The following is a 240,131-nucleotide window of genomic DNA, read 5'->3' as shown; positions in this document are numbered from 1 at the left end:
GGAAGACTGAGTGCTGTTCAGAGGGGTTAAGCTCAATGGCGTGTGTTTAGTTGATGATGCAACTAACGTTTAAACCAGGGTTTCTCAACCTCAGCACTACTGATGCTGTGGACCAAATAACTCTGTTGTGGTGGCTGTCTGTGCATTGAAGGATGTTTAGCAGCATCCCTGGGCTCTGCTCTCTCCCAATCCCAGCTGTGACAACCACAGTGTCTCTGGACATCATCCAGTGTCCCCAGGGAACCAAAAATGGTGTCTTGCACCAGGTGGAGAAGCACTGATTTAAACCCAGGGTCTTTCTGGCTCTAAAGCCTACAGTCATTCCACGACATGACATCACTCATAAATACCATTTGATTCCTCATTTTAAAAAGGAATTTAAACAAGGTTTTTGTTTAAAAAAAACAATAATCACATATTATTTCCAGAGGTTGATTAAAGTGAAATCAGTATATCTTGTCATGTTTCCCTCTTTTGCTCTTTTTTTTTTTTTTTTGTCTTTTAATCTATTAGTAGTTACCACTTGACTTTTACTGACGCCCCCATCAGGTGCCCACTGATTTCATTGTTCCCCTTCCTCCATCATAATCCTCTTTGTACCTTCAGATGGCTTAAAGCTTTAGCTATTGAAAGTTTGTTGGTTGCTGTTGTTTAGGTTTGTCTTTTGGTTTTAAAACAGAGCTCAATATTTTGGGTTAAAAGCATGGGTGCCCTACCAGCAGTTCTCAATGCTGGCTGTCCATTCAAATCCTCGGCAGTTTTTATAAATGAAAACTTCTGTGGGTTCTGATTCAGTGGGGAAGGGGAAAAATGGGAGTTTTAAAAACTACTCAGCTGATTCTAACAGGCTAAAGTGCTGAGAAACCCTTAAAAGGCAGCAGAGTTTATTTGCTGCATTAGTAGTTCCTCTCAATCAGAATCACCAGAATTTGTTTAAACAAATGAAAAACAAAAAATATTTCTCAGAAGCAGAGATTAATTCATTCAGTAATTCTGGGGTTGGGCCCCAAACTCTTCATTTTAACAAGTGACTAAGGTGATTCTGATGGTGTGGTCCACAGACCAACTTGGAGGAACACTGTCAAGAGTTAGTTTGTTTGAGTCATACTCGGTTCTGCTTCATACAAGCCAAGTAATGAGGAAGAAGAAGTGAAACTTCTGAACCCCAGTATCCTAATCTGAAAAGTGAGGATGAAACAGAGCCCACCTTGCAGAGTTTCTTTGAGAGCCAAGGAGACATTGCACAGGTGCAGAGCCTTGGGATGTGTTGGTGGTCATCTATATTATTAATGGGTTTAGAACCTTAGGCAATTTGATTATTATTCTTACTAAGGTTTGTTTTGGTTTGGTTGGTTGGTTGTTTTTTAAAGTTAAAGCTAACAGCATATGGGGCTTCCCTGGTGGCGCAGTGGTTCGGAGTCCGCCTGCCGATGCAGGGGACACGGGTTCGTGTCCCGGTCTGGGAAGATCCCACATGCCACCGAGCGGCTGGGCCTATGAGCCATGGCCGCTGAGCCTGCGCGTCCGGAGCCTGTGCTCCACAACGGGAGAGGCCACAACAGTGAGAGGCCCGCGTACCGCAAAAAAAAAAAAAAAAAAAAAAAGCTAACAGTATAAACTATTTATAGATCACTTTTGGGTGGAGGGAGGGGTCCTTTGGAAAACACATATAGCGAAGTTGGTAGAGTTCTCGGGGGTGCCTGCCAGCCCACTTTGCACGCCGTGTCCACATCTGCCTCCCCTACTAGAGGGTAAGCTTCTGCACAGCACTTCTTCACCCACACTGCACCTAATCCTCTTCTCTGCCTTGTCAGTGCTCTGGGCACCTTGTTGAATTGAATGACTGGTTCTATTAGTTTGCTAGAGCTATTATAACAAATTACCACGAACAGAATGACTTAAATAACAAAAATTTATGGTTTCACGATTCTGGAGGCTAGACATCCAAGATCACTATGTTGGCAGGGTTGATTCCTGCTGAGAGCTGTGAGGAAGAGTCTGTTTCATGTCTGTCTCCTCGCTTCTGGTGGTTTGCTGGCAATCTCTACTGTTCCTTGCCTTGTAGAAGCATCACCCTGATTTGTGACTTAATCTTTTTGTTCCTTTTTTATAAAATATATACCTTATGTATAAGGTATATGTATGCCTTATGCTCCCACAGTATAATGTGCTAAAAACTGGTTCTGTCAATGCTTGGAATAAAGTCAGTCTGTTGTCACTAAAGTTGAGCAATTTTCCTCTAGAACATTCCAGAAATTTTAAATATCTGATAAAAAATGACTGTTAGAATGAACTGTGACCTTTAGTTGCACTGATAGTTTCCACTTAAACTAAGCAGGAGCTGTGTCTGATTGAGGAAGCCTAATGATGTTGCAACTTGATTGTAATAAATAATAATTTTTGATTGAAAAGTTAAAAATGTCAACAAAGACACGCAGAAGTGACTCTCTGCTCCTAATTCCCAAAATAATTTCTCCCTTCTCTGAACACACTTTTGGTACCTCTCTTAGGACATTTTCTGTTTTTTAGCTTGTATTGTAGTTATTTATATCCATGTCTGGTCTGCCCAATATATGAAACTGTAAAAAGGTTGAGGGCAGGGACACCCACTGATTCAACTTTGGATCTCTTAAAATGCCGGCTCTCAATGATCCCTTACATAAAGGAGGAGTCTCTCTCTATTTAATGAAGGAATTGGTGAATTCATGTGCATTCCTCAGTCATGAGGACTAATACTTTTGAGAGAATGCTTACAAGGTGTTCCTATGCAACTAAATACTTTGATCCATTTTCCAGATAAAAGCAAAGGAGAACAAAAATGAATTAAGGGTATACAGGATGGCGGTTTACATCACCGCTTCAGACAAGTGTTTGCTCCACAAGTGGTAGCAGTCGCAAAAGGGAACACTTTAAGAGGGTAGGAGACCCAACCTCTAATCACTCATAGGCTGTATGATTATAGTCAAGATGCTGGAACTCTCTCCCCTTCCTTCATAACAGGCATTGATGAGGTGATAATTCCTTCTCATCACATTTGTCTTGTAATCACCATTCAAGAAGATTGATGCTCTAATCTTATGACGATTTAAGATCCTATTCTTAAAATGGCTTGAAGTTTATGTAGCTTCAGCATGGTGATTCAGCATCACCTGAATCACCTGCTGACCTTGCTCTATCAGTAGCTGCTTCCTAAAACATTGTGTTGAGAAGGATTCTGAGGGCTTATTTACCTTATTTAGGCTAAGCGGAAGCGACAGCCTTGACTTCATTGTGATGTCTGGCATGAGGCAGGGAGGGGAGTATCAGTAAATAAGCCATGTCATCTCTGATCTAGTCCAATGCCTTCACTCCACAGGAAGAAAATGAGAATAGAAGCTCATGTCTTAAGTTTACCATATTCCAGGCATTATCCAAATTGCTTTTATATGCACACATTCATCTAATCCTTAGCCAGTCTTAAGAAGTTAGCATTATTATGATTCCTGTTTTGAAGATGAGGTTTATGGGAGCAAAATTTGCCTGAGGTTTACATCCTGGAAATCCATATCTTTAAGCACTTCCTTATACTGCCTCCTAATCTGTGGGCACTTACTATGTGCTAGGCTAATGGTACTCAGCCAGGAGTGGTTTTGCCCTCCAGGGGACATCTGGCAAAATTTTTGGTTGTGGGAGGAGAGGGGGTTCCTTGAATTTAGTGGGTAGAGGCCAGAGATGCTGCTAACCACACAGTACAGCGCCCCACAACAAAGAAGTATTTGGCCCCAAATGTCAGTAGTGCTGAGACTGAGAACTCTGAGTTAAGCCATGTGAAAGTCATTTTTCAGACTGAGGATGAAACTCTTCCTGGAGCCCAATACATACAATTACTGCCTCTCTTTTGCAGAAAAAGGAAGGTGCTCTCAGAATCAAGAAGTAGTCATCATAAGACAGGAACCCAGGTAGTCAGATTCTAGAGGCCTCCATTAAACTCCTTTATCATCATCTTCCTCTACTATGAAAACACGTCAACTCTTTTAACACCTACTCACCTATTACGAATTTCAGAAGCTAGGAACATTCAGCCAAGTGTGAACAATCTCCACCGTGGTGTGTGTTTCTCTAAAGATAAGAAGTATTTGTTCCAACAGTTCCAAGAGGGTCTTTAGAAGCTCTTACTATAGAACCACTGATATCGCTGGAGTAGACATTCAGATCCTTGCTTTAAAATAAAACTCTGAAGAGAAAGCTAATTTTAGGACATAACAATCTTTTTCAAGAATAATTAGCTCTGTGTTGTATTCAACTTTAATTTTTTCCCTTTTGTTTTTAGGAGCTGGTGAGCCTGGAAGCTTATTTAGGAAGAGGAAATGAAACTGAAAAGACACAGTAAGATTCCTCTTTTTCTTGGAAGCAAGACACGATATGAATAATTCTCATGCTGTCCAATTAACTGCCTCAAGTACAAATAGAAAAAAAAAATACACACTTGGTTATTTGGAAGAAATTGAAGAAAAAGCGAAGAACGGGATGGTAGTTTCAACAATAAAGCCCTATACAAATAACTTCCTTTCGGATTTAAGACTTGTCTCCCGCAGAAAAAGCAATGCTCATGAAACAGGGTGACGGTGGGTGATGGAGAAAGTTAAAGAAATAAAGAGAAATAAAAGAGCTTGAAGCGGGGGGGGGGGGTCGCGGGGGGGGGAATTGAGCTTCTCCTTCTGAGAGGAATTACCGAAAAACGGAAGGAGGGCTGGAAAACAACGGGCGTGGGCAGGGTGACTCCATGAGTTCAGAATGAATGGTCCGGGCGCCTGCCAGAAGCTTTCATCCGCCGGGCGTTGGTCGGGTGCAGGGGAATGATTTAAGAACCTCCAAATCACTGGATTTTAAATCTTCTCCAATAAGGTTTTCCGACTGCCAGCGCGGGCAGCATAACGGTGGGTTTGTTCGGCAGCTTGTCGGGGTCCTCCCGCCCTCGCTCGTCGCCTGCCAGGTCCAAGACAGACAATCCCAGACATTCCGCGACCCCAGAAAGCGGAGAACCGAGCGCGAAGAATGAAATGCGGATAGCGTGGCTCCGGCAAGAACCTCAGAAACCTTATTTGGGGTCGTCTAGGAGGCTGGAAATGTGTCGAGTGCCGCAGGTGGTGGGCGGCACTGGAATTTAATATTCTGGAGCCCCTACACTGTGACAGGCAGAGCGCCTAGAGAGCCACACTCAAGGTCTAGCTCGGTGAGGTAGGTTAGAAGGATCTTCAGCGAGGTTACACACCTTGCATTTGCCGCTCCCTCTGCCTGGAACGCTCTTTCCGATACGTCTGTGGTAGCTCCCCGGTTTAGGAGCTTTAGGGTGGGCTTTCTTGTCTATCATGGAGCTCCTGCATTTTAATTGTAACTGTGATGCTTTCTCTCCCCTCCCCTTCGCACATGAACTGCGTACAATAAACAACCACGCTCCCCTCATGTCTCCTCCTGGGACCCGGCACCAATCTGCATCACTGCCTCTGGATGTCGCGGTCACAGCCTCCCGCCGGATCCCATGGGGATTCTGTCCTCCGTCATCCCGTGCCTGCAATCCTCCCTTCTCCACGTGATTTTTTCCTTTCTCTATCCCTTTGCCTCGGTCTGAGTTCCTCAAGAGGTCGAATCCTCTTTGCCTGTTCGCCCAGTGTGTCCTCTGAAACCGTGTCCTTTAACCAGCCTCTCACGCGCCGCCCTCTCTTCTTCCTCCCTCCCTGGCCCGGAAACGCCGCTCCACGAACATTTACTGAGTGTCAAGGGCACGCATATAGCGCGCTGGGCCGCCGGGAACTCCTACCCCCGCCCAAAGGCAACTCTCACCTCCCTCCACCCCTCGCACCCGTCGGGAACTCGGCTTCCCACCTCCCCTGACTGCGTCATGGAATCGGTGCTTTTTCCAGGTGCATGGCCCCACCTCCTTCCCCGGAGACGACTCCTGGTTGGTGGGAGTGTGGGTCACTCTGCCGTCCCTCCCGCCCTCCCCGCGTGGCCCCGCCCCAGAGCGGGCTCTGGCTCCTCCTCCTCGCTCACGCCCCTAGCTCCCCACTCCAGCTAATCGCCTGGAGGCGCGCGCGGAGAAGTTCTGGGCAAAGTACTGGGAACTGGGTGAGCGATAGCAGCGCACGCGAGCCGGGCGGAACAAGGGGAGCCGAGAGCCAGGCGGCCAGTGCGCGGCGCAGGTTCTGACCCGGGCGGCCGTAGGCGAGTAGCCCTCCCCGCCCCTGTCTCCTGCGGCTGGTGAGGGAACTATCAGCTGTGCGTTGCTGGGGGACCGAAGAAGCCGGGTTTGCCTCCTCCCGCGTGTGTGGACGACCCTCGGAGCTAGGCGGCGTCCGCGGCGGCAGAGCGTGCAGGTTAGAGTCGGGATGCCCGCCAGGATGGCGCTGGGGTGTGGTGGGGCCCCGGGCCGTGGCGCGGGCTCGGAAGGGCTGCGGTATGGGGGGTGCCGCCGGTCTCAGCAAGCCTGGAGTCTGCCTCCTGTCGCCGAGGAACAACCGGTCAGTGGGGGCAGCCCCGAGTCGCCCTCGGTGCCGGCCTCCCGGGAGTTAGGGCCCGAGTGCTGCCCGCCCTGGAGTGCTCTCCTGAGAGGCACGGTTTGGCCGGGATTGACGGCGAGAAGGCGCCGAGCCTGGGTCGGGGCACCGGAGGATGCGGCTCCGAGCGTTGTTCTGGGCAGCCGGGAGGCGCGGCGCCGGGGCGGGAGGCACAGGAAACCAGCTTGATTGGGCCGAGCGCGAGGCTTCACCACATCCGCGGGCTGGGGCGCGCCGGGGGCACCTGGGAGGCGCTGGCCTTGCAGGGTCCGGGCTCGCCCGCCTCCCCGCGCCCGGCCTGCTCCAGTCTCCGGCACCCAGGCTGCGGTCTGAGGGCACTTGTCCCTTCGGGCTTCCCAGCAGCCTGGGAAGCGTTTGCAGCTTCTGGAGTCACTAATGGGCATTGTTCTAGATCGTCCGGATACTTCTTAGGTCAGGGCGCGCCTCCCTCTTTCGGTAATGCAGCTTGCCAGCCACCTTACGCACATTTGTACTCTCCCTCCTCCGTCTCACGAACTACCAGTCTCTTCTATAGTCAGGACTCTAAGATGAGGGGAGCTGTGAAGTTGTCGCTTTCGATGTGTCTGGGAATTGCGCTGAGGTGCATCTGACCAACGCCCCCCCCCCCCCAACAATGTTGCCCTGACCCTCAGAGTTTGAGTACTGGGATGAGGGCATCTAGAAATGTTTTAAGCTGCAGCTGCAAAACAGATCCATCCATAGACAGGTAAAGGTGTAGGTCTAACTTTTGAGCACCCACACTCTACCTCCAAACATCATTCAAGGTGAGGCCCCCCTTCTGGCCCAAGGAGACCAACTAGGCAGGCCTGGGCTGAAACGCACCCAAGCTAAATGACCATCCCCTCCACCAACATACTAGCACACCACCCTGTTTGGTATATAGTCTTATTAGCTAGGTATTTCTAACTAGATGGGAAATTGAGGCTCCAGCAGGTTAACCAGTTTTCCCAAGATTATCCTGACAGAACTAGAATTCCAGCTCATTTTCTCTCTATTGTGCTGGGCTGCTTCCAAGAAACTAAAATGTGGTTTCCACCATTACAGCCAGTAGACATTTAGCTTTATTTATAACAAAAGCTATTGCTTGACCAAAAGATTTTATCATTACTGAGATTTAGTTTCAATAATAGCCTAATAATTATGCTGTAAACCAGATACTACCAGGCTGCCATAGGCTGTATTCTTTCATCTTCTTCATCTTGATGGCAGTGCTGTGAGGTTATCTCCATTTTATAGATGAAGAAACTGCAGCCTAGGTTTGGGAATCTGCCCAGGGTCAGTAGTAGATTGCTGAATTAGATTTTTACTAATAGTCTTTCTGAGCGTCAATCTTTAGCTCCTTCCACTAGACTGAAATTTCTCCTGCTCCCACTATTTAATTAGATGTTAACTCATTATGATAGAGTTCAATGTTACAGCATATTAAAACCACCTGAGGCTGAGCTATAAACTTTCCACTGCCAGTAAGAGTCTAGTTGTACTATTTTCTGAATTGTTGAGACTCTTACTGCCATTGATATTTGTGGATGAGTTTATGGTTTGTGGGCCTGGTAGATGAGGCACATTTAATGTAGGAGGAAAGGAAATTCTCCTTTCACCTGGATTTAAATTTACTTTCACCTAAATCTAAAGAGAAATCTGATGGGTTTTACCCACTGTGGTAAATGAACTCTGAACACAGTAATGCTTTCTGCCTCTTAAGGAAAGTACTGGAAGACCAGCTAGTACCTCTGTTCCCATATGTAGAATGGAGAGTTAGAAACCACTACTAGTTCCAGAAGCTTCTGCAGCAACCTTTTGGCAAAATAACTACATTTCGACTCTTTGTTCTCTTGTAGTAAAACTGAGAGCAAGAAGTTAGCTAAGTATGTCATGGTTACCACCTGAAGAGCTAATGGCAAAATAGAGGATGGGAAGAAATTAGAGATCCCTTTTTTCTTCTACTTCATTCCAGTTTTAGGGGTAGTATAATGTTTTTCCTTGCATGATGACCTGGATAATCCACGGTTTCATTTATACTGTGCCTCTTGGCAGTACTATATTTTCTTAATTGTTAATTCCATTTCAAGAGTTCTCCAGGACTTCCTTGGTGATGCAGTGGTTAAGAATCCGCCTGCCAATGCAAGGGACACGGCGAGCCCTGGTCTGGGAAGATCCCACATGCCGTGGAGCAACTAAGCCTGTGCGCCACAACTACTGAGCCTGCGCTCTAGATCCTGTGAGCCACAACTACTGAGCCTGTGCTCTAGAGCCTGCAAGCCACAACTACTGAGCCCACATGCCACAGCTACTGAAGCCTGTGTGCCTAGAGCCCACGCTCTGCAACAAGAGAAGCCACCGCAATGAAGAGTAGCCCCCGCTCACCACAACTAAAGAAAGCCCCGTGCAGCAACGAAGACCCAGTGCAGCCAAAAATAAATATAAATAAATAAATAAATAAATTTATAAAAAGAAAAAGAGTACTCCAGGGAGGGTTGGAGAATCCTTCAACCCAGAACGCCCACAGGAACTCTAGGGCACTGAGGAACATGGAGGCTGTTAAGTTGAAGGAGGCTTCAGAACTGAGAGTTGTTTATAGTTGCCTGTGAATTCCTTTCCTGTCTACATCTTTTTTTAAAATTAATTAATTAATTTATTTATTTTTGGCTCTGTTGGGTCTTCGTTGCTGCGCGTGGGCTTTCTCTGGTTGCGGCGAGCGGGGGCTACTCTTCATTGCAGTGTGTGGGCTTCTCACTGTCGTGGCTTCTCTTGTTGTGGAGCACGGGCCCTAGGCACGCAGGCTCAGTAGTTGTGGCTCATGGGCTCTAGAGCTCAGGCTCAGTAGTTGTGGCACATGGGCTTAGTTGCTCCATGGCATGTGGGATCTTCTCAGACCAGGGCTCTAACCCGTGTCCCCTGCATTGGCAGGTGGATTCTTAACCACTGCACCACCGGGGAAGTCCCTCCTGTCTATATCTTATTCATCAGCTTTTATCCCCCTTCTCTGGAAATGTCCTTCTTAACTTCCCAGTCACTACTGTTTAGACCATGTTTATACTCACCCCAGCTCGTATCTCTCCTCCCTCTTGTCGTTCACATCCACGCCTTCCAGTTGCCCCTGCAGCATCTTAGCTCAGAGTCTTAGGGACTTCTGTACTCTGTCCTAACATAGCTTACATTGTCTCCCTCAGCCCCGCCTTCATATCATAGTCAGGTAAATTCTCTAGATCCTGTCATTATATTGCTAAAAATTCTTGAGTGGCTTATATAGTTAATAATAATTATAATATTAATAACAGCAGCAGTAGCTGTTGACTTTCTTGTGCCAGGTACGGTCATGAGTACCTTACGTGGATTTAAAATTGTGTTTTATCCTCAGAGCAACAGCAAAGCAGGCACTGTTATTATACCCCCAATCTCTGGATGAGACCAGGAGAAGTTAAGTTTGCAACTACTTTACAAGTAATACAAGGTGGAGTTGAGACTTAACCCCCTGGTCCTTTCTCTCCCCATTTAAGGTAGACCCCTTAGCCTAAAGTCAGGATCCGGCAGCCTGGGCTCAGCGTCTGCCTTCACCCATTGTTCCCCAGCCTGAACTGTATTCAGCAACAGGGCATTTTGCCTTTGCTCTTATACTGCTGTTGCCTAGAAAGCTCTTTCATTGCCTCTACCTGTGAAACCCCAGGTCTTTCAAGGCTGAACTCATAAACCAGTTCTGCCAGAATCATCTCTCTGAACTCAGTCTCTCATAGCATTAAAACACACACTCTTCAGCACTTTCTTTCATACCCACCCCACACATTCCTCCACCCCAGTGCCTTCTGGCCTAGTTATTTATTCAAATGTATTAGCTCCCTTACTACATTGTAGATGCCTTGAAGGCAGGACTAGTATCTATTCCTTCTGTTTGTATCCCCACATCGCTAAGCCTCGTATGCTATCCATAGTAGGTGCACAATTAAAAAGAGAGTAGAAACAACTGTATATGGTTATATGCTGTTAGAATATTTTGTGAAAAAAGTAATTGGAATGTGGCATTTTGTTTCCTACTTTTTGATCCACAATACTGTAATACCTTCATCAATTTATGATGAAGCAATAGAAATCCTAATTATTTAAATCCACGAAAAGCACTTATTCTGGTTGTTTTCACCTTGCAGATATTGTAAGGAGATCTCAAACCCATAAAAATAAACAAGCATTTTCTGTAGGGTAAATATCTTGCATCTTATATACACTATTTTTTTATATATATGGTAAAGTTGTTATTAAAAGTATATTAAAACTGTTATGGAATCAAAACTAAATTTTCATCAATGTTTTATTGATCAATGAATATTTCTCATTTTTAAACCTGACTTACTAGATCTTCTATGAATCACCTCTGGGTCATAGCTCATCACTTCGTTCTGTGTGTTCTAGTCACACTGAACTAAATTCAGCTCCCCACCTATATCGCCAGGGCCATGAATAATGTATTCTGGCCTCCCAGTTTCCGCATGAAGTTATGTCCTCTTTACACCCATGTTCACCTGGCTGGTTCCCACTCATCCATCACATTTCAGCCTGAATGTCACTTATAGGAAGACTTCCTCTGCTGCCTCCAAGTTGAAGTTGGAAAACATGCATGGCACTCTGTGCCTATCTGTTTTGGAGGGAGCAGTTATCGTACCGTTGTGTAACTGGTCACTTGACTGAATCTTCCATGGAACATCTGACTCTCATTTGGTTTACATTAGAATCACTTAGGGATCTAAAAAGCTTTTCCCTACCTAGGCCCATCTCACAAACTTTCTGAATGAAGTGGCATGGGGTGAAGAGGGCTGGTCCCTGGAATTTTTTTTTTTTTTTTTTCCTGTATGCGGGCCTCTCACTGTTGTGGCCTCTCCCATTGTGGAGCACAGGCTCCGGATGCGCAGGCTCAGCGGTCATGGCTCACGGGCCCAGCTGCTCTGCGGCATGTGGGATCTTCCCAGACCGGGGCAAGAACCCGTGTCCCCTGCATCGGCAGGCGGACTCTCAACCACTGCGCCACCAGGGAAGCCCATGGAATTTTTTTTAAAGACATTTTCTCATTCTGTGTTACAGCTGGATAGTATTCCATTGTGTGAATGTAACATATTTTATCCAGTTATTTTTTTTAATAAAAGCTTTATTGAGTTATAACTCACATTTCATACAATTCACCCATTTAAAGTATACAATTTAATGGTCTTTAGTATATTCACAGTTGTGCAACTGTCATGTTGTAATTAATTTTAGAACATTTTATTACTGCCAAAAGAAATCTACGCCTGTGAGCAGTTTCCCTACTCACCTTGCAACCACTGGTCTACTTTAAGTGTGTATGTATTTGCCTATTCTGGACATTTCAGGAAAATGGAATCATGCTTTTGTGTCTGGCTTCTTTCACTTAGCATGTTATAGTTGGGTTCACCCCTGTTGTAGCATGAATCAGTGCTTCATTCCTTTTTATTGCCTAATAACAACCTGTTGTTTGTATAGACCACGCTTTATTTATCCATTTGCCAGATGGAACTGGAATTTTTTTTTTAAACCTTCCCCAAACAATCCGACTGTGCAGGCAGGAGTTAAGCCGGAAGTTCCTTTGAGTCTCGCTCACTGCTGGGTCTTGGGGCTAGAACAGTACCTGGCACAAGACAGATGTGTAATAAACATCTGAATGAATAAAGCATTTTACTAAAAGTATAGCTCCTGTTATGCAGCTGTCATCAAAAAACATTGCCATTAAAAAGAGATCCTCATAGTTGATTGATTAGATCCCGATTTGAACAAATCCACTGTTAAAAAAAATATTAGGAGGCAATCAAGGAAATTTGAACATGGATGAAATGGTACTATTTTTAGGATTTGCTTTAAAATATCCTGGGGGTGGAGAGGGAGAATAGAGGAAACCAGGCTGTGTGTGAGTTGACTGAAGCGGAGTGGTGAGTTCACGGGCTTTTTAATGCTTTTCCCCATCTCTGCTGGCCCCTGGGGCAGCCATTGGCTACATGTGGTGGTGGCGCACTTGAGGTGTGGCTAATTCTTGGTGAGCTGTACTGTAGGTATGAAATACACACTGAGTTTCCAAGAGTTCGTTCGAAAAAGGATGTAAAATTATCTCAATAATTTTTTATTGTTTGCTTACATGCTGAAATGGTAACATTTTGGATTACTATAATACATAATTAAAACTAATTTCACCTGTTTTCTTTTACTCTGTAATTGGCGACTTAAAAACTTAAAATTGCTTATATGGTTCATATTACATTTCTCTTGGACAGTGCTGCTGTACAGTTTTGTATACGTTTGAACTTTTTCATAGTAAGTTAAAAATGAAAGATATCTGAATTTCTTAAAAGTCTGGAGCAAAATATTTTTCACAAAGAAGTCCCCTTATATGAAAAGATTGAAAAATATTAATTTGTTCCAAGATGATTCTTTGTAGAAGCTTATAGCAGGCAGACTGTAGCCTTCCAATGTCATTCCTGGGCTTACTTCATCTATGTGAAAATTAAAAAATTCTTTTATCATAAATGGAATAGCAACATGAAGGAGTAGAAGAAGTGCTCCTTTAGTTATTTGTCTGATTCTTTTGTTTTGGAGTTGATGAAATATTTCCTTCATCTTAGAAAAAATATGGAAAGTGCATTGGTAATTTTATTGTTCTTAGTCGCACTGTTTATACCCTGAAATTGAATTTTCGCTGGACTTGCTTTATAATCACTCTGCTTAAATCTGTTTGTTTGGGAGCCAGAATATGATTGTTTCTAGACACCCCAAGACCCCTGGAATATGAGTGGAAAATGATTCTTAAATAATAATGATAATGTGTGGGTTTAAAGCTGAGAAACAAATTGCTTTCATATAAAATTTCTTTAGATGAGCATTCTGTCGCTGTCTAGGTGTCTGTATTTACTCACAAAAGAATAGCCGAGGTAATAAACCCAGCTCTCTGAGGGGGTGTAAAGCTAGATGGACAACCCCAGAGGATATTCTTCCCCATCTGTGATTTCTGAGATCATGAGACAGTGGACCTGAATTGAAAAGTAGCTTGAATATAAAGCAGAACAGAATTAAATTGCAGAGAGGACCCCAAAAAGAGACCATCAGAGGATCTGTGACTGCCAGTATACAATCAAGTTTACTCTTTTGTTTACTCTCTATGGTTAAAATATTAAAATCTGTTTGTTTTTAATGTTGTGCGGGTCAAACACTTCTCAATATAACATTTCTCCACTTGTGTATTAAAAGATAGTACTGTGAAAGATTCCCTTACTTTTTTCTATCTTGATATCAAATGCTGTAATACAAGAAATTTATACTTTAAGTCTTATGAAACAAATATCCCTCTCCGAATCATTTGTGGTGGGCAGTGATCTGAAATGTTTAGAAGCAGAAGCTAAATAATGTATTTTATTAATCTCACAAACATGATTAAACTTGAAGTAAATGCCTCTCTAGAAGGAAAGCATGCAGTATGATCTTTGTCCATACACTGAATGCGTGTTTGTTGAGCACGCACTGTGTGCCAGACACCAGACTGGGTACAGGGGAGATATGGTGATGACTGAGACAGATGTGGAACCTCCCTTCAAGGAGATAGTAAACAGTCACAGAGAATTTGTTAATTACAGCGAGGATCTGTAGCTCCAAGGGAATGAGTCTGGATTTTAATTGGGACCCTGGAGAGAAAAATTCCATTTTTCTGTAGGTCATGATTCAGGGTGCTGATGGTCTGAAGGAGGAGGAGGAAAGGGAATCCTCAGAGGGGGATGACAGGAGTGAAGTCCTGCCCTTTCTGTGTCTTTCTGCCGATTGCCGGAGGCCAGGTGGAACTGAGTAGGAGGAGGGGTTTAATTCCTCTCCCGAGGTTTTGAATTGCTGTGATGATACACACAGGTGTGTTTATTTGCTACTGGGAACTGAATCCAAAGTTGAGTTCTTACCAGCTTTGTAACTGAAACCGAATGAGATCTAACAACCTGTTCTCCAGCATGGCCACGGAAGTGGCTTAAAATAACTTGCTGGCTCCAATTGGAGTGTAGTTCTGTTGTCTAGCATCTGAGATGAAGTGGACGAGGGGTACTTGACCTCAAAGAATGCAGGGAAGACCCACTTGGGTTTTTCTTATGGGTTCAGAGTTGCTTCAAGCAGATTTCTATAGAATTAACTGAAGTGTCCTTTGGAGCTTGTTGGGGTCTTTAGGGAATGGGGAACCATCCTGACTTTAAAGGGGGTGATGGTAATTGCAAAGAACAGTAATAATAGCAATGGCAGCAGGTAACTGTGGAGCACTTACTCTGTGCCCGGTTTAGTGCTGTACTTATACTATCTCATTAGATCTTCCAATAACGTATGAGGTGGCTGTCAGCATAACAGTTTACCAATGACCGAACAGAGGCTGGGGAGCAATTACTTGCTCTTTGGTTGTCCAGCATCCATTTACCCTTCCTGATTTCCATTTGAGGGATCACTTCTTGCCTTAGGGTCTAGAACGAGGAGCCCCATTCTCCCCGGCTGTGGGTGGCCCTGGGAGCCAAACCAGTTAGATACCTCTGGCTGGAATCTGGGTCCAACGCCGAGGGTCATGGAGATTCTGCTGCCAAGGGTGTGTCCTGACCCAACCATTCTTGTCCGCATGGCATTGTTAGAGTCTGGCTCCAGGTCCCATGAAGCTGTGCCCGTGTTTCCCCTCCAGCCCCTCCTTACTTCCTGAAACTAATATTTTCCCAGTACATGTTTTTGTTTGTTTCAGTTGCCGGCATATTTTCTCTTGCTTCCACTCAAAGAACCCCAGACTATCACAAGCCTAGGGGGGCTTACGTAGTCTACCCACAGTCACGAAGGGGCTGGGTGGCAGAGCTGTGGTGTAGTCGGGTCATTGACCAGAAGGCCCCTCTGTGTGGTGGAGAGCACAGAAGTGGGAGTCAGAGAATCAGAGGATGAATCCAGCCCCGGAAGTGCTTCTGCCTCTGTGGCCTTGAGCTGATCACTGCCTTCTTAGGCTGAACTGTTTGGACACGATGAAATCTACATGTATGTAAAGGACACCCAGCTCCAGAGGATTTCCTCCTGCAGGAGATTTTTGGACACGTGACTGTGTTCACGTTTTCAAAGGTTTGCAGTTTGAGGTTTGAGGTGTAGCCTGAGGCAGTGGTTTTCAAAGTGCGGTTCCACAAGTTGCTGATCAGCATCACCTGGGAACATGTTAGAAACGCAAATTCTCGGGCCCCACCGCAGACCTACTGAATCAGAAACTGAGGGGAGAGCCCAGCTCTCTGTTTTTACAAGCTCTTCGGGTGATTCTGATGCTCACTAAAGTTTGAGAACCACTAGGCTAAAGCATTTTCGTTTTATTAAATACTATTTATTCTGTATAATAATAATGGATTAGCCACAGCCCCTGCTCTCAAGGAACATTCCCTCCAGCTGGGAGGGACAGTTATAAACACACAATGTGAGAGACAAGGAGGGGTGTAACACTTGGTGTAAACAAGATGCTGAGGTGTGGTGGGAGCACAGAGAGGCCATGGGAGACTCTTCTGCAGGGAAGGGGGCATCTGAGCCAAGCCTTGAAGGACGTGTAGGATTGAGACGAAGGAAGGGAATGGAGAGCTAGGTGAAAGGACACTCCAGGTAGAGAATGCAGAATGAACCAAGGTGTAGCATTTTTTTTTCTTAACATTTTTATTGGAATATAATTGCTTTACAATGGTGTGTCAGTTTCTGCTTTATAACAAAGTGAATCAGATACATATACATATATCCCCATATCTCTTGCCTCTTGTGTCTCCCTCCCTCCCACCCTTCCTATCCCAACCTTCTAGCTGGTCACAAAGCACCGAGCTGATCTCCCTGTGCTATGTGACTGCTTCCCACTAGCTATCTATTTTACATTTGGTAGTGTATATATGTCCATATATACACTACCACTCTCTAACTTTGTCCCAGCTTACCCTTCCCCCACCCTGTGTTCTCAAGTCCATTCTCTAGTAGGTCTGCGTCTTTATTCCCGTCTTGCCTATAGGTTCTCCATGACCATTTTTTTTTTTAGATTCCATATATATGTGTTAGCATACGGTATGTGTTTTTCACACTTCACTCTGTATGACAGACTCTAGGTCCATCCACCTCAATACAAATAACTCAATTTCGTTTCTTTTTATGGCTGAGTAATATTCCATTGTATATATGTGCCACATCTTCTTTATCCATTCACCTGTCGATGGTCACTTAGGTGGCTTCCATGTACTGGCTATTGTAAATAGAGCTGCAATGAACATTGTGGTACATGACTCTCTTTGAATTATGGTTTTCTCAGGGTGTATGCCCATTATGGGATTGCTGGGTCGTATGATAGTTCTATTATTAGTTTTTTTTTTTTTTTTTTTTGCGGTACATGGGCCTCTCACTCTTGTGGCCTATCCCGTTGCGGAGCACAGGCTCCAGACGCGCAGGCTCAGTGGCCATGGCTCACGGGCCCAGCCGCTCTGCGGCATGTGGGATCTTCCCAGACCGGGGCATGAACCCATGTCCCCTGCATAGGCAGGTGGACTCTCAGCCACTGCGCCACCAGGAAAGCCCTATTTTTAGTTTTTTAAGGAACCTCCATACTGTTCTCCATAGTGGCTGTATCAATTTACATTCCCACAACAGTGTATGAGGGTTCCCTTTTCTCCACACCCTCTCCAGCATTTATTGTTTGTAGATTGTTTTTTTTTTAGTTTTTTTGCGGTATGCGGTCCTCTAACCGTTGCGGCCTCTCCCGTTACGGAGCACAGGCTCCAGACGCGCAGGCTCAGTAGTCATGGCTCACGGGCCCAGCCTTTCCACGGCATGTGGGATCTTCCCGGACCGGGGCACGAACCCGTGTCCCCTGAATCAGCAGGCGGACTCTCAACCACTGTGCCACCAGGGGAGCCCTGTTCGTAGATTTTTTGATGATGGCCATTCTGACTGGTGTGAGGTGATATCTCATTGTAGTTTTGATTTGCATTTCTCTAATGATTAGTGATGTTGAGGATTCTTTCATGTATTTGTTGGCAATCTGTATATCTTCTTTGGAGAAATGTCTATTTAGGTCTTCTGCCCATTTTTGGATTGGGTTGTTTGTTTTTTTGATATTGAGCTGCATGAGCTGCTTGTAAATTTTGGAGATTAATCCTTTGTCAGTTGCTTCATTTGCAAATATTTCTCCCATTCTGAGAGTTGTCTTTTGGTCTTGTTTATGGTTTCCTTTTCTGTGCAAAAGCTTTTAAGTTTCATCAGGTCCCATTTGTTTGTTTTTATTTCCATTTCTCTAGGAGCTGGGTCAAAAAGGGTCTTGCTGTGATTTATGTCATAGAGTGTTCAGCCTATGTTTTGCTCTAAGAGTTTGATAGTGTCTGGCCTTACATTTAGGTCTTTAATCCATTTTGAGTTTATATTTGTGTATGGTGTTAGGGAGTATTCTAAATTCACACTTTTACATGTAGCTGTCCAGTTTTCCCAGCACCACTTATTGAAGAGGCTGTCTTTTCTCCATTGTATATTCTTGCTTCATCAAAGATAAGGTGACCATATGTGCATGGGTTTATCTCTGGACTTTCTATCCTGTTCCATTCATCTAAATTTCTGTTTTTGTGCCAGTACCATACTATCTTCATTACTGTAGATTTTTTTTTTTTTTTACTGTAGCTTTGTAGTATACTCTGAAGTTAGGGAGCCTGATTCCTCCAGCTCCGTTTTTCTTTCTCAAGATTGCTTTGGCTATTCAGGGTCTTTTGTGTTTCCATACAAATTGTGAAATTTTTTGTTCTAGTTCTGTGAAAAATGCCAGTGGTAGTTTGATAGGGATTGGATTCAATCTGTAGATTGCTTTGGGTAGTAGAGTCATTTTCACAATGTTGATTCTTCCAATCTAAGAACATGGTATATTTCTCCATCTATTTGTATCATCTTTAGTTTCTTTCATCAGTGTCTTATAATTTTCTGCATACAGGTCTTTTGTCTCCTTAGGTAGGTTTATTCCTAGATATATTATTCTTTTCATTGCAATGGTAAATGGGAGTGTTTTCTTAATTTCACTTTCAGATTTTTCATCATTACCATATAGGAATGCAAGAGTTTTCTGTGCTAATTTTGTATCCTGCTACTATACCAAATTCATTGATTAGCTCTAATAGTTTTCTGGTAGCATCTTTAGGATTCTCTATGTATAGTATCATGTCATCTGCAAGCAGTGACAGTTTTACTTCTTCTTTTCCGATTTGGATTCCTTTAATTTCTTCTTCTCTGACTACTGTGGCTAAAACTTCCAAAGCTATATTGAATAACAGTGGTGATAGTGGGCAACCTTGTCTTGTTCCTGATCTTAGTGGAAATGATTTCAGTTTTTCACCATTGAGGACAATGTTGGCTGTTGGTTTGTCATATATGGTCTTTATTATGTTGAGGTAAGTTCCCTCTATGCCTACTTTATGGAGGGTTTTTATCATAAATGAGTGTTGAATTTTGTTGAAGGCTTTCTCTGCATCTATTGAGATGATCATATGGTTTTTCTCCTTCAGTTTGTTAATATGGTGTATCACATTGATTGATTTGCGTATATTGAAGAATCCTTGCATTCCTGGAATAAACCCCACTTGATCATGGTGTATGATCCTTTCAATGTGCTGTTGGATTCTGTTTGCTAGTATTTTGTCGAGGATTTTTGCATCTATGTTCATCAGTGATATTGGTCTGTAGTTTTCTTTTTTTGTGACACGTTTGTCTGGTTTTAGTATCAGGGTGATGGTGGCCTCATAGAATGAGTTTGGGAGTGTCCCTCCCTCTGCTATATTTTGGAAGAATTTGAGAAGGATAGGTGTTAGGTCTTCTCTAAATGTTTGATAGAATTCGCCTGTGAAGCCATCTGGTCCTGGGCTTTTCTTTGTTGGAAGATTTTAAATCACAGTTACAATTTCAGTGCTTGTGATTGGTCTGTTCCTATTTTCTATTTCTTCCTGGTTCAGTCTCGGAAGGTTGTTCATTTCTAAGAATTTGTCCATTTCTTCCATGTTGTCCATTTTATTGTCATATAGTTGCTTGTAGTAATCTCTCATGATGCTTTGTGTTTCTGCAGTGTCAGTTGTTACTTCTCCTTTTTCATTTCTAATTCTATTGATTTGAGTCTTCTCCCTTTTTTTTTGTTTTTTTTTTGTTTTGTTTTTGCGCAGTACGCAGGCCTCTCACTGTTGTGGCCTCTCCCGTTGTGGAGCCCAGGCTCTGGACGCGCAGGCTCAGTGGCCATGGCTCACGGGCGCAGCCGCTCTGTGGCATGTGGGATCTTCCCGGACCGGGGCACGAACCCGTGTCCCCTGCATCGGCAGGCGGACTCTCAACCACTGCGTCACCAGGGAAGCCCTCCCTTTTTTTTTTATTGATGAGTCTGGCTAATGGTTTATCAATTTTGTTTATCTTCTCAAGGAACCAGCTTTTAGATTTATTGATCTTTGCTATCGCTTCCTTCATTTCTTTTTCATTTATTTCTGATCTGATGTTTATGATTTCTGCTAACTTGGGGTTTTTTTTTGTTCTTCTTTCTCTGATTGCTTTAGGTGTAAGGTTAGGTTGTTTATTTGGATGTTTCTTGCTTCTTGAGGTAGGACTGTACTGCTATAAACTTCCCTCTTAGAACTGCTTTTGCTGCATCCCATAGGTTTGTGTCGTCGTATTTTCATTGTCATTTGTTTCTATGTATTTTTTGATTTCCTCTCTGATTTCATCAGTGACCTCTTGGTTATTAAGTAGTGTATTGTTTAGCCTCCATGTGTTTGTAATTTTTACAGATTTTTTTCCTGTAATTGATATCTAGTCTCATAGCGTTGTGGTCAGAAAAGATAGTTGATACGATTTCAATTTTCTTAAATTTACCAAGGCTTGATTTGTGACCCAAGATATGATCTATCCTGGAGAATGTTCCATGAGCACTTGAGAAGAAAGTATATTCTGTTGTTTTTGCATGGAAGGTCCTATAAATATCAATTAAGTCCATCTTGTTTAATGTATCATTTAAAGCTTGTGTTTCCTTATTTATTTTCATTTTGGATGATCTGTCCATTGGTGAAGGTGGGGTGTTAAAGTCCCCTACTATGATTGTGTTATTGTCAATTTCCCCTTTTATGGCTGTTAGCAGTTGCCTTATATATTGAGGTGCTCCTATGTTGGGTGCATATATATTTATAATTGTTTTATCTTCTTCTTGGATTGATCCCTTGATCATTATGTAATGTCCTTCCTTGTCTCTTGTAACGTTCTTTATTTTAAAGTCTATTTTATCTGATATGAGAATTGCTACTCCAGCTTTCTTTTGATTTCCATTTGCATGGAATATCTTTTTCCATCTCCTCACTTTCAGTCTGTATGTGTCTCTAGGTCTGAAGTGGGTTTCTTGCAGACAGCATATATATGGGTCTTGTTTTTGTATCCATTCAGCCAGTCTATGTCTTTTGGTTGGAGCATTTAATCCATTTACATTTAAGGTAATTATTGATATGTATGTTCTATTACCATTTTCTTAATTGTTTTGGGTTTGTTATTGTAGCTCTTTTACTTCTCTTGTGTTTCTTGCCTAGAGAAGTTCCGTTACCATTTGTTGTAAAGCTGGTTTTATGGTGCTGAATTCTCTTAGCTTTTGCTTGTCTGTAAAGGTTTTAATTTCTCTGTCAAATCTGAATGAGATCCTTGCTGGGTAGAGTAATCTTGGTTGTAGGTTTTTTCCATTCATCACTTTAAATATGACCTGCCACTCCCTTCTGGCTTGCAGAGTTTCTGCTGAAAGATCAGCTGTTAACTTTATGGGGATTCCCTTGTATGTTATTTGTTGTTGTTCCCTTGCTGCTTTTAATATTTTTTCTTTGTATTTAATTTTTGATAGTTTGATTAATATGTGCCTTGGCGTGTTTCTCCTTGGATTTATCCTGTATGGGACTCTCTGTGCTTCCTGGACCTGATTAACCATTTCCTTTCCCATATTAGGGAAGTTTTCAACTATAATCTCTTCAAATATTTTCTCAGTTCCTTTCTTTTTCTCTTCTTCTTCTGGGACCCCTATAATTCGAATGTTGGTGAGATTAATATTGTCCTAAAGGTCTCTGAGACTGTCCTCAATTCTTTTCATTCTTTTTTCTTTATTCTGCTCTGCAGTAGTTATTTCCACTATTTTATCTTCCAGGTCACTTATCCATTCTTCTGCCTTAGTTGTTCTGCTATTGATCCCTTCTAGAAAATTTTTAATTTCATTTATTATGTTGTTCATCGTTGCTTGTTTCATATTTAGTTCTTCTAGGTCCTTGTTAAACGTTTCTTCTATTTTCTCCATTGTATTTCCAAGATTTTGGATCATCTTTACTATCATTATTCTGAATTCTTTTTCAGGTAGACTGCCTATTTCCTCTTCATTTGTTTGGTCTGGTGGGTTTTTACCTTGCTCCTTCATCTGCTGTGAGTTTCTTTGTCTTCTCATTTTGTTTAACTTACTGTGTTTGGGGTCTCCTTTTCACAGGCTGCAGGTTCGTAGTTCCTGTTGTTTTTGGTGTCTGTCCCCAGTGGGTAAGGTTGGTTCAGTGGGTTGTGTAGGCTTCCTGGTGGAGGGGACTAGTGCCTGTGTTCTGGTGGACGAGGCTGGATCATGTCTTTCTGGTGGGCAAGTCCACGTCTGGTGGTGTATTTTGGGGTGTCTGTGGACTTATTATGATTTTAGGCAGCCTCTCTGCTAATGGGTGGGGTTGTGTTCCTGTCTTGCTAGTTGTTTGGCATAGGGTGTCCAGCACTGTAGCTTGCTGGGTATTGAGTGGATCTGGGTCTTGGCGTTGAGATGGAGATATCTGGGATATTTTTTGCCATTTGATATTACGTGGAGCTGGGAGGTCTCTGGTAGAGCAGTGTCCTGAAGTTGGCTCTCCCACCTCAGAGGCACAGCCCTGATGCCTGGCTGGAGCACCAAGAGCCTGTCATCCACATGGCTCAGAATAAAAGGGAGAAAGAAAGAAAGAAAAAGATAAAATAATTAAAGTAAAACAGAAAAGTTATTAAAATTAAAAGCAAAAAATAAGTATTAAAATTTTCTAAAAGTAATTAAAAGAAAGAACAACCAAACCAAAAAACAAATCCACCAATGATAACAAGCGCTGAAAAGTATACTAAAAACCAACCAAACAAAAACCGGACAGACAGAACCCTAGGACAAATGGTAAAAGCAAAGCTATACAGACAAAATCACATACAGAAGCATACTCATACACACAGAAGCATATGATATATATATATAAATATATATATATATATATAAATATATATATAGTTTTTCCCTAAGTCCACCTTCTTAATTTTGGGATAATTCATTGTCTATTCAGGTATTCCACAGATGCAGGGTACATCAAAGTGACTGTGGAGATTTAATCCGCTGCTCCTGAGGCTGCTGGGAGAAATTTCCCTTTCTCTTCTTTGTTCGCACAGCTCCTGGGGTTCAGCTTTGTATTTGGCCCCGCCTCTGCGTGTAGGTCACATGAGGGCGTCTGTTCCACACCCAGACAGGACGGGGTTAAAGTAGCAGGTGATTCAGGGTCTCTGGCTCACTTAGGCTGAGGGAGGGAGGGGTACGGATGCGGGGCAAGACTGCAGCGGCAGAGGCCAGCATGACGTTGCACCAGCCTGAGGCATGCCGTGTGTTCTCCCGGGGAAGTTTCCCTGGATCGTGGGACCCTGGCAGTGGCGGGCTGCAAGGGTTCCCGGGAGGGGAAGTGTGGAGAGTGACCTGTGCTTGCACACAGGCTTCTTGGTGGCAACAGTAGCAGCCTTAGCGTCTCATTCCTCTCTCTGGGGTCCGTGCTGATAGCCGCGGCTCGCGCCTGTCTCTGGAGCTCCTTTAAGCAGCACTCTTAATCCCCTCTCCTCGCGCACCAGGAAACAAAGAGGCAAGAAACAGTCTCTTGCCTCTTTGGCAGCTCCAGACTTTTTCCCGGACTCTCTCCTGGCTAGCCGTGGTGCACTAACCCCCTGCAGGCTGTGTTCACGCCGCCAACCCTAGTCCTCTCCCGGAGCTCCGACCAAAGCCCGAGCCTCAGCTCCCAGCCCCTTCCGCCGCAGCGGGTGAGCAGACAAGCCTCTCGGACTGGTGAGTGCTGGTCGGCACTGATCCTCTGTGCGGGAATCTCTCCGCTTTGCCCCCCGCACCCCTGTTGCTGTGCTCTCCTCCGTGGCTTCGAAGCTTCCCCCCTCCACCACCCACAGTCTCCGCCCGCAAAGGGGCTTCCTAGTGTGTGGAAACCTTTCCTCCTTCACAGCTCCCTCCCACTGGTGCAGGTCCCGTCCCTATTCTTTTGGCTCTGTTTATTCTTTTTTCTTTTGCCCTACACAGGTACGTGGGTGGTTTCTTGCCTTTTGGGAGGTCTGAGGTCTTCTGCCAGCGTTGAGTAGGTGTTCTATAGGAGTTGTTCCACGTGTAGATGTATTTCTGATGTATTTGTGGGGAGGAAGGTGATCTCCATGTCTTACTCTTCCGCCATCTTGAAGCTCCTCCCCGCATTTTTTTTTATTGAGGTGTTGTTGATTTACAATATTGTATTAGTTTCAGGTGTGATTCAGTCTTTTTGTAGGTTATACTCCTTTAAAGTTATAGTGATTCAGTCTTTTTGTAGGTTATATTCCTTTTACAGTTATTACAAAATAATGGCTGTAATTCCCCGTGCTGTACAATATATTCTTGTTGCTTATCTATTTTATACATAGTAGTTTGCACCTCTTAATCCTATACTTTCTTGCCCCTCCCCGTTTCCATCTCCCCACTGATATCCACTAGTTTGTTTTCTGTATCTGTGAGTCTCTTTCTGTTTTGCTGTATACATTTATTTGTTTTGCTCAAGGCGTAGCATTTTGAGGAGTGACGAACCCTCCAGTTTGATGAGAAGGACTGTTTTAAATGGGAATAGTGACAGGATATGAGAATGGGGAGGTAGGTTGGGGCGCAAATGGAGTGGATCCTGAATCCTATAGTAAGGGTTTGGACTTTATCCTGTGGAAAGTGAACAAGGTGACGTGGTGGGAGCTATCTTAGAGAAAGTATTCTAGGGGTGGTAGAGAAGGTCAGAGGCTGGGAGTATAAGCACAGTGAGACCTGAACTAGGGTGGTCACAGTGGGAGAAGAAAGGAAAGACAGCAAAAAATATTGGAAAGTTAGAATGACAGCCCCTAGGCACTAGGAAATGGGGGTCCAGGGTGGAGAGAGAAGGCAAAGATGATTCTCTGGGAGATAATAAGTGGTGTTGGTACAATCAGGTGAAAATGTTGGAGCCTTACACCATGGCTTCCATCAAAATAAATTTCACATGGGTCAAAAGTTTAACATTAAAACAACTAGTAAAAAATAGAATACCATTTTAATAATAATGGAGATAGAAAAGCCTTTGAAGATATAAAACAAAATATTGACTTATTTGACTATATATGATTTTTGCAGGGCCAAATGTTTTTAACTGTCAATAGGCGATCAATAAATTTAGAAAAGTAATTGCAATTCATGTCACAAAGATCTAGTTCCATCAATATATAAAGAACTACAACAAATCAATAAGAGAAAGAACAGTTACTGTAGAGGCAAAGAATTTGAACAAATAGTTCACAAAATTGCATACAAATGATGCTTAAACATGTGAAAACTCTAACCTCACTCATAAAAAGAGAAAGGTAAGTTAAAACTTTAGTGAGATGCTTTTCACCTATCAGATTGGCAAATGTCAGAAAATGTGGTAACTGTTGGCAGAGGTTTGAGGAAACAGGTATTCATGGTAGATGGAAATGTAAATTGGTCCAAGCTCTGTGTAGAGCCCTTGGCAGTATTTGTCAAAACTGCAAACACATGCACCCTTTCAACCAGCCGTAACAGTTCTGTGAATTTAATCCTACAGATAAGTAAATGTGCACAATGATATATGTGCAAAGTTATTTATTGAAGCATTGTTTGAATAAAAGGATTGCAAATAACCTAATTGTCCATCAGTAGGAACTGGTTAATGAGTAATGGAGCAGTTAAAAATGAAGCATCTCTACATCTACTGATTTGTAACAATCTCTGAGTTAAGTTAAAAAAAAACCAACAAAGTGTAGACTACATAGATTTATGGCATACATACCATATATACCAAGGTATGTATGGGATGCTTCCATGTGAGAAAAAATATATTCATAGCTAATATATATTTTATATGTTTATATATGTAGACATGTACATATTATGCATAGGTACACATACTCATAAACTGGGAGGGGGTGGGCTGAAGGCAGATGGCACTGGCTTGTGAGACCAATTGTGTATATCTCTCCCCAACTCCTTGGTCAATGACTTTGTGGTGGTCGTTTGAAATTGGCCAAGGTGGGAGTATTTACACCATGGCAATCGGCAAAGGAAAGAAATCGGGGTTTTTGTGTTTGTTTTTCCAGAGAGCTCGTTGATAAACATTTACTAGTACTCCCTGTGTGTCATAAATATAAAATACCTCTTGAAGGCTATACAAGAAGTGGGTAACATCAGTTTCCCCAAGGAGGGGATAATGGGAGATAAAAGGACAGTTGTGAGATTTAAATTGCATCTTTGAAATTTTGTTCCAAGTTAAGGTGTTCCTTATTCTGCAGTAAACATATAAAGCAAACCAAGAAGTAACTCCAGAGTTTTAGGCCTATGTGACTGTTATTTAAGGTGCCATTGATTATGCCATGGAAGAAAATAGAAAGATGAATAGATCTTAGGGAAAAAGGATGCTTTTGGTTTTGAACATGCTGAGCTTGAAGTGTGTGGTTGATATCAGTGATGTCTAGCAGATAACTCAGAAGAGAGGGCAAAACTGGGGATCACTCCTGGGAGTTGGCAGTTTTGTTGAAATTATAGCAGTTGAGGAGGTTTCCAAGGGAGGCCCAACCTGTCTAACCTTTCGGGCAGGTCCCAGAAGAGGAAAGGGGATGTATGTAGTACCTTGAGGAATGCCAAACAAGAGGTAGGTAGGGGAAGGGAAAGTAGTCACAAAGGTAGGAGGACCTTATAACGATAATCATAATAGCTTTCTTTTATGGATTGTCTATAAAAAGTGAGCCACTATGTTCAGTACTTTTTTAGAGAACATCACCTGATTTAATTCTCACAGCCACTCCCTGATTGCTGGTGAATGGGGAAGGGGGATAATTCCAAAGAATAAATGGAAGAGAGCTTCTGGGAAGGATGTTAATAGAGCGAGGCTTTGACCCACCAAAAGTGTTTGCTCTGGAGAATGTGCTTTCATCAGTGTGACTGGTAGTCACATACAACAACCACTGCTGAGAACTTCACAGATGAGTTGGGCAAAATAACCATGTTCTTGGGTCTTGCTGTAGCTGGTTAACTCATGCTGAGGTTTAGCGTGTCATGGACTTCTCTACATTCCTGTGCATGGTACTGTTCCCCTCCACCCCCCGCCCCCAGAGGAGTTATTAGCCAAGTGTCAATAGATGTGAAGGGGGTTCTGGAGGAAGTGAGAGCTGCGTGATTGCTAGCTGCACGGGCAACCAGCTGGAGGAGTGTGGCCCGTGTGAATGGGACTCACAGTTATCTGTCAGTTTCTCTGGGGTTTTAAACTTCAGCAGCACCAGAATGACCTGCAGGGCTTGTTGAAGCAGATTGCGCGCCCCACCCCAGAGTTTCTGATTTAATGGATCTCTGGTGGGATCTGAGATTCTGCATTTCAAACGAGTTCTCAGGTGATACTGATGCTGCTGCTCCAGGGACCCCTTTGAAAACCCAAGCATTGCTGCAGCAGGCAAAAGACTCAGTCTCAAGCAGCCCTGAGCCCACTCTGATTTGGGGAGGAACCAGAGAATTCTGGTTCACACTAGGTCATCATAAGCCCCATATTTTAAATAGCATTTCCACATTTGTAAATTACTTTAATATACTTTGCTTCCCACAACAAAACAACCCGGTGACGTAGCAGGACAGGTATTACCTTGTGGTAAATCCGACTGAGCACCTCCGGTAAGGTGAGTGACTTACCCAAAGGGCAAATGGCAGAGCGGACCTTTGCATCTAGATTTCAGATTTCCTTAGGGTAGCTTTAGTGTTCCTTTTGTGTTGCTAGTGAAAGCTTAGCGATCATCTTCTCCCATAACAAAGTTTGTTTTAATCACCCCCCAAGACAAAAACAGCTTCTCATTTGAGAACACTTTTAGATTTACAGAAAAGCTGTGAAGATAGTACAGAGGGTTCCCATATGCCCCACACTCAGTTCCCCTACTATTACTATCTTACATTAGTAAGGTACATTGGTCCCAATTAATGAACCAATACTAATACATTCTGATTTGTTAACTAAAGTCTAAACTTTATCCACGTTTTCTTAGTTTTTACCTAATGTCCCTCTTCTATTCCAGGATCCTATCCAGCGTTCCACATTGTGTTTAGTCATCATGTCTCGTTCAACTCCTCTTGGCAGTCACAGTTTCTTAGACTATCCTTGTTTTTGTTGACCTTGACAGTTTCAAGGCAGTTTCAAGGTCAGGCATTTGTAGAATGTCCCTCGATTGGGATTTGTCTGATGTTTTTCTCATGATTAGACTAGGGTTATGGGTTTTGGGGCGGAAGACCACAGAGGTAAAATGCCATTTATCACATGTTGAAAGTACATACCATCAATGTGTTTTATCACTGTTCATGTTGACCTTGATCCTTTGGCTGAGGTAGTGTTTGTTACGTTTGTTTATTGCAAAGTTACTCTTTCTACTGCCCACTGTGCAGCCGCACCTAAGCAGTGGGGAGTTATGTTCTACCTCCTACGTAGATTATTTGGCATTTTTCTGTATGGCAGGTCTGTCTATCATCCCCCATTTATTGATGTATTTAGTTAATCAATATTTATATTGGTGTGGATTCACGGATTCTTGTTTTATACTGTGGGTTGTAATCCAGTAGTACTTTATTTAGTTTAGTGCTCAAATTTTTTCAGCTTTGGCCAGTAGGAGCCCTTTAATTTGGCTCCCGTGGCCCTTTGACATAAGCCTATCATTGTTGATTTTTTTGAGCATGTTCTTACTTTCTGGCACTACCGGATGCTCTAGATTCATCTTGTATAATTCCTGCTCAGCCCTAGAATCAAGTTTTTAATGTCGGTCTTGATCCACTAAATTGGTTTCACCATCCACCTAAGTCACCACCCACAGTGGAAAAACACAGATCCATTTCCACCCGTCACTTGCACAGTAAGGAAATCAGCACCTTGAAAGGTGAAATGGCTTATCTGAGATCACATGTAGCTGGTAGCAAAGCCGGGGCCAGGACCAGATCCAGGTCCTCTGGACTTCTAGTCCTGTGCCTTTTCTACCATTCTGTGCTGGCACATTCTACATTCAGAACCTGGGTCAGCATACTTCCCCCTCTCTCACATCCTTGGGTGAAGGCAATCTGATGTGAACTCACCTGGATGTGCTACTGTCTACTCAGGACAGAGATCAGCAAAAAGGGGCAAAGTGTACTGGCCAGATTCCTTGTGGAGATGGCCTCAGCAAGTCTGTTTGCCTATCAGAATGGTGTTTTGTTTTTGTTTTTTTCTCATATAATGGTAGCACTGGTTCCTCAGCAATCTTAAATCAAAATTCTCAGACTTCTCTTAACTCTTTTTTTTTTAATATCTTTATTGGCGTATAATTGCTTTACAATGGTGTGTTAGTTTCTGCTTTATAACAAAGTGAATCAGTTATACATATACATATATTCCCATATCTCTTCCCGCTTGCGTCTCCCTCCCTCCCACCCTCCCTATCCCACCCCTTTAGGTGGTCACAAAGCACCGAGCTGATCTCCCTGTGCTATGTGGCTGCTTCCCACTAGCTATCTATTTTACGTATGTACAGAATGGGGTTTTGTAATGGTGAAACCCACAGAATGTAACTGCTGCTATCAGCACTTTGTAACTGAGCTTTGGCCACATGACTGGCCTCTGTTTTGTGGGAAAGTGGGGGCCGAGGGAGGCTTGTAGAATCCACACACTCTTCATTTGGGTTCTCCTTTCCATGGGGGAGGCAGAAAGAAGTGAATTCAAGCAGCAAACCCCTCAAATTTCACCTTGTCCTATGAACTCCTGGCGCCCACAAAGAGCTGAGCAGACAGGCCTTTGGTGTTCTAAAGGCCCAACCAACCCTGTATTAGGATCTGGTGTGAATAATCAATCACACCAAAAAAGCTTATTTTCCTTTGTGGGAAGAAATGGTTCTGTCATCAAAAGGTTCCTAACATGCAGGGAGTAATAAAGACAAACTTATTTCATATCAATTTCTCAGAGTGTCCCACTTCAAAAGATATTTTTTGATTTTTTAATAATTGACGGTGGGTACTCTGGCTGAAGAATTATTCCTGTAAAGCAGCAGTCCCCAACCTTTTTGGCACCAGGGACCGGTTTCATGGAAGACAGTTTTTCCACAGACGGGGATGGAGTGGGGGGATGGTTCAGGCGGTCATGCGAGCGATGGGGAGTGGTAGGGAGCCGCCGATGAAGCTTCGCTCACTTGCCTGCTGCTCACCTCCTGCTGTGCGGCCTGGGGGTGGGGGAGTTGGGGACCCTTGCTGTAAAGGGATTTAAGGGAATAAGGCAGTAATCATGGATTAGAGAATTTGTTTGCAAGCAACAAAAACCCATCCAGTTTAGGGACAATTTAAAAGAAAGTTTATTGGCTTATGTTGCTAAAAAGTCCAAGAGGAATGCTAGCTTCAGGCATGGCTGGATCTAGGGGCTCAAATCATATCATCAGGGCCCTGTTTCTTGCCATTCCCTAGTCTGTTTTCATCTGGCTTCATTCTCAAGCCACCTTTCTCCATGTGAGAACCTCTTAAGAGCAGAGGGCTTATTTTCTACACTAAATAACTCTATTCTGCCGATGCTTGTTGCTTTTGATTGTCCCTGCCTTTGGTCATGCCCCTAACCCTGAACCAGTTACTGGTACCAGAGTTATCAGGACTGTCACTGGCCAGGTGTGGGTCAGGTGTTCCCTGCGGAACCAGGGGAAGGGATGTTTCCTCTGAAGGATGAGGTGCTGGTACCAGAAGGATGAGTTGGATGGACAAACAAAAATAATGGTTGTCTGTCTTTCGCAGTGTTGTGAACACTCAGGGTAAATGCTTGATGAATGAATAAATACTCATCTCTGATGCTCTCCATAGGTTTGTTTACTTATCCTCTTCCCAAGCTACTCATTTATTTCTTGGACTTGTGAGTTCTTCTAGAGAGACCTTCTAGTCATTCCTTGATTAGTGTACTCACTTGAATTGCCAGCCCTTGTTAGGCCCTCAGCAAATGCTCTTCTTGCTGTGTCCCTATTGCTGATTTCAAGTCTAATTTCGGGTCATGGCTAGCTGATGGTGATCCTGTCTTTGAACCTGTTTAACCAGGTCAGTTGTGGAGCACAGGCTCCAGATGCACAGGCTCAGCGGCCATGGCTCACGGGCCCAGCCGCTCCGCGGCATGTGGGATCTTCCCGGACCAGGGCACGAACCCGCGTCCCCTGCATCGGCAGGCAGACTCTCAACCACTGCGCCACCAGGGAAGCCCAGGAGTCAACTTCTGATCTTTCTTTTTCCCTTGATGCCATTCCTAGCTCGGATCATTAGTGGTTAATTCTAATCCTACCTTCTATAAGGGGAGAGAATTTTTTTAATCACTACATGAGCCAATAATGATTAGTTCCAGATTTAAAAAATTTATTTGAAGGTTTGATTATTCAAATCTCTGGCTTGTTTTCCTTCTTGCTGCTTGCCTTCTGCAAATTTCACTGCTTATTAGCATCTTTACCTGAAGGTGGACAATGTAAGATCAAGAGCCGTAATTAAAACCTTGACAGCATCCCACCTTTTTTTGTTGTTTCTTTTTGTAGGGGCTGCCTACTTGGCACAGTTCTGTGCAAAACCAGTTTTGTGCCATGACTAAGGTGAAATGCGATCGATTATCTGTGAATTTCAGTTAATTATCTTTTTGGTATACCCTTTTACAACAGGAAGTTGAAAGTTGGCTGCAAAGTCACCTCTCTCTGGTGGTTGCCTAGACGTCTGATCTTTTCCCTTTGCTGCCTTCTTGAGTCCAATCGAGATCAAGTTAAAAATGAATTAATGCTAGGTTCAGAAAAGAATAAGTGTTTGGGTCTGGTCATTAGCCCTGGAGTGCCTGTTATTTCTATATTGCCCTGCCAATAGAAGAGCTTTTTAAACATCTGTCTCCATTGACACTGACAATTGCATTTACTATACATTGATTTTATTTTGTCCATCTCTGTGTTTATTTGAAGCACTGCTCGACTAGTTCAGTGCCATCAATTTTTCTTTTCCTTTTTTAAATCTCCAAAGTACCTGTATCTGGGCTATGGTCAAGATTCACAAAAACCATTTTGATTAGGTTTCCCATTCATTTATATACTACATAAGCAGGGCATGCCTTTGTGTTACGGGAGTATTTTTAGAAGACTAATGAGGTGGAAGAATTTGTGTTTCATTTCCCTTGGTTTCCCTCTTTTCAGACACCTGCGTTTGCCATTAATTACTACTCCCATGGTGCTCTCTCTTTGTCTCTTGTGCAGTGTTTTAACGTAATACTGGAAGGGAAGCGGGGTACTGAGGCACATGTCTGCATTGGAATAAGTAGTTGTTGGTTATTTTTCCTTAGTAGCTCAACAGAAGGCTTATTTAAGAGTAATTGATATTTTGGTACCATTTTAAGGTGGTTTTGTTTCTTTTCATCTTTTTCTGCAATCTTTGCTTATTCCCTAGAGCTGATCTCTGGTCACCTCATTTTTTTCCTTAATCAAACCATCCTGAATACCATTTGTGGCTCCTGCATTGTTTTAGAAATAGAAAACTGCTTTCTTTGGATCTCTTTTTGATAGGCTCTTGGGTCAAACCAGTGCAAGTCAGTTGGGTTTGCAAAACTGGCTAATAATCACCATGACATTTAAAAAACATTTATTCATGAAAGGTATTTTTAAAGGAATATATTCCCTTTTGGAGCTTTAGCCTATTTTCTTTTAGGTAAACTTTTTATTGAAATGTAACATTCATGCAGAAAAGTATACAAAGCACAGTTGTATCATTTAATGAGTTTTCACAAGATGAACACATCTGTGTAACCAAACTGAGAATATTACCAGCTCCTTAGAAGCCTCCTCATGTGCTCCCCAGTCCCCATGCCTACTCCATAGGGGTCTCCTGATTTTTAACAGCATCCGGTTACCTTTGCTAGTTTTTGTATTTATGTAAATAGAAGTGTGTAGACCCTTAGGGTCTGTGAGATTCTCTCACATTTTGGTGTGAAGTTGTATAGTTGGTTCATTCCCATTGCTGTTAGAATTCCACTGTATGGATACCATACTTCATCTATTCTACTATTGATAAACATTTAGGTTTTTCCCATTGTATGCTGTTATAATTAATGCCACTGCCAACATTCTTGTACATAGCTTTGTGTGAACAATGTATTTTTTTTAATCAAATATATACCTAGGAGTAGAATTTCTGGGTCACAGGGTTGGCATATGTGTGGCTTTAGTTGGTTCTCCCAAACAGTTTTCCAAAATGCTTATACCATTTTCCTCCAACAGTTTATGAGAATTCTGGTTGCTCTACATCTACACCTGACATTTTCTGTCTTTTCCACTTTAGTCATTCTGTTGGATGTCTAATGGTATCTTGTGATTTTTTTTTTTTTTTTTTTACGATACGCGGGCCTCTCACTGTTGTGGCCTCTCCCGTTGCGGAGCACAGGCTCCGGATGCGCAGGCTCAGCGGCCATGGCTCACGGGCGCAGCCGCTCCGCGGCATGTGGGATCTTCCCGGACCGGGGCACGAACCCGTGTCCCCTGCATCGGCAGGCGGACTCTCAACCACTGTGCCACCAGGGAAGCCCTCTTGTGATTTTTAAACTGCATTTCCTTGATTAGTAAAAAAGTCAACCACCTTTTCATGGGTTTACTAGACCTTAGTACATTGCTTTAAAAAATGCTTTGATCTTAGTTATGTTCTTTAGTCATTTAACTCACAACCAGGATTTCAGTGTTAAAACAAACGTTGAACAAAAAACTTAGAAGAAGGATTTATCAGCATTAAGTTGTAATATGAACTTCTAGGCCAAAGAGCAAGTCTCCAGAGCTTCACTATATTTTATTATCCCCATCACTAGATTTATAGCATTTTGGAAGTTTAAGGACACATTTGCAATTATTAGAAAGTCACAGTTTTTTATTTCTAATTCAGTCTTCCATTCCACGTTAATTGAGTGAATGTGCTGGATATCATAAAGGGTGCTAAGATGGAGAATTTGTTTTCAGACTTTAAGAAGCTCATATATGTACATGGCAGAGTGAATTGATGCTGTTCTGAAGCTTTAACAGTGTGCCTTGGACACCCTGAAAAAGGAGGGATTAAGTCCTATGAGAGCAATACAGGAACATTTCATAAACACTGAAACGCCTTTGAATTTGACTGTCAAACATTTTTGTGACTAGAGGTGGAAGGAATAGGCATTTTCCAAAATGTAGTCTATTTGGAGAATAGTAGGTATTTCAGGATGGCTGGGTCATAGGATGTGCAGAGGGGTGTAGAGGAAGAAAGTAAAAGGGAGTGAATTAAATTTTCTTGCTACTCAAGAGAGACTATCAAGCAAAAAAGGCCCAAAAACTCACTAGAAAAAGCAAATTAAAACACATGGAGGTGCCATTTTTTGCTATCCTATTGGCTGAGATTTAACAACAATGTTTGACAAGAGATTATGTGGACAATTTTGTGGAGAAATAGTTTCCATTTATGGCTGGAAGGAGAATAAATTGCTGTAAACCTCTATGAAGGACAATGTGGCAATCTTTTTCAAAATTGAAAATGTGTATACTTTTTGACCCAGCAGTTCTCTTTTAGAAATGTACCTTACAAATATGCTTATACATGAGCAAAGACTATTAACAGTAAAAGATTGGAAATAACCTAAATGTAGGACAGTTAAATATATCATGGTCCCTCCACTCAATGGCGTTTCAGGCAGCCAATGAAAAGAATGGAGGAGCTCCCTCTCTGTTGATATATGAATATGAAACAATCTCCAAGATACAGTGTTAAAGCAGAAAAAAGAAGATGTAAAACAGTGAATAATAAGATAGCATTTGTATAAAAATTGAGGGAAAATCCACATGCATCTGAAAAATAAATAAGATGTTCATTACATTCCTGAGAAGAGAATTAGGTGGTTGGCGGAAAGCAATGAAAGACTTTTTACTGAATACCCTTTTGCAACTTTGGAATTTTGAACCATGTGAATGTATTACCTAATCAAAGTAAATAAAATTGCTCCCCTCCAAAAAAAAAAAATTAGGAAATGAGATCATAGAGGACTTTGAATTGCCGTCTAACAGTTATATTTTTGTGTAGTCTGTTAGGGTTTATAAATTCTTTCAAGTGCTTTCCCTCCTTTAACCTTCGCAATAACCAACTGACAAAGCATTTCGTATTTCTGTTTTACAAATGAGAAAACGGAGACTCAGGTATTTAAGCAATTTGCACAAAATCTTTCAGTGGCTGATATTAGATTCGAGAACATCAAGTGTATTGTTTAAGAAATAATGTCATTTACTAGAATTTTATTTAAAGGATAAAAGGCAAAATACTAGAGTACTTTTAGGATGAATGAATATGTACTGGTTAAAAGTCGTTGAAGCTTAGTGATTTGAGAAGTGTTTATTAGCAATTTTTATCTAGATCTTTACCTGCGTACTGTATTAGCACTGGGATAAGGCTCAGCTGTTCAATCTAGATTAGAGCTTGTTTTCAAACTCGATCACTGAGTGAAAAAGGTGAAATTCATTAAGAAAGAGGTGGTTGAAGGCTTGACAAGTTTTTGTGTAATGCAGACTGGATTTGTTTTGGAAGTGTAGAAAAGTAATGTTTTTTATTGATGGGAAGGATTGTGTCTCACAACCTTAGGTGATGATGGTGAATTTTTTCTCTTTGTGTCTGTTCTGCCAGGATCTTGGCAAAGACCACATGAGTGCATTATGTTGCTTCAGTAGCCTTTCCTTTCACAGTGTTAAATTCCTCTTTTAACAAAAGCAAAGGGCCTATTCAAGTATACAGACTGGAACTTTCTAGAATGGTTTGATTACCACTTAATCTTATCTGACCTTCACAGCACCAGGCAAGGCAGATAGAATATGACTTATTACATTTCTATTGACGAGCAGTTAGACCACTCTATTGAGTATTTAATATTGGCGGGGGGCTGGGGGCAAGGCGTCAATGAGGAAAGACACAAAATGTGAAAGTATGTGAACAGATAGGCCCAAGATCTCCCCGCTACAGTCAGTGGAGCTGACCATGAAGTCGGGAACTAGAAATTCAGTGAAACAGAGAACCTATTTTAAAAAGGAATTTTACCACACCAAAGGAGATCCATGAGAAGAAAGTAATGGCTGAGGGGTGAAAGAGTTAAAAAAACAAAAAACAATAGAGGAACAAAAGAATGTATCTTCATTGAAAACTGAAATTTGATTGTTAACATGATATTACATGAGGAGCTAAAAGACAGGTGGGGAAATCACAAATGTAGAAAAAGATCAGATTCACAAAGAAGAATGCAAAAAAAAATCCAACAGTTTTAATTCTAATAATGAGACCAACTTTACAAACAGAAAAACCTTCTATGAGAAATGTGTGCACTGTGTGCACAAGACAGAGATAAAGGAAGATGCTCATTTGATGGTTAAGAGAAGACGTGAAAACGGCAATAGATATTCTAGTGCTTTACCATTCTGTTCTTCATAGCGACAAACACATGGAATGGGCAGGTGGGAAAGCCGGAGCGGGGAAAACTGATGAAGGATATTTTTTAAAATTAGCTATATTCTAATCTGAGTGGCTAGATGCTTTAGTTGATAAAATCATCTACCCATTGGCATCTTGTGCAGAGGTAGAAATAGCTCAGAACAGAAAACGGGATGGTTAGTTGGGAGCCCGGTTGGTACCCTCCAGGCTGGGTCAGGGGTCTTCCTGGAACAGGCTTTGCAGTATTTCAGTCACACAACAGTTTTAGTAAAGCCTTTCTATGACCGAGTGGGTTTCCAGATGATGGGAGTCAGCGCCGAGCTCACACTCAGGTGTGGGCTATAGGCCCCTGGCACCCTGGGGGGGTCAGTCAGTATTTTCCATGGAGATTGATTCAAGGCCTGGTAGAAATGGACATTTTTTTTTTTTTTAAAGGATAGATTTTTTTTTTTACATCTTTATTGGAGTATAATTGCTTTCCAGTGGTGTGTTTGCTTCTGCTGTATAACAAAGTGAATCAGCTATACATATACATATATCCCCATATCTCTTCCCTCTTGCATCTCCCTCCCTCCCACAAAGCACCAAGCTGATCTCCCTGTGCTATGTGACTGCTTCCCACTAGCTATCTATTTTACATTTGGTAGTTTATATATGTCCATGCCACTTTCTCACTTCGTCCCAGCCTACCCTTCTCCGTGTCCTCAAGGAAACGGACATTTTTATTCGTGGTCTGGGATACGAAGTGGGAATCCAGCTCTTAGAGTTTTCACGTGGTGCATCCAGTTGGTAAGTTGGAGGTTGGGCAGCAGCCTGATCTCAAAGCTCCAAGTGCAGGCTTTTCTCTGCAGGGCCAAGAGCTAGTCTGAGCGAAGAAGATCCGTGAGGCCACAGTGATGATGCTGCACGGCAATGGATGTGCTGAGGCAGCTTAATGATTGTGTGTTTTCAAAAACATTCATTCTTTAGATATTTATTGAACGCTCATGAATGTGCCAGGACCCTTGTTGAGTCCTGGGGATATGACAGTGAACAAAATCTTGCCTTTGAGGAGTTTGCGTTATAAACAAATTATATATATATGCCAGGTGATATTAAGTGCCATGGAGAACATGAAAGCAGGGCTAAGGGGTTAGAGAGTATTCAGGACAGGTTGCTATTTGATTTTATATAGAGTAGTCAAAGGCCTCTCTGATAAGACGACATTTGAGCAGAGACCTGAAGAGACAGAGGGAGCACAGACTACATAAATGTCTGGGGAGAGAGTTGTCTAGGTAGAAGAAACAGGATGTGCAAAGGCCCTGGGGCAGAAGGGCACTTGAATATTTGAAGAATAACAAGGGGCCCAGTGTACCTTTCTGGAACGAAGTGGGGAGAAGTAGCAGAGGAGATAAAAGAGGTATGAAAAGAAATGTAGAATGTTGACTATGAGGAGGGGCCAGAGAAAGTAGACTTAGCAGGTAGAATGCACGTGAGAGATCATATATTAGAAAACAGTGGCAGAGTAATTAGATGGTTGATGCTTGAGTAATCACATAACCAGGAGCAGTTTATGGGAAGAAGTGCATACAGGTAGAGAAAAGAGACATCCCCTGGCACGTTCAGAGCAAGAGTCTAGTCCACGAAAGAGTACTTGTCTGGAAGCATCTTTAAACTGAGGGATGGGCAGGAGACCCGGGGAGCGTATGTAGCACGGGAACATGACTGAAAACCATTTAGGTGTGTGCAGAAGGAAAAGAGGCTGGTAATGGAGACTGACCCTCCCTCCAGAGCGGTAGGAAGAGGACAAGAGTGAGGACGCCCCTTGTACCCCAGAGGTCATCAGAGCTGTCCCAGAGGCCAGAGCTGTGAAGCCATTTGTGGAGTCAAAGGCTTGTCCGCGGCAGAGCTGAGACTCAAGAGCAATGCTTGTGATTCTGGGTCAGCCCTTCTACTAAATCAAGAAATGTATGAGTGTGGAATGGGAAGTGCTTCTGAGAAAACCAGGATGTAAAATCATTTTTATACAGTTTGAACCCAATGACAAAAATAAATAGGTTAACTAGAAAACATTTGGGGATGAAATGCAACAAAAGTTTGTAATAGTTATCACTATAGGGTGAAATTCCAGGTGATATCAAGGGTGAAATTCCAGGTGATATCAATGGGTGTTTTTAATACTTTTCTGTATTTTCTAAAATTTCTAAATACAGTGACCATGTATTTTTTTTTTTTTTTTTTTTTGGTGGTACGCGGGCCTCTCACTGTTGTGGCCTCTCCTGTTGTGGAGCACAGGCTCCGGACGCGCAGGCTCAGCGGCCATGGCTCACGGGCCCAGCCGCTCCGCGGCATGTGGGATCTTCCTGGACCGGGGCACGAACCCGTGTCCTCTGCATCGGCAGGCGGACTCTCAACCACTGCGCCACCAGGAAAGCCCATGACCATGTATTACATTTCTTAATCAGGGGAGAGAATGGGATTACCCTGCAGTCTAATGGGTTTTGTTTAGATGAGAATTTCCTTTATTGCAGACTTAGGTACTAGGAAATTATGGTACCCACACTCTGTCTTCTGTCCTGTGACAGTGAATCACTTGCCCCTGCCCCTGTCTGAGGCCATGCACCCGCTCACAGGTCTCAACCTCTCTTTCTTTGCCTATGGATTTATCTCTTCTCTCCTATGTCATTAATTTCTTCACCTCCTGGATTATCTCCATCAACCTATAAATGTACAAAATATAGCCTGAGTCCAGTTCCTTTTCACCGACTCCTCTCTGGTGCAGGCCACCATCATCTCACCTTTAGTCCGCACAGGTTCCCTAACTAGCCTCTTTGCTTTCCTTCTCCGCCTCAACAGCCTGTCCTCCACGTAGCAGCCAGAGAGAATCACTAGAATGGATGCCCTTTGCGGGCAGGAACTGCCTGTCTTGTCCACCACTGCATCTCCAGCGCCAACAAAATTCCTAGCACATCTCAGGTGCTCAGTACATTTTCGTTGCCGGAATAAATGAGTCCCTGAATGACAGGCAGCACCCAGTCTCATTATGGAGAAGGTTTAAGTGTTTTTTGCTTTATTAGTGGGGAACTAACTGGTAACTTAATGTGCTCTCAGCTTTAAGCAAATGCCTGAATGATCGTGTTGTAACAATGTATTAATTCAAAAATAATTTGTTTGGAGCCTCTTGTGTGCCAGATGCTGTTCAAGTACTGGGGTAGAGCAGTGAAAACATAAAATCCCTGCTCTCTTGAAACTTCTAGTGACCAAGGGACATCATATCATGGGTCTTAGAAGTCATGATTATGGAGGGCATGATTACATGTTCCTTAACAGCCCAATTGCTTTATCCTTCACTCTATTTCCATCCATCCCTTTAGTACCATTGGCAAGAACCCTTGGCCAGAGAAACCACTTATCAGACCCAGTGTGATATTTCTTACACTCTTAAAAAAAAAAAACCTGTCAAAGTGTCTTCCACCCTTATAATTTCTAGGTAACATAGTTTGGTCACCATATTCCTGCTAAAAAAAATTTCTAGGTTTGAAATTAAAAAGAGTTATCAATGCAGAATGATTTTGTGTTTGCTTAGGGTCCAAATTTTAATTCTTTTAATTATTTGGACAGAACCTAAGTTTATTTGTAGGACTTGCCTCTTTGTACCAACCCCTTGCTCCTGCCAACCCCCCCTCCCCCACCCGCTTTTTTTTTTTTTTCTGATCTGTGTAAGAGAATTGTCCAGGCAGTACTGAAAAGTAATATGGTTGGAATGGTAAGAGTGCTGTTTGTCTACATACTTTCTTTGGGGCAGAAACGCCCCGGTTAAATGGGTCTCTAAGTGAATGTGTTTATATGAATTCAAATAGCATGAATGATTCTTGACATAGAGTAACTGTAATGACATTCATAATTATACAGAACTTTTAAAGCTATTTTGGTCTGATGTCTTACCTTGTGACTGAAAAATTTTGACATCCTTATGGAGAAAGGATTAAAAAGTAACAGTCTCTCTTGGTGCAGAGAATAAATAATAACTTCATATCTAAAGATATCCTAATTTGCAAAATAAATTAATCCAAGTGTTTGACTAGAAAGGCTTTTCATAACTTAATAAAGCAGCTAGATGACTCCTGGGGTTTGGGACAATGTTTTGGCTTGAGAGACTGTATATTTGGACATTATAGCTCCTTCGTTTGCTCACATGAAAGCTGTAATTCTTGCGGAAGGCAGAAGAGTAGAATACTATGAAAGAGGAAGAAAGGTTTTGGATGGGAAAAAGCTTTTCATTCAACATTTATTGAGCATCTCTGGTGGCAGGTCCTGAAATAGGGAGTGGATATAAATCTGCAGCTTCTGTTTAAAGTGAGCTTCCTTCCTTGGCTGTGAACTACTTAATCAGTAATACAATCTGACTGCTTTTTAATGTGCCTAATCCTTTTTCTATTAATCTATTTGGTTTTCATACTGAGAATAATAACAACTGCCCAACTAATAAAGTCCCATTTAGGATGAAGATTGAAAATTTGGTCATAATTCAGCAGCCACGCAATACTTTAATAAGAGGTATTTAAAATCAAGGTCTGAGCAACCTTTCCTGCAGGGATAGGAAATTAGAAACTGCTCGTATAATCTTACTTGAAAGAAACCTCAGGGAAGAGTTGCTTGGTTTGGAAAGATACGGTCTAACTCCCTGGCAAAGCTGACAAATGGTTGGTTATCAGGAATCCAGCTGTAGATGGGTCGCCAGAACAATTAGAGGGGTGAAATGAAACTACTGCAATGAAGGTTGTCATCTTTTAAAATATTATAGTATTACGTTTGAAAAACCTCAGAGTTATTTTAGGTGAGGTGGAGGAGGGGAAGGGAATTGGGTGGAGAAATGTTTTAAATCTGGGAATCCTGTTGGTACTCTGGTTAATAAATTCAGCTAATGGTTTACAGATTGTAACGGCTGGGCCATCCTGGAAATTACCTAACCACAATCTCCCTAGGGCTGATGTGATATACAGAGTTAAGAATGTAGTAGGATTTTGTCTATGATTATACAAATACCTGCCATGAATTACATTAAACTGGATGAAAAAATTTAGTACGTAATATCTTTAAGTGGCTCATATGAGGCTTTCCTTATTGGTAGAGCAACACCTAAAATTTCATCCTATTTCATGTTTTGTTCAAGGATGTTAAAAATGATTTTTTAGATATGGAAGATTAATTAGACCATGCCTCCTAAAGTTTCAGAGGTTCAGTCTGCTACAGTGCATGGTATTGAGCCTCAAGGCATTCTCCAGGTAGACCTAAGTAACTGGGTATACGGTTAGTGATAACATGACACTGGGCAAATCTTGAGCCCATGGGCCTTAGTTTCCTTGTCCCTGAAATAAAAGGGACACTTCTATTTTGCTTAGCTACTTAAATTCTTTTCTTTAATTCTGTTTAGATCCTTGATCCTAACCCAAATCAAATATTAGTCTTGTCGAATAGAATTTTGTGTGTCATATTGGTGCCTGGGTAGTTAAAGTGCCTCTTGACTATTGCATTCTAAAACTTTACCATGTCTGAGCTCCTTTTTCAAAGCATGAAATGCCCCACTACATTCACTCCTGTTTTTCCTTTTGATTATTAGGTGATATAATCCAGTTAATCGTATCCCCAAGCAGTGTTGCTATCAACAATACAAAAGCTCTCTCCAGTCTCATGCTTGAGTGAAATGATTCCCTTTTATGTTTAAAAAAATGAAACCATTGGAGGTCACGCTGGAAGGGTTTATTCATTCAAGCTGAAAGATGTACCATGGGTGTTATGTCTGGTTTTGGAGAGCTCTTGCAACAGGTTTATGTCTAGAGTGTTTTGTCTGTTTATTTATATTTGTTTAGACTGAAATTAATAAAGAGCTTTTCTTGCAAACCATGAGGATAATTAATACAGGTTTCTCCCCTGTGGTGCTTTTTGTCAGCCCTTCCATGGAGAAAAATGGGAAAGAATATTTTTTCTTTAATCTCAGTTGTTCTGATTTGCCCTCTTTCCCTCCTTTTACTCTTATCCTTGGCCAAGAAATTTTACATTCTTTGCATGTTGAACTCAGTTGTTGCTACGTTAACCTTTGAGCGCTTTGGTGAGCTTAAGGTTCTGTTGTTGTTGTCGTTGTTTTTGGTCTGTGTTGATATCAAGACTAGTTATAAGGACTTAAGTGAACATCTGTGCAGGCATTTTGATTCTTGAGAAGTTCCTTTTCACCAGTATGTGTGTTTGTGTGTGTGTTTATGTATCTTTGTGTGTATGTGTTGGCGTGGGTGAATATTTGTTCCTGGAGTCTTGACTGCATTACTAAATATTTTCTCTGGTAAAGAAATGAATGCGGTCAAGTTATGTACTTTCTTAGGAACTTTTGTGCTGGTACTTAGGGCTTTTATAGACTAAATACTCTTAATGGCCTGGCTTGGGAACATAACCATTTCTAATAGCATTTCTGTGGGAAAAACTAATTGGAAATACCAAGCAGTTGATTTGCAAACATACTTTGGGTGCCAAAGTACTTGAAAACTAAAGACTGTTTAAATAGTTCAAGAAGACAGGGCCCTCCAGTTGGGGCTGTATCTCGGTGATAAGGACATGTCAGTTGAGTTCATTAATGTGTTATCAACATTCTGAAGCAGAACATCCACCAAGTATAGCATCTCTCAGTGGTTCTCTCTTCTTCTTTGTCCCACTTGAAAAAGGCCTGGTCCTATACTTACCATAAAGTTTAATGACTTAGTCTTATAAGTTTGCTTCTCTGTGTTGAAAAGGTCACCCGCATTGTGATGTATAAAAGGAGGAGATCCTCTGGAGTCCTAAAATGTGGAAGCTTGAAAGGATTTTATTTCCATTTTCTCATTTTGCAGATAGAGAAACTGAGACCTAGAAATAGCCTAAATGACCACTGCATTATTTCAGGTTCCCCTGAGAGCATAGCCTGAAGCAAGGAGTTGAGTGCATGTTGTTTATTTGGGAAGGATCCAGGAAGCAGGGGTGAGGGAGCAGGGAGAAAGGCAGGGAGGGAGGAAAAGCCAATATAAAAGTGTGTTATGAAGGTTGGTGCCGTAGGCATTTGGGGCTCCGTTCTGCACCCAGATTCCTCCTTTGGAAAGATAGGAGGCCAGAGCATGGATACAGCTGCCCGTTTAGCCCCCTGGTTGAGGTTGTAACCTTGGCCATTAATGCTTCCACATTTCTGGGCTGCCCTTGCCTTTAGGCTGAGTTGATGCTTAGCTTCAGAAAAGACCCCAGAGAACAAAGGAGACACCTGTGTTGCCTGTGGTGGGAGCTGTCAGCCTGAGTTCACCCTGCGAGGAACTCCCCACCATGGCTAAGCCTGAAACCAGGGCTGGGCTGAGGGAGTGTGACAAGGAACATCAAGAGTTATCTGCTGCCCTCAAGTGGCTTAATATCATCAAAACAAACAACCCAATCAAAAAATGGGCAGAAGACCTAAATAGACATTTTTCCAAGGAAGACATACAGATGGCCAAGAGGCACATGAAAAATGTTCAACATTGCTAATGACTAGAGAAGTGCAAATCAAATCTACAGTGAGATATCACCTCACACCAGTCAAAATGGCTATCATCAAAAAATCCACAGACAATAAATGGTGGAGAGGGTGTGGAGAGAAGGGAACCCTCCTGCACTTTGGTGGGAATGTAAATTGATACAGCCACTATGGAGAACAGTATGGAGGTTCCTTAAAAAACTAAAAATAGAGCTACGATATGATCCTGCAATCCCCCTCCTGGGCATATATCTGGAGAAAAACATGGTCCGAAAGGATACATGCACCCCAGTGTTTATTGCAGCACTGTTTACAATAGCTAAGACATGGAAGCAACCTAAACGTCCATTGACAAAGGAATGGATAAAGAAGATGTGGTACATATATAGAATGGAATATTACTCAGCCATAAAAAAGAATGAAATAATGCTGTTTGCAGCAACATGGATGGACCTAGAGATTGTCATACTGAGTGAAGTAAGTCAGACAGAAAAAGAGAAATATATTACAATACTGCTTACATGTGGAATCTAAAAAGAAATGATACAAATGAATGTATTTACAAAACAGAAATGGACTCACAGACTTAGAGAATGAACTTATGATTACCAGGGGGAGAAGGGCAGAGGGAAGGGATAGTTAGGGAGTTTGGGATTGACATGTTCACACTGCTGTATTTAAAAAGGATAACCAACGAGGACCTACTGTATAGCACAGGGAACTCTGCTCAATGTTATGTGTCAGGCTGGATGGGAGGGGAGGCTGGGGGAGAATGGATACATGTATATGTATGGCTGAGTCGCTTTGTTATGCACCTGAAACTATCACAACATTGTTAATTGGCTATACTCCAATATAAAATAAAAAGTGAAAAAAAAAACAGTTTCTGCTGCCAACACTAACACCAAAAGTGGATTGATTACACAAAGTACAGCCAACTGTATCATTGAATCAAAGACTATTAATTGGAAGATCCACCATTAATTTATGTGGTACTAAGAAAGAAAATGTACCACTAAGGAAGAAAAATATGCTGCTAAGTAAACTGTGATGGCCATTAAACGTGAGACGTGCCTAATATCAGAGATGTTAAAATGTTGGAAAATGCATTTTCTAGAATTGATGGAACAGTATATAATGAATACTATGAAGCCATGCTGTAGGTCTATATGTCTTACCATGGAAAGATATTCAGAATGTGTTTTTTTTTTCTTATTAGTCATCAGTTTAATACACATCAGTGAATACATGTCAATCCCAATTAACCAATACATCACACCATCACCCGCCCCCCCCCGCAGCCACTTTCACCCCTTGGTGTCCATACGTTTGTTCTCTACATCTGTGTCTCAATTTCTGCCCTGCAAACCAGTTCATCTGTACCATTTTTCTAGGTTTCACATATATGCGTTAATATATTTTTCTCTTTCTGACTTACTTCACTCTGTATGACAGTCTCTAGATCCATCCATGTCTCAACAAATGACCCAGTTTCGTTCCTTCTTATGGATGAGTAATATTCCATTGTATATATGGGCCACATCTTCTTTATCCATTAGTCTGTCGATGGGCATTTAGGTTGCTTCCATGACCTGGCTATTGTAAATAGCGCTGCAGTGAACATTGGGGTGCATGTGTCTTTTTGAATTATGGTTTCCTCTGGGTATATGCCCAGTAGTGGGATTGCTGGCTCATATGGTAATTCTATTTTTAGTTCTTTAAGGAACCTCCATACTGTTCTCCATAGTGGCTGTATCAATTTACATTCCCACCAAGCGTGCAAGAGGGTTCCCTTCTCTCCACACCCTCTCCAGCATTTGTTGTTTGTAGATTTTCTGATGATGCCCATTCTAACTGGTGTGAGGTGATACCACATTGTAGTTTTGATTTGCATTTCTCTAACAGTTAGTGATGTTGAGCAGCTTTTCATGTGCCTCTTGGCCATCTGTATGTCTTCTTTGGAGAAATGTCTATTTAGGTCTTCTGCCCATTTTTGGATTCGGTTGTTTGTTTCTTTAATATTGAGCTGCATGAGCTGTTTATATATTTTGGAGATTAATCCTTTGTCCGTTGATTCGTTTGCAAATATTTTCTCCCATTCTGAGGGTTGTCTTTTCGTCTTGTTTATGGTTTCCTTTGCTGTGCAAAAGCTTTGAAGTTTCATTAGGTCCCATTTGTTTATTTTTGCTTTTATTTCCATTACTCTAGGAGGTAGATCAAAAAAGATCTTGCTGTGATTTATGTCAAAGAGTGTTCTTCCTATGTTTTCCTCTAAGAGTTTTATAGTGTCTGGCCTTACATTTAGGTCTCTAATCCATTTTGAGTTTATTTTTGTGTATGGTTTAGGGAGTTTTCTAATTTCATTCTTTTACATGTAGCTGTCCAGTTTTCCCAGCACCACTTATTGAAGAGACTGTCTTTTCTCCATTGTATATCCTTGCCTCCTTTGTCATAGATTAGTTGACCATAGGTGCGTGGGTTTATCTCTGGGCCTTCTATCTTGTTCCATTGATCTATGTTTCTGTTTTTGTGCCAGTACCATATTGTCGTGATTACTGTAGCTTTGTACTATAGTCTGAAGTCAGGGAGTCTGATTCCTCCAGCTCTGTATTTTTTCCCTCAAGACTGCTTTGGCTATTCGGGGTCTTTTGTGTCTCCATACAAATTTTAAGATTTTTTGTTCTAGTTCCGTAAAAAATGCCATTGATAATTTGATAGGGATTGCATTGAATCTGTAGATTGCTTTGGGGAGTATAGTCATTTTCACAGTATCGATTCTTCCAATCCAAGTACATGGTATATCTCTCCATCTGTTGGTATCATCTTTAATTTCTTTCATCAGTGTCTTATAGTTTTCTGCATACAGGTCTTGTGTCTCCCTAGGTAGGTTTATTCCTAGGTATTTTATTCTTTCTGTTGCAGTGGTAAATGGGAGTGTTGCCTTAATATCTCTTTCAGATTTTTCATCATTAGTGTATAGGAATGCAAGAGATTTCTGTGCATTAATTTTGTATCCTGCAACTTTACCAAACTCATTGATTAGCTCTAGTAGTTTTCTGGTGGCATCTTTAGGATCCTCTATGTATAGTATATCATGTCATCTGCAAACAGTGATAGTTTTACTTCTTCTTTTCCAATTTGTATTCCTTTTATTTCTTTTTCTTCTCTGATTGCCATGGCTAGGACTTCCAATACTATGTTGAATTATAGTGCTGAGAGTGGACATCCTTGTCTTGTTCCTGATCTTAGAGGAAATGCTTTCAGTTTTTCACCATTGAGAATGATGTTTGCTCTGGGTTTGTCACATATGGCCTTTATTATGTTGAGGTGGGTTCCCTCTATGCCCACTTTCTGGAGAATTTTTATCATAAATGGGTGTTGAATTTTGTCAAACTTTTTCTGCATCTATTGAGATAATCATATGGTTTTTATTATTCAGTTTGTTAATATGGTGTATCACATTGATTGATTTGTGTATATTGAAGAATCCTTGCATCCCTTGGATAAATCCCACTTGTTCATGGTGTATGATCCTTTTAATGTATTGTTGGATTCTGTTTGCTAGTACTTTTTTAAAAATAAATAAATAAATTTATTTATTTATTTTTGGCTGCATTGAGTCTTCATTGCTGTGTGCGGGCTTTCTCTAGTTGTGGCGAGCGGGGGCTACTCCTTGGTGCAGTGCGCGGGCTTCTCATTGCAGTGGCTTCTCTTTGTTGCAGAGCACGGGCTCTAGGCATGCAGGCTTCAGTAGTTGTGGCATGTGGGCTCAGTAGTTGTGGCTCGCGGCCTCTAGAGCAAAGGCTCAGTAGTTGTGGCGCATGGGCTTAATTGCTTCATGGCGTGGGGTCTTCCTTGACCACGGATTGAACCTGTGTCTCCTGCATTGGCAGGTGGGTTCTTAACCCGTGCACCACCAGGAAGTCCCTGTTTGCTAGTGTTTTGTTGAGGATTTTTGCATCTATATGCATCAGTGATATTGGTCTGTAATTTTCTTCTTTTGTAGTATCTTTGTCTGGTTTTGATATCAGGGTAATGGTGGCCTCATAGAATGAGTTTGGGAGTGTTCCTTCCTCTGCAGTTTTTTGGAAGAGTTTGAGAAGGATAGGTGTTAGCTCTTCTCTAAATGTTTGATAGAATTCACCTGTGAAGCCATCTGGTCCTGGACTTTTGTTTGTTGGAAGATTTTTTTTTTTTTTTTTTGTTGGAAGATTTTTAATCAGTTTCAATTTCATTACTTGTGATTGGTCTGTTCATATTTTCTATTTCTTCCTCATTCAGTGTTGGAAGGTTATACCTTCCTAAGAATTTGTCCATTTCTTCCAGGTTGTCCATTTTATTGACATACAGTTGCTTGTAGTAGTCTCTTGGGATGCTTTGTATTTCTGAGGTGTCTGTTGTAACTTCTCCTTTTTCATTTCTAATTCTATTGATTTGAGTCCTCTCCCTCTTTTTCTTGATGAGTCTGGATAATGGTTTATCAATTTTGTTTATCTTCTCAAAGAACCAGCTTTTAGTTTTATTGATATTTGCTATTGTTTTCTTTGTTTCTATTTCATTTATTTCTGCTCTGATCTTTATGATTTCTTTCCTTCTGCTAACTTTGGGTTTTGTTTGTTCTTCTTTCTCTAGTTCCTTTAGGTGTAAGGTTAGATTGTTTATTTGAGATTTTTCTTGTTTCTTGATGTAGGGTTGTATAGCTATAAACTTCCCTCTTACAGCTGCTTTTGCTGCATACCATAGGTGTTGTATCGTCGTGTTTTCATTGTCATTTGTCTCTAGGTGTTTTTTGACTTCCTCTTAGATTTCTTCAGTGATCTCTTGGTTATTTAGTAATGTATTGTTTAGCCTCCATGTGTTTGTGTTTTTTACGTTTTTTCCCCTGTAATTGAATTCTAATCTCATAGTGTTGTGGGCATAAAAGATGCTTGATATGATTTCAATTTTCTTAAATTTACTGAGGCTTGAGGTGTGACCCAAGATGTGATCTATCCTGGAGAATGTTCCGTGCGCACTTGAGAAGAAAGTGTAATCTGCTGTTTTTGGATGGATTGTCCTATAAATATCAATTAAATCTATCTGGTCTATTGTTTCATTTAAAGCTTGTGTTGGCTTATTTATTTTCATTTTGGATGATCTGTCAAGTGAGTTGTTAAAATCCCCCACTGTTTTTGTGTTGCTGTTGATTTCCTCTTTTATAGCTTTTATCAGTTTGCCTTATGTATTGAGGTGTTCCTATGTTGGATGCATATATATTTATAATTGTTATATCTTCTTCTTGGATTGATCCCTTGATCATTATGTAGTGTCCTTCCTTATCTCTTGTAACATTCTTTATTTTAAAGTCTATTTTATCTGCTATGGGTATTGCTACCCCAGCTTTCTTTCGATTTCCATTTGCATACAATATCTTTTTCCATCCCCTCACTTTAAGTCTGTATGTGTCCCTAGGTCTGAAGTGGGTCTCTTGTAGACAGCATATATATGGGTCTTGTTTCTGTATATGTTCAGCAAGCCTGTGTCTTTTGGTTGGAGCATTTAATCCATTTACATTTAAGGTAATTATCGATATGTATGTTCCTATGACCATTTTCTTAATTGTTTTGGGTTTGTTTTTGTAGATCCTTTTCTTCTCTTGTGTTTCCCACTTAGAGAATTTCCTTTATCATTTGTTGTAGAGCTGGTTTTGTGGTGCTGAATTCTCTTAGTTTTTGCTTCTCTGTAAAGCTTTTGATTTCTCCATTAAATCTGAATGAGATCCTTGCCGGGTAGAGTAATCTCGGTTGTAGGTTCTTCCCTTTCATCACTTTAGGTATATCATGCCAATCCCTTCTGACTTGTAGAGTTTCTGCTGAGAAATCAGCTGTTAACCTTATGGGAGTTCCCTTGTATGTTATTTGTTGTTTTTCCCTTGCTGCTTTCAGTAATTTTTCTTTGTCTTTAATTTTTGCCAATTTGATTACTATGTGTCTCAGCGTGTTTCCTCTTGGGTTTATCCTGTATGGGACTCTCTGTGCTTCCTGGACTTGGGTCGCTATTTCCTTTCCCATGTTAGGGAAGTTTTCGACTATAATCTCTTCAAATATTTTCTCTGGTCCTTCCTCTCTCTCTTCTCCTTCTGGGACCCCTATAATGCGAATGTTGTTGCGTTTAATGTTGTCCCAGAGGTCTCTAGTCTGTCTTCATTTCTTTTCATTTGTTTTTCTTCTCTTCCGCAGCAGTGAATTCCACCATTCTGTCCTCCAGCTCACTTATCCTTTCTTGTGCCTCAGTTATTCTGATATTGATTCCTTCTAGTGTAGTTTGCATTTCAGTTATTATATTATTCATCTCTGTTTGTTTGTTGTTTAATTCTTCTAGGTCTTTGTTAAACATTTCTTGCATCTTCTCGATCTTTGCCTCCATTCTTTTTCTGAGTTCCTGGATCATCTTCACTATCATTATTCTGAATTCTTTTTCTGGAATGTTGCCTATGTCCACTTCATTTAGTTGTTTTTCTGGGTTTTATCTTGTTCCTTCATCTGGTACATAGCCCTCTGCCTTTTCATCTTGTCTGTCTTTCTGTGAATGTGGTTTTTGTTCCACAGGGTGCAGGATTGTAGTTCTTCTTGCTTCTGCTGTCTGCCCTCTCCAGAATGTGTTTTAAGTGAAAACTGCAGAATACATTACATGCAGCAATATGTAGACTATTCCATTAATGTGTAAATAAACAGATCAATACAATCTAGGTGGATTCACACCAAATTGATAACATTAATTCTCCACAGTGTGGTGAGGTGACTGATGATATTTACATGGTGAGAATGTATGTGTTACCATGAAACTGACAAAAAAGAAATAAGGACATAGTGGCCCAGAGAAATCCTGACTTGTGAAGTCACTGACAGATCATGAAAGTCAGGTCTAAAACCTTCTTCTGAATATTGCTCAGTTAATAACTGTTTCTGCTGACTGGGGAGCAGCTTTGCCACTAGGAACAACTGGTCTCCTTTGCTGCATCATGTGCAACCATATGCTTTGTATACACATCTCAGAAAAGCTTTTTCCCAGAGAGTCCCCCTTATCCCCTCCCAATCAAAATGCTTCTGACCCCTTCTCCACCCTTGATGATAAGGGCTCAGTGACACTAGCTAGCTTCAGTATTGACCTAGGCAGATGAATATCCAGATAAAGATGTAGAATTGAGGATCTCAAGAGTTTTAATAGATGATTTGGGGATTATCTACTCAAAGAAAGATGGAGACTTCCTCTTCCACGAAATGGGTAATAGAGTCTTAGAGTTGGAGTAAAGGATCTTAAATATCCTCCAATCCAGTACATTATCAGGTCCTGTAATGTATACAACTCTGCAGACAGCATTTAGATTCTGAAAGGTTCTTTAGTGATAGAGAATTCAGCACCATTTTGTGAAACCCATTCCAGCTATGAGCTATCAAATTGTTCGAAGGGTCTTTTTTTTTCAAGGTAAATCTGCTTAACTTCTACCCATAAGCCTTGGGTCTCCTGAAGTAGAGTGAGAATGATGTCGTCGGTGCAACAATGCTTCAAATATTTGAAAATAGCTACCTTGTCTTCTCTGAAGACTTTCTTTTTTAGGTGACATTTCCAGACTTGAAACCATTTGAGAGTTTTCTGTTTCTCTGGTAGCTATTGGAGACTGTGATTCTCTGTGGTCCATCCTTGTTTTCTAGCTCTGGCTCAAGGGATTTCTCTATAGGTCTGTGAGTTTGCTGTATGGTATTTGATTTTCTTATTTCCAGTAAAAGATTTAGAAGTGAGTGAATATTGGATTTTTAAAAATTCCTTCTTATTCTTAATGTTTAATCTGTGATACAGTCTCTTGCATCTTTGAGGCACCATGAGTAGATAGAATTCTTTGGGGCTGTTATAGTGTCTGCCTGTCCACTGTCAAATCACCAACACCCATCACAGAACCTGGTGTATTACTAGTGTTCAGGTCATGGTTTAGTTTCTAGCTTATTATTAATGTTCAAATTGTGTTTTGAAATATCGTTTGCTTCGCATGGGGAAACATTCTGTATCTACTCAGAAATTGTGACTCATAGATGGATTAGGCAATACTTGACCTCCTCCCTCCACGTATAAATAAGTTGTTGGTACATTTAGGGGTAAAACCTCGTTGTAAAATGTGACTTTGAGATTCATTCCTTGATAGTAACTGTGGAAAGGTATTTCCTGTGAGATTAGAGTATGTTAACTTTCAGGAGTAGCCGCGGGGGGAGTGAGGGCAGCAGTTGGTTGTTTCAGAGGTTTCTGGTAAAGCCAGGTTGCATATATTCTGTGGGTGGATTCCTTCTTTAGACCATTGCATCACACCTGAAGGGCTTTATTCAGAGTTTCCTAGGTGTCTTTTTCTCTATTTTAATACATTTTTGGAAGGAGGATAGTGAATGATAACATTTCACACATGTATAGGAATTCAGTTTTGCTTTTATTTTATAAATCCTATATTATTGAATTATGGAAGTCTTACTTGGAAGAGACCTTAGACAACTTCAAGTCCAGCCTTTGTCTGATGGTTTAATCTTCCCTAAATTCCTTGGCTTGACCATCATCAGGGATAGGGACCTCCTGTCTTTGTTTTTGGATACCTCTTAGTCTCCCTTGAACTCAGCAGTCCAGCTTCCTGTGATACAGCTTGTCTTCTTTGTTTTAATGATTTAAAGGTATGAATGTGGCAAGAATAATGAACAGTAAGGCTCATCCTTTTTACTTTTATACAAGCCAAACAGCAAACCTTTATTGGGTCCCTGCTGGGTTCTGTGGGAAAGGGAAAGAATTGACAGTTCTTATCCTCACAAAGCTAACCATATAGATGGGGTCAGTTTCTCTCTCATCGACCCCTCCCCTCACCTGCTACTACAGCTCACCAATTCAAGGTGTATGATGACCAGTGAGCAGAGCAGCAGAGGGGGAAATCACTGCACCTGGAGTAGGTAAGGTGGCCCCGAGCCTGCCCTTAAGAAACAGGCAGGACTCCTGTGCTTACGTGGCCTTTTGTTGGTTAAGAGTCCAGAAGTCCAAAAGCTGTTCTTTGCCTCTCTTGTTAAGCTAATCAATTAGTTAAGCTTAGTTTATTTAACAAAAGAAGATATTTGGATTGAACAAAGTAACATAATATTTCCCTCATAACGACACTTATTTAGAATGCAGCAGTCTACCTAAACATATTTTTTAAATAATTGAAACTTACCCCTTTAAAAACTGAGGCAGTTTTTAAAAAAATGGCCAGAAATCTCCTCACATTGATCGGTGTGGGTCTATGGGCTTGTGACTGCTTCAACCAATAGAATATGGCAGAAATGACACTATATGACTTCTAATACTAGGTCATAAAAGGCATACAACTTCTGCCTGCTTCTCTTGGAATGTTAGTCATGGGAAAGCGAACTGCTGAACAGAAATGTGATTACTCTGAGATTTCCATGCTGGAGAAGCCATGTGTAGGCACCCCAGTCAACAACCCCAGCCAAGCTCCCAGCTGACGCCCAGCATGAACTGCCAGCCTTGTGAGGGGGCCATCTTGACACCCACCCAGTCGGGTCTTCAGATGACTCCAGCACCACCTGGAATCTGATTGCAGGCCGTTGAGAGACCCTGAACCAGAACCTGTCAGCCAAGCCTTTCCTAAGTTCTCGCCACCCCAAATTGTGAACCAAAAAAAAAAAGTTGTTTAAAGTTGCTACTGTGATTTGTTACATAGTACTAGTACTTGGAACAAGTACTAAGACATAAAGTATAAATCAGCTGGGTCTTGCATCTCTCTAAAATGTACTATCTACACTTTTTAAAAAAGAGTGTAGACATAATTTGAACATCTTCAGGACAGTGAACATCTTGTATCTTACATTGTGATTAATGTAGTTATGTCTTTGAGCTGCACAGTGAGTTGCAAAGAAGCTGTAGACTGCTCAGCTTGTGAAGTCTTATGCATACTTCAAGGTTTTCCTTTTCTCTTGCTGCCAGTATCATTTCACCACATCTGAATGTGCCACTTTTTTTTTTTTCGTGGTACGCGGGCCTCTCACTGTTGTGGCCTCTCCCGTTGTGGAGCACAGGCTCCGGTCCTGCAGGCTCAGCGGCCATGGCTCACGGGCCCAGCCGCTCCGCGGCATGTGGGATCTTCCCGGACCGGGGCGCGAACCCGTGTCCCCTGCATCGGCAGGCGGACTCTCAACCACTGCGCCACCAGGGAAGCCCGAATGTGCCACTTTTAACACGTTAAATCACATTTAGAATCATTGTGTTCACATTCAGGTACTACATTAGGGATGTTTTCAACAAATATTTAGTGAGTGTTTACTTTGTGTTGGGCATTGTTCTAGGTACAAGATGCGGTGCTAAGCTTCAAGAGACAATGACTTTGTCAATCATGTATCCCCAGTTCCTAGAATCATACCTGGTGCTCACTAAGCCTTTGTTGAATGAATAGAAACAGAACACTGTGTTGGATGGTCAGAGCATGTTCTCATAATGGAGTCTGTCCTTAGGGGAGTGACCAGGATGGAGAAGGGGCAGGAAACCATGTTATGGGAGAGTGAGGGAATTAAAGGGAGATGTTCAGCCTGGAAAAAAGAGGAGTTGCTTGAAGGAGGGAAGGATTATTATGTGGAAAAGAAATAGTGCTAGATTTGAAATAAAGTGGATTTTCTTTTGTCTTTTATCAAATGATGCCTAGGTGGGGTTTATCAGATAACTTGGCAGTGGCTCTTTTGGCTAAAGGATGTTGCTTGTTCAAATACAAGAAAGAAGCTAATGATGGAATTCATCAGGAAAAAAAAAATCAGACGTTGACTTATTGTGCCAGAATTATTGCTTCATGTTTTATGGTTTCTAAAACATTTTTGTCAGCGATGTAGATGCAGGTTCTTTATTCATTTGAAATGTCACTATTACAGAGAATAAGAAGGGCCACATGGAGGGGTTAGGTACCCTTGCCAGATGAGAAAAATATGAACACAAATACCATTTTGTGGTACAAACCTTTGGATAAAGTAGAGCGTACAGAAGATCCCTTGGCATTCCTTCTCTTTTGGGAGGGAGAGGGTTTGATTTATTGAGGTTTTTAATTCTATAATGTTGTCATGGCAGTTTTAACATGTGGAGTTTCTTCTCAGCATCACCACTGTAGTTTCAGTAATTGAGTCAGGTTAAGCTTAATGCAAATAAGAAAACAGAAGCTCTTGCTCCAAGTTTCATAATAAGTTTAGGAGATGTTACAGCCACTTTTGTAACCAGAGTGTCATATTTTAGAATATATAGAATCTGATCATCCCTCAGAGTCAAGATCACTTTTTAATCTTTGGTTTCTCCCCAGTAAATTCTTAAATTATTCTAGACTTCATATTGATGAATCTTTAATTTCTTCCTTGTTTTTTTTGTGTATTAAAGAAGATTATTGGCTATTTATAGTCTTTTATCCATGTTGGGAAGACTGATTGAGTAAAGAATTAATTTAACTATTATTATCTCTTTTAGTTGGTGTTTAACCTGAAACACAAGGTAAACTTCATAAATTGACTTCCCTGGAGTACAATGATAAGTGTCAAGGAAGATTCAGAATGGACCAACCAAAGTCACATTGTTTATGATATTTATTCTAGGTAGTGACATTTTCAATAGTCCATCCCAATTTAGTTGTGTCATAGTGAAGATATTGGCAGCATCAGGGAACGTGAAAGCTCTTCTTAGAGTCCAGTTTCCATTTTACTAAATTCTACTGGCGTGATTTCTTTCAAAATTGAATTTGTTTCTTAGCGTGGCTCTAATATTAGATGGGTTTCCTTGGATATATGCATGAATATAGAGTTATAGTGTTATCCCTGATCTTATCTAGCTTAAGGGAATTCTTAGAAAAGTATGTTCTTACTTAGGTAATTAAAAGATTCCACGAAAGGTTCTTTTCTCTTTGTTTCCTGGTGCGCAAGGAGAGGGGATTAAGAGCGCTGCTTAAAGGCGCTCCGGAGACGGGCGCGAGCCGTGGCTAAAAGCGCGGACCCCAGGGACGGGCATGAGACGCTAAGGCGGCTACTGCTGCGCACCAAGAAGCCTGTGTGCCAGCACAGGTCACTATCCACACCTCCCTTCTGGGGAGCCTGTGCAGCCCGCCACTGCCAGGGTCGCGGGATCCAGGGACAACTTCCCCGGGAGAACGCACGGCGCGCCTCAGGCTGGTGCAACGTCACGCCGGCCTCTGCCACCGCAGGCTCACCCCACATCGTGCCCCTCCCTCCCCCCGGCCTGAGTGAGCCAGAGCCCCCGAATCAGCGGCTCCTTTAACCCCGTCCTGTCTGAGCGAAGAACAGACGCCCTCCAGTGACCTACACGCAGAGGCGCAGAGGCGGGGCCAAATCCAAAGCTGAGCCCCGGGAGCTGTGCGAACAAAGAAGACAAAGGGAAATCTCTCCCAGCAGCCTCACGAGCAGCGGTTTAAATCTCCACATTCAACTTGATGTACCCTGCATCTGTGGAATGCCTGAATAGACAATGAATCATCCCAAATTGAGGAGGTGGACTTTGAGAGCAAGATTTATGATTTTTTCCCCTTTTCCTCTTTTTGTGAGTGTGTATGTGTATGCTTCTGTGTGAGATTTTGTCTGTGTAGCTTTGCTTTCACCATTTGTCCTAGGGTTCTATCCGTCCGTTTTTTTTTAATAATTATTTTTTATTTTAATAACTTTATTTTATCTTACTTTATTTTCTTTTATCCTCTTTCTTTCTTTTTCTTTCTTTCCCTCTTTCTTTCTTTCTTTCTTTTTTTCTCTCTTTCTTTTCTTTCTTCTACTAATTCTTTCTACTTTTTCTCCCATGTATTCTGAGTCGTGTGGATGAAAGGCTCTTGGTGCTGCAGCCAGGAGTCAGTGCTGTGCCTCTGAGGTGGGAGAGCCAACTTCAGGACACTGGTCCACAAGAGACCTCCCAGCTCCACGTAATATCAAATGGCGAAAATCTCCCAGGGATCTCCATCTCAACACCAACACCCAGCTTCACTCAACGGCCAGCAAGCTACAGTGCTGGACACCCTATGGCAAACAACTAGCAAGACAGGAACACAACCCCACCCATTAGCAGAGAGGCTGCCTAAAATCATAATAAGTCCACAGACACCCCAAAACACACCACCAGACATGGACCTGCCCACCAGAAAGACAAGATCCAGCCTCGTTCACCAGAACACAGGCACTAGTCCCCTCCACCAGGAAGCCTACACAACCTGCTGAACCAACTTTAGCCACTGGGGACAGACACCAAAAACAATGGGAACTACGAACCTGCAGCCTGCAAAAAGGAGACCCCAAAGAGAGTAAGATAAGCAAAATGAGAAGGCAGAAAAACACACAGCAGATGAAGGAGCAAGATAAAAACCCACCAGACCTAACAAATGAAGAGGAAATAGGCAGTCTACCTGAAAAAGAATTCAGGATAATGATAGTAAAGATGATCCAAAATCTTGGAAATAGAATAGAGAAAATGCAAGAAACATTTAACAAGGACCTAGAAGAACTAAAGATGAAACAAGCAACGATGAACAACAAAATAAATGAAATTAAAAATACTCTAAACGGGATCAATAGCAGAATAACTGAGGCAGAAGAACGGATAACTGACCTGGAAGATAAAATAGTGGAAATAATACTGCAGAGCAGAATAAAGAAAAAAGAATGAAAAGAACTGAGGACAGTCTCAGAGATCTCTGGGACAACATTCAACGCATCAACATTCGAATCATAGGGGTTCCAGAAGAAGAAGAGAAAAAGAAAGGGACGGAGAAAATATTTGAAGAGATTATAGTTGAAAACTTCCCTAATATGGGAAAGGAAATAGTTAATCAAGTCCAGGAAGCACAGAGAGTCCCATACAGGGTAAATCCAAGGAGAAACATGTCAAGACACATATTAATCAAACTGTCAAAAATTAAATACAAAGAAAACATATTAAAGCAGCAAGGGAAAAACAACAAATAACACACAAGGGAATCCCCATAAGGTTAACAGCTGATCTTTCAGCAGAAACTCTGCAAGCCAGAAGGGACTGGCACGACATATTTAAAGTGATGAAGGAGAAAGACCTACAACCAAGATTACTCTACCCCGCAAGGATCTCATTCAGATTTGATGGAGAAATTAAAACCTTTACAGACAAGCAAAAGCTGAGAGAGTTCAGCACCACCAAAGCAGCTTTACAACAAAGGCTAAAGGACCTTCTCTAGGCAGGAAACACAAGAGAAGGAAAAGACCTACAATAACAAACCCAAAACAATTAAGAAAATGGTCAGAGGAACATACATGTCGGTAATTACGTTAAATGTAAATGGATTAAATGCTCCCACTAAAAGACACAGACTGGCTGAATGGATACAAAAACAAGACCCATATATATGCTGTCTACAAGAGACCCACTTCAGACCTAGAGACACATACAGACTGAAAGTGAGAGGATGGAAAAAGATATTCCATGCAAATGGAAACCAAAAAAAAGGTGGAGTAGCAATTCTCAAATCAGAAAAAATAGAATTTAAAATAAAGACTATTAGAAGAGACAAAGGAGGACACTACATAATGATCAAGGGATAGATCCAAGAAGAAGATATAACAATTGTAAATATTTATGCACCCAACATAGGAGCACCTCAATACATAAGGCAAATACTAACAGCCATAAAAGGGAAAATTGACAGTAACACATTGATAGTAGGGGACTTTAACACCCCACTTTCACCAATGGACAGATGATCCAAAATGAAAATAAATAAAGAAACACAAGCTTTAAATGATACATTAAACAAGATGGACTTAATTGATATTTATAGGACATTCCAGCCAAAAACAACAGAATACACTTTCTTCTCAAGTGCTTATGGAACATTCTGCAGGATAGATCATATCTGGGGTCACAAATCAAGCCTCGGTAAATTTAAGAAAATTGAAATTGTATCAAGTATCTTTTCCGACTACACTGCTATGAGACTAGATATCAATTACAGGAAAAGATCTGTAAAAAATACAAACACATGGAGGCTAAACAATACACTACTTAATAACGAAGTGATCACTGAAGAAATCAAAGAGGAAATCAAAAAATACCTAGGAACAAATGACAATGGAGACACGACGACCCAAAACCTATGGGATGCAGCAAAAGCAGTTCTAAGAGGGAAGTTTATAGCAATACAATCCTACCTTAAGAAACAGGAAACATCTCAAATAAACAACCTAACCTTGCACCTAAAGCAGTTAGAGAAAGAAGAACAAAGAACCCCCAAAGTTAGCAGAAAGAAAGAAATCATAAAGATCAGATCAGAAATAAATGAAAAAGAAATGAAGGAAACGATAGCAAAGATCAATAAAACTAAAAGCTGGTTCTTTGAGAAGATAAGCAAAATTGATAAACCATTAGCCAGACTCATCAAGAAAAAAAGGGGGAAGACTCAGATCAATAGAATTAGAAATGAAAAAGGAGAAGTAACAACTGACACTGCAGATATATAAAAGATCATGACAGATTACTACAAGCAACTCTGTGCCAATAAAATGAACAACCTGGAAGAAATGGACAAATTCTTAGAAATGTACAGCCTGCCAAGACTGAATCAGGAAGAAATAGAAAATATGAACACACCAATCACAAGTAATGAAATTGAAACTTTGAATAAAAATCTTCCAACAAACAAAAGCCCAGGACCAGATGGCTTCACAGACGAATTCTATCAAACATTTAGAGAAGACCTAACACCTATCTTTCTCAAACTCTTCCAAAATATAGCAGAGGGAGGAACACTCCCAAACTCATTCCACGAGGCCACCATCACCCTGATACCAACACCAGACAAGGATGTCACAAAGAAAACTACAGGCCAGTATCACTGTTGAACATGGATGCAGAAATCCTCAACACAATACTAGGAAACAGAATCCAACAGCACATTAAGAGGATCATACACCATGATCAGGTGGGGTTTATTCCAGGAATGCAAGGATTCATCAATATATGCAAATCAATCAATGTGATACACCATATTAACAAACTGAAGGAGAAAAACCGTATGGTCATCTTGATAGAAGCAGAGAAAGCTTTTGACAAAATTCAACACCCATTTATGATAAAAACCCTCCAGAAACTAGGCATAGAGGGAACTTTTCTCAACATAATAAAGACCATATATGACAAACCCATAGCCAACAACGTCCTCAATGGTGAAAAACTGAAAGCATTTCCAGTAAGATCAGGAGCAAGACAAGGTTGCCCACTCTCACCACTCTTATTCAACATAGTTTTGGAAGTTTTAGCCACAGCAGTCAGAGAAGAAAAGGAAATAAAAGGAATCCAAATCGGAAAAGAAGAAGTAAAGCTGTCACTCTTTGCAGGTGACATGATACTCTACATAGAGAATCCTAAAGATGCTACCAGAAAACTGCTAGAGCTAATCAATGAATTTGGTAAAGTCGCAGGAAACAAAATTAATGCACAGAAATCTCTTGCATTCCTGTACACTAATGATGAAAAATGTGAAAGTGAAATCAAGAAAACACTCCCATTTACCATTGCAACAAAAAGAATAAAATATCTAGGAACAAACCTACCTAAGGAGACAAAAGACCTGTATGCAGAAAATTATAAGACACTGATGATAGAAATTAAAAATGATACAAATAGATGGAGAGATATACCATGTTCTTGGATTGGAAGAATCAACATTGTGAAAATTACTCTACTACCCAAAGCAATCTACAGATTCAATGCAATCCCTATCAAACTACCACTGGCATTTTTCACAGAGCTAGAACAGAAAATTTCACAATTTGTATGGAAACACAAAAGACCCTGAATAGCCAAAGCAATCTTGAGAACGAAAAATGGAGTTGGAGGAATCAGGCTCCCTAACTTCAGACTATACTACAAAGCTACAGTAATCAAGACAGTATGGTACTGGCACAAAAACAGAAATATAGATCAATGGAACAGGATAGAAAGCCCAGAGATAAACCCACGCACATATGGTCACCTTATCTTTGATAAAGGAGGCAGGAATGTACAGTGGAAAAAGGACAGCCTCTTCAATAAGTGGTGCTGGGAAAACTGGACAGTTACATGTAAAAGTATGAGATTAGAACACTCCCTAACACCATACACAAAAATAAGCTCAAAATGGATTAAAGACCTAAATGTAAGGCCAGAAACTATAAAACTCTTAGAGGAAAACATAGGCAGAACACTCTATGACATAAATCACAGCAAGATCCTTTTTGACCCACCTCCTAGAGAAATGGAAATAAAAATAAACAAATGGGACCTAATGAAACTTCAAATCTTTTGCACAGCAAAGGAAACCATAAACAAGACCAAAAGACAACCCTAAGAATGGGAGAAAATATTTGCAAATGAAGCAACTGACAAAGGATTAATCTCCAAAATTTACAAGCAGCTCATGCAGCTCAATAACAAAAAAACAAACGACCCAATCCAAAAATGGGCAGAAGACCTAAATAGACATTTCTCCAAAGAAGATATACAGAGTGCGAACAAACACATGAAAGAATGCTCAACATCATTAATCATTAGAGAAATGCAAATCAAAACTACAATGAGTTATCTCCTCACACCAGTCAGAATGGCCATCATCAAAAAATCTAGAAACAATAAATGCTGGAGAGGGTGTGGAGAAAAGGGAACACTCTTACACTGCTGGTGGGAATGTGAATTGGTACAGCCACTATGGAGAACAGTATGGAGGTTCCTTCAAAAACTACAAATAGAGCTACAATATGACCCAGCAATCCCACTACTGGGCATATACCCTGAGAAAACCATAAATCAAAAAGAGTCGTGTACCAAAATGTTCATTGCAGCTCTATTTATAATAGCCAGAAGATGGAAACAACCTAAGTGTCCATCATCAGGTGAATGGATAAAGAAGATGTGGCACATGTATACAATGGAATATTACTCAGCCATGAAAAGAAACAAAATTGAGTTATTTGTAGTGAGGTGGATGGACCTAGAGTCTGTCATATAGAGTGAAGTAAGTCAGAAAGAGAAAGACAAATACTGTATGCTAACACGTATATATGGAATCTAAGGAAAGAAAAATGTCATGAAGAACCTAGGGGTAAGACAGGAATAAAGACACAGACCTACTAGAGAATGGACTTGAGGATATGGGGAGGGGGAAGGGTAAGCTGTGACAAAGCGAGAGAGTGGCATGGGCATATATACAACACCAAACGTAAAATAGATAGCTAGTGGGAAGCAGCCGCATATCACAGGGAGATCAACTCGGTGCTTTGTGACCACCTACAGGGGTGGGATAGGGAGGGTTGGAGGGAGGGAGACGCAAGAGGGAAGAGATATGGGGACATATGTGTATGTATAACTGATTCACTTTGATATAAAGCAGAAACTAACACACCACTGTAAAGCAATTATACTCCAATAAAGATGTAAAAAAAAAAGATTCCACGAAAGCTAATATAGAAGCTATGGAAATAAGATTTGAGGTGATAAATTTCTGGTTGTGAATTCCTGCTTTGCTACAGGGGTGAATTTGAAGGTGGAGGTGAGGACTAGGGGATATAACAGCCTTTTTAGGTGTCACTACAGATAGGTCTTCCAAAAGGAACAGACCATATGGATCAGTGTACCTGGTAAATCCCAGTCTCCATCCCAGCAACTTAAGGGATTCATGACTGTTGAAAGACAGTGAGCATATAACTGACATTTTCTAATTATTGATAAGAGAAAAAGGATTCTGTTTTCTCAGGTATAAAACTTTGAAGACTTTAGAGAAGTTTAGAGGGAGGCTGGGAGCGAATTTGTGTTATCTTGCTCAGAGAAGAACTGAGCTTGGTTTGTGTTTTTGTATTTTAATATTGGGCTATGATTCCTCCAAACTAAGCCAGGTACAGGTGTGCTTTGTTATGCTGAAAGCTGATCAGTTGGCAATGCAAACTGACATCATAATGGGACCAATCTGACATAAACACTTTATTTTTACAGCTTTCAGGGTGTTTTCTTCAGTTGTGCGTTTCAAAAAATGTGTACTCAGAACTCTTTTAAAAATATTTATTTATTTATTTTTAATTTTTTGGCCGTGCTTCACAGCATGTGGGATCTTAGTTCCTTGACCAGGGATCAAACCTGTGCCCCTTGTAGTGGAAGCACAGAGTCTTAACCACTGGACCACCAGGGGAGCCCCAGACTTCTTAATTTACATCTCTGCGTATGCATATGCCCCATTTTTTTTCTGGCCCATTTTTGCTCACTTCCTTTTTTTTTTTTTAACTTGATGCTGATGAACTTGCTGTTTACTAAACAGCAACTCCTAGAGGGCCAAGAAACTGGGTCTCAGGAACATCCTGAGTGGGCCTGTCCTGCTTCAGAATCTTTGGGCAGAGGAGGCCCAATTTAGAAGCTAGAAACCTTTTGTGTTACTTCTGTTTTGGTATGAAATGACTGAAGGAACATACTGAAATGTATCCTGTCTTTTCCTTTAAATCTATGTAAGGTTAATAAGCAGATATGTAAATTAGCCTCTCCGTCATGAGCATTCTTGTGTCCCTCACTGTGTCATGATTTGCTGTGGTCGGACCCAGAGGGTCAGATTCTCAGCGTAAATATTGCTATAGAACACTGGGCATGGGCTGTGTGAACACAACCGTGGAAGTGGCGTAAATTGGTTAAATCACATAACCCTGGGCGGCCATACAGTACATTGCCATACTGCCATACCTGGGATGGACTGTGATAAGGAATTAGTGGCATTTCAAATAACCAATAAATTGAAGAAATTGGGTAAGTTACGGGGGAAGACTTTCTGAGGTTACATTTCACCCAGAAGTTTATTCTAGCTTGTGAGCCACAGAGAGGATGGCCTTTCTAGGCAGGCATTGCCATAGCCTCTTATCTTTGCAGAAGGAGCGATAGCAGTGGTCACCTCCTTAAGCTCCAGCATTGTACAGTTATTTGTAATTCAGTCTCTTACCACAATTGTGAAATCTGAGTAGCAACAGGGTTTTGGTGAGTTTTTTTTAATTAAAAAAAATTTTTTTTTGGTAGCTCATTTAATTGCTAAGTCTGATCTGAACTGACGTGAAGCTATTTATGGTTTTTATTCAAGTTAATAGGAATGTTCATACATTTTGTTACAAAAATATTGATGTATTTAACTATGAGATGCTGCTCCATGTCCTGCTAGGGCTGTTATTATATGATGTATGTACCATATTACCTTTCTGAAATTAAAAACAACAAAACCAATTCTAAATATTTCTGGCCTCAAATTTTTGAGAAAAGGAACTTAAGGCTTGCACCTAACAGGAAGAAGAATGGCCATCAACATAGAAACACAGAAATGTTTGTAAGTTGCATTTGTCCTAATTTCATATTTCAGGGACTCTGAATTCTCTCTCTTTTTTTTTCTTTTTTTTTTTTTTGCGGTACGCTGGCCTCTCACTGTTGTGGCCTCTTCCGTTGCGGAGCACAGGCTCCGGACGCACAGGCTCAGCGGCCATGGCTCACGGGCCCAGCCGCTCCGCGGCATGTGGGATCTTCCCGGACCGGGGCACGAACCCGCGTCCCCTGCATCGGCAGGCGGACTCTCAACCACTGCGCCACCAGGGGAACCCTCTTTCTTATTAAGTAGATGAGACCTGATATCGGGATGTTCCTATTCTGATAACTATCAGTGTGGAGTATGTGGATTATAATGGCCTCTTTCTATCCCATTATAAATTATAAATCAAGGAAATGAAAGGAGCAAAGTGTCTGGATAGGGCTGGCAGCCATGGATGGATCTAGTCATCCTCAGCTTCAAGTGGACTTAGTACTTTGGTACTTTGGTCAGGATGGGTGCCTGCTGGTTTTACTTAGAACTATGTATTCACTATATTAGTTGTATACAAGAATGTCTATACTTAAATTGACTACTTAGCAAAGTTGGTATAATTTTTTCCATGTTGTGTGATTTCTGTTCTTTGCAAATAATTCATTATTTTCTTCATAAAGTTACATTAAAAAAAACCCTTGAGATTTTAAAGGGAAGGTTACTTGGGTCACATGGACTCGTCGTCTGTTTCTGGTGGTGCCCAAAGTACATGCAGATAAGCAATGGGCCTGTGGAACAAATCTTATTCCTTCTTGTTGTGTTATGTGTTATGTAGAGAAATGTGAGCAAGATACAGCCTAGTGTCCATAGAGCCATAGATGTGGATACAAGTAACTATTAAGACAGTCTAGCTTTGCAATTACGACAAGTGGAATGAAGTGTGAGAAAGAAAGTTGGAAAGGAAGGTTGGGTCAGAATTGGGGAAGGCCTCGAATGTTGCTACTGCAGAGTTGGACTTTATTTTGTGTATCAAATGATATACGCTAATTTTGCATGTAGAAGAATTCCATGTGATGATATGTATTACACTTCAAATAACCAAACGTATTACGTTAGATTAAGTATCTCTTCTACTAGATGCTGATATGGACAAGTGAAAGTTGGTGCCAAATGAAATTCACATTATGAAAATGTGAAGGGAGAGAAACAAAATGGAGGAAAAGTATCTATTACATCTATGTTTTTTCTTTCTGCAGTTCGAGAACCAATTGCGTCATTTGAGTTTTGTGGTGGGAACACGCTGACCCATCTCATGGGATGTAGGCGCTGTAGGAGCTGGACTTGAAAGCCAGTGCTCTGGGTGGTGATGAGTCACTGCAGATCTTTGCAGAGAGGAGTGACGTGATTGGAGAGATGCTCCAGGAGGATTATTTTGGAAACTGTTTATGCATGGCTTGAGCAGGGAGAGCCCAGTAGTTGACAAGCTGGGTGGGAGCTATTGTAGTTATCTAGGTGAGAAGCAGTAATTGCTACCTGAACCTGGCAGGTTGTGGTAGGAATTGAAAATAAAAGGGAAATGCTGGAAGCAGAAACTTTAAGAAATATTTTAAAAGCAGTTGATTTGTCTCCACTTTTCTTATTTTATTCCTCAAGGGCACTTCTAAATTGATGAGAAGGAAGACCCAATTAGAAGGGGTTGTCTGATGACAGACCAGGTTTTCTAGGATCTCCTCAGGGCTCAGGGCCACATTTTGAATACATACGTAAAAGGTTATCTGCCTGAAACCGTTGCCTATGCTAGCAGAGTTCTCCTTAAGGAATCTTTGGATTTCATAAGGGTTCGTTTCCATAAGGAACACTGAGAGGAGTGGTTCAGTCGGGAGACTCAGTTCTCAGTTTGTAGCTGACTCCGGTTTTCCTTTGAGCTCCTGCCTGTGTGGTGCCCATTTTCAGACCAACCTGACATCCTCATTCACTGCCTCTCATCTCCTTGGTCTTAGCCACCTTCCCTTCTATAACACCTCAGCAACCCATTCAGTGCCCACACCCTCCTTCTCTCCCTCTGAGATGGTACCTCTGAAACATCCTTCCCTTGGTCAGAGCTCCCCTCTCTCCTGTCTGCTTTCTCTCACTAAACCTGTTCTTCTGACTCTGAATTTATTCCCTTGATTCCCACCCTGTTTTCTGTCTGTCCGGCCTTTCCTTCCCCCACTCACTTCACTTCTTCCCTGATGTACCTGTAGTCACCTCCTCATCCCTTTGAGTCTCTCAGAAAGTGCTCACTTCTTTCTCCAACTCTGAATCAAAGCAACAGTCTACTTCGATCTCTGTGCTCAGTTATAGAGTTATAGAGTTATGGATAACTCTATAACTGATTACTGACTCCCTTACAAACGTATGATTTTCAGGTTAACAGAACCTCTGATGTTACTTGGAGATCTATTTGTCTACACCCTTTCCCATTTTCTTTAACAGTGATTCCAAACCTTTATTAGTCTCTTCAAGTATACAACTTTCTTTCACAACCTCATTCTCAGCGTTTGAACTTGTCCTCCGTTTATCTGGCAACAGAGGTCACTAGGAAGAAATCCTCCCAACTTTACGTACAGCCCCCAGAGTTTTTGATATTCCCCCCCGCCCTCAGTGATGGAACTGTGTCATTCCGTTCTAAATGCTAACTGTTTCCCAGGGCCTCCTCAAGGCCTCCTGGCCTGTCTATAACTTTTGAAACTATTGACTCTTTTATCAGTTGGGATGATTTGGCTGCAAATAACAGAAAATCCAAATTGAAGAGGCTTAAATAAGAGGCTACACGAGAGAAGTCTGGAAGTAAGACTGTTCCAGAGTTGCTTAATTTATGGCTTGACAGCATCATCAAGGACCCAGTTTCTTTAGTCTTTCCTCCCTGCCGTTCACAGCATGTTAACTTTATTTTCTCTCCAAACATCCTAGGGTCCAGGATCACATCACATGCCCTTGCCTAAGCCAGTCGACCGCAGGGGAATGGGATTATCTGATAGGTTTAGAATTGTCAAGGTTTGCAGCCTAGGCATGGAGAGAGCCCAGGCTCGCCTCAAGTATATAACTTCTCGGTAGCTGAACAAAACTGGAATTCTTAGCAATGAAGCACAGAGAGAATAGCTACTGGGGAGACAATTACTAGTGGCTTCTACAACCGCCTCCTCAGTGCGGAAAGGCTTTGCTTCCTTGAATTATGAGCACCGATCTTCTTCCTTCTCTGAATATTCTCTACATCTTGGTTTCCTTCATTGATTTTTCCTCTTTCTTCCTCTCAAATCTTGGCTTTCCTGATGTAGTGACCTCACCATCTCTTCTTGATCAGCGGTGTTTCCTGGGACTTAGTTATTCCTATGATTTAATCTGATGCATGTATGCTGACCATTTTTAAATCTAGATCCACACTGACCTCTATCTCTTGAGCTCCGTTTCCTTTCTTCTCATCTCTTCTTGTGTTCTGTATCTTGATTAATCATACCATTTACTATGGCAAAGAAGGTCTCCTCCCATTGTATGTGTTCCCGTTAGTAACAGGGCACATTATCTCAAAAAACAAACACAAAGCCAACAGCAAGAAAACCTCATTATCCAGTCTTCCTTGCGGTTAGGTAGGTCATTTGACTAAAATTTGCCTAGTGAGTGTTACTTAGGAGTATTGTGTGGGACTTCCAGGGAAGACATATCTCTCTCAGCTGGGAGGTATGCCCTTTTTGCTCATATCTCTTTCCTTCCTCTGGCCTTCAAATCTGAATGATGCCTAGCGTTTCAGAAGCCATCTTGGACCCTGCAGTGATGAAGATGGAATCTAGGACAAAAAGATGCTGGGTTCTTTATAATCATAGAGCTGCCATATCAGCTTTGGAATGCCTTCTTCTGGATTTTTACATGGCAAGTAAGCCCTAGTTTATTTAGGCCACCATGTGTGTGTGTGTGTGTGTGTGTGTGTGTGTGTGTGTGTGTGTGTGTGTGTGTGTGTGTTGGGGGGGTTACTCTCTGTTAATTGTAGCTTAATGTTGTTTTTAACAGTTCCTAACAGATATTTCTAGTCTTGTTACCTAAGCAGCACACTCCATAGTTTTCCTCCCTGTCCCTTTCTACCCACATCCTAATTCATAGATTATACTTTGGAAATAGCTCTAGATCCTGGAAACATAATATAAAACCAGGACAAGTATACCCATTCTACACTCATACATTTGTTCCAAGTAAACAGTTTGACTATACCAGCTGTGGGCAAGGACATGTCGGATGAAAACTCATATTTTATTGATGGGGAATATCATTTGGAACAACCGCTCTTAGAGAATAATTTGGCAAGAAGTATAATAGTTAGGTTTAAGGTGTTCAAACCTTATAACTTCAACAACCAGCGGTTCTATTTCCAGATATGTAAAAGTATCCTACACGTGTACTGGGAGGTATGTGTGCTCTATTCACTGCTCTGGTGTTTGTTAGAGCAAAAATTTGTAAGTGAGGGGAATTCCCTGGTGGTCCAGTGGTTAGGACTCCGTGCTTTCACTGCTGGGGGCACAGGTTTGATCCCTGGTTGGGGAGCTAAGATCCCACAAGCCATGTGGTGCAGCCAAAAAAAAAAAAAAAAAAAACACATTAGAAGTGACCTCAATATCCATGAACAAGATATGAATGAATAATTGTGTATTCAATCAACTAAATTCTATAGAGCTATTAAAATGAAAGAACTAGAAATACATGTGTCATTATGGGTAAATCTTAAGAATAGTGTTGAACAAAAACAAGTTGTGAGTTAAATAAAGCATGATGCCATTTATGTAGTTTGAAAAAATAGAAAAATTTAATTAGTATTCTTCTCTATTACAGCTGCTGCTGCTGCTGCCCCTAATCAGGGTCTCAGTATTTTTCAGCTGGTATATACTGTTAAGAGCTCAATAATTTATCTTCCTTTTCCATTCTCTTCATTCCAGCTCACCTTCAACACTGCCACCAATCTAATGCTCTGCAAAAACCCTTGGGTTTCCTACCGTGTGTAGGATAATGCAGTTCAGGCTTTTAGCATGGTGTTCAAGATTGTTTCTAGAATCATCTCCCTTGTTTTCTTCCCTGTCCTGTATGAACTTGTTCTCCAGCAGGTCCTTAAATTTTCTGTGCCTGCAGGCAGTCTCTCTGACTGAAGTGACTCTCAACTCTTCCCCTTTTTCATTTGGCAGAAGCTCAAATATAAGCTTTCAAGCACCAGACCCAGGGTCACTCTTTGTCCAGAATCCTTCCATCTTCCCGCTCCTAGACAGAATTGGTTATTGACTCCTGCATCTACTCCCAGGACTCTATGCTCACCGGTGGTATATGGATGTGGCTTGGCGTATTACAATTTTGACCTTGTTAAGAGCAGGATCTTTGTCTTGCGCATCTCAAGGACCCTGGAACCCTTTTGCATAATTTTAGCACAGGGTCTGTGGTCACTGAAGGTTGTATTAAAAGAATTTTTTTGTTTTTGTAAATTGTGAGAGGAAAAGTTAGCCCTGAATACAGTTTGTACTCATGTCTCAGCTTCCTTTGAAAAATTTACACATATTCTAACACACTGAACTTCAGGGGGAAGGCGTTTTCAAGTTCATCTTTTGCAAGAACCATAAAGATGATTGATATTGTGTTTTGCGGGGGTGATAGGAAGGATTATACTGGGGATTTCAAGGCTAACTTTTCAGCCAGGAGAAACCGAAGAGTGAATTAGGTGGTGATAAAAAAAATTCCTTCCTTGAGAATATATATGCTTCTGTGGGGTCTTCTCCCCTGAGTTATTAAAGCAATTCTTACTCACTGCAAAATAAACATCAGAAAAATGAAATAGAATTTTTAGAAGAATATTAAACTTCGGCGTTTTGGGACTTTTATTCTGGGCACATAGAGACATATACAAAAATGGGATCATCCTGTTATAAATACTGTTTTGTAACTTTAAAAAACCTGATCTGTCTTGAACATGTATCTATATCAAGCAGTTGAGCTTCATCATCGTTCTTTTTAAATTCAGGCATAACTTATATTCTGAATTGTATAAATCTCATGTGCACAGCATAACCACCACCCACAGCAAGTTGCAGAACATTTCTAGTACTGCGGAAGGCTCTCTTTTAGTTCCTTTGTGATGATGTAACAGTTCTGGTGGTGGTTACATGAATTAAGGTACATGTGATAAAATTTTATAGAACAATACACATATGTGCACACATATACACAGGTACAGAAGATGAGTGCACGTAAAAACTGGTGAAATCCAAATAAACTCTGTAGTCTAGTTAACTGTATTGTGCCAATGGTAATTTCTTGTTTTTGCCTACAGTTATATATAGCACGTTACCATTGGTAGGAGCTAGGTGAAATTTACACTGACCACTCTGCACTATTTTGGCAACTTCTTGTGATTCCGTAGATTTTTTAACTTAGAAAAAAAATTCCCTTATTCCTGTTTTATTATTATTATTATTATTATTTTTGCTGTACGTGGGCCTCTCACTGCTGTGGCCTCTCCCGTTGTGGAGCACAGGCTCCAGACGTGCAGGCTCAGCGGCCATGGTTCACAGGCCCAGCGGCTCCACGGCATGTGGGATCTTCCCGGACCGGGGCATGAACCCATGTCCCCTGCATCGGCAGGTGGACTCTCAACCACTGAGCCACCAGGGAAGCCCCTGTTTTATTATTTTTAATGGATGTCTTATAGGTTATTGTCTAAATATACAATAACTTATTTAACCAATTCTCTATCCAGAGTTTTGACTAGTACAAGCAACTTTGTGATGAGCAACCTTGTACATATTTTTCAAAAATATTTTATGTATTTTCTTATCTTAAAAAAGAAAGAGTCACTATAAGGTTCTTTTAAGTCATTTTCCAATGACTATATTTCAAGATCACGCGTTAAATAAAATGAGGCAAGCCTGTCCAGTGGGGATAATTAAGTGTCCTAGGTAGAAGGTATTTCAGCTCTTATAATTTCTGGCTTTTCCATCTGCCTGTTGCCAAGGATGAGGGGTGTTGAACCCTGCTCCAAGGAATAGAAGATATAAATGAAAGTGCTACCTAATTCAAACACAGGTCCTTACATTGCTTCTCAATGTAAGCGTAAAATATTTCTAGAAAAGATTCATTCAAAGGTAAGCTGCATGGCAAACTCAGTTTTAGTCTTTATTTCAAGGATAAAGCCATATGAGTAGTTATGCCAAATTTTCCTGTATTGTTCATCCAAATTTCTAATCGGATTTTGAGAAGACCAGCATGGACACAGGCTTCTTGAAACCATAATGTGCTTTACGTTACTTCTCAGTGATCAAGGGCAAAGATAGGTATGTTTTTGGCAAAGCAAATGTTAAATGAAGATTGTTTCCCTTTTGGGCCCTGCAGGTACCTTATACTCTAATAGTTGCTGAAGTTATTTTTTCTTGTTGCTGTTTTTTGACAACAGTTTTCATTTCACTTCTATTTTATTACTGACAATTATGTCTTTGATCCAAGGAACTCGGTTATTTGTCATTAAAGCTTCTAACTCAGACACATGAGAAGAATATAATGAAAACGTTATTGCTTCTCATATCCAGCAAAGAAGACTTACACTTGTCAGTAAGATTGGTGATAAGCATGCTGTGTTTATTTGTGTAATATTTGAATAAAAATTTGTTGAGGTAATTGATATTGGTGCTTTTCAAATGAGACCTGCATTGAAATGGTGAGATTTAACTTTTTACACATAAAAAACTTCTCTCACATGATCTTACTTTCTATCACTTTCACACTCTTACTTTTTTTTTTTTTTTTTTTTTTTGTGGTACGTGGGCCTCTCACTGTTATGGCCTCTCCCGTTGCGGAGCACAGGCTCCGGACGCACAGGCCTAGCGGCCATGGCTCACGGGCCCAGCTGCTCCGCGTCATGTGGGATCTTCCTGGACTGGGGCACGAACCCGTGTCCCCTGCATTGGCAGGCGGACTCTCAACCGCTGCGCCACCAGGGAAGCCCTCACACTCTTACTTTTGATTCCAGCTGAGAAAAATGGACTGTCTCTCATATTCTCTTTTTAGAGCAATTACACATATGGTCTGCCTTTTCTCATCAGCCCCATTGCATTCTGTCCTTTCCTTCTTTTAAACTTTGCTTTTCTCATTTTATCCGTGGAGCTATTTACAGACTGAACCAATGTAATGCCAACAAACCTTAGAATTTATTGTTTTACCCTTTCTATTTATGCCATTTGTAACTCTTACATATATTTTTGTATAGGTATCTTTGGCTGAAATTCCAAATTTTGATAGCAAAAGCAGGTAGTTATTAACTTTATGAATTACCCATCTGTTTCTTTTCTTTTCTCATAACTAATTATGTAACCATTGACCTCGGATAAGAACTGGGAGCATTTGCAAATACTTGCCTAAACTGGAATTTAAAATAAATGAATTACGGAAAAGCAAATTTTCTTTTGCATACCATCCTTAAAATTTTGCTCAACTATTAGTTTTCTTTGGGAACAGAAGTATAATCAGAAATATCATTGACAACCTAAGTGTTCTGTATTGTGGGGTAAAACTAGTTTGGGTTTTTAGAGTGGCCTATGCTTGTCAGCGTCTTTATAGTTTTCTTTATGTTTTTCTTCTCCTTTACATGTTCTGCTTCTTTTAAACTATTCATAAACTTCAGATGCTGTTTTGCCCATGAAAATTTTCGGTAAATTTTGGAAGTAAATCAGAGTCAATTGAGAGAGAGAATGTTCTAAAGGTCTGTGTTTGCATGGTTGCTTTTTGCCTTCACGTGTCAGTTGCTTTTGAACTCTGGGACAGTGTTAATAAATTGTCAAGCTGAATCGCCTCATATTTGACTCCCTTTTTGGGAGTTTGCAGATGGTACTAATGAGCTTTCCCTCCTTGAACACGTGTAATGAATGTCCTCTTTATTCTCCATTTTAAACCTGAGCTGTGAAACCCCCTCTCAGCTGGGCCCAATTCTGCAGGCAGCTGCCTGCCTGGCCTGTTATTACTCCAGGAATCATTGCTGGCCTTATTAAACTATTTTGGGTAGCAGCCTTTCCATTCTCCTCCCATGAACCATGAAGGCTGGAGCTGCTGCAGCAGCATAGTCCCAGTGTGGAATCGGAATGTGAAGGAAGGAAGGGTCACTGGTTTGTAATAGAGCATCCTACCTTACGGAACAGTAGGGTGGCTGCCCATTGAGGCCACTTGGTGTCTTGACATTTTTCTTTTGTTTTTCAAAAGAAAAGTTTTATTTTTGAATATCTAGCATTTAAACTGCTTGAGTGTAAGGCAGTTTGGTCTCCCTACCCCCAACCCCCTTTTCTTTCACTTTCTCTAGCATGTCCATGATCCTGATTTGGGTTGGTAGTCTCCTTGCTCTTGTATTCTGAACTGCCTCAGATCCGTAGACCCACAGTGCAAACCTTGACCAGGAAAGGCAGCATAACACAGTGGATAAGGAGGAGGCCCCCAGTCAGACACGCCTGCATTTGAATCTCAGCAATGGTGGGCAAATGACCTCCTTTAGGTTGAAATAGGCAAAGTGTGGCCAACCTCACAGGCTGTTATAGGGATGAAGATAAGACATGTAAGAACTAGTTAATGGGAAAACTGACCACTGGTCAGCAGGGGAAGTCCTCAGACCCAAGGAGGTTGTGCTTGCCTGATGGCACATAGCTCTACATGGACAAGCAAGGGTGAGAACTCAGCTTTTCTAACTCCGAGTCCAATGTGTTTCCATTATACCACATAACTTCCCCATGTGTTATTGGTTCAGGGCCATATTTGAACTGTTCTCAGCCTTATTGATGGAGGTATTTGTCATTCATCAGAAAATACTTTTTCCATAAGCTGCTGTTTTGTACTTCTCTTCATTTCCTAACCCCTTAAAAAAGAAAGATAGCACACAACGTATTAGCTTCCTGTTGCTGCTGTTACAAACTAAATTGTTTTAAGCCACAATTTTAGTGGCTTAAAACCACTAAATACAATAAATATTTATTCCCTTACAGTTCTGGAGGTCAAAAGTCTAAGGAGTCTAAAGTCAAAGCATCAGCAGGGCTGTACTCTTCCTGGAGGCTCATGTGGAAAACCTTCTTCTTTGCTTTCTCTACCTTCTCGAGGCTGCCTGCGTTCCTTGGCTCAAGGTCCCACATCACATCTCCTTTTCCATCATCACATCTCATTACATTGCATTCTACTAACTCTGATCTCCTGCTTCTTTCTCATAAGGACCCTGTGATTACACTTGCCCCTCATGGGTAATCCTGGATAATCCATCTCCAGGGCTTTAACTTAATAATATCTCTGCAAAGTCCTTTTCGCCATAAAAGGTAACATCCACTGGTTCCATGGATTAGGATGTGGATGTATTTGGGGGCCATTTTTCTACCTACTACAGACAGACACCTGCCTTACGACCCAGGATTCCCAGACTCCTTCTTTTTCACCTCTAGTTCTGAATGTTTCCAAATTAAGTCACATTTACCAGTCTGCTCACATACATTTTTGCTAGCCATTTACTCTCCTCCCTCTGTGTCCCATAAGGAGTTTCTTCTTTTAGACTAGACCTATTCTAGAAATGGGAGGCACTGACACCACCCACTCAGATGACTGCTCATACTTCTCAGCAGTGGTTGGGGAATGTATTTCTGGGAGCATTTCCACAGCCCACTTTGTACCTCGGAACATGTGCTTCCTGTGAGAATGTTAAGTAATTTTTGGAATTTACAAAAGTCAAGTTCAGATTCTACCATGTATGTATTTGGGATTTGGATTAGGAGGGATTTGCCTGCCTCTGTTTGGATATAGGTCATATTTGAATTATTGTTAGCAGAAATATCGTTGGTGAATTTGTTTAATCAGGGGTCCTTCTAAACCTAGGGTCCCTTAAAGTTTCCATGGAAGGCCTTCATGGAGCTAGATCTCTTGGGGCTGTGAAAAGCCATATGATTGTTTTTCTGGAAAGACTGGACCATACCTCTCATTAGATTTTTAAAGAAGTTAGTGACCCAGGAAAGGTTAATGACAAACTGAATTGATGGTGGGTGGATTGCTTTCCATTTCCCCAATAGGTAAAAGGACCTTGGAAGTACACTGCATATATTTTTTCACATGTAATGTGATCTTTTTTTTAGCTGCAACTCAACTTTCCCCATTCATATTGAAATAGACATCCCACTGAAGCCCATGTCTTTTTTGCTGTCAGCAATAAAAGTTTTATTCTATTTCTGCTGGCATATACTGAGATATCTTTGGAACGAGATTTGGGAAACCTTTGTTAAGTGTAATCTGTTTCTTAGATAGGCAATATATAATTCGTTTAGACAGGAATTGAAGATAAAAAGTGTTGTTCCCCCACCACCACCCCCAAACCCCCCTGAACACCAGATGTTTCATTGGCATTTTTTTCCAGCACATATTTGTTTGGAACTGAAAACTAATTTCCTTTAATGTCTTGTCATGCCTTTCCCTCTCACCTTTGATCACCGTTTACCCTTTCTTCTGACTCCTTAAGTTTCCTCATAAAGAATGTGTGGTATTTTCCTACCTTTATCATTAACTTTGCCTCACCTTGCCTTATGGGAACCCAAAGGATGAGGACTAACTTGGAATTTGCTTAGTTTCCATACGTTGCTAGATGTGTGAAGCTTAACAAGAGTAAAGGAGTATTGTGTATGCATAAGGCAAAATAGCGAGTGAAACCCAATGATTTGCTGTTTGATTCACTCCATACAATTTAAAGCTTAGTGAGTAAAACATAAATGACCAAAGGGGATTATTTATGCTTCCTGAATCATAAAGGTTTTTTAAAAACAGGTGCAATTTGGAATTAAGCTCTGATGACTGTGAAAGGGAGTTTAAGCTTCACTGATTTGGCAGAGCAGATCCGATGTACCAGGCAGAGGAGGGAGCCTTACATTAAATAAAATCTCCTTTCTTGATGAGTTCTTCTTCCTTTTTTTGTTTGTTTGTTAATGTGTGGTGTTTTGAGAGAGTTATTCCTTTGGCATTAAATAGGATATATACAAAACCTCTTTGAAAACTTTGGGACATTATGCAAAAATAATGCTTAACTATTATGAAAGGAATATGTTGCTTTCGACAGAACTCATTTATGTTCATTTTTGTTTAGAACAAAAATATAAGTCTCACTGGGTCTGACTTAACCACTTTATCGCTAGGAAAACATTGAGGTCAGGATAGGTGGTCTTTATAGCATCATGCAACTATTTAGTGACAAAGTTGGTGATAAAATTCAAGACTCCAGAAACGGACCCAGTGATCTTTTATTATATCATATTGCTTGTGTTCTATAGAAAGAGGAAAAGGTTGAAAGTTGAAGGACATAGATTTCATAATCTTGTAAATGAAACCACAGTGAGGTAGACCTGCACACCCACCAGCATGGCTGAAACTTATTATACGTTGGCTTGGATCTGGGGCAGCTGGAGCTGTCAGCATGGCTGGTGGGTTGGCTGGGGGGAGTGTAAAAAGGCACAGCCACATGGAGAGCAACTGGCAGTTTCTAACATTAAACACACTTCCCTTCAGCCTAACAGTTCTGCTCCTATGCATTTGCCCAAGAAAGACCTCTATACAGCTGTTCATAGCAGCTTTGTTAGAACCACTAAAAGCTGGAAACAGCCCATATGTTCATCAACTGGTAAAGAGACAAATTGTGGTATATTTATTTATTCCATGGAATACTACTCATCAGTGGAAAAGAAGGGACCACTGATATAAGCAACATCGTGGCTGAAACTCAGAAACATTGTTGAGAGAAAGAAGCAGAAACAAAAAGAGCATATTCTGCATGATTCCATTTACATGAAGTCCTGAAACAGACAAGATTAATCCTAGTGATAGAAATCAGAGGTGGGAGTGTGGGAGTTGACTGCAAAAGGGCATGAGGATACTTTCTGGGCGGGGGAAGTATTCTATATGTTGCTTGAAGTGGTGGTCATATAGGCATATACATTTGTCCAAACTCATCAAAGTGTACATTATAAGGGGGCATTTTATTGTATGTAAATTATTCCTCAATAAAGTGATTTTTTAAAGGGACAGGACAATGAGAAGTTAAGGTACTGAACAGCAAAGCACAGATGGTATAAAGCATAAAATATTTTTACCATGCCATTGAATTTTCTCTGGTCCCATTTTCTCTCTCAGAATTGTGGTCCTTCTGTTACTGTCCCCTTGCCACTTGTCTGAGAACACATATAACTACAAGCCAGCATACCATTGTGGAAAAAACTGAACAACTTGCCCGTGCACATTTCCACGAGCGAGTTTCTTCTGTGCTTGAGGATACTTTGCCAACTTAAACAGTAATCATGGGAATCATTTAGAGCTTCCATTATTAATTCTTCCTTAGTTACCAGAATTTCACCAGCATAACTATATATGCAAATAAAATAATACCCAGAGAAATGCCAAGTGTTTTTCTGTTCTCTAGGAGGAAGTTTAGAGGATTTGTAGACTGAGTAGATTGAATTTATAGCCATATTCTCTGCTAGAAAAATCTAAAAATAAAAACGTTGGCGTCCCAGTTGGTGTTCTGAGTCATATTTTAAATCCTGTAAGCCTGTAGCTTTGCAAAATGCTATTCAGAAATCTCTAAACTGCATATACAATATATCTTCGTCTTGCCAACTCCCCTGCCAGCTTCTTTCAGAGATTTCTTTCATCAATATCTAAGGCTGGAATTGAAGTCATGTGGTTCCCCTTGAAATAAGTTCTGGACATAAGATGAGAGCAGCGTTGCTTCTAACTGAATCAAAGATTCCCAAGAGCTTTCTCTTTAGTGTACTTGAGGATTATTACGTAACTCTTAGAACCCAAGGCACACAATGGAGAATCTAATTGAGTAAAAATTAGTGATTATATTCACTCAGGTTTTCTTTTGCTCAACTAAAACAAGATAATGTCATCAGTATTCCTCGTTATAGTTTTGGCTACACTGCCTTCACATGGTGCATTTATTAGTTAGTTCACTGGAAATTTATTAAGTACCAACCGTATGACAAGTATTTTGTGAGGCTACAGGGTATGAAGATGAAAAAGAACAGTGTCTTCCCTCCAGGAGCTTACAATTCAGTAAGGAGACAGACATGCAAACAGAATTTTTCTTTGTATTAAATACAGTTGCTAGAATAAAGTATGTGCAAGGGCAGCTTGGTGTGTGCCAGCCTGGGAATGTTAAGTCCATTTGATCTAATGTGTCATTTAAAGCCAGTGTTTCTTTATTGATTTTCTATCTAGAAGATTTATCCATTAATGTAGTGGGGTATTAAAGTCTCCTACTGTTATTGTGTTACTGTCTCTTTTTCCCTTTAGGTCTGTTAATACTTGCTTTATATATTTAGGTGTCCCTATGCTGGGTGCATAAACATTTACAAATATCATATCCTCTTGTTGGATTGACCCCTTTATCACTGCGTAATGATTTTCTTTGTCTCTTATTACAGCCTTTGTCTTAAAGTCTGTTTTGTCTGATATAAGTATTGCTACCCCAGCTTTCTTTTGGTTTCTGTTTGCATGGAGTATCTTTTTCCATCCCTTCACTTTCAGTCTGTGTGTGTCCTTGCATACGAAGTGAGTGTCTTGTAGACAGAGTAATGATGGGTCTTTTTTTTTTTTTAATTCATTGTGCCATGCCACTCTGTGTCTTTTGATTGGATAATTTATTCCATTTGCATTCAAAATAATTATTGATAGGTATGTACTTATTGCCGGTTTGTTAATTCTGTTCTGGCTGTTCTGTAATTCCTTTGTTCCTTTTTTCTTCTCTTGCTCTCTTACTTTGTGATTTGATGATTTTCTGTAGTAGTGTGCTGATACTCCTTTCTCTTTTTCTTTTGTGTGTCTGGGAATGTTAGGGAGGAGTGGATAGAAAGCGTCATTAGAGCTGCAACCTCAAGAGGGACTACTCTGCCATGTGTGCATTGGGGGCAGGGCGGCTGCTGCAAAGGCTCAGGGGCGGTTTGTGGGGAACTGCAAGTGGATTAGTGTTGCTGGAAGGTGAAATGTGAGGTGGATAGTTACGGGAATCAAGCCTCGTGTGTAGCACAGAAGACCAGAGACTTCCTTTTGTAAGTCTGTAGCTCTCAATCCTGTGCATTTTAGTCATCTGGAAGGATTTTTAAAAAATGTTTTTACCCAGGACTGTTGAATTGCCATCTTCAGGAAGAGGATGTGAGTGTGCATTTTGTTTTTTAAATATCCATGGATGGGACTTCCCTGGTGGTCCAGTGGTTAGGATTCCAGGCTTTCACTGCTGTGGCCTGGGTTCAATCCCTGTTCAGGGAACTGAGATCCCACAAGCTGTGCGTGGTGGCACAGTCTAAAATGAAATGAAATGAAATGAAATAAATCTATGGATGATTCTGGTTTGCAGCCAGACATCTATTATTTGTAGGTAATAAGTGAACACTGAAAAAATTTGAACAGGGGCATGACATGACCTGACTTGTTCAAACTGCAGGCTAGAGAGCTTTTTATGAACTGTTGTCCACTGCTTCTGTAGCTGAAAATAGGTCGCTATCATTTTCCTCAATTCAGATTACACTTAGGCGGTAATTGTTCTAGATATAAAGAAATAATAGGTTCTGGTTACCACTGCATACCAATCCCTGTTATAGGAGCACATCTAGTAATTGTGTCTTCCTCTTCATCACACAAGTGCAAAACTGAGGGCTGATAAGGTTTCCCTCCGGAGCTATTTAAGGATCACTTTGATGAAACAGAATAAGCTTTTTATCTTTCTAACTCCAGCTCTGCCATCCTGTCTTAGAAGTGATCCACGGAATCCAAAACAGTTATTCTGCTCAACCTTTCCATGTCACAAAGGTGGGTACAGTAATGGCTGTGAAGTTGGACTTGTCCACCCAGCCAGCTCTCTGAACTGTAACCACAGTAAAGTGTAAAGGAGGAAGCCTGACTTAAACACACCGTTAGGAGAAACCCACCTCTCTTCCCGCTTTTCTCCTCCTGGATGTAACCCAGTGATACTGTTTGCTACAAACAGTGATAGAGAAAGGCAGTGATACGTTCCCATCTGAATGGGGACCCTGAATGCATTTGTAGCTCTGAGAAGCTGGAGATAGCTCTTGCAGGGAGGGATTTCTACCTCAGGAGTTTAACTTGGAAGGAAAGCCATCCTTGTAGAACTCATTTGAGACATTCAGTACCTCTCCCTTCAAGCAGGCCTGCCTACTGGCCATTTGGAAGGAAGAAAGTTTTTGTTGTGAATTGAGAGGCCCGGCCAGGAGAGATGTGGAGACCATCTTGGGTCTTAGAGTATTTGGGCTGGAATTGGACTATTTCTTCTGTTCTTGAAAAGGTGTCTGGCCACATATTACTATAGGTGGGCATCCTTCCTAGTGTTCCAAGGTCCAGACAGCAATTAACAAAGTCAGGTAAATATACCGACCTCACCTTCTCCGCACGCTTCTGGGATTTATGTTAAAAGGGGAAACCGAGGGGAGTTTGTTATGGTAGCCATAGGTCAGTGAAAGGCCTACCAGGATAATTTCTGACTCAGCTGTTGGTTTCTGTGTTCATATATATGGAATTTAAAACACCACACTCTGTATTCATGCCATTTAGTAATCTTTAATAACATTTTTTGAGCGTTCATTATATGTATGGGTTCACGGTGCTCTTATGTTATAAATATCCGAAGACATATATAAAAGTGATACATTTTTATGCCCCCTCCCTTGTCCCTTTGCATATACATACATATGCACATAAAAAAGAAGTGAGAAAGAGAATCTTTATAGCTGATTTGTATCATCCTTAAAGAAAGGAAACAACCAACCAGCTTGTGACAGGACAGCTCTGATTCCTAAGCAGAACCTTGAGCAGCACAGTCATAGATCTAAATATCCTGGGAGAAAGGGGATCTTTTTGGACATGGAACAGTCTTCTGACCACCATCAGGTTGGTGAATGCTCAGATAGGCCTCGGGGCAGCTGATTAAGCTGGAGATCCTTGACATTGTCAAAACATTTAAAAATGGAATTGGCTGACTCAGAAAGTCATAAGTTGCCCAGCAGAGTATCCACACCAGTTAAACCCAGCCTGACACAAGGTAGGCTGGCACTGAGGAAATGTTAGGAAATTAATGTCAGAGTGACAATATTAACAAGAGCTTAACTGGGTGACCTTGCTTCTTCAAGTTGGCAGTTCTGTGTAGGAATCCACACTGGATACTACAGTAATAGGAAAGTTACGACTCGAGAAAAACAAGTACAAAAGTGTAAGGGGTAGACTCTTACTACTCCCCCTACCATTTGATTTTAAGTGATTAAATATATCATCTTGAATATATTCTCATTATAAAAACGTTGAAACTACAGAAAATTAATAAGCAAAAGAGAGGGAAAAACCCCCTTTGATTTGCCATCCAAATGTAGCCCCTATTATCTCTTTGAGCATTTCCTGTGATTTTTATTTTCAATGTGCACTTTTATACTTAGTATTTTTCTTTAAACACGAATAATTGACATGTTATATTCTTCACAAATATCTTTAGAAGCAATATTATTTATTGTATAAAATAATATATTCTAGTCCTAATTTGCTCAACTTATCCTCTAATGTTGGGCATTAAGGTTGTATCCACTTCTCGCCTGTTATGAACCTTGAGTAAGATTCATAATAGGGTAAGACTATTTTATAGCATTTTGATAACAGTCATTAAATAGGTTTCCCAAACATTTTTATTTATTTATGCCGCTCTCAGCAATATGTGTCAAAATCTGCCAATCCCCCCTCTCGTTGGGTTTTGATACTTGAAATTACTTTCTTATTTCATAGGTGAAAAATAGTATCTCAAGCTGGATCAGGAAAGGGGGGATTTTATTGGACTGATGCAGGCGTAGCTCACAGAGCCCTTGGGCAGGAAGCTAGAGGCACAGCTGGAACTTGGCAGGGCCTCAGACACAGCAGAGATCCATCCGGTCCTCCATTCTCCCCACCAGACCGCCCACCCCCGCTGGCCTCCCCATCTGATTTGTCTCTCTGTGCATCTGTTACTTGGCTTCTAGCTCTGTCTCACTGCATGTGTGTGTTGTCTGTTTGTCTTCCTGTGTGTCTCGCTCTGCCTTTCTCTGTGTCTCTGGTTTGCCCATCTCTGTCTACAGGCCCTGCCATTCTGCTTTCCCTGCTTTTTCCCTCTCATCTCTGCTTCCCAGCACCTGGTGAAAAATAGCACCTCCCCCCAGCCCCCCGACCCCTGTCCCCGGCGGTCCCACTTGTCTTTAAGTTCAGTGGCCGTCAGAGGCTGCCTTGATCCCTGTGTCTACTTATGAATTCTGGACAAAGAGAATCTGGTTGGCTCAGCTTGGTCAGTGCAGTGGCTGCCCTTGGTTTGGGTCATCCCAGTGGCCAGGGAGGGGCAGGGCACGGGGCGAGGCTGGTTCTCAGAGAGAAGGGTGCTGAGGAGAGGAGCCCTGTTGTAAGTGCCTGTACTAAGACTGTAGTCCTGACCCCCCAGACATGATGAGCTGCCTTCTGCAAGTGTGCCCTGTGTTCTTTTGTGGGCCTATTAAAGAAAGAAGTGAGATTAGTGAAGACCCTTTCTTGATAGATAATCTATCACGATTGACAGAAACTATCTTCTAGGAATGTATTTGCTGTCCCTAAGGTGAGCAATTGGCTTAATTGGTCCCTCTCTGATACTGTGTGTGTGTGAAGGGGGTGTGGAGCAATACTGCAGAGTACCCTGATGGTCACACTTGTATGTTTGCTTTTTCTTCTGGTTCTAAAACTGTCACTCAACCCTTCCTTCCCCACCCCACTCCCTTTTCTGTACTGACCCTAAGGTAATAAGCAAACTTTGAATTCAGAATTAGCCCTGTGGTTTTCTGTAAGGAGGATGATCCATCACTTTCACCCAAGAAACTCTGGGTCAGTGAGAGTGTGGCTGGTTGGTAGAGGAGGAACAGAGATCCTTGACCTGAAATTCTGAAGCAGGACTGGAGAATGAAGCACAAATAGCAGGGTTGACAGCAAGGCTGTGAATCAGAACCAGGTGGTCAGGCTAGAATGAGGTCAGACTGAGGATGGGGCTTGAGCCAGTAGCTCAGTGTAAGTCTGAGGAGGGCCGGAGGAGGGACAATGAGATGACGGGAGGGGGCTAGGGAGGGCGTCTCGAGTTATTACACGCTCCCGGTTCTCATTTGGGGTTTACTGTAATGATGACTCACATAATGCATTCCGTTTCGATTGTTTAATGGGTGACATGTATTTGTGAAACCACATTCTGAAGGCACCAAGGTATCCACTGAAAATTTAATTTCCTTCCTACTCTGGTCACTCAGCCACACAATTCCCTGGGCGAGAATGATTCCCTGGTTAAGGAAATTGAGGCACAAAGAGGCAGATTGCTCAAGGTCACTATCACAGTGTATGTAAGTTATTCTAAGGTATTTTTTAAAATAAATTACATCCACAATACTAATGAAGTTAAAGGTACAGAGATCCCACACGTCTTTGAGGTGCCCACTATGTACAGCCTCTGTGCTGGGTGTAGGACACAAGGGTGATGAAAAACAGAATTGTATAGACCACAAGAGACATTGAGAAGTTGCTGAAAGTCACTACTTTTCATGTATCTTCCCTATGAAATACATTTTTTTAAAAATCCAGTAATTTGACTTTCTGTATGCATGCTGTATTTCAACTAAAAAATATTTTTTAAAATTCTGTAATGAGAAGTCTTGTTTGCTTTCACTTCTGGATAAGCAGACACTTACTGAAATTAAAACTTTGGGAGAGCAGCAAAAAGCCACAGGCCCTCGCAGTCACAGAGAGATCCCCTGTGAAGGATTCATATGTCTGAATGGGAGTGGGGTGGGTTTCCCATGTGGCCCAGGGCCTGTTTGTTCACCAGTTTAGGATATCTGGGGAAGGACAAGACCAGAAAGTGTGCACCCTATTTCCCCATGCTGCAGCCGGGGCACTGCCACTGTTGAGCTACATTAGGAGTTGAACTTGGAAGACATTTTCCCCCTCTAGGAAGTGCCATCAACTTTCTGCTTCACATGCATTGCATTGGTCTCCCTGGTCTCACCTGGGTCTGTGACCACAAACTAACAGATTTCTATGAGAAAATGTGTTTCAAGTTTCAAACAGCTGATTTATAACTACCTTTTGGGAATATAACCTCTCAAAATTTGGAATTATCTGTGATTGCTCCATCTATCTTGCTCTTTTGACTGCAGACAATGAATTGCAGGCTTTTCATTAGCTTGGGTGGTTCTTTTGACTTGTGATGGGTTGGTCTGTGTGAGTATGTGTGTACACGTGCATGTCTATCTTAACCTACATGGTGGTATTTCTGAGAATTAGAGATGTAGTAACTTTTTTTTTTTTTTAAATGTGGGCCTGAGTCATTGCTAAATGTAAAGCAAGCATACAGATCAAAGATCAACCAACCGTTTTGGAGCTTCAAGGTCAGTTTAACGTCACATCCAGATTTGAGCTTGAAGGTCATCATTTTAACATCATGTCCAGATTTGGCTTTTAGTCATTCTGTAAGGGTTTTAATTAGACCCCTGATTGCTTGTAAATAGGCCCTCAGTGACCTAAGCCAGTACTGCCTACCATGATAGAAGAAAGCCTTTGAGGTCTTGGAGGACCCATGTTTCATTTGTGGATATGATTGTCAACAGCCTCTCAGAAGAGGAGTCTCCACAATCTGTTTGTGAGTTCTAGGATGACTAATGTGGCAGCCAGGATTGACAAGTCTTGACATAATTCATATTGGTGTTTCCATGTGTTGGAGTTGACTTTGACCTTTGACTTGCTATTTCATTCTTTCCTTTCCATGAGGTCACTAGAGCATATGGATTCTGAAGACTTTATAGAGCCCAATCTGAAGTTATAGGCTCCCACGTTGATATAATTTTGTTTGTTTTCAGTTGAGTATGCTATTTTAGTCATGGTGGAGTTCTCAGAACTTTCCTATTGAAGTTTATTTATCTTTCAGTGCACAGAATAGTTCTTTATTTTTTGAATCTTAGGACTAGATCCTGGTGTTACATATCTGATTCAGCAAAAGTAGATTCACCTCAATGCCAGTGGGTTTTGTGGGAGAAAATAGATAACTAATATCAGATTCTATTTGATTCAAAGATTATTTTTAGGAGGGTAAGATATTTTTTATTGATATATTATTCACATACCACAAAATTCACCCTTTTAGAGTATATAAGTTTATCATACTAAGTGAAGTAAGCCAGACAGAGAAAGACAAATATCATATGATATCACTTATATGTAGAATCCAGAGTATATAAGTCAGTGATATATTTTTTAGTACATTCACAAAATTGTGCAACTGGAATTAGTTCTAGAACATTTCCATCATCCTCAAAACAAATCCCAAGCCCAGGCAAACACTTATCTACTTCCTGTCTTTATAGATTTGCTTATTCTGGGCATTTCATATAAATGGAGTCATACAATATGTGGCCTTTTTTATCTGGCTTCCTTCACTTAGCATAATATTTTCTTTTTCTTTTTTTTGGTCATACTGCATAGCATGTAGGATCTTAGTTCCCCAACCAGGGATCAAACATGAGCCCCCTGCATTGGAAGCTCGGAGTCTTAACCACTGGACCACCAGGGAAGTCCCTAGCATGATGTTTTCAAGGTTCACCCACATTGTAGCTTGACTCAATGTTTCATTCCCTTTTGTAGCTGAATAATATTTCATTGTATGGTATCTTAGTCCAAGCTGCCATAAGAAATTACCATAGATTGGGTGACTTAAACAACAAACATTTATTTCTTACTGTTCTAGAGGCTGGGAGGCCCAAGGACCAGGTGCCTGCAGATCTGCTGTCTGGTAAGCACCCCTTTCCTGGTTTGTATGTGGCTATCTTTTTGTTGTATCCTCACGTGGCTGAGAGCAGAGACAGGAAGCAAGCCTAAGGTCACTAATCCCATTCATGAGGGCTCCACCCTCATGACTTAATTACCTCCCAGTGGCCCCATCTCCAAATACCATCACATTGGGGATTAGGCTTCAATATATGAATTCTGGGACTACACAATCAATCAGTCCATACCATACAGAGATTTTATTTTTGTTTATCCATTTATCGGTTGATAGATTTTGGGGTTTTTCTACCTTTTAACTATTATGAATTCTGCTGCTGTGAATATTCTTGTGCAAGTTTTTGTGTGGACATACATCTTCAAGTTTCTTGGGTATATACCTAGGAGTGGTATTGCTGCCTCATATGGTAACTGCATTTAATATTTTGAGGAACTGACAGACTGTTTTTCAAAGTATACATAGCCACCAAAGAGCATGAAAGTTTCAATTTCTCAACATCCTTGCTAACCACTGTTATTGTCTGCCTTTTTGTTTGCTTCTCTCTCTCTCTTTTTTTTTTAAATTTATTTTTTTATTGGAGTATAACTGCTTTACAATGGTGTGTTAGTTTCTCCTTTAGAACAAAGTGAATCAGTTATACATATACATATGTTCCCATATCTCTTCCCTCTTGAGTCTCCCTCCCTCCCACCCTCCCTATCCCACCCCTCCAGGCGGTTCTCTCTTTTTTTTTTTTTTTTGTAATTTTGGTTTGCATTTCTTTCATGGTTAATGATGTTAAGCATGTTTTTTCATCTGCTTATTGACCACCTGTGTGTCTTCCTTGGAGAAATGTCTATTCAAGCTCTTTGCCCGCTTAAAAAATTGAGTTATTTTTTCATTGTTGGGTTGTAAGAATTATTTCTATACTCTAAATAATAGACCCATATCAACTATATGATTTGCAAGTATTTTCTCCTGTTCTTGGCTTGTCTTTTCATTCTCTTAATTTTATCCTTTGAAGCATGAAGTTTTTAATTGTAATAAAGTCCAACTTCCTATTTTCTTTTCTTTGTTGCTTTTGCTTTAGGTGTCATATCTGAGACTCTGACCTAATCCAAGATCAGGAAAATTTACCCTTGTGTTTTCTTTTAAAGGTTTTATAGTCTTAGCTTTTACATTTAGGACTTCGGTCAATTTTGGGTGAATTTTTGTATGTAGTATGAAGTAGGGTTCAACTTCCTCCTTTTGCATGTGAATATCTCCTTTTCCCAGCACCATTTGTTGAAAAGACTCTTCTTTCCCCCACTGAATCGTCTTGGTACCTTTGTCAAAATGAATTGACCATAAGAGTGAGAGTTTAATTTCTGCATTCTTACTTCCCTCCTTTTAGCTATATGTTTATCTTTCTGCCAGTAAACACTGTCTTGATTCCTGTAGCTTTGTAGTTAGTTTTAAAATTGGGAGGTGTGAGTTCAACAAATTTGTGAAGATAATTTTTTTTTCTTTTTTTTGTGGTACGTGGGCCTCTCACTGTTGTGGCCTCTCCCGTTGCGGAGCACAGGCTCCAGACGCGCAGGCTCAGTGGCCGTGGCTCACGGGCCCAGCTGCTCCGCGGCATGTGGGATCCTCCCGGACCGGGGCACGAACCCGTGTCCCCTGCATCGGCAGGCGGACTCCCAACCACTGCGCCACCAGGGAAGCCCCATGAAGATAATTTTTTGATGTGATGTTGATATTTACTCTTCTACCTCACTGTACTTTGAGATATCTTTTCTCTGCCATCATGAGGTCACATTAGAAATGTAACTTTGAAGTAGCCATGAATTCAGTTTCAGGACTAACCTCACTATTCTTGTATAAAAGGTATGGATTTGGAGTCAGGTAGATTACAAAAGTTTGACCACTAGCTCTGTCTCATTTTTCTAACTGTAATATAAAGCTTAGGACCTAAGTCAAAAGATAGTCCTGAGAATTAAAAAATGTAAAATTTATAAAAGTATCTAGCATGATGCCTGAGAAATGATAGATAGAAAGTAAATATCTGTTGCCTTTCCCACGTTCTCATGGATGCAGAAACTTTCCTTGTACCTTGTAAGATGGTTCTGAATTCTTTTTTTTGTGTGTATGGTATGTGGGCCTCTCCCTGTTGTGGCCTCTCCCGTTGCGGAGCACAGGCTCCAGACGCGCAGGCTCAACGGCCATGGCTCACGGGCCTAGCCTCTCCGCAGCATGTGGGATCTTCCCGAACCAGGGCACGAACCTATGTCCCCTGCATCGGCAGGCAGACTCTCAACCACTGTGCCACCAGGGAAGCCCGGTTCTGAATTCTTAAAGTCAGCCTTCTTCCATTTAGAAATTGTTTTCCCCAAAGTTATCATATGGATTGGTATTACTGAATTTGCTAGTCTGTTCTGTGGTGTTGTTTCTAGTGTAGTGTTTTCGACTTTCTTCACTGCTTTATCTCCAATGCCTAGAATTGTGCCTAACCAATAGTAAGTGATGAATAAACATCTGTTAAGTGAATACTAAATGTTGATCCCATTTCTTGTGTACTTGGGTAAATATAGTGCACATTGAGAGGAGATACGTGTTTAGGTAGTCCTGCACAACAGTTGTGTGAGTAATTTCTGAGATCTTTTCCCCAAGATTTCTTTGAGCACTTTGTCCAGTTAACCGAGAATGTCATTCCCTGGGGGGGTACTTCTTTCCTCCAAATGATGTTGGACTTCCTATGCAGATGTTTTCTCTTAAGGGTAATTTCAGACTGAAATGGGAAGCATCGAGTCTGCGTAGTAAACTACAGAAAGCAAGGAGGAAGGGGAGTGGGGAAGTTGGGTTTGGAGGACGATAAGTGATAATGAGAGACCAGGGAGGGACTTTTAGGGAAGATTGGGTCAAATAGGGAAGCACGTTCCCAGTCTCTGAACATTGCTTATGGTTTTTATGCAACAATCATGGTGTTTCGTGATTCTCTAGACTTCTCAAGTCTAGACATGAAACTTTAAGCACAGGGTATCCAAGTGTTACTACTGGCTGTTATGAGCCTGATTCACAGCCAAGGAATGGTGCCTGTGTGTGTTAGGCTCTTATCTGTGTGACATATGAACCAGCCTTTAAAGGTTAAGAGTTCATTTCATTTCATGGATTCATAGGATAATTGAGCTTTCAAGCTAGGCTGGATCATCAGGCTGAAGGAATGTCGAAGTATTACCTCAGAGAATAGATACCATAGTCAGAAAGGTTTGGAACGGGTTGAACAAAGTTAACCCATTTGGCTTTTATCGTCGTTTGCTTGTTTTAACCGCAGGACCTCTCAGAACCTTCAATGTGCCAATACATATTACACTGTGTCTTCAACAGAGAATATAGGAGCAGTATTTCCCAAGGGGACCGGTCTGTGAGGACCTGCTTTTTCTCCCACAGACAGCCCTGTGAGACTGTTATTTGGCATAGCACATTTTGAATAATTATGACCCAGGATAACAACTTTATTTTTCAATCATGAAATTTGATTTCTTAGTCTTTTTGAGCTGCTGTTTCTAGGAAGGGTCATGACTGCTGGTATATTACATAGAAGCTGACTGTGTCTGTTGTCTCACTTGTCAAAAAAGTGAAAGCTTAAATTAGAAGCTAAAATCAAACTCCTGAAACATTGCATATATGTATAGATAACTTATAAAATACCTTACCTTTCGGGATCTGACTTTTTTTTAATATGTTACTTGTTTAGCTTGGTCTGTGTGGTACCCGATGAACCGTGATCTATTGAACTGGTAAAATTTGATTTCTGCAGCTTTTGCTCTGATACACCTTTTAAAAGATAGAGGACAGGAAGAGGCAGGAGGAGGAGGACCCGTACCAAACAAGACCACTGACTTTTGCTATGGAATAAACAAAAAACGTGAACAGCTACCTTGTTCTGAGTTGTCAGATAAGCTTGTCATGCCTGGAATGCATTCTTGGAGTTCTGTGGTAGAGCAGACTGTATCCAATTACAAATGTGGATGCAGCTACCCTATGCTCCTAATGGCTCTTCCATCTTCCCTCCCTCAACCCAAACACCCTCCCTCCTTCTTCCTCCAAGTCATCTAATAGACTTTGTTTATTTGACTTTCCTTTAAGGGGAGGAAGGGTTTCTTTTAAGGTGGGGGGAGGGCAGAGAGAGAAAGAGAAGGAGAGAGTGTGTGTGTGGGAGAGTGAGAGAAATAGAGAGAGAGAAGGATGTATGGAGAGATAAGAAGGAAGGGAGGGAGTGAGTGAGGGAGGGAAGAAGGAAGGAAAGAGAGAGAAAGGAAGAAAGAAGGAAAGAAAGAAAAGAAAGAAGGAAAGAAAGAGAAAAGGAAGGAAGGAAGAGAAAGAAAGAAAGGAAAGAAAGGAAAGAAAGAAGAAAAGAAAGAACCTGTCTAGGTATTGCAAGAGGTCTTAGTGGTATAACTGCCTTCACTTCCAGTAAATCCAGTTTGTGTGTGTTGGTGTGTCACCACTGATGTGTAACAACAGCACAGTTGGGATTCCCAGCGTCAGTAGTTTCCATTCACACCTCCAGTTAAAAGACCCCAGACCTGCTGTTTTTCTTATCTACACTTTCCACGTTCTTGGGAGGCCCGCATTACCTTGCCTGTCAACTGTGGGGAGGTATGACAAAGGACAGTTCTCTCATGTTGAAGTGTAGTGTTCCTCTAAAAACGGAAGCACAGCCAGAGAAAGGAGGGTCAGAGGCTGAAGAGGACTGGTGAGGGTATTTGAGTCAGAATCTGAGATTGGTGAGTGTCAGGGAAATAAGAGAAGCACAGATCAGGTGACCATTTTAGGAAAATGAACCATACAAATCAGAAAAGTAATTACTATTTTACATTTATTTCAATGATATGTGTTCCTCACTTTTAAAGATCAAGCAAAACAAACAAACAAAAAACTCAAAGGAGAAATTAAAATATTACGCAAAAATCTCAACCATAAACTAACCAATGTTAACATTAATTTCAGGCTTGGCTCTGTACCTATAATAGGAGGGATGCATAGAGGGAGAGAGAAATAAATGAGGGGCAGAAATAATTGTCTAAGACTGAGCTCAAGCTAAACGTAGGTTTAAAAGTAAAATATCCTATTTGATCTTACTTGAATTTAACAAAAGGAAAAAATGGCTAGTCTGTTGAAAAGTTATTCTTTATCCAAAGAGGATTAGTTCTCTAAATTCAGAGGAGAGATGAAAACCTCTGAGGGCCTGGGAGTGAGAATGGGTTGGGCAAGCTGTAACGATGTAATAAACAATCTGACTCTTTTGCCCAGCAACCCTCCCCTGATATCAGATGTTTGTTGTTTGTTTTATTTTCATTTTGTTAGGATTTATACTTTTTTTTTTTTTTTTTTTGCGGTACGCGGGCCTCTCACTGTTGCGGCCTCTCCCGTTGCGGAACACAGGCTCAGCGGCCATGGCTCACAGGCCCAGCCGCTCCGTGGCATGTGGGATCCTCCCGGACCGGGGCACGAACCCACGTCCCCCGCATTGGCAGGCGGACCCCCAACCACTGTGCCACCAGGGAAGCCCTAGGATTTATACTTTTAACACTTAGTAGCTCTACTTCCCCTGGTTATTCCCCCACTTATTTGACTCCAATCAATGCACTGTTAACCATTGGTCTTTTTTCCATGGCTTTGTCATTCTTGATAATTTAACATTTGATGGGGTTCATCATCATTAAGGGTTTTTTGGCAAAGGTTTTTGGAAGCCATATTTCCTGAGTTGTTTTATCTTTGGGAATTGTTGCTTATTGCCTTTAGTTTTGAGAGACAACTTTTCTATTGCCAAATTGCCTCCTAAAGAGGTTATACCAATCTATATTTTATTAGCGATTTATGAGAATGCCTGTTTTGAATGGGGAACTCTTAAGAGTATCTGTTTGCCTGAAATGGTGGAATTACATTGGGCAATACATTTGAGCTGGTAATCGAATATCAGATTATGGAAACACTTGAATGTTGGGAAATTGGCTGTTTTCTTAGTGGATTTCTCATTTCCTCACCAAAGTAACAACAGCTTTTTCCTGCAGGCCAAAAGATAACTACTGGGCAGCTTTGTGGAGCTGTTTCTAGGACTTTGCAAATTGTGCAGGAACCCTTTTAAAAGGCTCTCCCCCTTCCTCCCCACTCTCTGTGAAAGGGCACCTGGTTGGCTGAAGATGGAGTTTTTTTGCGATCTGAAGATAGCAGAAAGTGGTAAATATGTTCATCTACTAAAAAAATTGGCATCTAATAATTGTTTGAATTGAAAATACTTTTTTTTGTTCTGAAATATGATCTTGTGCTTCATGTCACAGACCCTTGTCTTTAAACTGAGCAGCCATTATAAGCCATTCCTAAATGACACGTGAACTTCACATATCTTTTCATAACATTCCTAGTGGTTTTCCATTGGAGCTGTCTGTTGGAGAAGCTAATCTCTGTACTGACACAGTTTGAAGTACCTGGAAGTTTCAGTTGGGCTTATTACTAAAAATCCCTGCTCACCTCACGTAGAAAACTAGTAGCCTCTTTCACTCTTTAATTCATTGTCTCCAAACAATGGAAGGAATGGGGAAGAAACTTTCCCAGATGACTGAATACATTTAAGTTTGACCACCATACCAATGATGATTCAGCCATTTACCAGCCATTGACTTTTCCAGAGTTGGTAAGAGTGAGAACACACCTGGAGGATTTCAGGAGGCAGAAATATCCCGAGGTGTTCTCACTTTGTGCTTAGGGAAAGGAGGGAGAAAATAAGTGGTTTAGAATGGTGTGGTCTAAAGCTGTGATGTCTGATATGGTAGCTACCAGCCACATGTGGCTATGAAAATATAAACGATTTAAAATTAAGATTTAAACTTCAGTTTCTTAGGTGCACTGGCCACATTTCAAGTGCTCAGTAACCACATGTGGCTAGAGGCTGCAGTGTCAGATAGCACCCAAAGTTCTGTTGGTTAGCTCTAGTTCACATGCTGCAGTTTTATTTCATGATCATTCAGGGTTCATTACAGCCTTAATGAGCGCTCTCCTGTCTTTTCTCCCTCCCTCCTACTGCTTTCAATCATTCTGCTCCAACTCAAATGATGAAGCACTGCTCTCCATACTGCCTTGCTGGCGTCCTCTGGGTGTGAGGTGAGGGAGTTGCCATTTGCATAGCACCGGGACTTCTTTGATGACAGATGCTGTCTAAATACAGAATGGTGTGTTGAAACACCCTCAAATGTGCTAACCCCCCTCGTTCAACTGATATCTACAATGAATACACAAATAGGGGAATTGAGTGAAGAGCAGAGTCCTGGTTGCTGAAAATTATTTCAAATATTAGCCTGTTGGAATCCAGCTAGAGTTCTGATAATTTACATCTCACTTTTGACTTAGATTTTATTATTTGTAATTTCTGTTACTTATTACTTTTTTGTTACATTCTCATTAGATACGAACTCCTAAACAATTAGGATCCATCTTTCTACAAATTTTTTTCAGTTTCATAAATGGATACTTTAGAGTATTTATTTTCCTATTTCTGAGATAAAATCTTCTAGAAGCTAGTGGAAGGGGAAGGGGACGCAGTCCATCAATTTGGTTTTGTTTTTATATTTATTTATTTATTGAGGTATAGTTGATGTAGAATATTATATAAGCTTAAGGTATACAACATAGTGATTCACAATTTTTAAACATTATACTCCATTTATAGTTATAAAATATTGGCTATATTCTCTGTGTTATATAGTATATCCTTGCAGCTTATTTATTTTATATATAGTAGTTTATACCTCCTAATACCTTACCTCTATCTTTCCCCTCCTTCTTTCCCTCTCCCCACTGGTAACCACTCGTTCTCTATATCTGTGAGTCTGTTTCTTTTTTGTTATATTCACTGGTTTTATTTTTTAGATTCTACATATAAGTGATATCATACGGTATTTATCTTTCTCTGTCTGACTTGTTTCACTTAGCATAATACCCTCTAAGTCCATCTAGGTAGTTGCAAATGGCAAAATTTCATTCTTTTTTTTTTACGGCTGAGTAGTATTCCATTTGTGTGTGTGTGTGTGTGTGTGTGTGTGTGTGTGTGTGTGTGTGTGTATATAAAACCTCTTCTTTATTGATTCACCTGTTGATAGACACTGAGGTTGCTTCCATATCTTGGTAATTGTAAATAACGCTGCTATGAACATTGGGGTGCATGTATCTTTTCAAATTAGTGTTTTTGTTTTTTTCAGATATATACCCAGGAGTGGAATTGCTAGGTCATATGGTAGTTCTGTAGTGAGTTTTTTGAGAAACCTCCATACTGCTTTCCACAGTGGCTGCACCAATTTACATTCCCACCAACAGTGCATGAAGGTTCCCTTTTCTCCACATCCTCACCAACATTTGTTATTTGTGTCCTTTTTGGTGATAGCCATTCTGACAGGTGTGAGGTGATGCCTCATTGTAGTTTCGATTTGCATTTCTCTGATGATTAATGAGGTTGAGCATCTTTTCATGTGCCTGTTGGCCATCTGCATGACTTCTTTAGAAAAATGTCTGTTCAGGTCTTCTGCCCATTTTTGAATTGGGTTGTTCTGTTTTTTGGATGTTGAGCATCAATTTGATAAATAACCTGCCACATGCCAGGCTCCATGCTAGTTGTAGGAAATTGAAAAACAAAGCAAGAGTTAGACACAATCTTCAAATTGCTTCTGACCTACGTGCTCTACTGGAGGGAAAAAAGAGCCATGAATGGTTAGCACTAGCGGCAGAGCTGCTCTTACCTTTTTCTTGCCTTTTTAGCTTTAGTCTACCAATAACCACTTCATTTTTTTTTTTTAAACCTGTTTTCTCTGCCTTTTCATTCTGTTTCTCCTTATAACTGTTTTTCAGTTTGTACTGGTTTAAAGTGTCTCATGCTCATTTTCTTGCAGTAGTCCATCCCCTAGGAGAGGAAAGCTCCCTGTGTCCTTTATCCTTCCCACCTACATTTGCTAAGTTACCGACTTGTTGCTTTCTTTTGGGCCTCTTACAAGGGATTGTTTACTATTGCCCTGGCAATATTCCCCGAATATATATCGGGGAATTCTTTTACAGAATTTGTTTGAAGCTTAGCTAGGGTTCAGTCCTAGGGTTATTTTTAGTTAAGGAGACAAACAACCTGAAGTGTGTATATCTGATACCTTAACCACAACCACTAGGTATTTCGTTTCTTGTTATTTGAGAGCTTTCAGGTACCGCTGATGGAGCATTATTCATTGTTAGCTTAATGTTTCCATTGCTGAAAAGACCTTAGTAGATTTTTATGGGAGATAGAGAAGTTTTAAGAAATCACATTCACATTTTACAGTGACTCAATGGCTAGTCTCTTTAGATCAATAATGAAATGCCTTCTGTGGTTGCCAATTGTTAAAATCTACCCTGCTTCCGCCAGCAGTTGTCAGTTAAGGGAGGATCGCAACACCCACTGATAAAATTCAAACCACAAGATGTTATTTTAAGTTTTTGGGTGGCGCTCTCTCTTCTTACCCTTTAAACTAAGTCACATCCTGCTCTGCATTTTAATTTGGTACAAATTAGATGCAGTAGACATAGGTCTGGCATTAGATACTAAAATGAAATTAAATGCTAAAATGAAAGAGGGAAGTTTTGTGGAGTAAATCTATCATTTCTGGTTACAAGATTAGGAAGTGGTTCTCAACCCTCGTGTCTCATCACAGTCACCTGGGGAGCTTGCCCGGGCCTCATCCCAGAGCATCTGGATGACTTGGTATGGAGTGGGGCCACACTTTGGTATTTGTAGACGCTCCCCAGGGTGATCCTGTCATACAGCCAGGCTTGGGAAATATTGTGTGAGGTGCCCTCCCCGCCCTCCACATTCCTCTCTACCTAGTCAAGTCCTGTCCACATCTTTAAGTCTCCCCTCAGGCCACTTCTTTCAAAGCTCACAGCTTCAGCCCCCCTGAACTCTTCCCTGTGACTGTCCACCAAACCTACTAGATAGCCCACCCTGAACCGTGTTCTGACTCATTTCATCTACACACATCTTATCTCCTTGATCAGAGCAGTTTACTCCTTGGATTAAACTACTGCTTAGTTGTCACTTGTTTCTATCATTTAGGGTTAGCACAGCTATGGACACTTAATAGGGACTTAATCGATATGAATTGAGTTGAATTGTCATCAGCGTAGTTATTCTCTTTCATCCTCTTGTCTTTCACTATAGCTTCCTTTATTAGCCCACCTTTGCCCATCAGTGGTTCTTCCTCTAGAGACAAGTCAGGGTGGCTAAACTGCAGAAGGAGAAGCAAACTCAGCCCGTTTCTGATTTTACCATATTCAAGAATGGAGGGCTGGGCATATGCCCTGTGGACTCATCCCTCTCCACCCAGAACATTCAGCGCTCCTGCTCTAGAGTGGCTCTCAGGACCACGTGGGTGACACATGCAACATACAGGGGGCCCGTCCTGCTGGAGAAGGTGAAATGATTTGAGGGTGGATCTCTACTGTAAGGCCTACTGAAGAATAGGGGGTTGTTATAGGAGCTAATACACTCCTGGAACTTGGAAACAGTAGCTTTCTTTGCTTTTTCAAACAGTGAGGATTCTTACTGCCAGTGGTTCAAGGGTTCCTGTTTCTGGGCCCAGCAAGCTGACCATTGAAGAGATGGTTGGCAACATCCTGTTGAAGGGTACAGAGGTGACCCAAGATTCCTGATTGTAAGACCTGCTACCTTCTTAGGGCCTGCATTATTTGCACTAAATCTCTGTAACTGAGAGACCCCCACATTAAGTGGCTGTAACAAGATTGAAGTTTATTTCTCTCTCATGTAACTGTCCAGATATGGTTATTCCTTGGCTTGTACAGTGACACTGACATCTTCAACCAGTGGCTTTCATTTCTGGGTCTACTTGTTGCTATCTCTCAGTCCTCAGGAATGGGGAAAGGACAGGGGATGTGCACATCATTTTAGCACAACTTCTACTCACATCTCATTGGTCCCCACCAAGTTGCAACGAAGGCTGGAAATGTAGCCTCTAATTAGATGAGCTCGTGCCCAACTAAACTTGAGAGTTCTGTGATTAAAGGAAGGAAAATGGATAGTGGTGAACAACAAGCCAAGGCATACATGATGAGCTGTCAAAATATCAGATCTACAAACCATCACCCTGTTCATTGGTTTGCATAAAAATACACTAAAAGAAACCACATATGTATCTCTGGTGCTATGATGTCATGCTAGGAAACTGAAGACCTCCAGGGGGATGTGCGGTATTCCTACCTTTCTGGGGAAGGTAGACCACGAGCTGGAAGAGGATGCAGAAAGTGTACAAATAACTGTCGCACAGATAGTGTTGACAAACAGGGTTTGGTGTGCGGGGAAGACTCTTGGCGTCTCTGAGGACAAGTGTGTTTGGCAAGAGATCTGCTAACCTGATCAAGAGAGTTCAACTGAAATTTGATGGGAAGGAAAAACCATTGAAACTTGATTGGATAGAGAACAATACGCATAGCAAAGAGAAGACCAGTAGCCGAGGAGGAGAACTTCAGTAATTCATTTAAAAACACCTGGGAAGCAGGGGGTTTATAGTAATACCTGTAGCTGTTTGCCATCGTGCAGCTTATGAGGACTGAGCAAAGTAAACATTAAAAGTGGGGCATAGATTTGATCATCCAATTTGTCTCACCAAGAAAGTTAGGATGGTTCTCATGATGAAAATATGATTCTAGAAGGGAATTTTTTTTTTTTAAGATGTTGGGGGTAGGAGTTTATTAATTAATTTATTTTTGCTGTGTTGGGTCTTCGTTTCTGTGCGAGGGCTTTCTCAAGTTGTGGCAAGCGGGGGCCACTCTTCATCGCTGTGCGTGGGCCTCTCACTATCGCGGCCTCTCTTGTTGCGGAGCACAGGCTCCAGACGCGCAGGCTCAGTAGTTGTGGCTCACGGGCCTAGTTGCTCCGCAGCATGTGGGATCCTCCCAGACCAGGACTTGAACCCGTGTCCCCTGCATTGGCAGGCAGATTCTCAACCACTGCGCCACCAGGGAAGCCCTGAAGGGAATATTTTGCTTTAAAGAAGCAGGCCTTTGGAAATCCAGGCCTAAAGATAAATTTCTAGGTAAGGGGTTTGGGGAGAGAGAAACCACAGAAAGTATGTTGTAGTAGGGTCAATATTATGGATTGCCAGACTGGTTACAGATGATGCTTTCTCCCCAGAGACTGTAACTCTGGAAGGGATGCCAAATGTGCTGATAAAACCCACTGGCAGTTTTATTCTGCTAATTTCTTATAAACTCTTGATTTGTTTTGCTGATCATTTCATTTTTAAGAAGACTGAGAAAATAATGCAAGGAAGGATATCTCTGGATTTCTTTCTGACCCAACAAAAAGCATTGTCCAGTGATAAAAAGTGATGAAATCCCTAAAGAAGCACGCTTTGGGCATAACTATGGACACTAGAAACATTTCAAACAGTTCAGAGAAAAGAAAGAAAGGATCTCTCTTGTGGGCAAAGAAAATGGTAAGGAGACTTCAAAAGGAAGGGATACTTAAAATGTTCTGAAATACACATGTAATCCCAAATAATTCCAGTGAAGAGGGAAGGAGGATGGCTCCTTGGAAATCGATCAGTGTGCTTACACAGAGGACTTTTTCCCTGTTAACTCAGGTTAATGAAGGATATTCAGTCTGGCTTAACAATCATTACTACTAATCTTTAAGTTGCTTTCCCACAAGAAGGTAAAGATGAGTAAAATGCAGTCACTGAGCGTGATGTAGACCTAACGTCTAGTGGTAAGATTACAAAGAGTAACCTCAAAATGTGGGCAACTTATGACATACTTTGAGGCACAAAAGTAAAGCAGGGGTTCAGAAGAGAAACAAAACCAGGGGTCAGGGTGGTTTCAGAAAGGGTTTCATGGAGCACGTGATGCTTGCAATGCTTTTTGGAGGGTGGAGGGAATTTCCACAGATGGAGGAGAGGCATTGTGTTAGAGGGTGCTTTGCAGAGAAGAACTAGCAAGGACCAAGGCAGAGTGACGTTGACTGCAGGAGAGTGTACAATGTAAGGTGTGTATATGTGAGTTTTTAGAGTTGAGGTTTGAGTAATAACAGCTGCAATATAATTGACTGATGTCTGCCAAGTACTGTGCTGAGTGTGTGACCTGTATTATTTCAGTCAGTCTTCACAAAAACTGAGTACTGTCAATTGACCCTCTTTTCAGATGAGGAAACAACTCAGAAGTTTAGTAACACACAGTAAGTGGTAGATAGAACCAGAGTCCGAAGCCATTTAAATTTAACTGCGTTGTGAAGGGCTTAGGATTTTTAACGAAGTTCAGTGACCGGTGGGAATTTGGAGTAGAGGAGAGACATCTTTTTGGAAAGATGAACTGGGCCAGGAAATGTAGAGTAGATTGAAGTGATGGGAAAGAAAAAGTGGAGACCCCCTAATGGGCACCTAAAATGGATTGCTGGTTGTAGGTGTGGAAGAACAGAAAACAAGTTTTGGGGTGAGGAGATGAGTGTCAGGGCAGAGTTAGGATCTGCTGTATTGGGGGATCTGGGAGAGAAAGTTGGGGTGGACCTGGAGAGGAGTGGTTGTCTTAATCAGAGTCAGGGCAGTCAGCACAGGTTATCAGCATGAGGGAGCGATAGGTTTGCTCTTGAAGTAAGCAGTAGGCTTCCTGTTCTAGTGATAAACCTAGGGGCCATCCACCAGGCTGTGGGCTGGAGGAGGGTGAGGACAGCAGAGTGAGTAGAAAGCTATCTTACTAGGAGGTATGGGCGTGGGTAAGATGATCAAGAGCTAAGGCTCATAGAGAGAAGTGGATGGAGGGAAAAACACCGGTGAACGCCTATGTATTAACTGGGAGGGAGAAAGAGGAGCCGGTAAGCCACACTTTAAAGTTAGGAAGAACTTCAGTTAAGAGTATTAAGTGTTACACAAACATGATAGAAGAAAGTCTGCAGAACTAACGTCAGGAATGAGCTGAGACTTGCAGAAGGTGGTTAAAACCTATAAAACAGCTTTGCAAATGTGTATCCAGAGCTACATGAATAAGTAAAAGATAATCTTCTGGGTGTGGACATTTTCTCTGCTCAAAACATCAGGAGTCAAAAGAATTGTTCCAATTCTACGTGTTTCCCATGTTTTTGTTTTTTTTTTTTTCCCTAAAGGAGAAGTACTAACTGAAAAGAACTGAATACATGCAGAGGAGAGGGAATTGGAACCTTAGACAGGTGAAGGGGTGGGAACCACGTATCTGTCTCTGCTAAACAGGTTCTGGGTTCCAGTTCAGCCCAGAACACACCAGGGGACTGAATTACTTCAGTCTGCACAGGACCTCTGAGAGTAAACTGTGCCGGATGAAAGAGATCCCAAGCCTAAGGACAGGCAGGTGCTGTCAAGATTATTAGAAAGAGAAAGGAAATTTCAGAAAACTCTAGACCGGCGATTCTCAACCCTGGGTGCACGTTGAAATCTATTGGGGAGCCCTTAAAAATAGTGCTGCCGGATCCCACCCCCAAAGTTCAGGATAACAGTGGTAGAAGGACTTTATGCCACCCCTTAGGACACTCTGACAAGCATCCAGGGGTAAAAAAATCACACTCCATACAGGTGAGTTCTGTCCATCCACTGCAGAATTCTTGAATGTACTGTTACTAAAGAGGTGAACAGTTCACATTAGAAAAGGAGCCAGTCTGGGTTCACTTAAGACAAAACATGCTGAATTTCTCTAGTTTCCCCTTGTGTTTAGGTTACTCGGTCATAGAAATACCACAGACACAGTAGATCTTATTTCTACTAGTTGACACCTGAGGATTGGGGGGAGAATCATCCCCAGCTTGGGAACTTGTCTCAGGAGGGCTGGCGGGAGGGAAGAATAGGTGAGATCTTCAACATTGGGAACCAACAATGGGATACAGAATGTTTAATGAGAATATGGTAGCTGGTGAGGAGGACACAGCCTGATGAAGTCGAGCCAGCAGCAAAAGCCACTGTCTCGAGGGACATTTGTGCTATGGGGTGTGGGTGTAAGTGCTCAAAGCGGAGCCCATGTGACCAAGAGTAGGGGCTCAGCTTTGGAGCCAAGCCCTGGGCATCAAGGCAGCCAGCCGGTATTGCAAGACGAGAGTGTTTATGCATCGCAAGCTCTTCCCATTTTTTAAGGATGTCAGACTTCTGGAAAGTCTGTTTGAAGTATTTGATAAGGAAACTGTCTCGTGATATCCTTGTGAACAAGGTGGAAAATTAAGGTCTAAGTCAATGGCTTCTCTTCTGGTGAAGAGTAGGATTTGTTTAGGCGTGGAACATGGAATTTTCATAATAATCATTTGGAAATCACCTGTACCTCCTTCTCCACATCTGCCTGCAAGTGCTGCCTCCTAGAAATCCTGGCAGCTCTGAATGTCCATCTGTAAACTTCTGAAAGGCTACTAGTAAGCTCCTTGGGGGGGTCTCTCCCAATCTTCCGTCTCCTTTCTTCACTGACATGCTGCTTTCTGATTCTGTGTGCTGGGGTTAGTATTTGTGTCTGTCCCTCCCTCCCTCTCGCTTGTTCTAAGGATGTTTGAGGCAGTTGGAGGCTAGGGCTCACCCAGGTAGATACAATGGAAGGCGGCCTACAGTAGGAAGCTAAGTAGAAAACTACCCGCTGTCAGAACATCTTGCCAACAGCCCAGCAGCAGCTTGTACAACTTTCTAGCTTAAAAAAAAGATAATTTATTTAAACATCGTCTTATTTCACCAAGTCTTTGAAGTGGTTTCCAAGAATACACACACTACACGGGAAATAGTGGGTAGTTGAGAGAATTGAAGCGCAGGGACAATAAAGGTAAGCCAGGCACACGGAAGGGCTCATCTTCTGCCACTGAGGTTTACCAGCAGTACCGCCATGAATCTGACTCATCCATCCTGGTGCCCCAGACAAAACGGGATATGTTCTCATATACAAATTCTCAGTGTCTAAAAGCCAAGAACAAGCCAGTCCCTTAGGAGAGGCACTCTGATACCGAGACCTGAATATTTGCTTATAAAGGTACTGTAAAGCAACCTTTGTCTTGTATGAATTGATTGGTTTGGCCATTTGGAGGAGCAATTTGGAATATCTGGTGAAACTAAAACTAGTTCTACCTCATGATACGGCAGTTCCACTTACTTTAAAAAATCAGGCCACAGCGTCACAAGAAGCAGATCCTGCAGCACTGTTTTTAAGCATAAAGAATCAGAAACAACCTAAAGGAAGAATACGTTAAACAAGGCAGAGACATACCATGGAACTATGTGGTAGGAATGAACTAGTGTATATGTGTATGTGTGTGTAATAATTTTGGGTGAAAATAAGCCAGTTGCAGAAAGAAATGTATGGTATGATACTATTTATTATGCAAAATTTTTTAAAAGTCAGAAAAATGATAGATATATTTATATAAATACCGATGGAGACCTATTAATTTGGGGTGGTAGGAATATGGATATTTGTATATATCCTTTTAATTTTTCTGATTAAAAGGGAAAAGCAGCCACTGTGATGTTGGCAGGACAGTGACCACAACATTCTGTACGAACTCATCTAGAGATGACTACCCTGTCACCTTTTCTATGCTTTTATATGATTAGCTCATTGAATCACCTCAACAACCCCTTTGGGGCAATCCTTTAATTATTGCCATCTGTCAGATGAAACGCTGAGGATTAGAGAAGCTGAAAACTTGCCTAAAGCCACATAGTAAGGCTGGCTTCGAACCCAGGCCGTTTGAATCCAGAGCTTATAGTCTTAATTATCACACTACTCTACAGAATTTCCCAATATCCTCAGGTGGGTTGATGGGTTAGTTATTTATACACACACACACACACACACACGCACATGCACACGCGCACACACACACACACGCACGCACACACACACACGCACACACACACACACACACACACATGAAATCTCTTTCATTGTAGGTCAAGGGCATTAAGGCCAGAGGACAGTGCGGGGAAAGCGGTTCTTCCTAGATCAGAACAGTGCAGTTCCACCAGCTCGTCCATCTGATGATCTGACTTGGGCTAGGTGTACATATATTTCTAGATCATTTGCTGGTGGCTCTCAACCCTATTTCCACATCAGAATCACCTGTGGAGGTTTTAGGATTTTCAAATCCTGACCCCACCTCAGGTTCCAACGTGATAGATCTAGGCTTGGTCATCAGCATTTTAGAAAGTTCCCCACATAATTCTCATGTTCAGTCAGAGTTGAGATCCCTTGCTCTATAAAGTCCAGACAGTACAATGTTCAAGGTTATAATGTTTGGTAAGAGCCTGGAGGGTTGATGCTTTGTGTTGAGAATCAAGGATAGATCCGTAGGTGGTGACTCTTGTGAATGTCTTGTGAAATCCAGGCTCCTGATCAGGAGGAGGGGACGCCTGGACGTCCACCTGCCCCACCACACCTGTGTGGACCTTGGCAGGGTAGGATCTGTCCAGCCAACTGTCTTCTAGTTTTCTGGAAAGCTGTTAGAGAAAACTTGCTGTGATAATTAAGCATGGGAGAGGGGACTGGAAGCCCATGTATCTGGCATTTGCCATCCGTGGCTTAAAGGAGAAGCTAAGAAGTGGGACAGCGTCTTCCTTAGAAAAGAGCTCAGGGTCTACTCCAGTTCCCTGATGGAAGGTATACCAGATGCCTCAAGGTTCTATGCCCAGATAAAGTATTCACCTATGGCAGTGGTCCTTAAACCTGTGCATCAGGTCACCTGAAGAACTTGTTAAAAATGGATTACTGGGCCCCACTCTCAGTTTCAGACTCCGCAAGTCTGTGGTGGGGTCTGAGAATTTGCATTTCTAACAAGCTCCCAGGTAATGTTGATGCTGCTGGTCTGAGGACCACTTTTTGAAAACCACAGGCCTAGGATAATAAAAGAAGGTTTTGGAGCTTCCAAAATCTGCCTTTTCAACAAGGATCCATGAGACTTTGAAGAAGGTGGATCTGGACACTTGGAGAAATTAGACATGACTGTATGGTTATGGGGATTTGCAGTGGGTTGGCAGATTTGGTCCCAGAAATGCTAAGTAATGAACAAATTATCATCAAGCTATGGAGAAAACTTCAGTGCCCTTGACACTCTTCTTAGTAAATCTCCCTGTATGATTTACTTGGGTGAGGACAGAATTCACATGCCTATGCAGTCTCTGAATGCCGCAAACAAAGGAAAAGTCAGCCAAACACATAGAATGATAGTCACTCCCCAGAAATACCTTGACAGGCTGGAATCATGGGTCAAAACTAATATGAGGTAATTCAATAATAATAGAGGACCATCAAGTCTTGAATTTCAGCTAAAGGAAGTAAAGGAGTCCTGCTCAGAAAAAAGGAAACTCAGCTTCTCCACAATTCCTACCACATCAGAGTCCTAGATGTACATCAGAGTCCTAGATGTAAGGGCAGTGAGTGCTAGGAAGAGGTGTGTGTGTCCCCAAAGCTAGGACAAACTGAGGCAATAATAACAGCTGCAGTGTGTATAAGGCAAGGAAGGGGATTGCTTCCTTCTTTCCTGCTATCCCCAGACCACACCTGGAGCTTGTCTTTAGATCTGGGCACTGTTTTCAGGAAAGTATAGACAAATTGAAGTGTAATCAGAGTTGGATGTCTGTGATTATGAGGATCAAATAAGAAATGGCTGATGAAAAATGTAACTGTTTGGTCTGGAGAAGAAAAGATTTGCTGGGTGGGAGGTGGCAGTGATGGTAGTTCTGATGCAGGTTATGGTGGAAGAAGTGGTTCATCTTGTTCTCTGTAGTGATGGAGGGCAGATCTAGGACCCATGTGTCCTAGTGAGACAAAGTTCAACTCTAAGTGAAAAACCACCTTTAGGGGCTTCCCTGGTGGCGCAGTGGTTGGGAGTCCGCCTGCCAATGCAGGGGACACGGGTTCGTGCCCTGGTCTGGGAAGATCCCACATGCCGCAGAGCGGCTAGGCCCGTGAGCCATGGCCGCTGAGCCTGCGCGTCCAGAGCCTGTGCTCTCCAACGTGTACTGCAAAAAAAAACCAAAAACCAAAAAACAACCTCCTTTAACAAAAAATGACATGGGTTGCCCTGTTTCTGACATAGGAAATGGTCAAGCAGGGATGACCTAGCAATTTACCGAAGGGATTCTTGCTTTGGATGAGAAGTTGGGCTAGAATTCACTCTGAGGTTCTATGATTCTGTGCAATGACTGACTAGTATTTTTGGGCTTTTCATTCTGTTCACTCAGTGGTGGTAAATAAATGGTTTGAGCAAAACTTACAATCTGGTGTCACTGTCAAGTTGTTTGTCTCACGGAAGCTGCCACACTTCACGTCTGTGTTCCCATACATTTCTGTTGCTGGATTGAACTCTGAGCAATAACTTGTTCCTCTCTGAAGAAATGGATTGCAAAGGGCATATAACACCCTTTGCATGGATCATGAGGGGGTAGAAATGGATATTCTGTTTCAGTGTGACAGAGTAAGCATTTGAATCTTTAGGCCTCTTGACCCCCGTCTTCCCAGAGGGGAGAGAAGACAACAGCAAATAGTTTATGTTTTTGCCCATAGGGGAGAGGGGGTGGGGAATCGTTTACCTCTGAGCCTCAATACTCATCCCCCAGGAACAGTCAGATGTCAGAGCCCCAGGATCAGGCCAGCCGTCCAGATTGTTAATGCAGATTGGCCAACATTTCACACAGAGGGCCAGGACCAGCTGTCCAAGGGCATCAGGGTTAGAACTAGCTTCCAGAAACCTCTGATCATTTTGGAGCTAATAGCCAAATAACCAAAGCCCTACTTCTGATCATGTAACATTTTGGAAATCAAGGTGTTTCAGAGGGCATCATTTCCAAAAAGATGTATATCGAGGATCTGAATAATTTTCCTTTACCAAAGAAGACCAGAAATGGTTATTCCATTATACATATTTTCGTGTTAATTCAGTACATAATTTTTTTAAAAATAAATTTATTTTATTTTTGGCTGCGTTGCGTCTTGGTTGCTGCGCGTGGGCTTTCTCTAGTTGCAGTGAGCGGGGGCTACTCTTCATTGTGGTGCATGGGCTTCTCATCGCCATGGCTTCTCTTGTTGCAGAGCATGGGCTGTAAGCGTGCAGGCTTCAGTAGTTGTGGCTCACGGGCTCTAGAGCGCAGGCTCAGTAGTTGTGGTGCACAGGCTTAGTTGCTCCGCGGCATGTGGGATCTTCCTGGACCAGGGCTCGAACCCTTGCCCCCTGCAATGGCAGGTGGATTCTTAACCACTGTGCCACTGGGGAAGCCCCTCAGTACATAATTTACCTATATATTTGTGGACTGAATTAAAAACGTACAACGTGAAAGCTATGAGTTTCAGTTTTATTTGGGGGCTTACTGAGGACTGTAGCCTGGGAGACAGCCTCTCAGCTCTGAGGAACTGCTTTGAAGAGCTAGGGGCACGGGTCAGTAGGTATGTGATTTTGGAGAAGGGGTACATGCAATCAAGCACACATCTTGGTAGAAAGTTACTGCCAGTCACGAGGAACATATGTCTTAGTTAATGGTTTTAGTACTTTTCTAATTATGGGAAGATGCAAGAAACTGAGTGCATAAAATATCTAACTATCTGAAGGCCTGTTCTGCCAGTTTTCCCAGAGCACAGAGTGACTCATTCCTAATTCTGTTCCAAAATCCTTTCAGCGTGTGTTGAAGGTCAATGACTGCAGTGGCTAATCCTTGAACTGGGTGGCAAGGGACCTTCTTTAGTTGACATATCTTACTGGGAAATTTTAAACTAATGGGAACTGTATGCTCTCTGGTCTTCATGTGAGTTGTTTCCAAGGCTGGAAGCAAAACCTGTTTCTCAAGCAAAACATGACTGAGCGTATGAGTGCAGACCCCCAGGCCTAACAGATCAATAAATAGTTATGTTATATGCTGCTGTTTCAAACCTACAAGTTAATATTAAGTTGCATTTTTGGGCAGCCAATGGCAGTGAATTACACGGTTTTAATCTTTCTGCATTTATGTCTTGTCCCAAAGTAAGCATGCTGCTTTGACAGTTAAAATATCTGTTCACACTTGTGTTATGGATTTTGGAAAATGTTAATATATTGAAAGACAAAAATGTTTCAAAATTCTGTAGAGTGCTTATTTGTTTTTGGTTGCAAGAGGAGTAGAGGATCTTATCTTTGGTGTGTACGCCACTTTCAGGAAGCTGGGAGAGGAGGAAATGGAAGTAAGATCCGTTGAGTGTCTTCTCCCTTTAAGGCAGGACTTTTATCCTCATTTTCTCATTTAATCCTCACAATTCCCTATTTCCTACACAAAAAACAAAAAAACAAAACCCTGAAGATTGGAGAGGTTAATATATTTGTCAAGGTGCACAGAGTTTGTAATTAAGGAGCGCCAGTTCAAACCTAAGTCTTGCTCCTTCCAAGGCACGTAGGTCTTTAAAAAAATTCTTTTTAAATTGAAGTATAGTTGATTTACAATGTTGTGTTAATTTCTGCTGTGCAGCAAAGTGACTCAGTTTTACACATATATACATTCTTTTTTATATTATTTTCCATTATGGTTTATCCCAGGGTATTGAACATAGGTCCCTGTGCTATACAGTAGGACCTTGTCGTCCATCCATTCTGCATGTAATAGTTTGTATCTACTAACCCCAAACTCCCAGTCCATCCCTCCCCCACCACGTTGGCAACCATGTCTGCTCTCTACGTCTGTGAGTCTGTTTCTGTTGCGTAGATACGTTCATTTGTGCCATATTTTAGATTCCATATGAAAGTGATATCATATGATGTTTGTCTTTCTCTTTCTGACTTACTTCACTTAGTATGACAATCTCTAGTTGCATCCATGTAGCTGCAAATGGCATTATTTCATTTTTTTGTTGTTGGCTGAGTAATATTCCATTGTACATATGTACCACATCTTCTTTATCCATTCCTCTGTTGATGGACATTTTGGTTCTTTCCATGTCGTGGCTATTGTGAATAGTGCTGTTATAAACAGGGGTGCATGTATCTTTTTGAATTATAGTTTTGTCTGGATATATGCCCAGGAGTGGGATTGCTGGATCATATGGTAGTTCTATTTTTAGTTTTTTGAGAAACCTCTGTGCTGTTTTCCATAGTGGCTGCATCAGTTTACAGTCCCACTAACGGTGTAGGACAGTTCCCTTTGCTCCACACCCTCTCCAGCATTTGTTGTTTGTAACTTTTTAATGATGGCCATTCTGACCAGTGTGAGGTGATACCTCATTGTAGTTTTGACTTGCATTTCTCTAATAATTAGCGATGTTGACCATCTTTTCATGAAGGCACATAGGTCTTGATGTGTATGTCTTCTTTGTGTCTTTTCCCAAACTGTGTATTCTTTTCTTAGTGAAAATTTCCAAAATAGGTCTTAAAATAGCCTTTGTTGCCAAATGTTTGGCAGTGCCTTGGTCTTTTATTCTTCCCCATTCTTGGTAGAAATAGGAGCTCTCTCTTCCCTAACTGAGCCTCAGGATGGCATATGTTTGCACATCTTATGCCCATTGGACTTGTAACTAGAGCCCCATTTTCACCTGGGCCTGACCCTGCTGTTTCTCCAGGTGGGTGACAGTGGTGAGAGAGGACCCAGCTCATCTCAATGGCCCAAGAAGAGCATTTTTGAATAGACCTAAATGCATCAAGCTTCTTATCCCTGTTGGATTTGGCTACCAGGCGGGTTGTTAAGTGAGAGCAGGTCCCAGAGTGAGTTCTGCTGTGCAACAAACACTTGTATTAGGCAGAAGGCGCAAGAGCAGTCATACTTTCTGTTCCTGAAAGCTCAGGGAAGTCGCAGCTCTCTGTCCCTGGGGCACATTGACAAGTACTTGCTTGCAGGAGCAGAAGGACCAGCTCCCCACCAGGCAGATCAATGGCCAGGGGGTGGAGGAGCCTTCTGGGGAGGCTGCAACTGCTCTGTTTCTTAATCCATATGGTGGTTATGTCAGTATTTGCAAATGAAAAATGTAAACTTTCATAGAGTTGTCTGTACACTTAAGATTTGTTCACTTATGGGGAGCTTCAAGATGGCGGAAGAGTAAGATGCGGAGATCACTTTCCTCCCCACAAATACATCAGAAATACATCTACACGTGGAACAACTCCTACAAAACACCTACTGAACGCTGGCAGAAGACCTCAGACCTCCCAAAAGGCAAGAAACTCCCCACGTACCTGTGTAGGGCAAAAGAAAAAAGAATAAACAGAGACAAAAGAATAGGGACGGGACCTGCAGCAGTGGGAGGGAACTGTGAAGGAGGAAAGGTTTCCACACACTAGGAAGCCCCTTCGCGGGCGGAGACGGCGGGTGGCGGAAGGGGGAAGCTTCGGAGCCACGGAGGAGAGTGCAGCAACAGGGGTGCGGAGGGCAAAGCGGAGAGATTCCCGCACAGAGGATTGGTGCTGACCAGCACTCACCAGTCCAAGAGGCTTGTCTGCTCACCTGCCAGGGCGGGCGGGGCTGGGAGCTGAGGCTCGGGCTTTGGTCAGATCCCAGGGAGAAGACTGCGGTTGGCGGCGTGAACACAGCCTGAACGGGGCTAGTGCGCCACGGCTAGCAGAGAGGGAGTCCGGGAAAAAGTCTGGAGCTGCCAAAGAGGCAAGAGACTTTTTCTTGCCTCTTTGTTTCCTGGTGCGTGAGGAGAGGGGATTAGCAGCGTCGCCTAAACGAGCTCCAGAGACAGGCACGAGCCGCGGCTATCAGCGTGGACACCAGAGACAGGCATGAGACACTAAGGCTGCTACTGCAGCCACTAAGAAGCCTGTGTGCGAGCACAGGTCACTCTCCACATCTCCCCTCCTGGGAGCCTGTGCAGCCCGCCATGGCCAGGGTCCCGCGATCCAGGGACAACTTCCCCGGGAGAACGCACGGTGCGCCTCAGGCCGGTGCAACGTCCTGCTAGCCTCTGCCGCCGCAGGCTCACCCCGCACTCTGTGCCCCTCCCTCCCCCCCGGCCTGAGTGAGCCAGAGCCCCCGAAACAGCTGCTCCTTTAAACCCAAACTATCTGAGCGAAGAACAGATGCCCTCAGGCGACCTACACGCAGAGGCAGGGCCAAATACAAAGCTGAATCCCAGGAACTGTGCGAACAAAGAAGAGAAAGGGAAATCTCTCCCAGCAGCCTCAGAAGCAGCGGATTAAGGCTCCACAATCAACTTGATGTACCCTGCATCTGTGGAATACCTGAATAGACAACGAATCATCCCAAATTGAGGAGGTGGACTTTGGGAGCAATGATATATATATATTTTTTCCCTTTTTCTCTTCTTGTGAGTGTGTATGTTTATGCTTCTGTGTGTGATTTTGACTGTATAGCTTTGTGTTTACCATTTGTCCTAGGGTCCTGTCTGTCTGTTTGTTTTTTTTTTCTTCTTTCTTTTAGTATAGTTTTTAGCACTTGTTATCATTGGTGGATTTGTTTTTTGGTTTGGTTGCTCTCTTCTTTCTTTCTTTTTTTATTACTTTTCAAATTTTTTTAATAATTATTTTTTATTTTAATAACTTTATTTTATTTCATTTCATTTCATTTTATCTTTTTCTTTCTTTCTTTCTCTTTTTCTCCATTTTATTCTGAGCCATGTGGATGACAGGCTCTTGGTGCTCCAGCCAGGCATCAGGGCTGGGCCTCTGAGGTGGGAGAGCCAAGTTCAGGACATTGGCCCACCAGAGACCTCCCAGCTCCACATAATATCAAATGGTGACAATCTCTCACAAAACTCCATCTCAACGCCAAGACCCAGCTCCACTCGACGACCAGCAAGCTACAGTGCTGGACACCCTATGACAAACAACTAGCAAGAAAGGAACACAACCCCACCACCCATTAGCAGAGAGGCTGCCTAAAATCATAATAAGGTCACAGGCACCCCAAAACACACCACCAGAAATGGACCTGCCCACCAGAAAGACAAGAAACAGCCTCATCCACCAGAACACAGGCACTAGTCCCCTCCACCAGGAAGCCTACACAACCCACTGAACCAACCTTAGCCACTCGGGGCAGACACCAAAAACTACGGGAGCTACGACCCTGCAGCCTGCAAAAAGGAGACCTCAAACACAGTAAGTTGAGAAGCAAAATGAGAAGACAGAGAAACACACAGTAGATGAAGGAGCAAGGTAAAAACCCACCAGACCTAACAAATGAAGAGGAAATAGGCAGTCTACCTGAAAAAGAATTCAGAATAATGATAGTAAAGATGATCCAAAATCTTGGAAATAGAATAGAGAACTACAAGAAGCGTTTAACAAGGACCAAGAAGAACCAAAGAGCAAACAAACAGTGATGAGCAACAGAATAAATGAAATTAAAATTCTCTAGAAGGGATCAATAGCAGAATAACTGAGGCAGAAGAACGGATAAGTGACCTGGAAGATAAAATAGTGGAAATAACTACTGCAGAGCAGAATAAAGAAAAAAGAATGTAAAGAATTGAGGACAGTCTCAGAGTCCTCTGGGACAACATTAAACACACCAACATTCGAATCATAGGGGTTCCAGAAGAAGAAGAGAAAAAGAAAGGAACTGAGAAAATATTTTAAGAGATTATAGTTGAAAACTTCCCTAATATAGGGAACGAAATAGTTATTCAAGTCCAGGAAGCACAGAGAGTCCCATACAGGATAAATACAAGGAGAAACACGCCAAGGCACACATTAATCAAACTATCAAAAATTAAATACAAAGAAAAAATATTAAAAGCAGCAAGGGAAAAGTAACAACATACAATGGAATCCCCATAAGGTTAACAGCTGATCTTTCAGCAGAAACTCTGCAAGCCAGAAGGGAGTGGCAAGACATGTTTAAAGTGATGAAAGGGAAAAAACCTACAACCAAGATTACTCTACCCAGCAAGGATCTCATTCAGATTTGACAGAGAAATTAAAACCTTTACAGACAAGCAAAAGCTAAGAGAATTCAGCACCACAAAACCAGCTTTACAACAAATGGTAACGGAATGTCTCTAGGCAGGAAACACAAGAGAAGGAAAAGACCTACAATAACAAACCCAAGGCAATAAAGAAAATGCTAATAGGAACATACATATTGATAATTACGTTGAATGTAAATGGATTAAATGCTCCAACCAAAAGACATAGACTGGCTGAATGGATACAAAATCAAGACTCATATATATGCTGTCTACAAGAGGCCCACTTCAGACCTAGGGACACATACAGAGTGAAAGTGAGGGATGGAAAATGATATTCCATGCAAATGGAAATCAAAAGAAAGCTGGAGTATCAATTCTCATATCGGACAAAATAGGTTAAAACAAAGACTATTACAAGAGACAAAAAAGGACACTACCGAATGATCAAGGGATCAACCCAAGATATAACAATTGTAAATATTAATGCACCCAACATAGGAGCACCTCAATACATAAGGCAAATACTAACAGCCGTAAAAGCGGAAATCAACAGTAACACAATCATAGTAGGGGACTTTAACACCCCACTTTCACCAATGGACAGATCATCCAAAGTGAAAATAAATAAGGAAACACAAGCTTTAAATAATACATTAAACAAGATGGACTTAATTGCTATTTATAGGACATTCCATCCCAAAACAACAGAATACACTTTCTTCTCAAGTGCTTATGGAACATTCTCCAGGATAGATCGTATCTTGGGTCACAAATCAAGCCTTGGTAAAGTTAAGAAAATTGAAATCCTATCAAGTATCTTTTCTGATCACAAAGCTATGAGACTAGATATCAATTACAGGAAAAAAATCTGTAAAAAATACAAACACACGGAGGCTAAACAACACACTACTTAATAACCAAGAGATCACTGACGAAATCAAAGAGGAAATTAAAAAATACCTAGAAACAAATGACAGTGAAAACATTACGACCCCAAACCTATGGGATGCAGCAAAAGCAGTTCTAAGATGGAAGTTTATAGCAGTACAGTCCTACCTCAGGAAACAAGAAACATCTCAAATACACAACCTAGCCTTAAACCTAAAGCAATTAAAGAAAGAAGAACAAAAAACCCCCCAAAGTTAGCAGAAGGAAAGATCATAAAGATCAGATCAGAAATAAATGAAAAAGAAATGAAGGAAACAATAGCAAAGATCAATAAAAGTAAAAGCTGGTTCTTTGAGAAGATAAAATTGATAAACCCTTAGCCAGACTCATCAAGAAAAAAAGGGAGAAGACTCAAATCAATAGAATTAGAAATGAAAAAGGGGAAGTAACAACTGACACTGCAGAAATACAAAGCATCATGAAAGATTACTACAAGCAAGTATATGCCAATAAAATGGACAACCTGGAAGAAATGGGCAAATTCTTAGAAATGCAAAACCTTCTGAGACTGAACCAGGAAGAAATAGAAAATAGGAACAGACCAATCACAAGCACTGAAATTGCAATTGTGATGAAAAATCTTCCAACAAACAAAAGCCCAGGACCAGATGGCTTCATAGGCGAATTCTATGAAACATTTAGAGAAGAGCTAAACACCTGTCCTTCTCAAACTCTTCCAAAGTATAGCAGAGGGAGGAACACTCCCAAACTCATTCTACGAGGCCGCCATCACCATGATACCAAAACCAGACAAAGATTTCACAAAGAAAGAAAACTACAGGCCAATATCACTAATGAACATAGATGCAAAAATCCTCAACAAAATACTAGCAAACGGAATCCAGCAGCACATTAAAAGGATCATACACCATGATAAAGTGGGGTTTATCCCAGGAATGCAAGGATTCTTCAATATACGCAAATCAATCAATGTGATACACCATATAAACAAATTGAAGGAGAAAAACCCTATGATCATCTCAATAGATGCAGAGAAAGCTTTTGACAAAATTCAACACCCATTTATGATAAAAACCCTCCGGAATGTAGCATAGAGGGAACTTTCCCCAACATAATAAAGGCCATATATGACAAACCCACAGCCAACATCGTCCTCAATGGTGAAAAACTGAAACCATTTCCACTAAGATCAGAAACAAGACAAGGTTGCCCACTATCACCACTATTATTCAACATAGTTTTGGAAGTTTTAGCCATAGCTGCCAGAGAAGAAAAAGAAATAAAAGGAATCCAAAGTGGAAAAGAAGTAAAGCTGTCACTGTTTACAGATGACATGAAACTGTATGTAGAGAATCCTAAAGATACTACCAGAAAACTACTAGAGCTAATCAATGAATTGCAGTAAAATAGCAGAATACAAAATTAATGCACAGAAATCTCTTGCATTCTTATACAGTAATGATGAAAAATCTGAAAGTGAAATTAAGAAAACACTCCCATTTACCATTGCAACAAAAAGAATAAAATACCTAGGAATAAACCTACCTAAGGAGACAAAAGACCTGTGTGCAGAAAATTATAAGACACTGATGAAAGAAATTAAAGATGATACAAATAGAAGGAGAGATATACCATGTTCTTGGATTGGAAGAATCAACATTGTGAAAATGACTATACTACCCAAAGCGACTCACAGATTCAGTGCAATCCCTATCAAACTACCACTGGCATTTTTCACAGAACTAGAACAAAAAAATTTCACAATTTGTATGGAAACACAAAAGACCCCGAATAGCCAAAGCAATCTTGAGAAAGAAAAACGGAGCTGGAGGAGTCAGGCTCTCTGACTTAAGACTATACTACAAAGCTATAGTAATGAAGATAGTATGGTACTGGCACAAAAACAGAAATATAGATCAATGGAACAGGATAGAAAGCCCAGAGATAAACCCACAAACATATGATCACCTTATCTTTGATAAAGGAGGCAGGAATATACAATGGAGAAAAGACAGCCTCTTCAATAAGTGGTGCTTGGAAAACTGGACAGCTACATGTAAAAGAATGAAATTCGAACACTTCCTAACACCATACACCAAAATAAACTCCAAATGAATTAAAGACCTAAGTGTAAGGGCAGACACTATCAAACTCTTAGAGGAAAACATAGGCAGAACACTCTATGACATAAATCACAGCAAGATCCTTTCTGACCCACCTCCTAGAGAAATGGAAATAAAAACAAAATAAACAAATGGTACCTAATGAAACTTAAAAGCTTTTGTACAGCAAAGGCAACCAGAAACAAGAGGAAAAGACAACCCTCAGAATGGGAGAAAATATTTGTGAATGAAGTAACTGACAAAGCATTAATCTCCAAAATTTACAAGCAGCTCATATGGCTCAATATCAAAAAAAGAAACAACCCAATCCAAAAATGGGCAGAAGGCCTAAATAGACATTTCTCCAAAGAATATATACAGAGTGCCAACAAACACATGAAAGAATGCTCAACATCATTAATCATTAGAGAAATGCAAATCAAAACTACAATGAGATATCATCTCACACCAGTCAGAATGGACACCATCAAAAATCTACAAATAATAAATGCTGGAGAGGGTGTGGAGAAAAGGGAACCCTCTTGCACTGTTGGTGGGAATGTAAATTGATACAGCCACTATGGAGAATAGTATGGAGGTTCCTTAAAAAACTGAAAATAGAACTACCATACGACCCAGCAATCCCACTACTGGGCATATACCCTGAGAAAACCATAATTCAAAGAGAGTCATGTACCACAATGTTCATTGCAGCTCTATTTACAGTAGCCAGGACATGGAAGCAACCTGTGTGTCCATTGAGAGATGAATGGATAAAGAAGATGTGGCACATATATACAATGGATTGTTACTCAGCCATATAAAGAAACGAAACTGAGTTATTTGTCGTGAGGTGGAAGGACCTAGAGTCTGTCATACAGAGTGAAGTAAGTCAGAAAGAGAAAAACAAATACCGTCTGCTAACACATATATATGGAACTTAAAAAAAAAAAAAGTTGTGAAGAACCTAGGGCCAAGATGGGAATAAAGACACAGCCCTACTAGAGAATGGACCTGAGGATGTGGGGAGGGGGAGGGGTCATCTGGGACAAAGTTAGAGAGTGGCATGGACATATATACAATACCAAATATAAAATAGAAAGCTCGTGGGAAGCAGCCGCATAGCACAGGGATATCAGCTCTGTGCTTTGTGACCAACTAGAGGGGTGGGATAGGAAGGGTGGGAGGGAGGGAGATCCAAGAGGGAAGAGATATGGGAACATATGTATATGTATAACTGACTCACTTTGTTATAAAGCAGAAACTAACACACCATTGTAAAGCAATTAAACTCCAATAAAGATGTTACCAAAAAAAAAAAAAAAGGAGTTGTTCACTTTACTGTATGTAAGTTATGCCTCAGTGAAAAATAAAGGAGGAAATAAATTATTGACCTTAGGTTGTTCAGTCTGTGAGCAGGGAAACTGTTGTATTTTGTTCAAAGCAGTAATCCTCTCGAGTTAGAGGTTGTGCATGGAAGGGTCACTGGGAGGGGTGAAAGCACCAAGGGTCTTTCATGTGTACCTGCTTTATGATCTACTACACCCCTGGATCCATGGCCTGGCCCCTGGCTAGAGTCTGTCTCCCTGCAGGGCTTTCTCTTTGCCATTTTACTTAGTCAGCTAATTGGAGTAGACGACACCAGACTTCCATGTGACTCCCCTTTGTCAGGGTCCTCTGAGGACTCCCGTCAAGGTCTTTACTGTGGTGATGCCCCCAGGCCAGCCTGCAGGGTCCCCTAGGTTGGACACAATAGATGCCTCATTCCACGTGACTGCCTTACTTCTCCAGTACCTTAGTCTTGGGCTACTGCTGCCGCCCTGTTTTAAGCATATCCTTTCCCTAGAATTTGAATTCTTTTGCCGTTTAAGCTGCCCCTGGTAATTTTGACTGAATTTCTGATGAAGCTAGGCAGGAAGGTTCTGGGGGATGAAAGAGATATATTTCCCTATGCATAATCTTAAACTCATCTGGTGATGGATGTGGGAAGGGCTGTAGATTCTCACCCTTTCTTTTCCCAGAAGTCACAGCAGGTGGTACCTTCAGAGGCCTTAACTCAAAGTACCAATTTAAATGAGTATGGGATTTAGCCTATTCACAGCCCTGGCCTTCCTGTCCGTTGCCTGTGAAGTGAAATTTGGCAGGGTTAAAAGATGACGATCATTCTTTTAATCAACTGCCTCTAGGAGAGGATTATGGTGTTTCTGTTCTGACACAGTTTCAGAATTCCCGTGACTCTTACTTTATGGCCCAAATGCTCTTTTTTTATCCCTTCTGCACATGTCATACACCACCTCTCAACCCCATGCTCTCATTATCAGAATCTCAGCCTTGAAACAAAACAAAACAAAAACCTTCCACACACAAGCAGAGTCCCTTTGTTGGTATTCCTCATTCACTGTGGAACCGATTGTCATAGCAATGGCTGTCCCCACAGACATTTCATCATTTGGGGTTTCCATCAGGTGTTTCCTTTTTTCTCTTTCTTAAACAGCAACCGCCAACACTGCTATTAAACAAACTATGAATATAGCTTAACAGCCGCTCTTGGCAGTTTTTAACTAGAATGCATTTGCTTCTAATTTCAGGTACAATTAGTCATGCCTCATAAGTAAAGCTAACTTTACGAAGATGCTGGTGTTGGTTTGCTTTTAGTCTTATTTATTGTTGGATTCAGTACTCTGAATACAGAGATTTGTGTGTGAGTGTGGCAGAGGGGGGGTGGTTCTATAGAAAGCAACATGGGAATTGAGTTCTATGCCTACAGGTACCTTAATTTTATTTTCTGAGATTTTGTTATTTCTCTGCATTGTCTTGGTTTTAGTTTATGGCCTTAGCATGCTCATTATTTAAGAAGTGTTAGTGAAAGGCATAGGAGACTTGAGTACTTAATAATTAACCAAAAGTTTGATATAATATTTAACTAGCTGGTTCCTGGACAGCTGTATAACATCCTTCTTTTAAAATTAGACTATGTGAACACTGAGAACCAAATGAATTAGATATAAAACTTTTTTTTTATTGTTGTTAACATGCTTGGGAAAGTTGTAGCATTTACTTAGTGTGTCAAATAAAAGTCTGAAGGCAAAACCTAAACATGTTAGTCACCCTTAACTCAGGGCTGTGGGTAAAGGAAGTGGTTCACCCCTAAAGAGCTACAGGGGTGGCAGCCCAGCCAACTACTTGTAAATGTAACCAGATGAGGCAGGTACCAAGTTCGGCTGCTCGCTGCTCCAAAGGCCAGTACTCAAGAGATAAGTGTTGGTGGAAAAGGAAAAGTTGCTTTATTCAGGAGGCTGGCAATCTGGGAAGGCGTAGACTAATGTCTTAAGACCATCTCCAAGCCGCCAGTTAGGAGACAAAGGTCTTAAAGACAGTGTGAGTGACGGGGCTGCAGCATGCATGAGCAGCTCGTGCAGAATCCTCGGATTGGTTGGCATCAAGGGGAAGTTCTGAGCATCGTCCATCTTCCAGTTTCAACTGGCCTGGGGTCTCCGTGCTTAAGGTCAGCAGTTTTCATCTGGTGAGGGTCTGCTTCCTGTAGAAACAACTCAGGAATGTGTGTCAGGCCTTTATATCTTTCAAGGAGCCGGGAGTTCAGCGACTGCTGATTTATGGTCTAAATTGTTACCAGTTTCCTGTCACAGCAGCTATTCTTCGTTTCTACATCTTCACATTTCCTAATCACTAACTCTTGAGCCAGCCTTTTGATACTCAGGGGAGGCCTGGGAGCCTAAGCTTTTCGGTATAAACAAGAGGCAGGCAGAGGACATGGGGAGTGGGGTCTGTCCTGAGAAGGCTCCACAGGCTCTCGCTTTGTCACTTTGATGCTGCTCACTGCTGAGGAGGCACAGCTGCAAAACAAGAAAGGGAATAAAGTTTTGGATAGAGAGGTTAATCATAAAGTCAGCAGAGAGACTCAGTTTCATAAAGGGGTCTCTGCCAATGCCCTGGTCAATCCCCTTCCCCACCAGAAATCCTCGCCATCTTGGAGATCCATGCTGTGCTGTAGAGAGAATGCGGCATTGCCTCTTCAAAGCTGGCTTATGATGTGCTCCCTCCTGAGTCTTCCTAGTTCAGCTCCTGAGTTCTCTTAGGTCCCAAAGATGGGGCAGTAGCTGTTATCACCAGACCTGGCCATCAAGGCATGTTCATTTCCAGCACCAAGCTTAAAGGCCTGGGACCTAGCCTGGATTCAGTCTCTCGCCAGCTTCATGACTAGGCAACTGACTTAACTTCTCAGAAACTTGGCTTTCTCCTCTGTGAAATGCAGATAATACCCATCCCATCAGACTTTGATTAAATGAGACACTGTGTGTGGGAAATATATAGTGCTTGGCAGTAAGTAGTATGGACTCAACAAATGATCATTGATTTAATTACTAATATGCTAATAGATGGTATGGAAAATTCTGCTTTCCCCCATATAGTTTCTGTCACATCATGTTATAGTTTTTTTTTTATAAGATGTCTCCAGAAACCTTTGGTAGAACAAATTACCCACCTCTATCCCCCAAGAAACCAGAAAGGGATTTTTTTAAAATTAATTAGTAAAATGCATACCATAAAATTAACTTTTTAACCACTTTCAAGTGTACAATTCAGTGACATTTAGCACTTTCACAATGCTGTACAACCATTACCATTATCTAGTTCCAGAACATTTTAATCACCATTAAAGGAAACCCCATAGCTAGACTCCATTCCTCAAATCCCCCAGCCCCTGGCAACCACTAATTGGCCTTCTGTCTCTAATGGATTTGCCCACTCTGGATATTTCATATAAATAGAAACATACATTATGTGTTTTTTTGTGTTTCTGGCTTCTTTCATTTAGCATAATGTTTTCAAGGTTCATTTATGTTATAGCATGTATAACAGAAGTGAATAATAGTCCACTGTGTGAATATGCTGTTTTAGTCTGTTTGGGCTGCTATAACAAAATAGCACAGTCTGGGTGGCTTATAAGCAACAGAAATTTATTCCTCACAGTGCTGGAGGCTAGAAGTCCAAGATGAGTATGCCAGCATGGTCAGAGGGCCCTCTTCGGGTGGCAGGCTTATCACAGTACCCTCCCATGGTGGGAGGGGCCAGGAAGCTCTGGGATCTCTTTCATAAGGGCAGTAATGCCATTCATGAGGGCTCTGCCCTCAGGACCTAACACCTCCCAAAGGCCCCACCTCCTAATACTATCTCATTGGGCACTAGGATTTCAACATATGAATCTGGGTGGAGGTGGCAGTTAGGGGGGAGGTGTAAACATCCAGACCATAGCATGTATACCATATGTAGTTTATCCATGCATCAGTGGATGGACATTTGGGTTGTTTCTACCTTTGACTGTTGTGAATAAATAGCATTGTGGTGAACATTCTTGTACAAGTTTTTGTTAGACTACTTGTTTTCAGTTCTTTCGGGTATATACCTTGGAGTGGAGTTGCTGAATCATACGATAATTCTATGTTTAACTTTTTAAAAACTGCCAAACTGTTTTCAACTACGGCTACACCATTTTGCATTCCTAGCAGCAATGCCTAAAGGTTGCAGTTTCTTCCAACACTTGTTATTTTTCAGTTTTTTGATTGTATCTATCAGGGTTGGTATGAAGTGGTATCTCGTGGTTTGGGATGCTTTTTATAGTACAGATTTTGTATGTGTCTGGACTCAAATTTTCTCACTCACGTTCTTAAGCCTATTATATTGCAAAGTTACACGAAAAACCGCCTATACGTAATTTCCAATAAGAGATAGGTATAATGTGTCTTTTCCTTCACAGCCCCTGATGTGAGTAACCATCGTGGCTCTGTAATCTGTAGCGTAGAGAAACCACTTGTGGGCAATCAGTGCTAATTATAGATGATGTCTGATGCCTTGTACCTTCTCTCTAATTCTTTTCTTTTTGTTTTAGGGATTTCCTCTGGGTCATCCAAAATGCTTTTAAAACATATCGGATAAAAGCTGAGCCACCTGCTCGTGTCGGACTGCCATACTCTGTGCTCCACTGTCTTCTATGGCATTTTGACTCCATCAAGGCCAAGGACCTGCCGTTCATGATGAGTGATGAGAAGAGCCTTGGGGTGTCCCCCAAATTGGCCTCACCTTCAAGGAGCACAAGTAGTTGCTCTTCCAAGCAGGGAAGTCGACAGGTAAAGTTTAATGCAAATATTAAGATGCAAATTTAAATCAAGAAGTTTGCAGATTAAAATCTGTACGTTTACTTGGGCACTCCTGCTTCTCAGTTTAAGAGCATTTGCTTTTAGTCATATCTTAATTATCTAAGAAGAGTAAATTTTAGATAATTTTAATAATGCAGCTCAAGAGCCTACTGGATGGGAAGAAATATATTTGTCTCTTTGGATTATTCTACTCAATCGCTGCAACTGTCCTCCAACACAGATATTGATATTCCTGTTTTCTCTGTGAGGAAGCTGAGTCAGACCAACTGAATTATCTGCCCAAGGACACATAGCTAGTCTATTAAGTGGCAGAAACAAGAAACCAAAGCTCATTCTGTTTGAGTCCAGAGCCCACACTTTCCTTTATACCCTACTAACCAAAACAAAAAAGCTAACAATCACTTTTTCAGTGATTATAATATCCTCACGCCCTCTTCTTCCTTCACTTTACCAAACCTTTTATGACAGCTTCCAACCACAGAATGCCCCGTTATAACTTTGGGTCTCACCTGCTTTACTTCTCTAACGGGCAAGGGAAGCAAGTCAACAGAGAAGTGGTCAACAGGAATCATGTAGGAAGAAGAAGGAAGTGAAACAAAGGACTGAATAATTAACTCCTAAATAACTCTCAGCTAATTATATGTTGCTCCTTGATTTCCTTTCTAAAAAAATCTCTGTTAGCAGAATTTGCTGGTTTTAGATCCATGGCAGTAAATACACATTAGTTATTATAATTCTTTAACCTTCAGTTACGTCAAAAGAGAGTGGGCTGCCCAAAAGCTGTGGGTTTACAACCGAAGTGGTCTCGGAGCCTTTTCAGTGTCTGCTGGCTGGGTTGGCCTTGCCTTTACTCCATGGGACGCACTGGCCTAAATTGGCTCTGAGTCCTTGGTTCCAGATTGGAAGCAACAGTCAAGCAGCCTCCCACCTCAGGCAAGTCCACACATTTATGACGCATCACCACGGGTCTTCCGCTTCCAACGTTGCCTGGGACAGGGAGCTTGCCACCTCTCAACACTGCTTCATGGCATTAGAATCTATAATTCTAGACCAATTAGATTTTGCCATAGGGGCGTTTGGGGACCTCTCCAAGGTCTCCCCTGAGGGGTTGGGAAGAACAATTTTTTCATCACTGTTATCACTTCCTTCTGGGATTAAAAAAAAATGACTAAGGTTACTCCTTGGCTAACGTATCATGGCTCCGTGGGAGTTCTAGTTTCATGAGGGTAGCTAATCTCACCCACTTTGGCAGCTTTCCACGGAGGTGTTTCTCTCCCTAAGCCAAAAATCTGGTTGGGATTAGAGCCTAGTATGTGATCTTCCCCCAGTCCTTTGCACTTAGTAGCACCTGTTGCCATGTCCTCCTTGGATAAAGGGAGAACACATGATTCATTCAAACAGCCAGTGCTTATAACACCATAGCAACTGGAGCAGTGCAATGAATGAAATTCTAGGACTGAATACCATAGAAACTTTTTTTTGATGTGTTATTTGAAATTGATTGAGTTGGTTTTCACAGAGCTTTTATTTTTGAGGTTACATCATAAAGAGTAAGAGGAATGTGCTTGAGGCCTCACCTTTTTTCTGACTTAGAATGGGTTGGTCACTCAGCCGTTCATTCGTCAATTGGTCATCTTTTATATTTAGGATCTCTCACTTTAATTTGCATGTAATGTTGCTTTATACACACAAACACTTATTTTCCCTCTGTGCCAGAGAAGATGGAGACTTTAATAAGTTCATTCCAGCTTTAGCCTGAGTCTAGTTATAAAGCCAGGTTTAATTTTCAGGAACCATTTTCTTATTCAATCCACTTTCCCATCCTTCTGTCAAAGAAAGGTGTTCGGTCGCAGGACTGGCTCAGCTTCTCCCTCTGTGTTGTCTACCTCGGCAATCCAGGTCCATCCCACACCACACGCTGTCCCAAGACTCTTTTAGTTTCTGAACGTGCCACAGTGATACAGGGACCTTGGAAGTTCTTACTTCATGGCTCTTAGGGAACACAGCCATATCCAGGGGTCTCTTGGATGCTAAATGTAGCGACCATGCTGTGTTTCCAGTCACTTTGCTGGAAGGTACAAGTTCACCATTTAAAACTTCAAGATTTATATGATTTATTTAATTTGAGGAATGTTCAAATATAACCAATGAAGATAATCTGTGCAAAAACCGACTTGTTTTTAAAGCTCCAGATTAAAGTCATTTTTAGGTTCATTCCATCTGGAGGAGATAAGTCTGATGTTAAGTTTATTGACCATCTTCCTTAATGCTAGTTTTTCTCACATACTTTGGAATTACAGTTTAGGGCGCCATCTTGAGCCTGCTTTCCCTGTGTCCTTTCTCTGCACTCACCTGTGATTTTCTATGACCTGCTTCCTACCTCTGATGACCCCAGCCCAGAGCCAAGTCTGATATTTGCAGCTGGGGCCTCTGTTCCACATCAACCAGGAGTATATAAGAGCCACCACCAGGCCAGCGTGCAGCATGGCCAGGTCCTGGTTGTGAGACTGTCTGCATCCCACCATCAATCTGGATAGGCAGATTGTTAAAGCCTCCTTTCATCATGGTGTGGGGCTTCCCCCTCCACATTCTCTGGTTTCCAGCGATAAGCTAGCTCAGATCCCAGCCTTTTCCTGGGGATATTTGTAGCTTCATTAGCCCACTGAAGTAGGACTCCTGGATGCCTCTGTCTGCAGTATCTTATGCATTTCTATTTTGTGTCTTATCCATGAGATTGAATCTTGTTTTGTTTTGTTTTTTTCCAAATCACACAGACATAGCAAAAAAAAAAACCCTACATGTTTATATTTTTATATATTTTTGCTGTTTGGAGCTTGTGAGGTGACAGGGAAGGGGCACTAAATGCATAAACTTAGGGTACAACCTTGGCTGAAAGACTTGGTCTTCTGGAGTCATTTTCGTTTAAATTCTCATCCACCATTGCCAGGTGACATTGGTTCTCTGTACTCTAGCCACACTGGCTTTCTTTCACTTCCTCGCACTGATTTGCCCTTGTCCTTGTTTCTTGAACTGAACTTGAACTTGTTTTTCCTATCCCAGAGCCTCCTCATGTAAATCTCTAGCAGCCCTCATTTATGTGTGGATACTCCCCTTTCCAAATATCTGTGTTAGAAGAGCTTGCTTCCTTAATGGACAAAATGATGAGGCCTGGGTGTTACGTGTGATCTGTGTTTTTCATTTCTACAAATTGAACCTAAGACAAAGTTTACACCTTACAGCCTTGAAAACCCAAGAAGGGTGCTGTCATCTTTTAACTTAAATACTAGGGCTTTTGAAATTTTAAATATACTATGCCTCATTTTGTCAATGTGGAAACAGCCTTTAAATATAATCTTATCAAGATAATTTTAGGAGGAAGGTATGCCTAGTGATTAGAGCTTGAACTCTCCAACCTTGCTTCCACTCAATAATTCTGTAACCTTAAACTCTCTAAGCCTCAGTTTTCTCATCAATAAAATTGGAATAAGAATAGTTCTTTTCTCATACGATTATTGTGAGGATTAGAATTAAAGCATTTAATGTAGGGTCAGACTCATAGTAGGTGCTGAGTTAATATTAACATTTATTTTTATTATTATAGTTAACATTAATTTGAATTTCATTCCTGTATGTGGAAAACCTAAATTTTCATAGTGAGTAGGTGTACTTTTTGCCCCCAGAAACTTTGGCAGGCATCATACGTGTACCAACCCATACCTTGTTAGTGTTGTACAAAGGTCCACAAAACTATACAATGTATATATGAATGTATACTTTAAAATGTATCTTACTTTATACATATTAACAAAGTACTTTTAGGGAAGAATGTACAGAATGTTTAATATATGAGCTACATTTGATATCTTGAACATAGGACATAACCTGTACCTAAAGCAAGTGGAAAAAGTGTTAAATTCGTTTATTTATTTGTTTGTTTGTTTGTTTGTTTGTTTTGTTGTGTGAGATCTTAGTTGCGGCTTGCATCTCCTTAGTTGTGGCACGTGGGCTCCTTAGTTGCGGCTCACTGGCTCCTTAGTTGCGGCACTTGGGCTCCTTAGTTGTGACATACAAACACTTAGTTGCAGAATGCATGTGGGATCTAGTTCCCTGACTAGGGATTGAACCCAGACCCCCTGCATTGGGGGTGCGGAGTCTTATCCACTGCACCACCAGGGAAGTCCCAGGCGTTAAATTCTTATCCCATTCTGTTCTGCTGGGTTTTGTCCTTGCATGAGTGTCCTTGTATGTCCTTTCCCCATGCATTCACTTATCTATTGGTAGTAGCTGCTTAGAGCATTGTGTTGAGAAGGATTCTGCAGTTGAGTCTGGGTTCAGTGGGAAAGAGTGCCATGTTTTCAGTAACGGCTCATGGGCATACACAGGGTGAGTGACAGCATGGGTGCCACATTTGTCACCCCTTAGTGATATTAGAGGGCTGAAATAAAGGGAAAGCTATTACAGTCTTTATATTCTGCTGTTGGAGGAACTTCTGGCAAGTGAAGTTCACCTCAGTTCTCCATTTTCTACTTCCTTTGCAGGGACGTCGTGAGAGAAAATTTAGTATTTTCACTGGCTAAAAGCCATTGAAGCTCATTGGAGAAAGGTCCTCTGTAAATTTAAGAAACAATTACTGATGAGCTCCCTTTACTTTGGCAAATTCTGGAGCCAGAAGTGAGATGTCCTTGTTTCAAGAACACTGATACTCTGCACAAGAAGTAGATCTCTTTGAAATAGACCATCCTTTAGATATAGCACCTTTACTGGATAGGAATCTATTCTCCTTGCAGGAAATCTCCAACTAAAGGAACCCAGCTTACACAGAGAATAGGTTGTTGGTCCCTTCTGACTGTCTTCATCACACCCCATTCCTTGTAGTGTTCTAAGTCAGTCTTTGCTTCACTTTTCTTCCCCATCCCAGGCTTTGGCTCAGCTATCCCCTTTAGCTAGATTAAATCATAGGAAACTGTTCTGCCCTTTCGAATTTTGCGATTTTCTTGAAAAGAATCTTCATCTATTGCTTTAGCCCTTTAAAAATAATTTTTATAAAAAATAATATATGCTCTCTGTAGATCATTTCCAACATACATGCAGTCTATGTGAATTGCAATACTTTAGTTTTAAGTGGCTGCTTGATAGGTCAAGTAAAGTGAAGCTGAGAATGACCGTTGGTTGTGGAGGTCACTGGTGACATTGCCGGGTGGTTTCCTTGGAGTGGCGGGCATGAAAGTCTGGTTTAAGTCCGTTCATGAGAAAATAAGAACAGAGGAAGAGGGTACCCCAGTTCTGCCAGGCACCAGACAGGAGTTGAGAGAGGCCTTCACAAATGTTCTGTTTGGGAACCTTCAGTCTGGCTAACGCCATGCCTAACACAGCCCTGTTCTGTCCTCTCTTTTGATTAATTCATTGGTTTGAAAGAGTGTGTGGTTCTTTGAGTCCTGGGTCCTATTTACACATCTTCTGAGCTCTCATGGCACTGGCACGGGGCTTTGCACATGGCAGATGCAAATTACCGGGCTGAGTTTGCTGCACACCAGCAGCAAATATCCCTCTATCGAGGGCAGGTTGAAATGCATGGGCAGGTACATGTGGAGAATGAGAGCAAAAAGCCACAAATTCCCCAGCTCCCTCACTCCGGAGACAGACATATGAGGATTTCAAAAAATGAACAAAGACGTCTCCATTTGAGTTTTTCCTGGAAAATGATGAAATCCCTAAATACTTTCTAAACCTGGGGTCTCCAGACAGACTGCTCTGTTGGACAGTATGGAACAGAAGTAATGACTGTCTTCGTTTTAACTGACCTGTATTCACACTGGCTCTGCTTTTTGCTAACTGGACGACCTTGCCATGTTGTAGAAAACCTCTTGGGCTTGGTTCTTCAGCTGTGAAATGTAGATAATTTTGCTTCCTTTTGCAAACTAAATGAAATAATAAATACAGAGTACCTGGGCTGCACACGGTAGACATTCGGTAAGTGTGGATTAAATGAATGAATGAATAAGCATGTGGTTGCTAGGTAGAAAGACTGCAATTCACAAAGCTTTATACATATATTAAGTAGGTTAAGGGATGTCTAAGTGGGAGAGAGAATTGCTATTTCAATACCTGTAAACTATGAGTAATTTCCTCTTGTCTTTTTCCCACTGCCCCTTACATTTCCTTCCTAGAACTTTCAAAGTAACGCATTTCAGAAGCCAGACTGTGCTAGAGATGAATGAATAGGTTTTGCCTTTTTTGAAAGAGTTCTATATGCCCTAATTTTTATTTCTTCAACCAATATCCATTGAGAACCTATTAGTAAGAGAACATGAGCAGGGAGATGTTAAGTTACTAAGAGGATAGGACAGCTGAACACGGGAGATGTGAAGCTACTAAGGATAGGACAGCTGAACACATCACTACAAATAAGAAATCAACTTTGATCGGGAAGACTGTGGATTGTAAAGAGAGCATGACTTCCGTTCTTTTTTTTAATTTGCTGTGTAAGTCAGAAATCTGGAACTGAATCCTTCCAAAATAATTAACAAGTGCTTCTCTCATTACTGCAGGGGATTTGAAATGGAGAGGTCTCCATACAATTATGCAATTTATTCTTGTCACCCTCTTGTCCCTGGGGCAATCTGAGGTGGCCTTTGAGCTCTGCCAGGGTCACCTGATGAGAATTTATTTATGCAGACTCTTAGATTATGCTGTACTCCAGGGAGCCGAGGGTGGCTGGGCTTGCTGCCAGAACCCATAAGACACAGGAGTTGAATGGGAGAGAATTTGCCAGAAAGAGTGAATTAACGCTATAATGTTCAGGTGTTTATAATTTCAGCTCTCTGGGTATTGAAAATATGTAGTTCCCTTTATTTCTTTTAATTCATTGTATCTTTAGACACTGAGATTTACCAGCTGCCTTTTGTAAGTATGGGCTGAATAAACACCACGATAAAGACCCGTCAAGGAAGAGTGGCTTGGGAATGGCATGACTGTGTCACATTGTTCTATGATGGTCACAGAAGTTGCTTGAGAGCCAGATAGCCTGAGTTTAAATCTTGGGCTGTTTATAAGCTGTTTGACCTTGAGCAAGGTCCTTAATCCCCCTGTGCCTTGTGTCACGTAAGGTTGTGACAGTTGCTTCAGTTAGAAGAGAGCCAGCATGTAGTGTTATGTAAGTGTTTGACACATAGTAGTGTTATGTAAGTGTTTGACACATAAGCCATTCACCTTCGAGAAGCAGGAGTCCCAGGAGCCCTCAAGCAGTACCACATGGTGACTGCTTCCCTGTTTCATCCTATACAGAGGCAGATGGCTTGGCTTCTGTCTAGGCTGCTCTGAAAAGAGTCAGCAAGGGACTCTAGAAGTTAACAAGCATCTGATAGCACCTTTGCAGCTCATGAGATCCTCTCCTACTCTCCTTTGGAGTCTCAAAACAATCCAATGAGGTCTGTATTTTTTCTACACTTTAGAAAGAAAACAGGGCCCAATTAACTGCCGGTTTAGAGTCACACAGCTAAGAAGTGGTAGAGGGTCAGGCAGCCATCTATTTGAAGAACACTAAGTTTCTTTAGATGCTAGAAAGCTTCTTTAGAAGTTAATTCAAGTTCCACGTGCCCTATGTACAAATGATTGTTGTTTAAACACACCTCCAGAAGCCAACACTCTGTGAATGCAGGGGCAAGAGTAACACAGATGAGGGAAGCAGCCATAAGGATCCCCCAGGTCTGTTTGTCCAGAGCTGTTATTTTTCTCGTGGCTCCAACAGAGAAAAATAATTAACTATATAGTTCCATCTTAGTTTTTCAGATCCCCCCCCTTTCTGAGCCTTTTATTTCTCCTTACTGCCTACCTTTTGGTCACACCTATGGTTGTGACATTATGCACTGAAAGTAGGAAGGGCAAAGACCCAGCACTCAATTCTCAATATATTTCTACTCTGAGTAAGTCTTGTAAAGAAAAAAACAAACATTTGATACAGGAAGAAATGAAAACTTCAGCTAAAATGATGTATTTGAATTGTCAGGGTTTGCTTGTCGCTTTGCATGTCTACAAATGACAGCTGCCTTCCACACTCTGAAGGGCACGAGAAACCAAACTCTTAAAACACTTCTGGAAGTTACTGATCCATCCAAACTGTTCTGCAATTCCAGAATAACACACATAGCAAATATATTTTGGTGGGTTTTAGAAACACTAGTTTGATAGAAACTACATGGTTACCTTAAGAGAATCAGCGTATTTATTCACGGTTGGCATTGGCCATAGTGCAGGATACAGGAAGGCAGAACCGATTCAGATGCTTTTGTTGAGAGCACAGCTTACTAGCTTTGCAGTTACTAGATGTTTTTCTAGGAGCTATAGATGCAAATGTGAACCAAAGGGACTCAACAGTTCTTTCCCAGGGAGGGGAAAGTCTGAGTCTACTTAAGTGATGTGATGCTATTAAAATATTGATACTAAAGGCCGAGAAGTGACAGTGTAAGTAGGACCTAGGCAAAACAGGAGACTTCCCTGGAATAATCTGACATCTCTCTAAGGTCCTCTACACCCTGGCCCTACCATCGAGTCCAGCTGTGTCTCCCTCTGCACCTCTACACAAGCTCCCACCACAACCAAAATCACCTCCTCTCTATTCTCACTCCAGATGAGTCGATTTCCTGGCAGTCTCTGGCCTAGTGGTCCCTCTTGCCCTGTGTAGTAGGCTGAATGGTTCCCCCATCCCCAAAGATATATCTACATCCTAGTCCTTGGAACCTGTGAAGGCTACCTTATTTGGTAAAAGATGTAATAAATTTAAGAATCTTGAGATGAGGAGAACGTCCTGGATTATCCGGGTCAGCCCCAAGTTCAGTGACCAGTGTCCTTATAAGAAACACACAGAGAGAAGACAGACACGGAGGAGAAGGTGATGTGTGTGAAGACAGAGGCAGAGATCTGGGTGATGGGAATACAAGCCAAGGAACGCCAAGGCCACCAGAAACCGGAAGGGGCAAGGAACGCTATTATAGACCAAATGTTTGTGTCTGTGCCCGCCCCACCCCAGTTCATATGTTGAAACCCTGACCCCCAATATGATGACATTTAGAGGTGGGGCCTCTGGGGGATAGTTAGGTTCAGATGAGGTCATGAGGGTGATGCCTTCATCCTGGGATGAATGCCCTTATGAGAAGAGGACAGACGACAGAGCTTCTTGCTCTTAGGCGTGGAGGAAGAGCAGACAGCGGGAAGGCAGCTGTTTACAGGTCAGGGAGCGGGTTCTCACCAGGAACCGAATCTACCAGCACCTTTATCTTGGACTACCCTCCCAGTCTGTGGTATTTGTTACAGCAACCCAAGTTAAGACAAACACATTCTCCCTTAGAGTCTCTGGAGGGAGCATAGCTCTGCTAATGCCTTAATTTTGGACTTCTGGCTTCCAGAACTGTTAGAGGATAAATTTCTGTTGCTTTAAGTCACCAGCGCTGTGGTAGTTTGTCAGGGTAGCCTCAGAAGCCCTGCTTTCTCACACTGTGTCAGTTTTTCTTCATATCCCAGTTCAAGTCATTTCACTAAGGTGGACCCAGCCCTATGTGAGATTGTGCCTGCCCTGGAACGGGAGTCTGTAGCAGGTTTATGTGAGACTCGCATCCGGCATTTACGAGTTTTCAACCGTGTGGTGTCTCTATTTTTAATGTACGTTAACTGTTTGAAGGCCAGCATTTGGTTTCACATCTTTGCATCTCCAGTACCTATATGGTGCTAAGCCTTAGACCTTTGAGTTAGAGACTACCCTGTTAAATAGAAGCTCAGTTATAACTAGAATATAACCTACATAACACAAAAGCCATTCCTTTTTTGATTCATGAGGCTCTCCGGGATCTTAATCTGTTGCTAGGTTCTCATGATGAGAACCAGTTATTCTTACAGAGAGGTGAAAGAAAGTCACTGATGATTTGGATCAAGGATAAGAATGTTTATTTTTTATTTATTTTTTATTTTTATTTTTTTTAGCGGTATGTGGGCCTCTCACTGTTGTGGCCTCTCCCGTTGCGGAGCACAGGCTCTGGACGCGCAGGCCCAGCGGCCATGGCTCACGGGCCCAGCCGCTCCGCAGCATGTGGGATCTTCCCGGACCTGGGCACGAATCCGTGTCCCCTGCATCGGCAGGCGGACTCTCAACCACTGCGCCACCAGGGAAGCCCTATTTTTTATTTTTTATTTTTTTTGCGGTACGCAGGCCTCTCACTGTCGTGGCCTCTCCCGTTGCGGAGCACAGGCTCCGGACGCGCAGGCTCAGCGGCCATGGCTCACGGGCCCAGCCGCTCCGCGGCATGTGGAATCCTCCCGGACCTGAGCACGAACCCGTGTGCCCTGCATCGGCAGGTGGACTCTCAACCACTGTGCCACCAGGGAAGCCCAATACTACTCATTTTTAATTTGTTTTTGGGGAGACTTTATCAGCCAATATTTTATTTTCTTTTATTTCATTTTATTTATTTTTATTATGATAACACTTAACACGAGATCTATCTTAACAAATTTTTAAGTGCACAATACAATAGTATTGTTAACTGCTGGCACAATGTCGTAAGCAAATCTCTAGAACTTACCTCGCATAACTGAGACTTTATACCCAGTTAATAGACATGAGGTTATGATATAAGATTTAGAAGGGATCTCAAGCTCATTTATCCTGACCTCCTTCCTAGTCTAGGAATCCCTCTGCAGCACCTATGCCAGCCTCTGACAGAGTTCCCCAGTGACTAGGGAACGTACTCGTTCATAGCCCTTGTCGTTTCTGTTATTTTTCATAGCACTGACTATTATCAGACAATCATCCTTTATGCAGAGGTGGAGTCCAGGGCCTTATAATTCTCACCCATTGGCCCTGGTTTTACCCTCAGAGCCTACTGAGTCAAATCCCAGTTCTTCAAGGCAGGCTGGTCTCCTAGAGTGTGGCTGCTTGGAGTGGTTCTGTGGTCCAGCAAAAGCAGCAGCCTCACCTGTGCAGGTGCAGAAGCCCAGGCCTCGCCCCAGCCCTACGAACCTGAACTCTGTGTTTTGACAAAATCTTCAGTGATTGGTACGTTACAGTTGAGAAGCACTGCGTTAGATTGCATATCCACCCCACCCCCACTCTATTCTTTTCATTTTTCTTTCTATCAGGTTTGTTGGTGTTCAAAAACTCTGAGTTGAGGAAGAAACAATTGACAAGAAGCAACAACTCCAAGTGTCAGTGATTGAAATATAAGTCCAGAATTGGTCTGACATCAGTTAAAGCTATCGTTACATTAACTGGAAATCTGTTGGCAAGCATTTCCATGTGTTCCTAATACAGTCATAAAAGATGACATTGATGATCCTGAGACTTTAGAAGATTACACATGCCTTTAAAGTCATGTTAAATTGTGTTCCATGTGATTTAATGCTGGGGATTGCCTTGTGACTTTTAAAAGCCTGATAAACAGACTAAATAAATAATCAGAACAGCCCACTTTCCAGTCATGGCAGACAGAGGCAACCACAAAACTTCCTTTCACAACACTCTTCAGCTGCAGGAAGAATTTAAAGTTTTAAATCGTTTTCTATTTCTGACATCACTGTAAGGGCAGTGACTGAGAACCCAGCATTTGAAAGGTGCAGAGGAGATGTATGCTGTGGAAACAGCTGTACTGGAGGGAAGTGCTTTCAGTTTGTGCACTCAGCAATATGGAAATGAACTTTGCCAGCTCATGAGCATGAATAAATCCTTAGTTGCCTTTCCCACCACAAAGCAGCTTTCTATATTTGGCACTTTTAGATGTTCAGTGAAACAGACTGAATTTAATGCCAGATGACAGCGCCAGACTGTCTTCAGTTAAACTCAAGCAAAGACCTTTAGAAGCCGCTTCCCCCTACCCTGTCCTGTTTCTCTCTCCACCTGGTATTCATGGGGAGCTTTAAGCCTGACGCCCCCAGGGCAGATATCAGCCCAGCTGTGTTGGGCTAAGTCAGCAGGGCCTGATCTCCCCTGGGCCCAGGTCCACCTGCACTGTGTTTCTCAGGGCGCTCAGCTCAGGGTGCATGTCCTCCTCCTGGGTCACTGGTATGTGAAGCATAGTAGAAGCCACTTCCTGCCACCCGGTGCCTTTAGACGAGAGAAAGTGACATCTCTGCTTTTTTCTGTCCTGAGTACCAGTTCACTCCAATCCAGCACATATTATTGAAGTCCCTGACCCCAAGGGCTCTGTGAGGCCCTTTTTTATAGCCTCTTGCTCCTCAGACTTATTCGTTCAGCAAATATTTATTTAGGGCGCCTATGTCACAGGTAGTGAGGTGATAAGAAATCAGCCTCAGTCTCTGTCCTCACGGTACCCACCTTCTAGCTAGGGAGACAGAGAGTGCAAGTGAGGTCTGCAAGTGCTGAGGAGGGAGAGAATTTCTGCCCCAAGGAGGAGGTGGTGTGGGGCTAGGTGAGAATTCACCAGGCTGAGAAGTAGGTGGGGCAGATGTTCCAGATATAAGACAGCGAATGAGCAAAGACTTGGCAGCATTAAAATGCACAGGCTGATTTCCCGCCCCAGTTCAGGGGGATGCAGGATGGGAGACGTGGCAGCTGTGCTCAGGATCCCAGCCTTGCTTGTCTCTATCTGTAGGGCAGGGCTTCTTGACTCCTTCAGATGGCTTCTGATCTTGGACTTAGCCACCTCCGTCCCCCTGCCCCATGGCATTTACTCTTTGTTCATCATCAGAATGTACATATTTAAATTACAGTAGAATATACAATGTGCTGTAATATGTAGCAGAATGATTGAAAATATCGATTTTGTAGTCAGGTGACTTTATAGCATGGGGAAAGTTACCTATTCTCTCTTCCTTGGTTTCCACATTCCAAAAATACTGGTTTCCAGGAAGACTGAGAGGGGATGAAAGTTAAGGGAGGAGTATTTTTAGGGAAGTGAAACTATTTTGTATGTTATTGAAATGGTGGATATGTGACATTATGCATTTGGCAAAACTCATAGAACTGTATACCACAAAGAGTGACTCCCTAGTGTAAACTATGGACTTCAGTTAATAATGATGTATTATATTGGTTCATCTATTTTTTAAAAAATGTGGCACATCAGTGCAAGATGTTAATAACAGAAAACTGTGTGTGGCGAGAGAGGAAGTATATGGAACTTTTTGTAATTTCAATTTTCCTATAAACCTAAAAGTGCTCTAAAAATAGTCTATTAGTTTTAAAAATGTCAAAAAAAAATGAAGGTGCAATAAAGACATTTAAAAAATATACTAATAAATCCAACCTTGCAAGATTGTGAAAAGATTAAGCGCAACAATGTACACGCGGCGTTTAGAACACTTCCTGATAGATGATAAGTAGTAACATTATTAATAATGTTAGCTATTGTAATTGCTTCATTAGTTTGGTCAACATATTTATTCATATCTACCATGGACCATTTTTTTCCCTCCAGTTTTATTGAGATATAATTGACACACAGCACTGTGTAAGTTTAAGGTGTACAGCATAATGATTTGACTTATATACGTCATGAAATTATCATCACAATAAGTTTAGTGAACATCCATCATCTCAGATAGATTCAAAATTAGAGAAATAGAAACAAATTTTTTCTTCCATGTGGTGAGAACTCTTAAGATTTATTCTTTTTTAAAAAAATTTATTTATTTTACTTATTATTTATTTTTGGCTGTGTTGTGTCTTCGTTGCTGCACGAGGGTTTTCTCTAGTTGCGGCGAGCAGGGGCTACTCTTCATTGCCGTGAGCAGGCCTCTCACTACGGTGGCTTCTCTTGTTGCGGAGCACGGGCTCTAGGTGCACGGGCTTCGGTAGCTGTGGCTCAAAGGCTCTAGAGCGCAGGCTCAGTAGTTATGGTGCACGGGCTTAGTTGCTCCGCAGCATGTGGGATCTCCCCAGACCAGGGTTCGAACCCATGTCCCCTGCATTGGCAGGCAGATTCTCAACCACTGAGCCACCAGGGAAGCCCAGGATTTATTCTTTTTTTTTTTTTTTGCAGAAGTTCCTTTTATTATGTTAAAAATATTCCTTAATGAGCCAGCAATTATTTATGTGAAGAAGAGTCCAGAAAACAGACTTATGACAGTATTAGCCTTGTCCTTGATTAGACGTTTATGAATTTATTCACAAAACATTATTCCCCAGAGTCAGTTAATGAAGGTCTAAGAAGCTGTGAACTTGAAAGAGCTCCTTCCTGCTTGTCTGGCTGCTCCAATCAGACCACAAGACTTAGTTACAAGGATGGAAGAATTTTTCTCTTTTGAATTTAAAGCTTTACAACAGTTCGGATGCTCTTTCCTGCATGCATCAGTTCAAAAGCTTCGTTAATTTGGTCAAAAGGCAAATTGTGAGTCACAAATTCATCAATCTTTATTTTTTTGGACTTATATTTGGACACCAACTTTGGGACGCGTTCTACACTCTTCCATCCTCCAAAGGCAGTGCCTTTCCACGTGCGGCCTGTTACCAGCAGGAATGGACGAGTGGTAACTTCTTCACCTGAGGCAGCTACTCCAACCACCACGCTGACGCCCCAGCCTTTGTGGCAGGCCTCCAGCGCTGCTCTCATGACTTTCAGGTTACCAATACACTCAAAGGAACAGTCCACTCCCCCATCAGTCATCTCAACGAGCACTTCCTGGATAGGTTTACTGAAGTCCTGGGGGTTAGTACACTCAGAGGCCCCGAACTCCTTAGCCCTTGTGAATTTATCTTTATTGATGTCCACACCAATGATCCGGGATGCACCAGCCACCTTACAGCCCATGATAACTGCCAGTCCAACTCCTCCCAGGCCAAAGACGGCACAAGTAGAGCCAGGCTCCCCCTTGGCAGTGTTCACAGCAGCACCATAACCAGTTGAAATGCCACAACCCAGAAGGCAGACTTTATCCAAAGGGGCTAAAGGATCAATTTTAGCAACAGAGATATCAGCCACAACTGTGTATTCAGAAAATGTGCTGGTTCCCGTGTAATGTAAAATTGTCTTTCCTTTACAAGTAAATCTGCTAGTGCCATCTGGCATGAATCCTTTCCCTTGAGTGACTCTTACCTTCTGGCAAAAGTTCGTTTTAGGATTTAGACAGAATTTGCACTCTCCACACTGTGGGATGTAAAGTGGGATGACAGTATCACCTGCCTTCAGCTTAGTAACTCCTTCACCAACACTTTCCACAATTCCAGCACCTTCATGTCCCAAGATCACTGGAAAACTCCCTTCAGGATCAGCCCCACCCAGGGTATAGGCGTCAGTGTGGCAAACTGCAGTGGAATAATCTTAATTCGAACTTCATGAGCCTTTGGGGGTGCCACCTCTATCTCCTCTATGGAGAGAGGCTTTCTAGCCTCCCAGGCAACCGAAGCCTTGCAGTTGATAACCTGGCTCGCCATCTCCTCGGATTCCGGTCAGCGCGAAGTGAGGACTCGGGAGGGGCCCCACCACAATGAAAGATCCCAGGATTTATTCTTAACCACTTTCATATACTATGCACTATTAAGTAGTGAACAAGACAGAAAAGGTTCCTGCTTTCATGGGCTAGAAAGTATTCAATCATTTTATCTTTTTGTTGTTTATATTTTTGTATTTATATATTGTTTCAATCTACCCCACTGGATAGTGTTTCCTGAGGCACTATTCTTTTGTGTTTTGAATGGCAGCCTGCCTAGAAGTGTGGATACATTTTAATATCTCCTTGTTGACCAACCATCCAGTGCCATTTACTTGGTTTGAGACCTTAATCTATGTTCTTTGTTTGAGACCCCAACAATGAATAAACCCAGGAGAATTCTTTTCTTTCTTACTATATACTCAGTTCTTTGCTGGGGTTCTAAACAACTTAAAAAGATGGCCCCTACAACTGTTTGGGGACAGAAGAGCAAAGCACTGGGGATAAAAATGGAAAAAAAATTTATAAAATACTAAACTACCTGGTAATGGACAGCAATACTACTATCATTTACAGGAATACATGATTGATGTCGTTTGGGTAACTTAGGAATTTCATGGAAAGAGAAAACTGAACTAAAATCTTGAAGCATTTGTACGGATGGAAAAGAACAAGAGAAGATTCTGGGAGCTTGGAAAAACACAAGTAAACCACAGCAGTGGAAATGACAAATATTATGTTGTATTCATTTTTACACTGCATGGAGAGTAGGACCTAGTGAGGTCCCATAAATGATTGTAGAAGTGGGGAGTCTTGGGAGATCAGGTTTGATGAGATCGGCGGGTGGTGGCGGGGAAACAGAGGAGAAGGGACATGGAAGATACACATTTTGAAGATGAAACTAACAGGACTGACTTATAATAATCAAGCCCTTACAGTTTCAAAGTGATTTCACTATATTGTGTCCTGGTCTGGCATTCCTTCTCACAGAATTGGTGTCGGGATCAGCAGTGGCTCTTAACTCCATCATACCAATGTCCCCTTTTTATGACCAGTATTTCAGTGAAGGCTTTACTCTCCTCAAATGAAATTCATTATTAATTTAATATAATTGCCCACATAATTTTGAAAATATCAACATAACACTTTACTGTGAATAAAGGAAACTTCAGAGAAGTGGTTAAAGTATACATTATAATATGTAAAAGCCCAGACATGACTATACCAGAGGACATAACGAAGTGGTCAGATACACCTATATGTGGGGTCACGGCTACTAATGCAGACCCATAGAGATGTGTTAATAACTCACATACCGCAAGTGGCACGGGCTTCAGTGACACGATTCTGCAAAATGGTGGGTGACTCTTGCTAAAGTCCCAAACAGGAGGAAGTACAGTCTTATCTCAATTATTCAGTAGTTGCATTCCCAAGAATTCAGAGTGTGTTAAAAACCATGCAAAAGGGCTTCCCTGGTGGTGCAGTGGTTGAGAGTCCGCCTGCCGATGCAGGGGACACGGGTTCGTGCCCCGGTCTGGGAAGATCCCACATGCCGCGGAGCGGCTGGGCCCGTGAGCCATGGCCGCAGAGCCTGCGCGTCTGGAGCCTTGTGCTCCGCAACGGGAGAGGCCACAGCAGTGAGAGGCCCACGTACCGCAAAAAAAAAAAAAAAAAAAAACCATGCAAAAATACTTTGGTAAGTACATGAAACAGAGTTAAGTTCTGTGCTCGAATAATTATAAACGGGTTTCATCTCTGAAAATGTCTCTTGGCACTTTGGAAAATCTTGCGGATGTGGGACAACTTCTTTATTGTGCAAGACCAAGACATTTCAGGACATCTAACATTCCTGGTCCCCAGCCATTAGATGCCAGAGACCAACCACCCACTCCATCACTGTGACAACTAAAAGTGCCCCCAAGGTTTCACAGCCTGAGAGAAGAGTACCCACTGAGAACCACTGGCTGGATGCTGGCTCTTAGGTTTCAGCCTCATGACTCAAGGACGGTGACAGATAAGGAAGTTGGGAGGGGGAGGATTTGGATGTTGAGCCAGAAAAGGAGTTGGCTGCAGTGCTTTCTTCCTCAGTCAAGGAGAGCCTTCACTTTCTTAAATTCTTCAAATCTGGCTCTTCCAACCTCGTAAGAGTTTCAAGTTCTGAGCCCAGATAGAAGAGAAAGTGAGGGAAAAAAGATGATATTTTGTAGTACTAAGTGCAAACCCTGTTTGACTTATTTACCTTAAGAGCCAAGAAACCCAGTCTAATCCCCTGCCCTCCACATTGGCTCATTGGTAGGCATATACTGTGTCTCAAGAGTTCAGGAGAAATCTAGTTCTAACACGAATCCTTGAAACATTTTTGAGATTTAAGCCTTGTTATCCTTTAAACTATAGGTGTGATCTCATTCCATTTGTTATTCAGTTTTGTAAAGTATGCAATAACGTCTAATCCCTCTTGGCATTTGCATTTTGCACAATTGAATGTCTTCAGCAGATGTGCACGATGGTCTAGTATTAGCACTCTGCCTGTTGCCTTTTGCTTGGGAGTCTTAAACAAATCAAAAGGGCTTGATTTTCTTAGAGTACTTTTTGGAAGATTTCAAGCCTTAGATTTTCATTTAACAGTGATAACACACACACACCTTCTTTCACAAATGTGAATGTGCTGTATTTGATTTGTAAATAGTCATTTAGCCCAAAGATATTGGGCATACTTCAAATGCAAGCCAGTGAATGATACTCCAAGAACATAAATCTGTTTGCAGCCTTATTCCAGGACCAAGTTTATCCATTTGTCAATCAGATGCATACTAGTCACAGGATAACACGTTAGGCACATTGAGGAAATCAGAAGTGAACAGACACTGTAGAGCCTCAAGGTGTCTATTATCCAGTCCAGGGATGATAAAACCTCACATATACAATCATAAGCAGAAGGTGAGATGAAATACTGATGGAGTCTCTGGGATGAAATAGTACTTTCCTCTGAAGAAGGCTTCCTGGAGGAGGTGAAATTTTTAACTTGATGATTTTAACGATTCAGTAAAATCTTGACAAGCAAGACACTTTTTGAGGACTGGTTTTTTTGAGCTGAAATAAATGTGAGCAGAATTTTTGTGTGTGTGTGGCTTCCCATCACTTAATATTATGCATTCTCCATTTATTGTCTGGATGTAATTAAGTGACTGAATAATTGGTAATCATTGCTACAAAGAATCTCGTTTGACAGTTTTACCTTTTTGAAAAAGTCCTCTAATTTAGGAGCTGAATCTAAGCTTTGGTTTTTCCATTGAAGAATTCAACTTTTACAACTCCAGATTTCAACCAGTGCTATGTTTGAGAGCTCTGGGATGTACCTTAAGCCTTATTGAGAGTAAGGTGCAATCAGACATAAGGCAGATCTGTCAGGATGGTTATACAAAGTGTTCAGCCACTAAGGTAGGAAAATGGTCTTGCTACCAGGTGTTTTCCATATCTTGAACTTGAGGACAACACAGACACCGAGCCAGAGCACCCAGGACTCTCTGTGGTTCCATGCCCTCCCCATTAGACCGTCTGCTGCCTGGGACTTGGGTCTAATTGCTTCTGCTCCCAGGTTATTAAGGTCCATCTCCCAGACCCTCTGGCCTCTGCCTGTACCACTTACTGCAGGCTGGAGATTTGACTAAGAGCAAGTTATTCAACATGAAATTTGGCCCAGATGACATGTTTGTCTCTTGAGATATCCGCACCCCAGTTTTCGTTGTAGCATTATCTGCAATAGCCACAACATGGAAACAATCCAAGTGCCCATTGGATGGGTGAATGGATAAAGAAAATGTAAGATGTATATGTATCCCCTGGAAATGTAAGATTCCATATATTCCATATATATACATACACACAATGGAATATTATTCAGCCATAAAAAAAGAAATCCTGCCTTTTGTGACAATATGGATGGATCTTGAGGATATTATGCTAAGTGAAGCAAATCAGACAGAGAAAGATAAATACTGTATGTTCTCACTTATATTCAGATCTAAAGAAGCCAAACTCATAGAAGGAGAGAGTAGAATGGTGGCTACCAGGGGCAGAAGGTGGGGGAAATGGAGAGAATATTGGTCGAATGGTACAAATTTCCAGCTGTAAGATGAATAAGCTCTGGGGCTCTAATGTATAGCATGGTGACTATAATTAACAATGTTATATACTTGAAAGCTGGTAAGAGAGTAGATCTTAAATGTTATCATCACACACACAAAAAAATAGTATATTCTGTGAGGGAATAGAGGTGTATCAAATCATCGCATTGTACATCTTAAACCTACGTATGTTATTTGCCAGTAATATCTCAGTAAACCCGAGGAGGGGAAAGACATGTTTGTCAAAACGTAATTATCCTGTGTTGGAAAAGTTTTCTCTCTGATCTGGACGGTAGGTATAGGTATATAAATTCTTCAAGTTACAGTCTTAAGATTTGCGCATTCCATGTATGTTATATCCCAACAAAAAATGTAAAAATAATAATAAATAAAAACCAGCTGAAGTGTTGTCAGTTTTGGTCTATCTGGGGGTAATTTTGCAATGGTATGTGCATTTTCAAGCATTTAAAAATAAATTTTTAGTGTTTTTCTTTAGTATTCCTTTTAAAATTCTTTTCTAGTCGATTACTTGAAATAACCCAAATGGCTAACAGTGGAAGATTTATAGTAATAACTACTTGTACCTCAAAATTGCAAACAGCTTAGTAGAGCAATAATTGCACCCTCCCCTCACCAAAGTTTGTGAAACAAAAGAAAGGAGGAGAAAACAAAACTTCTGGGCAAAGAGGATGAAAATACTTGTTGCAGAACCACCTTTTTGATGCTTCAAGATTTCCAACATTTAAATACCTAGAATTTGGAGGCAGTGTGACTAAATCATCATTTTGACCAACGTGTTGTGTTTACCAATTTGCATGCAGTCTCACACTTTTCAGCCAATTTTCCCAGCCACCCCTACCCCTCCTGCCCAGCCTCCATCCTGATGTATGTAGCTTTGGGTTCAAATTCAGACCGAAGTCTAGTGGTGACTGAGAATTACTGATGATGTCAAAGGGAACAAAAATAGAACTTACAGGAAAGTCTTTACCTTTAGCTGTGGTTGTCAAGGTTCAAGCACCAAAAAAGACAGAGACATTCCCTTCTGAGAGAGAGCTTTTCAAAAACAACAACAACAAAAAATTTGATGCCACTAAATTATAGCATTAAATCTGTAACGTCAAAGAACTGTACATAAATTAAATTTGAGTTTCTTCTCCCAACACACCCAGCCAGTCTCATCATCTTGGATGGATTGACTGATGGGATCGAGTGCTTCTTAACATTACTATTTTTTTTAAAGATAGCCATTGAGCCTGAACTCTTTTGTTGGAACAGGACAGCTGGGAAGTGGTGGAAGGACTGAGGGGAGAGATGAATTACACCCAGGAGCCACCAATTCAGAAAGGATTTTTGCTGAAAAAAAGGAAATGGCCCTTGAAAGGCTGGCACAAGGTAAGAACTGGCCTGGGACGCACCTTCGTTTGCACCTACACTCCCCACTCAGGACCCGGTTCTGAAGCACTTACATTTAATTTGAAGTTGAGCATGGAGACCAAGAGAAGGATGTTTAAATGGAATGTCTTTTTTTTTTTTTTTTTTTTTCTTTTTGGCTGCGTTAGGGCTTCGTTGCTTCGCGCGGGCTTTCTCTAGTTGCGGCGAGCGAGGGCTACTCTGTTGCGGTGCACGGGCTTCTCATTGCGGTGGCTTCTCTTGTTGCGGAGCACGGGTCCTAGGCGCGCGGGCTTAGTTGCTCTGTGGCATGTGGGATCTTCCCAGACCAGGGATCAAAACCGTGTCCCCCGCACTGGCAGGCGGATTCTTAACCACTGCACCACCAGGGAAGTCCTGGGAATGTCTTAATGAATTCTGCTTTATTCCCCACAGAGATTCTTCTATCTGGACAAAGGAATCTTGAAATATGCCAAGAACCAAAGTGATGTAAGTCGTCTTGTTAATCCAGTATGCTACTGAAGAATTCTAAAGGGCTAGTGGTTGTCAGCTCATGGATGAGATTGTGCATGTTTGAGAATTGCATTTCCCTAAACTGGAGATCAGGGAGGGGTGGTGGTTCCCTCTCAGGGAACAGAGGTATCTGCTCCCCACTGTCCCTGCTCTGGGTTCTGGGTGGGCTCAGTTCACCCACCAAGTAGAGGTGCAGGAGCCCCTATCAACACCCTACTGGGTATCCAGGCATGGGTTCTGGTCTTAGGGTTGTGCTGTGGGGTTCTCTGGGTGGGGGAGACCTCTTCACAGTGAGCTAACAGGAACAAAACAGAGAGCGTGTCCCTCCCACTGTTATGGGGACTGAGGGGTTTAGTGGAGAAGGCCCTTGGTGAAGGTGACGGGAGGTTCCCCTGTGTGTGAACACCAGGCGGACAGCCCTTGAGGACTCGGAATGACTACTGGTCCTGCCCTCGTAGGGGTCCCTCTCTCACCCAGCACTTCTCCCGTCTTCCTCTCTTCGCCTCTCTCACGGTGCTCACCTTGTTGGGGCAAATACAGAAACGTGCCATAGTGCCTGACCCACAGTGGCCTGTATTAGCTTCCTTACTCCTCTTTTAATTTTTATTTTTAAATTTTTTTTTGGTTTCTTCAGCTTTTAAAGAAATTTTAAAATTTTTATTGGATTATAGTTGATTTATAATGTTGTGTTAGTTTCTGCTGTACAGCAAAGTGAATCAGTTATACATATATCCATTCTTTTTTAGATTCCATTCCCATACGGGTCATTACAGAGTATTGAGTAGAGTTCCCTGTGCTATACAGTAGGTCCTTATTAGTTATCTATTTTATATAGTAGTGTGTATATGTCAATCCCAGGCTCCCAGTTTATCCCTCCCTTCCCCTTTGGTAACCATATTACTCAGCCATAAAAAAGAATGAAATAATGCGATTTGCAGCTACATGGATGGACCTAGAGATTGTCTTACTGAGTGAAGTAAGTCAGACAAAGACAACTATCATCTGATATCGCTTATATGTGGAATCTAAAAAATGGTACAAATGAACCTATTTACCAAACAGAAATGGAGTCACAGATGTAGAAAACAAACCTACTCCTCTTTTTAAGTCACTTCCAAATGAATTTAGACACCGGAAACTATTTCTGCAGGAGGCGGTGAAGTTAACAGGTGAATTCACTGTCATAGGAGTCATGGGGCTAACTTTTTAGTTTCCTCACCTCCTTGCTTCCTCACTTTGCAATGTGCAAACTGCTTGTTACTTAACCCTCTGTAATTCAGTCTCCCGTCTGTAAAAGGGGAGATGTTTCCTCCCTCACAGGTTAAATAGGATGATGTGTGTATAGCACCAAGCTCTGTGCTCGTTCACGCTAAGTACTGGAGAAGTGTAGTTATTATGTTTACTGTTAGTGGGTGTGGAAGGGGAGGGTGGAGGGAAAGAGTGTTAAGGATGTTCCGATGGTTTTTAACACCGTGGTTCTCAAGGGGCCCCCTTTGTGCCTCTGCAGATAGAGAGAGAGAAGCTGCATGGCTGCATTGATGTCGGGCTCTCGGTGATGTCTGTGAAGAAGTCGTCAAAGTGCATAGATCTAGACACCGAGGAGCACATTTATCATCTGAAGGTGACACTGCTTCCCAGATGCTGTCTCCTGTTGCACAGAGTTCCTTTATGTTGTGAAAGGATTGTCAGTTATAGTACCGTTGGTGATGCCTTTTGAATTTCAAAACATCCAGCCAACATGTAGAAGATCTTCATTATGAAAGTATTTCTAAGGATATATCTATTGATATCTGGATGGGACAGTTCTTCATTGTGTAGGACTGTCTCTTACACTGCTGAACATTTAGCCTCATTGTCTCTTATGCCCTAAATCCCCCCCTCCCTTGTGATTGTGACATCAGTAACAGAAAAACAAAAAACAGAAAACTTCATGTTTCCAAATACAAACCCCCTCTACCCCCAGGCAGTACCATCTTTAGTGAAGAACCATTTACTATAGGTTAAAATGTTTCCTTGGGCTTCCCTGGTGGCACAGTGGTTGAGAATCTGCCTGCCAATGCAGGGGACATGGGTTCGAGCCCTGGTCTGGGAGGATCCCACATGCCACGGAGCAACTAGGCCCGTGAGCGACAACTACTGAGCCTGCGCGTCTGGAGCCTGTGCTCCGCAACGAGAGAGGCCGCGATAGTGAGAGGCCCGCGCACCGCGATGAAGAGTGGCCCCCGCTCGCCGCAACTAGAGAAAGCCCTCGCACAGAAATGAAGACCCAACACAGCAAAAATTAATTAATTAATTAATAAACTCCTACCCCCAACATCTTCTTAAAAAAAAAAATGTTTCCTGAAATAAAATATGATCTTCAGTCTGAGAAGCCCCATCTTACAACTTCGACTAAATTTATAGGGATTCCATTAAAATTCTCATACCACAGTGATGTCAAAAATTTTTCCCCTAAAGGATGGGTCTCCAAATAGTATCTCTGAAAGCTGCTTCACTACCCTCTTCTGCCCCTTCTCCTGCAGGTGGTATAGATAGTTAAAAGCATGAAGCAAGAGCTTTGGAGATACAAATCTGGTTCAGATCTTGACTGCCTGGTTACTTACTAGCTTTCAGCCTTTGACAAATGATTTAATCTCTGAAAGTCTCAGTTTTCTCACCACCCTCCCACCCCGACAATGGGAGTTCCAGTGCTCGTCTTGTAGGGCTGCATGTAGAAAACTTGACGTAATGCCTGACCCACAGTAAGCTCAATATGTTTATGTATTATATATAACTATTAGGTGGTACCCGAGTGTTAGAAATTAATTGAGAAAATGTTAAGAGTCTTTTCTTACTTGGACAAATTACTTGGAATATTGGGAGTGGGGGCTGTGCTTTGGGAAAATAAAAGCATGAGATTATGAACTCCCCATTTTAATGTGTCCCTGTCCTCCCCATAGCACATCGTAGTACTTGGGCAAATACATGCTTAGCACATACATGGGCTTGATTGCCCCCACGGCAAAGACGTCTCCAGCCCACCCTGTCGATGTGCCGAGGGTGAGAAGCCCTGCTGTACGCAATTACCTACAGCCACAGGCATAGGGGCTTAGGCTTGGGGAATAGTACATATTTGACTGTCCTGGGCAGTCAGTTAACAACATCTGGGAAATGAAGTACATTTCAAGAACATAATTTAAAGGAGACAAATAGATGTGAGTCTGTTTGTGTTGCTTCTACTTGTAAACGACACATCCAATAGCACCTGGAGGGGTTTAAGTCTTGTGTGTACTTCTAATCAACATAGCAAACATAAACGCCGACCGAACACTTCCTACGTGAAGGATGTTGCTGACGTTTATTTCCACATCCTTGCTCTCAGTAGCAGCATTAGTAAAGATTTTAACTGAATTGACCTGGATTTTTCTTCTTGGAAGTTAACCTACCATACATCGTTTTGAGGTCTTTTAAATTGCCACTTCATGAGTCTCTGTGTTCTCGTGTATAGATATCTATCATTTTTCGTTTTGAAAGCATTAATACACCATCATGCACACACAAATATTGGCTATTAAGAAATATCTATGGTGCATAGGTGCTTATTATATTCTTTTTAGTACTTTTATGCACATTTGAAATACTTTATAATAAAAGTTACTAGATACAAACATTACTCTTCATAGAAACTATACCTTGATAGTCACTCCTGGAGAGAATGGCTAAAAGTTTGTGTATGTGTGTTTGAAAAATCCTGGAAATCACTGATAAAACTTTATCAGATTTTTGTTTTCTAAGAGTGGGAGAAATGTTCTTTTAAGTAACCTTCACATTCATTAACATATATTCCTCAGCACCATATTCTTTGTCAGAGAAGATTAACAAGATTAAATATTTTAGGAAGAATTTATTAATTCATTCCAGTTCAGAGAAGATTGGTCTGAAAAGTCTGAATTATAAAAGAGTTTTTTTTAAAAATGGTGCTAATATTTTTAGTATGGTTAGTAGAAACTGGGACAAGAGAATTTGGAACCACTTTAAGAGATGGATAAATGTAAATTTCAGCTTATGTGTTCTTTAATATTTCCTAATAATAACATAACAATTGGAGTCTTTCATAGAATGCCTAAATGTAGAGTTTATGAAGACCATTTTTGCTCTCCATCTCCTTCTCCAGCTTGTTCTATAGACTACATAAATGTAAATGAAGTCAGTAAACTGGTATTTCCACATTTCTACACATGACAGCATGAAGAGGTGCTAGGAGTGACCTCAGTGTGATGACTAATTGTTCCTTAGAGTGACTGACATTCTCGTCTCCTTTCAACCCAACATAATCTAGGTGAAGTCAGAGGAAGTCTTTGATGAGTGGGTATCCAAACTTCGCCACCACAGAATATATCGTCAGAATGAAATCGCCATGTTTCCACACGAAGTTAATCACTTTTTCCCAGGATCTGCTGTCACAGACTCTGGTCCTGAGGTCTTGGACACCATTTCCAGTAGGAAGGTAATGATTTGCCGATAATGAATCTGAAGGAAGGTGGCTTTGTGTGGGGAGGAGTCTGCTCTCGGGGGCCATGTCTGAGGAATGAAGGGTTTGTGGGGAGGAGCAGGGTAAGCTTGAGCTGGGATTTCATTAGTCTGTGTGTCCACTCAGTCAGAACGAGGGCCAGAAGGGCATCTATTAATGCCGAGAGTGTAACTGGAGAACAGCATGTACGGAGGGATTTAATATCCCTGAAAGCTCCAGCTTTCTCTTGACCAGTTTGACTTCAGTTGGCTTTCTGCTTGTAACATACAAGAGGTGCACTTATAGTCATACAGAATTGCAAAATCTTTCCCAACATTTGTGTCATTATTTCAGTGTGGTTATCATTTGACAGGAAGAGAAATCAGGGGCCCGTAGCATGGTATGGCCACGCGGTTAATAGCTGGAGGTCTCAGGGTCTCCAGGGGAGTGCTTTGCTAGAAGCTTCTTCCTTATTATGGGCAGATGGCTTCCATTAGCTACAAGCCCACTTTATTATCCTTTACCCTAAAGTGTTCCCACCGAGCTCTGTTTTCATTTATAATGTGCTTTTGTCATCTGTGGAACAGCATAGCGGTATATCAAAGCAGAATTCCTTTCAAACCGGAAGCAATTTATCATTTTCTTGTGGTGGTGAGACTCGAGTTCCATTATGGTTACAGTCTTCAGAGGACATGGAAAAATGCTCTAAAGGTAAGAGTGACTCGAAACCTCTGTTTCTTTCTGTCAAAACCTCTGCTCTTAGATTACACTGGTTTGGTATTCAGACCCCAGATGCATTTGTATCCTCCCCCTTCACTGGTCTACATTCCCTGTCATATTTTGCTTATGAAGTCTGCACTCGTGATCAACAAAAAGCACTTTCCTTTAGAGTTTTATGTCTTCCCCTGGGTGTGCATGGAGACAGGTTTCCTTTTCTGTTCTTTAAGCACTGATGCCTGATTTCCATATGGCCTACTAAACCACAGAATCCAGGGATGGGGTCTGCACAGTTCGCTATATTTTTTTAAGTGCCAAAAATGCATCTGATGCACATCCAAGAATTTAAATCACTGTTCCAGAGGCGAGTGGGTGAACCAAATGGAGATCCCCACCAAACGGGTGTTCTCTACCCTGGCTGCACGTTAGAATCGCCAAGAGAGCTTTTAAAATGCAGGATACGCATGCCCAGGCCCCTGTCCCAAAGAATCTTTTTAAATTAGTGTGGGATGGGGCCCTGGCATCACTAGTTTTCCCGCACTTCCTCAAGTGATCCTGATAAGGAGCCAGGGTTGAGAACGCTTACCGTATGGAAGCTCTGTGTTCTCAACCTTAATTAGCTAAGAATCACTCAAGGAACTAAAAAAAAAAAGTCACCAGTGGGATTGGGGGTGTTCTAATGTAATTGCCTGGGGATGGGACTTGGACGTAGGTGATTTTAAAAATTTCACCAGTTGATTTTTAAAGTATAGCCACAATTGAGGACCACTATCAGAGAAAGATGCCTGAAAATTGCATTTTTGCCTGTTGAATGCAGATCTTATCACACCTGGAGCCATATAAGTGTTGCCCTCCCAATAAATGTGAGCTTCACTGAGTGACATTTTGGGACAGTACTCCCTGAAGTGTTTTCCCTGGACCAGCAGCATTGGCCTGGCCTGGGAACCTATTAGAAATACGAATTCTCAGCTTCAACTCAGAGAGACTGAATCAGAAACTGGGGGGTGGAGCCCAGCAATCTGATTGAACAAGTTCTCCAGGTGATTCTGATGATACCAAAGTTTGAGAGCCGCCGTCTTTAGGCTTTTGGACCTTGATTTCTCAGGAGAAACAGCCACCGTCATCCAGTGAACAGCCCATTGAGGACTAGCTTTTGAGTTAGTGACCCAGGAACTGGACTGAGGATGCTCGTAGGTCAATCTGTGGAGGACCATCATGGTCCTCTTGCAGGTCCATGATTCACAACGTTATCCTCAGAGACCAATACACCCTTCATTTTAATTTCATTCATTTAACTTGTGTTGGGTCCTTAGAATTGGATAGTGACAGCCTGTTCCTGAAAGATTAGAAGTAACAATGATGGTGCTGGTGATGATGATGGTGATGATGATGATGATGAAGACTGATTTATTTAGTGCATACCATATGCTGGGTACTCTAAATGTACTCTGCATTTATCAACTCATTTTTAACTCAACTATACTGTGAGATAGGTATATAATTACCCCCGGTTTCCAGATGAGGAAACTGAGACACAGAGAAGTTATGTTATTTGCCCAAGATTCACAGTTCGTAAAGTACATTCAAACTGCGGCAGCGTGGTCCTCCAGAGGTATGCCCTTAACCACAGTGGTCTACTGTCTCTCCTGTAAGAAGGGAAGTGAAGTTTCCTATCCTTATGAGATGTAAAAGCAAATAGAGATAAATGAGAAAAGTAGCTGGCACTAGCAGAGGGAAGCTGGAATGCAAGATAAGGGTGTTTGACTCCTCCTCTTGCTTTTCTCCCACAGAACTGGCAAACTGTCATGACTGCCTGGTGGAGATGAGCCAGCTTCTGCAAAGTATGGACGTCCTGCATCGGACATATTCGGCTCCGGCTATCAATGTCATCCAGGTTAGCCAGATCCCGCTTCTGTTTCATTCTGGCACTCTTCCGCTTTCCTCTCTCCTCCCAGCCTTTCACTAACAGGGAAGTTGTCTTGTTGGTTGCTTCAGCCAGATTCAAGGGGATGGAGGTGGTCTCTTTGGTGTGTGTCTTTCCCTATGGGTTTGGTAGACCTTACTGTTTGTGCTCTCTTTCCTGTTTTGAAACAAAGGGTGGATCTTTTGAAAGTCCCAAAAAGGAAAAAAGATCACATAGGAGATGGCGGTCCAGAGCTGTTGGCAAAGACGCTAAAGGAACGCTGCAGGTAACCCTTGCTTCCCTCCCCAGGCTGGTTTCCTCATGGACATATGCTGGGGACTCCTTGGACTCAAAGAGAAGAATAGACAAGTGAATATTCTGTAGTTATTCTCTCAAATACCCTGTGCAGAGAGAGGAATTCAGTCACTTAGATTTTCTGGAAGATTTTCTGAATACTAGAATAAGCATGTAATGAATATTGGGTAAAGGGTTTTGGTTTCCCCTTCTTTAATGCTTAGCCTGCCTGCTCTCTTCCCTGCTTCGGTGTGTGCCTTGATTTGTGGCTGCTGTGGTCGTGTGCTCTGACTCACCTCTTCTGCTGCAACTCAGTGGATTCATCATCCCTCTGAGCCCACTGGCTGGAGCCTCTGGGAGCAGGACACTGTACAGACTTTCTCTTGCCTCTTGTCTCCAACCTTCCAATCCCCCATCAGAAGTTCACTGCATAACGCTAGCCGCTGACTTTTCCCGATGCGCGGCTAAGCCAGAAGCCACGATTTGCAGCTCAGCCATTGCATATTAAATTGCAGCATTGTCAGGGTCAAAATAAATCAGAAACTTACAGAAACTGTTATACTCATATATTAATAACTCTGGTTCAAAGCACTTTATGGGTTGAACTTAAATACTTTGAAAGCAAAGAGTGATTTGTATATAAACATGTGAGAAGGAGGTTTGTTTCGTAAGAAGCACCAGGTGCAAGTAAAGAAAACATTTTTAAATCTACCCCATTAACTATTAGCAACCTAGATCCTGGGTGATTATTGCCAGGAGGAAGGAAATGAATTTAAACGAGAAACAGCCTGGCTGCTTTAGCTGTCATTTTCAACCTGTAGCTTTAATGCTGTGATCACCTCCAAAGGAAAATGTGATTTCTCACCCATTTTTATTTTGCAAGAAGCCAGTGACAGTTTCTGTGACAAGTCTTTTCCTATAAGTTATCACTCAATAGAAAGACTTTTCTGTAGAATGTTCTTAGTACTTTCCAGTCCTAGAAACAAGTAAATATTCTAAGCAATTCGTATCTAAAAAGAAATATCTCCCTTTGGTGTCACTTCAGGTCCCCAAAACTTTTTCTGGCCCAGTAAGACTGCATTCCTCCAATCCTAATTTGTCAACACTAGATTTTGGAGAAGACAAAAATTATTCCGATGGCTCTGAAACCTCATCAGAGTTTTCTAAAATGCAAGAAGATCTGTGTCATATTGCCCATAAAGGTAAATGAGTTTTCTTTCTTCCTAATGTGTTTGATGAAAATGTTAAATGTTCATCTGAATGTGGGATGTCCTTGGAGAGGGGAATCTTAGTTGGTTTGTTTTCTGCTCTATTAGGATTTCAGGCAATCTAATTTTTATTTTATTTCCCTGGTAGTACAGAGTGTATTGGCAAGAAGTTTCTTTTTAACTCTGTAGGGGGGAAGGTGAGAGCCTTAAGTATACTTTAAAGGCTGAGCAATTTATATGCTGCTGATGAGAGTGTAAATTGGTACTTCTGGAGGGCATGTGACATCATGTTTCAAGTTTTAAAAAAGTCTGCCTATCCAGCAATTCCACTTTGAAGAATTCATTCATAGGAATTAATTTTAAAATTATCCAAAGATATCCATCATAGCAGTGTTTATCATATCAGAAATTAGAAATAGATTTTCACCGTCATTAGGAAAATGCAAATCAAAAGCATGGTGAGACATTACCATGCACCTAATAGAATAGCTAAATTTAGGGGAAAAAACCTGACAGCTGGTAAGGATCCAGAGAAACTGGATCTCTCATCCATTGCTGGTGGCAATGCAAGATGGTACAGCCACTCTGGACAAGTGTTTGGCAGTTTTATATAAAACCAAACATGTACTTACCATACAACCCAACATTCACATTCCTGGGCATTTATCCCAGAGAAATGTAAACTTAAGTCCACACAAAATCCTATACACAACTGTTCAGAGCAGGTTTATTTGTATCAGCCAAAGACTGGAACAACCCAAATGTCCTTCAGCAGATGAATGGTGAAACAAAAGGTGGTACATCCATGCAGTGGAACACTACTCAGCAATAAAAAGGAATGAACTGTGGATACACGCTACAGTGGAGGGGATCTCAAGGGCATCATGTTGACCTAAAATAGCCAATCTCAAAAGGTGTCATAGTGTATGATTGAACTTATTAACACTTTTGTAGTGATACAAGCATAGAGATGGAGAAATGATTAGTGGCTGCCAGGGGTCAGGGACAAGGAGGAGGGCAAGTATGATTATGAAGGGGTAGTAAGAGGAATCCTGGTAGTGATGGAAAGCTCTATATCCTGATTCTAGTGGTGGGTCCCCGAATCTAGACATACAATAAAATTGCATTGACCATCATACGTGTACACATATTCACAAGTGAGAGCCTGTCAAACCGGTGAAATCTGAGTAAGAGCTGTAGGTTATACCAATGTTAATTTCCCAGGTTTGATGTTGTACCAAAGTTATGTAAGATGTTACCACCATGGGAAACTGGATGTAGGGCACCCAGGGGTTCTCTGTACTGTTCTTGTAACTTCCTGTGAGTCTATAAAAATTTCACAATAGAAAGTTTAAAAAAAAATTAGAAATAACCTAAATGCCTGACAGTAGAGGGATTGGATTTTTAAAATGCAATGTAATCATATACTAGAATACTCAACAGCTACAATAATAATATCTACCTTATATCGAACACAGTGTCATGTCAGGTATTTGCTAATAAGCACTTAACATGCAGTATTTCATTGAATTCTAGCAGCAACCCGCAGAGTGTGTATGACTGTAACCTCTTATCTGTGCACAGGTAAGAAACCTGAGGCTTAGAGAAGCCAAAGAACTTCGTGAGGGTCCCATGGTAGAAAGTAGCCAACCTGAGACTTGAATTCTAACCTGCCTGACCCCAGAGTCTGTGCTCCTCACCTGGCGTCTCACTGCCCTCACAGATGGGGTAGCCAGGGTTATTTTTGTTTTTATAGGTATTGGAAGATTGACACAACATATTGAGCAAAAAATATAAGGTATGATCCCATTTTTTTTTTGGAAAAAATAAAGTATATAAATCTGGCATATATAGGCATATTAACAAAGTCTGAGAGGATACATACCAGCATTTTAGTGACGGAGACTGGGAGTACTTATTCTGCTTTTTAAAAAAAATTATCATAGATTTATCACTTTTTAAAGGAGAAGATGAGTTAAAATTTTTTTTTTTTTTGCGGTATGCGGGCCTCACTGTTGTGGCCTCTCCCGTTGCGGAGCACAGGCTCCGGACACGCAGGCTCAGCGGCCATGGCTCACGGGCCCAGCCGCTCCGCGGCATGTGGGATCTTCCCGGACCGGGGCACGAACTCACGTCCTCTGCATCAGCAGGCGGACTCTCAACCACTGCGCCACCAGGGAAGCCCGAGTTAAAATTTTTTAAATGGGTGGGCAGTACTTGAAGTGGGAGGAGAGAAGACGTTTCCTATTTTGCTTTTCTCTCATCACCCTGTATTTTTCTTCCTTTACATCACTGATTCCTTTGGCTCTTTTCCCTTACCCTACAAACTTAAAATAAAACACGTTGGTTATGAGGAAACCATTTTATGCTCTTTACAGATTCTTACCTCAAACTCTTGTCCAAGTGACCGTTAGAACCTTGTCCATGTTTGGCAGTACAACTTATCTGTAAAATGGGAAGAATTACGTGCCCCACCCCGTTAAAGATCTTAACACACCCCAGTGTGGTTCTCTAGTATTAAAGGACCACTTGTAATTAGGTTGTTTCATTTTAGGTTTTGTGGGAGGAAATTCCTATACAGTGCCATTACTTTTTAATAATATGCACTGTCTCTTTAAAAATGAGAAGCTAGTGCCTCCCTGCGGAAGGGAGCTATCCTGATTTTACCTGCCTTGAAGAAGCTGCTTCCTCAGAAGGACAGAGTTTGCTATATTGAGTTGATCCCCTGACCGTGTCCTCCTGCAAAGGGCCTGACATTGTGCAAGGTTTATAATGGGCCTCAGCCAGCTGTTCTGTCTTTTGGGCTTTGTGAAAACCAGCTGGCTGCAGGGCTGCCACATACCTAGACTAGGTCAAGGTTTGTGCTCCGAGAAAAGTCCAGGAACACCTATTCAACTATAGGCCACGCCCCACGGGCTTGCAAACAGTGAATTCCACAGGGAGCCCAGCAAGCTTTGTTTCATTCCTGTGGTTTTAGAGCGTACTTGCAGAGACTGAAAGATCTCGGGGAGTCCCTTCTACAGAGGCTGTAATTCAGAGGCCTCATGAAATGAAGACAGTTCTCAGGTTCTCCCTGTGTCCTGTGACCTTGCCTGCTTTCTCACTTCCATTCAAACTTTTGAAGCATCTTGTCTTTTCTTCCTTTGTAAGCCTGATTTTGTTACTGACAGTTTTTACTGTACTTTCTTAACTGCATCACTAATCTGTTGACCATGACTTCAGAGCAGCTGAGCTCAAGGCAAGAATTCCATTGTTGTTGTAAATAGTCTTATATTACCTACTTTTTTTCAGCTTGTTAAATGCATCTGAATTCTCCCTGTCTCATAGAAGTTGGATCAAATGGTAGCAACTAATATACACCCATCCTAAAAAGTCTTTGTTGTATATATTAGACTATAAATTTGATTTTTATGGTGTATCATTGGACTAATTCTCATTGGTTCATGTGTCTGGCTTTGTGTCTATGTTGACATATATATAAGCAAACAGAGAACAAAATGTACTAAAGTCTAAAAGTCATAAGTAATTTGCCTTACATATATTAGCTTTTACATATCCCAAAATGTATTTCATGGAACACTTTGCCCATATAACACTTTAAAAAACAGAAGAATTCCACGATTTAAAATGTTTGGAAAACACTGCTGACTATAGTCTGCTTTGCATTTACACAAGAAGCAGTAAATATTAAAGGCCCAAGAGAAGTCCTGCAGCAGAGAAGCCTGTTAGCTTTGTTTAACTTAATGATTTTCAAATTTTCAACGTTGTTAGGGAAAATCTCCTCCCTCTTCCCCAAACTGCTGTCAGCTATTATCTCTCTGGAACTAAAGTTCCTGGAAACATATGTCAGCAAACATTGTAAATAATAAGTCTTTTTGGAGCTAACCCTCTCTACAAGCTAAGTCAGAAAACTTGCATTCAACTAGGCCACCTCTGTTATGACTAGCTGTGGGACTTTCACCTCATTGATTAACTTCTCTGGGCCTCAGTTGCCTCATTTGTTAAATGTCTTAAAGTAGTTGTCCTGACTCTTTGGCCTCTCAAATTCTGTAATTATCTTCTATGATTAATTGTTTTCCACTGAACAGAAATCATGCTGCTGCTTCTTGTTACAAGGAGATTTTGTGAGAGAGTGTTCTATTAGTAATACAAGCAAAAATTACCATATTTGATGAGCAGATTTAGGATGGGAAAGCAAGGACTAGTATAGGACTGGGGTCAGGGTACTCCAGATAGAAGTGGATATTCACATTCTGCCTTGGAAGGGAAAAAAGTGAGGTTTTAGGGATACATCTCCTGCAACCTGTGGAAAATCTTTGCAGTGAGAGAAATCTTCATTTACAAATAGCAATAGTAATCTTCTAGTTTGGTTGAATGCCTTGTTTTACTGCAGGCCATCTGAAAGCCAAGGGAATTGATTTGGTAAAGTGGCAGCCAGCTGAGTGCCATGTCTGTTTAATTTAGAGCAATAAACATGACAATGAAAAAAACTTTTTTTGTAACTATGTAAAGTGGCAGATGTTAACTATACTTATTGTGGTGTTCACTTCCAAATGTATACAAGTATTGAATCATTATGTTGTATACCTGAAACCAGTATAATGTTGTATGTCAGTTATACCTCAATTAAGAAAAGAATTGTAGTAAGATACTAAGTAAACTTACCCAAAAATGACAGTGACGAGGTGTTCCCCCAGGGACCCACTCAGATGGGCATGGGTATCCTGTGGAGTTGCAAGGCGTAGGGGTGCCTATCTAAAAGGACCTAAGATGCAGTGAGTGAGTTAACTGCAGGGCTTGTTGCTTTCTGGGTGAGAGCTTCCACTGCTTCTACTGCTCCGTAGATTCTGGTCAATCTCTCATTCATAGAACTTCTACCCTGTGCATTTATTTATAAAATGATGTTCCAGCAAGAGACTCAAGTATTCTAAAACTGCTGCCCATATTTCAAAAGACTGCAGCCATCACCACTTTCAGCCTCGTATGTTTCTTTCATCACCACCACTATTATTATTGCAGTAGCATTTATTATTATATGCGATGCATTGGGTTAAGTGCTTTACCTACATTATCTGATTTAATCCCCATAATGATCTTATGAAGTAAATGCTATTATTATCCCTATTTACAAGTGAGGAAACTGGGGTCCAGGTGCATAATATACCTGTCCGAAGTCCTGCAGTGAGTAAGTGATGGAGCTGGGAAGAACCCAGGGCTGATGTGGGAACTCACACTATTGGTGGCTCTGTTGTGCTGCCTGTTATTGTGCTCAACTGAATTGTTTAAATCAAAGAGCTAAGCATGTTCCATAGACACTATTAGAAAATTCAGTACCTATTGACCCTTGACCCCTGTCTTCTGTCAACAGAAGCACCATAATTTGTGTGTGCATTTAAACAAATTGCTTATTTGTCCTGTGATTTTGTGAAGATGCTCTAAGTCTGTGGCTTAACACCACAACCTCAGACAATTTACGGACAGCCTATCGAGAGAGGTTCAGTTGTCTGCGTGGCTGTGGAATGAAGGGAGTAATTCAGTCATGCATATTTAGTTTCTGTGATACTGAATCGGCCACTCTGGAATAACAGTACCTCAAAAAGTGCAGCACCAGGCAGTTCAGTCTTATGCCAGGTCATTGGAGTAGAAGTATGTCTCAGCCTCTTCCTTCTTCCTGTCTTTCTAAAACAAAATAGAATAAAGGAGATTGGAAATATTCACACGTGATTTCCATGATCAATTCGGATGACAATTGCCTTATCCCTAGGAGGTAACTTGTACATTATGTGATCAAAACTTGGTGAATTTTTTGCTGTACCTAATAACGGTTTTTAAAACTTCAGTTCAGGCATCTGAGTGCCTAATAACACTGAGCTCTCATTGTACCTGAAGGCTCACTAAAGTGAACCAATTGTGGAATGCCACGTTGAGAGGTGGGGGATTCTGGGTCAGGCAGCTGGAAGGACTAACAAGGAAGAGGGTAGGTGACACCTTTTTGGAAATAATTTTAAACTTATAGACAAGTTGCAAGAATAATACAAAGAACTCTCATATGTCTTTTATCCAAATTCACCATTTTTAATATTGTGCTGCATTTATCTCTTTCTACACACACACACACGCGCACACACACACACACAGACATATATATATATATACACACACACATATGCAGATGTGTGTGCATTTATTTTTTCTCATCCATGTGAAAATAGGAATCAAACATCATGTTTTTTTTATGCCTTTATGCTATATGTATATTTCCTAAGAATAGGGGTATTCCGTTACTTAACCACAGTTTAGTTATGAAATTCAGGAATTTTAGCATTGAAACAGTACTTTTACCTATTCTGCCTTCCGTATTCAAATGTTGTCAATATCCAAATAACATCCCTTAATAGCTCTTTTCCCCTTCAGTACAGGCTCTAGTCTGTGGTCGTAGAGTGCATTTAGTTATCATGCCTCTTTAGTCTCCTATAATTAGGAGCAGTTCCTGAGTCTGTCTTTCTCGCTGATGAAGTTGACACTTTTGAAGAATGCAGGCCAATTTGAAAAAATAGGATGGTCCTCATTTTGGGGTTGTCTGATGTTTCCTCCTGAGCAGATTCAGATGGCCTATCTCTGGCTTGTGTACAACAAAAACAATAGTGTGTCTTTTTCAGGGTATCACACAAAGTCCCAAGGTACACGAAGTCCATCTGACTCTCACTAGTGATTAATTTTGGACACCTAGTTAAGGTGCTGTCTAGTTTCTCCTCTGCATCGTTACCATTTTCCTTCTGACAACCAATAAGTTCTGTTTTCAAACATTTCCAGTCTTTGGAGATACAAACAAAACTAAATGTTGATAGTTGAGAAGTATAGTCCTTTCAAGTGTCAAAATATCTTGGTGACAGCTCATAAAATCATGGAATTTTATAGTGGATAGGGACTTCGGAATTGACAAATAATGTGTGATTTTCAAATTTTTAATAGATCTTATTCCTTAGAGTAGTTTTAGGTTCATAGCAAATTGAACAAGAAGTAGAGTGTTCCCATACCCACTCCCCCATACATATATACATAACCTCCCCCGCTATCAGCATCCCACCAGAGTGGTCCATTTGTTAACCATCAATAAACCTACATTGAAACATCATTATCACCCTGAGTCCATGGTTTACATTAGGGTTCACTCTTGGTATTATATTTCAGATGTATTTTTTAAAGTCAATTAGGTGCACATTTGCTGGACGCAAAATATTCATGGCTGTTACTTTTCTAAGTTCTTTTATAAGAAATACATCTCTCTATATCTTGTTTTTAATTATGACTCTTTTATTCCTTTTTATAATGATTATATCTTTATAGTCTACTTCACTTTAAGGTCAGCTTTTAACACCATATCAACGGAGAGAGAGAAACTGAAGCAGCTGATGGAGCAGGATGTCTCTGTCTCCCCCTCTGCCCAGGTCCTTGGTCTGAAGCACGCCCTGTCATCTGTAAGTTACATGTCTGTGTCATGGAAATGCCTGGCAGTGTGTCCAGGCTCATGAACATTTTATATTTTCCATTGCCATGGTTATGTTGAAAATTCATGATTTCCAAGGTTGTGTTGAAAATTCATGAGAAAACCAAACACATTATCCAAATTACATTCTAACCTTTCATCAGATCTGCTTGTTCTCAACACCAAAGCTGAGCCTACTCGAAATCTTAGTAGCTAGTATTTCACTGAGCATTAGATACTCTGTTTGGTTTCCTCCTATTTATCTTGAGTTTTCTGTTTCTGTAAAGCTTTTGTTATATGTTTTTGTTTTAAATTTATTTATTTTTGGCTGCGTTGGGTCTTTGTTGCTGCGCGGGCTTCTCTCCAGTTGCGGCGAGCGGGGGCTACTCTTCGTTGCGGTGCGTGGGCTTCCCATTGCGGTGGCTTCTCTTGTTGCGGAGCACGAGCTCTAGGCGCACGGGCTTCAGTAATTGTGGCTTGCGGGCTCTAGAGCACAGGCTCAGCAGTTGTGGCACAGGGCTTAGTTGCTCTGCGGCATGTGGGATCTTCCCCGACCAGGGCTTGAACCCTTCTCCCCTGCATTGGCAGGTGGATTCTTACCCACTGTGCCACTAGGGAAGCTCTCGTTATATGGTTATCTTGACATTTGTTTGTTAATGCTTACAAAGTCTGACAGTCTGCAGATTTCCATACCTAAGACTTCACAGGCTTAGATTGACTTTCCGTATTGACAGGTACAGGCAACAGAGTGAAATTTTGAATTCACACTCTTCTCTGCTGCCCAGCATTGATCCTATCTACCTGTTTATACCACATCTCTTTCAAAGACAAAAAAGTGATTTGATTTGATAGTACAAACGTTCAGCTCCCACCTGCTCCCCCCATGGGCACAAAGAGATGTCATAAGGAGTGTCAGGCAATCATTGTGCCTTCATAACAACAGAAAAAATCACTGCCAAGCCCCAGATGTTTTTCAGTAAGCCGTCCTGTCATTCACTCTCTCTCCTTTTTTTTCATCGATTCCAGTTTATTCCTCAGAAGAGCTGGACTCCATTGAAGTGCAGTATCCTAGAACTCTGTTTTGAATAGCTGACAATGTCTGGCTATTATCTCTGTATCTATAAAAAATCTGGAGAACTTTTAAAAGAACATACTTATTTGCTCCTACTCTTTGCTTGTATGTGGAACACTTATTGTGAAAAGGGGGAGAGTGCGTGCACACATGTGAAATTACCATCTGAAGCAATACTGAACTTTCTATGTAGGGTCAGGTAGGGGAGATGAATTTTAGGATTTTGTTTTCAGAAGCCAATTCAGGCAGTGAGAGAACTAGAAAATACCCACCAATGTTTTCTACTCATTATATTACTGAGAAAAGTAAAGCAATGCTTTTGGTGTAACGTTAATGGTAAATACATTACCAGTGGTACATACTGTCATTGTAAGATACTTAAGGAATATTCGCTCAGTTGAATATTTCCAGTAGGTTATCTTTGAACGAAATAAAAAATAACATAGATTTACTCCATGTTTAGAGTCTTAATGTTGTAGACCCAGAGATAGAAACGCCCCTTTTGGATTGTAGTGGACAGCCAGCCACACACTGGGTGCTGCTTTGGTTTGAGGGAAGCAGGGTGGTTTTCTTCTTTTTCTTTTTTTAAGTTTATTTTTTAGTGGTAAAAGCATTTCTTATTGTTCCCAGTAGGGTGACCTTTAGTGCACTTAGAAGGTACCTCTGATGGGCTCCCCAAAGTCCTTTTCACTGTCGTCTTCCTGTCCCCTGCCCTCCTCCTGTGGAGGTCTGGCCTCATTAATCTGCTGGTCTGGTAGAGGCCATGAGACCCACCTGGCCATGATATCCTAGTCCAGAGTCACTACCTTCTCTAAGGAGTTCTCCCTCACCCATGGTAAGGATTTTGGAAACTTAAGATAAAACAGAATGATCCTTTCCTTTTTGTCTTGGATTCCTGATTAAATTCAAGACTTGTTTTTTAAAAATAAGAATTTTAGAGTTATCTCAGGGCTATCAGAATGAATATGTTTCTGCTGTATGTGCAATCTTTGTGTTTTTCTTTCTTCTGCCTGTGGCTTACAAAGGAAAGAGAAGCTACTAAAATAGCACATTTTTCAGACCATATGGAGATTCTAGCCAGTGGTATAGATTCTAGCCACTTACACTAAGACGCCAGCAACATATTGGCCAAAGTGAATGCCCGGTAGAGGTTATTAGATGTAGTTGTGTGATTTAAGAAACATTTACTCAGTGTTTCCTAAATGACCCTTGAGAATTTCCCGATAACCCTTTCCATCTGTGAGTACTAAAAAATAAAGCCAAAATTCTTGTTTGAGATCCAGGCAGTGGGTAAATATAGACATCATTCTATGCTCTCAGCAGCTAGACCCTGTGGGCCCTGATGGATGGGAAAGGCTCTGAGCTTCTCAGAAGAGAGTCAGGAAGACAGACAGACAGGATGGATCTGTGTACAAGCACCTGGGGAGCTGACTGTGGGAGTGTGTGTGGGTGAATCAGATGAAGTTGTCCCTTTCTAAAAACAGATCATCTGGAGAACAGTTGGTCACAGGGGATACCAGCATGAAAGAAACACCTTCCTTTACTCTCCTAGTTGGGAGGATGGGCTAGGGAATCACACCTGTCCAGGGAGAAATAAGAGATCTGGGTGGGCTGACATGAGCTCACATCTCATAGCCCCCTTCCCAGGGCCCTGGTCCTTAGCCCTTACCCAGGTAAGTAAGCTCTTTTTTTTTTTTTTTTTTAAATAAACTATCTTAGTCATGAAGAATGAATATAAAGCAATGAATACCTATATTGTAAAACAGTAAAATTAATCCTCCACAAAATCTTCTCAGCACACTTCCTAAGATCCAATTCAACTAGTGTGATAATTAAATAACATTAAAATATGTCCAATCGTAAGGGGTAAGAGCAGCATTTTTACTGAAGGTGAGAGAGAGAAGCTTGGGATCTTTAGAGGGAGGTAGTCAGAGTCTAAAGGCAGCTCGGAAGGAGGAGGGGCCGAGAAACCTCGAGTAATAAAAGCTGTAGGTGTTTGTGATTTCCTTCTCCACCGAAAGGAAAGCCTTACTAACCCTACTTCCATCCCTGGAAATGAGATTCGAGGAGGGCCTCCGTTTCCAGTGTTTAATATCTTGTATCTGCCAGGCATCTCCGGGGTATCCTGTTGGATAACATTCAAGAAAAATAGTCGAGGAAGTGCCCCCGAGGGCTCCGCCACACTGGGCCCGCTGCTGTGCTTTTCTGAAACATCCATTTATTAACGGAGCCCCACTATTTTTAACGTGTTCCAGGCCCTAGCACAAAACACAGATCTTAAAGAACGCTTATGCAGAATCCATGCTGAGTCTCTGCTCCTCGACCGCCCAGTTGCTGCCAAGTCGGGTGATCGTCTGGCAGAGGTGGGTAATGTCGCCGCGCCTTGTCCCCGCAGGCCTCCCTGCTGCCCCTGGGAGTTGTGCTTCCCTCACCACGGGCAGCTGAGGATTCCAAGGCTTCCTTGAAAGTATGCTGCTAGCTGCATTTCTAAACTGCTTTTTCCCCCTGGAACTCTTCCTCCCTTTGTACTTCTTTACCCCATTTTCCTCCTAAGGATCACCCTTTTCTCTTGATATTACTGGAGTGGGGACTGTGCAGAGACAAATGTTTTCTCCTGTTACTTCTGAAAAAACCCTCACTTTCTCCAACCTATAGCATCCCAGTTCCCAGCCAGCTTCTTTTGCTCCCTCTCTGAGAACCACTGTCCTATTTCTATGTGGCTGTTTCCTTCTCCCTTTCCTGTGATTACCCTCAGAGGGGGAGAATTATTACAGTTGAGTGTCTTGGTCAGTTCATAGTATGTTAAAAATGTCTGTTCTCAAGACTTGGGATGTTTATCCAAAATATTCTTTGACTGTGTTTAAAATGAGGAAGTTCAGAAAAATACAAGTGGATTACTTGAAAAAATCAGTAGAAAAGGGTAATGAAGGTCAAAATTGTTTTTAGCAATCTCTTACGTTTATATGCCTGCCTCAATTGTGCTAAATTTTTCATTAACAAATGTATTAGAGTGAGTGCATTAAAAAAAAAAAAAAAAAGGAAGGTCAGGTACAAGAGGTGGGCATTGTAGATTTTTTAAAGGAGTTTCTAATGTTTAATCTTAATCCATCGTCCTCCTTTTTCTGTCCTCAAAGAAAACAAAAGCCTGACACAATTCCTTTACTCCTTGGAAAGTTGTTGTGTCAGGCGACAGGAAGATTAGATGCTGGAATCAATCAGACTGAAAGGCCCAGGCATCCACCTTCATGTGAAGCACAGGCTGTGTCCTGAGCTGATGGGACCCTTTTCTGATGAGGGTGGTACCCTCTCTCCGCAGGGCTGGAGGACCTCTTATTACTTCTGAGATACATGTCAGTGGTTGACCATGAAATTCTGCATCTTCCCTGCCCCCAAGAGATCTTTTCAATCACCTTATTTATTTTTTAAATTTTTATTAGAGTTGATTTACAATGTTGTGTTAGTTTCAGGTGTACAGCAAAGTGAATCAGTTGTACATATACATTTATCCTTTAGCCCAGACCCAAACTGAATCCCCTGCAAGACTGAGCACCTAAACATTATCTAAAGGGGCCTTCATTTCAGGCCTAGGCAAAGAAACATGCTTACCAGGAGGGCTGTCTCTGAATCTGGTGATACAGGTTTGCTGTATCAGGGCTGAGTCACTGAGGCCAGCCGTCACTCAGGGTGGCTTGCTGCCAAACGCAATGGCATTCTGTGGGGTTTGGTGCCCGCTTCCAGGCAGCACTTAACTTTGAAATTATCACCTAATTACGTTAGTTTATTTAACAAGCCATTAAATAGATAAATGGCAAGTTGACCCTTCATTTATGGTTCTGTAAATTTATAGTCAATGCGTACGTACCCTTGGGACTATTTACATTTGGGAAAGGAAACCAAAATCACAGGTCTTTTAAAATGCATGCTTTTAAATTGATCTCACAAGTAATGCACCTGAAGGCTTAAATGCTGTACATTGTCTTTGAAGAGGAGTGATAACATCCCTCAAAGCTCACAGCTTCCAAAACAGCCTGCTAGTGTCTCGAATTGATGATTTGCTTGTCTCACTGATCTAGTTCCTCTTTCAGTGATTTTCTGTTTTCCGTGTTTTATCCTGCTTTTCACAGAGTGTGAAAAGGAAAGGCTGACTTTCACAGTATGGGAAAAGTCATTGTTGCCCTCAGGAAATAAGAGAGTGAGTGGAAATGGCCTCCCCAGAGCCTGAAAGCTCGACTCCAATGTCCTTTCCTTGGGTAGCTCACAGGCTTCTCAAACACTGTGGGAATGACAGTTCCCACACTGGGGTCAGCCCAGGGTGCTCTGTTTTTAGGCCCTCTTACTTTCTTTGCTTCCCTTCTGTTACCTTTTAGCTGCACAAATTACCCATCTTTGGTGTTCTAAAATCTACCTGGATTCTAAAATCTCCCCTCCTATCAAAAGTTACTCTCATATCCTATCAAGTCCTTCTATTTTAAATTTCTGAATCTGAACATTTACTATTATGAAGTATGAGTGCTTAGATTATTTTATGTTATTTTAGACTCCAAATGAAAGGCCAAGTGACTTTCGGGATAATATCCTACTAAATCTAAAGTCCATTTAAGAGACCAAACAAGCAAGAACTTGAAAGAAAACTCTAAAACAAGACTTTTGATTCTTTTAATTGCTCGTTTGCTGTATTCCATGTGCACTTAAATGCATTGTCTCACAAAATCCTAACCACAGCTCTATGAGGTAGGTGACGGTGGTTTCATTTTAGAGACAAGGAAACTAAAGCCCAGATCCGGGAAGATCCCACATGCTACGAAGCAACTAAGCCCGTGCTCCACAACTACTGAGCCTGCGCTCTAGAGCCTGTGAGCCACAACTACTGAGCCTGCGTGCCACGACTACGGAAGCCTGCGTGCCTAGAGCCCGTGCTCCACAGCAACAGAAGCCACCGCAATGAGAGGCCCACGCACCTCAACGAAGAGTAGACCCCGCTCGCTGCAACTAGAGAAAGCCCATGGGCAGCAACAAAGACCCAACGCAGCCAAAAAATTAAAAAAAAAAAAAATAATAAATAAATCTTTCCATTGCACACTAAAATGAATCACTAATGAATGAAATTCAAACTGAAAAATATTGATTTAAATGTTTAACAAATGGCTAGAGTAGGGAGGACTTCCTAAATGTGGAAGCAATAGAAAAAATTACAAAAGAAATGTTGACTAGATTTGGATTTTTTTTTTTTTTTTTTGGGGGGTACGAGGGCCTCTCACTGTTGTGGCCTCTCCCGTTGCAGAGCACAGGCTTAGGACGCGCAGGCTCAGCGGCCATGGCTCACGAGTGCAGCCGCTCCGCGGCATGTGGGATCTTCCCGGACCGGGGCACGAACCCGTGTCCCCTGCATCGGCAGGCGGACTCTCAACCACTGCGCCACCAGGGAAGCCCTGCCTTAAACATTTTTAATAATTACTTCTGAGAACTGATTATAAGAAATAATGACATACGAGCAAGACACATTTGCAAACGTGTTCACCATCTTTACAAATTTGGAAACACCCTTAATTTCCAATAAATGACATGGTTACTCTGTGACACACATATATAGTAAATCTATCAAGTAAAGTTCATTGTCTCAGAGAAATTTTAGCAGCCTAGGGAGAAGTTCACAATATAATGTTAAGTGAATGTGGCAGACTAAATAAAGACTAAGTACAGTGTGATCCCAGTTTTTCAAACTAAAAAAAAATCTATATACAAATATTTTAATACAAAAAATACACTGACAGGTTAATAGGGGCCACATCTGGGTGATGGATTTTAAGTGATATTTATGTTATTTACATCTTTCTGTATTTTCTATTTTGAGCACGTACTACCTTTATCCTCAGAACAAGTGTTAATTTAATTTTTTTTTTTTAAACATCTTTACTGGAGTATAACTGCTTTGCAATGGTGTGTTAGTTTCTGCTTTATAACAAAGTGAATCAGCTATACATATACATATATCCCCATATCTCTTCCCTCTTGCGTCTCCCTCCCACCCTCCCTATCCCACCCCTCTAGGTGGTCACAAAGCTGATCTCCCTGTCCTATGTGGCTGCTTCCTACTAGCTATCTATTTTACATTTGGTAAATATGTGTATTTATGTGTATATATGTCCATGTCACTGAAGTTATGGTGCAATGTTGTTTGGAGGAAATTTATAAAATTAGATAGATAGATGACAACTATTTCAAAACAAAGCAAAGCTATATGTATAAAAAGGATTGGAGAGAAATGTATCAAAATGCCTATAGTGGTTGATTTAGTGTGATGGGATTATGCGTGTTCCCTTCCCTCCTTTTTGTCTATCTTTTTGTAATGTAAAAAAAAGATAAACGACCACTTATACCTTACAGACTTGAGGGGATATGATTAAATTGAACTGACTAGATTAATATTTTAATACATGAGGTCCTGGGCTGTGCAGGACACTGGGCTGAGGGCTGGAGGCTCCTGCAGTCCTGTTGAGTTTTCGGTGACTATCAATAGGAAGTTGCTGGAGTAATGGAACAGCAGAAAGGGCTGGGGCCAGGCGTGCTATTTTCACTGTTGATCAGGCAAGAAATCCTCCTGACCCATCAGCCTAGGAAGAAGAAATACAGAAAGAGCCAGAGCGACTATTAATAAATTAATGAGGAGAACAAGTAAATAAATCATTAGAGTCTTATGTGGCAGTGACACAGCAAAGACACAGGACTGTTCTGTTGTTTCAGTGAACATTAAGGGAGCTCAGTTATTCATTACCACGTCTCCTCTTTTGAGGAGAGAGACCTTTCCTTTAAAGGTGACAGATGTGATGCTTATTTATAGATCCTAAGTGATCTTGTTTGTTAGCATGGAGAAGAAGCCTGCTTTTCAAAAGGCTGTAGGGATATTAAAATGGGTAGGATCTTTCAATGAATACCTTGTCTAGAAGAGAAAGGGATACAATGTGTTCCTGAAGTAAACATTCCATAAAGAGACCATTTGACCTTTATTAATGATGAACGTCTGCTGGGGCCCTCCTGTTAGAGCATCTCCATTTTATGAGGCTGAGGAGTGTGTCCTGAACTCATAAAACTTCTGGGAAAGATATAATATGCGTTAACATTTGTTTCCCAAATTATTCTGCGACTCATTTATCCAATACATAAGGATATATAAGCAGCTCCTTTATCAGCCCCGTGAGAAATGTGAGCTGTCAGGAAGTTCAGGTGACAGTCTTCTCTGATTCAAAGGAATCAAATCATGTCGTCCTCAGTATGTTCTCATTCCTCAAGGTCTAGTTAGGCATCACCTCTTCTGTGAAGCCCTCCCCAACCAAAGCCCCCCTAATAGAATCAACCTCTCCTTCCTGTCCGCTTCTGTAGCGCTTTCTGTTCCATCGTCTTGGGCTCATGTGTGTTGGATGCGCCCTCTACACCACTTACTCGGACCAAAAACCTTGTCTTATTCATCATCGTATCCCGCCATGACAGGCACAATGCAGTTGCTCAATTTCTTGAGTTAAATTGAATTTTCACTTGCAAATAGCATATAAAACATATTCCCAAAGTATTTAGGTCCTTTCCAGAGGAAAAGTCCAGACTCAGTGACTCAAGGGATGGAGGGCCAGCAAGAGGAGAAAATCCCTATATTCTATTGTGTTGTTTGCAGAGAGGGTGGGAAGGGGATTGGGGACTTCCTTCCCTTGCAGCCTGTGTGGTTGGAGAGAGACAGACAAAGAGAATTTATCTCATTCATCCATGAATAATGAATGATCTACCACCAGGGGCACTTCTGGACCGAAACACACTGTTTATTTGTCAAGGGACGCCTCATGAGCAGCACACTGGCCTCTGCGAGAGAATTGAGGCAGAAGAAAGCTGTGTTGCTCTGAACCAGCCATGCAAGGACATGCATTGAGTACAATTCAGAGGAAATTTTAGGATGAAAAGAAACATCCTGCAGTGGTAGAGAATAAGAGGATATGATTCAGAGAGTGTTGGAATTTTTCCCGTCTTAAGTGGAATAAAAACTGACCTGCACAGTCTTTTTTTGCTTTGAGGTTTGTTGTGTGTGCCTGAGCTGTGATAGTGCCTGTAAACAAGGTGCCCATTTGGGGGAGACCTAGGCTTTTCACCGTGTTTTGTGTGAGGTTTGCTTCTCCTCAACTTTGAACCTGCCCTCTGTTTTGAGCCGCCTGTTTGCCTGGGCCTGTGACCGTGTGTATTGTGCAGCAAAATCAGTTGTTTATTTTGCTTCTCTTGAGACTGTTTCTAAATATATGCATTTTTGGTTTTGTGTTTCAAATAGGAAAACTCCAGAGATGACAATCGAACTCTGGTCCATCAGCTTTCCAACGAAAGCAGGCTCTCCATCACTGACTCTCTTTCAGAGTTTTTTGATGCACAGGAAGTTCTGTTGTCTCCAAGCTCTTCAGAAAATGAGGTTTGACCACTGTTTTCAGTTAGGTGCCTCGAAAATCTCTTTTGCTGCTTTACCTGTTCAGTAAATACCCATATTTAGAAACACTAAACTCAATGGCTCCTTTTTATCATTACATTCTGAGGATCTTCTTATAACTCATACCTCAAAAAGCATAAACAGATACAAGATCTTCGGGAACAAAAATTATGGAAGTAGGTGTTGGGCACATCCTGGTTTCTGTTACTTGATTTGTTATACCTCTTTTCAATTGTAGGTTAATGATTTTGACTATTAGCTGTTTGATAATGTATTATTTCCACTACAGGGTCAGAAGTTAGCACCTTGTATATTTTCTCCTCATTGAATTTGCTCTATAGTAATTTATAATATAATTATGGTTATTATAGTTATTATAATATGGTTGTTATAATTAATTTATAATTATGTTCTGAGTGTGAGTACTGATCATTTTACCCCTTCGGTATAGAAGTTCTCATATTTTTTATCCATTAATTTCCATAGAAGATACTTTTATTCACAGATAGTTAAAAGACAATTTGTAACTCTTTCTAGTCAAACGCTAACAAATTCTGAAAAAGCAGTCAGAATTAATAAGAATTTTTATAATAACTAAAATCTGGGGTTTACATGTGTTTTCCTTGTGAGAATGAATCACGAATGTATAAGAATTTTAATAACATATTTTCTGTGAGTATCCCCTAGGCAGACTGGTGTATGGGCCTTTCTGAAAACAGCATCCAAAATCATTTCTATAGGTTTATAATGTGTGGTCTAAAATATTTGATCATTTGAAGTAAAGGCTTTATGAAATCTGGCTTGTCTACTCTAATGTATATTATTTCTTCTTTCCCATAGATGTCTGAAGATGATTCATATGTCAGTGACATAAGTGACAACCTTTCCTTAGATAATCTCAGTAATGATTTAGATAATGAGAGACAGACTTTGGGTAAGATTTAAATTGTTTGATCTCTGAGTGTTTGGATCTTTACAGAATACTAGTAAGCATGCATAGGGTACCTGCTGCAAACAGAGAACTTAGCAAGTTCTGCATCAGAAACTTAAGACATGGTCCCCACCCTCAAAGTTTTATAATCTAGGTGGGACATGGCACTCACATGTGAAAAATTTATTCATTCAAATACATTTGTTGGCTAGTGCAAATTTCTATTTTATAAAGTAAGGTTATACCAATTATCATATAAATATCAAAAATTAATACTACAGATGTTCCTTATTTGGTTCAACGTTCTCTCTGCAAACATATTAGAATATAGCTTTTTTCCTTTAGGTTTCTAGTGGTTTTCATAGTTTAGGAATTCAATAGCACTTGTATTGTAAAAGGTCTGATCTAAGCGGTAATTTAGCTTCCGATTCTTCAAGATAACGCATTTGAGAGTTAACAAACTGCTCCCCCTGTGGGGGTAGGGCTTAAGGTACCCTGAGATGTCCCTTTATTACTGGTTGAACCCAAGACTGAAAATGATGCCCAGGAAATGTTAGTTGGGACCGTGGCGGGTACCTGGAATGTCTGCTATCTCCAAACAGCTCGGATTTAGGAGTTCAGTAAGCAGACTGAAGCCTGTTTAGGAAGGTGACCTATCCTTAAGAAGAATCTGCCCATTGGACAGGTCTCTATATGAGTCCTGCAGCATCAAATACTCCCAGTCTTGGTACTCAGCATGCCTGGGGTCTCTAGATTTATCTATGCCAGAACACCACATATTTTTATATCTACATGGAAGACAAGGACCACATCAGTTCCTTTTTGATGTATCAGTGCTTGCCAGCTCAGTACGTATGTGAAATACGATGATGATGAGTTGTTATCTGAATGTCAAAAAGCCTACTCTTTGGGGGACTACAAAAAAGGCAGGTAAATTTACTGTTCTCTGAAAGAATATCCTTTCAGCATCACACCTGCTAGAAGTCAGAAGCTCATTATGCTCTGTATCTTCCTTGAATTGTTTCTGGAGAGATTAATCCTTTGGTGGAAAAGTCTGAGAACCAGTGATTTAAAGGCAAAGACCAGTAATATAGGAGCACGTTCATGCGCTACTTGTTTTCGTAGAAAAATAAGGAGGCGAATTGAAAGAGAAACGAGGAGGCATCACTTATTCCCTTGGCAAACAACACACACACACACACACACACACACACACACACACACACACACACACACACACACACACACACACTAAATGGGAACTCTCATTGTGGATGAAGAAGACGAACAAATGCTGAAGTCCTCCTTCTGTTTGAGGCCTTAGGGAGGGGGCCAAGAGGAACAGAGGTGTAGAGGTTCAGAGGTCGAAGTTGGGAACAGAGGACTTGCCCCCGAACCTAAGACCACAGCTGTGCTGAGTTGACACCAGCCAGGAAAAGCATATAAGAGGTGAAGGCTGTCTCTCTGTCTTATTCCACAGCCATTTTGCTAGATTACTGACCAACATTTTCTTGGCTTGAACAAACACTGGGCCAAACCGAGCTTTCTTCTTTGGCAGTATTTGGAAGATTAGATTTCTGCACATCAGTACTCTACTGAAAAGATTGTATGTAGAAATAAACTTTGCATTTTAGGACACAGTATTGCCTACAGAAGGAAATAGGATTTATCCAGGTCTTGATAAATTACTACACTAGAATTTCTTTGAGCCCTTAGTAAATGGTAGGTATTTAGAATGTTTCCTATTAATTTACCCCCCCCCACCCAAATCAGTAGGCACATAATAGGATCTGTCACTGTGATGGGTGCTGTGTGGAGGTTCAGTGGTTAGGAATATAGATTCAGGGACCAGATTTCTCGGTTAACTCCAGCCCTGCCACTCACTGGTTATGTGTTCTAGGGCAAGTTACTTAATTTCTCTGTGCCTCAGTTTCTTCATCTGTAAAATGGGGATAATAATTCTGTTTATCTCAAGAGGTTGTTGCAAAGGATAAGTGAGATAATATATGTAAAATTCTTGAAAGGCTGTCACAGAGTAAAAGCTAGGTATGTATTAGCCATTAGTAGTAGTAGTAGTATAGTATTCTTTCAAAATTTAGTGTAATCAAAGAAAGTATTTTGAGATTACATGGAATGCTGTTTTTAAAGACTGTCATCATTTGCGACTATTTACTTGATTTTTGCCCGTGTTGAGCAATTAAAACAAATTCAGAATTTAATTGGTTGCTTAGATGAACATGAGACTTCAAAGTATGACCTCACTTTCATATTCTCCTGTTCATCAAAGCAACCTCGTTATTCAGAGTGATCGGCTCTATAATAAAATACCACCTTCTCATATGTTGATGTCATGCAAAAGATTTCATTTGAAAATAGGCTATGTTGGGGTGGGAAAAGAATTCCAGAGCATGAGGTAATGGAAGTTGTCACAAAGGAAAAGATTGATAGGTGTAAAAACCTAAGATGTAAATGTTTCATTCATTAAAAAACTGCATAGACCAAATGTAAAGATAAATGTCAAATGGGGATTAACTTGTAAAACAAATACAAAAACAAAAGATTATGTCTTAATATATCAATAGGAAAGCGGACAATTCAGAAAAGAAGAAATGTTCATGAAAGCATTCCAGACCACACTAGGAATTTTTTTAATGTAGGTTAAAACAAGGAGATAGCGCTGTCCACCTAACGAGTTGCCAAGAATTCAGAATGAATGCTGACAAGCCTGGAATGGTCTCAGAACATGGACACTGGTATATGCTTGCTGATAAATGGGAAACTGATACAGCCTTTTTGAGGAGCAGTATGATCATATGAATCAGTATATGATTCCCACTTCTGTATATTCTAAGAAAATAATCAGATATAATTAAATATCTAAGAATAGGAATATTCACTACTTTTTTTTAGCAAAACATTGAAACAAATCTAAAAGTCCAACAACAGATGAATAATTCAATAAATTATAGCTTATCCATAGCATGGAATTGTTTTACAGTCATTAAAAATGATGTTTTAGAAGAATTTTAAATAGCATGGAAAAATATTTATGTTAACTGATTAAGCAAAACATTCAACTATGCAAACATTGTCAGCTATATGGAGAAAACACTAAATGAAAATACTCCAAAATATAAATGGCTACTATTTCTGGGTAGTGGGTTATTGGATGACTTTTGTTTCCTTTATAATTTTCCTATAATATAAACACAATTGTTTTACCAGAATTGGAAACGATTTTTTTTAAAGACTTTAAAAGTTTTTATCAGAACTTGAAGTGCTTTTAAAAAGAGTTTAAAAGTAACCGCTCTGGGCCTAGCAATCCAGTTTCCAGTTTTATTCTAAGTGCATATAAGCTATGAGGAACTAGCCTTTGATTAGGAGTATGAAGACCTCCCCATGGATAAAGTCCACGAGTTTTAGTGCTTATAATTTTTTGTACTTCATTTAGCTGCTCAGAATTCTTTTTATTTCCTGACTTCAGCCATAATCTGGATAACTGAGATTAATAGTATCATGGCGTACTTGCTCAGTAAGGTGGATTTTTTTTCCGTTTTAAAATAAAATGAAAATCCTTATAAGGCAACCAGACTTATTTCCCTTTCAGAGCCTGTTCTCCAAAGTGTAGGGGAAGTCAAGTCCAAAAGAAGAACGTGCTTGCCGGCCCCGTGCCCCAAGTCCGGTAACGTCAGCTTGTGGAACATCCTGAGAACGAACATCGGGAAGGACCTGTCTAAGGTGGCCATGCCGGTGGAACTCAATGAGCCCCTCAACACGCTGCAGAGGCTGTGTGAGGAGCTGGAGTACAGCGAGCTCCTGGACAAGGCTGCCCAGACGCCCAGTGCCCTGGAGAGGATGGTGAGCACCGCAGGCGTGGTGGCCACTCCCAGGGCCCCGCAGAGCCAAGACGGGCACAGCCAGGGCTCCTGTCCCTCCGGTTCCCATCTGGATTGCCCGTCAGATCGGTTCATTTCGCAGCCACCTCCGCTTCCCCTCCGCCTGGCTGTTTTCAGTCACCTGGTCAGGGATTGCCACTGGGCGCGGCTTCCCTGTGACAGCTGCGGCCTGGGGCTACTTCTGCTCTGTGGTTTCGGGCTTCCTCTTTCTCCAGAACCTTCCATGGGATTGTTCTGATATTGCCTGGCTGGAAGACATGTCTTGAGGGCTGTCTGAGTATTTATTTTTACTACCCTGAGCGGATAGAACTTAATTTTTGGAGCTGGTTGTTTTGTTTTGTTTTGTTTCATCCAGGGTAAATTTCCCTTGAGAACGTTTTTGTTTATTTTTGGAATTGTCCTATCGGCCCCTAAATTTTTAGAAAATATCATTCACTCACAGGTTTCACATCAGAAAGATTCTTCTCCCCCCCACCCCCCCGCACTTCTTTTTTTTTTGAATTAATTTTTATCAGAGTATAGTTGATCCCACACACACACTTCTTATTTTATAGAATACGTTTTTTTAAAAAAACCTCATCCTAGAGAGATTAACCTTCTGTTCTCTACTCAGTATCGATTCTAATCAAGTGATGGGGCTTCTGATGAAGGGGTCTCCGAGTATTTCTCATCCTTCCCCTGTCTTGTGGGGATGGGGTTAGGGGTACCTTAGTGGCAAGACTGTGGCCAAGTCAGCCCTTTCTGTGACTGTGGCTTTTTGTTCTTCAAAACTTAGTGTCTCTTCCTCCTTTTGCCTCCTGGTATGTTACCTGCTCAACAGAAAGGTCATTGTTTGTGTGGGATGCTGGGACGTGAGTGTCTTCCGCCAAATGCAGCATCTCTGCCCTAGGCATTTGCTGATTGGCTAAGTGGGACAGCACGCCCCCAGCCTCAGGGAGGGACCCAGCTATACATCACCTCTCACGGTTGGAGGCCATTGTTTTCTAAATTGTACACATTCTGCAGTTTAAACCCTCATTGAAACTTCAATTTCTTCAGTGATTTGAGGATTAAGGGAAAATCTTTACTGGTTGAAAGAGACATCCCTGTCTCATCCCATACTGTCTCCTGGGACTTCTCCCATCAAAGAGATTTTCTCTCTTGATACTAATGATAATCAGAGTAGGAGAGAAAAACAAGCTGTTTATTTTTTGTCTTCTTTGTTACTCTTCCCCAGAGAATTTCTGTGAACAAAGGGAGGCAATTAGCTGCCAAGGCAAGTGTTAAAAGTTATCATTTGTGGACAGTGCTTTTCTTTAAAGAAAATGATTGGCTCTGAAGATGAAAGCATCCTTAAAAGGTGTTTCATTCTCGTAGCAATTTAGAGACCCTCCGGATGTCAGCTGATTGAGTGGTGTCATTGACGTTGAGAAGAAGTTTGAGGAAAGGCACCAGTACATTAGGAAGGGAAAGTTCAGGAAAGAATTGAGGACGAACCTAGCCCATGGATTGTGTTTACTGCTCTGAGTATGAAGGTCAGCTCTACCCCTGCAGAGAGTCTCTCTCATATGGTCAGCCCACAAGGAGGATGCTTCGTTCTGCCTGCTCCCTCCCTCCTCTCTCCCCCTACATCATGAATGATACCAGATTCTTTTATAAATGCGTTATATGTTAAATTGTGAAGGTGATTCAGGGTTGATTCAGCATTCCATGTAGACGTGTGACCTTGCTGTTTATCAGGTAACAGACATCTGAGGAAGCAGAGAGAGGAACAGATACCCAGGTTTCAAGAACGGACAGAATTGAGCACAGCAAATTGATCTTTATAAGCTCTCCAGCTGCTCTAGAGTGTTCTATACACTTTAGTGTGAGGTGGTAAGGTGGGACCAGTTTTCAAAAGGCTGTTGAAAGTTATGTGACTGGTGAACATTTAAGAAAGGCACACAGCTTTTTTTTTTTCCAATATAAGAAACTTCATGAAATGAGCTGAGAAGAGGAAATATTGAGATTATTATTCTGTACTAGAAAGGAAAATTTGCTATTGCTACTTAGGTTTAATTTTTTGCCCCTTGCCCCTCAAAAGACCAAAAAGGATACAGACACACCGCAGAGATATTGCGAATTTGGTTCCAGACCACTGCGATAAAGCAAATATTACAATAAAGTGGGTCACATGAATTTTTTGGTTTCCCAGTGCATATAAAAGTTATGTTTACACTATACTATAGTCTATTAAGTGTACAATAGCATTATCTCTAAAAGAAACAAGGTATACACCTTAACTTAAAAAATACTTTATTGGGCTTCCCTGGTGGTGCAGTGGTTGAGAGTCCACCTGCCGATGCAGGGGACGCGGGTTCGTGCCCCGGTCCAGGAAGATCCCACATGCTGCGGAGTGGCTGGGCCCGTGGGCCATGGCCACTGAGCCTGCACGTCCAGAGCCTGTGCTCCACAGCGGGAGAGGCCACAACAGTGAGAGGCCCGCGTACCGCAAAAAAAAATACTTTATTGCTAAAAAATGCTTACCATCAATGCACCAGAGCCTTCATTGAGTGGTGGTAGTAACGTCACTGATCACAGATCACCATAACAAGTATAATAATAATGAAAAAGTTTGAAATAATGTGAGAAGTATCAAAATGGGACACAGAGACATGAAGTGAGCAAATGCTTTTGGAAAAATGGTTCCAATAGACTTACTTGATGCAAGGTTGCCACAAACCTTCAATTTATAAAAAACGAAGTTTCTACAAAGCACAATGAAGTAAAGCACAATAAAACGAGCTGTGCCTGAACTGTGGCTCTTTGTTGCCCTGAAAGGGGAGCTGTGGAAAATGCTGAGACCCTCACAGCCACAGCCATTAAAGGATTTTCCTCATTTCATGTTCACCTATAGTTTTCCTTCCTTTTCCTCTTTGAGTTTTCATTTTTCCTCCCAGAAAAGCAGAACTTCTTAAAAGGCACTGTGCTCTGTCCCAGGCTCAGGAAATGACCCCCAAAGATTTTCTTTGGTCAAAATGAGGGTTTTTTTTGGTTTCTACAATATCAAATTGTGAATGATTAAACTTAGGATGCTTATTCCTGAATTTATTTTTTATATTGGAGTAGAGTTGATAAACAACGTTGTGTTAGTTTCAGGTGTGCAGCAAAGTGATTCCAGTTATACATATAATACATGTATCAATTCTTTTTTAAGTTCTTTTCCCATTTAGGTTATTACAGAGTATTGAGCGGAGTTCCCTGTGGCTTATTCCTGAATTTTGAGGGAAGTTTAGCTTTTTTAATACTCTTCGTCCCTCTCCTCCTCAAAAGCCTTAGCACAACCTCAGGATTCTCAGACAGTGGCTGGTTTAGAGGGACTGACTCACCATCTTGAAAGGCATCTTGCAGGCATCAGACTAAATGGACAGTCTGAAAAGGTCTGGTCCACTTTTGCCTGGGCCAAAATGAACACAATTTAAACCTACAACTTGAAACCAAAGTTGGTTTGGGTGTCTTTAAACCAGGGACAAATCTTTGGCTTTTCGAGATAAATTGTAAAGAGAGAAAGAGAGGTTTTATTTTGTTCATGTCTTTGTTCGTACAAATAAATTTCTTGGTGATGGAGAAATAACCGGGTTCTCTCCGCTCTCGCTAGGTATACGTGGCAGCCTTTGCCGTGTCCGCATATGCATCTAGCTACTTCCGTGCTGGGAGCAAGCCCTTTAATCCAGTTCTTGGAGAAACATATGAGTGTATTCGTGAGGACAAGGGCTTCCAGTTTTTTTCAGAACAGGTGGGTATACACCCTTTTTGTTTGTTGGGAGAAGTTGCTTATGCCTCCCATTAAATGTGCTTTTGAAATATTTATATTCCACTTTTCACTGGCTTCAAAGCAACTGAGATAATTACAGTGCCTTTACACATAAAGAGAGGGATCAGTTTCCTTCTACTGAAACCTCTCCGCCACCCATGGGCATAAATGCGCTAGCCAGGCTGAGGCTTGTTTGGCCATATGCATTGTCAGAGCCCTTCCTGTTGAAAGTTGTAGTAGAGAGGGACTTTTTTTTTTTTAATTTTATTTTATTTATTTTTTTATACAGCAGGTTGTTATTAGTCATCAGTTTCATACACATCAGCGTATACATGTTAATCCCAATCAACCGCCCAATTCAGCACACCACCATCCCCACCCCCTGCCGCTTTCCCCCCTTGGTGTCCATACATTTGTTGTATACATCTGTCTCTCAGTTTCTGCCCTGCAGACCGGTTCATCTGTACCATTTTTCTAGGTTCCACATATACGCGCTAATATACGATATTTGTTTTTCTCTTTCTGACTTACTTCACTTTGTATGACAGTCTCTAGATCCATCCACGTCTCAACAAATGACCCAATTTCATTCCTTTTTATGGCTGAGTAATATTCCATTGTATATATGTACCACATCTTCTTTATCCATTCCACTGTCAATGAGCATTTATGTTGCTTCCATGACCTGGCTATTGTAAATAGAGCTGCAATGAACATTGGGGTGCAATGTGTCTTTTTGAATTATGGTTTTCTCAGGGTATATGCCCAGTAGTGGGATTGCTGGGTCATATGGTAGTTCTATTTTTAGTTTTTTAAGGAACCTCCATACTGTTCTCCATAGTGGCTGTAACAATTTACATTCCCACCAACAGTGCAAGAGGTTTCCCTTTTCTCCACACCCTCTCCGGCATTTGTCGTTTGTAGATTTTCTGATGATGCCCATTCTAACTGGTGTGAGGTGATACCTCATTGTAGTTTTGATTTGCATTTCTCTAATAATTAGTGATGTTGAGCAGCTTTTCATGTGCTTCTTGGCCATCTGTATGTCTTCTTTGGAGAATTGTCTATTTAGGTCTTCTGCCCATTTTTGGATTGGGTTGTTTGTTCTTTTGATATTGAGCTGCATGAGTTGCCTGTATGTTTTGGAGATTAATCCTTTGTCCGTTGATTCATTTGCAAATACTTCCTCCCCTTCTGAGGGTTGTCTTTTCGTCTTGTTTATGGTTTCCTTTGCTGTGCAAAAGCTTTTAAGTTTCATTAGGTCCCATTTGTTTATTTTTGTGTTTATTTCCATTACTCTAGGAGGTGGATCAAAAAAGATCTTGCTGTGATTTATGTCAAAAAGTGTTCTTCCTAAGTTTTCCTCTAAGAGTTTGTATAGTGTCCAGTCTTACATTTAGGTCTCTAATCCATTTTGAGTTTATTTTTGTGTATGGTGTTAGGAAGTGTTCTAATTTCATTCTTTTACATGTAGCTGTCCAGTTTTCCCAGCACCACTTATTGAAGGGACTGTCTTTTCTCTATTGTATATCCTTGCCTCCTTTGTCATAGATTAGTTGGCCATAGGTGCGTGGGTTTATCTCTGGGCTTTCTATCTTGTTCCATTGATCTATATTTCTGTTTTTTGCCAGTACCATATTGTCTTGATTACTGTAGCTTTGTAGTATAGTCAGAAGTCAGGGAATCTGATTCCTCCAGCTCAGTTTTTCTTTCTCAAGACTGCTTTGGCTATTCGGGGTCTTTTGTGTCTCCATACAAATTTTAAGATTTTTTTGTTCTAGTTCTGTAAAAACTGCCATTGGTAATTTGATAGGGATTGCATTGAATCTGTAGATTGCTTTATGTAGTTTAGGCATTTTCATAATATTGATTCTTCCAATCTAAGAACATGGTGTATCTCTCCATCTGTTGGTATCATCTTTAATTTCTTTCATCAGTGTCTTACTGTTTTCTGCATACTGGTCCTTTGTCTCCCTAGGTAGGTTTATTCCTAGGTATTTTATTCTTTTTGTTGCAATGATAAATGGGAGTGTTTCCTTAATTTCTCTTTCAGATTTTTCATTATTAATATATAGCAATGCAAGAGATTTCTGTGCATTAATTTTGTATCCTGCAACTTTACCAAATTCATTGATTAGCTCTAGTAGTTTTCTGGTGGCATCTTTAGGATTCTCTATGTATAGTATATCATGTCATCTGCAAACAGTGACAGTTTTACTTTTTCTTTTCCAATTTGTATTCCTTTTATTTCTTTTTCTTCTCTGATTGCCGTGGCTAGGACTTCCAAAACTATGTTGAATAATAGTGGCGAGAGTGGACATCCTTGTCTTGTTCCTGATCTTAGAGGAAATGCTTTCAGTTTTTCACCATTGAGAATGATCTTTGCTGTGGGTTTGTTGTATATGGCCTTTATTATGTTGAGGTAGGTTCCCTCTATGCCCACTTTCTGGAGAGTTTTTATCATAAATGGATGTTGAATTTTGTCAAAAGCTTTTTCTGCATCTATTGAGATGATCATATGGTTTTTCTTCTTCAATTTGTTGATATGGTGTATCACATTGATTGTTTTGTGTATATTGTAGAATCCTTGCATCCCTGGGATAAATCCCCCTTGATCATAGTGTATGATCCTTTTGATGTGTTGTTGGATTCTGTTTGCTAGTATTTTGCTGAGGATTTTTACATCTATATTCATCAGTGATATTGGTCTGTAATTTTCTTTTTTTGTAGTAGCTTCATATGGTTTTGGTATCAGGGTGATGGTGGCCTCATAGAATGAGTTTGGGAGTGTTCCTTCCTCTGCAATTTTTTGGAAGAGCTTGAGAAGGATGGGTGTTAGCTCTACTCTGAATGTTTGATAGAATTCACCTGTGAAGCCGTCTGGTCCTGGACTTTTGTTTGTTGGAAGATTTTTAATCACACTTTTAATTTCATTACTTGTGATTGGTCTGTTCATATTTTCTGTTTCTTCCTAGTTCAGTCTTGGAAGGTTATACCTTTCTAAGAATTTGTCCATTTCTTCAGGTTGTCCATTTTATTGGCATAGAGTTGCTTGTAGTCGTCTCTTAGGATGCTTTGTATTTCTGTGGTGTCTGTTATAACTTCTCCTTTTTCATTTCTAATTCTATCGATTTGAGTCCTCTTCCTCTTTTTCTTGATGAGTCTGGCTAATGGTTTATCAATTTTGTTTATCTTCTCAAAGAGCCAGCTTTTAGTTTTATTGATCTTTGCTATTGTTTTCTTTGTTTCTATTTCATTTATTTTTGCTCTGATCTTTATGATTTCTTTTCTTCTGCTAACTTTGGGTTTTGTTTGTTCTTCTTTCTATAGTTCTTTTAGGTGTAAGTTTAGATTGTTTACTTGAGATTTTTCTTGTTTCCTGAGGTAGGCTTGTATAGCTATAAACTTCCCTCTTAGAACTGCTTTTGCTGCATCCCATAGGTTTTGGATCATCATGGTTTCCTTGTCATTTGTCTCTAGGTATTTTTTTATTTCCTCTTTGATTTCTTCAGTGATCTCTTGGTTATTTAGTAACGTATTGTTTAGCCTCCATGTGTTTGTGTTTTTTACGTTTTTTCCCCTGTAATTGATTTCTAATCTAATAATGTTGTGGTTAGAAAAGATGCTTGATATGATTTCAATTTTCTTAAATTTACTGAGGCTTGATGTGTGACCCAAGATATGATCTATCCTGGAGAATGTTCCATGCGCACTTGAGAAGAAAGTGTAATCTGCTGTTTTTGGATGGAATGTCCTATAAATGTCAATTAAATCTATCTGGTCTGTTGTGTCATTTAAAGCTTGTATTTCCTTATTAATTTTCTGTTCGGTTGATCTGTCGATTGGTGTTAAGTCCCCCACTATTACTGTGTTACTGTCGATTTCCTCTTTTATAGCGGTTAGCAGTTGCCTTATGTATTGAGGTGCTCCTATGTTGGGTGCATGTATATTTATAATTTTTATATCTTCTTCTTGGATTGATCCCTTGATCATTATATAGTGTCCTTCCTTGTCTCTTGTAACATTCTTTATTTTAAAGTCTATTTTGTCTGATATGAGTATTGCTACTCCAGCTTTATTTTGATTTCCATTGGCATGGAATATCTTTTTCCATCCCCTCACTTTCAGTCTCTTGTAGTCAGCATATATATGGCTCTTGTTTTTGTATCCATTCAGCAAGCCTGTGTCTTTTGGTTGGAGCATTTAATCCATTCATATTTAAGGTAATTATTTATATGTATGTTACTATGACCATTTTCTTAATTGTTTTGGGTTTGTTTTTGTAGGTCCTTTTCTTCTCTTGTGTTTCCCACTTAGAGAAGTTCCTTTAGTATTTGTTGTAGATCTGGTTTTGTGGTGCTGAATTCTCTTAGCTTTTGATTATCTGTAAAGCTTTTGATTTCTCCATCGAATCTGAATGAGATCCTTGCTGGGTAGAGTAATCTTGGTTGTAGGTTCTTCCCTTTCATCACTTTAAGTATATCATGCCACTCCCTTCTGGCTTGTATAGTTTCTGCTGAGAAATCAGCTGTTAACCTTATGAGAGTTCCCTTATATGTTTTTTGTCATTTTTCCCTTGCTGCTTTCAATAATTTTTCTTTGTGTTTAATTTTTGCCAATTTGATTACCATGTGTCTCAGTGTGCTTCTCCTTGGATTTCTCCTGTATGGGACTCTCTGCCCTTCCTGGAGTTGGGTTGCTATTTCCTTTCCCATGTTACGGAAGTTTTCGACTATAATCCCTTCAAGTATTTTTTCGGGTCCTTTCTGTCTCTCTTCTCCTTCTGGGACCCCTATAATGCGAATGTTGTTGCATTTAATATTCTCCCAGAGGTCTCTTAGGCTGTCTTCATTTCTTTTCATTCCTTTTTCTCTATTCCGTTCTGCAGCAGTGAATTCCACCATTCTGTCTTCCAGGTCACATATTCGTTCTTCTGCCTCGGTTATTCTGCTATTGATTCCTTCTAGTGTATTTTTCATTTCACTTATTGTATTGTTCATGTCTGTTTGTTTGTTCTTTAATTCTTCTAGGTCTTTGTTAAACATTTCTTGCATCTTCTCAATCTTGGCCTCCCTTCTTTTTCTGAGGTCCTGGATCATCTTCACTATGATTACTCTGAATTCTTTTTCTGGGAGGTTACCTATGTCCACTTCATTTAGTTGTTTTTCTGGAGTTTTATGTTGTTCCTTCATTTGGTACATAGCCCTCTGCCTTTTCATCTTGTCTGTCTTTCTGTGAATGTGGGGTTTTTTTCCCCACAGGCTGCAGGATTGTATTTCTTCTTGCTTCTGCTGTCTGCCCTCTGATCGATGAGGCTATCTAAGAGGCTTGTGCAAGTTTCCTCATGGGAGGGACTGGTAGTGGGTATAGCTGGCTGTTGCTCTGGTGGGCAGAGCTTAGTAAACCTTTAATCAGCTTGACTGCTGATGGGTGGGGCTGGGTTCCCTCCCTGTTGGTTGTTTGGCCTGAGGCGACCCCAAACTGGAGCCTACCCGAGCTCTTTGGTGAGGCTGATGGGGGACTCTGGGAGGGCTCATGCCAAGGAGTACTTCGCAGAACTTCTGTTGCCAGTGTTCTTGTCCTCACAGTGGGACAGAGCCACCCCCCACCTCTGCAGGAGACCCTCCAACACTATCAGGTAGGTCTGGTTCAGTCTCCCCTGGGATCACTGCTCCTTCCCCTGGGTCCCGATGCATACACTACTTTGTGTGTGCCCTCCAAGAGTGGAGTCTCTGTTTCCCCCAGTCCTGTTGAAGTCCTGCAGTCAAATCCCACTTGCCTTCGAAGTCTGATTCTCTAGGAATTCCTCCTCCCGTTGCCCGATCCCCAGTTTGGGAAGCCTGACGTGGGGCTCAGAGCCTTCACACCAGTGGGTGGACTTCTGTGGTATAAGTGTGTGGGGATGGTTTTTAAAGCACGAAGCATTTGCCCAACTGCAACTTAGAGATTGGAAGTGTGCACCCTAGCTTGCTGAATCATCCTTTTAGAGCAGAAGCACCCCCTTCAGAAGGGGCAGCACCAAATAAACACATTATTCTTGATTTTAATTTAAGAGGAATCCTTTATTCGTGTATTTATTCATTCCATCCATAAATATTTCTCGAGACTATACCACCTGCCTGTCACCGTTCCAGGTGCTGGGATACTGCAGTGGGTGGGAACTGGGGGCAGACAAGAACGCCTGTCCCTTATGCAGTGGATGGACATACCTTATGCTTACGCAGCTTGAGTTCCCTAAGGAGGTTCCGCAAGACCCTTCCCGCCTGAGTTAACAGAGAATAATATTCAAGAACAGTATCTATGGAGTCAGCCAGCCTAGATTCAAACCTCAGCTCTCCCTTTCACTAGCACTTAGAGCACTTATACTTGAAGTATAAAGTGTTACATGAAGGTTTGTTGTCGTCATTGACGTTATGACAGCATGGTTTGCCATAGTGGAATGTTGGGGACATCGAAAACCTCTGTCAGTAAGGAATTGTTTAGCTAAAATAGAGTGCATCCTGCCTGAAAATAAAGAGCATTTCTCTCCCATCTGGTTAAGGCAGCACCTGAGTGTGTCTACCCTCTGTATATCCCTAAATGTCAGCCTGGGAACATGAAACATCATTGATACATTTCACCCCTCTCAATTCTTAGAAAACTGAGGAAAAAGGGATGGGTTGCTAAAACATTATTTTCCTTCTGTTATCTTGCTGCCTTGTTTATCAGTGGACTGGTATTATGGGAGTAGGAAGGGGAGGGTTGTGTGGCTGAGAGACTTATGAAGATGGTGGTTGTCTTAACTGTGAATTACGAGCACCGTTCTCTGAAACTCAAAGGAAAATGACTATACAATAATCCCAAAGCACATTTTCAATCGCTTTCCAGTTAGCAGCTAAAACGAGAAGTTAAACACTGATATTGGGGCGGTAGGGGGTTAAATCAGTAGTTAAAGGATAAGATAATCTGATTCCAATTCAACTGGGTTATTTAAATACTAAATCTAAAATGGAATGTGAATAAATGAAAATATAATTTGGTTACCATGGTATTACATGCACTCATGTGAAAAAACAAAGGCCAAAAATAGCTCCAAACTACAGCAGACAATCAGGACAGGAAGAATAGGTAGAAGAAAAGAGTAGTAACGTGAGCTTGTTGTAAAGCTGAGCTTCAATCCCACTAGCCCTTGATGGGGCAGGGCTGATTCAGGATCTGCACGTGCTTCCACTGTGGTGGCAGGGAGAGAGAAAGCAGAGCTCCTGGGCACATGTGCACAGAGACAGAAAGAGCATTACATAAGGTAGTCTTTAGTTCCGTGAAACGGATCCTAAGGAAATAAGCAAGAAAGGGATCTGGCCGTTGTTAGTAGCATAGGGCGTGCTGGGTGTCATATGGACCTGCTTTAAAATCTTAACCCCGCCACTTTGTGTGTGGCCTTGTATAAACTACTTAAACTTTCTGAAACTCAGTTGTTTATCTGTAAAATAGGAATGATCATGCTTAGCTCATAGGTTGCAGGAAGGGTAAGGGAAATAACACATTGATATATAAAGCACATTCAGTACCTGGTTATTGCTCTTATATTTAGAGGCAACTTTTAAAATGCTTTTTAATATACAGTGTTAAGAACACTTAGAGGAGTGTTGAAATAAGATGTGCTATATCTACTGTACTGATTCAGGTGGTTTGAAGGTGGCATAATGTCACTGGTGAGTCTCTGACACAAAGCAAGCCATGAGGCACCCAGGAGTCCTCACAGCTGGCTTCACCATGGGGATACCAACAGTCCTGATCGTGAGGGAACCACTTCATCTGTCTTGAATTTAGCCTTATGGGCTAGATAGTTGATTCTTTAAATATACCTGGGAATGGACGAGCCTCTCAGGGACAGAATCACACTAGCTAAGGTTATAAGAGACATATGTAAACCAGAATGCTACTATATGCCTTTAGCATGAAAAATAGACCTGCCGTGGGGACCAGATGGCTTTGGTCAGCCTGACCAGTGATGCTTTCCCCATAGACTACTTAGGAAGACAGAATTGTAGTCATCAGGTAAGTGTACAGTGAGAAGGAGAGGTGGCTATTTAATTCAATGTGGCAGGCTGTCCACTGCCGCAGAAGTGAAAAGGGTTTTGACCAGGGCCTTCCTTTCCCAGCCAGCAGGAGAAACATCCATTCAGCCTCCCCCATTCCCTCCCTCGCCCCTGTTGGTTATGCTGACCTGGCGACCCGTTGTGCATGAAGGCTTTCTAATTTACCACATCTAAAGAGAGTGCCAGAGCATTTATTCTGTTTCATGCTGGTACCTGCCAGTCTGGCTCCTTCTGCTTCTGACCCAGGAGATGTTCTGTTACGGAGACAGCGTGACTCTACCCTTGTCTATTAGGTGTAGGTGATGGACTTCCGCTTTCAGAGTTTGGGGCTTCTTTGCTTTCTTGTATCTCTCTACAATAAGTAGAGCTTGCTGAATGACTAATATAATAAACTGAACAGGACCCCGAATTAAGATTTGGGGGTTGAATTTTATTCTAAGGAGGACATTGATGGAAATCATATCTCCAAGTGAAAGGACCTGGAAAGAAACAAAGCTAACTCAGCTTTTCTACTGAGTTTTCTAGACAGCAGAGTCAGGTGATTTGGAAAGTGATGTCTATCCCTTTCCTCCAAGCCCTTAGGTTTTGTGGTTTGCGGTTTTGGTGGGTATGGGGATGTTTGGAGTCGTCGGTGATTAAGGAAGTTGAAGTAAGTACTACTGCGCAGAGTTCAGCTATGTGGAAGCGTGCCCCCTTTACCTTGTATCTCATGCAGAAGACCCAAAAATGCAGGAGCAAAATGACTCGTGCAGTCAGAAACGAGAGAAAGCATTTGCTGTTCAAGTTTTCCTTCTGTCAGTTAACTAGTATTATGCTTGCAGGGTGCTTTTTGCTTTTCAAACTTGTGCAGGACCTTATTTGATCTTCACAATACCCCTGTGTGGCAAGTGGGGTGAGGATCAGTTACAGGTGAGGAAACCGACGCCTAGGCCCATCGGCACCTTCCAGCGGCCCTCAGCTGCACCCTCTGTTCCTATGCCAGCATCCTCTCTCCCTCACCTTTTTTTTGGTGTCTCTTGTGTGGGTTTAGTGCTCAGAGCTGCCGGAGTCACCAGCTGCCGATGTGAAAACAGCCTTTTGTACACTGTTCAGACTATGGGGTTTTGCCTCTCATTGTCACATAAACCTTTCATCCTCCAAACTCACGTAGGGCTTTGTTCTCAACTCCCATTGTGGGCTGGGCAGTGGCCTTTGTGAACAAGGAATATTCAGGAATCAATCATAAACATTCCCGTCATATGTGCTAACCTCTGACTGTTCCACCTTCTCAGGGGAGGAGTTTCCTTTTTTTCCAAGGGAATCCAGAAGGAACGGACTTCCTTTGCCTTGTCAGGGACTGAGGATCCTGCTGGCAGGATTCTTGGTTCTCGGGCAGCCTGGGTTGGAGCTTCATCAGGGACTGGACGCGTCAGAAAACTCATTTCAGTTTGCTTTGCTTCTCTGTTTTGTACCTTTGGGAACAAAAGTACAGAAGTTGGTGTCTATAAAGGATAAGCAGTTAAGCTATTGTCTAAAAGTGGCTTTTCCTAATTACCTGGAACTTCAGTTGTCAGGTCACTGCTCAAGCCATCTTCACCATTTACCCACCCAGCCACTACTGTTGAGTTTCTGGCAGCAAAGCTGAGCAGAGTTATTGAGTTACTAAAATGTAAGAGATTCAATTGAAGTCTTTTATCTTTTGCTTCATGGGTTCAGCCCTTCTTCCTTTTCTGTTACTCATCAGAACTCTGAACATTCTTGGCTGGATTTAAAAATACCCTACTTATCACTCCCCCACCCCCACCCCGTTGCACACCCACATCACCCGTCTGAATAGTTCTTTCATCTACTAGTAGGTAGGGTTATTTACTTCTGATTAAAGTGGCAGCTTGTTTAAAGACATTATCAGGGGAAATTCAAGCTGTTCAAATAAAATAAGCAATAAGTCAACTGTAAGGTGACTAAACCAGTGCTTCTGCATTTCTAGGTCAAGTCATTACTTAATGTAGTTTTTTGTTTTTTTTAAGAAACCATGTATTTATCAAATAAGTGCTTAACTCTGAACTTAGGGGAAGAGAAAATAATTGGCAACTGTATTTTCCCCAAAATCAGGCCAGTATCCTTGGCATCCTCCTTAATAGCTTTCTCTTATAATCCACGTCCTATTCATCAGCAAATCCTAGGATCTTCCTTCCAAAACCAGCCATTTTCACTGCCACCCCACTGGCGCTGGCCTCCAAGCCCAAGCCATCGGCATCAATGACTGGGCTTGTTGCGATAGACTCATCAACTGGTCTCTTGTTTCCATAGCCAATTCTGCACTCAGCAGCCAGAGTGATTGCTCTCACGATTTCCCCAGTCACGTGGGATCAAATCCCAAGTCCTGGCTATGGCCCACAAAGCCCTGCGATATGCCACCCCCAGATATCATGACTCCTTCCACTTTGACTCATTTAGCTTTAGCCATGCTGGCCTTTTTTTTTTTTTTTTTTTTTTTTGCCGTACACGGGCCTCTCACTGCTGTGGCCTCTCCCGTTGAGGAGCAGAGGCTCCGGATGCACAGGCTCAGCGGCCATGGCTCACGGGCCCAGCTGCTCCGCGGCATGTGGGATCCTCCCGGACCGGGGCACGAACTCGTGTCCCCTGCATCGGCAGGCGGACTCTCAACCACTGCACGACCAGGGAAGCCCCATGCTGGCCTTTTTGCTTCTCCTAAAACATACCAGGCATTTGTCAGCCCTGGGTAGTGGCTGTGTCCTCTGATCTAGACATACTTCCCCCAGCTATCCATGTGGTTAACTGCCTTATTTCTCTTAGCCTCAGAGGTTTCTATCACAGAGTCCTGCCCCAACCACCCTGTCTGATATGATACTTCCACTGACCATCTGCCATCCTCCATCCTCATCCTTGCTTTATTCTCCTTTACTACTGACAGATTATGTGCTCATTTGTTTAATAGTCTGTCTCACCTACTTCTGCACTAAAATGTAAACTCCAGGAGGGTAAAGATTTTTGTTTCTTTTGTTTCTCATTGTATCCACAGTGACTAAGACAGTGCCTGACACATCACAGGCAATCAGCAAATGTTTGATGAATGCCTTGGTCCCCTCTGTGGGTGATTTTTGACCTGCCACTTGTTCTCTTTTCCACGAGCAGGGCTTCATGGTTAGAGACGCGTCCAGAACTAGGAGGACTCTATAGTTATGCCTCTGGAGAGCTGCAGAATTGATGTATTTAAGGGTTTATTTTTCTAAATCTGAAGAAGAAAAACCTACAAAATACACACATATTGAATGCACTCTTGACCCATATTCTCCTCTCCTTACCACCCACCTCATATAAAGTGCATTCTCAAAGCATCTATCACAAATGATTAGGTCAGGGTGAAGAAAGACCTCAGATACACAAATAAATTACAAGAATTCTTAACTACCATGGGAACTCATTGACTCTGGGATTGTAGAAAAAAGATACATATAAATATTTGCCCAATAAAAACAATGTAAACTAATTTCCTGAATGTTTGAGAATCCTTACCAGTCAGAAATTGCTCTTATTTGATTGGAATGGAGAGGAAGTGATGGAGAGAGATACTAAAAAACTAGTCTAAAGTGGCTTTAGCTAGCAGACTAACAGACAGCGTCTACTGCGGGGCTGAATCAGTTCAGACTCAAAATCTAGTGCCTTTCTATGCCTGGGTTACAATGTAATGAGAAGAGAAACTCAACCAAATCCCGTACTAGCAAACACAGGTTCGATTGTGCACATTATTCTCTATTCCGGTAGATTTTAGAGAGATTACCGTCAACAAAGATTAAATGATTAACTGTGTATTACCCCCTTTCCATGGGTATTAAAATTAATCAAAGACTTAACAGAATCTTCTCCAGTTGGCTGGCATCCACTGCCGCCTCTGATGTTAGGATTCAAAGAAAACAGATGTTAGAATGATAGCATCTTGAAGCCAGAGGGATTCTCAGACCTCATTCTACAAAGAAATAAATGAGAGAGAGGTTGGAAAGGTCAGACTCAGAAGATTCCTTCTCCAAGTATCCATGAGATGGGACCTTAATGGTGTGCCGAGGCTCTGGGGAGGGACCAGAGCCCAACTTTGAGAGCAGTCATTGAGGAGCAGCTGAGGCATCGCAGGAAACAGCATTGGATTTGAAGTCTGAGGACCTGGGTTTAAAACACTACCCTCATCACTGATTAACTGTGTAACACTGGGCAGGCTCTTCACTGGAAAGAACCCGTTTCCTAATTTATAAAATAAGGGTAATGAAGACACAAGGTGACCGTGAGAGCTAAGTGGAAATACCACTCATGACACAAAGTTAAAATTTAATCTCTGCTTACTCCATACCAGCATATGATCCTGGCACTTTCCATGTGTTATCTTTTTGGGTTTGCAAAGTCAGTGGTACTAGTGCTATTTTGCAGATGAGGTAATTGGGGCCCAGAGGGTTTTAAAACACACTCAAGGTCATACAGCCAGTAGATGATATTGCAGTTAGGTTCTAGATCTGTGGGACTTCAGAAGCTCTCCCTCACTCTCTGAAACTCATGCAGCACATGGCAGAGGCTTCAGAAATGTTTCATGAATAAATAACCTGTTGTGAGGAAATATATCAAAGAAAAATAAGGCATCAATTTAATTTCCCTGGAAAGCTTTGTAAACTTCTGAAAAGCCATGTGCACCAAATAAATCACTCCCAAAGGCCTTTTTAAGCCAGAAAGAAATAAGCCAAATCACTGATATTTCAATGTTGAGATTAATGCATTCAGAAAACAGCCCTTGGACCCCATCTAAAGGCACTTTGCTAAGCATTGATTCATTAATCTGACACAATCATTTTAAAAGGTCAAAAAAAAAAAAAAAAGGTCGAATTAGGGCTTCCCTGGTGGCGCAGTGGTTGAGAGTCCGCCTGCTGATGCAGGGACACGGGTTCGTGCCCCGGTCCGGGAAGATGGCCGCTGGGCCTGCGCGTCCGGAGCCTGTGCTCCGCAACGGGAGAGGCCACAGCAGTGAGAGGCCCGCGTAACGCAAAAAAAAAAAAAAAGGTCAAATTAGCATTTTATGGGACATATGTATACTTTATGGTATGATAGGCTTGCTTTTATAATTCATATGGACAGTATATTTATCCTTGTATTATGGGATTTTAAATTATTACAGAAGAGTTTATAGTTTTTATATATTGTATTTTGCTTTGATGTTTATATTTAGCCAGACTTATAAAATGCCAAATTCTTGATAAAGGCTGTGATCTTTACATTTTTTACTATATAATTTCTGTGGGAATGAATATGATCTACTTTATAATAATCTACTTTAAAATATGCCTACATTGTGGGACAGGGGAACATTCCATAGCTCCTCTCCCCTCCACTCGGGGGTGGATAGGGCAGGTAGAGTGAAGAAGTGAGGGGTTGGTGTTGTCTTGCCCTAGTTTAGTTTTATATGATCCTGAGGCTTAAAAGTTAACTCCGCTGTTTTTGTTGAGAGCTAGTGGGAAAAGAAGGGAAAACAGGGGTGTAGCGGTTTGTGATATAAAGTATCTTCAGGGGGTTGGACTGAAAAAGAAGAAGATGAAGGAAAGCAGAGAGTTGCATTTTAGGAGTGAGGTTTCTAAGTCAGTGTTTGAGCTGAAAAGCACATAGGCACGGGGAGGGGGCTCACATTCTCAAGAGGCCTCTGAGAATTAAGACCATCAAGGGACAGTAAATGTGCACCTCCCACCTCATATTGGATCTGGGATTTATATTCATCAAGACCTGAAAGATGCCTGCCCTGTTGACATCTTTGTCCCTACTTTTCTCCGAGCCAGGCTGGTACCATTGCACTCCCATCAGTTGAACGTGTGTGTGGTGTCACTCACGATGATCCTGTCCCTGCCGTTCTCCACCTGGAGGAGGGCCACAGAAGTGGTTCTTAAACTGTGTTCCGTGTTCACTGCAGTCCAGGGTCCAGAGCAAGGCGAGTGGTTGTGGATTGGTCATCCCCACTTCCTGCCACACCTGTTCACCTCAAGCCGGGTTCTGAGTATACTGAGTTCTTGATAAGATATGTTTGAAAACAGGGTGTGGCTGCTTAAGGATTTTTTTTGGTGAAACTTTTTTGAAAACCATCTGTAAACCAAAAATGCTGGGGTTTACCTCTACTTCTTCCCTATCAGTGTGTCTGGGAAACGTTACTGTTACTTAGTCTTTCTAGTTTCAGTCTCCTCATGTATAATATGATGGCTTTGGCCCAAATGCCCTAAATGTAAGATACCTTTGCTAAGAACCAGCTTAGTCAGAGAAATTTCTGTAAACGCCGCTAGCAGCATTACTCTGGTTTTACTAATACCGAATTATGATAACAGCACATATACTGCTCTCGTGCCTTGCATGTTACTGAGATAATGAGGAAATTAACTGAGAAGTCTTTTCTCTTTAGCTTCTTCATTAGTGAATAAAACAGAAGTAATGACCTCAGTGATAAAAGGCAGGGAAATGAGCTACAGTCTCTGTTACACGGGACTCTCTTTTCTAGAATGTAATTTGCATATTTACTCAAGATATTTTTATGAACAAAAATTTTTTCTTAGCAGTTGACTAACATTTCTTCCATAATTGTTTAGCTTTTTTTTTTTAATAAAAACATTCTTTTTTTAAAAAAACTATCTTGGATTCGTCTTCTCGTCAGTGATTTAATAAAAAGTGGCTGGACTATGTGATGCAGAGTTTTCAAAAGAGTAAAATCTGCTGAGCCAAAGAGCATTTGTGTGTTGCTTAGGAATATTTACGTAACTAGGTTCGACTGTTTGACATCTTAATTAAAACATTTGTGGGTCCTTTCAGAATAGCATTGATTTTGACCTTGGCAGCTAACGTCAGATTAGATGATTTATAAGTGGGCAGTGTTTGCATCTCTGCTTTTGTTTTCATGTCTTTCAAAACACGTCTCTACCCTCATCACTCACCACTCGGCTGCTTTTTCCCCAGGCTTCTGGAGGCTTCCATTCACAGGCTTTCTCCTGACATATTTGAGCAAGACAGAGCTGACTATGTCAGGAGCACCCTCTTGAGGACAGACTTATTGAAGGGAAACTAAACAAGTTTCCGTTCAGTTCGACGCTGCAATCGTATTACATCTCAGTGCAAGGGAGAAAGAATGGATTTCGTGAGACACAAAAGTTAATTGTTTGTTTCTTCGCCTTTGTTTCCATCAGGTCAGCCACCATCCACCTATTTCTGCATGTCACGCTGAGTCTGGAAATTTTGTTTTCTGGCAAGGTAATGTGCTCGTATATTTGACTTCTGTCCTTTTGTGTAATGGTATAATTTATTTCATTCAGGAACTACTGTAAACGCTTGTTAAGGTCAAAAGTGGGCCCTGGACTTGGGCCTCATTGGAAGCAACTGTACCACTTGATGTTCTTGCCTCTTACCTCTGAACAATAACTGCTGTTTGTCGACTTCAAAATTCAAGATTCTGGAGGATAACTTAGTTGTTCTCTTCTTTCAAAATCCTCAGTCTTTGTCTGGGCCACCACCATGGTTTATTGCTACAATTTTTCCTTTATCACATTCCGGGGCCATTTGAAATGCCTCATGTATTTCAAGACATTAAATATTTACGGTTATTTATCGGATTCTAGACAGCAGATGGTTCTTTTGCTTTTGAAGCTTTAAATTTTATTCCTGAAATTTTACATGGCTGACTTTTTTTTTCAGTTTGGGGTTGTTCCTGTATTCAGTTTATTATATTTTGAATTTGGGAAGGGATGGCTTGCTCTGAAGAATAAATAAGGCTGCAAATATTTCCTAAATGGATTAATTAATTTTGTTAAGTTATTTATTCCAAAGTCAGAAGGTGCTATAGAAAGAAAATTTGAGCATCCCAGGTTTTTGAACAATGAGCACATGTCAGTTTTTTAAAAGATTCTTTTCTGCTAACTGGTTAACACCTGATATGCCACACTGCCTTTTTTTAAATGCATCTATAAAATTTAAAAGATGAGAAAGAGTATTTTGTGGAAAAATTTCCTTCCCCCATTCCAGATCGTAGCCATGCAGTTTCTCTCTCTGGACGCAATATTACCAGTTTAGGTTACAAGTACCATGGTTTCCTTTCTGAGTCTTTGCTACTAAAGTTTAAAATTGAAGCTTGACTGGAGACTTCTCTTTCACCGAAACCCTCTGGAAATAATTCCCATAAGATATCTAACCTCCTAATTGCTGTGTCATTGACCTTGTTAGCACTTTATTATTATTTTTTTAAGTTAGGTATTAGGTAATGGGAGGGGTCTTCTTCAAGTACTTCCTGTGTGCTCCTTACATCAATCAGAGTTTTCTCCTCCACTCCCTTTGCTTCTTCATCAGCTTCTTCCTGGGCAATCCCGTGTCTCCATAAGCCCACAACTGCCAAATCTTGCTCTTTTTTATCCACTTTGACATTTTCCTGCCTTTTGATTAGGTTGTTTAGATCACTTACATTTATTGTGATTATCAACATAGTTGGTTTTAAATTTGACCTCTTGTTATTTGTTTTCTGTTTGTTGCATCTGTTCTTTGTTCCCCTTTTCTTCTTTTTTTACGTTCTTTTGGATTAATTATTTTCTGTGATTCCATTGTATATCCTTTGTTGCCTTATTAGCTGTACTTCTTTGTTCCATTTTTTGGTTGTTACTTTAGGATTCATATTATATATCTTTAACATATCACAGTCTCCTTTCAAGTGATATTATGCTACTTAACATATAGCAAAGGCAGCTTACAAAAGTGTACTTCTATTTCCCCTTCCCCAACGTTTGCTATTGTGGACAAACATTTTACTTACATATGTTATAAACCCTGTCATACATTGTTACTAATTTGCTTTAAACAACCAATTATCTTTTGGGGGGTAACAGCTTATTGAGATATAATTTATAGGCTATACAACTCACCTAATTAAAAGGTACAAGTCAGTGGTTTTTCATGTATTCACAGAGCTGTACAATCATCACTACAATCAATTTTAGAACATTTTCATCACTCCAAAAAGAAACCTCTTTTCCCACCTTTTAGTGGCTCCCCCCCACCCCCAACCCCCACCTTCCAATTTCTGTCAAGCTCTTCCATCCTTAGGCAACCACTGAACTTCTTTCTGTGCCTATAGATTTGCCTAGTCCGGACATGTCATATAAATAGAATCATGTAATATGTGCCCAGGAGCTTCCTGGTCCCAGCCCACCTCTCTCCTGGACCACGGCCATGACCCCCTACTGTCCTCCCTGCATTCACCTTTGCTCCCCTATGGTCTGTGTATTGTCACCCAGCAGCCAGAGGGATCGTCTGCCTCTGCCCTTCTTTTTCTATTCCCTGTCTCTCTGATGGCACCATCATTCATGCAAGTTGGAAGAATCTGAGATCATCCACAAATTCTCCCCGTCTTTCACAATCAGCATCTAATTTGTCACCCAGTTTTATCTCTGCTTCTTTAATGGTTCCAGGATCATTCCCTTCTACTCCATCCCTACCACCCCTGTCCTGGTTCACTTCATCCTCATTTATCCCTTGAGCATACAGGTCACCTGCTTCTCATCTCTCCTGCTCCTGTTCCATTCTCCATACTGCTGCCAATTATCTTGGCAAAGTCTGTATCTCATCACATCAATTCTCTGTCTAAACAAAACCTTATTTCCCCCAGTGCACCCAAATCAGACTTCTTAGCCAAGCTTGTAGAGCCCGCTGTTTTTTGCACTCAAGCTGTTTTTCTACTCTTCTCTCTAAACAGTCTGAGACCCAGAGGACAGAACCACACCCTGTTCTCTCATGTCTTCTCATGTCTTCTGCCTTAAACTGCTTTTTCTCTGCCTAGTGAACTGTTTATTCTTCAAGCTCAGTTTAAGCGGCCTCTTTAGACAAGCCTCTTCTGATGCCTTCCCCAAGCATGTTGGGCTTTCCTTCTCTGGTTCCATTTCACCTTACAACATACCCAGTTGTGGCCCGTGCCTCTCTGGGGGGCCTTACTCGTTTTCACTTCTGTATGCCTTTCCCACTGTGAGTTCTTCCAAGGGAGGGACTTTATAATTTTAGTTTCTCTGATTCTGTTCCAGGTACTCAGTTGCTACTTATATTGAATAATAATGAATTTTATTATGAAGAGATTGTCCTATATTGTGGTTGATTATTTATCCAGCCTAAGAACGCTTTGATCTACCTAGCTCTCCTGCTAAATATGTAATATTTGGTATTATTTCATTTCAGACATGAGATGGAAGAACAAATTCTGGGGCAAATCCATGGAAATTGTTCCCATTGGCACAACCCATGTGACTCTGCCAGCGTAAGTTCTCCTTCTGTGGTTAGGAACTTTATAGAATTTAGGGCCAAAGTTTAGGAACAGGATTCCCATTGTCCCCCGTGGTGCTGAGTGTGTTTTTTTTCTGTTAATGTGTTTGACAGTAGCTTCAAATGTTCTTCATTTTGACAGTCTCACATTTTTGTTCTCTCTAATGGAAATGCTTCCTGGACACCAAAGTTCCCAAGTAGGGGCTTTAAAAATACATTTCTACTTTCTAACACAATTAAGAATGATAATATTTCTTTAGCACTGTTGTCCTGCCTCGCTGTCAAAAAAATTTTTAAAGAAAGCTATGGCCTTGATCTTCAGGGATTATTGATACTTATTCATAAAGCGAAATGGTAATCATTATGGCCTCTGGAACGGGGCTACTGGGACTCCTGTGCTCACACCATTACTTACTAGTTGCAAATCCTTGGGCAGGTTACTTAACCTTTCTGATCACCAGTTCTCTCATCTATGAAACAGGGATAATGAACCATCTACTTCATAAGACTGTTGCGAAGGTTAAGCAGATACGGAAAGCACTTAAAATAGTAATTGGCGGGCTTCCCTGGTGGCGCAGTGGTTGGGAGCCCACCTGCCAATGCAGGGGACATGGGTTCGTGCCCCAGTCCGGGAAGATCCCACATGTCGCAGAGCGGCTGGGCCCGTGAGCCATGGCCACTGAGCCTGCGCGTCCAGACCCCATGCTCTGCAACAGGAGTGGCCACAACAGTGAGAGGCCCTCATACCGCAAAAAAAAAAAAAAAAAATAGTAATTGGCACATATTATGTGTCATTTAAGTGTTTGGTCTTGTTACCATTATCCTCACGATTATTATTTAACTCCATAAGTCATATCTGAATACCTTCTCATTGTAAAAGACTTAAGATATACGTATCTTAAGAGTAATATGTAAAATATATATGTGTGTGTGGATGTATACAGACACACCTCAGAGAGATTGCGGGTTTGGTTCTAGACCACTGCAATACAGCAAATATTACAATATAGTGAGCCACATGAATTTTTTGGTTTCCCATTGCTTATGAAAGTCATGTTTTATATACTTCATAGACATGAAGGGAGCAGATGCTGTTGGAAAAATGCTGCCAATAGACTTGCTCTACACAGGGTTGCCACAGACCTTCAACTTGTAAAGAACGCAATAAAGCGAGATCTGCCTGTATACATATGTGCCTAAATATACACACCTACACGTGTATATACATCAGTATATATGTGCATGTGTGCGCCTGTATGTACACATTCGTGTGTGTGCACATATATGTATGTGTGTAGAGAGCACATTGTGGAAAACCCCTCTACCCTGCCCTTGCCACTCTCCTTTCATAGTTCGGTGACTTTCGACGCGTCTCCTCTGGCACAGGACAGAGTGGGTTGTTCCAGGAGACCTCCAGCTTCTAGTGGAGCCTCTGGCAGCCTCCTGGGTCTGACCTTCACCCACCTCCCAGCCTCCTGAGAGGGTGAAAGCTCTTAGACTGCCCAGCACGGCTCAATCGGTGTTGGCTCCATTAATGAAGGAATGAGTAATTCATTACAGGGCTTGTTTTTTAAGCAGCAGTGCTCGTTTGCATTAGCTGCTGGCTGCTCTGGTAGTTGTTACTTTCGCTTTTTCTTCCTTTAGTTTTGGAGATCATTTTGAGTGGAACAAAGTGACCTCTTGCATCCATAACATCTTAAGTGGGCAGAGGTGGATCGAGCACTATGGAGAGATTGTTATCAAGAACGTGAATGATGATTCCTGCCACTGCAAAGTGAACTTTATAAAGGTAACCTGGGTGGCCTGGGAGCTCTGGCGCTGGACAGGCCTCGGCAGAGCTGGGCCTCAGGGCACAGGGTGTTCTTGGGAAGTTTTTCACCTTCGCTTTTGTGCCAGTAGACAAGCAATGCCAGGTGCTCCCTGGTCCCAGCCCCACCTCTCTCACCTGGACCAGGGCCATGGCCCCTCCTGGCCTCCTTCCTTCCGCCTTTACTCCCCTATGGTCTGTCTTCAGTGTGGCAGCCAGAGGGACCCTGTTGAAACATGTCATCATGTTACAGTACGGATGAGCCTTGAACACATTATGCTAAGTGAAATAAGCCAGACACAAAAGGACAGATATGATTCCATTTATGTAAGGTACCTGGAGCAGCCGCATCCGTAAAGACAAAGTAGAATGGTGGTTGCCAAGGGCTGGGGACTGGAGGGAATGGGGAGTCATTACTTAATGGGTACAGAGTTTCCGTTTGGGAAGATGAAAAGTTCTGGAGATATATAAGGCAATGGTTACACAACACTGTGAATGTACTTAGAGCCACTCCAGTGTACACTTAGAAATGGTTAAAACAGTAAATATGATGTTATATATGTTTTACCACAATTTTTAAAAATGCAAGTCATGCCGTATTTGACCAAAATCCTCTGACAATTTCCATCTTTCTCAGAGCAAAAGCCTGCAGAGTCTGCACTCCTCAGAGTCTGCACTCCTCACCCCCACCACCCCTCACTCACACACACACACACACACACCCCACCCTCATTCCTCTCCAACCTCAACTCCTGCCACCCCTCGTTCCCTTTCTTGCTTACCATCCTCGAGCTGCACTGTCCTTCTTTTTCCCTCTCCATTTCCTTCTGCTCGGGCCCCTCTCCCCAGATCCTTCCATCCACCTTGTTAGTCACCCTCTATCGTACCCCATTTTCTTCAAAGCGTTCATCTCCATCTGCAGTTAGCTTGCTCGCTGTTGCTTTACTTGCTTATTTTCTCTGCCCCACACCCTCCTTGCCATTCCTCACTCCAGAAAAGCAGAAGCCTGGTCTGTCTTGCCCGCTGCTGTGGCCAATGCCTGGCAGTGGTGCCCAGCACACAGCAGAGACTCATGAACATTCACAGATTCTCCTGGGGCAGAGAGCCTGGAATAGTCTGCTTACCTTTCCAGCTTTCCAAATTCCTTGATTTGAGCCCTCTCCCCAACTTCTCTTCCTCCTGAAATTCCCTCTTGTCCTTAAAATTCTCATGTATACAAAATGGCCTTAAAGTGCTACCTTCCTCAAGGAATATTTGCATTTAATTAAGATCAAAATCATAAGCCAAGAGATTAGGTTCTAACTGTGGAATTTCACACGGTACCTCTCTGCACCACCTGTAGCAGGTGGGGGACATTATGGATGTGGATGGGGGTCTTTATTATATCCTGTAAGTCAAACTGGGTTGTAGATAGACATAAAGCTGGTAGTGATTTGGTGTAAAATACAAATGACCCTGCCGTGAAAGCTTCATCTAAGCTCTCGACAAAAAGAAGCAAAGGCCACCTGGAGCAGGGACATAAATAACTGGGAGATAGATAGATAGATAGATAGATATCCAGGTGAGAGCCACCTTGTTTTCAGAATTTTCCGCACGAAGTGTGCTCCACTCCCATTTCTACCAACCAGTTGGTACTCGTCCACTGAGGACCAGGGAACAAATTTTCATAGTGATGAGAGACGAACAGAATTAGAACACTAGACGTGCCTCTGGTGTTGAAAGAGAATCTGAAAGCAGAGGCAGCCGTTGCCTGTGGAACGTGACTGCCTCCCTCTGTGGCTTCCCATCATTGGACTTGTTGGCAAATATCTTTAAAGAGGAAATCTGACTCCTGCTTTAGAATAAACTGAAGAGCCTGGACAGTGTTTGTTTCCCTGTCCCCCATCTTTACATGACTAGAGAACTCACTGTTACCTTTCTGATTCAGCTCTGGGGTACTGCTGTACTCTGCCCTTCCTCCCATTTTTACCACAGACTTGGTTGGAATGGGGAAGCCAGTCTACCAGATATGGCCTGGAAATGTCACTCAACTTTATTGGTTTCCAAATGTGGATTCTGTTTTGGCTGGAAATAGTAGTAGGATTTTTTGATTTATGGAGTAATGCCTTCTGGTCTTTTGCAGAGATTTTTAGGGCAGCCATGTAATTGGGAGAAGTTTAAAAATCAACACTAGGGAGTTAGAGCTCCCTCTGCTGGCTGCAATATGGTACTGTATATGTAAAACACACAAGGCTGAGCCAAGATGAGCTGGTCTCAGACCAGGACCAATTCATAGTGGGAATATGGGTTGTATAAGGTTCCCATAAGTTAGGTGAACAGATCTGGTTTGGGGGAGGTGGGGGGAACTAATAGGAGGAACAGAAAATTGATTGGTTTACAAACTTGGTTAAAAAGTTTGTTGGTTTACAAAGGATTGTCTAGTTCCTTCAGAGAAAAAATTACATGAGTTACATTTCTTTTAAACTGCAGTAGTCAGAGCCCCAGTGACAGCCAGGAAATAGCTGTTCCGGAGGGGGTGCTAAGGGCCAGCCCCTGCTTGGTGGATGTATGAGAACTGAGCCTTTCCTTTCTACTATGCATGTAGTGAAAGTCGAAAAATATTGTGTCTTACACAAATGTTGGTGGTTGAGTTACAAACTGTAAATAAAGTGCTAGCTTTTTACTTTTCATTAAATAATTATAAGTATGATTGAAAACAGAACCAGCAAACCATATGTAGCATAGAATCATTCATATGGTACTTTTTCTCTCCTCTTTTGTTTTCTCTTAATATCTGTAATAAATTGACCCCAAAACACTAAACAGATGACTCTCATTTGACTCTTAGGCAAAATACTGGAGCACTAATGCCCATGAGATTGAAGGTACAGTATTTGACAAGAGTGGAAAAGCAGTGCATCGGCTATTTGGGAAATGGCATGAGAGCATCTACTGCGGTGGTTCTTCCTCATCCACGTGTATCTGGAGAGCGAGTTAGTATCTGGTTAATCAGCCCCAAGCAAAAGGAGGCGGGACATGGCCAGAGGAACCGCACGTGGGTGGGCGTCAGTGTCCATTCGGTGTATCTAGCCTCTACCTGCTTTGAACTATGTTGGAGCTACTGGCCCATCTTTCATTCACCTAGTTATATCTCAGACTCATCCTCAAGCTTAACAATACCTCTGTTGGGTTGATAGGTCCTGGGTTCTTAATCCCAGAACAAAGCCATTGCTAATCCGTGGTCACTGTGTCTTCCAGTCAACACACATCATTCCTTCGCCTATACTGGGCACTATGAAGGAGTATCAATGAGGTACAAGAAGTCATTCTAGAGTAAAGATAAAGGGAAAATTCTTACTGGAAAAGTAGAATGACCTACAAGAGTTAGGGGTCCCCTAGACTCTCCCAATACCATAAGCCACTCCAGTCTCTCCTGTAATTCTAGAAGGATGCTAAGTGCTTGAAGCAGCTGAGGGGAAAAGGGGGAAGGAAGTCAAACCTTCATAATGGCTTAAAGCATTAGGATATGTGCTATGCACTTAACAAATGGCAGGGGGTGGCCCCAGGGTTGTTACACAGGCAGGTTACCTGTGTCAAGAACACAGGTCATTGAGGGCCCATCTGCCACTTCCAATATGGCGGCGATGTTTCTTCCCATGGATGCAAAATGGTTGCCTCGATTCAATATCATATCCCCCTGTGACAGCTCACTAAGCAGGGGAGAAGGGAGGACAGAAGAGCTTTCTTCAGTTGTAACTGTCTTTTCTCAGGAATGAAATATTTCCTAGGATCCTGCAGCAAATGTGTCTTCATATCTCATCAACCTGGATGGGTCCAAACCCATCCCTTAACCGATCCTGGGCAACTGGGTCGGCAGGAGAGATTCACATGAGTTTAGATTCATCCCCTAGGGAGTATACAGTGACACCCAAACAGATGAGTTTGCCGTTAGCAAGTAAGAAAGGGAGATGACTGTAGAGTGGGCAAGCAACAATGTCTCTTTCAACGGGTAGCAGCCACATCTTCCACCGTCGCAGAGGTTGCCACGAAGCTAGCATGACTTGGCACCATGGCCGCCTTCCTAGCTTCAGAGGTTCAGAGGCACGCATGGCATTTTATGAATGAGACACTTGCTCTCCTTTGCTTAAAGAATGTATCACAGATGAGAGCTACCATTGGCTCTGGGTGTTAAAGTAGTACCTTGACAACAGTGTGTAAGCTGTTATTCTAGTTGCTGTTGTTGTTATTCATTGACTTTATGTCTCTGCCTTGGCTATGAGCATCCCTGGCCTGTCTACAACAAAAACCACTGTCTCCACTCTGGTGATTGGGAGACTGGGATGGATTTTTGAAGGCATAGTAGGAGGTTTGCTATTATTTTTATGCTTAGGATCCACAGAGAATTAGAATTAGACAAAGTGGACTTCTGAAGCTTCAGAAAATGGGTCTTCAGAAAAGTTCGTGGAAAGCATTTGTATATGTGGACAGCTAGAGCCAAGGCTACGAGTGGATTGGATTAGTCTACATTTGATTTATCCAATACGTAAATTGGGGTATTTTTAGCTTGACTTTTAGTTGTATTCATCCCCTAGGGAGTGTCCAGTGATGCTAGGTGTTTGAAGCAGCTGGGGGGAAAAGGGGGAAGGAAGTCAAACCTTCATAATGGCTTAAAGCATTAGGTTATGTGCTATGCACTTTACAATTAAATTAAAGTTAACAGTTAAAGTTAGGGCAATATGCCTGCATTAATCTGCTTGGGCTACTCTAACAAACACCACAGACTGGGTGGCTTAAACAGCGGAAATTCATTTGCTCACAGTTCTGGAGGCTGGGTGCTGGCAAATTCGGATTCTGGTGGGAGTCTCCTTCGTGGCTTGGCTGCCAGATCAGGGCCCACCCTTCTGACCCCATTTAACCTTCGTTACTCCAGAGGCCTCATCTCCAAAGACAGCACTCTGGGGGTGGGGCTTTAACATATGAATTTGGAGAGAACATAAACATCCAGTCCATAACATGCCGCCCCTGGCCTCCCAAGATCATGTCCTTCTTACGTGCAAAATGTGTGTATTCCACCCCGGCAGCCCCAGAAGTCTTGACTCATTCCTGCATCAACTCTAAAGTCCAAAGTCTCATCCAAATATCATCTAAATCAGGTACGGGTGAGATTTGAGGTATGATTCATCCTCTCCAGCTGTGAGCCAGTGAAACCAAAATGTGCTTCCAAAACACAGTGGTGGGATGGGCATAGGATAGACGTTCCCATTCCAAAGGGAGAAAGAGGAAAGAAGAAAGGAATGACAGGTCCTAAGTGAGTCCAAGACCTAGCACGGCAAATGCTGTTGATCTAAAAACTGGAGATCATCCTCATTGGCTCGATGCCCCACCCTCTGGGCCCACTGGGACTTTGCCTGGCTCCCAAGCCCCCCAAGGCTCTGGGTGGTGGCAGCCGGGCATGTTGAAGCTGCACAGCGGCCCTGCCATTTGAGAGGTAGTGGCAGCCTTGCCCCCTGAATCTGTGTAGTCTGGGCCTGTGGTGGGAGTGGCAGCCCAATGATCTCTGAATCACCTTTAGAGTCATTCCTCCCTTTTCTTGAAGGCAATGCATGTTTGCAGCTGCGTAGCTCTCTGGTTCCATCTGTAAAATAACAGTAGTCCAGCAGCCTTGCTTCATTCAGTCCCGTTTTCTCTGTCCCCTTTGGTTCCAGCTGGCAGTGTTTCTGCCATTATAATCCCATCTCTATTCCTGGCTTCTGCTGAGGTGGTTTAAAATTAAAATATGTAAGATTTGGAGGGGCCAAGCATTGGTGAAAAGAAGAGCAGGACTGGAAGTAAAGAATAAAATTTACTGGGCTTCCCTGCTGGCTCAGTGATTGGGAGTCCGCCTGCCGACGCGGGGGGCGCGGGTTCGTGCCCCGGTCTGGGAGGATCCCGCGTGCCGCGGAGCGGCTGGGCCCGTGAGCCGTGGCCACTGGGCCTGTGCGTCCGGAGCCTGTGCTCCGCGGCGGTGAGAGGCCCGCGTACAGCAAAAGAAAATAATAATAATAATAATAATATTTATTGACCTCTTGGTAGGGGTCCAACACTATTCTAGGTACCAGACAGAGTTTCAGGAGAATTTGACATCTCTTAAATGAAAAACGATTCTCTAGAGTGAAAGTCTTGTTAGTCAGGAAAAGTGGACCTAGAGTTCTTTTTAACATGTTTATTTTAGTAACAAAATTATTTCTATAACTTAAATTCTATAGAAACTTCTTGGTATTTAATAAATTTGCAGTAGGACCACACAAAGAAGGCCTTATGCTTGTAGGTAGCAGGAAGCTTATAGAGAAGAAAATTTATAGAGAAAAATTCAGCCCCTCTCTGTGAGCCAGAATATTTTAATAGAAATGGAAGAGTTTAGAGCCGAGAGAGAAAAATTGTAGCTGGTCTGAGATGAAAAAGGTGAAGGAATTAAGATGTGATGTGAATGCAATGCAAGTCAGTGATGAATGATTTCTTTTTCTTTTAGATCCCATGCCAAAAGGCTATGAGCAATATTATGGCTTCACACAGTTTGCACTGGAATTAAACGAAATGGATCCATTGTTAAAGTCTTTATTACCACCTACTGACACTCGATTCAGGCCAGACCAAAGGTAAGGATTTTTTTCAGATCTTTATCTCCAGAGATGTGAAACTCTTTGTAAAAAGTCTTGGTAACATCTCCCAGGCCACCAAAGGAGCCTAAGAGAGAGAGATTCTGTCATCAAGAGCAGAGGTCTAGGGAGACTTTAAGCCATCTTGTGGAAGGAACGGAGCCCAGCTTAGATCTGTGTGTGGCATGACCTTTATTCACCAGTAGAACCCCATTTCTATTGGGAAAAAAAAAGTCTTTTTTTAAAGAGTTTCAGTGCATACAGCAATAAGAAAAACTTACTCTGTATTTGAAAGAGTAAAAGCATCCAGCTCCCCACCCCTCGAATTTAACTTATTTTGATGCACTGAAATCTAACTTCTGATCCTAGGTTTGCTGCTGACGAGCTGTGTCGCATACGCTAAGTCTTCTAACCTTTCTCAGCCTCAGTTTCCAACTCTGTAACACAGAAAGAAGAATCTCTCTCCTAAGGCCTTTCTAATTAAGACTCAAAACCAAGAAGGCAAAAAATAAAATAAAATTGATAAAATTTGACTTTATTTTTAAAAAACCCAGCACCCTTCTTCATGGTAAAGTAAATAAAGTGTATACCCAGAGTCAAAAGATTAACGACTGAGAAATCTATACTTGCAGCTCACTTCATGAATTCGTTCTAGAAATCAAGATCAATCCATTAAAAAGAAAAATAGACATAGGGAAATGAGCAGTTCACAAAATAGGAAATGCAGATAGCCCTTAAACATATGAAAAGATGCTCGGTCTTACTCAAAAAAACCCACAAAATTTTAAAACCACGCTGTCATACCATTTCTTTACCTATCAGATGGCAAAGACTCAAAAGTTTGATGCCCTCTGAGGCCACAGGGAAGAGGCACTTCAGTAACATTGCTGGTGGAAACGTGAATTGCTGTAATGCCCATAAAGGGCAGTTTGGTAATAGATATATTACAAACTCACACTTTAACCCAGCAATTCCACTTCTAGAACTGTCTCCTGAGAGATATACTAACACATGTGCAAAATGACAGATATATACAGTCCTTCACTGCAGCATTAATTTTAAAAATTAATGTAAAAAATTGGGAACATCCCAAATGTCTATCAATAGGGAATTGTTTAAAATAAATGCAGGTGTATCCACACAATTGAATATTATATATCTATTAAAAGTGAAAAGATCTGTGTACTACCAAGGATCAGCTCCAAGGTATATGGTTAAGTAAAAGAAAACAAGATACCAAATTATGGACAGTATGTGTTGCCTGCTTCCGTTTATGTTCTTAAAAGGGAGGGAGGGGTAAAAATATATATTAATGTGTGTTTATATACGAATCAGGAAGCTCTAGAAGGATGCACAAGAAACCGGTAACGGTGGATTACCTGCGGTGGGGGGCGTGAACGTGGGTGGGATGGGGAGGAAACAGGTAGAACTGGAGACGGGAATGAGAGAGGGAGATTTTACCCCAAATTCCTTTTCATAGGTATAATTTTTTGAACCATGTCTGTATCACCAGTTCAGAGCACAATACTGTCCTTCATTACCTGCAAATAATGTTTTAAGGGTTGAGGAGGGGGCTTATGTATAGGAGAGTATTCTGCATATCCAGTGTTGCACACATGCAGTCCTAATAGTAATGATTGTCACATTTCTTGGGTGTTCTATTCCTTTATCTTTTCCCTCAATGCCTCAGGTTTCTAGAAGAAGGGAGCTTAGAAGAGGCCGAAATACAAAAGCAGAGGATTGAACAGCTGCAGAGAGAAAGGCGGCGGGTCTTGGAAGAAAATAAGGTGGAGCACCAGCCGCGGTTTTTCAGGTATGTGTGCAGCTGGGGTCGTGTGGGTCGTTGTTGGCAGGTGCTGGTGACGCCTGACGCTTCTGGTGCGAAGAGAACAGACTGGGGTGTCCCCTCCCCACGAGAGAGCGTTCTCGGCCCTTTTCCTGCTTCAGAGTGGTGACATCCCTCCTCTGTGAAGGCCCGACTTTGTGGGGACACTGCCCCCAGGCTGCCCCGCGCAGCCCTCCTTTTTTTGCGTTCCTTGGTCTCTCCCAGGGCCTCTCCCAGGACTTTGCAGAGAGGTGCTCAGTAAGTGCTTGTGGGAGAAGCAACGAGACCAACCACACCCAGCTCCCAGTACCAGGCCAGCTTATTCAAGCCATGTCTAAGGTTGGTCCCCCAAATGGGTAGATTCTACACAGTGATGGAGATAATTAGCTATCACCCCGTTCTTCACCAAACTAGAACTTCCAAGTAATCTAATTCTTGAATTGCAGAGGTTCCAGTATACTGGGGCTTAGATTTGGAACATTTAGTATTATTTTTAAAATAGCTTGCTAGGAGGGTCTCGTTAAGAACAGACTGAAAGATTTAGAAGGGGCGTCAGAGATCATCCGCCCTTCACCCCCTCTTTTATTTTAACTGCAAAGAAACGAAGGCCCAGGGGACATAGGTGATCTGTGGAGAGACCCAGTGGAATGTCCCAGACTGGGGCCTCGCTGTCTTGCCTACAGGCCAGGGCTTGATATGGTTTTAGGGGTTTTTAGTTTGTTCATTTTTTTAAAAATCAGCAATGGAACAATCACAGGTAGAAAAGCAACCAGCTCCTGCCCTACCTATTCCTCCCAATCTTCTTTTCAGGATTTTGTTGTTGTTTGCAGGGATATTTTGATTGTTATTATTTTTTAATGGGCAACAGAAACACGTTTAGGAGGATTTAGCAACTAATCTATCAGCTGCATCAATAAAATTGTATATTTCCAAAACAGCAAAATAGCAACAAGTTATGTTTTATCCCCAAAGTATTATGTCCTTTCCCCTAAAGTTGATGTGGATTTTGATCATTTCACAAACTCAGAATATGAGTGATTGAAGATCAGTAGGCCAGAGTTTTGTCCCAGAATATTCATAACTTCATTTAAACATTTAAAAAATAAGACACCTTAAATTATTTTTTTTATATAAACGCAAGGGATAGGTGAATGGATAGACTAACAGACTGATCAATTGATTTTGGTAATATCTGTTAAAGAGGTTCATTACAGTATTTTTAGGATCACTAAAAATTGTGGATAAGCAAACTGTCTCAGGAGATAGATAAGGAGATTTATCAACTTGATCTGATGTAAAAACCTCAAAAATGACTTCACACAGTCTGTGGAGCTCTGTGGGAGATGAACTAACATGTAAATGCAAAATATAAAATGTTATCTGGGCTGTCACTGCAACCGTGTAAGAATTAGGTCTGGAATGGACAAGGACTGAACACAGCTGCAGTTCTTTTTCCTCTTGATTGTCTGTAAAATTATCAGAGTATTAGATGTGGCAAGTAAAACTGTGAGAAAAGGTGAGAATTGTTCAGCAGTAGCAGTCCGGGAACTGTTCCAATTAGACGCTGGCAGAGATGACAGAGGAGCATGGGGACTTGGACGTTTCCGTTGACACTCACTGAGGAGCCACGAAAACATCACTGGAAATTTCAAGTGGAAACTACAGCTCTGGCAGCGATAGTCGTCTTTGTTTCATAGTAAAGTATCTGATATGCAGATTGATTTATTTTTAAACACATCCCTTTATTGGAATAGAAAAACAATTGTGATAAAAATCTATGATCCTGAGAATGTGGAAAAATAGGCACTCCTCACTTTTGTTTCTAAAGCATATGACAGTATCAGTCAACATTACAAGTGCGCAGAAGTTCAGTTTATAGGAATTTTTAATATAACTAATCTCTTGCACATACAAAATAACATATGTTTTGTTTATAATAGCTAGCGGTTGAAAACAACATCCTCAGTGCCCACCAGTAGCGTACTTGTTAAATCATGGTCCATCCCCACAATGGACTATCATGCACCTGTTTAAAAAGAAAAAAAGGAAGCCCTTTTTGTCAAAGTCACCAAACTTCTCCTGCAAAGGGCAAATGGTGAATATTGTTAGCTTTGCAGGCCATGAGCCCTCAGTAGTAATGACTCAACCCTGCTGTGCAATGTGAAAGCAGCCATAGACAATACTTAAATGAATGGGCATGATGTGTTCCAGTAAAATGGTGTTACAGAGGTAGGCTGAAGGCTGGATTTGGCCCTTGGGCTGTAGTTTGCTGACCTTATTGTAACAATGGAAAAGGATCTCTAATATATATGTTATATATATAAACTCAAGGCTTCCCTGGTGGCGCAGTGGTTGAGAGTCCGCCTGCCGATGCAGGGGACACAGGTTCGTGCCCCGGTCCGGGAAGATCCCACATGCCGCGGAGCGGCTGGGCCCGTGAGCCATGGCCGCTGAGCCTGCGCGTCCGGAGCCTGTGCTCCGCAACGGGAGAGGCCACAGCAGTGAGAGGCCCGCGTACCGCAAAAAAAACAAAAAAACTTAAGGGGTGGAAGACCATCCAGGGCTACCATTGAATGAAAAATAGGAGAGGAGTGGAATGTGAGTGTGCATGCGTGCACGCTCACACACGTGGAATTTCTCTGAGTGAAGCTGCTAAGATCATTGTCTCTGCAGAGAACTGGGAGGCTGGGAGTAGGAAGAAAACGTTCAGCTCTCCACTCTTTGGTACCTTTTGAATTTGGATCTATGTAATATATTATCTATGCATAGAGTAGTGAACCAAGACTGTTCACTCCAGGCTGTGATTCCAATCCCTTCCAATTTCTTTCCTTTTTACTGTTAATTGATCACTTGATTTGAACAACGTGATTGATTTGTAACTTTTACGTGGCCATACCCAGGTGGTGGCTGTCATCCCAGCCCTGTTTTCTGTACGACAGACTCTACCCTCACCCACTTCTCTCAGAAGCACCCATTTCTCACAGCCTCTAAGTTGGAGAAGTCAAAGTCAGAAGCAGCAAAACGGTTTCCAGGCTTCCTGCTCCCTCGCTGGTCCAGTACTGGACCACAGGGACAGGGGTGCAGGTGCCAGTGATAAGCTGGAGAGGGCGGGCGGGGGAGGAACGGGGTGAAAAGGAGACAGAGACTATGACAGTCTTGTCACGAGCCTTCAGCAAATTCTTTCACTTTCACAGGAAATCCAGCGATGACTCTTGGGTGAGCAGTGGCACCTATTTGGAGCTTAGGAAAGATCTTGGTTTTTCCAAACTGGACCATCCTGTCTTGTGGTAAAAGAGGAAAGAGCGATACATCTTTGTACTTCTCCCGTGTTTGCTTTCTGAAGCCACAAACCTGTGTCTGTATATTTAAACAACATCACCTAGAACAATCACTTGTGCTTCCTGGCTTAGTGTTGTATTTAAGTATATATTTTCTTCAGTAGGTTTCTTTACAATTTCAAATGTTATCACAATTGTTTATATGAATGTAGAACACCTTGAGATTTCTTTTTATATATAAACTATTTAATAAAAATGAAAGATTAAATGTTAACATGTGGGTTAAAAAAGAAGCTTTAACACTAATTTTCCAAAGGTTAGGAAAATTCTAATTAAATGTATGCCTTATAAAATTATGTTGGAAAAAATATCCATCTTTCCCAGGTGCGTTAAGAAATAAGAATACGAAGGGTTACTCACCTGTGTGCAAGCTGCCCAGGTTTAATGTGGTAGCTCAGATATCTTTTTGCCTCAGACAGCTTTTGAATTGCTCACGAAGAACAATTCTGCTGGTACTGGAGTCTGAAGAATATTTGCATTTGCGTTTTCGTGCTTGGGGGAATGGTATGCGATTAGTGGGGTGTATGTTTTTATATAAGATGGAGATGGCAGCTTCTCAAAGAGGAAGCATTCGAACTCATCCCTCCCTATAGTTTCATTGCCTTATGTGCAAAATTGTACCGTTACTCAGAAAAATTGATAATCCGAGAAACCCCTGTTAATTAAATGTCAAAATGAAATCCCAGGCGGACAGTAGGAAATTTCTCCTTAGTGAGAGCTGAATCCATTACAAGTTAAGAAACTGTTTTCTGCTTCCCACCCCACCTCTAGCCTCCTCCGCTGTTTGACCACATCTCTGTTGAATATGGAATGTCCCAATTTAGTGTAAAACACGGGTGCATTCAACATGGCAGTTTGACTTTCCAAAAGTTTAGCGAAGTAACTGATTGTTTTAAATAATTCAACATGTTTTTCTTAAATAGTGTTTTGGTATTTTCTACCTCTCAATAAGCACCATATTTTAGATCTTGTATGAAAAGTTTGACCACCTGCCTTATAGACAAATGTAGAGAATTGATGCTCTTCCTTTGTGTTATGTCCTGGTAAAACTTTAAGTGTCTTATCGCTTTCCTACACTTCTTCTTATTCATATCACTCTTTTGTGAGTTTTGCAGCAGTCTTGAATAATACAGACTATAACTGCTGAAAGGAGAAACTTCGCCTTTTTAAATGTGTTATTTCCAATTACTATAATAGAATTTGTGCAGTAGTTGAATTGTGTGATCAAAGCAATTCTAACTTCTGCCCAGATTACTTTAAAACCAAAGCCTACGTTTGAAGCCTTTTCCTCTAAAGTCCATGACGATTTTATGTAATATCAAGTAAAGTGGTGTGTAAAAAGATTTCTCCAGAAAACATTTTTAGGTATTTAAATAATTTCAGAGAATGCTATGAGTGAAAAGTAGAATAAATAATGGAAAAAAGAATGCATGATTTTTCAATGTCACACCAAATAACTAGTTGGAGAGTATTGCACTTTCAAAATGGAGAGTTATTTAAAGTGGGTCAGTAGCCTTTTGGAATCTGCAAGTGACTAGCATTTTAAAACAATACACGACTCATTAAATATTGCTTTCGTCCATTCCATGTATCAAGACGTCAAGATGAACACAGTTCGAATATCATTTCCATTTCTAAGCAGTTAACTGACCCAATCAAATTCTTTGGTTATGTGCTTTGTTCTTTTCTTTTCAAACATGTCTCTAAATTCTGCTCTCACAGACGGGAAGATACTCCAGGGGAAAACAAATCTAGTTTTCACAGTGTGAAGGTAAATGTAGAACTTGAGTACTACTGACTGTTATAGGCCTACTCCAGGGGCTGGCTCAAAACAAAACAGAAAGAAAACATGCAGCCTGAATGGACGTAGCTTTGTCATGCAGTCTTTGGAAAGTCTTTAATTGTCCTGATGCTGTTATTTCAGTTGATCTTATGTTTCATTTTGTAATCACGAGGATCAAGGGACCAAATATCACCTTTGTAGTCATCTTATTTGAGATGGGAGTGGGGCTGAATTTGAATATGTATGCAAATTTTAAAGTCTATTAGTACCTACATCTATAAAGGGCTTTTCTGAAATTTAAGCAGCTTGGTGATGCATCCTATTATAATCCTCAAATTCCCTTGCTCTCACCTAATTTGTATCTCAAGGACATTTTATATTCTTAGGATGAAGAAAACAGAAACATGGCATTGTTTGGGAAGAATTGAGGTAGAATTGACTTTGGATTTTGAATCTCCCGATTGCATAATGCCAATCACTGCATCACTTGAGGTACATGTTGTAACCTCCATTTCATTCCTTATCATCCCATCCCAAATGTATGGTGAACTGCACAGCTGTTCTTGGAAATGGGACCTTGTACAGTCAGCCACGTTACACTTCCAGTGTTCCTGTTGCCCCTGCCAGTTATCTGAAGCTGCGGGACATGCTTCAGGAAGGAGCCACCGTCTCCAGGGTAGCCTGGCACCAGGTTACTCCCTCCCCAGGCCCCAAAGCCTAGGCTGGTATTTCCTGGAGTCAAACTCAATAATCAAAGCCTCAGTGCAGCTCCTCCATGCCATGCACCTCCCAGAAGCCAGGCTGGTTCTGGAACTAATTAAACACGTGGAGTTCACTTTAGGACAACCGTCCGTTATGTATCAGGTCCTCACAGAATGCCCAGAAAGCCCTCATGGCCTCCTGTGCTTCCTGTGAGGTTCTCTGGGAGAGAAAAGTAGACAAACCAACTTTTAAAAAAATATATTTGCTTCATTTGGGCTGCTGCTTTTCTCACATTCTACCTTTAACTACTTCCAGTAAATCATTGGCTTGGGCTTCGCGAGCGCTATCCATCTGTATTCCTCAGACTTATGATGAGTGGTCTTAGCCTACTATTAACAACGTCATCCCGAAGAGAAAAATGATAAAGTATACAGTTTTTATTTGGCTGTTGAAACTTGTCGTAGGTCTACTGCATACTCTGTAAGTTATGCCTTCCAGCTATCACAGGATTTCCTCAGAGCTTTTAGTTATGAGTAGGAGCAATAAGCAGTTGTTCTTATGATCTTAGGAATGATAGTTCCAATGTATTGGCGTAATGTATTTGAATGTCTTTAATTTTGATATTAACATTGGCATACCTCTATTTTTGCTACCAGATGACAGCTATTTTCATGTGCTCAATTTTCCCTACATTGTATTCATCTGTTGCTTAGTGTTTGTCTTTACTTTTCTGTGTTGGAAATAGATATATATCACATAAGTCTGCAAATTGCAGCAGTCTGAAATGCAAACCATTTTCAGAGACTTTGGTTTTGAGGAATGCAATGATCAGGAGTTGTTAATTTATTTTATTCATGATGATTTTATCTTCCTCACTTACCCTCAGAGGATACTATTTTTTTTAATGGATATTTGTCAATCTTTCATCTAACCATTTATAAGATTATTTTCTGTTTAAAATCCCAGCCTTCCACCCATCCCCTTACGCCTCCCCCAAAAGCTCTGACTAATTTGTTTTTCCCCCTCGTGAAGCTAGTTGACTGTGAATAAATAACATGGAAAAAGGCCTCTCCTGTCGTTGTGTTTTCAGGTTAATGGGCATATGTGGCTGCTGAACGGACAGAGCAAGACTCTAGCTGAGACTTTGCTGAGGGAGAAACACACAAGATTAGCTCAAGGAATGGGGTTGGAAATAAAAAATACCCCAGGACATAAAGAAGCCTGGAAACTTTGGCAAAAGTTGCCATACTTTTGGTCTGAACATTTCCAAGGTGTACTGCAAATGTAGGTCCCCCAGCCTTTGGGACAGGGGACCTGAGGCAGCTAGAGCCCCAGACAGCCCCCAAAGAAGCCCTGTCTGTTCAACCCAGCGTGCTATGGAAATATTATTTTCTGTGTGTCCTAACATGAAAAAGGAAAATGCCGACTAGTCACACTGATTTAATGGCCCTTACGAATGGCTGACTCATCTCCCACACCCAACTTGTGTCCTTTGCAATGCCCCAAACACTTAACCTTCCCTGAAGTCCCATTCGAGTGAGTTCCTATATTTATGGTGTTACGCACGCACTGGATCTCAGTTACACACATAAGGTCACATCTCTGCCTCCCCCAAAGCGCTAAAGAGACAACCAAAAGCAATTCATGAACCTTGATTGGATCCTAGCTTAAAAGAAAAGAAAAACAAGCTATAAAAGACATTTTGAGGGCAATTAGTGACATTTGCATACAAACATCATGAAATTATTGCTAATTTCCATATATGTATATGATATTGCCTGTTGATCCGTATCAGATCTGCCATCGAAGAAGGATTGACATTATTCCAAATAATACGAACACTAAAGGAAACCTTAAAAGGCAACCTCAGGCCATTTTAACGTGCTTGGCCATTATTGGAATAGATATTAAAGCATCCTAAGGTGTTGACTTTGAGGAAGCAATGAAATTTGAAGGTACAAGTTTTCGGCCTTTAGTTTAGGAACTCAGTCGTATTATTTTCCAGCCATACTGATGGAATACCTGCACTAATATAATGTCCATCAGTGACCAGCGAATCAGGACATCATGGTCCTAGCTGACACCAGTCAGGAGTTTCTTATTATGGACTAATTAGTTGGAGTCCCTGCAGGAAAGCGAATCCGACTCCATAGCTCAGGAGATTTAAATGAAGGGCTACTTGCAGGGCTATTAGCGGGATTAAGGCATATCAGCAACAGCTGGAAGTTGTAACCGCCCCTGCAGGAGCTGGAGCTCCGAGGAGGGAAGGGTGGTCAGGAGCTCTAGTGGAGGGACGTTCGGCCTCTGCCAGAAAATCCAGTCGAGCGTCAGGAAGAGGTCTCCCAACCTCGGTCTCCTCTGGCCGCCATTCTCCCTGGTGGCTGAACTCAAGTGGGTACAAGCCCCAAAGTGCAGGAGGAGGCCCCGGGCCAACAGAGAAACAAGCACCTGGACCTTATGTTCACCGGCATCTTCACGTCTGAGCTGTCAGAGGAATTTTCAGTAAGTAAATAGGCTTCAGGGCCAGTTTTTTTTAGAGGATAGAATTTATTTTGGCTCCCAGTTACTTTACCAAGGATGAATTGTGATTAACTGTGCTTTTTAAGAACTGGTTCTCCATGATATTACTGTTGTTGTAACACTTTTAATGAGTTAAGGGCAGCCTCTCTTTATTAAATGCCATAGTTTAAACAGGTATCAGACTGGGAAAAACATGTCCGCTTAAGCAGCAAATCTCAAATTTGGCTGATGTCCTGGGGGGTTTCACACACACACAGACACACACACACACACACACACACTTCCTCTGGGTGGTACACACACATACACACACACACTTCCTCTGGGTGGTACACACACATACACACACACACTTCCTCTGGGTGGTACACACACACACACACACACACGTCCTCTGGGTGGTACACACACACACACACAGACACACACACACACACACACACTTCCTCTGGGTGGTACACACACATACACACACACTTCCTCTGGGTGGTACACACACACACACACACACACACACACACTCACACACACACACACACACACACTTCCTCTGGGTGGTTCAGACCCAGACAGCCTCACACAGTCTGTTGACCAGCATTTGCTCACCACAGAGCAGGCACACCACTTTCTAATTTCGTGATTGTTCTAGGACTTAGAAAATGGCATGTTGGTAAGAACTATGTGTTTCTTTTCATGACACTTCGCTCATTGCTTTTGTGCTTTATTTGAGATGTAAAGTTAGGGGCCTTGACACTCGTGGGTACTTTAACACAGGGGTCCCCAACCCCCAGGTCCTGGACCAGTACCTTCCTTGGCCTGTTAGGAACTGGCCACCCAGCAGGAGGTGAGCGTGGGAAGCTTCCTCTACCACTCCCATCGCTCGCATGACCGCCTGGACCATTTTCCCCCTCAACCATCCATGGAAAAATTGTCTTCTACGAAACCAGTCCCTGGTGCCAGAAAGGGTGGGGACCGCTGCTTTAACAAGGGCCTGCAGACAGGGAGCGAGTAGCAGCTGCTGTGAGGGATGCTTTCTTTGAAAAGTATATACTGAGCCAGGAATGGTCCCAGACACGGGCAATACATGGCCTTCCTCCTTGAGAAGCTTCCAGTCTTCTGGGAAGCCAGTGGATCAGTGAGAAACCGCAGTACGTAAGAAGGCTCTTGGATGTGGTAAGAGGATGCCCACGTGATGAGGGGAGAGGTGACGGGGCTCAACCACACTGCAGACATGGCCTGAGAGGAGGGCCGGATCACAGAGCCAGTGAAAGGAAGTGGCCAGGGAAGTCTGGGGGAGGGGGGAGAGGAGGCATGGGTGACTCAGGCCAGTTAGACCACGGTACCGCTTCCCAACCAGTGTCACAATGAAATGTTTTGATGTGTCACAATACCTGGTGTTTCCTCAGCCTGGAGCCATGAGACAAGGGTGGGGAGAAGAAGCAGGCAGCGCCCAGACATCCAGGGGGGGCAAGGGAAATGCCCGAGGACCCCATTCTTCTACCTCTGCGGCAGGGTCACATAAGCTTCCACCTCCAGTGTCCCCTCCCCATACATCCAAACACAGTGTAGTGAGGGAAACGGAGGCCAAGCCTGGGAAATCTAAGAGGTTCACCATGTCTCCAGAAGTGACTGAGAATTTCCAGAGCAGATTTTCTAAATTATCAGATTAGACTAAGTTTTTTTTCCTAATTTTTTATTGTGGTAAAAAAAAGTTTATTGAGCTATATTTGATGTATGGCACTGTGTAAGCTGAAGGTGTACAGCATAATTGACTTACATTTATTGTGACATGATCACCACCCTAAGTTTAGTTGACATCCATCTTCTCATATAGATACAAAAAAGAAAAAAAAATGTTTTTTCCTTATGATGAGAATTCTTATGATCTACTCTCTTAACAACTTTCAAATATACCATACAGCAGCATTAGTTCCAGTCATCATGTTGTTTATTACATTCCCAGGACTTATTTATCTCATAACTGGAAGTTTGTACATTTTTGGGTGTGCAGGTCAGTGGCATTAAATGCATTCATGTTCTGCGACCGTCACCACTCTCCATCTCCAGAATTTTTTTCATCATCCCATACTGAGATTCTGTACCTATTTAGACTAAACAACATTGGACCTTGAGTTACTTTTTTTCTTACTAACCAATAGGTGAAGGGCTTGTGAGGAAGACGAGATCAGTTACTGACAAGATGAAAGAATTGCGTTTCTCTCACTTCTGAGTTATAGTGTGTGATAATTTTTCAAACTCACCTCCAAAGCCTCACCACAACCCCATTTAGGCAATCCGCATTTAACAGAAGTGTTCACTGAGGACCAGAAGTTAAGCAATTTGACCAAACTCTCCCAACTCCTTAATAGAGTGGGAATATGAGTGCATGTCCGACGTGTTTCAAAACCCATCTCCTTCTGCTACAGATTGAAATATGTGATCCCAACAACCTTTTCCTTTCCAAGAACTTGTTCTCTAATTTTAGTCCCAAAGGTTTCCTTAGGTCTTTGAAGCTGACACAGGGAGCTCATTGGACAGGAAAAGAACCCTGGGATGGGACTTGGGAACCTAATTGTAGTTAATGGTGAGAACTTGTGTAGGTCACTTATCCTCCGCAAATCTCACTTGGCCCCAACATCAAATGAACAGATCGTTATGAAATTTCTCTCTGTGCTGGCATGTTGTGATCTCAAGAATAGGTAGAAATGTTCTTTGGTCAATCAATAAATATTCATGAGCACCAAACACATGCCAGACCTAATCCCTGCCCTCACGGAGCTTACCTAGGGATTGCAGAATCTGCCCTAAATTATTCTTTTCTATTCTATCCTGAAAATGGGAAATATTTGGCCATATAGAAGAATTACATTGCTTACTTAGAAAGTACTGTTGGCGTCTGAATCATGTTTTGTGAAATCAAAATGATCCGAGAGTGAACAACAGGCTTCAAAGCCTATTGATACGGTCCTTTGCCTACACGTTCATCAAGCCAACAATACAGGGAATACAGGGAGATTTTAAAAATTAAGTTTCTGTTCTTGTGGAGCTTAGAGTCTGTTGGGACAGAGGGTGGGGGCCAGGGGTGGAGACAATGAGCTCATAAACAGATGTGTGGTGTGACAGATGTGAAAGTGCTGTGGAGGAAAATCCTCAAGGACTGTGGGAAGATGAATATTTCAATAGCAAATACAAGTCTGAAGCAGGGATGAGTCTGGTGCATTTGAGGCAAGGAAGCCAGTGCAAGTGGAGAAGTGTGACTGGGGGAGAGGATGGCAAATCAAAATTAGGGCAGGGAGGTACTTGGGGTCATAGGACTTTGGTTTTTGCTGAATGGGATTAAAAGTCAATAAAGGGTTTTGAGCAGAGGAACGACATGATTTGATTTATGATTTTAAAGGGTCATCTGGCTGCCTGGTGGAGATTGTAGGGGTCACAGGCAAAAAACAAGCAGCCCAGTTTGGAGGTTATTGGACTCATCCAGAGAGAGATGGTGGAGGTGCGGACCAGAATGGAAGTAGTGGAGGGAAGCAGAAAGAAATTGGAAATACTTTGAAGGTGGAATCAACAAGATTGTCCAAAGAGTTGGATTTGGGATGTGGGAGGAGAGAAGTCGAGGATGACTCTAAGGTCTGTGGCCTGAGCCACTAGAAGGATGAAGTTGCCATGAACTGAGATAAGGAAGACTATAGGCAGAGCAGATTTGGGTGCTCTGGTGAAAAAATTAGGTGGTGAATTGTTTTGAGAGTAGGCAGCTGGATACGAGTGCAGTAGAGGGTAATGCAGCAGGCTTGGGTTGTTCAAACCTTGCAATTTGAACACAGAAAAGGCTGGACCTTGACCGTCTTTTGGGAGATACCCTCTAAGCCCTTGGAATATCTTTCCTGATAAGAGTGTTTTTATATACCTGGGACCTTGGGCCATGCCAGATAGTTTATAGTCAAAATGTGGTTATGGTGGGGACTTTGGGCCACACTGTATCAGTTTGACCTCTAGAAGGGCTGCAAACTAAGTAACTGTGGTCAGCCACGTGGATGCTCCATGCCTATGTGACCAGTGCTGGACCCTGGGGCTTCCCTGGTTGACAACACTCTGAACATGTGGCCACACATAGTTACTGGGATTCCTCGAGTGAAAAATGCAGGAGAGATTTTAGACTTCTCCTCCTCTCTCATCCCCACGTTCGTGGGACCTGAGTCCTGCCCAGTCCACCTGAGAAGTTCCTCCTTCTTACCCACAGCCCTGTCTCCAGCCAGACCCTCGATGGGTCCTGCCTGGCCGAATGGAGCCTCTGTCCGCAGTCCCAACTCCTCACCATCCATCCTCTAAGCCCTAACCAGAGTGACTTTTCTAAGCTCTGGTCACAACGTTAATCTCATTACAATACATCTCTGCTCAGAACACCTCAGCATTGTGTGTATGTAACACTGTGGTCACAAGCCCAGCCTTTGGAGACAGAGACTTGGGTTTGAAGCCTGGCTCTGGTGTTTCCTCAGTTCCGCACTGGAGTTCTCCCCCGAGCAATGTCATGTGGATCACCAGTTGCTGCCATTTACTGATGGCTCACACTGTGCTAATCACTGTCCCCAAGGCTCCCTCAATGTCCCCGCATCACCAAGAAGGAAATGGAGACCTAGGCTGAGGAACTTGCTCACAGTCACCGTCTGGAACTCGATAAAGCCAGGATTCAAATGCTCTCAGCCTCTAAACCAGCAGTTCTCAGAAAGTGGTCTGGGAGCCCCTGGGCAAGGTCTGAAATAATTTCATAACAATGTTAAGATACTCTTTGTCTTTTTCACTTTCTCTCTTGAGTGTACAGTGGGATTTTCCAGAAGCTACGTGACGTGAGTGTGCAAGGTTAATGCAGAAGCAGACATGAGAAGTCAGCTGTCTTCTTTTAAGCCAGACAGTAATGATATTTTCAAAAATATAAAGCAATGCTATTCTTCCCTCTAATTTTTTTGTTTTGGAGACTCTGGTTGTATTTCTTTAAAAGTATGTTTTTATGTTAACATATAATGGTTTATTTTCCATACTTTTCATGAATTAATATTTCTCAATTTCTCAGTTTGTACTTCTAATACAGTAAATATCAGTAGATACAACCTACATAAATAAAAGCTCTCTGGGGTTCTCTAATTTTTAAGAGCATGAAGTTTTTTAAAGAGCATACGGTTGTTTTGTTTTATTTTGTTTTGTTTTTTGCGGTACGCGGGCCTCTCACTGTTGTGGCCTCTCCCGTTTTGGAGCACAGGCTCCGGACGCGCAGGCTCAGCGGCTATGGCTCACGGGCCCAGCCTGTCCGCGGCATGTGGGATCTTCCCCAACCGGGGCACGAACCCGTGTGCCCTGCATCAGCAGGCGGACTCTCAGCCACTGCGCCACCAGGGAAGCCCGAAGAGCATACAGTTTTTAAGAGCATATTTAATCTTGAGACCAAATAGTGTGAGCAACACAGCACTAAGCTGTACATAATATGTAAATTGCTTATTATGGTGGTGCCTAGTGGAGAATAAGGGCTCAATAAATGGTTGTTTTTTACTATTTTATACGGTGCTGTAAATGAATAATAAATGTACTGGCCCGTGACTACTCTACACCTCACTTCTCCTCACTTCCCTGGATGCCCTCTTCTCCCCTGTTTTACTGAGTTGCCTGTAGTCTCAAATCCCCAAGCCTCTGCACACTCTGTTCCTCTTAGAGAAACGTCTCTCCCACCACATCTACCGAACTCACACCTTCTCCCCCTCAAGCCTCAGCTCAAGCATCTGCACCTTTTAGAAGGCTTCCTGGAACTGGGCTCTACACCCCTAACTCCCTGTCCAGGACCCGCCCATCATACGTACTGACTTGGGCAGAAAGTCCTGGGGATTTTGTTAATTTCCTTGGAGAGGAAAATTTTTGTTACCACCCATTCAGTATACTTGAGAAAGAGGTCTTCTTCCTGGAACATAGCCATTTCCCGTCACTAGAACAATAATTGCAAGAAAGATCATGGCCTAGGCCAGTGCTTCCCCAAATGTGGCCTAAACCCTGTGCTACCATATCACTGAGGTGCATCTTAATATATGTATTCCTGCCCCCATCCATGACCTACCGAGTCACACTCCCTGAGAATAAAAATTTTTGTTAAGCTTTTTTTCTGTTTTTATTGATTGATTGATTTTAAAATTTTATTGGAGTATAGTTGATTTACAATGTTGTGTTTCAGGTGTACAGCAAAATGATTCAGTTATACATATATTCATTCTTTTTTAGATCCTTTACCCATACAGGTTATTACAGAATATTGAGTATAGTTCCCTGTGCTATACAGTAGGTCCTTGTTGGTTATCTATTTTATATATAGTAGTGTGTGTATGTCAATCCCAAGCTCCTAATTTATCCCTCCCCACCATATTTCCCCTTTGGTAACCATAAGTTTGCTTTCGATATTTGTAAGTCTGTTTCTGTTTTGTAAATAAGTTCATTTGTATCATTTTTTAAATTAGATTCCACACAGTGATATATTTGTCTTTCTCCGTATGACTTACTTCACTTAGTATGATAATCTGTAAGTCCATCCATGTTGCTGCAAATGGCATTATTTCATTCTTTTTAATGGCCGAGTAATATTCCATTGTATATATATACCACATCTTCTTTATCCATTCCTCTGTCGATGGAGAATATGATTTTTTTTAATAACAAAGTCTTATGTTGATTCGGTGATTCTTATATGCACAAAGGTCTGAGAACCAGTCTTCTAGGTACTACTAGGTGCCATTGAGTAGGGAGAAAGATGACTAAGAATGATACTATGGTGAGAAAGGAAATAACCTACAATGAATATTTACCACGTATGGAAACCTATTAAAAGGAGTTGGTTCTATTGGGAAGGGGGTCAGGGGGGATTTGACAGAAGATGTGACGCTGGACTTGGTTTGACTGGGCATTTTTAGCAGAGAAGGACAACAGGGGTATTCCAGCCAAGGAGAAGGTCATGTGTAATGGAAAAGAAGCCTGAAAGCGTGTGGCACAGATAGAGAAATGCAGAAAACCCTCTGCATTCTTTGCTTTGATGTTATGTACAACCAAGAAACTTTGGGGATATTAATTTGGCTACTTAGCTGCTGTGTGCTGGGTGGTAAACATGAGCTTTCCAGCCATTGGAGAGACATTTGTGCATCTTGCACTGCTAATCAATAAGCTGATATCCTGATTTGTAAATTGACCTTTGGTCAGGGTGGATCAGTACTCCAGAATGTGTCAGGTGGCAAAATTCAGTTTCTAACCTGTAACACTGAGACCTTAAATGTGATTTCACAAGGTGCGAGGTGCCCCATGAGGCTAGCCAGAAGCGTCAGCTGACCTCTCAACCCTCCTGTAGTGGACACTGTAGTTTGCTTCCCAAAGCTACCACGTTAGCCTCCTTCTTACTTACAAACAGCACTTTGATTCTGTTCAGATATGGACAGCCTTGTGTTTGAAGGGAGGCCAAGCGCCTTCCCTGGCCCCAGCATCTCAATCAGACTAAACCAATAGGGCAGTTCCTCCTCCTGCCAGTGACTGACTTCCTTAGGAATGGGCTTGGGATGAGATGTGGGAAGAAATCTGCTGGCAGCCTGAGAAATGTTTTCCACAGTCTCACAAAGGGACTAAGGAGAAGGCCATCTCCTTTCCAGCCTTGAACTGTTGTGTGGATTGTTTCTACAGTCAACCTGAAACCAGGAAGAGGCAAGTCTGAGGGCAATACCAGGGGGCTGAGGATGGCAGTGAGAAATGGCAGACAGAGGCTGGGCTGTAGATGATGTCACTGAGTCTCTGAATTAGCCACCCTGAAACTGCTCTGCCTGTGCACATCTTGATATGTGAGATGACAGGTGTCCTTATTCGTTAGGCCATTTTAGTTTTTTTTTTTTTCAGCTGAATGCACACTAATGGCACCTCTCTGACACAGACACACACAAACACAACATACCACTTATCACGTCCCCAACGTGGGAACTGAAATTAAGGTGTCACAGGGAATGTTGGAGCAGCCTTACTGCTGGGCCTCCAGAAACTGATAAATATTTATGGAACTAGAAGATGATTCAGAATCCCACCTACTTCTATCAATAAGATTATCTTTTCCTGCATAAGGACAGGTTAATCCCCCTCCTGTGTACCTCTCTGCTGCTACGTCTGCCATTCTGCAGTTACCAACAACTTTGTTATCAGATGATCTTTTCTCTGTCATGGCTTCTGTTTGTTCATAGTTTCTGCTGCTTAATTTCTCTCTGGATATCTTTCAGCTTCTGCAACTGACAACTTAATTATCTACATTTCAGTTTTTCTAGAAAAGTGTCACATCCCAGTGGGTAAGGCTGTCCTGTCAGCCATGTCACCTGCTGCTGACAGCACTGTAAGTTGACCACGGTGGAGTCATAGGTCCAGCCCTAGCCCACCTGGTGGAGGCCTAGGTGGAGGGTCACATTGTACCAGTGTGACAATTTATTCAGAAAGAACCATGTAGAAACTAGGGATTGTGGAGTCTGGGGAGTATCGTGGAGTATTATCTGTTCAGCACTATGGCAGCTTCCCAGCTGTCCCGCCTATATCAATTAATTCTCCTGTTACTCCAGAATCATGGAAGCTTTGGCTGGGCATGTGCTTAGCCAGTGAATGACATTTCCCAGACTCATGCAAGTTGTGGCCGTGTGACTATATTCTTACTGAAATGTCACGAGTAGAGTGTTACGTGCAGCTTCTGGGATATGCCTTTAAAATGAAAGGAATGTCCCCTCCCCATCCTGGTCTCCCTTCCCTGCTGGCTGCATATGGATGGAATGACGGAAACGGGAAGAGCTTTCTTACACCTCAGGATGGAAACTGCATGTTGGCAAGCCAACAAGGTCAGTGGACCTTGGGACCCAACACCTAGGGTCACCAGCTTGTCTTGGTTTGCCCAGAACTGTCTGGATTTTAGCACTGAAAATCCCACAAACCAGGAACCAGTCCTGGACAAACTGGACAGTTGCTCGCCCCACACGGTCGAGTTGCTACACCAGCTCGGGACCATCTGCTTGAACTCTTGTTAGCAAAAAACAAAACCCGAACCCTTTTCTTTGTTTACATCACCCTGTCCTATCTCCTAATTAATACAAATACATTTGGTCTAAAGAGCCTGTTGACCACATTTTTGTTGATGCTCAGCCTGAGGTCTGATGCTGAGGTCTGGAGCTCCTCAGCCAGGCTTCTAGAGCCCATGGTGGGGCTGCCTGTGTCTGGGTTCCAACCTCTCATAATGGGGGCTTCAGGGGAGGCTGAGACCTAACTGACTCCTAGCGCTAACCTGGTCCCTCTCCTCGGATCTCTCGTTCCCTTTCCGAATGGGAAGTGACTTTTGAAACCTGCTGACTAGTCTGTGCTAACACCCCTTCGTAAACACACACAAACATAAATATACACGTGTACCCACATCCACACACGCATACGCACATTCTCTCTTTCCTCTCTCTCTCCCCCCACTCTGCCCCTTTTTTTGATACTCAGCCTTTTAGAGGAAGCCTTTATGGAGATCATAAGGGAAGCTGGAGTAGATTGAAGGGCAAAGTAGATTTGTTTTTCTTTTTTTAAAATCACACAATATATGTTCCTTGCAGAAGAATTAGAAAATGGAGTTTGGTTTCATAAACTTTTTCCTTTAAGGCAAACTAAATGAGAACAATAAATATAGCTCATTAGGATTTAATCCCCTTTGGTCACACTAAGAGACACTGCTCTCATATCAAAGGACACTTGAACTGATCTGATTATAGGGGGTGGGGTTTCAGGAACCGGAGGGGAAGCTCCTTGGAATTAGAGGAGTTCAGGCTCACAGGCAAGCTATGGCCTTGCTTCTCCATGGAGTCACCTGCAGCAATGGCCCCAAGAGGAGTCAGTGACTCTCTGCATGTCTGTTTTCCCAGGAGCGCCCTAGTTTCAAATATCCTACCCTCTGTCCCTAAGAGCCATCTAAAACCACCAGACTTCCAGTTGTTCAATTCCTCAGCTACACTTCCTACACTGCTTCCTGCTCCCTGAAGCAACCCTAAAAGCCTGGGTGCGGTCATGGGTATGGGTTTTGGTTCAGGTAATATGCAGGGCCAGATTTCAAGGACCTGCCTATGTGGGCAATTTCAGGGTGTCCAAATTTTGTTGACTGGTGAAAATGTTTTTTCCATTTTCCCATTTATCCTCAAGAGTTCAACCTGTGTAGGGAAGGCAAATGTGTTCTTTTCCATAAAAGTTTCTTTGAAATTTATACTCATGGTGGATGTTTTTGGGTTTTTTGTTTTTTGGGGTTTTTTTTGCGGTATGCGGGCCTCTCACTGTTCTGGCCTTGAAAACAGGGAAGCCCCGTTATGTTCATTTTTTTAGTCATAAAAGTAATACATTACTTTTACCAACAGAAAATAAGTAATTATAAGCTAAAAGGAAAGAATAAAATGGAAACTTCCTGACTTTGTACCACCCCAAGAAAATAGTGCTAATATTTGGGCATATAATTTTTAACTTTTTAGCATTATTTCCATTCTACACATTTCTATATCACACATACAGATGAATCTCTGATCTTTTCAGAAATAAAAGGACACAATTTGCGTCAGATTGGTTTGGGAAATAAATGATCTTTGGGGCAAGAGGTGAGAATAGTGACCTAAGCAATGATAAAGTGAGCCCATCTCATCAGGTTCATGTGTGTAATAGAATAGCTGTTTATATCTGATCTAGGAGGTTTCAATTAAGGTGATTTATTCATGTTTAAATTTTAACTGAAATTTTACGTGACATAAAAGCAAATCCTAGTGTGGTGGTGAAGACCTGGTTATCAAATAAAACCTGTGATTTGCTTTAAAATGAAATGATGGTGGTTGTGGGGCAAGGAGTAGATATAGATGAAACAAGATTGCCCGTGAGTTGATAATTATTGAAGCTGGATGATGGATACAGGGACCTGTATTATACTACTCTATCTTATTTGGTATAGGTTTGACATTTTTGATAACAAAAAGTTAAGCAACAAGTATATGCAGGCACTGGCTCATGGCTCATCAAAGTCTGACTCAAGCCTTTCCATCTTCCCATTTCTGAGACTTCACTTTTCTCAGTACCACCGTGATGAACACTCTCTTAGTCACATGAAATTAATCACCATAACCAGCACCATGACCATGGTGAAATTAATCACCATGACCAGCCCCTCTTCCTTACCACCATGCATCCTTAGCAAAGATTCCAGGAGGCAGGTCGGGGCAGGTAGGCAGCAATTGGAGGCAGCAACGTCAAGGAGTCCCTAGTAGCCCTTTGTGAGCTTGAAATATCAGGGAATTCTGGTTGTTTCACAAATTTGTGTTGATTTTGCATTCTAAGCTATGTGATTTTTTTTTTTTTTTGGTGGTACGCGGGCCCCTCACTGTTGTGGCCTCTCCCGTTGCGGAGCACAGGCTCCGGACGCGCAGGCTCAGCGGCCATGGCTCACGGGCCCAGCCGCTCCACGCCATGTGGGATCTTCCCGGACCGGGGCACGAACCTGTGTCCCCTGCATCGGCAGGCGGACTCTCAATTACTGCACCACCAGGGAAGCCCTAAGCTATGTGATTTTTAAGTAAATTATTTCATCTCAACACAACACACAACAGATGGTCAACATTAATCCTCTTCCCCTCTCCTGAGTTATTAAGAAATCTAAACGAAGGTCTTTGCCTTCTTAGACTTACTAGAGAGTTAGAAAATATTGTGTCCATGTCATATTTTGTAACAGGATGAGAAAAAAATCACCATAAAACCTGGTATCGGATTTCCACTTAGGAAAATAACTTGTCTTCATTGGGAAAACTAATTTGATAAAACACTGGGGGTGATAAATGACAGTCCAAGAGTGTGGCTTGGCAGAAGACAAGCCACAGAGATGGCAAAATCCCAGGGCCACCTATCATATAATTTTTAGTTGCTTGTTTTGCTTTCTTACAAACACTTTCTGTTTTCCCAAGCATTCAGGAACATCTTCCACACACATATGCCTTGTGTGGGTAGTATTTGTGTAAATGAAAGGCAGAGGCTGGATTCCATAGTTGCATCATCTCCAAAGAGAGGATGGACTAGATGAGCGTAGTGAGCTTGCAGACCTGGGCTCTTAAAGCTACAGGTGAGCATGAGATTTAAGTCCTGGGAAATGCATGAAATCTTTGGGGGTGGTCTTGGTTCTAGTTGGAGGGCTCAAGGTGAAATACACATTGTAAAAGAAAAAATGTCAAGCAGGTGACCATGATCCTGTTTGTTTTAAGTGCAAATGAGGGGTGCCACCAGGAGATAACAGGGAGAAATGGCTTCTTTGCAGCAGTCCTGGTGGAGTTACAGAGGAGATGGAGGATGAACGGGGCCTGCCAGTCCCTTAAAACTCAGATTAGTACCAGGCAAGAGTCTCAGAAAGACAGATTTTTCCCCTCTTAAAGAAAGCAGGATGACTTGGTTTTTTTTTATTGTTGTTGTTGTTGTTTTTGTGGTACGCGGGCCTCTTACTGTTGTGGCCCCTCCCGTTGCGGAGCACAGGCTCCGGACGCGCAGGCTCAGCGGCCATGGCTCACGTGCCTAGCCGCTCCGTGGCATGTGGGATCTTCCTGGACCAGGGCACGAACCCGTGTCCCCTGCATCGGCAGGCGGACTCTCAACCACTGCGCCACCAGGGAAGCCCAGGATGACTTTTTGTAACCTAGGCCCCACATACTTTCCAAAGGATTTGTGGATCTGAGAGACACACATCTATGTAAACATGGCGAAATTACAGATAAAAAGGGATTAGAAGCCATTAAAAAAAGCAAGGACCTGGCTGTACTGGGAACAAGAGAAGATGTGGTTATGGCATTTGAGCCTTCTGGTACCCCAGGAAGTAGATAGCCACAGAGCTTTCCATAGCTGACAAAGGGATGGAGAGTGCTAGCTCCTAGAAAGAGTTTCTTCCAAAGGATATTTTCATCTCTCTCTCTATATATGCTAGCTCTCTGGCTCTGCAAAACCCAAGGGCCCATGCCATCACCATTTTAGAAGACACAGAAAGGCTCTTATAAAGGTGGGCAAGAGAGGGAGCTTGGTGACAAATGACAACAATTATGACTGTTAATTGGTCTTAAAAATTCTTTAGATCTGCATAGTATATCTAAAGCTGAGAGTCTCCATAAAATATATGAAAATAAGAACCGATTGCAGATCAGCAAATGGAAGAACAATATGAATTTCCATCAACTATGAACAATTAAAATGAATTAGTCATAAACTATATTAAAATGAAGGCCACGGATCTGTGGATTTATGATTTGCACTAAAATATGAAAGAATAATAACGGCATTTTATCTTAAGCTATCCAACTTAATTTCTTTTCAGTTTGCTTCAGGTACTGGCTATATAACTTGAGATGTCTAAATCATAAAACAGAATTATAGCTCAAATGATTTAAACAGAAGCGTAAGAATAAATGCTGAATTTGTTTATACCCAAGAGTGTATAAGTGCCTGAGTGGAATTGAGTTTAAGAAGAAAATACAGGCACACCTTGTTTTATTGTGCTTCGCTTCATTGCACTTCACAGATATTGTGCTTTTTACAAATGGAAGGTTTGCGGCAACCCTGCCTCAAGCAAGTCTATTGACACTATTTTTCCAACAGAATTTGCTCACTTTGTGTCTCTGTGCGACATTTTGGTAATTCTGGCAAGATTTCAACCTTTTTCATTATTATTATATTTGTTATGCTCATCTCCGATCAGTGATCTTTGATGTTCCTCTTAAAATAGTCTTAGGGTGCTGCAAACGGCACCCATATAAGATGGCAAACTTGATAAATGTGTGTCCATCGACCATTTCCCCATCTCTCTCCCTCTCCTTGGACCTCCCTTTTCCCTGAGACACAGCAATACTGAAATTAGGCCAGTTAATAACCTTACAATGGCCTCTAAGTGTTTTAGTGAAAAGTAGAGTCACATGTCTCTCACTTTAAATCAAAAGCTAGAAATGACTAAATTTAGTGAGGAAGGCATGTCGAACGAAAGTCAAGATAGGCCGAAACCTAGGCCTCTTGCACCAAACAGCAAGTTGTGAATGCAAAGGAAAACTTCTTGAAGGAGTTAAAAATGCAACTCCAGTGGCCGCACTAATGATAAGCAAGTGAAACAGCCTTATTGCTGAAGAAAGTTTTGGTGGTCTGGATAGAAGATCAGACGAGCCACAACATTCCCTTAAGCCAAAGCCTAATCCAGAGCAAGGCCATAACTCTCATCAATTCTATGAAGATTGAGAGAGTGAGGAAGCTGCAGAAGAAAGTTTACAGATAGCAGAGGTTGATTCATGAAGCTTAAGGAAAAAAGCTGTCTCCATAACATAAAAGTGCAAGGAGAAGCAGGAAGTGCTGATGTAGGAGCTGCAGCAAGTTATGTAGAAGATCTAGCTAAGGTAATTAATGAAGGTGGCTGCACTAAACAGATTTTCAATGTAGACACAACAGCCTTCTATTGGAGGAAGATAATCATCTAGGACTTTCATAGCTGGAGAGGAAAAGTCAGTGCCTGCCTTCAAAGCTTCAAAGGACAGGCTGATGCTCTTATTAGAGGATCATGCAGCTGGTGACTTTAAGTTGGAGCCAGTGCTCATTTGTCATGTCAAAAATCCTAGGACCCTTAAGAATTATGCTAAATCTACTCTGCCTGTGCTCTATAAATGGAAGAACAAAGCCTGGATGACAGCACATCTGTTTACAACCTGGTTTACTGAATATTTTCAGCCCAGTGTTGAGACCTATTGCTCAGGAAAAAAAAGAAAGATTCCTTTCAAAATAGTACTGCTCATTGACAATGCACCTGGTCGCCCAAGAGCTCTGATGGAGATGTACAATGAGTTTAATGTTGTTTTCATACCTGCTAACAGATCATCCATTCTGCAGCCCATGGATCAAGGAGTAATTTCAACGTTCGAGTTTCATTAAGAAATATATTTCATAAGGCTATAGCTGCCATAGATAGTGATTCCTCTGATGAATATGGGCAAAGTAAATTGAAACCTTCTGGAAAGAATATATCATTCTAGATGCCATTTAAGAACATTTGTGATTCACGGGAAGAGGCCAAAATATCAACATTAACAAGAGTTTGGAAGAGGTTGATTCCAAGCCTCATGGATAACTTTTAGGGGTTCAAGGCTTTAGTGGAGAAAGTCACGGCAGATGTGATGGAAATAGCAAGAGAACTAGAATTAGAAGTGGAGCCTGGAGATGTGACTGAATGGCTGCAATCTTGTGATACAGCTTTAATGGATGAGAAGCTATTTTCTTATGCACGAAAATAAAAAGTGGTTTCTTAAGAAGGAATCTACGCCTGACGAAAATACTGTGAATATTGTTAAAGTGACAACAGAGGATTTAGAATAGTGCATAAACTTAGCTGATAAAATAGTGGCAGAGTTTGAGAGGATTGATTCCAGTTTTGAAAGAAATTCCACTGTAGGTAAAATGCTATCAGGCAGCATTGCATGCTACAGAGAAATGGTTCATGAAAGGAAGAGAAAATCGGTGCAGCTAACTTCATTGCTGTTTTATTTCAAGAAACTGCCACAATCGCCCCAGCCTTCAGCAACCATCCACCCTGATCAGTCAGGAGCCATCAACGTCGAGGCAGGACCCTCCACCAGCAAGATTATGACTTCTTGAAAGTTCAGATGGTAGTTAGCATTTTTTTTTTAGCAGGAAAGTATTTTTTAATTAAGGTGTGTACATTTTTTAGACATAATGCTACTGCACACTTAATAGACTATAGTATAAACGTAACTTTTATACAAATTGGGAAACCAAAAAGTTCGTGTCACTAGCATTATTGCAATATTCATTTTATTGCGTGATCTGGAACTGAACTTGCAGTATCTCCAAGGTATGCCTGTAGAAGGAAAAAAATTTTTATTGTCATGGATGAGTTTCCAGGAGACCAAGGACAGACCCTTCAGGAATGAAGGTGGGAGAAAGAAAAGCATATGCGGTTGCTGAGTGCTATCTTGTTCACCATTTCCACCTACAGCCTCTCAGACCAGGAAGGCAGTTCAGGTGAAAGGCTTGGTGTCCCATGACAATGCAATCCCATAACCTAGCCAGCACCTGGTATGTCTGCCCCTCCCCATTCCAACAGGTCCTTAAAAGTTATTGGGTGTTTCGTTGCTTGAAATAATCCAAGTCCTGGCAATTAGATTCTTCATCTTTGAAGTTCAAGTCTCATCTCATGGCTTCTTCATAGGTAAAAGAGGCGTTACCATATAGAAGGAGAAGCAACCGGCCAGAGGGGGGAAAATAACCCAAAGAACGAACAAGACAAAACAAAAACTTTCTCTAAGTTCTAGTGATTGTATTTCTGAAAAATTACTGAACTATATAGAAACCCATCCCTAAAATCCCAACAGCCTTTGCAAAGACATAAAACCAAGTTAGTTGTGGAAACTACTAACATCTGATGAGAAATATGTCCATGAAATCAACAGCTATCATTTACTAGGCACCAAATATATGCCAGGCACTGTGCCAATTACTTAACCTAGAATTATCTCTAATTCATAACTACTCGACTGTTCATTTATTCATCTGTGCAGTCAAAAGATACTTGTGGAGTACCTACTCTGTGCTAGACATTGTGAGAAGTGCTAGGGATGTAGCAGTGAACAAAGACAGGCACGGCTCTCCCTCTTACAGAACTTGCATACCAGCAGGAAAAACAGACATTAGATAGTTACACAACCAACTAATTAATCAGAATTGAGAAAACTATTATGAAGGAAGATATGAGACTAAATAAGAGAGACCTTACTAAACCTCTGGGTTGGGGAATGCTGCCAAGAGAAAGTGAAGTTTAAGCTGAGACCTGAAGATAGGCACGGGGCAGCCACCCTGAGCTGGGGACAGGGGCGTCCCTGCAGATCTAGGTCCTTTAGGAAGAAGCTCAGCTGTAGATGTGAAACAGAGGCCCAGACAGTCAGGTAACCTGCCCATGCTCACACAGTCAGTGGGTGGCAGGACAGGATGCCAGCCTAGTTATACCCTTTCTACTGCACCAAGGAGCCTGTTACAGTCTCCAAATAAAGAAAGGCATTATTAATGTGTCCACCATGAATTCAAGAGCTCACAGTAATTTGACTGTAAACTCCCCTATCCAGGGATTCTTTCCCTGGTCAGTCTATGGAAAATTCCAAACTTTGCCCTGCCCCCCAACCCCAGTCCCCCTCTCCCCTCCACCCAGTACAATTCCTTAGCCCCTTCTTTATTTTTTCCCCTTAGCATTTACCACTATCTAACATGCTTTATATTTTCATCTTTCAAGATTTCTTCCCTTCTCTTTGATTTTCTGCTGTTTGAATATGACATGCCTAGGTATAGTTTCTTTGGCATTTATCCACCTTGGTGTCCTCTGAGCTTCCTGGATCTGTGGTTTTATATCTGACATTAATTTTGGGAAAATTTCAGTCATTATTGTTTCAGATATTTCTTCTGGCCCTTTCTCTCTTTCTTCTCCTTCTGGTATCTTTTTTCATTGTCCCACAGTTCTTGAATATTTAGTTCTCTCTTTTTCAGTCTTTTTCTCTTTGCTTTTCAGCTTTAGAAGTTTCTATTGACATATCTTCAAGCTCAGAGATTCTTACCTCAGTCATGTCCAGTCTACTAATTAGTCCATCAAAGGCATTCTTCATTTTTATTACAATGTTTTTGATCTCTAGTACTCCTTTCTCATTCTTTCTTAGAATTTCCATCTCTCTGCTTACACTACTCTCAGGTTCTTTCAGGAGTGTTTTCTAATGCCAACCAGTTCTCCAATTCTCTGACACCAACTGGGTGCCCAATAATTCAGTTCAACTCTGACACCAACTCCTGGATTTAGCACTGACCCCACAGGTTAAGGGCTCAATCCCACAATATTGTCTCCACTTCAGAAACCTGTCACAAGTATCAGGTTCCCAGGTTACCCACAGTTTTGTTTGACTTGGCTGCAAATTTGGAGGGTCCTACAACTCCCTCCTCAGGTTTGATAATTTTCTAGAGTAACTCACAGAAATCAGGAAAACACTTTACTTACTATTACCAGTTTATTATAAAGAACACCACCCAGGAACAGCCAGATGGAAGAGATGCACAGGGTAACGTATGAGGCGAGGGGCACCAAGCTTCCATGCCCTCTCTGGGTGCACCACTTGCCTAGCACCTCAATGTGTTTGGAAGCTCTCCAAACCCTGTTGTTTATTGGGATTTTATGGAGGTTCCATTACATAAGGATGACTGTTTAAAACTATTGGTCATTGGTGATTGAACATAATCTCTAGTCCCTTTCCCTTGCCAGAGGTCAGGGATGGGACTGAAATTTCCAGCCCTCTGATCACATGGTTTGGTCTTTCTGGTGCCCAGCCCCCATCCTGAAGCTATCTAGGCGTCTCTCAGCCAAAAGTCATTTTATTAACACACCAAAGACACCATCATCACCCAGGAGATTCCAAGAGTTTTACAAGTTCTGTGCCAGGAACCAGGGACAAGACCCAAAAATTTTTTTTATATTACAATTATCAATGTTCTTGCATGTTGTCTACTTTTACCCATTAGAACCTTTATCTTATTAATTATAGTTGTTTTAAATTCCAGGTCTGATAATACCAACATCTCTGCCATATTTGAGTCTGGTTCTGATGCTTACTCTGTCTTTTCAAATTGTGTTTTTGTTTTTTAGTATGCTTTGTAATTTTTTGTTGAAAGCTGTGCATGATGTATGTCTTGGGTAAAGAAACTGCAGTAAATAGGCCTTCAGTGATGTGGTAGTAAGGTGTCAGGGAAGGAAAGTGTTCTATAGACCTATGATTAGATCTCAGTCTTTTATTTAATTAAAAAAATTTTAAATTAAAGTAGAGTTGATTTACAATATTATGTTAGTTTCAGGTGTATAGCAAAGTGATTTGGATATATACATATCGGATATATATATATATATTCTTTTTCCGATTCTTTTCTAGTATAGGTGATTACAAGATATTAAATATAATTCCCTGTGCTGTACAGTAGGTCCTTGTTGTTTATCTGTTTTGTATATAGTAATGTGTTTCTGTTAATCCCAAACTCCTAATTTATTCCTCCCCTCCATTTCCCCTTTGGCAACCATAAATTTGTTTTCTATGTCTGTGAGTCTGTTTCTGTTTTGTAAATAAGTTCATTTGTATTATTTTTTAAAATTCCACATATAAGTAATATCGTGATATTTGTCTTTGTCTGACTTACTTCAGTTAGTATGATAATCTCTAGTTCCATCCATGTTGCTACGAATGGCATTATTTCATTCCTTGTTATGGCCAAGTAATATTCCATTGTATATATACCACAGCTTCTTTACCCATTTATCTGTTGGTGGACACTTAGGCTGCTTCCACGTCTTGACTATTGGAAATAGTGCTGCTATGAACATTGGGGTGTATGTATCTTTTCAAATTAGAGTTTTCTCCACGTATATGCCCAGGAGTTGCATTGCTGGATCATATGGTAACTCTATTTTTAGTTTTTTAAGGAACTTCCATACTGTTCTCTATAGTGGCTGCACCAATTTACATTCCCACCAACAGTGCAAGAGGGTTTGCTTTTCTCCACACCCTCTCCAGCATTTATTATTTGTAGACTTTTATGATGGCCGCTCTGACCGGTGTGAGGCGATACCTCATTGTAGTTTTGATTTGCATTTCTCTAATAATTAGCAATGTTGAGCACCTTTTCATGTGCCTGTTGGCCATCTGTATGTGCTCTTTGGAGAAATGTCTATTTAGGTCTTCTGCCCATTTTTTGATTGGATTGTTTGAGCTGTATGAACTGTTTGTATATTTTAGAAATGAAGCTCTTATCAGTCACATCGTTTGCAAATATTTGCTCCCATTCCTTAGGTTGTCCTTTCATTTTACTTATGGTTTCCTTCACTGTGCAAAAGCATATGTTTGATTAGGTCCCATTTGTTTATTTTTGCTTTTATTTCCTTTGCCTTGGGAGACTGTGATTGGATCTCAGACCCTTAGTGAGCCTCTGGACCTGGGATTGCACAAGTGTATCTCAGTTTCTTTCTCCTCCCTTGGGTAGGTGGGCGGCTAGAGTGGGCTGAAGTTGGGTGGCTAGAGTGGGCTGAAGTTGGGTATTTCCCTTCCTCCAGGTCAATGTCTTGATAAAATCTCAATAGGTTAGGCTTTGGTGAAATAGTTTCTCTTGAAGACAGACCTTATTAAGAAGAAATGGATGCAGTGGTAAATTTCAAAATGAGTACTTTTTCCCTCCCCCTTCTGGATGCAAGAGGAGATTTTCCTCTGATATTAACTGTGAGAACCTTGTAGAGGTCCTAGAGGACCTCTCACCAGTGCTGGAAAGTTTTTAACTTTTAGACTCATCCCCTCTGAGCCTCCAGCAATTTGTCAATTACAGTTCAGGTTTTCCTACCTCAGCACTGGTTCCTGCAGAGGTTTCTGCTCTGGTGAGTTGTGATTCTTTGTACCTGCATGTCTGTCTCTCCAAGACAGCATTTTACTCTATGGCCTCACCTCTCTAGCAAATCTAAGAAGAGTTGTTGGTTTTTCAGTTTGTTCAGGTTTTTACTTGTTAGGATGCAGTAGTGATTTTCAAGCTCCTTAAGTGCCAGACTGCAAACAGCATGTATATTTTCTTTATTTCCCTATTAATTGTCATTTCAAAAAAAGAACCCAGTAACCAAGCAACAATCTACATATGTAGTTAAAGTGCAAGAAAATAGATATGGGGGCTACATCTTGTTACATGAAGTCAGGGAGTTAATTGTCCTCCAAGAGTAGCATTTCTGCATGTAGCCAAGACAGGAATATAGGTGAAAGGGGAAAGAAACTAGGTGAAAGGGGACATTATACCGAAACCTGAGATGAATTACCATATTTTAGAAAATGTCATCACCCTTTTGCTAATACGCATATGATTTAAATAACACCATGACAGTCCCAGTTTGATGATATAGGGTTAAAGGAGGGACTAATGATGTAAGCCTTGATGTCTGCCCAAGAATGAGAAAGGTGGTCTTCTCCTCTCCCCACGTTTTCTTGATTATAAAAATGTAGCCCTCTTTGTTCTCTGGCTGTGCTCCCTCTCCTGACGGCTTGTATCTGTCTCAAGCATCCTATGCTAATACACTTACTCTCTGCCTCACACTGAATTCTTTCTTCATGGAGATAAAAGAACCTGAGCTTCAGTAAGTCCTGACAGCAGGTGAATGGTTTCAATTAAAAGACAGTTGGTTCAAGTCCCCTCCTAAGTCAGGGATTGTGGGTTCAAGTCCCAACCTGAGGTGAAGCTGGGTTCGAGTCACATCTGAGAAGGAGTGCGGACTCAGTAGGAACCCACTTCCTGATTCATAGATGGTGGACTTCTTTTTGCTCTTTCTTCACAAGAAGAAGGGGAAGGGAGATCTCTGGGACCTCTTTTAAAAGGGCACTAACTCCATTCATGAGGGCTCTGCCCTCAGGACCTAATCACCTCCCAACAGCCCCACCTCCAAATACCATCACACTTAGGGATTAGGTTCAACATATGAATGTTGGGGTGATACTTTCAGGCTATAGCAATATGAATTTAATATATATTAAATATACATAATTATATTTAATATCATTAAATATATAATACATGTTTTATATATTAGTATATAAAAACAATTTAATATAAATGCTGTTTATGTTTGAACTGCTGATAAGTAACATGAGCTAAGCAAATTAATTTGGTGGATAAGATTGCTTTAGAGTAGCAGTCCCAACCTTTGTCATATCATGGCACACATAGAAAATAAAAGTATGCATGTATAACTGATTCACTTTGCTATACAGCAGAAACTAATACAACATTGTAAATCAACTCTACTCTAATAAAAATTTTTTTAAAAATAAGAAAATAAAAGTATTCATACAAGAACCAGCCAGTGAGTGACTCACATCTCCAGGGCTGAAGGCTTCAATTTCTAGGTCCTCTTGTCAACTGCACGCTGCACCATTTGGGAAACTCTTGCTTTAAGTGTAATGTTTAAAGCACTAAAGAGACCAATCTGTTTGCCTAGACCTATTTGAATGGCTGGCTCCCAAGGACTATACATTGCTGAGGACAAGAAGGGAAAAAAACGATGTGGAGAAAAGATGTAATTGACAATTTCCCATCATCAGGAAAAGCCCTCCCCAATCTGCTCTCAGCCTGTCTTTTCCATCTCAGGTCCCCACTCCTGCCCCAGACCTTACAGAAGTCTCCACCTGGCTGAGGATGTGCTGGTCCCTCTCCCACCTGTCCTAAATCTTACCAGTTCTTTGTCCATTAGGTCCCAGGCTGTAGCCAGGAAGGTGTTTACATGCCCTCCCCCATGCTCCTGGGGTTTTTGGCCCACAGCACTGCATTTAAGCTTCTGACCTAGAATTTTAAAGTTGGAAGTCATCTCAGAGATTGCGTGCAACCTTTTATTTCCAGGTGAAACACATGGGCCCAGACAGGTAGAGGGACCATGCTGACCACAACACCAGTTGGGGGCAGCCTTGGGACATAGGTGTCCTGGATTCCTCCTCTTTCCACTACCCGGTTTCATCTCTCTTATGCTAATGATGACTCTTGATAATTTATTGAGAGGTGAGAACTGACTCACTGGAGAGTCTATATGATCTAGCAACAGCCAGATGGTCCTTAATAAAACATTAATAAAGCAAAAGCAGATGGCATTTAATAAAGTATTATATAAACATGCCTGAGAGCCATCAACAGCATTTTTTCTGGACTCCCTAATAGTGGAGAATTGTCAGACAAGACATAAAAGAGGAAATCAGCCTCTAAATTGTGATCTGAGAAAATGTTTTAGGTTCTTGTGCATATTGTGGATAATAAAAGATTTTAAATGTAATTTTATCTCAGATTTCTTAGTCTTATAATGACTATGTTTTGTGGCGATTTTAGAAGAAATGACAAAAGCTTTAGTAGAAACAAAAGGAAGTCCCTACAATTTCCTCCTCCCTTGAAAATCCAGCCCAAGCAAACTTCTTCACTTTCTTAGAAAAAGAGATTTCTAGAAGGCATAAAAATAATATATTTTAATATCAGGGTAATAGAAATCATTACATTGGATTGCAGGGGTTGTTTTAGGAATCACTATTCCAGAAAGCTTTCAAGAACAGAAGGAATAACTATCTGTTTTGAGTGAGTGAAGATTAACATGAAGGTGAAAAGCTGAACTTTCAGGATTGTGTCTAAATGTTTGACTTCTCCCAAAATTCACCTGTCAGGCAGTAATCAAAAGTTAAGGTTTGGACTGAGGCCTGAGACCTTAAATCCTAGTATCAACTGTGCCAGACTTGTAGGCTGCCTCTTGAGGATTGTTTTGTTTTGTTTTCCATCTGTAAAATAAGGATAATAATACTTTATAGAGTTGTACAAAGAGTCGATGAAATAATGCTTATTAAGGACCATGCTGGACACAAAGTAAGCATTCAAAAAAATGTAGCAATTATAGATATCAGAACCTGGTGCCCCACTCTTCTAACTAAACTAAAAGTAGCAAAGTTGTGAAATAGTGGTTTCCTTTTTGTACACTTCCCCTGTATCTTACAACTGCCTGATCAAACTGCTATCCAGAAAGGATATCAACATTTACGCTTTAAGGTGATTGTTTGTCTCATCTACCTGTGACTTCCTTTAGGGTTTTCTACATTTCAAGCATATTTCTGATTCTAGCATGTGAGGCTTATTTCATAGCTGGGGGGAATGTTTGGCATTACCCTGTGTGGGCAGGGCTTTTTTGGTGAGGAGAGAGCAATGAGAAATGGAATCCAGGGAGATTTCAAAGATGTTTGTTGTTCTTTTCTGAATCCTTTGCCACAAGGTCCTTGATCAAAGGCTAGTCTTTCCAGGACACATTTCCCAACAACTTGCCCTCCCAAGTCAGAATTACTGGCTTCTTTTTAAACTTTTTCAGCAGGTCACTCCTCTAGTAGTTGCGAGCCTTTTAAGGGCAGAGAATGCCGTTATTCAGGTACATAGTGGGCACTCAGTGATGTTTGTACAATGGAATGGAATTCCAAGGAACCTGAAAATAATGACAGCTACCACTTCAAGTATCTCCTGGGTGCCAGATGAATCACGGTCATCATGTGAGTTAGGTGTTATCATCTCCACTTTACAGATGAGAAAACTGAGGCTTGGAGGAGGAGTAAGTGCAAGTAAGAGGCAGAGATGGGACCCAAATTTAGTGCTTGTCCCAGCTCCAAAATCATGAAACTGCCAAGTCTTAATCAGCCACCTAAGTGACTCTGGGATTTGCCTGTTTGGTTGGTTTTCAGTGTGTGTATTAGTCAGGGTTCTCCAGAGAACAAAACCAATAGGATATATCTATATGGATATACAGATATATCCATATAGATATATAAAATTTTCTGGGAAAAATTTTCTGTATATCTATATAGATATACAGAGATATAGCCTGTTTGGTTCTATATATAGATATATAGATTATATCTTTATATGAGGAGATTTATTATAGAAACTGACTCACATGATAATGGAGACTGAGGGTCCCAAGATCCGCCATCTATGATCTGGAAAACCAGGGCAGCCAGTGGTATAGTTCAGTCTGAGTCTGAAGGTTGGAGCACCAATGTCCGAGGGCAGGAGAAGACGGATGTTCCAAGTCAGGCAGAGAGAGCAAACTTCCCTTCCCCTACCTTCGTGTTCTATTTAGGCCCTCAAGAGGTTGGATGATGCCCACCCGAATTGGTGAGGGTGATCTTCTTTACTCAGTCTATAGATTCAAATGCTAATCTATTTCCAGAAAACCCTCACACACACATGCAGAATGCCCAGCTATCTGGGCATCCCTTAACCCAGTCAAGTTGACGCATAAAATTAACCATCACAGTGTTGACGTTTTTATTGCTTTTTTTTTTTTTTTTTGCGGTACGCGGGCCTCTCGCTGTTGCGGCCTCTCCCGTTGCGGAGCACAGGCTCCGGACGCGCAGGCTCAGCGGCCATGGCTCACAGGCCCAGCCGCTCCGGGGCATGTGAGGTCTTCCCGGACCGGGGCACGGACCCGTGTCCCCTGCATCGGCAGGTGGACTCTCAACCACTGCGCCACCCCGAAGCCCCTTTATTGCTTTTAATATGTGAACATTAGCAGAGGAAGATGGATTTACTTTCAGAAAGCAAGCCTACCTGAATTCTGAAGTCCCTGTGTATCCATTTCCTACTGGCTGTCTATATTCCTCAGAGAAACCCAGCCTTGCAGTGAGGTGATAGGTGCAGGTCATCTGGAAAAAAAAAAAAGAGAAGCTTGAAGATTTCAAAGTATGCTATTAGAAAAAAAAATCCACTTCTACCAGCAGTTTGGAAGAATGTAACATCTTTCATGGTGTCAAAGGTGCCCAGGGAGTGGCAGGGGCTGAACTTCTGAAGCCGCTTTCTCATCATTCAGACTGACAAATTTATTGTACTGGTGCTTCTAGCAATCAGTCAAGATTGAATCAGGTGCCAAGATAAGTTTTTCTTGCCAAATTGTTTTTTCCATTGCAATTAGCCTTTTTAAGGACCTCACCAAATAACAAACGTGTATTCAATTCCCACGCTCCGCCTCCAGTTAAAACTCAGCGGAGAAGTTGTATCAGTAATAATTGTTAAAGATAAAGTACCCCTCCCCCGCTCTATCACCAGTTTCTCCATGTTTTCTTAGATATTCTTTAAACCCAGCACAGGATTTTAAAAGTTTTAATTTTTTCATAGTATGCGTTATATAATCCAAAAATAAATGATTTAAACTAAAAACAGTTCAGCTGTCTGGGTTGCCCTAATTGGGATTCTTTATAAAAGCTTTGAGGTTGTCCTATACCTATTTGTCCAATGCCTATTTGTCCTCTAAAAGCATTTTGAAGGTGAGCCCACTACTGCTCTCAGAAACCCGTTTCCTCTTTCTTCCTGGGCACCACGACTACATCCTCCTGCCCCCCTTGTGATGAGCAGGACTGATTTCTAGGCAGAGGAAGGTACACAGGCAAAGCGCCAGGCCCGTGAAACTCTTCCACGAGGGAGCCTCCAGGTTCTTTCTCAGCCTTCTGGAGATGCCCATGCCTGGCACCCTTGGCGGCCTTGAATTGCAAATGGCAGAGCTTCTCCAGGCTGGTTCCTGAAGGAACAGACTGACCTCCTTCATCCCCTCTTCCCACACTCAGGAACTACCTTAGGTTGTTCACTGAGAAAAAATAAACTGCTGTGCTGTTTGAGCCATTGTAACGTGGGGTTTTATTTGTTTTGGCAGTTCACTCACTTACCCTGACCCATTGCCTTTCCTTCACCTGGCTACCTTTCCTCTTCCACCACGTTACATGCTCTAGCCAAGCCTTCCCGTGGCATCTGACCATGGAACTTCCCACACTTCCT

The 240,131-nt window shown here is 41.6% G+C and overlaps 2 protein-coding genes across 5 annotated transcripts; one reads left to right on the top strand and one right to left on the bottom strand.

The window, feature by feature from the left end:
* The first annotated feature begins 6,059 nt into the window (after window positions 1–6,059).
* On the top strand, window positions 6,060–212,234 carry OSBPL3 (oxysterol binding protein like 3). 4 transcript variants are annotated; one of them, XM_079931187.1, is made up of 24 exons: window positions 6,060–6,105; window positions 86,032–86,076; window positions 120,841–121,078; window positions 141,880–141,996; window positions 142,429–142,482; window positions 144,014–144,127; window positions 146,825–146,992; window positions 147,583–147,706; window positions 149,503–149,606; window positions 149,809–149,901; window positions 150,955–151,111; window positions 158,465–158,595; window positions 161,931–162,038; window positions 167,978–168,112; window positions 168,968–169,061; window positions 172,666–172,916; window positions 176,571–176,708; window positions 191,998–192,061; window positions 195,020–195,098; window positions 196,748–196,892; window positions 199,738–199,882; window positions 203,398–203,524; window positions 205,215–205,337; window positions 208,544–212,234. In XM_079931187.1, the coding sequence occupies exons 3-24, from the start codon at window positions 120,983–120,985 to the stop codon at window positions 208,638–208,640; spliced, it is 2,664 nt and encodes an 887-aa protein (XP_079787313.1). In that variant the 5' UTR covers window positions 6,060–6,105; window positions 86,032–86,076; window positions 120,841–120,982; the 3' UTR covers window positions 208,641–212,234. The 4 variants fall into 4 exon arrangements, with proteins under 4 accessions (XP_079787313.1, XP_079787311.1, XP_079787312.1 ...); XM_079931185.1 differs by having other exon boundaries at window positions 6,063–6,353; XM_079931186.1 differs by lacking the exon at window positions 86,032–86,076 and having other exon boundaries at window positions 6,063–6,353.
* On the bottom strand, window positions 135,010–136,804 carry LOC307191522 (alcohol dehydrogenase class-3-like). Its single transcript, XM_079931648.1, is given in 2 exon segments — window positions 135,010–136,364; window positions 136,367–136,804. Coding segments are annotated over 2 exon segments (1,122 nt in total). The 5' UTR covers window positions 136,485–136,804; the 3' UTR covers window positions 135,010–135,360.
* Window positions 212,235–240,131: the final 27,897 nt, after the last annotated feature.

Source organism: Stenella coeruleoalba (assembly GCF_951394435.1).
Source record: "Stenella coeruleoalba genome assembly, chromosome: 9".
Lineage (NCBI taxonomy): Eukaryota > Metazoa > Chordata > Mammalia > Artiodactyla > Delphinidae > Stenella > Stenella coeruleoalba.
This window is presented reverse-complemented; position numbering and strand designations above follow the sequence as displayed.

Bases quoted from the DNA above. Each gene is read 5' to 3' on its own strand.
- OSBPL3 (XM_079931187.1), top strand. From the start codon at position 120,983: ATGATGAGTGATGAGAAGAGCCTTGGGGTGTCCCCCAAATTGGCCTCA. The intron at 144,128-146,824 runs GTGACACTGCTT...AACATAATCTAG, and splicing joins AGCACATTTATCATCTGAAG to GTGAAGTCAGAGGAAGTCTT. The intron at 168,113-168,967 runs GTTTGACCACTG...TCTTTCCCATAG, and splicing joins CAAGCTCTTCAGAAAATGAG to ATGTCTGAAGATGATTCATA.